We start from the raw sequence: 240,055 nt of genomic DNA, 5'->3' as shown, positions 1-240,055 counted from the left end.
AGGCCAAGCAGTGCCGTGCACTGCCGTGCAGGGTTGAGCCGTGCAGTGCTAGGCTGTGCCAAGCAGTGCCAGGGCAAGCGGGGCCGTGCAGTGCTGGGCTGTGCAGCACAGTGTTGGGCTGTGCTGTACAAGGCTAAGCCATGCTGAGCTGTGCGGAGCCAAACTCCGCAGCATAGCACCACGCAGTGCAGGTCTGAGCTGTGCCGTGCCAAGCCATGCCATGCTGAGCTGTGTCCCACCGTTGTGAACCACACCAAGCCATGCAACGCCATGCCACAGCCAGCCACGCTGCACAGTGGTGAGCTGGGCCATGCAGCACTGAGTTGAGTTGTGCAGTGCCAAATCATGCATTTCCACGCCAAGCCGTGCCAGCTGTGTGCCGCAGTGCCAAGCCGAGACGTGCAGTGTGGAGCCAGGCACGCAATGCTGAGGCATGCTGTGCTGTGCTGTGCCAGACTGCCCTGTGCAGTGCTGATCCACACCATGCAGTGCCGATCCACACCATGCAGTGCCGAGCCGTGCCATACAGTGCCGATCCACGCCGTGCAGTGCCAAGCTGTGCCATGCAGTGCTGTGGGGACCTTCCCTATGGTTTTTGCTGTGCATCCTGCAGTGTTCGGCTGCGGAGACCACCCCACAGTGACCCATGGCGCTGCGCCACGGCGGGGACTCCCCTGCACCCTCCCGCGGTGCCCCCACGGCAAGCCTGGTGCTCCCACCAGGTTGGGTCCCACATCCCTCTGCCCAGCCCAGGCACCTCCTGGCCCCGGACTTTGCTCTGGCCCTTCACTCATGCTCGTGCCAGCCCTGTCCCCAAGTCCCTGGTGCCAGCAAGTCCTGACCTGCAGGAGACACTGCCGGGCACCCTGAGACATCTCCAGAAGCTTCTGGTCTCTGAGCCCCTTGCCCCACACCCCGGCATCCTACACCGGCCCTGTGCTGGTGGGACACCCCCCATTCCTCTCCGGCCAGCAGCTGCCAGAGGGATGCCAGGGCCGAGCGGGGACCGGAGTGTCCGTGGGGCACCTGCCCCACGAGGCATTTGCGTGGCAATGCCCGGAGTTGCTCAAAGCCCGATGGCGGGCACGGACGCACCACGCCGGCTCGGAGGCAGCCAATGAAAGGAAGGCTGCAGAGCTGGAGTGCCTCCGAGCCTCCTGATGTGTAAACACACCTGAGGCTTGCCAGGGGCTCGTTCATGTTCCTGCGGCATTGGTGGTAAGACCGACACTGCTGGGACTGACCCACCGACTGGCAGCAGCTGGGAAGGGGAGCCAGGCTCTGCTCTGCACTGGCACAGAAGCACCTGGAGGTTGGGAGCTCAGGGCTGGGCTACCAGGAGCACCGGAGACCTTGGAAGAGCTGTGGGCCAGCGCTGAGTGGGACCTGGGGGCTGCGGGGAGCTGGGGGGGAGGTTGCTGGGTCCCCCCTACCATGGTGGGCACGTGGGGATGCTCATGCTGCTGCCCCTAGCGCCACACACACTGGGCATGGGCTGCACCACCAAAGCCTCTGCTTGACTGGGGTTGCACACCAGAGCCAGCACAGGCAGGTGCCGAGGATGGAGTGACCCTGGGGGGAGCACACTGCCCCAGGGAACAACTGGTCATCCCCTGAACCAGTGCCCAGGGTCCCAGGCTGGCGTTGATGGACACCCCAGGGCACCCTCTGGCAGCGCCTGGCTGTGCTTCTGCAGCCCTGCTCCTGCCCCCGGCTGTGCCGTGTGCTGTGCTCCATCGAGAGGGACCCTTCCTGGCAGGGACCCCGGCTCGCCCTCGGTGCTGGAAGGCGCCTAGTGCACATGGGGGCACTGTAAAATAAGGCATTAATTAATAATAATAATTGATGCTGCAGTCCCCTGGCTCTAGGCTGCCGCCATCGCTGCTGCAGGAGCCAGCGGCTCTGTCCCTCCATCCTTCTGTCCCTCCATCCCGCTGCCATGAGGCTCTCGCAGGACCCCTCCAGCTCTGCCAGTGCTCCAGGCTGGAAAGGGGCAGGTGCCTGCTGGCCCAAGCCACAGGGAAGGCTGCCCGGCCCCACCACTACCTCCCCGTGTGCAGCTGGCGGCAGCACCCATGGTGCCTGCTCTGCGCCGGCAGCAGCAGACCCAGCACGTATGTTTGAGGCAGCACCTGGCTGCTCACCGGGCTGAGATCGGCGACTCCAAAGCACATGGGCAGGGTCCCGCCAGGTTGGCGGCAGTGCCGGCTGCTGATGGCCACGTCCACCCTGGCGAGGCCTCGGCGCTGCCTTGGGCATCGCCCTGCGGTGCTGCTGGAGCACGGCTTGGGTGCAGTGGGCAGTGGCGTGTTATTGCCCAAGCGTGTGAGATAAGGGCTCTGCCTGGCTCCCTGTCGCACGAGCACAGCCGGGGCCTGGCGATAGCACGGTGTGCGGGATCCCTGGGGTGGGCAGCCCCAGCCTGCTGGTGTGGTGCGCCCGGCCAGCTGCGCCTCGGCGCTGGGCTGTGCCAGGACGGCATCATTGGCTGGTTAAACCCTGTCACCCCGGCTGCCCCTGGATGCAGGTGAAGAGCCTCGCCCGCGCTCTCCCTGTGCCCTCCCTGTGAACGCTGCTGCGGCTGTTCCCCAGCAAACCCCATTTCTCCAGTTGCTGAAGGCACCCAAGGCTGCCAGGCGCTGATCTCGCAGGAGCAGCGTGTGCCCCGGTGACAGTGGCTGCCATCGCTCGCTGCCGGCAGGTCCCGTCCTGCGTGCCGCCAGGTCCAGCCGCAGAGCCTTCGCTCCCCCGCAGCCGGAGCAGCTGCATCCCGGTGCCCCGAGCCACCGTGCACGAGACGGCTCTCCCCAGTCATGCCGTGCTGGATGCTATTTTGGGATGCTGGCACCGGCGGCGGCTGCAGTAACCGCATGCCTGCAGCTGAACTCGGGCGGGCTGAGCCTGGCTGTGCCACCCTGCATCCCTCCTTGATGGGCACCCCACTGTACCCCGGCTGTGGCGTGGGCTGCGCCAGGGCTGCCAGGGCTTCCGCAGCCGGCTCCCGCGGCCGCGGTGATGGGTATTGGCAATGCCAGCATTAGCACCCTGCTCGGGTTTGCTGCAGCTGCTGGATGTGCACGCCCGTTCCTGCTCCCGGCTTCGGCAAAGTCTGCTGTGCTGCAGGAATTTTTTTCCATATCCTGGAGCCACAGCCCTCGTGCCCTGGCACACCCGCAGCTCCCTGCGCTTCATGCCACAGCGCTGCAGGTGACTGCCAGCCCGGCAGCAGCCTGGGCACGCATGGCTCCCGTGCAGCACGCACTGCTGGTGCTGCTCCAACAGGCAGCGGTGCCCATGGCATGGAGTGCAGGCAGCAATGCTGCAGAGCCCCACCGCAGTGCTGGCACTGTGAGTTGGTGCGTCATAGAACCACAGAATGGTTTGGGTTGGAGGGGACCTCAAAGATCATCCAGTTCCAACCCCCCTGCCATGGGCAGGGACACTTTCCACTACACCAGGTTGCTCAAAGCCTCATCCAACCTGGCCTGGGATGGTTCCAGGGATGAGGCATTGATCAACTCTCTGGGCAACCACTTCCAGTGTTTCACCATCCTCAGAGGGAAAAATTTCTTCCGTATATCTAATGGAAATCTCCCCTCTTTCCGTTCAAAGCCATTGCCCCTTGTCCTGTCACTACACGCCCTTGTCCAAGGCCCCTCTCCAGCTTTCTTGCAGCCCTTTTAGGTACCGGAAGGCTGCTGGAAGGTTTCCCTGGAGCCTTCTCTTCTCCAGGCTGAACAGCCCCAACTCTATCAGACTGTCTCCATAGCAGAGGTGCTCCAGCCCTCAGATCATCTCTGTGGTCTCCTCTACACCCGCTCCAACAGCTCCATGTCCTTCTTATGTTGGGACCCCAGAGCTGAATGCAGCACTGCAAGGGGGGGTCTCATGAGAGCAGAGCAGAGGGGCAGAATCCCCTCCCTCGATCTGCTGCCCACGCTGCTTTGGATGCAGCCCAGGACACAGTTGGATTTCTGGGCTGCCAGCGCACGTTGCTGGCTCATGGTGAGCTTCTCATCCACCAGCACTCCCAAGTCCTTCTCCTCAGGGCTGCTCTCAATCCATTCTCTGCCCAGCCTGTACTTATGCTTGGGATTGCCCTGACCCATGTGCAGGATCTTGCACTTGGCCTTGTTGAACTTCATTAGGTTCTCACAGGCCCACCTCTCCAGCCTGTCCAGGTCCCTCTGGATGGCATCCCTTCCCTCCAGCACGTCCACAACACCACACAGCTTGGTGTCATCAGCAAACTTGCTGAGGGTGCACTTGATCCCACTGTCCATGTCTCCAACAAAGACGTTAAACAGCACTGGCCCCAGTACTGGCCCCTGAGGAACACCACTCGTCACTGGCCTCCACTTCGACATTGAGCCGTTGACCACAACTCTTTGAGTGCGACCATCCAGCCAATGGCTGGGACGGCTATGACTGTGGGTGGGTTCATGGCAGCGCCCGGGAGGGGTGAGGGTCCTGTACCACTCCCTCCTGCTGGAGCAGCGCATGGCCCCAGCTCAGCAGCTAGTGATGCCCTGGGGGGACACCCAGCTGGGATGTCCCTGGGCTGCGGGCACAGCCTCGTGCAGTGCTGCTCCCCAGAGAGCCGTCGCGGGGACCGATGGGGACAGGCGCAGCCATGGTGAGGAGTGCCACGGGTGGGGCAGCACGTGGCACCAGCTGCACCGCAGCACCAGCTGCACCATGGCAGCAGCTGCACCACAGCTCGGGCTCTCCTGCAGCCGCTGCCCGAGCAGGGCCATCCCCCAACATCTCAACCATGGTGTCACTGGGGAGTTTCAGTTACAGGATGGATCAACAGCCGGCTGGGTTTGTGTTTTTGACGTGTTTCCTGAGAGAACGACTGCACCGTGACCACCCGGAGCACCTCAACCTGCACTAGGCCAGGCTCTGCTCTGGGTGAGTCTTTCTTCTGTCTCAGCAGGGGATGCAGTGCTGGTTATGGCGGTGTTTAGTACTGCCGTGCTCCCGCCTGGCGCAGGGTGCGGGGGGGGGCGGATGTCTCCCTTGGGACGATGACCCGCATGTTCGCGCCGCAGAAATGCCATGCTGAGGGGAGTGCTGGCGCTGGCGGCAATGTGGGCAAGTGGAGGGGCGGCTGCCCCGGCGTCTGTCCGTCCGTCTGGCATGGTGGCGGGACGCTTCCCATCACGGCACTTCCCATAGCGCTCTGCTCACACACTGGAGCTTTTGCCCTCACGTCTGCTGCTGCCGACAGCTGCGGGGATGGGGAAAAGCGACTCGTGCCAAAACCAGACAGGAGTGTTTCCCGCTTTTCCTTTGAAACCCCCACTGGAAAGAAGTCACTCTGAAGAAGCATCTGTGGGGTTTTGTCTCCACATCCCGCCAAGGGGCTGGGCTGGGGCTGGGGTGGGTGGGGGGATGCCATGCTGCTGTGCCGGTGGCACCCCCAGTGTCCCCACCGTGTCGTCCCTGCTGCTCCTGGCAGTACCCCACACCATCCCGGTGCTCTGGGCATCATTCCCTGTGCTGTCCCTGTCGCTCCCGGCGCTATCCCCACTGCTCCTGGCACCACTCCCGTCACCCCGCGCTGGGGGACACACACTGGGGAGGGGCTTTGTGCCCCCACCCAGAGCCCCACCGTCAGCCCCACTATGATGATTTCCGCTGTGCCAGCCCGGCACCACGTGCCCCTGCCATGTGCCGACACTCCTCTCTAATGAGGCATCGCCGAGCTGGCTCCGCCACCATTCCGGTGTTTGTCGGGCTGCGCTCTTGGTGATGGGAAGGCTCCGGTGGCGCGCACTCGCGCGTGCCGCCTCTCGTGGCAGCGCTGCCGGCGGGGCTGTGGCGCACATCCTGTTATCGCCACTCAGGTGCCGCACCCGCACCACTGATGGCTGCCGGGAAGGAGGAAACAGGCAGGGCTGGCGTTGGGGCACCGGGGACAGGCGGCCCCTGTACACTGCAGGACCTGCTGGACCGTGGCTGCTGGTGCAGACCCAACCCCGTCACCTTCCTTGGGGCTGCCCGGGCATAGAAGCACAGTGGGTTCACTGGGGGAAGGAAGGTGGTTTTAGCGACAGAGGGGAAGCGACGTTTCCCAGTGGGAGAGGGAGGCTGTGCCCCGGAACAAGTCCAGTCCTGGCAGAGACATGGGACTGTCCCTGGGTAATGCCGTGGGCAGAAGCGACGTGGCCAGTGAGCTCTTCTGCTCTGGCAAGAGGTGGGAGTCCCCAGGGTTCCCCGCACTGAACAGCCGCGCAACCCATTGCGCCGCCCAGCCCCAGCAGCTTGGCCGTGTCACCGGGAGGAGTCGCGGCACCACGTCCCGGTGAGTGGTGCCAATTTGGGAGGCAGCTCAGGCATGGGGATTGGATTAATTAATCTCTCCAAGAGAACGGGTGCCAAACTAAGCCGATGACACACGGTCAGCCGGTCAGTCAGTGCTGCCACGGAGGGAGCGGGGCGTGAGGAGCACGGCTATGGGCACGCAGCCGTGATGCCACTGTGGCCGGAGGGACCCCTGTGCTTTCAGCACTGCCATGGCTGAGCGGGGCTGGTGTGGCTGTGCCGTGTCCCGGTGCTGTTCCCGGTGTGTGGCTCCCGCTGCTGCAGCCTTGTGAGGGCGAGCAGCCACCGGCTGCTCTTTCCCACTGCCCTCCTGGCTCCCCCGGCCACCATCGCCGCCGCCGTCCCGCCTGACCTCGTTTCCCGGACCAGTGGCTCCTCGTTATGTAATTGCCACTGAATTTCTGCACGAGCCTGCGGAAGCGGCCGATGGTCCTGGCATCCCAGAGCGTGGCAGGAAGTGGCTGGGATGGAAGGATGCTGGAAGGGGCTCGGAGACCCTCTGTGCCATGTCCCCAAGTGCCACTGGGGCTCGTGCCACCTCCTGACACGCCACAGCCCCTGCCGGGGCAGGGTGGCAGGTGAGGGGTGCAGGGTGCCGGGGGAGGATGTGCGGGTGCAGTGAGGACCAGGACTCCCGGGAGCAGGCAGGCACTGTGCCGGGCTCCCCAGCACCCACGGCCGCACCCTGCGTCCTGCCCCAGTGCAGTGTTTGGCTGGCGATTGCCCACTGATAACCACGCTCCACGCTCCCCTTCCTCCCGCATAAATCATGGGTGGGGTGCGGGCCAGGGAGGAGGACGAGGAGGAGGATGGGAGAGGAAGGGCCCAGGTCACACCGACAGCTTGTAGCAGAGCGGAGGAACCAGTTCCCTGGTAATGGATGGAGTCAGAGTGGCCGCTGCTGCTCAGGGTGGCCGTTACATGGTGCAAAGGAGGAGCAGCCCCAGCCCAGGGGGTGGGTGCCGCCACCGAGATCCCCGACCCTGCGCATGGGGTGCCAGGTGCCCCCAGCCCTGCCCCGCATCCTGGGGCGCTGCCCCGGGGAGGGGGCTGCAGTGGCTGAGCCGCACAGCCATGGGGCTGGCCATGCCTCCCAGCTCCAGCACCCGTGGGACCCCTGCCCACCCCGGGCTCCAGGCAGGAAGGGAAAAGGGGGGACGGAGAGGGAGGGGAGGGGAGGGGACTATTGCACCCTGCTGTTGTGTGCCTGAGCAGGGCCCAGAGGGGTCCCGTGGTGGGGACGGGAGCTTGGACCCCAGCCCTGGCCTTGCCCACCGTAGGGTGTTGGGTGCCCACAGGGCCATTGCTGGGTGGGGGCCCATGGGCTGTGCTGCAGTGCTGGAGCATGACACTGGGTGGGCACTGCAGTGCTGGCTGGGGCCTTTCCCAGTGATGGATGGGGGGGCTGGCAAAGGGCACCCAGGTCTGAGCCTGGCTGCAGGGCTCACGGGGTCCCTGGGGTCTCCATGGGGGTCAGGGGGTCCCTGGTGTCTCCATGGGGCTCACAGAGTGGGCACGGCCCGGGGCGGTGGTGGCCACGGCAGGGCAGGACCCCTGCCAGGGGCGATGCCCACGCCGAGGACAGGCAGAGCCTGGCAGTGTGCCGATGCCGTGGTGGCAGAGCTAGGCATGCAGCGGCACTTGGACTGTGCTTCAGCAAAGCCGGGCCGGGCTCTCCGGGGATTCTGGCTCCCGCTTCTGCCTTGTGCTGGGCTGAGGGGAGCACGAAGCTGCCCCCGGGACCCCCAGCTATGGGAACGCTCTGTGTCTTTCCCACCAAGTCGCCTAATCCCTGACACTAATGAGCGCCTGGGGCCGGGCAGCGCCGTGCCAAATGGAGGCCGGGAAGCTGAGGGGATGGATCTGCGCCCATCGAGCCACGGATTCCTGGGGGTAAGGTTTCCTTCCTGCCAGTGGAGCCTGGCCCCCGGTGCCGGTGGCTCTGCTGGGGGTCTGCAGGAACCAGGGACCCCTCGGCAGCAGCCGCGCGAGGGTCCAGGTGTGGGCACGATGCTTTGCTCCAGCTCTGGCAGTGGCAGCCGGGCATCCCCGTGGGAGAGCGGGTGCTGGCTACGAGCCACGGCCGGCCCAGCGCACCGGGGCTGGATGGGGCACCAGCCCCGCTCTGTCACTGGCCTCGTGTCTGGGGTAGTGGCGGAGACTGGGGCATTGCCGGGGGTCTGGCACTCACCACCCAAAGCCTCGGCATGGATTTTAGGGCTGCGCTGGGAGGGGACGGAGGGTCCTGTGTGGATGCCCCACCTCGGTGCCCACCTGTCCCCCAAGCCCTCACCCCTTCCACTGCCACCAGCTGTGCTTGCCGGCGCAGGGGCTGTGGGGGGGGAACATCTGGTGGGGTGCAGGCGGCTGTGCCAGTATGCCAGCGCCGTGCTGATGGCACACATGCGGTGGGCGCCGCGGCCCCATACACAGACGGCTCTGTCTGCTGCCTGTGACCCGCGGCCATGACCAATGCGGGAAATCTCCCGGCTTGGCCGCCCCATACGACCCCCTGGCAAACGCGCTGGCAGCTGCTCTCATGCCACGCTGCTTTGGAGCAGTCGTTTCCCATTAAAAACCCTTTTTTCCCCCTTTTTCATGAACATCTTGGCTGCTTTCACGTGGTGAAGGGACAAACACCTCTGAGGGATGAGATGAATTTATTCAATGTTTGGCAGGTGACAGAACATGGCTTCCAGTCTACAGGTCGCTGTTAGAGACACCCCCCTCACTTACGGCACCGCTTATGGCATTGGTTCTGGCGCGGCTTTGCCAACTGCTCCCAGAGATGCTCCCGGTCGCTCCCGCAGTTGCGCTCCTGCCGTGCCAGGAACAGGGAACAGCACTGAAACCTGGGATGGTCTCCGACCCCCGCCCGCCGGGCTGCGCCGCCGGGGATACTTCAACTGCACGGGCATGGCTGGGGCTCAGGGAGCCGCCAGGCACATGTGTGCCAAGGGATTGCACAAGTGGCCAAAGCCGCCACCATCCTTTTGCACGTCACCGACAGAGCAGCCGTGTCCGGCACACACCGCACGGCACCGGCCCTGTTCCCTACCCCATGAAAACTGGGGATTTCCCAGTCCTGGCATCAACCCCCAGCACCGGAGCACTGGCTGGGGATGCCAAGGCAGGGATGTGGCTCTGTCCAGGGAACGGAAAAACATTTTTAGGTGGTGTTTTTGCTTTTTCATTCAGGGTTTGGCCCTGGAAAACTGCGACATTCCGTTGCAATCCGAACTTGATGGGTGCTGGCGGCCGGCTCTGCCGGGGTGATGAGGTGCTGCGAGCCTCGTGGCTCAGCCCCTGTGGCAATTAAGAAGGGGCTTAATTACAGCTGCTGTGGCTATGCTGCAGCGCCAGTGTGCCCTCCCGCCACTGCCGAGGCCCCGGGTCTGCACTGGGGACCTGCCGTCCCTCGAGAGCGGAGCAGCCTCCCAGGAAAACCGGGGTGACTGGGCGAGGGAGTGGTGCCCAACGCAGCAGTTCCACAGGCTGCTTGGGATGCTGGCGGTCGGTTTGGTCAGGATTGGCCAGGATTGGCGAGGGCATCAGAGCACAGATGGGGCGAAGTCACCTGAAATAATCAGCAGCTGTCCCCACAGCCTGTCCCACCGCACCGGCCCGGCATTCGGCAGCAATGCCCAATGCCGCAACCCCTGCCCTTCCCGGCTCTGGCAGCGCTGCGCCCAGCTGGGCTCCGCGTGGGACCGTGCTGTCCTCCCTGGGCTCTGGATTGGGCCCTACTCTTTGCTGGGGAATTCCCTTACCAGCTCCTGGCAAAAATCGACTGTCTGCTCTCGTAAAATAAACTCCCAGATTTAAAAGAAAACAACCATATCTGTGATTATCGACCGGCTGTCTCCACGGGGCTGGGCAGGGAGGCACCGGGTGGCACGCTTGGGTCCAGCCAGCTCCCAAGAGCAGCTCCGGCACATGACATGCTGCCAGCAGTGCACGCGGGCGCTCACACACGCATGTGCACACACACACGTACACAAGTGCACACACACACGTGCACACACACATGGCTCCGATCTCACTGCTGCCGCTGCTGCAGCTCGCCGGTGCCATGGAGCAGATTTATCCAGCTGCCTCCGGGACGTGGCATCCCGGGCACTGAACAAGGACTGGGGCGAGTGGCTGGGGCAAGCCTGGTCCCGCTGGCATGGTGCCCACGGGCTCGGGAACCGCACACACGCCGGGGCCGGGGGGTTAAGGTGATCACTCCGAAGGCAGATGACAACTCCTGTACGGGTCGGTGTCCGCCACCGGCGAGCCGGGCTGGCGGCTGGTTCTTCCCCTACGCAGCGTCCCAGCGTGTCACCATGGGAGGTGCCTGGCATCACTGGGGTGGGCCCTGGGGGGACCCTGCGGATCAATCCCGTCACCCCGAGGCGATGGTGGTGATGCCACCGGCAGTGGGCTGACCGGGACACACACCCACAGGCTTAGGCCTTGGTGACCCCGTGCACAGCAGCAGCCGGGACCCGGCTTGCAGTTCCCCCACCCTCTGTCACTGCTGGCGCCCGGTGGCTCTCACTGCTGCAGGATGCACGGCACCAGAGCCGTGCCCGCAGTACCTGGCCTTGCCGGGAGCTGTCAGATTGGGTTGGCAAACGCCATCCTCCTGGCAGCGGGCGGCACCGCCCGGTGGTCCCAACCTTGCTGTGACATAAAGCATCTGCTGAAAGGCTTTGCTGGCTGAAATAAATGGCGTGGTGGGAGAGGGAATGCAGAGCTGTGGCACCGGGCACGTCTGACGTACACAGACAACATCCCGCCTGTGCAAAACCCGTTGATCCCATTGGGTTTTCCAAACAAATCCCAGATGCCTGAGCTCTCCTGGCTGTCACCGTCCCGGTGACCGGCAATGCTCGGCGGGGCAGGAGAAGCACGAGCACCTCCCTGCCGTACTGGGCTTGTGCCAGCGCATGCAGCGATGGTGTCCCCGGTGTCTTCCCTGCGAATGCCTGGGCAGCCGGTGGTGGCAGGTCCCAGCGGTGCCACCTGTACCTCCTCCAGCGCAGCTGGACCGCAGGCTCGGATAGATGCTGGCGGCGGCCGTGGCGGCTGTGGCCAGAGGCTTCGTCTCCCAGCAATCGTGGCAGCAAAAGTGAGAAGGGAAAGTCGTGGGGTGAGTAATAACAGGAAAGAAGCAGCAGACGTGATGCTCGCCGGTGATCCAGGCCGTACGCCCAGCGCGCATCCCTGACAGCTACGGAGACGTCTCCTCCCGTCCTGTGCCACCGTCTGGGCCCTGGCACCACCTCGCCATCCCGCACGCTGCCAGGGGCTCTCCCACCACCGCCTCGGGATGCCGCCGGTGCAGCCCCCAGCCTCCAGCACTGCCGCCAGTGCCGCCCTCAGCCTCCCGCACTGCTGCTGGTGCAGATGCTCAGTCCTTGGAAGATGCCTGTGGCCCTGACACCGGACCCGGTGGGGCTCAACTGGGAACCCCCATGCTCTCGCCTGCACGTGGTGCCAGGAGATGCCGCTGGCATGATGTGAACTCCTCAGCCCCTCGTGCCTCTGCTCAGCAGGAGGAAGACGCCGGTGCCTGCGCAGCCGTAACGTCTCCAGCCGCCGCTGGCCTTTGCCACCCCAGCGGGTCCCTGTGCGCAGCCCATCAGCGAAACGCTCTCGTTTTTGGTGCTTGAAGCCGCCCACTGCGGCAGCTGAAGCCGAAAGTGCCCAAAGCATCACGCAGCCTTCCCCGTCCCGGTGTGTGCCACTTGACAGGGGGCAGCTGAGCCAACGGGCTGCGCCAGGTTATCGTCACTCTCCTTTCCTTCTTGACAGCTCCTTCACAATATTTACACTCCGCTCAATCTGCGGCCACCGCGGGTGTTTATTTCCTCCCTCCCTATGGCTGCAGGTACCCGCCGAGCGCTCTCTGCCCGGAGCTGGGGCCGCTGCTTGGTGTGGGCAGAAGCCGCGGGCTGACTGCAGTGCTTATCGCTCCTCACCATTCATCACCCTCCATAAATATTTATAGATGCATTGGGGCACTCAGCTCCTTCCACTAAAAATAACATTCCTAAGCACTGAGTGAAGAAAAAAAATACTGAAATCCCGAGTGATGGGAGCTGATTACAATGTTTTCCAGGCGGCACTGGCAGAAAAGCCCAGCGAGGCACTGTGAGCCACCAGCCACACAGCTCCCTGAGTTCTCTGTGTTTTAAACCAAACTGAACTCGACTCCTCAAAACAAATGCCACGATGCCAACCCGAGCCCAGCGATGATTGCCCCTGAACCCCCACTCGGGAAGAGAAACTTTTTAAGAGTCTGGAGACAAGTGGAGCCGGGAAGGTGGGAGGTGGGTGGTCCCTTGCTGCTCCCCCTAACCCGTGCTGTGCCGTGCCGCACCATGCTGCGTGCTCCTGGGACGACGCGGGACAACACGCACAATGGCAGCCGGATGCTGGCGGGCAGCGGTGCTCGGGGAAGGTGGGGTTTTGGAAGGCAGAATCCCCTTTGTGTCAGGCTGAGGGCAGCTGGGGGGCTCTGCGGTCGTTTCCCCGCGCGTACCGAGGGGCAGGAGGTGAGAGGGAGTAGCGGCGCATGGCGCAATGGTGACACCGTTCTGGAGGCAACCAAAGAACATCAGGACACTTGACAGGAGCGGGGAGGATGAGCTCTCCTTTTGTTTTGTGTTTTTAAAGCTCCCCATAAATTGCCGAGTCCGACGGGGCATCGTCCGATCACAGTTAGTGACGACGCGGAGGGAACGGTGCATGCAATGACCCGAGAGGCGGTGCCGGTGGGGGAGGCGCTCCAGGGGATTTAGAGAAAGCTGCTTTCATCAGCAGGTGGTGGAGATCGGTCACAGTTGCACAATGGTGGATGTATCAGCTGAAACGTGCCTCTTCCAAAGGACAGGGAGACGTTTCTCCATCGTAGGTGTAACCCTCCGTGCCTGCATCATCGGAAACACACAATGCACCATCAGCACCTGCCCAGAGCAGAGCTGGTCGTGGCGTTGGGGATCCTGCACGGGGGCTGAGCTCCTGTGCTGGGACCTCCTGAACCTTCTGCTCGGGGCTGCACATCTCTGGGGTCACCTGCAGTGAGCTCTGAGCAGACCGGAGGTGCAGCACACACCATGACCGAGTGTCCTGCTGACCCCAGAGCTCCCCACCTGGGACCCCAGACTGCCTGGGAAGCAGAGGAGACCTGAGCTTTCGGGTCAATGACACCAGGACACCAGGAGCATGGTGCCGCGGCAGGTCCCAAGGTCCTGCGAGCGCGGGCCCATGAGCTGACATGCTGGACTTTGCAAGCCAAGGTGAGGTTGGTGCTGGGCGTTTGTCCTCCAGAACAGCCAAAATCTGTTAACAGAGAGCCCCTAACAATGCTGCCCATCCCACCCCCTCCATCGTTGATGGGCAACCAGAGCCAAAGGGTGGTCGGAGCCACTGGTCCGGCTTGGCCAAACCCTGCCACCAGCAAGGTTCTGGAGGACCCATCCCAGGTCTTGGCACCACAAACAGGAACACAAGGAACTTAAAGAACTACCATGATTTAAAGGATTTTTTTCTTTCACTGACACAGAATCATAGCATCACAGAATGGTTTGGGTTGGAAGGGACCTCAGAGATCATCCAGTTCCAACCCCCCTGCCATGGGCAGGGACACCTTCCACTACACCAGGTTGCTCAAAGCCTCATCCAACCTGGCCTTGAACACTTCCAGGGATGGGGCAGCCACAGCTTCTCTGGGCAACCTGTGCCTTACGACCCTCAATGTAAAAATATTCTTCCTTACATCTAACCAAAATCTCCCCACTTTCTGGAGGATAAAGAAACCTGAAAGTAGCTTCTCTCTCTTATATTTTCAATTTTCTCTAATTTAGCACCCATCAGCGCCGGCCCCAGTGTTGCTGGAGTCACTGCCTGGCTGCTCAGGGCTCCGGCTTCTCATCTGCACACCGGCGGCTCAGGGGTGACCGGAGTTGGAGCCGTCCTCCTCTCCAAAGCCATTAGACCAGGAGGGACATTAAGACAAAGCCACACACAGCCAGTACAAAGAGCTCTCCACTGCCGGCTTCCTGTCTAATGGTATAATTTCACTCCTTCTTGAGTTACCAGATTGTTTCCCAGATGAGGCAGGACTTGAATTTCTAATGTAAGAACTACCAGAAACACTCTCCAGCCACTTTCGGGTTATCTCCACCCCCACTCGAATGGCACGGAGGCAGAAAGGGCAAAACTCTTTTTTTCTCCTTTGCAAATTACCTTCAGCGCACAACCGTGGTGGCTTTGTCATGCAAAATTGTGTTTGGGATCCATCATGACTAATTCCTCAGGCCCACTCCCACCGTGGGCTGGGCCTGAACCGGGAAGCGAAAGGGAAAAGACTTTATCCTCTTGGGTTCCTACAGCTCATCAACCCTCAGCATAAAGGACCTGGAAGGAAGGTCACCTACGCCGCTGGTCCCCATCCCCTTCCGGCTAATTCCATGTGCCTCCACACTACATTCTTCTGCCAGAAGAACCCTCCTCCTTCCCCCCGGAATGCTGCAGGACGGGCAACATGGCTGGGGCGAATACCCAGCGAGCGCGTGGGGAGCGCGGAAACCCGATCACATGCCCTCCTACCGGTTTTTTGGAGGGGGAAGATAGGGATCAAATTGAGGTCCTGCAGAGGCATTGTCACCATGGGGGTTGGCCTCTCTCCCTTACCGCACTCTTGTGCTCTCCCACCACCTGTTTGCCTCTCCATCTGTTGTGCCTTATTATAACTTCAAGCTCTTTGAGGGCAGAGATTGTATTTTTAGTACATCTGGAGAGCGTCCATCACAACAGGGTCCTATTTCCTGGCTGGGGCCTCTCAGCAGAGAAGTGATCCTAATAAAATAGGAAATAATGCTGTTTCCGCTGGAGTTAAAGACGTTTTGCCACCGTCTGTGGCAGGAGCAGTGCTGGGTCTCAACAAGATAAAACTCAAAACCCTTTTGAGCGGTTGCGGGGACCTTCCTCGCCTTGTGTGGAAATAGGAGCTAAAGGACACGGGCAGGAGGTGACAGGGGACTTGGTCCTGTGCAACGGTGCTGCTGGGGGCGGGAATTAAAGAATACATCTGTCCTTACCTGAGTTACTGCACAGCCCTCAGTCGTCCATCTAACCTGCAACACAGGGAAAGGCACGTTCAGAAAGTGGGAAATGCTATTTCTTGTCCAATGAAAAATCCACTCTCCCCGTCTCTTACTGCTCTGATGGATAACACTTCTCAGGACCGCAGACAGCCTTATGAACGCGGGGACAAGTCCTCTGCAATATGCAATAGGTAGAAAAGTGCTCCTGGTCTTACCGAACCAGAAATCCCAGCATGGTTGGAACCAGAAACCCCCCCACTCCAAGCTGGGTGCTTGAGACCTTGACCCAACAAGGTTTGAGTCCCTCTGAGGATGGAGACCTCACAATCCCTCTGGGAAACCTGTGCCCGTGTTTGACCAGCCTCACGGTCAAGAAGTATTTTTTATGTTTTCACAGAATTCCCTTTGCCTCACGCAGCCCAGGACACCATTCACTTTCATTGCACAAGGGCATGTTGCTGGTTCACAGTCAACTTGGTGTCCGCCAGGACCGCCAGGTTCTTCCCTGAAGAAGCTGCATGGAGGTGGCCTCCAGCCCGTCCCAGTGCCCGGGGTTGTTCCCAGCACTTCCCCTGCCCAGAGAAGCTGTGGCTGCTCCATCCCTGGAAGTGCTCAAGGCCAGATTGGATGAGGCTTTGAGCAACCTGGTGTAGTGGAGGGTGTCCCTGCTTATGGCAGGGGGGTTGGAACTGGATGATCCTGAAGGTCCCTCTCAACCCAAACCGTTCTATGATTCTATGTTTTTGCACCTCTCCTTGTTGAACTCCATAAAGTTCCTGGGATGGGTCTCTCTGGATGGCAGCACGACCCCACAGGGTAGCAGCCGCTCATCCCAGTTTGGGGTCATCTGCAAACCTGCTGAGGATGGACCCTGTGCTGTCCCCCAGGAGCACATGGCTGTGTGGGCTCCAGTTTTGATCAGTATGAGTAGCTGTACTTCAAATTGGGTGTTTTTGGCCAATAAATTTTACGAGGCTGCACACCATGCGCTCCCTTCCAGCTGTATGACAGAGCAGACGGCAGCTCTTCAGCCCCTTCCCTTGCGCTGCGGGGGTTCTAAAACCCAACTGGCCAACACACGAAGGGACCCGCTGATGGAGAGTCTCGTTTCAGGTGATATTGTCATGGTTCACCTCCTGGTCGCCATCCGGAGTGTGCTGTCTTGGAGAGAGGTAGCAGGACCACGGCACGCAGTGACTGTGGGACAGCCCCAGCTGAGCGGGCGTCTCACCTGGAGTAACATCTGGCACATGTGCAATGTAGGGATACGTATGCCAGGGTTGAGGAAGGGGTAAGAAGGAGAGTGCCGAGGCTGGCTGAAGCACTGCGAGGTAACGTCTAATGCAACTGGATGGACGTGGCTTTGCCAGCTCCTGATCGTGCTCTTCTGTGCCTGGAAACCCATGTAGACATCTCCGCAGACTCTGTTTAATTTGTAGTCCCAACCACAAAAGACGCAGCCAACTTGGAGCCTTCCTGAGTGATTTCATCCTGCTGAAGCTGTACTGCGCCACTGCTGTATCGAGCGTATGAACATTCTGAGGTTGATTAACTGGGACGCAGAGAAACATGAAATAACTTGGTGAAGGAACTTGTGAGGAAGCCCAAGGGCGATGGTGCCGCAGGAAACACATCGCGGTGGCGACCCCGCGGAGTCTGGTGTCTCCCTGGTGCAGAAGTTGGGGAATACACGAGCCACAAGTGATTTTCCTTCTGGTCTGTTCAGGACGGGAGGCAGAAATGCAAGAGCTCTGCTGAGGCCGGGATGCACGCGGAGCCGCCGCGTAAAGAGAAGTTGGGGCAGGTGGAGCTCAGTGTGGGCAAGCGGTTGGTCGGACCGGGCAGCGTCCAGCCGCGGGTCCCTGTAGGTAACACAGGGCTGAGCACAGGCGCTTTCGTGACGCCCGTCCTCGATGCAGCCGGCACAGCCCCACAGCCTGATGCCCCGTGGCCAACGTACTGCGGTGCCAGAGCAGCTTCCACGGCGTGCGTGCTCCGCATCAGGACTGCAGCTCATGTATCGATCGTTCCGTGATTTTTCTGCCAGATTTGGATCTCACTGACTCTGTGACACGAGAAATCAGTTCCTCGCTGGCAGGGATGATATTTACATTCCACGCAAAGGCTTTTGGAGCAAGTTCTGCTTTTGGTTACACATCTCCGTTCCCAACCTGACTCCAGTGCTGCTGCAATGAGTAGCAGCACTGAATGTGTCGTACTACATCTCCACTACCATACATCATATTTCAGCTCCTCAAAATCCCCCGTTCCCTACTTCCCATGCAAGACACAATGCACATTTGGGAAAAAGCAGCAGGTCACCTGCTGAGCATCTAAAATATGTAACTGAGGAGAGACGTTCTGGGGCAGAGCCCTGTGATTCAGAGCCAACACGATTCTGCTTTGAGAACTTCTGTTTCAGCTAAAACCGGACTTACTTCACTGCTTCCTACCAACTCCCGATGTCTGACAGTGACGGACAAACCATCAGGAAGCATCTCTGAACACCTGAACGCTTTGCAGAACTCACTGGGCAGGAAAACTCCGGAGATCCAGTTCTTTGGGTGAGGAATGTGAGCCCCGTGACTTCGACTCAGCCGGGAGGAAATTGTGCATACGGCAGAAAAAGGAGAAACACTTCCAGTTTGTTGATGCTGAAATTTGGTTTGGCTCCAGTAAGACAGAAACGCTCAGGCTGATCCAAACCTCTCCGAGTTCGTTTCTCACGTTTTGGTTTAAAACGTAGGAAGCAAAAGTAGAAGGAGCCGCAAGCAGGGTCCTTTCCCAAGGCGGCGCTGGGACGTGCTCTTCCGTTGGCTCGTGGTGCGTGCGATGAGGAGCCACTCTACCGCAGACTCCTCTGACCCAATGGTAGGACGCACGGCTGTTTGTGAGCTCTGGGGCCGCACTCCACGCCTGCCATGATCGCTGCTAGCCCCGCGGATAACTCGGCTAATGTGCTGTGGATGCTTTCGCATCACAGGAAGACGTGGTCTGGGGAGGATTTAGCATCTGGACCTGCAATCCAGGGATGGCAGACATGGAGGAGACCTCCTCTGAAACCCCACTCAGCTGACGGCACTACCCACACTGCCCACAGAGTCATTCCGAACACTTGTCCAGCCAAGCTCATAGGAGGCAGCGGTTTGGCAGATGATGATCCCACCACCCAGGAACTTCCCTGGTGACCAGCCCACGCTTGCATCTGTTTCTGAACCAGATTTCTCACAGGGTCGCGGGTGCTCCTCCTCCTCTCATGCACTGCAAAGATCCATGCACGACCTTTGCTGAAAGAAAAGCAGCCTCAGAAGCTGAATGCGCATGCTGAAGACACCCTGGCCGTGATGTTGCCTCTAGCTAGGGCAGATGTTGGAGGGAGCGACCTGTCAGCGTGGCAATAACGAGCAGGTGGATAAACCACGTGCTGTGTCTGCCGGCAGTGTGATGGCAGCGGCAGCAACGTGGGCACCGTCCACCCAGAGCCATCCGCGCTCAGAACCCCGTCCTGGGGCTCCCGACGGAGATGGCCAACTGACCCCTGCAGAACCGCCAACCAGAAAGTGCTTTGTGGTGCAGAGAGCACCGTTGGTCTCCCCCTTACCTCGGTCCTTCCCATTCTTACCTCGGTCCTTCCCATTCTGCATTTTGTCCGGTTCTTCTTCATCTTCTTCCTCTGCTTCAAAAACAAAACAAAACAAAACAAAAAAAAAAAAAGAAAAAAGGGCACATGAGACAAGTAGGTGAGAGAGCATAGACTTGGGGGACTTTTTGGCAGCACAGAACTGTCTTATCAGGCAGGAGGGGAAGGAGGACGGGGGTTCAGGCTCCCGAGGAGAACATGGATGGAAGCATCACCACCCTTTCCATGGCACAGTGCCTGTTCGCTGCTGGGGGCAAAACAGTCCCCGCTCCACCCCCATCGGATGATTAGAGACTGGACGCTGGAAGCAGCGTCTACATTGTCCCAAAGAATGGACAACTAGTGGGCTACTGCCTGGCCCAGGTGCACGCTTGCGCATGCTTGTGCACGCTCATTTTAGCACCGTGAGAAATGATACACACCGTGGGAAGGAAGTCACGACTTTTAGGCTGAGGTCAAATTAAGGAAGAAAAACAAACATGGTTCATGGTGAGGCGGACACTTGGGAGGGTCGCTGCTGGCGCTGCCCATGCACGGTGTTGGGTGACACCAATGCTCGCACTGGGGCAAAGCCCCGGCACCAGTACCAGGCTGTGGCCCCAGAAACGGGCACTTGTTTGACGTCCAAGCTGGTGGTTCATGATATTTAACTGGTTAAGTTGAAAAGAATTTATGGCCAGGCTCATATTTGTGCAGCAGAGAGTGGGAGCAGAAGGTCACATTCTTCTGCAGATGGTGGCAACATCTCAATGAGACCTGTGTAAACAGGTGATGGCTGTTAGGAGCAGCGATATCACCTCTGCCTGCTCCCCGTGCTGCACAGCGGGGGAGAAAATCCCGCAATAAAAGGCACAATCCGAAAAATCAAAGGATTTTGAATCGATCTGATCAAAGGGGATCATATAAACATTTGCTCTCTGTTCAACAGTGAGACCAAGGAGACACCTGGGAGCCATGCAGCCCCTGCCGGCTCAGGGGTCCTTCACACGAGTGCAGAAGAGACCACGGACAAAACCAAACGAGTTTTTAATAACGAGAGATGTGACCTGAAGCTCAGCAGCTGATTTGGGTCCGGAGCTTGTCTCCTGTTCAGCAGCGCCACGGGGCAGGGGCTGAGGAGCTCTGGCAGCCCCACGCCTGGTCCCGGGCCACCAACCCTGGGTGCCTTTTTGAGCTCAGTTGGATTAAAAACGGCATCGGGGTTCCCTCGGCAACACTGGGAGTGTTACGGCCATCGGCACAGCAGACAGCAGCGGGGGGACAGCTCAGGCGTCTCTGGAAGCCCATCCAGGATGGGGTGACGCTGAGTGGCCTTTCCTTCCCGAAGGGATCTGCTTCCCGAGCTGGCACTGAGGCAGGCAGAGGTGGATGGAGGCGTGGGCGGTGCACGCACCGCTGCCACACAAAACCCGCAAAACACAATGGGCACAGCCAGCTTGGGCGAGCCCGTGGCTGAGGAGGTGCCTGTGCTCCCACCTCACCCCCAGCACAATGGGCGTCAAGTCCCACTGGCTCCCATCAGCTGAGGATCACTCACGCTCTTCCCCATTTAACCAAACCGACTGGTTTCAGATACTTTCCCAGGAGTCTTCTCTCCTGTCTGCACACCCTCCAGCAGGAGACTGTAATTAATTGGGTTTTCACTCCCTTGTGAGCCATAGCTGCTTTGCGTGGTCCCCCCGAAAGGGCTGTTGATGGCGCAGAGCCGGGCTGCTTGCACTTGCTGGGCTCCCGGGGATTTCAGAGGAGGGCAGGAGAGCTGCGGGTCCAGCCGACCTTCAGCTCTGCCACCAGCCCCCTGGAGCAGACCCTGTGCTCCGCTGCACTGCCCCAAACCCGCTCTTCTATTAAAAGCGAAAAGATAAATCGCTGCAGATGTGTTCCAGGCAGAGGGTTCGTTCCCACATTTCAGGCGAGAAGGAAGAGAGCTGTGTGTCTCGAGCACGGTGAATTAGTGGAGAAATACACGGCCCTTTGCTGCGACGGCACTGGCGATGCCGCTGTCGTATGTGAAAGACTTTATTAACTCACAGCTGCCTTTGCAGCCAAGACACGGGGTTTACAATGGGTGAATTTACTGCTTCAGCAGTAAAATATCAACCCGGTTTATAACTGCGACTTCTCCATTAAGGGCAGTGGGAACAGAAAGCCCAACTGGTTTTAATACGGAGCTCGGAAAGTTTATTGGGGGATTACGTGATGCAACTGCCAGATACAGAAAGGGGCTGGGGGAGGCATGGAACAGAAACTGTGAGGCTCAGTTGGAATGCAGAATGCTTCACTGCTTTCCTAGAAGAGAAGGCAGCCTGCAAGTGAGCGGCTGGCGTGCTGACGGGTCACATTGACCATTGCTGGTGGGGCCTGAGTGCTGCGGGATGCATCCTGGCGCTACCGCAGGAGCCTGACTCTCAGTGACAAAACCCCTAGGAAGCCTGTCCAGGGGGTGTCTGGAGTTCTCAGTGCTGTTAGCTGTAAAAATTTGTTTTCATTTTATCACTGGGAAGATGAATGCATAATCTCACGTTACCCCTCAAATAGCTTTTATAAAAAATGAATCTCAAGACCAATCTCCAACCTGTGGCTCTGAGCTCTCCTGTCCTGCTGCACGTACGTGCCACCGAATCAACCCTTACCTGAGTGGAGTTCCTTCACCAGCGACGACACGGTGTTGGTGATGGAATCGGCTGCTACCAGCAGGTCGTTGCGGAGGTTCCTCCTTGTACCTGCAAGCAGAGCAGACAGTCAAACAGCGGGAATGGCATGTGCCGTGCCGTGTTGCCCACCGTGCCATGATGCTCGGCTGTGCATCCCTCACTGGTCCCCACCAGCATCCCCCCATCGAGCCAGAGCTCGGCCGCTGCGGTGTACGGCATGGCTCGGCACGGCATATGGCAGGGCTCGGAGCTGCGTACGGCAGGGCTCGGTGCAGCCACAGACAGCCATTTGTTCTGCAACAGCCCAGTTCCGCTCGGCCGCTCGACAGCCTGTTTGGCTGATCAGCCGTCCCACCGCGCTGCTCCGCGGCACGAACAATGCTGGTGGGGCAGGTGCTGCGCTCCACAGAAGCGGAGTCGCCAGGTGCTGCCCTGGCACAGCCCATCCACACTCTTTCCTTCTGCGGAGTCATTATCGCTGCTGGCTTCTGGGCTGCTATCGCTGAGGTTTGAGCGGAATAAAAGACAACCGAATTCTCACCCTCTTGCATCGCTGGAGGACACAATTGTACTCCTCGGCGCGCCGCACAGCTGGGGCAATAGCACCGACCTGCCCAGTGCCAGGCTGGATGCTCGCCTTGTGCCATTCTCTGCCCCGGGGACCCATCAGCAGCTCGAACATCTGCCACAGCTCCGCAAGGATGACCAGGAGCAGCTAGGGGCCATGGTCTACAAAGGAACGTCCGACTGGCTGCTGTCCGTGGAAGAAATGAGCGAGGATGGCAGGAGCTGCCGCATGTTGGGGATGATGATCATGGCTGACACTGGGATGACAACGATCTCATTTGCCGTCTATTCTGGGTCCCCTCTGGCAGAGCCACCCCTATTCTCGTGGCGGAGCATCCTGCCGACCGCAGCCCAATTCTGTAGCACTCACAGATATGACTCCCTGTCCTCGCTGAGGCCCCTTTCCTCCGGCACCTCCCTGCGCTGTGCTGCTCCGGTTTTATTTGGAGGCTTTGACAGTGTGGGGTCATGTTTTCTGCCGTGGCAGGTGGTCTGTAGCGGCGGTTTCTCAGGTTGCAGAGCCGATGGCCCTGAGCTGAAGCTTTGCTGGGAGCAGGTCCCCATAACGGTTCCCTGGTCTCACCTCGGCTGTCCTGGTGCTTTAACTGCTCCCAGAAAACGGCTCGAGGCGGTCTGTTATCCCACACGGGCACCAGATGTTCGCACCAGCGCAGCCGCTTTGATGCTGAGGGTCTGACAGTGCTCTCAGATCTCCAGGGCTGGGATCTGTCCTGCCATCGGCTCCAGCCACGGCACGCAGACGACACGCGTGGAATCACCGTGTTTGATGTGATGCTTCGCAGCTGTACCCAACGTCAGTGACAACAGCTGTACGTTACACGTGGGCTCACGTTTGCAGCCGGGTGCCTCCTTCCCTGCAGACGCGCTGCTTTAACCTCCCAAACGCTGCGCAGGCTCTTCCTCTGCCCTCGGCCATGCTGCCGGCACAACGCCTGCTCCCACACTTTGCCTACGAATCTGAGCACTGTTTTGAGCGCTGCTGGGGCACGCTGCTGAGCTGCCGTGCTCTCCACCAGCATTCCTCTACTCCAAGTTTGGTTGCCAGCTGACCGGCATCCCTCCTGAGGCAGCAGCGAGGCACCGGGTATTACGGGACGTGCATGGGCAGTGTGCAATTCTTGGGAGAAAATGCAGATTATGGCCAACAATGCTGAGACCTGTGACTTAGGGGACTCCTCTGCACCTCTTACATGATGGAGGCTACTTTATCCAGGTCTTTAGAGGTCCTGAGTCCTGTCACTGCATGGGGATGGGGAAGCACGGCCACCCCCTGCCCGGCGTTACCAGAATAGGTTGCCCAGAGAAGCTGTGGCTGCCCCATCCCTGGAAGTGTTCAAGGCCAGGTTGGATGAGGCCTTGAGCAACCTGGTGTAGTGGGGGGTGTCCCTGCCCATGGCAGGGAGTTTGGAACTGGATGATCCTGAAGATCCCTCCCAACCCAAACCGTTCTATGGTTCTATGACTCTACTTTTGGGAATAAGAGGTTGTAAAACACCAGCCTGTCTCCCCTGGGAAACGAATGAACAATGTTAATGAGCCCGTCTGGACATTTATGTGCAGAAGCCACTTGAAGCCCCCCTGGCTGGTGCCATTCAGTTATTTTATTATGTGAAAACATAGAAATTTTATCCGGTTTCCTGTGTTCTCCGCTTGCCTTGAATTTGCCTGATTTTGCAGGATTAATATGAAATAGCACTAATTGCGCAGATTGCCCTTCCGGAAGGATCATTCCAGGAAACTTATTATGGAGTCTGTTGACCATTTTTTTCTTGCAGGAGTTTTTCTAGTAGCTGAATAAGTCACCACTGTGGTGATCACGAGAGGAACTTCCACCTTTCTGCTGGCAGCGGCCGATCGTCTTTGCATCTGAGAAATCCTAAGGGACTGTCTTCTTCTCTTTCAAGACGATAAACAGCAGCATCAGTTTTCTCATTAGGTGGTGGCCTCTGTACCTGAATATTTCAATCAGAACACCATCAGGGCATGTTATTCGAATACTGCAGTACTGTGTTTTCCCTCTGGCCGGGTGGAAGATCAAGAGATCACCTACAGAGGAAACTTATCTCATCTGAAGACTCCATGATCAAGATCACTGAGATTCAATTTGTCAAAGGTTTCCTTCTCCAGACCTTCCCACACTGACGGGGGAGCTCACAGAAGACTTGTGCCCTGGGAGGGAAGACAAGACGTTGGCATTCCTTCCCGCCCCTTGGTCCCAGCAGCAAGAGGTGGACCAGCACTGAGATCTTCACTCCCTCCTTCTCCTCTCTCCCACTGTGACATTTATAAGAATCTAGTGGATATGCAAAAGTCCGCGAAAATAATTTAAATGTTTCTATTAAAAAAAAACAACCATAAAATAAGCGTACTGCAGGCATTGCCTATGGATTTTTACTTCCTGGGGAGCTGTCCCTACTGCTGGCATCACGCTGTTGTGCTGTGGCTGCTGCATGAGCCCTTAGCTCAGCCCTGAATGGTTTTATGCAACACCCAGTTCGTTGCAACATATATTTGAGATGCTGTCAGGTGTTAAAAACCTGGAAAAACCAACAAGGTTTCACTTCGGGCAATATCGACAGGTCCTGACGAAGACGATTCCCTTATGAACCAGTCATCCAGGTGAAGGCATGAATGAGCCCTTGATTCATTACGTCAGCTTCTGCTGGAGCCAGGAGTTTGAGGAAGGCAGCTCTGGTGATTGTAAACTGTGCAGGGAGATGTTTGCTTTGTCATGGCTTTTGCCTGTATCCCCGAAGGAAAAAGCAGATGGATAGAGACCGAGTTTGGGTGCCAAAGCAATACTGCGAAATGAAAAAAAAATCCAGTAGGGCAGTTAACGTACTACTGTAATCATGTGCTCGTTGCTCCTAGCAGCAGAACAGAGATCGTTTCATCTCTTTGTGTTTTCCTAATTAGAAAAGGAAAAGGGAAAATGATGAAGCAGATAGAGCAGATTTTCCCGGTGCCTGGTAGGACTCATCCCGCTGCTTGTTCCACTTCACGCAGCCGGAAAAAGAAAACCGCTCTGCAGCGGGGGGAGGAGAGGCAGCTGCCAAAGGCATCAGTGGAGAGCTCTCGGCTGCACCATCAAACTTGTCGTGGAGATGAAGAGGAGGCGACCGGACCACCCACAGCACCAGATGGAGAGTTGCGCCTCTGGTATTTGGCGTTCTGCCTCCCTGGAAGTGCCTGCTCCTGCTCGCCTCTCTGGGAGTGTCTGGAGAGATGAGGAGCTCGTTCCTGCTGAGGGGACAGGAAAACGGCGTCTCCTTCTCACGGATGAGCTGTGGCTACTCGGGGTTTTCAGACGGATGTCCTCCGTCACCTGACCTGTTCACCAGCTGAAGTTCTGGAGAAGCAGTAAGAGCAATTCCCTCTGCTGAGCACGGCGGGCTGAGGGCTCACAGTCCTGGCTGAGCGCTCCAGGTGTTAAATACTGACTGAAAGTATTCACTGATACTTCCTGCTCCTCTGCTACTGTCCTGTAGCCTCTTTCCTCACCTTCTCCTGGCAGCAGGTTATTTAGGAAAGGCAGATGGTTCTGGAAGGATCTTTCCAATGGTCAGGTGATAAATGCAAATTGTTATCTGTTTGGTTTTGAGATATAGCACCAGTTCTGAGAAGTTTGTTTTCATGTTTTCTTTGTTTTGAAAAGGAGACTGTCCATCTGACAAAGGTATTTGACACTAATACTCACGATCTTCCCTACCTGGGATGAGAAAACACCACCTCCACTTTTACGACTCCTCGTGATCCAATTGTCATCTTCTACAGAACCAAACGACTCAGCCTCTGCAGCAAGTTGGGAGCTCGTGTTCACTGCCAAGGCCCAACACACAAGAGGGGCTGCTGCACCAGGGCACTGTGGGCTCTGATGTCCAATACCCAGTGGGATTTTCCATGGAGCACCAAGAGGTCCATGTGAAGAGTTGCTGCCCATTGGTTGTCTCTGCCTGCAGACAGCGGCAGCCCTTGCTGGTGCATTCGGGAGAGGTGGATCTGCTGTCCTTTTTTCCTTTGCTGTCAGTAAGATGACTAAAAAATAGGAGTGTCCATCTCCAGAAACGTAGATCATGTTCAGGAGCAACCTCTGAGCCTGCCAGAAGAACCCGTGAGACCAGGTCCTGCTGCTGCTTTTCACAGAGTTCTACATCTTGGGATGCTTCTGGAGGACTAAAGATAAGGAGTTCTGTACCAAAACAGGCAAAACAGAAGAAAAGAGCAAATAAAACCCGAATGACACCACTCCTGAGAAACACAGCCCCCATTCCTGCTGGGAATGGTCTCCTTCACCGTGAGCACAGCTGTAGTAGGTAGGACTGAAGAATAACTAATCTCCCCTTGCTCTGCAGTGAGATGGTCCCTGAAGGTAAAAAAAATATTTGCCAAGTTTCTTGACACCAGAGTGACAGCCACATCTTTGCTTTGCCCCCTCCGGCATCGCTGGATGGCCGAGTCTCTGCAGTGTCTGAGGAAGAGGCAGTGGTCTGCGTTGAGCTGAGCAAGCTTCCACTTCCATCTGGTTGCCTTCAAATTCTGGAGCCCTTCTTGAGCCGACAATGGCTTTGACATGGAAAAGTGCAACTTTTTTAAAGGCTTGACTGTAAAACTTTTTTTCTTTTTAAGAAGAAAAGCAACAGCAGCTAAGCATAAATTCACATGACCTACAGAAGTCGAGGAATAAAAATATGTGTGTCAACTGCTGCCCTGGTTTTCTACAAAGCGCGATAAGCTGTATTATTCACAAATGGACAGTTCACCCATTTGGTCCAATCATACCGGTTTTACCAAAAAACTGGAAGACAAAGTGGACAGAAAGGGATACAGCTGAAACCACCTGATAATCCAGCACTTCTATGTCTGCTTCTGGAGCAGTTGGCAGCAATGAGTTGGGGCCAGGATGTGGTATTTTTTTCAAATGCAGAGAGGATAACATGTAGAAAAGGTGCAAAAGAAGGAGCTCTGACTGTTGGAGCAAGAAAAAGTTCATTGTCTTGTGTGTCTTTCTGTTTCTTTGTTATGATTCTTCTCTTCTCTTCTCTTCTCTTCTCTTCTCTTCTCTTCTCTTCTCTTCTCTTCTCTTCTCTTCTCTTCTCTTCTCTTCTCTTCTCTTCTCTTCTCTTCTCTTCTCTTCTCTTCTCTTCTCTTCTCTTCTCTTCTCTTCTCTCTTCTCTTCTCTTCTCTTCTCTTCTCTTCTCTTCTCTTCTCTTCTCTTCTCTTCTCTTCATTTCTCCAGTTCAGTACTTTTTTCTTCTTCTCCCCCCAGGGCTGCTGCACGTCTCCAGCAGAGCGAACAGCCATTCCGCAGATGTGCACGCCAGCCAACCGCTCCGTTAGGAACAGCCTCCACTGAGCTGTTATGCAATTTTGCTGTTATGCAAAATTTCAGCTTCCTTTTTGCCATATAGCCAGCGGAGATGTGAGGAGTTGTCAGCTACACACAGTGGATAACAGGGCTGCTTCTTTTCCTACTTTTGGCCATTAAACTGCTTTTTCCTCTTGCAAATCATAGCACAGTTCAACCACCAGATTTGTCAATGATGTGACCAGTTTTTAATGTCTAACTGTTACATTACTTGTGGGCGTAACTTTCTGGGAGGGAAGATCCCTTCCCCACAGAAATAATTTCATTAAGTTGTAAAGATTAAAAATGTGCCCCCAGTCTCTTTGGTCTAGAGCACAGGAAAGGCATTTGTAATTATTGTCTTGACATTGGTGAGTTACGCTCCTGTTGTACATAGAATCACGGAATCACAGGATGGTTTGGGTGGAAAGGAACCATAAAAGGTCATCTCATCCAAACCCCCTGCCATGAGCAGGGACATCTTCAAGCACATCAGGTCGCTCAGAGCCCCGTCTGATCTGATCTTGGATAGTTCCAGGGATGGGGCATCTACCACCTCTCTGGGCAACCTGGGCCAGTGTCTCACCACCCTTGGCGTAAACCATTTCTTCCTTTACCTAGTCTGAATCTCCCCTCTGTTACCTGCCGCTGGCAGGATTGCCACCAGCTGTGGTTCTGCACCGTGTGATACTTACCGTGCGTGAAAGCCTCCTGAACGTCTCCCCCGACACCTGCCAGCGAGTCCTGCGGGACATGTGTTGGGGTGGAGCCGGCGGAGGTGGATCTGACGGGCATGGGCATGGGGCGGCTGGCTCCGTGGGTGGGCGAGGAGTGTGCCGAGCCTGCTGCCTGCGCCTGCACGGGAGACACAAGACACAGGTTCCAAATTTTTAACGTTTTTTTTTGGGTCGATGTCTAAAAATAATTCTGTAAAAAAAAATTAAAAAATGCATAAGGAAAGACGCTCCACCAAAACACTCTCAATTTGAGTAATACGTGACGCATGATGGGTGGGTGCTGTGGGAGGACCCTGCGGCAGCAGCATGCGTCGGGCTGCAGCACCGAGGTTGGCGGTACTCACTATGCTGCCTCCAGCGCAGGATCTGACCTGCGGCCTCCGTACCAGGTGCTTATCGCGGCACCGTCAAACGTTGATTGGAAAAACCCTGGGAAGGTACAGAGCAACCTCAGCCGGGCGCTCCAGACGGACCTGTCAACTGCTTTGCATCAGCTCATCCTTCCCGCAGGCTGCAGTGTGTCATGGGTTAGGCCGCTCTGGCAACCAAACCCTACGCAGTCGCTCACTCCCCCACCCTCAGGGATGAGGGAGAGAATCAAAGAAGAAAAAGAAAAGAGACCGGTGGGTTGAGATAAGAAAAATTTACTACTACTGCTACCAATATATGTATGTACAAATATGTACAAGGATAAACATATACAAACGAGTGATGTACGGTGTAATTGCTCACCACCCCTTGACCGAGGCCCGTCTCTTCCCAAAGCTGCAATCCTGAAATAGATAAATCCCGATACCGCAATCCCAGATGAATGGGAGGCCCAAAACAGAGAGCGAGAGAGAGAGAAAGCACACCGAGAGTCCGAAAGTGAGAGTCCCGGAAGGGCAAAAGCCCTTCTTTCCGGCTGACCCTCACTCTTATACTGGGCATGACGCTGCATGATATGGAATACTAATTGGCCAGTTTGGCCCTCAGTCTTAAGTTCAAGTACAAATCGTAAGGAGAGTTGTGGACCCCTTGTCCTGGCCATGCTCCCCCCTTATCCTGTTGTGCTCCTGCACACTGGCAAGAACACGGCAGCTGAAAAGTCCTTGAGACCTCAGTGCCAACTACAAACATCAGTGCACTATCAGCATTCTTCTCAGAGCGAGCCTCTGAGTAAAACCAAAACATGGAGCTCTTCTAGCTGCTAAAAAGAAGAGCTAACTCTGTCCCAGGACAGAGTGAGACCCCAGAGCTCCGTGGTGCTGCCGGGGCTCTGCTGAAGGTCCATCCCTTTTCTAATTTATTTTTATATATGTCATATATTTTTAATATATTCTATATATTTTTATTTATTACTAAAATAGTGATTTTTTTAGAAGTTTTTTTTTTTATTTTACATTTTCTTCCATCTCTGTCGTGCCACTCCAAGACCCTCATGAGCAGCTTTGCATCGCGGGTGCTGGTGCCTTCCCAGGGAAAACTTTTGGAGCTCCCCTGCAGCCCTCCATGGACGGCAAGAGATGGTCCCACGGGTCCCTCAGGTACTACCTACACGTTCAAACTCTGCTGAATTCCACAGCAAATCACGAACAAATAGAGAATAATTTTTCCTCTGTGGTTTGAAGTATTGGAGAAAACTGTTGGAATATTCACTGAGGCAAAACCCTCTCTGGCTTCAAAGAAGATGTCGCCCCAGTGAACCCTCCGGAGTGCAGGCACCGGAGCGATGAGCGGGGGAAGGAGGGGGGCTGATGAACGTGTGAGGAGGAGATAATTACGGGAGGCTGCTGACATGCATTTATTGGCTCCGTGTCTTCAAAAAAACCATCTTCAGTCCTCGGTGCATGGTGCCAGCAGGGGAGTGAGCCAGCAGGCACCCATCAAGCCGTGCACCTCACTCAATGTTTAAGGACATCTCGGGTCCTCACCTCCCTCCTCCTCTGGCCGTTGGTGGCAGAGGGTCTCCCAGCCCGGAGCCGCTCCCTCACGTCCACCCATCCCCACTGTCTGGGCGGCAAAGACATCGCCCATTCCCGGACCGTCAGCCAGCACTTGCGAGCGCTTTGAATGTGCCCAGAACTACTTTATGGGTAATAATCTGGTTATTTTCCGCAGCCACTTGTGGCTTTCGACACCCTCTGAGCCCTCTTGCTCAACTCCAAAGCTGTTGGCCATCCGCGTTGCCCAGCTGTGCCGGCGCAGGTTTACGACCTGCGACGGTATTTATATTTAGGCACAGTCCCCGCGCTGCCAGCGATGAAAGGAAATCTGCTTGTAAATAACGACACCCGAAGGGCATTTGAACGGCACAACCTCTCAGAGCAAACATCTGGTGCGTTTGTGAAGTTTGCTTTGTCGTCTTTTTTTAAGCCTCTTCATCGTCCTTTGACGTGTGGCAGTTACCGGGGCAACCCGGCCGGCACGGTGGTGATGCCGCACGGTGACTCTATCAGCGCCCCGTTCAACGGTGATGCCACCAGCACCCGGCGAGCTGCTGCAGCATCCGTCACGTTTCGCCCGTGCTCACGTCGGATCCAGCCCTGCTGCGAGGTCCTGCTTCCCACTGGAGTGCCATGGGACGGGATGCTGCTCCGGACCGCGGGGCGACGGCTGCGGCCCCGGCTAATCCTCGTCTCCTTGCCAGCCCAAAGCTGATGTTCTTATTAACGTGACAACCTGGTCATGTGTAAAATTGTCATTTTGAAACTGTATGAATAATAAGGGGATGAAGAGAAGTGAGTAAAACGTTGGGGTGACAGCGGCGCCTGCAGGGCAGAGGGCTGCTGGAGGGGAACGACGTCTTTCGAAGGTAAAATCATTAGAAAACGCATGTGCAGCACCAGCAGCTTCACTTCCCCCTGCCAAAACCTCAAACAAAACCTTGAAGAAAAAGACCCAAAAATGCACAGAAACAGGCAGGAGTGTCTGAATTTGCATAAATCTGGGGCAAAAGACACCTGTCCACTCCTCAGCGCCAAGCAGGGTCATTCCTGGGACCAGGGAGGGACCTCAAGCCCCAGGAATGCCTGCACTGCTGGGCTGGCTGTGGAAGCAGCTCCCAGACACCCTCCATGCACACGGAGACTCCAGCCCTGGGTGTGGAGAAAACCTTTTAATCACTGTCATTCATCTTTGGGACACACTGTCTACGTTTACTTTCTTAGAACAAGTGCCCGAGCACTTGAAATTAGTTGGTTTTTTTTTAATGGTTGTGCACGCAGATGGGCTGTGCCAATTTGCATACTGCAGCCACCAGAGCAGAGGGACTGGAACATCCCTCATCCGCATGATGATGCAGTTCCTGGAAACCATAGCGATTCCGAGAATGGCTCGTGAGGCCGCATGCAGACAACGCATCTCGACCGGGAGCAGGTACAGGGCAGAGCCGCGCATCCCTGCTACCCCCGACCCTCGGTGCGCTCGCACAGCCACGCTTGGCCGCCCTAGGCGATGCACCCCACGGCACTGTGGAGCTGAAGGAGGATCTGAAAGTTTTCAGTTCAGTGGAGACATGAAAATCACCTTCACGAGAAACACGCCTGGGCTGTCCCAGCTCACCTGCTGGAGATGCGGCTGCGGCGCGGGACTGCGGGGCTGTGGATCCCTGGCTGCTGGTGCTCCCAGAGCTGCACCAGGACCCCATAGGCTCCAGTACCTGCACTGGGACCCCATGGTCTCCGGTACCTGCACTGAGACCTCATGGTCTCCAGTAGCTGCATCAGAACCCCACTGGCCCCAGTAGCTGCACCAGGACCTCATGGTCTCCAGTAGGTGCACCAGAACTCCACTGGCCCCAGTAGCTGCACCAGGACACCATAGGCTCCAGTACCTGCACTGGGACCCCATGGTCTCCGGTACCTGCACTGAGACCTCATGGTCTCCAGTAGCTGCATCAGAACCCCACTGGCCCCAGTAGCTGCACCAGGACCTCATGGTCTCCAGTAGGTGCACCAGAACTCCACTGGCCCCAGTAGCTGCACCAGGACCTCATGGTCTCCAGTAGCTGCACCAGGACCTCATGGCTTCCAAAAGCTGCACCAGGACCCCACTGGCCCCAGTAGCTGCACTGGGACCCCATGGTCTCCAGAAGCTGCACCAGGACCCTGCTGGCCCCAGTACCTGCATTGGTGGGTTGGCCCCAGCCAGCGACTAAGCACCCACCAGCCACTTGTGCTCCCCACCAGTGGGATGGAGAAGAGAAGTGGAAAAACCAACGCAAGAAAAAACTCATGGTTGGAGCTTGGATGGACTCTGTAGCCGAGGACAGACACGTCTCTCACTCCTGACCTAGAAGAGGAATGAAAAAGCAACTCTTGGCCACCACCGACACTAAACCTTCTTGTGTGGCATCTACTACAAGACAGGTGGGAAATGCCGTGGTTTGAGCTATGCCTGTGCATGCGCTGCATGGGCAACCTTGCAGAGGCTGCTGCAGCCCTCCAAGTTTGTGTCTCCAGGAGGAAATCATAGAATCACAGAACGGTTTGGGTTGGAAGGGATCTCAAAGATTGTCTAGTCCCAACCCCCCTGCCATGGGCAGGGACACCTTCCACTACACCAGGTTGCTCAAAGCCTCATCCAACCTGGCCTTGAACACTTCCAGGGATGGGGCAGCCACAGTTTCTCTGGGCAACCTGTGCCAGTGCCTCACCACCCTCATGGAGAACAATTTCTGCCTTAGATCTCATCAAAATCTTCCCTCTTTCAGTTCAAAGCCATTGCCCCTTGTCCTGTCACTACACGCCCTTGTCCAAAGCCCCTCTCCAGCTTTCTTGTAGCCCCTTTAGGTACCGGAAGGCTGCTGGAAGGTCTCCCTGGAGCCTTCTCTTCCCTGAACAGATCCAACTTTCTCAGCCTGTCTCCATAGCAGAGGTGCTCCAGCCCTCACATCATCTTTGTGGGGGGTTCACTGCTGCGCACGGTTCGAGTGAGACTTTCTGAACACGCTCTGCAGGTAACGCTGAAGCAAAAAAATACTGTTGTCCCAGTGGGTAGATGTACTCCCGGGAGGAGCATATGCATAAACAAACATCTGCAGGAGAGCGAAGGGTTGCATGTGGTTCTCGAGCATCTGGTAATATCTCTTTTTGTCTAATTTCAGACAAAACAAAACAAAACAATAAAATAAAGTAAAATAAAATATCTATTTTACATATTGATCTCTCTCTTCTTGTACTTTGTACAGCGCATGGAGTCTTTAAACGCTGATGTGTTTTCTCTCTACACGGACTGATGAGTCCTGTGGAAACATGATGCCTGTGGGAAAACGGCGTAGGACCTCCAATTGTGATGCACATACATCGAGAAAGCAGAACTCAGACCGCTTGAGCTGGCATTTCCCAACTGTTAACACCCATGGCCCGTGGCTCTTGGGCACCACGTTGCCCGTGGGACCCAATGGCATCTGTGGCCAGAGGAACTCAAGAGGCTGACCCAAAGGAGGCTGCTCAAGGACACGGATAAAAGCTATGGACATCGATGGCCACAACCAGCCTCGCCCAGTTGGGCTCACCCTGCACCAACCCCGCCCTGTCCTGGAAAGCACTTCCTCTACCAAGAAAGCATGACTGACACCTGGGGCGGATGCAGAGGGAGCGGCACAGAGCCCCTGCAGGCAACGGCAGCCACCGCCGCATGACCCACGGCTGCTACAGTGTGGTGCCAGGGCTTGGCCTGGGGCAAAGGAAGGCGTGGGAGGACGCAGCAGGTGTAAGCGTGTGCCTGCAGACGTGGGAAGTGAACCAGGACAGCCCGGCAGCAGCACATGACCGTTGACGGGTACACTCGGGGACGGCTCCTGAGGCTGAACGAGAAGGTGTTGCTGGGGGGTGTGTGTCAATAAATCATTCTCACAACCTTCCTTCTCCAACGGCTGAAAGCAAAGGAATGATGTAAAGTCCAATAAATGCTGGAGTTAAGGTTACCCTGCTGTTTTTGAAGGTGCTGATGGGGCTGTGCTGGGGCTGTGGCTTCAGTGTCTCTGTTCCCCAGCACAGGTAAGTGCTTCCACAGCTTTGCCTGGTGAAGAGAGATCGGTGTAGCTGGGAGCCATGCATGGCTCTGCTCCTCCATGGCCACCACCGCAGACCTCACGGGATGGGAAACTCCGGGACGCCTTTTGTAAACAGAGCAGAGGCAGATCTGAATGGGTTTGTAAACTCCTCTCTTGTCTCTGTTGGACTTGCAGCCTTAGAAAATCCTGGGAATTATTGGCTCGTTGCATGTTCTTCCTGGAAACGGCACCAGGAAGGACACAGAAGATGGATTTCAATTTAGAAAAAACAACGAAGGAAACCTCTGACCCAGCTCCTGAAATGTTTGGGAGCTGACTTTGATTTATCGGCCCCGGCTTATCAAGTCCTGTACACAAGAGTTCTGAGGTTTAACTTAAAAACCCCTCAGTGTTTCCTGAAGAAAAGAGGCAGAGCTCTGGTTTGAGCATCAAAACCAGTTGAAGGGAGGCACAGGAAGCAGCGACCACAATAGCTTCCAGCAGGTATACAATATACTGTTCACCATCACCTCCCTCCTCCCAGCAGCTCAGCTGGAGGTCCCCCAGCTCTTTGGTGACCTGCTGCCAAATTTTCCATTTTCCATGACGGTGAAGAGTTTTAAAGGAGAACAGAACGAAAGAAGTATTGAAAAATTCTGTTCGGGAGTGTCCAGTCTGACCTCCTCTACTGAGAAAGATCAACTTCAAAGCATTGCTCAGGACCTTCTTCAGCTGATCTTTGAGAATCCTCCAAAAGGGAGATCTCACCACCCCTCTGGGCAGCCTGCTCCAGAGTTTAACCACTCTCATGGGAATTTCTTCCCCACACTCAGCCCGAACGCCCTGGTCAATGTGAGACCATCTCCTCTTGCTTTCTCCATGCACCTCCAAGAAGGCTCTGGCTTCACTTTTAAGTCGATTGCTCATTAAGACACAAAAGATTACAGCTGGATTTCCCTTTTGCTCATCTTCTCCAGGCTGAACACAACCAGCTCATATATCACTCTGACCAGAGCATTTTGTAGGGCATGGACATTATGAGAAAATTCTCCATGGGAAGGCTGTCAGAGAGGTAAGGGTCCTCCATCCTTAGAGGTTTCCAAAGCTTGCCTACATGAAGCCAGAACTAACTCCATGTAGTGCCAGCAGCAGTCCTGCTTCAAGTGGAAAGTCAAGCTAAAGATCATAGAATTACAGAACAGTTTGCGTTGGAAGGGACCTCAAAGATCATGCAGTTCCGATCCCCCTGCCATGGGCAGGGACACCTTCCACTACAGCAGGCTGCTCAAAGCCTCAATCCCCAGAAGTCCCTACATCTCTACGATGTACAGATGTTTCCTGAGCAACTAAGAAATCTTGCTTTGCAAGAAATACACATTGATTTTAATGTGTTTTATTATGCAGCATATTCCTATGAATAGATTAAAATAAAAGAGATCTTATATACATAGGAAAACACAGAGCTAACAGCTTTTAGGTAAGTGATTCAGACAAGTAAACATCTCATCACGCCCCAGATAACTAACTCTAGAAAACACGGCAGAAGCAGAGCGACGACAGGAGTATGAGCACATGGCCCACAACTCTCATTTCTCGCTCTGTGTCCTTCCTGTGGGAGATAACGCAAGTCTGGGGATGTCAGAGGGCATCCAAGGAGAAGCAGGGTCTCCCTTAGGAAGTCAAATGGCAGCGGGTTTTCCATCTGCGTATCACGCACGTTCAACATCTAATTCACATTTACCATCCTCTCCTTTGTCTTCGCTCGAGAAGGATGAGATGGCTCTTGAGCCCGGCTGCCTCACGTTGAGTACCGCGGGGCTCAGGCTGAAGAGCTTTTATAATTTTCACTGTAAGTAATCGGAGCTCTCCTCCCTGCTGCAGGGGCTTTCTTGGAAACAAAGGGCCCTCTCTTCTGGCCCAGGTGTTCTCCGCGTGTCGAGGGCTGGGGGCACACCGAACCGAGCCCCCCGAGCTGACGTTGCCCGTGGCCTTCTTGGCAGCTCTCCTCTTGCTCAGCCCCTCAGGCCCTCTCCATCCTGTTTTCAAACAACATTGACACCACCTCGCTTGAACGGGCAGAGTAACCTCTGCTGATGTTACCGCAAGTGCTGTCACAACAAAACATCATCTAGCAGGGAAGAAAAAAATACGCTTTCTGTGTATTTCACAAAAAAACCCTGCCAAGTGGGAAATCAAGTTATCCCTCCCATGGATGTCTAGGTCATCTGTCTAGCCTGCGTCACCTGTGTTTAAATTTCATGCATATACACAACCCAAAGGCTGCGGTGCCATTGCATTCCTCTGCTCGTTTTGGGGCTGAGCCAACTCAGTAAATAGCTCCGAGGAGCCTGAAAAATGATGAGCTGAGACACTCCTCGTGCTGAGGTTAATCCTGTTGAGAGACGCCCTGAAATATTGGGGAGTCCTGAAGAGTGCAAATGTTTTACTGAGCAGAACATGACGGCGTGCTGCGATCCTCAGCCGGTGACCACTCAAGCAAACCAACAAACCGCGACGGTTTTAATGACGAGGAATAAATGACAGAAACGCAGCGGATGTTGGACAGTGGGTTTTGCTGAAAACAGACCCCGCCAAATAATACTTGATTTCCTTTCTTGAGAAGATTATGAGTTTTATTGACAAGGATAATTATGGAGGAGTAATATCCTTCATAAGGCATTTGATTTAGTAACGTGGGACTTTCTGACGAAAAAAGTGAGCAGTAGGCAGCAGTGGCAAACAAGTGCACTCTGCGCAGCGTAAGGAAAAGATGAGTGTCAAGAAATGTACCGCCGACGGGCACGTCCCATCAAAGCGGTTTGGGTCAGGTCTTCAGAGCTTTGCGTCACCCAAGTCCTGCCTGACTCCCCTGGCACAGTCCCATGCTGTGCATCTGCTCCTTCATCCTGACCACTTGTTGGCATCATTTTCCCCATTTTTTTTTCCCAGTTTTCATGCACACTTCAATGTCCTGCCTGTTGCTACCACTGGAGCAAGAGCAAGCCCTTTGTGTGCATGGACATCCCCAACAGGGACACAGAGCTCCTCTTTCCCAATGTCAGAAGGACATGGAGCTGTTGGAGTGGGTCCAGAGGAGGCCATGAAGACAATCCAAGGGCTGGAGCACCTCTGCTATGGAGACAGGCTGAGAGAGTTGTGGTTGTTTAGCCTGGAAAAGAGGAGGCTCTGGGGAGACCTTCCAGCAGCCTTCCAGTACCTAAAGGGGCTACAAGAAAGCTGGAGAGGGGCTTTGGACAAGGGCATGTAGTGACAGGACATGGGGCAACGGCTTTGAACTCAAAGAGGGGAGATTTTGATGAGATCTAAGGAAGAAATTCTTCCCTCTGAGGGTGGTGAGGCACTGGACCAGGTTGCCCAGAGAAGTTGTGGCTGCCCCATCCTTGGAAGTGTTCAAGGCCAGGTTGGATGAGGCTTTGAGCAACCTGGTGTAGTGGAAGGTGTCCCTGCCCATGGCAGGGGGGTTGGAACTGGATGGTCTTGAAGGTGCCTTCCAACCCAAACCATTCTGCGATTCTGTGATTCCATTAGTCTATCACAGAACCAACATGCTGGAGAGCTACAGAAAACTTTGCGACTATTGTCCCAGAAATAACAAAAATAACTTGCGTTTACTGTAATGTCAGGTATTTTTTCTGCAGTCAAGGATTATGGAAGCTGCTGTTTACAAAGGTGAGCTGCAGCGAAAGAACATTATTTGCTGACACAGACATGAACAGAATCACAGGAAAATGGAGCTATAAGAAAACACCTGGTTCACCCCCGCGCACCACAGCTGGATCCGCTCTTCATAATCCCCTCCTGACACATGTTTATCCTTCATGCTCTTAAAAACCTCTCCATTCAGATTTTCTAAAAATCTAAATGAAACTCCTAAATGAAGTTTTCAGCAAGCGGAGCATGGCATGGCCCAGTGCTGTGGGCACGGACAGCAGCTCTTCCCTCCTCCCTGCAATGATCTTTTCTGTGCCTGAAGCCTCCTAATCCTGTCCTCCGTCCTCTCTACTCCAGGTGAACAACTCTGGTCCTCCAGCCTTGCTGGGTGAACCAGCGGTTCAGCCAGGATGAGCTTCCTCACCGACCTCCTCGGGACTCACTGGAGCCCAGGAGTGGCCCTCCTGCTCCAGGTGGGACACAGTGAGGGGTGGTGGGGAGGGAGGCTGCTTTGTGGGTCTAGTGAACCCCAAAGTCATCTCTAGTCTTTCTGGGTTTTTTTATTACCATGAGAGAATTGATCCATGTTTGGCTTGTGATCCACCACGGCCCCAGGTGCTCCTCTGCAGAACGGCTCTCCTTGCTCTGGATTTTGTATTTGCGTAGCTGATTATCCTGCACACACACCGCATACATTCACAGCATCATGGAACTGTTTGGGTTGGAAGGGGACCTTCAAGACCATCCAGTTCCAACCCCCCTGCCATGGGCAAGGACACCTTCCACTACACCAGGTTGCTCAAAGCCTCATCCAACCAGGCCTTGAACATATCCCTTTGTACATATTGAAATCCAATTAATTTTTTTCCTCCAAACATTCCTGCGATTTTTCAGGATAATTTTGAATTCTCAAACTCTTCTCCAAAGCCCCAGCAACCTCCTCCTGCTTGATGTCAAGAGCAAATCCGAGTCCCTCACAGGAAGGCTGAATAGTAATTAATTCAGGACAGAAATAATGAATTATAGAGGAATTTCAATTTACACGTCTTTCTATTTTAACAGAAAACCTTTGACAACTGCTCTGGGAGAAAACTTTCCCACCCAAATTTATAACTGCTTTGCAGGAGGCTCATCCAGCCTACGCTGCTCCAGCTCCTTGGGAGGAAAAGAGGAGTCTGCTCTGGAGTAGGTCTGTGAAGGAGAATTACAAAGGGGATACTTGCCGCTTGCTGCTTTCTCCTAGCACACGTTTATTTGAATTGCTTTAACCTGTGATTAAAATCGGAATGTCGTTAAGCCGGTTTGGCGTGAGATGGTTCGGTCTTGTCCCTGCAGCTCTCGCGGAGGAGCGGGCTGGTGCTGCAAGCACCACCATGGCAGCGCAGGACAACCGCCGCAGCTCGCAGCGACCAAATCCTACTTTCTCGGGACGGCGCCAAATCCATCCTCCCGCTCCTACTTCGCAGCCCCTCGTGTGATTGAGCATCACGACAGCAGTCATTGGGGCTGTAAACTCCCCGACAGGTGTTTCTCCAGAATTCGGGTCTGTGTCACCATTTGTGGTTTTCCTTTTTATCAGTCACTAAAAAAATTATTTACATTACTCAGAAATGGAGGAGAAAAATCCTTTCAGTGCTGCAAATGAAACCATTGCTGCCTCTGCCTGAGTAATTCCAGCACGATCGAAGCGCGTGCTAAAAATAATTCAGCCCCCTCTCCGCAAATACTCTTGCAGGAAAATATTTAAAACGGAAAATAAGGTCACTAAATCAGAGCCTCCACCAATCGGTCCTGTTAACCTTATTCTTGCAGGAAAATTGAGTTTTACCGTCCTCCGTGGCACACCAGCCAGGGCTATTGGCTCCAACGGGCCTCGCGCTGCCTGATGCCCTTCACCGGGAACAACCACGTCAAGGAATACATGACAGGCTGATCAGGCGGGTGGGCTGATAACCTTCCCGAAGTGTTAATAAAATCCCCCAACTCGAACCTAATGCGGGGCTGTTTCCATGGCAACGGAGAGTGTGATGCTGGCTCCCCTGGACCCCCCCGCTCCCCTGGACCCTCCAGTCCCCCCAGTGCAGGGCGGTCCTGGTCCCGGACCTCCATCCCACCACACCCGTTTGGACGCATCGCGCTCCCTATCTGCAGAGGCATGTGCTGCTCCAAACACGGCGCGAGCAAAGCGCTCTGCCCGGACCGAGTGTGCTGCCCGCACCCCGACACCGGTCCCTGCACCACGGCACCCAGCTACACCAAATAAACATACATATTCTATAGAGAGGGCTTGGATGGGTGTGCGCGGGGGAATGCATGACACATACATGAACACCAGCCCCCGACCCAAGGCTGCTTTGGGTCCCTGCTGACGCTGAGCCAGCGATGGTAACTGCTCAACCCGGTGGTGCAGAGCCAACGGGGTTATTAGACAGCACGTTGCCTGTCGCACTGTAAGGTTTGCATTTAATTGTTCAGAATCACATAATTAGATTAGATACGCAAAGGCACCCGGCAATAGCGCGTGGGCTGAGACGGGCAATCAGTGGGAGGCTGAGCGTGCCGGGGGACACGTGGAGCGGAGGAGAGGGGGCCAAGGCTGCGCCTGCAGCAGCTTTGTTTTTTAAATCACAATGTTAATTAACTGCTAGTTCGCTTGGGGAGAAGGCGGCTCTCCCCTCCTGACCGCGGCTCAGCGCTCGCAACCAGTGAGAGCCATGCGCCGGGCTGGGGGCTCGGACAGGCTGGCGAGAGCCCATTATCGCCCAGCTGCTGCGCCGCGGAGACCGACACCGCTGGGCTGCAGCACGGCTATGATCGGCAGTGCTCAATGAAAACGCTTCGCTGGAGTGCCGGCTTCCTGCGCCAAGGGCAGGGCCCCGCGGCCATTGCCTCCGTCCAGGCAGAGCCGGCAGCGGCGTGAGCAGCAAACCCTGCGGCAGTTGGGCAGGACTCGGTGCATCCTTCTGCCAAAGCGGGAGACACGTAGCCTCAGCGCTGTTCCCGCTGCTGTTCTGGCAGCCGCCTTCCGTTACTCAGCTCTTTTTACAATTTGCTTTTTCAGCTCTGTTCCTAACGCATGGATAACCCGACTTCGGGGCGGCTGTTCGGCACAACGCCGCTGCCACCACTGCGGGAAGTGAGGGTTTTCAAGCCGTCTGCCCACAGAAGTGTCTTATAGAGGAGCAGAGCGGCGAGGATGATTCTCCCTGAATGAGGATAGAGAAAAGGGGGAGAAAGACGGCAAAGCTCCATCTGACTTGTCCATTGCTCACATTTGGAAGAACCCATGTTTTCCAGCCATTAAAATTGATTGGTACGATGAAGCAGAAGATGTGATCGCTGCTGGCAGCTCCGGCCTTTTCCATGGCAGTTACCATCCTGAGGATGCCCTCCCTATTCTTTGCTATCATTTGGCTTTTTCTAGGGGAAAAAAAACAACCGAAAAGCAGCGTTCTGCTGCGCAGCTGCCGAGAGCCCAACGACGGCTCCGAGACCCCCCCGGCAGCGGCTCTGCTCCCCCCCAGCCCTGCCGTGCGCGAGATCGCTGTTTGAACTCCTCCATTCATGAGACGCTGTTTGTTTTCATTCCTCCTGATCCCCCCAGCTGTGGGATACAGAGCAGGGATCAGGAAACAATCAAATCTTGGTTACCACACAGAATGCCTCCTTTTTCCTCGCCCCTTTCAAAGACTGACATTTTTGCTTTCATCCGCCATTTCCACCGTCCTGCGGCATGTGCCGCCCGCCCTCTCTGCAGGGCCTCCCGCGGTGATGCCGTAACTGTGCTCCATCCGTACCAGATCGCTCCCCCCCAGCATCCAGTGGCGCCCCTCGCCCCACTGCTCCGTGCTCACAGCCGTTCCCAGGACTCCTACAGTTTCAGTTCCCATATGATTCTCCGACCAACTTGTGTTACAAAGACTAAGAGCAAGTGTTATCTTTCAAAATCATCCCAGTTTTGTTTTCAGGCTTCTCAGTTGGCACTTTTATCCCGTTAACTCTTCAGCATCACTGATGTGGCTGGAAAGCTGCACCCGGGAAGGCGGTGTGGAGGAGCCTCCCTGGGCCCCATCTGGCTGCACCAGGTCAGAGCGAAACGTCCTTGTTCTGGGAGCACCTGGACAAAGCACCGGAGGCCATTGTCTGCCGCAGTGGGGCCGGGATTTCCCTGTTCCGCAGACATTACTGGGGGACACGTGAAGTGTCCGACTCCCCTACTGTTAAACAAACAGCCAGAGAAGTTGACCCACGCTGAGAAGGCAGATCGGCAGTACCAGGGGTATGGAGGTGACCCGTAACCCCGTTCAGCTTTCAGCGTGGTTATATGATGGCAGCAGTGCAGCTGGAGCACACTCAGTACGGCCCTTTGGACATGGAGAGACACCACCTCCCCCAGGAACCACCAAAGGCTTCTATTGGGAATTCGTGCTCAACGGAGCAGCTGTTGAGCGCACACCTCTTGCAACTCTGGCTCCACACGGGTCTCTCCACGAACACGTAGCCTGACCGAAGTGTCTCTCGTCATTCGTGGCTACCTATGGGCAAGTGGCCAAGGACCAGCCCAACTGCTCCGACACACTGCGTCACCGCCGAGCAGCGGGAAGGAACAAATGTAGAGGCTACAATAATCGGCGTGTCATAGCACAACACTCATCTCCAACATCTCGCTTCCCAAGATCGAGTTCCTTCTCCCTCCATGCAAGCAGAACTGCTCCTAAGGAGAGAGAAAGATTGCTCGTGGTGGCTCCCGGGTGGGATACAGGTGTTACGATGACGGAAGGCAACCAATTAAAAAGCTTAAGAGGTAAGAACCAGAACTAATGGGTCTATGAACAGATTCAGCTTTTAGAGTCACTGATTAAATTCTTCCTTGGCAATAAGAGCATGAAGCTAAAAAGACGGTATACAAACAAGTTTGCACATGAGCTCCTGAGCAGGCAAGGGCACGTGGCTCGCAAGAGAGTTGGACACAAACCATAGCTCCGTCTGAATGCATGACAGATATTGACAACAAAGAGGCACCTCTGTAATCCTGGATGAGCTGCGCTCCCTTTCATAGACCAGAAAAAAGCCTTCCAAAGCTTGCAGCTTCTGGGGGCCACACCAGACAAAAAGACATGCGAGCAGAAGCATACGCTTAACCACCGCATCCAAAGGATGAAGGCGTTTTGGTTAGCCCGACGTGATAACCATTGCCAAAGCCACAACAAAGAGAAAGATAAGGGAAACGAGCGTGTGAGGAGCTGAAAAGATGGATTGTGGACTTAGGGCCATGAGACAGAAGCGTGAAATCTTCAAGCAGGAACACAGTGTCGTTAGAGGATGCTCAGAAAGCGAAGCACCGAGGAATCTGCCCCAGGCACCGCGCAATAACAGGCTACAGGAGATAAACCGCGTGTTTGGTTTCGCTCTCTGAAAGAATTGTCAACATGGGTCAACCAGCAAGGCAGGGCTGTGATTTGTGGCTTTGCATCACCGTAACAGTGACAAGAAAATGGGTTCTGCTGAAAGACAACCTGCAGGCTGGAGGATACAGGAGGAATTCCTCCGAGATTCATCTATTTAATATTCTAATTACGTGCACAAAAATAACCGCACTCTAATGAAACTTCCTGATGACATAAAGGTTGGGATGAATCATTAATACTGAGGCAGAGCACAATATTACACATGAGGTGGAGGCTCAGAAGAATAGAAACGGCGTGGGGTATGCTCACACGCAGCAGAGCAAGGGCGTGTGACGCCTGGGCACACGGATGCCCACGGGATAGGAACTGGTGATGGGTCACCAGGCAAGTATGGGTTACCAGTTACTAATTCCAACATAAGTATTAGTTACCAGAACAGCATAGTCATGTACATAGCCCCAGGGCACACTCTGAAGGTACTGCCATGAATACATCCTCACCTCTCTTCTAACACCCACAACACCAACAAGACACTCCATGCAACCACGCGCATGGTCCGGTTAGTCCTGTTCCAGAAAGAGGGATTGGAAATGGGAAAGGAGGAAGGGGGAGACAAAGATGAAATAATTGATGCCGGGGAAACTCGTCGCTGTTCTACGATCAGATTTTATGACTTGATTGCAGCTTGATATTTCAGTACTCAGCACACTGTTCTCTGAAGATATTTATTTTTAAAGGCAGCAGCACGGATAACTTGAACCTAAGAGTCCCTGAAGAGTTGTTTGAAGAGTTTTTTGGCCTACTGGTATCCATTTCTAATAAATCTTGAAGTAACAGGGAAATTCCTGATGGCATATTAGCATTTTCCTGGATAATATTAAGAAGGTAAAGCAGAATGATTGGGTCACTAAGACCAGTTAGCCTAACGTTAAAACCAGGCAAAATAATAGAAAATGCTGGTAGGAGATAATAATAAGACAAAATTAAAGGATTCTAACTGATGATCATCTACATACACTGGGGGGTTGGAACTAGATGATCTTGAAGGTCCCTTCCAACCCAAACCATTCAATGATTCAATGATTCTATGATTCAGGTTGCCCAGAGAAGTTGTGGCTGCCCCATCCCTGGAAGTGTTCAAGGCCAGGTTGGATGAGGCTTTGAGCAACCTGGTGTAGTGGAAGGTGTTCCTGCCCACAGCAGGGGGGTTGGAACTAGATGATCTTTGAGGTCCCTTCCAACCCAAACCATTCTATGATTCTATGATCATAGCAGGAGCTTTCAGTTGGCTGCTGCAGCAAAAGAAAAGCAGAGCCAATAAGCACCAAGGGTGCTAATGGTGATGATACTGGAATACCTGAGCAAAATACTTTAGACACCACATTGTAAAACAGGGAGTGAGGAGGAGGAGGTGCTCACAAGAAAAAACAGCCAAACAGAGGCATTAGTTAAAGATTTGAAAAGACCAGGAGACATCAACCTTCTGAGGTTATCCAAAAGGTAATTAAGAGCTGGCTTTATCCCTGTAGGTGGGTACATTCACAGGATGAAAATACAGAACACCAGAGATGCTTAGTCTAGTGAGGATAGGTGAAATCAAAACCAGCTGAGGCCAGATACGTACATCCTGGGATGGAGACAACGTGTGTTTCAACAACGTGTGATGCAGCAGTGGGATAACTTGCAATGCAAAGTAACGGATCCTTTGCCTTGTCATGTTTTCACAATAACATCAGAGACACTTCTGACCCCACAATGTAATGCAGAACAGAATTTTACTGGATTCAAAACCTGAATTTACCAGGTGAAATGTCCTGTGATAAAAAGGACGTCAAGCTAGCTGGGTCAAATGGTCACACGCCTTCAGGAGTCCATGACCCACTCAGACTAGTTTCCAAGATGGACATCCGGACTTTTGGGCAAGACGCCCAAGTGACATGAGGGAGCCTGGAAGGGTCCGTGCCAGTCGGAGAAGCAAGCCAAGAGACACCACCATCACCCCTTCCCTGAGGAGCAGTCACACAGTATAGCCAGAACACCAAGGGTCTTCTGGATGGGGATCTCAGGGACCTCAGTGCACCGAAAAGCTTTGCCTGTCCTCCACCTTCCTGGGGGTTGGCACAGCTCAGGACCAGCTCCAGCACAGTGCAGCTGCGCAGGTGGTCACCCATTCTGGTGAGCGTGGGCTTGGGAAGGGGAGAGCTCAACGCATAAGCAAACTCTGCTCTCACACGTGTTGGGTGTCACGTATTGCCCATGGTCTGAGCCTCAGCAACAGGTGTAGTGCGTTACTCGAAGAGCACCGTGAAATCCGTACACGCAACATAATTTTGACATTTCTGAATATTTTAGAACTTTTGCTATGCAAATGTAAATGTCTTCTGAACATAAACATACTCACTGAGAAGTGAAGTTCCTGGCCTTGGGGACTTTTTTAAACAAAAAACCTCCACGTTTTCTACATTTAGACAGCATAAACTTGGAGGAGCCCATAAAACACAGCGGTAGGGGAAAGTAGTCTTTCTGAGGAATTGAAATGTTTCAGTCACTTAAAACAAGGCTGCTTTGAGCAAAAACCACCTGCTTCATGGAAAAGATAAACGATAAAAATGCATTAACAGAATATTGTTACTTACAAAAGAGAAAACGGTTTCTTACAGTACCACGCAATTACCAAAAAATCTGATTTCTCTGAGCTTGCAACTCTTGCGTTATTCAATAAGGCTTGAAGGAAGCCATCCAGAAAGGAGACTTCTCAAGTCAAAACTCTTCCTTTACTTCCAATAAACACCTACATTTGCTTCATGGTTTGCATCAGACTTTATCCGACCAGTCCTGACAACAGCATGAGATACCTCATGCTTAAGAGCAATACATCTCTCCAGGAAGGCATGTTCCTCTTGATGCATGCAAGGTGCCCAACCACGAGAAGGCTGTTCCTCCTGGGCTATTTGTTACACTGTCCTCGTTTCATATATTACTCATCACAGAGTAATGCTATGTTGAGTCAATGAACGTATTCGCCATAGGGGAAGAAGTCCAAAGCTGGGCTCCCAGCCTCCCTGGCACGTTGCTCCTGCCCATCCTCGCTGCAGAAGGCACAAGCCAAGCCCCATGGATGAGGAGCTGCCAATGTGCCTTTGCAGCAAAGGCCAACCACCTCCTGGGGTGTGTCAACAGTGAGCAGAGCTGGGAAAAGGAGCCCTCCTCCCTGCTCAGTACGCATGGATAGAGCAACCTCCTCCAGCTGGACCTGCTCCGGGCAGGAGGTTGGACTGGGGACCTCCAGAGATCCCTCCCACCTACAGGAGAATCATCCAGAGGAGATCTTCAGAGCCAGCTCATGAGTCAGGAGAAAGGACCCATCAGCAACTTGCAACAGGGATCTTCACTTGCCAGGAGGACTACGTAACTGCTGCAAGTCATGGGTGTAAATGCTCGTAAAGGGACCCACAGTGGCAACCGGGTGAAGGAGAAGAACGGTAATTCTGGTTCCAAATTGAGCCCTTGAGACTTTACTGACGTATGCCGAGGAAAAAAGGTATAGAGTCGTCCCAGGGGAAGACTGATGGGGGGTGGTGATGGAACCAATTACTAACTGTGCCTGAGAATTAATCATTAATTAATGATACGGCTTCAGACACTGAAAAGTGAGAAAACACTGGATAGATTTACAAGGTTGTTCATCTGTTGTTTAAATCTGTGGTTGTCATGTCAGAGAGGAAGTGTAAAAGCAACAGAGCACTCAGGCTTTTGCAGGACCTTAAAAAATGTGGCTCTAGGTTGGAGTTTGTTGGCAAAAACGAGAGGAAGCCCATGAAGACAGAATGTGGGCGAGGACAGAAAACTCAGGAAAATATTTAAATTCTTCATGGCTTCCATCATTTCCTGGAACACTCTCTCAATATTTTATGCAGTCCTCAACGACACTGGAGACTGTGCTTGGGAAGTTCCGCGTTGGTGATTAACACGGCCAAGGCAGGTGTTGCTGTGGCCCAACCTGCTGCCAGAAGAGCACAGTCCTGCGTTGTGCCATGGAAATGGCTGGAACAGGCAGGATGAATTTAGAAATAACGTCTGTAGCCACACATATGTGTCCCAGTGTTGGCCCTGGGACAGAAGCTCTGGGGCTAGCACGAGTGTGGAGCAGAGAGAGGCCACGCAATACGCTGCTTTAGGGCAGGGACGAGGAGTTGCCTGGAACATGAAAAAAATCCTGCATTATTCACGAGAGAGATGAGCACTCGGTCTGCAACCAACAGTGATGACAAACTGCAGAGACTCTCCAGGAGCCCAATGGGGAAGGTCACTATGTCTACTGGGGCTCCAAAAATCAAGACACAAAATAATGAAAGGTGACCCCCCTCTGGCTGTCTGTCCCCAGCTGAATCTGTGAATGGTCCTCAAATCTGACCTTTCTGGGCTTTCCGTGAAGTTTTATGCAATCAAAACTGCAAGAAGTTCATGCTGGTGGAGTAGCCACGGAGTCTCCACGTTGCTTCATGCAACTGAAGCCCAGTCGTCACTATCAGGGTCGGGAGATGACTTCTACAGAGCCCACGAACGGTGACTAAGAAAAACCATGTGCTCCTGTGGTGTTCCCAAGAACCACGCACAAAGTTTTTTTTCCTTTTCATCCACTCTTCCTTCGAAAAATTTTCTTGTGCCGAAAATCAAAAAGAGGGATGAAAAACTACTCGTCAACAGACTAAGAACAGAAACTATGCTGAGAGGTGGAGGAAGCAGGGCTTTTTGTGAAGGCAAGCTTCACTTAGTGGGACCTGAGGTCATGCTGCAGTCAACAGTGGGAGGGACGGCATCCTCCAGAAAGTGATTCAGAGCAGGAGGCTGGTTCAGCCCCTGACTTGCTCTTCGGATGACCATGGACTGCAGAGAGACAGTCATAGAATCATTGAATCATGGCATGGTTTGGGTGGGAAGGGACCGTTAAAGGCCATCTCTTTCAAACCCCTGCCATAAGCAGGGATATCTTCAACCAGATCAGGTTGCTCAAAGCCCTGTCCAACCTGACTGTGGATGTTTGCAGGGATTGGGCATCGACCACCTCTCTGGGCACCCATGCCAGTGTCTCACCACCCTCACTGTGAATGATTTCTTTCTTAGATCTAGTCTGAATCTCCCCTCTTTCAGTTTAAAACCATTACCCCTACAGGCCCTGCTAAAAACACTATCCCTTCCATCTTTCTTGTAGCCCCTTCAGGCACTGGAAGGCTGCTCAAAGGTCTCCCCGGAGCCTTCTGTTCTCCAGGCTGAACAGCCACAACTCTCTCAGCCTGTCTCCAGAGCAGAGGTGCTCCAGCCCTCGGGTCATCTTCGTGGCCTCCTCTGGACCTGCTCCAACAACTCCATGTCCTTCTGAAGTTGGGGACCCCTGACCCACTGCAGGGGGGGTCTCACGACAGCAGAGCAGAGGGGCAGAATCCCCTCCCTCAACCTGCTGCCCATGCTGCTTTGGATGCAGCCCAGGACACGGTTGGCTTTCTGGGCTGCCAGCGCACATTGCCGGCTCACGTCCAGCTTTTCATCCACCAAGAGAGCCATGAACACCAGCTTCACCAGCTGCACTCAGCGGCTGGGAACACAGCTTGTGTTCTTTGAGAAGGACGAGCACCATTGCTGTGAGAAATGTGGAAATTCTCAACTTCCACAGTCTCTGGTGGTTTCAGTGTTGGTGCTGAGCTGTGTTCGAAGTCAGATGCAGAACCTCCTCTGCACCTTCTCACCCTGAGCTTTTCCCAATCTAAAGATCTTCATCCTCAGAGAGTCATGCTCCGGGTCCAATTTTCAGCTGTGAAAATGAGTATAGATGGCAAAACTTATTCCTCTCTCCCAGTTAAAATGCTTTAGTCGTGCTCACGGTGCTGTTCTCCCTGGGTAATGAGAACACAGTAAGGACCAACCTGCGCTTCTCCCAGATATGGCCAGGAATGGGCTGCACCGAGACCAAATGACAAATCTTACAGGAGAGGATCAAGGGCCGAGAAATTGCCAGATGCTGCCTTATCAGTCCTACGCTCCTTCTCCTGCAATGCCTCAGACGGTTCGACCACCCGGGAAAACCCCACAGATGCTCTGGGTGATGCTCCTGTGGTCCGGCACAAGGACTTGCTCTGAAGGCATGTCAGCAGGACCAGGAATTGCTCCGTCCCAAGGAGTTTGGCAGGAAGAGGACCCTATGGCGCTCAGACACTGCCGCTGCCATCGACAAGGGCCCTGAGCCCTTTTCCAGACTCTTTTTATTCTGTCTTGTTCCTAGAGGAAGATTTGTCCCTTTTTCTCTACTGTCCATTCCTAAACACTCCTCCTGAAAGACAAGGGTCAAACGTGGAGCTTACACGCCACAAAAACATACGGAAACCTCTCTGGCCATGAACTCTTTCAGAAAACATTACTTCTATGAAGACAGTGACCATGACAAAAACCGAACCAGTGTAAGGCCCCATGTGTTCGGGTTGTGCTCAGCACCACTGGAGCCAACACCATCGGTCTCACTCTTCCAGCAAGACTGCCTCGAGTCTTTGCCTTCTCCTTCGAAATGGCGTAAGTTTGCTAAATGTTGGTGATGTACATGTACAGCTGACGTACACAGCCAAGGCACTAAAAAGAAAGATTATTAGGAAGATGTATCTTTCACTGACCACAGAGTAGCATAATAAATCCAGGCTTGACAAGGACATAGAAATGCATGTTTTACCCTCAATAAACCCAAGTCTAACCACTGAATAACAAAAAATGTCCACAGTTTGATTTCTGTATCTAAACATTTTCTCTGAATAGCTGTAAAGTGGTTAAAATAGATTAAAAGATAAATGAAGTGTTGGATGAGAAGGATACATCTCAACGAGGAACAGTTTAAGGAAAGCATATCTCATTGCTCATGTAACATTACGGATTTCTGTAGAGACTGATCAAAGTGCACTTTTTAAACCCACTTCAGGAAGACTGTGATTATGAATAAATATTTATTTTGGGCCTGAGAAAAATTGCTGTGCTATGATGAAATTTGTAGTCCTTTTGGCTAAATATATCTATAACTTCTGCAGAAAATGGAAGGCCTACAGCAAGTGCCTTTAACTAGTCATTTCCACACTCTTTGAAGCCACGGCCTTATAAATTTTCATAGGTAAAAGTAGCAGTTACTTAGCTGGTTACTAAGCAACTTTCACTACTCCTCTGAAGTGTGTTACCTATAAAATTCTCAAGGATTTGTCATCCTTTTTTAACATACTTGGCTCTTAAAAGGAGCAGTAACAAATGCAGATTAGTTGTCTGTAAGGCTTGTCGTGTACCGATGTTGCAAACACTTTACAAATGAGTAACTGCATCCATTTGAGTAATCAAATGATGTGCGGGTGAAGCTACTCCTCGGCGTATGCCTCCACAGGCAATGGCCTACACAAAGAGGAGGAAAGCATAAGGAGATGACATACTCTGCTCTCATGAGATGCCCCCTGCAGTGCTGTGTTCAGCTCTGGGATCCCCAACATCATAGAATCATAGAATCATAGAATCATAGAATCATAGAATCATAGAATCATAGAATCATAGAATCATAGAATGGTTTGGGTTGGAAGGGACCTTAAAGATCATGCAGTTCCAATCCCCCTGCCATGGGCAGAGAAATTCTCCACTACACCAGGTTGCCCAAAGCCTCATCTAACCTGGCCTTGAACACTTCCAGGGATGGGGCATGCACAACTTCTCTGGGCAACCTGTTCCAGTGCCTCACCACCCTCAATGTAAAAAATTTCTTCCTTGTATCTAATAGAAATCTCCCCTCTTTCAGTTTAAATCCATTGCCCCTTGTCCTATCACTACACACCCTTGTAAAAAGTCCCTCTCCAGCTTTCCTGTAGGCCCCCTTTAGGTACTGGAAAGCTGCTATAAGATCACCCCAGAGCCTTCTCTTCTCCAGGCTGAACAGTGCCAACTGTCTCAGCCTGTCTTCATAGCAGAGGTGCTCCAGCCCTTGCATGATCTTCGTGGCCCTCCTCTGGACTCGCTCCAGTAGCTCCATGTCCTTCTTGTGTTGGGGACTCCAGAGCTGAACACCGTATTCTAGGTGGGGTCTCACAAGAGCTGAGTAGAGGGGCAGAATCACTTCCCTCAACCTGCTGGCCACACTTCTTTTGATATAGCCCAGGATATGATTTGCTTTCTGGGCTGCCAGTGCACATTGCCGGCTCATGTTGAGCTTCTCATCTACCAGCACTCCCAAGTCCTTTTCCTCAGGGCTGCTCTCAATCCATTCTCCTCCCAGCCTGTACTTGTGCTTGGGATTGCCCCGACCCACGTGCAGGACCTTGCACTTGGCCTTGTTGATCTTCATTAGGTTCTCACAGGCCCACCTCTCCAGCCTGTCCAGGTCCCTCTGGATGGCATCCCTTCCCTCCAGCGTGTCCACCACACCACACAACTTGGTGTCATCAGCAAACTTGCTGAGGGTGCACTTGATCCCACTGTCCATGTCTCCAACAAAGATGTTAAATAGCACTGGTCCCAGTACTGATCCCTGAGGAACACCACTCGTCACAGGCCTCCACGTGGACATTGAACCGTTGACCACAACTCTTTGAGTGCAACCATCCAGTCAATTCCTTATCCACCAAGTGGTCCATCCATCAAAACCATGTCTTTCCAGTTTAGAGACAAGGATGTCATGTGGGACAGTATCAAATGCTTTGGATAAGTCCAGGTAGACAATGCCAGTTGCTCTTCCCCTACCCATCAATGCTGTAACCTTTATGTAACCTGTAATCATAGAAGGGCACCCAATTAGTCAGGCAGGATTTGCCCTTAGTGAAGCCATGTTGGCTGTCAACAATCACCTCCTTATTTTCTATGTGCCTTAGCATAGTCGCCAGGAGGATCTGCTCCATGATCTTGCCGGGCACAAGGTGAGACTGACTGGCCTGTAGTTCCCTGGGTCTTCTTTTTTCCCCTTTTTAAAGATGGGGGCTATATTTCCCCTTTTCCAGTCATTGGGAACTTCACCAGATTGTCACGACTTCTGAAATATGATGGATAGTGGCTTAGCAACTTCATCTGCCAGTTCCCTCAGGACCCGCGGATGCATCTCGTCTGGTCCCATGGACTTGTCCACCTTCAGGTTCTTAAGATGGTCTTGGACCTGATCTTCTCCTGCAGTGGGCGGTTCTACATGGAGCTGTTGGAGTGGGTCCAGAGGAGGCCACGGAGATGATCTGAGGGCTGGAAGCACCTCTGCTCTGGAGACAGGCTGAGAGAGTTGGGGTTGTTCAGCCTGGAGAACGGAAGGCTCCGGGGAGACCTTTCAGCAGCCTTCCAGTACCTAGAGGGGCTACAAGAAAGCTGGAGAGGGGCTTTGGACAAGTGTGTGTAGTGACAGGACAAGGGGTAATGGCTTTGAACTGAAAGAGGGGAGATTTTGATGAGATCAAAGGAAGAAATTCTTCCCTTTGAGGGTGGTGAGGCACTGACACAGGTTGCCCAGAGAGGTTGTGGCTGCTCCATCCCTGGAAGTGTTCAAGGCCAGGTTGGATGAGGCTTTGAGCAACCTGGTGTAGTGGTAGGTGTCCCTGCCCACGGCAGCGGGGTTGGAACTGGATGATCTTTGAGGTCAACCCAAACCGTTCTATGAGTCTTTGACATGGAGAAGAGTCAGTAGAGCTGCCAGTTCCTCTGCGCCTGTGGTACGGCGCTTGACTTCTCCTCCTCCTCCCCCCTGCCCACCACCATCGATGGTGCTCAGAGGCTTGGCAAGGACAGCCAGATGAAGAAAAGAGGATGGATATTCACCTGCCGAAAGTGCCGCTTTGAGCCCGGCTGTCGGGGTGGGTGTTCAGGCACCTCTCGTTCACCAGACAGGAGGAACCTTCTCTGGCACGGGGCAGGTGCCTGCGTTAGCTGTGGGCTTAGAAAACGAGCAATGGGAAGGATGCTCGTGAGATTCACGCGGTCAACAGGCCCTGTGAGGACAAGATAAGCACCGGCTCCTTCCTTCTGAGTGCATGGGAGAGTGAATCCCATGAATGTGCTTTCCTGGACCCACAAAAAGCCAACTGGACCTACACCTTTAGAGAAAGGTGAAAGATCTACCAGATTTAAGAGCACTCTGAGGAAGCAGAACCCACTCTAGATGGACAGGAGAAGCAGGAGCTGCTATGTGGATCTGAGGTTGAAGACCTGCTCTCCCCAAGCTTGCGGAGCCCCAAGCCAAGGTTCGCGCGTTAGCAGGAGGCTGTAGGCTGCTCTGTTGCCTTACAGCTGCTGGAGGCATGTTTTTAAGAGGAAGCTCCTCGTGTCCTGGTGAAGCTCCTTTGATCTTTGGAAAGAGTGGCTCATGAGCTAATTAATAACACACGGACATGGAGCACGATGCGTCACGAGAACCTCCGATGTGACGCTGTGGTCTTTCAGTGAGCTGCAAATAGCCACGAGGAGGAAGGGAGACAATCTGGAAGGCTGAGTCCTGTCACTGGAAGAGAGTGGAGCCTAAGTGATGGCCTGTACAGCTCGTCTCCTCCCTCTCAAGGCTATGTTTTCTGATGGAAAACTCCCAGGCTGATTATTTAGCTGACCACACCAAGCGTGATGTGCATGCTGGGGTACCACCTTGTGCCCCATGCACAGAACAAACACTGATGACAGAGGTCAAATTTAAGTGTTGTGCTTCTCATAGAGGAAATTTCTTGCTGATCGAGACTAGACAAGTCTGTGTAGATTTTGTTCCCTGGGATGATACTGTGAGTTGTTCCTTATATTTTCTGGGAGCCTACATAGGAAAGTAAGAACTGGGCATACTCTGCCCTCATATGACTTCCGAGCTGGAGCACCTCTGCTACAGAGACAGGCTGAGAGAGTTGGGGTTGTTCAGCCTGGAAAAGAGAAGGCTCCGGGGAGACCTTCCAGCAGCCTTCCAGTACCTAAAGGGGCTACAAGAAAGCTGGAGACGGGCTTTGGACAAGGGCATGTAGTGACAGGACACGGGGCAATGGCTTTGAACTGAAAGAGGGGAGATTTCCATGAGATCTAAGGAAGAAATTCTTCCCTCTGAGGCAGATGAGGCACTGGTACAGGTTGCCCAGAGAAGATGTGGCTGCCTCATCCCTGAAAGTGTTCAAAGCCAGGTTGGATGAGGCTTTGAGCAACCTGGTGAAGTGGAAGGTGTCCCTGCCCATTGCAGGGGAGTTGGAACCAGATGATCTTTGAAGTCCCTTCTAACCCAACCCATTGTGTGATTCTATGACAGTAAGACAAAAAGCAAACATGACCATCCTGAACCTAAGACAGAGGCATCTTTTTTTTTGCATCTTCTTGGGTCAAGCATCAGGAAAAAAAAAGCTCTCCTTCTTTGAATGAAAATACTGCCCAGAATACAAACTGTCGTTAGCTCCTATCTACAGCAACAAGTGTGTGCTGTTCTGTAACAAGTTCACAGAAGAAGCATCACGTGAGAGAAGAAGGATCAGAGAAGCACAGCCTGGCACCCAAATGGGTACGGGAGGCACAGGCAACGGCTTCTGCCCCTTCGTGCCTGATGCTACGGGCAGTGACATTTCCTAAATTTCATGCTCCCTCCTCCTCAGAGAGTTCACAAAACCAGCATCATGTCGGCAGAGCTGCCGGCGGCACAGCAGGCACCGCTGCGGATGCCACGGGCTGATGGTCTCTGCTGTAGTTTGCGAGTTTTCCCCGTGGGCAGAGCAACAGTTGCCTACGGTGCTGTGAGAGCGACTGCTGCCGCAGCAGAGCTAATGGCTGTGAGGCTCGTGGTGGGAGCCAAGACACCAGGCAGACAGCACACCATGCACGCAGTCCACGATAAACACCAGGTCCTTCAAGATCCAGACTTTTCCCCTTATTCCCTCATTTCTAGGGAAACCCAGTACCTGTGACCTTGATGTACTGGCTTGAAGGCCAGTACAGCAGTGTGGATGAACATCATTCACTTTATCAAATCTTTTAAGAGGTTTCACCGATGATGACCAGGGCCATTATCAATAGAGTCTCTAAAACTCATCAATTCTTCTAATAATCTCCAGTCACCCGCTGCTTTTTAGGGTAGTACAGAGCTGGGAAAGACTTTCTACAAAGACATCAAGCCTGATCTCCTCTTATGACACAGAACCACATCAAGTAATTGTGCTATAAAGCTATCAAGAGCTTTGGCAATGGCTTCCCTGGTAGGACGTGATCATGCTCAGAGCTCCAGCCTGCTTCCTCCTGACAGAAAGGCTACTCCTGTGCTCAACGGAGATGATGATCACAGAATGGTTTGAGTTGGAAGGGATCTTAAGATCATCTTGTTCTAAGCCCCTTGCCATAGGCAGGGACACCTTCCACTAAACCAGGTTGCTCAAAGCCTCATCTAACCTGGCCTTGAACACTTCCAGGGATGGGGCATCCACAACTTCTCTGGGATCCCATGAGGGATCTCCTGATGTCACAGGTGACATACTGTCTGCAATCATTCTTGACAATGAAAGGAAGACTTTGGATCTGAAACTGAAGATTCTTGATATCCCTGATATCAAAATGACAAAGTTCTTGATATCCCCTTGATTCAGGGACCAGAGGTTTCCAGTCTCCTACACTGAGGAAGAGGGATGTGTAAAGGGATATCTGGAGATACAGGCCAGGCTAGAGTGACCCTGACTGTCAGCACCCAGCTCAAACAGGTCAAAGTCAACAACTCAGGCCGTACATCGGTGGATGAGAAAGACTGCAGAAATCTTTGAGAGAAATAATTGGAGCTAAGAACTTGGCCATTCGATCTTGCCGAGAGGGCAGTACTGACCGAGGCCGCCACGACCGCTCCGACCACGCGGAGACAGGGTGTACCTGACACCTGGACGCGCAGCAATGTCCTACTACTGCTTTCACATGCTACTGCTTTCACATGCATGAGGGCCAAGAGCAATTGTAACAGTGTAAACCAACTTACAAGATGTAGATCTCCTGGAATTCTGTATTTCATTTAATCTGATGAACTCATTAATGCTGTCAGAAACACAGGATGAAACTGCCAATGATCTGGAGAACTGAGGCCGCCAGAAGCAAACATGCAATATTTTCCAATAAGTATAGACCATGGGGTTTGACTGTTCCAAGGCCACTGGAATTCAGATCTCTCTTAAAGCAAGCATCCCCCTCACCTCCACTCGGGGAATTTATGTCAACAGAGAAAGGTTCAGAGAAAAGACAATTAATTGTCACGTTAGCAGAGTTTTCCCTAAACTACATTAGTTAAAATACTGACATTTTCTATTTCGCTGTTGTTTTAATTCTTTGTGGATTTAAGCACATCTGCTTTAGGCTTGCAAAATTGTAGGGCTGTTTACAGTAGCCAGACTAAATCATAAATACAATACAAGCATTTCTTTTTAAACCCAATTTGGATTACACGACAATTTTAGTAGTTAGAGCAACTTTCATTTCACTTTGATAAATAAAACCCCCAAGAGGTTTCAGTCTGAAAGCATCATGAAAGGCCAAAGCTACAGCTGGAACAGATATTACATGTGATCAGGCTCTTAGGTAAGACTATTTTGATCTAACACTAAGGAGAAATTGATTCCAGGTATGAGGTTATTTTTCATTTCTGTCGTACAGTGTAATATTTACACCAGTGTTTGACTCTGTGAAGTATTTGGCTTTTTTGATAGCCGGGTTGTAAATACGTGTTGTCGCAGTGCAGCAGCCATCGCTGTACAAGAGGAAGCTATCGCTATAATAGCTAACATCACATCTGAGCAAGCAAATATCGAACCTCAGCATTTCCAACGTCTTGAATTCATAATATTTCTTTAATACTAAACAGTGCTGCATCTGTATCTTCTAGGTTTCTTTATCTTACTTCTAGCACGCTTCAGATCAGCTATAACTACCAAAAAAAAGAAAATAAAAAAAGCAAAGCAAAACGCACAGCTCAAAGGTTTTAGCCTTTCAGGAGCATCACACATCATCCCATTTGGCAATCAGCTCCGTGGCCAGCTGGGCGGACACGCAGCCACCTTCCAGCCAACCTACGACCAAGCCGGAGGCCAGGGCAACCTGTACGAAGATCTCTCGGCTGCTCAACCTGGGACGCTTTTCAAGGATAACGGAACCAACAACAACGTGAGAACAGAGAGGCAGACACCGAAATGCAAATCCTTTCTATCGGTGTTACGCGCTCGTTGAAGCCACCAGGCTCGCTGGCACGCAGCTCACGGGGTGCACCACTGAATTAGACTTCAGCGCCACGAGCGCTGGTTTGAGATGGCGCGTCGTGTCGACAGTGAGGGGGTTGTGTCTTCTCATAGCTCTTCCCTTTGCTCAAAGTCAGAGTGCAAAAGTGTATTCGTGGGCTGGGGAAATAAAGAACGAATTGGAGAGAGGCCAACAGCCCAGAAGAAACTACCAACTTCAAAAAGATAAAAGTTTACAACACAGTTAGTAAAAGAGTGATTTATGCTCAAAGGGATTATTTTGTTGTATGAGACCATACCTAAACCCTTGTGCTGCATATAACATGCTTTAACAAGATGTTTCAGGACTCCCTTTGAAAAAGACAACCCTTATAAAGAGATGAGGTGGAAAAAGGGATAGCTTCTTACAAAGGAAAGGGCCAAACCAGAGCAATAAAGTCTGTGTAACAGATGATGAAACGAGCCCCAAATTGCTGCCATCTGTTAGCAACCTTTGCCCAGTGAAATGAATCTCATGTGAGGTCAAGAAATCCCAAACTGCTATTTCCTCATTACTATTAATAAGGGCCAGGTGCCACATAAACCAACTCTGGATCCAGATGTCCGTCATATGCCTTTCATTACCCTCCCAGGCTCGGATAATGATAGGAGGGAAAGTACTACAGATGCACACACAGAAACACGTTTAATATTAATTTCTCGTCAATCGAATTACTGGGCATTAACAGCATTATCCACCTTCCACCCTACCCAACGCCAGCAGGTCAGCTCTGCGGACGGCAGTCCCACAGTGCGCGCAGCTCACAGCGTCTCCAGGTCCAACACGGACTTCTGCCACATTTGTCACAACTGTGTGCGAGAAGTAATCCTTTCTACAAGTGACAGCCAAGGCACAGGCAACAGCTCTCATTTGAATTTCATCAGCATCTTGTTGGATAGTCTAGAGTGTCTAGAGAAGTATTGGTTTTCCCTGTCTCTGAAATGGACACACTCAATTTAACGCAGAAAGATGTGAAAACGTACAGTGATGTGGTTGGGTTAAGATTAAAATGCTGTGGAAAAGCTAAGCATACCCACGAGTTATGGCATCGATCGGTCGTATTCAGGTGCCAACCCAGCATGACAGCACAGCAGGAGGAACTAGTAAATGCAGAGAAGTAAGCATTACAGTGGATCATATCTTGAAGGATGAGTGTGCAGGCACTGTCGGCGCTTACTTCATAAAATCATAGAACGGTTTGGGTTAGAAGGGACCTCAAAGATCATCCAGTTCCAACCCCCCTGCCATGGGCCAGGACACCTGCCACTGCACCACTTAGGCTTATTTACCTACTAGAGCAGGTCCTTGACTACAAAGTGAAGAAAAACTTGTTTCAGAAGAGTCAGCGTGGCTATGACATTCCGTAGGGAAGCAATAAATATTTCACATCCTGGACTCTACAAGGATAATCATTTAACCATTTCCAACCCATGCTCAAAGAAAATACAGTAAAAGAAATTATTCCATAATTCTGTCTTCTGGCTTTCAGTCTCGCCAAACTCATCATCAGCATCACGTTTTTGAGGGACTAAACAAACATCAAGTGAAATCAGATCTTGCCAAAACAAATGCAAATCCTTGTCGTACATCTCTCCAGTTGTCTTAACGATACCTCCACAACAGAAACACAACATCTACAGGCTCATGAATATCTATCTCCAAATGCGGCAACAAATGCTTTGGTGGAAACATCTATGTGAAATGAAAAATAGCACCAACGCACCACAGCGAGTTCTCATGAATGAGCGACAAAGGACAGAAACACCCACATAGTGGGAGAGTATCTTCGACAAAACCTCCCACTCTGGCCTCGCATATGAGATCTTTAATGGTGACCAATGAAGTATTCCTATAGAATAAGCCTAAGCACTGAATTAATGGTTTTAAATGATCACTGGCTCTGGACAGACAATGCTTGTCAGCCTTTGTAACCTTCTTTCTCATCTGCCATCACACAAACTATCCTTTTCTCTTCCTGCTCCAAAGGGGAGAGAAGGAGACATACCTCACCATGTCCCTGCTGGTATGCCTGCCCTCACCCACGGCTGCTCCCTACCTATTTTCTGCCATGGAGTTCAAGTGATCGCCACAAAAATATCAATCTCAGGAACTGCATCCAGCCTCTTCCAGTCTGGATCGGTATTTCTGGAAGACCTGATGCAAGGTGAACGAAGGTGTCGTTCCAAGAACTTCCGGCTTCATCTTTTTTCCAGGAATGCTTTTTTTAAGTAGGACAATTTCAGTGCTCTGATTTGTACCACGGCCCCTCAAAAACTGCACGAACACAATTGCTGGAGCCATGAATATTGGCACAGGGAAAGGAATGTTTCAAGCTGGCTTTGCTCTCAAAGACAGCTTATTGTAAAGCTGAACCCTGGGCGTCTGACAGACACATCTGGGTATTTGAAATATAGTTACTAAACTGCCAAGAGGCAAAATTTCTCGTATAAGTGACTTGTGGAATAAAGCTGTTGTTAGTGCCCCCCAAACTGACGGCCCATACTTGGACACCTCTCAGACACTGTTCTTACTCTGTGGTCTCTGGGGCTTCATAGAATCACTGAATGGTTTGGGTTGGGAGGGACCTCAAAGCTCATCCAGTTCCAACCCCCCTGCCGTGGGCAGGAACACCTTCCACTACACCAGGTTGCTCAAAGCCTCATCCAACCGGGCCTTGAACACTTCCAGGGAGGGGGCAGCCACAACTTCTCTGGGCAACCTGTGCCAGTGCCTCACCACCCTCAAAGGGAAGAATTCCTTCCTTTGATCTCATCAAAATCTCCCCTCTTTCAGTTCAAAGCCATCGCCCCTTGTCCTGTCACTACACGCCCTTGTCCAAAGCCCCTCTCCAGCTTTCTTGTAGCCCCTTTAGGTACTGGAAGGCTGCTCGAAGATCACCCCAGAGCCTTCTCTTCTCCAGGCTGAACAGCCTCAACTCCTGGATGTATTTAACTGAAGAAACCTACAAAACAGGCGCCACGTTATATATTCCATACGGCTTTCACGCACTTTCCTACCTAGAATCTCCCTCTAAAGCTGTGCCCCTCGCCCCTGCCGCACAGGGCAGAGGGTCTCTTGGGGTGGGATGTCCCTGAGCTTTCTGCAACCACCCAGGAGCCGGCAGGCAGGAACTGTGTGTGAACTGGAGCCTCAGCCCTTCCACCCGAGCGAAACGTTATCTCAACGCCTTTCCCTCTGCGACAGCCGTTTGGTGGCACGGCTGGCCAACAGCAGGGCCACACGCTTGGCACACGACCAAGCCCTGACCTTCCTTATAACTGCCCACAACAAATCTGTAGGAACTGCTGCGTGCAAGTACTGTGTGTCATGGTATAAACGCTCCAACATCGTTGCATTTCTAATCCTCCTCTCACAAACAACGTGCATTAAACCGAAAATGTATACAAATAAACAGAAACCCCTAGAAGATAAAAATTGAAAAATTTTCACGTTGGGCAGCTCCTTGACAGAGGATCTGTTCAGAAAATGAACCCACCCCCTTGGGCTCGTTTTGAAGTACATCAGGAGGGACACGCGTATTTTCCCCCGAGTCCGAAGTACGCGCGGTTGCAATGCTCCTGCACAGGGCTTTGTTATAAATGGTAGTGGCTGAGAAGTTGGAACTTGGCACGCGTGTCCCTCCCAGCGAAGGCAGGACTTGGAAGACAAGAAACTGAACAAACTCCTGCCTGTTTCCAGCCGTGAGATCCAAAACGTGATTAAGTACAGAGGAATGCGATTCAGGGACGGCATGAATGGAGCGGGCGCTCTGCAGAACCCCTTCTGCGTTACGGCTCTTACCTCCTCACGGGACAGCAAGAGCAGAGGCACAATCGCACTTCTCCCTGACAACTTTCCCAACTGCTATTTTGGAAAGTATCTCTGGTTACTACAACTCGGGATTAAAAACATGCAAGTGCTCTCTGCTGCTTCAGTTCGCCTCGTGCGTTCGGCAGCACTTACTCACTCGTGCTGTTTGTGCACCCTCTGAAACGAGACAGAATGACAAGATCCCGCCGGGACCGAAAGCAGCCGCCCATTGAGTCTCCAGTGGAGCATCAGGAGAGGCCCTCGCACCTCGTCACTGCTCCCTTCCAGCGGCAGGTTTACGCCAAGCCACCGGACCCAACCACTGCCGGTCCGCATTTCTTTGGGAGGGCTCCAGCAGACTTCCATAGCGCTTATCCTCCACCATAGAATCACAGAACGGTTTGGGTTGGAAGGGACCTTCAAGAACATCCAGTTCCAACCCCTCTGCCACAGGCAGAGACACCTTCCACTACACCAGGTTGCTCAAAGCCTCATCCAACCTAGCCTTGTACACTTCCAGGTATTGGGCAGCCACAACTTCTTTGGGGTCATCCACAACCATCCACTAGACACAACATTACAAAGAAACGCAGCAACCCACGTTCCTCGGCCACTGACTGAGCCACGCTCAATCCTCTCAGCTCTGCCCGCTGAGCTCAGCACAGACGGCAAAAGGCAGCAGGGGAGGGCTGAGTGAGCCTGGAGAAACTGGCTAATGCTCTGCTAGTGTGAGGAGAGGGATTTTCTCTCCTTCAGATAGAAACCAGGTCTTCTGCAGACATCAGCTCTGCACTTTGGGCTACTTTTTACTGCATCCACCCCATCACAACAGGAAGCACCACCATGTTATTCAGGGATTTGTCTCTTACCTGACAGTCACCATGGAACAGTGCAATTCACCAGAGCAAACAGACTTCCAAGAAAGCCATCCTGATGCACAGCCATGGCCATGCCTGCCAAGCATGGGTAAGGTCGTCTTCACGTCCTATATCTGACGTCAGCACAGACCCAGCCTTCCTTTCTGAAATACCTACTGACAGATGAACTCCATAGGTATGGAGGTCTGGTTCCCTACATGACTTTAGAACATCTAAACGACTCTCTCAGGAGCCTTTCTAGGTCTGACATGCTCCAGGAGGCCCATGAACGTGGCTCTGAGTGTGGAGGCACCAACTCAAAGCTTATTCTAAAGCAATGTCTGTCTACATTAGTGAGTTGAACCATACTCAGGTGTGTTTCTGGCATTGGAACAAGATAATTTACAGTATCCAAGTGCCAGAGTGCTGCCTGGCAGGGCTCTGACACATTTCATCCAGCCTGTGCCCCGGCACACCATTCCCAACACTGCGTGCAGCCACCAGCTCTTGGAGGCTAAGAAAACCTGCTACCACGGAGGCAGGCGTCTTCATGCCAGCTGCCCTCAGTGTCAGGGAAATCCTCCATGTGCATTTACCAGCACAGACACAGCCTTCATGCTACAACGCTTGTCAGCTTAACCAGAGAAGGCCTTTAAGGGTGCTAGCATGGTGGGTAACCAGATGTGGTTCTTTCCTTAAATTTAACTCGAATAGGCAGTTTGGTCTTATTCTACATTATGCTACTTGGGTGGTTCACACCGGCCCTCCCGAAGGTGGTCTTGCTTTTATTTCAGAGAAGTTCTCTGGTTATGAGTATAAATGAATGTCATTCAGGCAAGTTGGGTCACATCAGCTACACAGCTGGCAGACGTAACTGTCAGTCCTGAGAGTTTGCTGACCATGCAGAGAGCCCCAAGGCGTGCTCTGCGGATGGTCAGGGCCATGCCACGTACGGCGGCAGCTGGCTTGCGGTGTAGAGGCGTTAGGAGGAATTCTTCACAGTTTTGTTCAAATGCATCAGTACGTGACAGTGGGAGTCACCCGGACGTGCACCAGTGATCCGCTTCAGAGAGGCGCACTGGACCTTTGGCTGACGCAAAACTGGATGAAGAACTGAAGAGCAGTCTCAGAGTCAGACATCAACATGATGAGATGTCTTCAGCTCAGGGCTCTTCAGGGTCAGGAATGCTCCACTCAAAAGTTTCCACATCTCTTGGGAAAGGTCGCAGATATCACTCCAGCCCTTCTGGAGTGATACCCACTCCTGGCTCAGCTTTGCTACGGCCATCGGTTAAGAAGGTTGACCTCATTAAAGGTATGTGTACAGCTGCCCTTGCACTTCTTGAGGTATCATCTATACACTCTAGATCTGAACGGTGGGAGGAAAATGGGAACTCCTGACTCCCTCTCCATGGGGTTAAGAAGCAACTCTCCCACAATTTCCATGACTTCACGAAGATTGTTGGGTGAGAGCGCGTCCACTTTTCCTGATTGATAACATAACCATGAAACTCATGAGCCCGATCTGCTCTGCTACGTCACATGGTTCCCACCATCTTCTGAGAGGAAAAGATTTCCATTCCCGTGTTTAAACACTCCCATGTGAGCTTCTCTGCTGTGAGGCCACTTCTGTGCCTGTTTGGCATTAGAGAAGTTCTCTTGTGTTGGAGTACGAGCGCTTGATGCTCTTCTGCATTTGTTGTACGAATTGTACTACACGCCAAAGACATCGTACATGTGATGTACATCTTTGTGAATTCCTTTAACGTTCTTCTGAATATTGAACAGCACAGCTCCAATGACTGCTCATTTGACTATAAAACAAAGAGGTTTTAATATTTAGCAGATCATCCAAGCCTCTCACCAGCTGTGACATGAAAATGGTCCTGTTGTAAATTAGGATCTACTCTTCATGAGTTGGGACACAACAATCTTAGCAGTAGCAGAGAATAGCGTGGTGGACTATGAATACCATGTGGCTTAATGCTCCATTACTGGAATAGTATCGCTACACAATGCACTGTTTCTCAAGGGTGTGACCAGGACCAGCCCCATTGATTCCAAGGAACAGTGTGGCAAAGGGCAAGACAGTAAAGAAACTTTCAAAATCTTGATTGGAGACCAACTTGCAGCCCAGAAAGCCAACCGTGTCCTGGGCTGCATCCAAAGCAGCGTGGGCAGCAGATCGAGGGAGGGGATTCTGCCCCTCTGCTCTGCTCTAATGAGAGCCCCCCTGCAGTGCTGCGTTCAGGTCTGGGGTCCCCAACATCAGAAGGACATGGAGCTGTTGGAGCGGGTCCAGAGGAGGTCACGGAGATGATGCGAGGGCTGGAGCACCTCTGCTACAGAGACAGGCTGAGAGAGTTGGGGTTGTTCAGCCTGGAGAACAGAAGGCTCCAGGGAGACCTTCCAGCAGCCTTCCAGTACCTAAAGGGGCTACAAGAAAGCTGGAGAGGAGCTTTGGACAAGGGCATGTAGTGACAGGACATGGGGCAACGGCTTTAAACTGAAAGAGGGGAGATTTCGATGAGATCTAAGGCAGAAATTCTTCCCTCTGAGGGTGGTGAGGCACTGGCACAGGTTGCCCAGAGAGGCTGTGGCTGCCCCCTCCCTAGAAGTGTTCAAGGCCAGGCTGGATGAGGTGTTGAGCAAGCTGGTGTAGTGGAAGGTGTCCCTGCCCATGGCAGGGGGTTGGAACTGGATGATCTTGAAGGTTTCTTCCAACCCAAATCACTCTATGATTCTATATTTCCATTCTGTTGCCTCTGCTCCTTTCAGTGGATACCACTGAGAAGGTCAGTTTTCTTTCCTTTCTTCCATTAGAGACCTGTATGTGTTGATGAGGTCCCCCTGAACCTTCTCTTCTTGAAGCTAAACAGGCTCAGCTCCTTAAGCCTCTCCTCCTATGGCGGATACACTGGTTCCTTAATCATTTTTTTGACTCTTCCTTGGACTTGCTCCAGTCTTGCTCCAAAATCTTTCCTGTACTATGCCTCAGCATAGTTGCCAGGAGCTTCTGCTCCATGATCTTTCCGGGCACAGAGGTGAGACTGGCTGGCCTGTAGTTCCCCGGATCTTCCTGTTTTCCCCTTTTTAAAAAGGAGGGTTATGTTTCTCCTTTTCCAGCCAGTGGGAACTTCACCAGACTGCCATGACTTCTCAAATATGATGGATAGCATCTTAGCAACTTCACCCACCAGTTCCCTCAGGACCTGCAGATGCACCTCATCAGGTCCCATGGACTTGTGCACCTTCAGGTTCTTTAGATGGTCTCGAACCTGGTCTCCTACAGTGGGCGGTTCTTCATTCTCCCAGTCCCTGCCTTTGCCTTCTGTGACTTGGGCTGTGCAGCTGGAGCTCTTGCCAGTGAAGACTGAGGCAAAGAAGTCATTGAGTACCTCAGCCTTCTCCATATCCTGGGTAGCCAGGTCCCCTGTTTCCTTCCGGAGAGGGGCTATGTTTTCCCTAGATCTCTTTTTGTCACTGACATATCTACAGAAGTTTTTCTTGTTGCCCTTGATGTCCCTGACAAGATTTAACTCTATCAGGGCTTTAGCTTTCCTATCCTGATCTCTAGTTGCTCAGACAATTTCTCTGTATTCTTCCCAGGCTACCTGTCCTTGTTTCCACCCTCTGTAGGCCTTCTTTTTGCGTCTGAGTTGGTCCACGAGCTCCTTGTTCATTCAAGCAGGCCTGCTGGTGTTCCTACCTGACTTTCTTTTTGCTGGGATGCACCGCTCCTGAGCTTGGAGGAGGTGATCCTTGAATATTATCCAGCCCTTCTTCCCTCCAGGGCTTCATCCCATTGTACTCTACCAAGGAGATCCCTGAAGAGGCTGAAGTCTGCTCTCCTGAAATCCAGGGTAGTGAGCTTGCTGCGCACCCTCCTTGTCTCCCTAAGAATCTTGAATTCTACCATTTCATGGTCACTGCAGCCAAGGCTGCCCTTGAGCATCACGTTCCCCACCAGCCCCTCTTTGTTGGTAAGAACAAGGTCCAGCAAAGCATCTCTCCTCGTTGGTTCCTCTACCACTTGGAGAAGGAAGTTATCATCCATGCATTCCAGGAACCTCCTGGATTGCCTATGCCCTGCTGTGTTGTCCCTCCAACGGATATCAGGGTGGCTAAAGTCCCCAGTGAGGACATGGGCTTGTGAACATGAGGCTGCTCCTATCTGCCTATAGAGGGCCTTATCCATTCGATCCTCCTGGTCAGGTGGTCTGTAGCAGACCCCTACTACTATGTCCCCTGTCCCTGCTCTCCCTTTAATCCTGACACATAAGCTCTCAGTTGGGACCTCATCCGTCCCCAGGTGCAGCTCCATGCACTCCAGCTGGTCTTTGACATAGAGGGCAACACCTCCTCCTCTTCTCCCCTGCCTATCCTTCCTAAAGAGCTTGTATCCTTCCATTCTGACACTCCAGTCACAGGATTCATCCCACCATGTCTCCGTGATGCCAATAAGATCATATTCCAACAGGGGCACACACACTTCTAACTCCTCTTGCTTGTTCCCCATGCTGCACGCATTGGCATAGAAGCATTTAAGTTGGACCCCAGATGAATCTGACTTCCTGGCTGAAGCGGCTGTAATTCCTTTCTGCTGCTCTTCAGGTGCTTCCAGCATATCTTTATCAATCTTGATATTACCCCTCTCCCTCTTCGAATCTAGTTTAAAGCCCTGTCAATGAGCCCTGCTAGCTGTTGTGCCAAGACCCTTGTTCCCCTCTGAGAAAGGCAAGTCCCATCTGGTGCCAGTAGGCCTGGTGCCATGTGGCCCATCCCATTATCGAAAAAGCTGAAATTGTGGCGATGACACCAGCCACAGAGCCACATATTAATCGACTGGATGCATTTGCTTCTTCCAGTGTCACTGCTTGCAACTGGAAGGATAGAAGAAAAGACAACCTGTGCCCCAGATCCTCTTACCAGCTTTCTCAGGGCCCTGAAGTCTCTGTTGATCGACCTTAGACTCCGTGTTTCAGCTTCATCACCTCCCACATGGAAGAGCAATAATGGGTAGTAATCCGAGGGCCGTACCAGGCTAGGAAGTTTCCCAGCGACGTCTTTAACCCGGGCTCCAGGGAGGCAGCAGACTTCCCTCTGAGCAGGGTCAGCCCGGCATATTGGACCTTCTGTCCCCCTCAGATGGGAGTTGCCTGTAACTATTACCTGTCTTTTCTTCTCTGTAGAGGCAGTCTTGATACTGGGGGTTGTCCTCTCTGACCCTGGTGACTCCTCCAGTGCAGATGGACCCTCAGCCACAGCATCCATCGATGGGCCTTCCACCTCCAGAGCTTCATACCTGTTGTGCAGAGACACCGGGGAGGGGAGGTGGGCAAGGAGGGGGGTCACCTGTTGCCCCGAGCATGGATTGGCTGCCATTCTTGGCTTCCCTTTGAGCTACTGTCTTCTGCCTTGTGGGTTGGGGATACAGAATCCGCTTCATCTTGGGGTTCTTTTTATGGCTCTTTGTGTTTTTTCCTTCTTTGTCTTGCCAATGGAAGGATGTAAAGCTTCAATTCCTATGGATCAGCAATGTGTCCTTTGTTTGGTCAAAATCTGCCTTCTTGAGTTTCAGATCGGTTTTGGTTCATCATTGGTTTCAACAGAATGGGACTGGACAGAATGTCAATGTGTTGACATTATTTTAACAGTCAGTTTTGCCTCTCTTATTCTCCTCCTAACGTAGTGTTCCAGGGAAAGAAGGGAGGTAAAATTGGGCAAATTCTTCCTTTGATCTCATATTTACCCTTTTTAAAAATCCATAATCCAGATGAGCAGCAGAGGAAAAGTGAGCTAATAGAAGGCTGCATTTCCATGCAGATGATTATTCCCAGCAATGACGCTGGCTCAGAGAATGACACATGATACAGCATTCCACTTGCACGGTTGGAAGTTGGACAACAGGGATGGTGGTGTCTTGGTTGTCCTCCTTCCTCCAGGAAATTCCTTGAAGATCGCTGCCACATGCTGCGATCTGCTCCCTTCATGAAGCCAAAGACCTTCTGCAAGGTGCCTCAGCAAACCCGGGGATAGATCTTCACTGGCAGCACCAGCTGAAGAAGAACTGGGCTCCCACAGAAGACGCACACTTACCACCATTTTCTTTTTAAATTGATGGCAGAACTTCAATAAAAGGCCATCCAGGGGTCATCAAAAGCCAACTTCAGCACATTAGAACTGAAGTGTTTTCAGCAACAGAAGTTACCCAGAAATACACATTACCTTACAAAAAACGAGTCACCAGAATTTCCAATTCATGCATCAAATATCCAATTTGCGTATCTGACAAACAACACATAAAAAAACCCCAACAATGGGCAACACAGGATTAATCTTCATTAAAGCTTTGTGTATAAAGAAAACCACGTTTGAAAATGCTGAAAATTTGTTCTGCTGGAGAAAAGACGTTGAACATCTGGCTCTTTCCCAGGAAAGCAAAAGGGCTCCCTCTGGAGTGGATTCCGAAATTAACACAGGATTCACATTTTAATGGGTGGGCAGAGAAAATGAAAATCAGTAACAAAGCAAATGCGTTCTTGTCTCTCGTTAGTTTACTCATCCTGTTTACAATGAGCACACTGGGAGTAATTCAAGGAGACTGTATCCTGACTGAATGATATGGATCCATGCCCAGAATATTAAGTCATTAATTAGTTTTCATGCATGGACTTGTATGTGGCAGGGAGGCAAATTAAAGGATTCCTGAAGAGACAGGAAAGCTTTCTTAGCATGTAAGACACTGCAAAGAATCCCCAACAAAACACATTATGAAGCCAGGTGAGAATCAACATTTTCAACCCTGGATGATCATGCACGATTCTATAAAAGCCTAATGAACACAGCCACCGGTTGTGTACCCACCGCAATAAACTTGACTTGAAAAGGAGAGAGGAATAACTTCAAGGACATACACAAAAACATGCTCTACTGGAAGCTGATGAAGGCTGTTTGCAAATTTACCAGTTCGAAAGACCCTCCATTCCCATGGTTTATTCGTATACAAGCCAATCAACAGAAGAAAGTTTTCATGCAGAAAGAGAAAAGAGTGAGATCACCTACAAACTGAGGTCAACTTACTGCCTGCTTTTGCTCTTCTTCCTACAACCGTTGGCAAAAGAAAAAGGTGAAAAGAGAAACAGGAGAGATTAATTATCATATGAAAAGGAAACAACAAACACACAAAATACACAACAGAACCCAAAGAAAGAACACAACAGGGAGAAACATCTGCAGACACCAAAGGAAACAAGGACCTCCAAGGTAACAGCTGTGGTAGGAAAGCAAAGGTGACATTTGTTCCATTCTCAAAAGAAGACTCCTGCCTAAAACGGCCTTCAGTGCCGGTGAAAGTTGAACACGCGGAACGGGTGTCAGCACGGACATCTTGGCTATGGGACAGGATATCCAACTGGTGTCTTTTCTTTTACGCAGAACCTTTACTGGCTTCTCTTCTTGCCCCGGGCTCAGAAATGCCTCTCCAGCTGCCTCCAAGCCAGGAGACACCAGACTGCCATCCTCTAAAGTTTGGAAATGCCATCCAGGGCACATACCCGCTGCATGGCACTCAGTTCCCTGCGTGCAACAATCTGTCATCGCAGGCCCAAACTGTCAGAGTCTGAGCGCCAAAACAACTCCTTTTTGGTCAGAGAGCACCCGTCACCACCGGGTCTGCAGTGACCATGGCACATGGGCCTCAAAAGAGCACATTAACGAGCAGCAAACAATCAGTCTGGAATGGGAGGGGAAGAACTGAGAGGCAGGAGCTCCCAAAACTAGGAGTAAGGGAAAAGATGCCGAGAAAACCATTCCTTTGCAGTGCAACGTCTGTCAATAGGAATCACTACTAATTTGAAAGACCAAAAAAGGTGAAATATGGATGAATTTAATAGAATCACAGATAGGTTTGGGTTGAAAGAGACCTCAAAGATCATCCAGTTCCAACCCCCCTGCCATGGGCAGGGACATACCACTACACCAGGTTGCTCAAAGCCTCATCCAACCTGGCCTTGAACACTTCCAGGGCTGGGGCAGCCACAACTTCAACTCTTAACCTAGAGCAGCTTCTTCTCACTGGCCACTGTCGTCAATGGTGTTTTCCTGAGTGCGGTGAGGGCACCACACAGATATCTGAAGGGAATTCCACTTTTCTGAGCAGATACTTTTGTTTGCTTGTCCCAAGACTCAGGGTTCTTTCAGGCGTGTGTTCCAGCTCTGACATAGCAGATGTTGGGTACGGCTCAACACTAGCTGCCCTCCCCATGCTCCCACATGTTTCCAGTTGTTCCTCCTACCAGTGCTGGGACTCACAGGACCAGATGGTGAGCCAGGTCAGGGAAAAGATCTTAAAATGATCTCCACTCTACAAAAAAAGTTGTTAGTTTGAAAAATGAGGCTTTAGCATTAACTACAGATGTGAAAAAAAAACCTCTGGAGGCGCGGAGCTTTGCTGGAAGGACTGAGCTGTTACGAGATAAATCATCAGATCGGCTCGTGAGGAAATTACCGTTGAGGAAATGGAAAAAGTGAAATGGGATACGTCTGCTGAGTATCCGTGTAGCTGAGAGCAAAAGTCCTGCAAGAAGGCAGACGATCATTGCTGTGGACCACTTATGAGGAGGGTGCCCGCTAGCGGCACTGGGTGTATTCCAGGACACTTCAGGAAAAAAGGAAAAGTGAAGCCAATGGCCTGGATGAGGAAAAGGAGTTTAAAAAATACTGGAAGAAAGTCAGTGAGGACGGTGCTGACGGGTTGTGGCCACTGATGAGCCCAGACAGACAGGCTGCCTCTCACATGTGAGGGGTTGATCTGCTTAACCAAAGCCTGGCTGGGGTGGGCAAGGGGACACAAGATCGGCAAGCCAGCGCGAGCCCTGTGGTGGTCACAGCAGCAGCCCTGTGGGCTTGGAGGCTACAGCATTCAGTGAAATTGTGCAAGAGCCTGTTCTCTGGCATGATCTGCACACGTCCATGATGTTAAATCCCTTATCGCCCTGACTGGGGTGGCCCTAACCAAACTATCTCCTGGGAACGGGTCCGGGCACCCGATAACCTCTCGGTGGTGGTTGGAGCTGGTTTGGGAAAGCGCTGGTAGCTCTGATCCGAAGGCACATCAGCGACCGCACCACCAGCAGAGCAGGTAAGCAAGTTCCTGTCCAAGGAACGCTGTTTGGCACTAATGAGCTCACCCGGACAGGTACAGCTGAGGTCCCTGCCAGGATGACGCAGCAGAAGATACCAATGACAGCACCCAGTGAAGAGCTGAAGGGCCAGAACTTCTCCTTCGGAGAAAACCACCAACAAATTCCTGCAACTGAAACCTCCTAACAGGAGTGTCCACACGCATTGGCAACAAGATATGGAAGGACACTCGATGCAAAAACCAACCTTAACTCTAAATTGCAACGCTGTGGGCAGGTCAGTGTGTGGGCTAATAAACATCAGAGCAGGACACTAACAGTGGGGTTTTGATGACCTCTGCACTAGCGACCAAAATCACAGAATCACAGAATGGTTTGGGTTGGAAGGAATCTTCAAGATCATCTAGTTCCAACCCCCCTGCCATGGGCAGGGACAATAAATAGTCGAGGGCCTTTCTCTGCTCTGAGGTCAACTACCGCAGCACAGCTCGCCACAGGACAAATGGACCAACCTCCAGAGAACAAATACAGTGGCATGTAGTGATAGGACACAGGGCAATGGCTTTAAACTGACAGAGAGGAGATTTCGATGAGATCTAAGGCAGAAATTCTTCACTATGAGGGTGGTGAGGCAGTGGAACAAGTTGCCCAAAGGAGTTGTGTCTGCCCCATCCCTGGAAGTGTTCAAGGCCAGGCTGGATGAGGCTTTGAGCAACCTGATGTAGTGGAAGGTGTCCCTGCCCATGGCAGGGGGGTGGGAACTGGATGATCTTTGAGGTCCCTTCCAACCCAAACCATTCTGTGATTCTATGGAACACACAGAGAATTTCCTCTCTCTCCTTTCACAGAGGGAGCTGCGGTACCGAACTGTCAGATAACCAGCGGTAGGTACGCTGAATCCAGCTCTAAATGGTGAAACGAAGGCAGCAGTAAAAATGCAAAAAATGCTGCATCATAAAATGGAAAAAAACATAAAAGCTTAACAGCTGATGTGAATTATAAATGAAAATTTGCGAAGTGCACCAAATGATGAGAAGCTAAAACCTCGCGGGAAAAATTCGTGTCTGGCGGAGCTAAAACCACCAGAAAGGAGACTGTGAAACGAAAACAAGTATCAGGAACAAAACAAAGCCTTGAGGTGGTGTCTCTGCTTCTTACCAGTCACGGTAAAATTCTTAATACGGGAATTAGTATTTCTATTCTGTATTTGACTAACAGGACTTTCCCCGTGTAGTTTCTACCAGCGAACAGTGAAGCTCTTTCCACTAATAATGAGAAAAGGTGTTAAATAGCATTTACTAGAAATAATATTTTAGATCAGCAGGCCTGGGTGGCTTGCAGTTGGGATTCTGAAAATAATTACATGAGGAGTTATCCGGTCCAGTGACGGTAATTTTTAAAAAATCTTGGAATAGGCAGGACTGGAATGTGCTATGTTGCACTGATATTCAAAAGGGAGGTAAGACATCTTAAATAAGCATAAACATCTTACCCTGTCATTAATTTACTCAAAACAACAGAAATGCTGATACAAGACTAAACTAATGAGTAATATACAAAGTGTTATAACTTCATGGAAAAGAGATCTTGCCAAATAAACCGGATTTTGTTACTTGAATGCATTACAAGTTTTGCTTCCAAAGGAACTGCACAGATGTAACATATTTTCACATCTGCAGTTCCTTTAGAGGCTAAACTTGCAACACGCTGTCATTAACCAGTTAGCACTACACGAAATAAATACAGCATTTTACACGGAGTGAGATCTGGATAGCTGACAGCTTTCAAAAGGCACTCCCTGGTGCAGAAAGGCACAAAAAGGAAAATAGTGTCGAAGAGCAGTGAATCTCCTCCTGTAACTCTCTGCACAATGTTGCTAAGATTCAGGGAAGAATTCAACATATAGTTTGTTTTTTTTCCAATTTAAAAATTATATTAAAAATCTGGAGAAGGCAAAGAAATCAACCATAAAAAATACTGAAGCACAGTATTGCGAGAAGCTCAGAAAAGCTCTACCTGTTTAACTGATTTAAAAAGAAAGATTGAGAAGTGCCTTCGCTGAGATGAGTAAGTATCTGCGTAGGAAAAAAGCCCAGGGTGCTGAAGTACTCCTTAATGTGATGAAGAACCACATGTACCAAAGCCAATGGGTGTAAGCTGAAGCTACATACATTAAAACTGAAAATGAGGCATAAATTTTCAACTGTGCGAGTAAATTTGCATTGGCAGCGAGTTTTCCATTTCTGATTTCTTCAGTTCGAGAACAGATGTCTTTCTGGAAGATGCTTTAATCAAAGCGGAGCTGCCCGGCTCCAGAGAAAGCAAAGAAGGGGAAATGCAAAGAACCGTGTTATGCAACACGTAGACCAAATAATTACAACAGTCACAGGCTCGTAGGATAATTCAGGTCGGAAGGGACCTCAGGCGGTCTCAGGTCCAGCTCCTACTCAGAACAAGGTCAAGTTAATCTCAGAGCAGGTTGTCCAGAGCCCCCCTGTCTTGTTGGGTCTTGAAAACCTCCAAGGATGGAGACGGCATAGCCTCCACTGCTCCACTGCTTGAGCATCCTCATGGGGAAGAAGTTTCTCCTTATATCCAGTTCTATTTGCCCTTATAGTTTTTAAACAATTTGGGGAACTGGGGGTGTTAATTAAAAGATACTAGATTTAGAAATGAAAAGTCTAGTCAGAGGCAGCTTCTAAACTAACCTTCTCTGTAATACGGCCTAGAAGATGTCATTGGGTGGTGAGGGCGGTAACGGTGGTGAAGGCAGTGAGGCACTGGACCAAGTTGCCCAGACAAGTTGTGGCTGCCCCATCATGGGAAGTGTTCAAGGCCAGGCTGGACGAGGCTTTGAGCAACCTGGTGTAGTGGAAGGTGTCCCTGCCCATGGCAGGAGGGTTGGAACCGGATGAACTCGAAGGTCCCTTCCAACCCAAACTGTTCTATGATTCTATGATTAAAGTCCCTGTCAAGCTCATAATTGAACTGCATGATTCCACTTGGCAAATGAGTCCTGAAAACATAAGTTTATCACATGTGAGTCAGTCATGGTTCCACTCCTTCTGCTCTAATCCTCCTTCCTCCCTCCTGCATCTCCCCAACTGCAGCTTGTGCTTGTGCCATATCCCGCAGTCCCCTCCGTGCTCTCCTCATCCACATGTTGTTGACACTGATATCCTCTGCTACTCCACACAACGCCACATCCATGTGTCCAACCCATCGGGCAAGAGGAAATGCCGACTGTTTGGGCAGTTGGGAGATGAGAGTGTGATGGCCACGTGGGCAGAAGAGTCCAGTGTGCTGCCTGCCTGGCGGGCGGGCAAAGGTCTGCAGGTTGCTCTGGAGCTGGTGTGCTAGATGGCTTTGGAGCAGCACATCTGAGAAAGACAGTCCATCTGGCCTTCAAGGCTTGCCGGGTGGAAGAGCAGAACGTCAAGCCAGCCGACAGAACAGCCGGTCACCCTCATGAGATGACGGCACGTACATCAGGTCGTGTCTTGTGAAGGCTCACCAGTGCTTTGAAGATAACAGTGTCTACAGAAAAACTCCCATCAGAGCTTGTCACCATGTTAAAGCAGATACCCAAACTGACCTTGTTATGAAGAGGCTCCTCAAACATGCACAAGAAAAGAGCTCAGACTGTGGTCACCCGAACTACAAAGAATCAAACTGTTCCTGATGCAACAACTTTTCGTGCTTCTCGAAATCTGTAATTCAGTTTTTGATGCCCATTTTTAGAGATATCACATTTCAACTTACAAAGGTTTAGGGTCTGAAGAAATCCCGGTGAATCTAGCAAGTGATTGTCTTCAGTATTTTTAGAAGACAGACACTAACAGGCTGAACAGGAAAAAACGACAGCGTGCAGAACCACTGACTTGAAAAAAAAATTACTGCCCAAATATGATACTATGTGCTCATCTGCACAGGGAAAGGAAATACAACAGGTGCCTCTGCAGAGCACCAGATCACAGCCGCTGCTGTTCCAGAGCATGAGCCTCATCTAAGAGTGATGGCACTTCAGATTTACAGATGATGTGAATTCATTATCACTTTCAAGTGCAGACAAGCTCTGAATTTCTCTGGAGCTCTGAGGATGTGCTAATCCATAAACCCTGCACTGCTCCTCTCGCTGCCGTCGCTGCCGTCTCTCTCCCACCTCTTCTGTCACCTGTGGTATCTTTGTTGCATCTCATCTTAGATCAAAAAATCTTTGAGTAGGGACAGTGTTTTGCCATTCACTTTAGAGAGAGCCTCTGGTCCAATTTAAAGAAGGGAAAGAATAAATTCATAATATTTCAGACTATTGTCATCAACTATGAGCTGAATGCAAAATAATAACAGACCCTCATGAGGAATTCAAATGACAACAGATACTACAGATCAGAGCCAATGCCATCAGTTGGAAGAACAGAACTGGTACACGGCACGCAGTCCATTACCAAAACTAATACTTCATTAAAGCCTTCCAAATCTTACAGGTTCTCAATATTTTAACCAAAGCAGCAGCATACGAAGCTGAAAACCCATTAACCATCCGCACCAACACGCAGAGCCAGCACGGAGACAGCTTTTTTGCAAATCCCTTCTATGCCTCATGAAGTATTTATAAGGGTAGGACAGAGCAGCAACAGGGAATTCCTGACCCGGGGAAGAGGACACATGGCATTGCCGACGGGAGATGCCTTACTTTGAGCAGTTTCATTAGCCCTTCGAGCTGCACCATCAGTTCTCTTCGGCTTTCTTGAAGTGCAGACATCCTCTGTTCTAACTCATCCTTTCTCTGTCTGTTCAAATCACAAGAAAGAAAGAGTCAGAAAATAAACTCTGGGTATTTCAAAACCACTTCAGGAAATTCACCCATTTAACTGTGTCTGGTTTTCATCGCTTCCCCCTGCTTCCAAATGAAAAAAAATAGAGCAAAGCACAGTACTATGACCACAAAACCTGTACGTAACAACCACGCTTTTCACATAAAATCCAATCTACACTCAGCACCTTGGCAGTAGAAAGCCCTTTTCAAGAGCACTGCATTTGCAGAAAAAAAAGCCCGCTTTTTCCTTCCTGTTAAGAACCTTCTCAACGTCAGACCCAGGCATCCTGCAGAGCTTTCAGACAAGTGAGAATGAACCATGGGAGGAAAGACAGAGAGAAAAAAAAAAAAAGAGGAGAAAAGGCTGCAGATGTCTGGAAAGGAAAAGTGATCACCTGTCTGGAAGGAGACTTGGCAGAGCTATTTCTGTCCACCAATGTGACGTATAATCTCTGACATATTTGCTGTACCAGAACCCAGGTAACGAGAAAAGGAGATAATAAGTGACCTTCCCTTTCCTTGGCATCAGAAACCCACTGTATTTCTACAGATATCTGTGAGGTATTTAAGGAAACATGACTGTATGGTTTTATTTTATACTTAAATCAGAGTCTGGAAAAGAAACTGGCCGTCTACTTAGGCCGAACAAATGCGTTGAGTACGGCTTGTGTGCATCACAGCGACGGTGAGAGTGGCACACCGTAAGCGTTCAGCCCAACCAGAAAACTAAAGACTACCTCACAGAATTCACTTGTTTCTGTGCTGGTTATTAACAAGGCAGGAGACCACAAAGTGTTAATCATCCTGGGTATTTCTTTCAACAACTTTTTGTATTTTGAAGAATATCATTATTAAGCACCGAAACATATCACAAAAATAAGGCAATAAAGAGATGATTACACACGTCTGGTCACCCAGGACGTGCTAAAAACCCACCACAGACAGAGCTTCATCTGTCTGTACGCTCCTTTGTCTCTCTCCAGGTCAGTGCAGTCTGTGGCTTTCATTCTATAGCTGTTCAATATCACATTCTGGTTAACAACTACAAATAACATAAAAATCAACATATTAAACAAGTATAGCTCTGCAAATGTAGTTGTTAATGAAGAATTGACATCAATGCGTACGTCTGCTTTTGGTTGATGTTACTCAATTTCTTTTTCAATGACCTTCAGTGAAGAAAGAAGCTGTTTGTCAATGACAAAAGGTGTTAAATGAGTAAAAACCAGCCTCTAGAGACAACTGGGGAGACGCAGCGTGGCCTAGAGGTCCTCACGGGCCTCCTGCCCACTCACAAGCAGAAGAAACCCGGCACGTGTGCCAGAGCAGGCAGGGAGCGGCCAGGATACCGGATCCAGCCTGGTGTCACCAGGGCTGCGCTCAGCAGCAGCGCGGCAGAGCCGGCGCACCTTCTGCACTGGGCTCTCTGCGGAGTTTTACACCCGGGACAGGTCCATTTTCCATGGATTGATTTTTCCTTGCTTTCACAGCCTGAACTCCACACAGCAACTGAGATGATTTGGTAATGTGCGCTTCCACTGATTAGTCGGCATGGTCAGCACCTTCCGCTCGCTGGCCCCCTCCTCAGCTGGGACTGTCACATCACCAGTCACTGGCTCATTGTGAACTTCCACTGTGATGTCATGCAGCCAAGAAAACAAGTGTGCACTTTGAATTTATTAATGAGAGTGACATTCGGTGGTCAGAAAGCTGAGCCCAGCTCATCGATAGCAGCAGTGAGACAACTGACTTGGTATGGCAGCAGCCGTGCCATCCGTGCCGGAGGGATCCAATAGACATAGGGAGAACCTGCCAGAAGCTAAAGGGATGGCTGGAGATCTGGGAAACCTGCTTTAGAGAAGGAAACTGAAGAAGTTCAAGCTGTTTAGATGAGGTTGAGAGGGGAGGGAATGAAAATCTCTAAATACTCACACACAGAGAGGAATATGGCAAAAGGTCTTTTTAGAGCCTCAGATTTTGCAGTGTGGGGCTGGGTTGTACCTTGCAGCCGCTGCCCGCAGCCACTCCGGCCCTTCGGTGAAAACCTGGAACCAGCCCTGGGGAGAGCGAGAGCTGCGGCGCTCCTACGAGGGCAGGAAAAGTCCACCCCAGCGAACAAAAGACAGTGCAGTTTGCAAAGAGCTGCTGCTGCCAAGAGCTTAAACTTTAGAACCTACTTGAGGTTACAGATGGCGTTTTCGAAGGTTGAGCTCTGAATTAACTCGTAAGAGAAGATGAAATAAAACAGGGCCAGAGAATGCCCCGGTGACTGCCCGAACCATGAAACACTTTGTTCTACAAATACTGACATTTTTTCCCTGTCACTCCAAAACGCAAACTCAATCAAAGAGGCTTTGAAGATTATTCTCTGCTTCGGATGCGCGTCTGACTGCACGTAGGGATGAACATTGAGAGTTCCACTGACTAATCACATAACTGACACTCATCTTCAGCTCCACTCCTTTGGATAAGGAGTGAGAAGCACCAATGCCATTTTGGCTACTTTTTTCCTATTGGTTTCTCCTTTGCAGTTTTCTGAACTATACAAACAGAATTCATTTTAAGAGACGTTTTTGTTTGCTCCTAAATCCCCTTAAACCCAAGCAAATTGCAGTGTGCTGTCACCTGTCAGAGTCCACCAGTTTAAACTGACTTTTAGGTCACTGAAGATACGCTGGTGTCACCCCTTCCCCAGGAGCAGCTGGTGCTCTGGAGCAGCCCCCACGGCCTCACTGGCCGCAGCACCGATCACACACGAGCTTTAGGTATTTCTTTTACCGTAGAAGCCTGAGCTCAGCCAACAGCGTCGGGTTCTGCTGTGCCTTCTCCGGGGTGGGCTGAGAGGCTTGTTCGTGTTCCAGCCTGAGACGCTGAATTTCCTGGAGTATCTCCCTACAGAAACAACAAAGGGAAGATTAAAGAAGAAAAAGGTCAGCCTCTGCGCTGCTCCTGAACACCCTCCCAGCCCTTCAAGGGCTCTTCTGTCAGTCTCCGGCCCAAGAACAGTGATTTTGCTCGTGTGTGAGTGGCACAGAGTCGAACCCACGACAGGCTGCCCAGAGAAGTTGTGGCTGCCCCATCCCTGGAAGTGTTCAAGGCCAGGCTGGATGGGGCTTTGAGCAACCTGGTGTAGTGGAGGGTGTCCCTACCCATGGCAGGGGGGTTGGAACTAGATGGTCTTTGAGGTCCCTTCCAACCCAAACCATTCTATGATTCTATAATACACAGAGCACGTCACTTCAGTAATAAGAGTACGGAACCACTCCTGTGCCGCGTGCTGGCGATGTCTCTCCAAATCCTTTCCTGTGGAACGAGAAGAGCCTCTTCTAAGAGGAAAAAGTTCTGTTTTCAGTGTAACCTGTGCTGCAGGAAGGGCTCTGAAGCGGCACTGCCTGCAGCTGCAGCCGTGCTGGCACCACTGAGCTTCCTGCCCACCTTTCCCAGGGCTCCGGGCAGGTCATTTGGAATAAGGAAAACAACAGCTCACAGCGACAGAGACAAAGCCCCAAGGGCTCACAGCGGCAAGGTGATGGCAACTGGCCAGGAGCCCGTTTGAAGCCGCTGCGCTCTGCATAGCTGGAGGTGGGGGAATGTGGCCCCGATGGCCACCAACTCGCTTATTAAAATGGAAATTAAATCCTTCCAAGAGTGCAGATTATCATCTCTGATTCTCTCCCTCCTGCTCTTTTTAGAACCGTGAAGTTTCACCTCAGCACTGACTGAGATCTCCCTTATCTGTGATCTCGACCAACAATTTCAAATCCCCGCAAGGTCTCTCGGAGCAGGAGCGTACTGAAGCGATGATGCTTATGGGCTGCAAGGCTGGAGCTGCTCCCGAGCTCTCCAGGAACTGTTTCTCCTCCAAACTAACCTGGAGAAGTACTTTGACCCGGTGTGCCAAGGGTGCCTTGGCAAGGGGCTGTGCAGGCAGCAAGCTCACGCACGCCGGCAAGGTGCAGTCAGAGCGCGGGGAGACCCGAGCACGGCTCCGAGCCCAGCACATCATCGGGCACCCGGAGAGGCTCTGGAGGGAACCCATGGGCTGCCTGTGCCGTACTGCGCACGGAGTTTGCAATGGCCCAGCAGTTTGCTCTTCAGTGCAGCACCCTCTTAGCTCCTCTCAGTCAGAGAAACATGAACTCGAATGTGGGTGCAGAAGAAGCAGCTGAGTGCAAATGCAATACTGGGATAAAACCAGAGTGATCCCTTCTTCACAGTCCCTCTGGAGCAAGAATGATCAAATCATTGAATCACAGAATGGTTTGGATGGGAAGGGACCGTTAAAGGCCATCTTGTCCAAACCCCTGCCATGGGCAGGGACATCTTCAACCAGATCAGGTTGCTCTGAGCCTCATCCAATCTGGCCTTGGATGGTTCCAGGGACGGGGCATTGATCACCTCTCTGGGCAACCCATTCCAGTGCCTCACCACTCTCATTATAAAAAATTTCTTCCTTCAGTATTGCTGGGGGAGGGGGAGCACAGTTCAGCCCACCGCTGTCAGCATGGCGCCAGTGCCAGCACCGAGGGTCCAGAGGCTGAGGAAGGATCACAGGTATGTTCAAATGAACTTATGCTGCCACCCAAGAGAACCCCTGTCGCTCCAGCCAGCGAGTCGGCTTTGTCGGGAGCCCAGCTAAAGTGTATGTACACCAACGCACGCAGCATGGGAAATAAACAGGATGAGCTGGAGATGCGTGCACATGAGCAGGGCTACGACCTTATTGGCATCACGGAGACGTGGTGGGACGACTTCTATGACTGGAGTGTCAACATGGAGGGGTATAAGCTTTTTAGAAAGGACAGGAAGGGGAGACGAGGAGGGGGTGTCGCTCTCTACGTCAGCAACTGGCTGGAGTGCATGGAGCTTCGCCTGGGGTCGGAGGACGAGCTGACAGAGAGCTTATGGGTCAAGATTAGAGGATGGGGATGGATAGGGGATGTTACGGTAGGGGTCTGTTACAGGCCACCTGGCCAGGAGGACAGAGCAGATGAGGCGCTTTATAGTCAGATAGGAGCAGCCTCGCGGTCACAAGCCCTGGTCCTCATGGGGGACTTCAACCACCCTGACATCTGTTGGAGAGACAATACGGCAGGGCACAGGCAGTCCAGGAGGTTCCTGGAATGCGTGGATGACAATTTCCTCCTGCAGGTGATGGAGGAGCCGACAAGGAGGGGTGCCATACTTGACCTTGTGCTCACCAACAGGGAGGGACTGGTGGGCGATGTGAAACTTAAGGACAGCCTTGGCTGCAGTGACCACGACACGGTGGAGTTCAAGATCCATGGGGCAGCAAGGAAACCATTCAGCAAGCTCTGTACCCTAGACTTCAAGAAGGCGGACTTCGGCCTCTTCAAGGACCTGATGGGCAAAGTGCTGTGGGAGGCGGCCCTGGAGGGACGAGGGGCCCAGGAAAGTTGGTCCACATTCAGGGAGCACCTCCTCCAAGCTCAGCAGAGGTGCATCCCGACGAAGAACAAGTCGGGCAAAAAGACCAGGAGGCCTGCGTGGATGAGCAAGGAGCTCCTGGACCAACTGAAAATGAAGAGGTTAGCCTATAGAGGGTGGAAGCGGAGACAGATAGCCTGGGAGGAATACACAGAAGCTGTACGAGTGACCAGGGGTCAAGTGAGGAAGGCTAAAGCCCTGAAGGAATTGAATTTGGCAAGGGATATAAAAAGCAATAAGAAATGCTTCTATAGGTATGTGGGGGACAAAAGGAAGTCCAAAGAGAATGTAGGCCCCCTCCGGAAGGATACTGGTGCTCTGGTTACCCGGGACATAGAGAAGGCTGAGGTACTCAATGAATTTTTTGCCTCAGTCTTCACTGATAAAGCCTCTTGTCTTACCACCCAAGCTGTGGAAAGAACTAGCAGGGACTGTGAGGATGAACCACCGCCCACTGTACTTGAAGAGCAGGTTCGGGAACATCTGAGGAACTTGAAGGTGCACAAGTCCATGGGACCTGATGAGATCCATCCGCGGGTCCTGAAGGAACTGGCGGATGAAGTTGCCAAGCCACTGGCCATTGTATTTGAGAAGTCGTGGCGGTCTGGCGAGGTCCCCGATGACTGGAAGAGAGGGAACATAACCCCCATTTTTAAAAAGGGGAACAAGGAGGACCCGGGCAACTACAGGCTGGTCAGCCTCACCTTTGTGCTTGGCAAGGTCATGGAGCAGATTCTCCTGGGAACCATGCTAAGGCACATGGAGAGCAAGGAAGTGGTGGGTGACAGCCAACATGGCTTCACCAAAGGCAGATCGTGCCTGACCAACTTGGTGGTCTTTTACGATGGGGTGACAGCATCGGTGGACAAGGGTCGACCAACGGATGTCATTTACCTGGACTTGTGCAAAGCTTTTGACACTGTCCCGCACGACATTCTTCTCTCTAAACTAGAGAGGCATGGGTTTGATGGATGGACCACTCGGTGGATAAGGAATTGGCTCAATGGCCGCACTCAGAGAGTAGTGGTCAACGGCTCGATGTCCAAGTGGAGACCGGTCACGAGTGGCGTCCCTCAGGGGTCCGTGTTGGGCCCGGCCCTCTTCAACATCTTTGTCGGTGACGTGGACAGTGGCATGGAGTGCACCCTCAGCAAGTTCGTCGATGACACCAAGCTGTGTGGTGCCATCGACGCGCTGGAAGGGAGGGATGCCATCCAGAGGGACCTCGACAGGCTGGAGAGGTGGGCCCGTACCAACCTCATGAAGTTTAACCAGGCCAAGTGCAAGGTCCTACATCTGGGTCGTGGCAATCCCAGGCACAAATACAGACTGGGCGGAGAATGGATCGAGAGCAGCCCTGAGGAGAAGGACTTGGGAGTACTGGTGGACGAGAAGCTCAATATGAGCCAGCAATGTGCTCTTGCGGCCCAGAAGGCCAACCGCGTCCTGGGCTGCATCAAGAGGAGCGTGGCCAGCAGGTCGAGGGAGGTGATTCTCCCCCTCTACTCTGCCCTCGTGAGACCTCACTTGGAGTATTGCGTCCAGTTCTGGAGTCCCCAACATAAGAAGGACATGGACCAGTTGGAGAGGGTCCAGAGGAGGGCCACGAAGATGATAAGAGGGCTGGAGCACCTTTCCTATGAGGACAGGCTGAAAGAGTTGGGGCTGTTCAGCCTGGAGAAGAGGAGGCTCCGGGGTGACCTTATAGCGGTCTTCCAGTACCTCAAGGGGGCCTACAAGAAAGATGGGGAGAGGCTGTTCAGGAGGGCCAGTTGTGATAGGACAAGGGGTAATGGTTCTAAAATAGAGGGAGGTAGATTCAGGTTGGATATTAGGAAAAAATTTTTTACCATGAGAGTTGTAGAACACTGGAACAGGTTGCCCAGAGAGGTGGTGGATGCTCCATCCCTGGAGACATTCAAGGCCAGGTTGGATGAGGCCCTGAGCAACCTGATCTAGTTGGAGATATCCCTGTTCCTTGCAGGGGGGTTGGACTAGATGACCTTTGAAGGTCCCTTCCAGCCCTAACAATTCTATGATTCTATGATTCAGTCTAGTCTAAATCTCCCCTCTTTCAGTTTAAAGCCATTGCCCCATGTCCTGTCACTACACGCCCTTGTCCAAAGCCCCTCCCCAGCTTTCTTGCAGCCCCTTTAGGTACTGGAAGGCTGCTCAAAGTGCTCCCCGGAGCCTTCTCTTCTCCAGGCTGAACAGCCCCAACTCTCTCAGCCTGTCTCCATAGCACAGGTGCTCCAGCCCTCGCATCATCTTTGTGGCCTCCTCTGGACCCGCTCCAACAGCTCCATGTCCTTCTGATGCTGGGGACCCCAGAGCTGAATGCAGCACTGTAGGGGAGGTCTCCCGAGAGCAGAGGAGAGGGGCAGAATCCCCTCCCTCAACCTGCCGCCCACACTGCTTCGGATAAAGCCCAGGACACGGCTGGCTTTCGGGGCTGCCAGCGCATGTTACTGGCTCACGTCCAGAAGAAGAAAACCATCTCCTACAGCCCATCTCCTATTTCTTCCAGGACTCCCACCTTCTTCAAACTTTTTGTCTTCCAGCAAAAGGTAAAACCTACTGGCTCTTCTCAAGCTGACTGTACCCACCCCAACCTTCTGACCTGCTCACTCCACCACAACGCAGCCGGTTTCTTTTCCTGCTGCCACCGGAGTGGCTTCCCCTGCTTCCCAGAGTCTGCTGGGTTTGCAGACAGCGACACGAGACAGCAATGGAGCTCCTGCCTAAGCCAGATGATTTTAAGAAGATCAGTGAAGAAGATCAACCTGCTCCCCGGGGAACATGGGCACCACGGCTGCAGCCACGCTGAGCTAATTGGTTAATGAGGCAGCTGCGCCTTTCAACAAAAGATCTGGGAAACAATCTGGTTAACGTAATACAAAAGGTTAAAAGCAAAGCGGAAGGACTGGAGGCTTCTCTCTCCTCCAACATTGCTCCTAACCCAACCCTGACCAAAGTTGGCTTTTACCTGTTCTTGTTTTCCAGCTCAGCTATCAGCTGCCTTTGTTGTTTGTTGGCATCGAAGCTGAACCCCAGGTCTGTCGGTGGGCGAGGCTGGTGGATGAGGAACAGAGAAAAATCAGACAAAATATTCATTACCTGTTACCACATGACACAGCTTGGGTCCAGCCCCGTGTTTCCAGAATGCTGTGGCACGCTTCCAGCGCAGCTGGAAAACTACGAAAACCGCTGCACTGAGATGGACTACGGGAGCACGTGGAGAGGTGGCTTCACAGGGGCTTGGTCTGATCTCAGGGTGCGCTGCCCAAAGCGGGACCTGGCCCCTCGTCCTCACTATCCCTCTGAAGAATTCATTTGCCTTTTTTCTTAAAGACCTTCAGAAAAAAAGAACACCGTACCCACCTGAGCCTGAAGCACCAAGAGGCTTCCTGGGAAGAGAGGCAGTTACACCTGGTATTGGAAAGTCTGTTAGTGAAACATTGACCTTCCATAGGTCACTGGGGAAGAAAAGTTAGAATAACTTAGAGCTCACGAACAGGATTATTCACAGACGTTAAACTTAAGCATGGTCACTGCCTCTGGACAGGCTACTTCTTCTCAACCCCTCAGAAGAATCAACTGAAGGGAGATTGCTGAATAAACGCATTTTCCCAGTGAGTCCCAACCTTTGCGATCCCGGGCTTTGGCACTTTGCACCAGCAGCCATCACCACTACTGAGAAAAGGACTGGGCAACTGCACAAGAATCTGCGGTTTCTAGAAGAACCTCTTGGCAGCTGGGCTGGATGGTGAAGCAGCCACTTTTGTGGACCAACAAGAGAGACAGAGGAGAATTACAGGGTCTTGTACTGGTTCAGTCCATTTTTCCAGTGGAATCCTAAGATGCTGCTGTGGAAGTCTAGAACAACTCAGAACTGTCCTTCCGGCCATCAGACACGAAGTTGTCTGCTCGGGGCTGGGCAGACATCTTTTATCATGGACAGGTCTCCCTGGCTAAGAAATGCCTGAGGAACGAGATGGTACATAGGGTCTGCTTCTGCCACCAGGGCTTTACAGAATCACAGAATGGTTGAGGTTGGAAGGGACCTCTGGAGGTCACCTGCTCGAGCAGGGCCACCCAGAGCCAGTTGCCCAGGACTCAGGACTTTGGAGATACTCAGATGAGCATCTCCAAAGCGTGAGACTCCACAGCCTTCCCAGGCAACCTGTGCCAGTGCTCAGGTACCCTCACACCAAGAGGTGTTTCCTGATGTTCATAGGAACCCTCCTGAGGTCCAGTTTGTGCCCATGGCCTCTGGTCCTGGCTCTGGGCACTGCTGGGAAGAGCATGGCTCCGTCCACTTTGCACCATCCCTGTAGGTATTCGTGGACAGTGATGAGATCCCCCTGAGCCCTCTCTGCTCCCGACGGAGCAATCCCAGCTCCTGCAGCCTCAGTTCCCACAGCCTCTCCTCAGAGCAGGGATGCTCCAGACTTCAAATTAGATTTTCTTATCCTGGTAGTCTTTGGGTCCTGCACAGAGAGGGTGTGTTCATACTGGTACTGCAGATGATTCAGGCCATGGTGCCTCTGCCCTTCACTGTGTACTTCAGAAACATGTTTTCAGAAGGACCTCTGATTGAGATCCCGGTTTGAGAAGACACTTTTGCAATAATTTTCAGAAACTATCTGGGGAGAAAAACAGCAGTTGGATGGAAGGGCTTGGTACCCATCGGAGCTCTCGGAGACAGGGAGAAGAGTGACAGACAGAGGATGATGGGGACAGTCACCGCCAGGCTTTCGGTTTTGTTTCACTGTGGGTATCTGCAGCCAGCCCCGGTTGGATTGAGGCTTGAATGGCAGGTAGCACTTCTCTTCGTTGGGCAAAACCCGCACGGCGGGTGGGCTCGCACGTGGTAAATGAGTCTTGCTTGAAAGACATGCCCACAAGCTGGTCCTCTGTGTCCTCCTGGGCGATCTGATGGATGCACCAGGAGTCTCCTCATGATGCAGAAATCGTCTGAGTAAAAACCGCTTGGTCCCAGGTGAGAAGAAAAAAAAACGTTTTGGGAGTTAAAACAAACAGTGTGAAAAATAAAAATAAATCAACCCAAAAACTGAAGTGCAGGAACACAGTTCGCTGCAGCAGGGTCAGAAAGCGCCCCCTGCCCCCGGGCAGCGGGAGGAGCTGACGGCACAGGGTGGGCTCTGCTCTCCCACCAAGGAACAGGACTGGTGCGGGTGAGGAGCTGGGACGGACCTGCCGATACAACCAGGGCAAAACCCCATGTCCCATCTCTCATCTCTCATTTCCCATCTCCCGTTCAGAGCACTTACACCATGAGAAAGTTTTTCCTTCTCTTTAAATGGAAGTGAGCCAGCGCCCATCGCCTCTTGTTCTTTCATAGGGTGCCACTGAAGAGAGTCTGGCTCCATCATCTTACTTGCCACCATTACGTACTAATACACAAGAAGACCCCCACAAGTCTTCTCATGGCTAAACAAGCCCAGGCTGCTGATTCTCCACCAGCATCTAAACTTTCCAGGTTCTGACACTTCGAAGACATCTGATGCTCACCCTGAAAGCTAGTAAAGGAGGATGCCTGCGCTGGTGAAATCAAAAGCACCAAGCAGAGCTACTGGAATTCGATCACCCATATTGTTAGATATTTTGTAGGGCTCCTGCCTTAATTTTCGCCCCGACTAACTAGTGCTCTCAAGCAATTCTCAGTGTGGTTTAGGATTTCATAGAATCATAGGATGGTTTGGGTTGGAAGGGACCTCAAAGATCATCCAGTTCCAACCCCCCTGCCATGGGCAGGGACACCCTCCACTACATCAGGTTGCTCAAAGCCTCATCCAATCTGGCCTTGAACACTTCCAGGGATGGGGCAGCCACAACTTCTCTGGGCAACCTAGTCCAATGCCTCACCACCCTCGAAGTAAAAAATTTCTTCCTTATATTGACTGCTATAGACAAAGCTGAGGTGTCTATCGTACACTCAGCTACTGAGAAATAGCACTTATATCTCACCTGATCTATTCTACAATGTGGACTCCGGAGGAGAGGTACCTAAAGCCCTCCACAGCCAAAAGCCTCAGAGAATTATCTGAGACACCACTGAGCCTGTCTGAAAATAAACAGAAGGATGTGTCTAATTGCCGGTGCACTTGTCCAGAAAATATCTGACACCAGTTCTAGATACATCCGACCTTGGATGGGTACCAAGACATGGCTCGCGTGCCATACGGCCCAGCAAACAGCGGGCTCCGTCCTTCCTGCCAAGGGTCAGGAGGCAGCCCTGAGATGCTGGTTCCTGCTCTCTGGGTTAGGTTTCATTAAAAAAAAAAAATCCAATGGTGGTCTAATATTAAAAAACATTAACTGTCTAGGACATGGAATTTACAGCCTTGGGGTAAAAAGTCAGGTTAGAAAAGAGAAAACAGTCCGAAGACAACAGAGACAGATGTTCCAAGAAGCCAGGGCTGAGGAGATTCATCAGATGTTGGTACTTGAATAAACCTGAGGCCATCTCAGAACTCTTGTGTTCATCTCTGAAAGCACTAAGTTTTATGAAGTGACACTCCAGACGCTGGAAGAGGCGATCCATAATGCTGACACCTAGAAACTACGTCAGAAGGAACTAACAGCTATAGACCAGTCAGCTTAACCTCAGTTCTCGAGAAAAGAAACACAAAACAAACCCACTTGTAAATCCTTAGAAGACAGGCTAAGTAACAGTCTACATGGAGTTCTAAAGAACAAACCATGCCAAACCAAACAGCTGTCTTTCCATAGTAAAAAATTAAATCTTCTGTATAGGAGAGAAGCTATGAACACAATATGCTTTCACCTTAGCAATGCTTTTGACAACCTCTCATGGGGTTTTATAGCTTTTCTCTTAGATTTTAGTACCATTCAATATTTGCATGAATATGACGGACGATGGAATAAAGTATTTCCTTCCTACATCTGCAGAGCCCACAGTGGCAAGCTCCTACAGGACACGACAAAACAGAAAACTTAAAATTATAAAATTATTTGATAAATTGGAGAAATGGGTTTGAAAAAGTAGGTTGTATTCTATGAAGACAAGTGAAAACTCTCATATTTACTTTTGACGTGTTGACTGCACAAGCACCCAGCAGACGAGGCAGCAGCTCTGTAGATGAGTTTAGTTCACAGCCCAGCCGTGAGTCCATGCACTCCCACTGTTGCAGAGTGCCAGGAGGGGCTGTTTGAAGTAGGGGATGCTACGGACCACCCATCAGGACTTAGCCCTGGTCTCTGATTCAGGTGAACCACTGTTCCCAGCCTGAGCACCACTACTTAAAAAAAAGCTAAGGGTCAAGTGGAGAAAGTGGGTGAATCACGGTCTATAAATCACGACAATGAGGAAAGACTGAAAAAATGAAGAGAACAAAAGAATGAGACGATGTAAGAAACTTCAAACATGCAAAGAGGAAAGTAATATATTACTTTCCATATCCCTCGAGGTAGGAGAACAAGCAGTGGGCTCAAACCAAGCAAGGAAGCGCTACGTTAGGATTCAGGGAAAACTTTTTATTGGTAGATGAATTCACATATGGGAACAAACCTCCTCAATGGACTCCATCTGGAGCGGGCTCCATCCACTGAGGTTTTTTAAAATAATTTGGATAAGCTTCTACCCAAGAATGGTTCCTGCACTGCTGAGCTGACCTACAGCAGAAAACATAGGTAGGTCCTTGCTGGCCTCTCATTATTCAGACACAGGAAGCCACTGAGCTGACAGGACACTCCAGCTGTGACAATGCTGCATGCAGGGTGCGTACACTGACACCCATCTACTACTTGCAAAGAGATAAGGTATAGGATCGAACGTTCAAAAGTGATGGTAAACTTTAACTGCTGAGAGCAACATTGGTTGGTTGGCCATCTCCAGCCTCTGCAGAGTCCTCTCATCTCACTGTTCCCTTCCAAAGAACCTAAGGGAGAACCCTCCCCTCCCCTACCCTCAACCAACGTTCAGTAGCTTTCTTCTCTCTACTTAGATCTAGTTTGGAAACGTGTCATCTTCTGGTTCCAAAGCTGAAACTTTTCCTGAGCACTGTTTCCTGTGGTATGGCAAACAGGGACATCTCAGATCATTTTCCCCCATACATATGAACAATAATAATAATAATCCTATTTTTAAAAAAGTCAACTTTCCTCTAAAATACCCCAGAATGTCCTATAACTGATATTTCTATCAAATCTACAGATATTAGAGATCTTCACAATCTCAGGCTTGTGAACTAGACCCCTAGTGACTTGAATCAACAGCTTCCCATCTCTTTTGTTTTGATTCAAGTCATTTTTCCCTCTGTCCTTTGAAGCCCAAAAAATCTGACTCCCAGGCACTTTCTGCTCCCATCACTTCTCAAGCTCTTTGAAGAGGTTTTCTCTATCATTCTTCCTTTTTTCTCTTTTAGCATTCTTGTTACTGGTCTTCATTCACATTGCTTTACAACCTCTAGAGACCTGTGAGAAAACTCACATTATTTCACAGAAACTAATGGAGTAACTGACCACCACATTCTCAGTAACAAAGAACTAAGACTAACCAAGATCTCTTTTTTTTTTTTCTTTTCAGATCTTTCTTGATGGGAAGTCGTCTTTGTGTTAACAGTGCGTTTTGGGGTGGCTTTTCTAGTAGCTCAAGCATTGCATTTATTTCAGACTTTTTTTCTCCATAGTCCTATGCAGCACGATTGTGCAGCATTTGCAAAAAATCTGACATTCTGTCCCCAAAACTACACCTGAGCTCCAGGCATCCAGCATGCTGGCCATCTGTATTCACTTCTTCTCACAAACGGGGAGTCATTTAAGAAACTGAAAATTTCTTATCAGTTACTTTGCTCACAGGATCAGTAGCCTTAATCTGTTCTTGATTGATCATTGAGCAATAATCCCACAAGTAGCTTTACAACCCAGCTGTGAGATGTAACTGTCTTATCCACGACAGGCAAGTACCTTGCTGTAGCCTGCATAAAAATAAAACGTCAAAATGAAAGAGTTTACAATGGACACTTGGATTTGAAAAAGTTTGTCGCTACCTTTCTCAGGCCTAGATGATTCCAGGCTGTTTTATTGAGTAGGCAGTTTAATGAACCCTGGTTCATCCTTTGCAGCCATCTCAGGATGCCCTTAGTCTCCTGAGAATGTCAGGTTTCATGGGTGAGAGGAGTATTACTCAGGGTAAAAGGATTCTGAAGAATAACTGAGAAGCTGGTGGACATGATGTGGGACCTGTTATTGATCTAAGGCTTTCAAATTTAATTCACAGGGGTATGGCATTACCTCTGGTGGATGCCAGTATTTCAAATGCATCTTCTAAATGCCTTTCCCTCAGGGGTCCGTGTTGGGCCCGGCCCTCTTCAACATCTTTGTCGGTGACGTGGACAGTGGCATGGAGTGCACCCTCAGCAAGTTCGCCAATGACACCAAGCTGTGTGGTGCCGTCGACATGCTGGAAGGGAGGGATGCCATCCAGAGGGACCTCGACAGGCTGGAGAGGTGGGCCCGTACCAACCTCATGAAGTTTAACCAGGCCAAGTGCAAGGTCCTACATCTGGGTCATGGCAATCCCAGGCACAAATACAGACTGGGCAGAGAATGGATCGAGAGCAGCCCTGAGGAGAAGGACTTGGGAAGTACTGGTGGATGAGAAGCTCAATATGAGCCGGCAATGTGCTCTTGCGGCCCAGAAGGCCAACCGCATCCTGGGCTGCATCAGGAGGAGCGTGGCCAGCAGGTCAAGGGAGGTGATTCTCCCCCTCTACTCTGCCCTCGTGAGACCTCACTTGGAGTATTGCGTCCAGTTCTGGAGTCCCCCAACATAAGAAGGACATGGACCAGTTGGAGAGGGTCCAGAGGAGGGCCACAAAGATGATAAGAGGGCTGGAGCACCCTTCCTATGAGGACAGGCTGAAAGAGTTGGGGCTGTTCAGCCTGGAGAAGAGGAGGCTCCGGGGTGACCTTATAGCGGTCTTCCAGTACCTCAAGGGGGCCTACAAGAAAGATGGGGAGAGGCTGTTCAGGAGGGCCAGTTGTGATAGGACAAGGGGTAATGGTTTTAAAATAGAGGGAGGTAGATTCAGGTTGGATATTAGGAAAAAAATTTTTACCATGAGAGTTGTAGAACACTGGAACAGGTTGCCCAGAGAGGTGGTGGATGCTCCATCCCTGGAGACGTTCAAGGCCCGGTTGGATGAGGCCCTGAGCAACCTGATCTAGTTGGAGATATCCCTGTTCCTTGCAGGGGGGTTGGACTAGATGACCTTTGAAGGTCCCTTCCAGCCCTAACGATTCTATGATTCTATGATTCTATGAAATGTGACTATTAAGAGAGAATTATAAAGTATGAGTGTCCTGGTTTTAGCTGGGACAGAGTTAGCTCTTCTTTTTAGCAGCTAGAAGAGCTCCGTGTTTTGGTTTTACTCAGAGGCTCTCTCTGAGAAGAATGTTGATAGCAAGTTGATATTTGTGGTTGGAAGTGAAACTTCAAGGACTTTTCAGTGTGCACGGTGGGATAAGGGGGGAGCATAGCCGGGACAAGGGGGCCACGATTCCTCTTGTGATTTGTGGTCGAAGGGTCAAACTGGCCAATTAGTCTTCCATATCATGCAGCGTCACGCCCAGTATAAAGGTGAGGGACAGTCAGAAAGAAGGGCTTTTCTGCGCTTTGGCTCTTTCGCTGCTTCTGCTCTTTTGAGCTTGCTGCGCTTTTGCTCTATTGCTTTTTTCCTCTCTCTCCCAGTATTCCCACTCTGAGTACTATCTCTCTCTCCCTCTCTCTATTTTCGGGGCCTCACGTTCGTCTGGGATTGCAGCTTCGGGATGAGATGGGCTGCGGATAAGAGGGAGTGGTGAGCATCTACACTGTGTATTAAATCATCTGTATTAAATTGTTCTTATCTCAACCCACGGGTTTCCCGTTTATCCTTTAATTCTCTCCCTCATCCCTGGGGCTGAGGGAGGGTGAGTGAACGACTGTGGGGGGGTTTGGTTGCCGGAGCGGCCTAACCCACGACAACGAGGTGTCATTCAAAGGTACAAACACCATTCAAGGCTTCAGGTTGGACATTGCTGCTCCAATCAGCTCCTATTCCTTCAGGGAATGAACTCCTCTGGAAGACAGGGAAGGAAATCGAACTGTAGTCGCTGCTCTCATTTCTGCCCAGCGTTTTATTAACACCGAATTCTTACTGTCTTCGCCTTTGGAAGAGTTCTGGGTATATGGTATACGATTGTGATGGCAAACGCTATTCTTCTCGTAAATCCAGGGAGACAGAATTCATCAGAGCATTTGCATGCTACTGTTTACCTTGGTGAGAGGTACCTGTCCTCGCTGTGAAGTTATATGTGGTTCTAAAAACCTTTGTGCTGGAAAGAAAAAAAACAAACAAACAAGCCAAAACATTCTTTTCCTAGTCAGCACTCTTACAGTCGCACTCCATCTTACTGGACAGGTATGAACGACTTGTGTCTTCCACGATTTATTACTGTAATTCCTTTCTCTAAAAAGCCCAGCAGTTTCAGCTCCCCACCTGCTCAGCACCACTGAACACCAGGGACACGTCCTCTCTCTACTCAACTCTTGCAAGGGCTTTCTGCTACAAACAGAGAGCAAAGACCTGGTGGGAGCCAACACCACGAGATGTACGGCCTTCAAAATTACTACAATAAAAACACCACTCAAACCCCATTTTCACACATTCATGAGAGAATGAACAGGGTTTAGATTATTTTGTCCTCTGTAGCTTTCCTTCTCAGTAAGGAATAAATATCTCAGGAAGAGAATATTCCTATTATGGCACAGAAGCAATATGGAGATCTTTTCTTGGCCCTATTGGATGCAGCTCCCAATTTTCTGACAATAACGTAGTATGACCAAACCCCAAAACATTATAGATCCCTACTGAAACCATCTAGAGAGATTACTGAGGGTAAAGGATTTTGAAGGATGGTGGAGCTTGAAAAGAGGAAAAAGACTTTCTGACACTGTGACACAGGTCTCTTGTTTTACGCCCAAACAGCAGCAAGACCAAAGCCAAAGCTTTTCAAAGTGAGGACTAACATTTTAAAAGTTACAACATTAAAAAAAGTTGAAAAGCTAAGCAAACTCCCAATATGGCTCAAGGTGCGATTGCCATTGTCTTCTGCTTTACCAGTGGCTCAGCAGCAATGCTGAAGCCTCAAGTCTGAGAAAGCAAGCCCCATCCTCTCTCAGTAAGAAAATTCAGAGGACGATGACCATAAAATCTACTTAAAATCCTAATATCACCCAGGAACAGTAAAATCTTCTAGCACTGTAAATGAGTTTTCCTATGAAGAGGCCAATAATCTTGAGAGCGCGTCATGCTGTAACTTCGTCAGGCCGGTATTTGTAATATGGAGCATTCAGACCTCACCTACAAGATACTTTTTTTTTTTCTGAGTGATAGCAGAGGATTTAACAACAGTTTAACCAAGCCTCTAAAATGCACTTTTGCAAGCAGCTGCACTCCTCCATTATCCTGATTTGGAAGAAACTGTCAAAGAACAGTAAAGCTTGTGTCTCATGGGCATCACATTCCAGGTTCCTTGGTGCAAGGACCTCGTGGTGTCATGGAAAGCTTGAACCAGTACTTCACCTGCCCAACACTGTGCTATCATAGTCTTCTTTATGATCAACAGACAAAGAAGAAGAGGAAACAAATAACAAAAATGGTTCAAATAAGTGGTGTATCCAGGAGAAGAAGAAATGATCCAAGAACCAAGCTGCAGATTTATCCTTCAAAGATGTACAACAGGAAACCTGGTTTACCTGTTCTTTGTTTAAAAAGTATTTATTAAATAATGCCTAATGCCTAAAAGAAAAGTTACATGAAGGGAATACTACAAATATTATTTAGGTTGTAGGTACAGTAGCTTTAATTAGATGAGATGATGATAGGCTTTTAGCAGTGGTTGCTGTAAAGGGAAGAAGAGCAACCACATGCTCTTTTTTGAAAGGAGCAACATGGGCAAGAACCTAATTATCGTATCTCATCCACATAACTCAACCTAATTATCCACTCGTCCATAATTGAGTATTATGTCATATTTATTAGGTGCTCATGCTTTCCCTAGCAGCAAAGCTGCGCAGGTCAGCAGAGTCCTGCCCAGATGGTCCCTGTGGACCTCTGCTCCTGCCCAGTGCCACAGGCTGCTGCCCGCCATGGTGGGTCACCCTCCATCAGAAGTCATTGGGAAGAAGCAGGAATATCTGGCCCGCAGACCAGACACTGACCCGTGCTTGTACAAACCCACCTGCCCAGGAACATCAGCAGAAGTTCGGGAGGACCTGGCAGCATGCCAACAGCAGAAAATGGGGAACAAAAGAGCTGAGGTAGAGCAGGTGGAAGAGGAGACGAAGGAGGCATTGGCTTGGAGAAAGGGAGGTGTCGTGTAGGACACCGATAACAGAGGGCCCAGGGCTGCTTTCTATACATGGCTGTATATACATCTATTCACCTCAAACACGTCATCGCCCCTTCTCTTAGAAGTATTCCGTCACCTTATATGCAGGATCACCTGTGTACATGTAACGGGGCAGCACTGAGGGGGGTCTGACGTGTACGTGGAAGGGATTTTGTACAGGAAAGTAAGGAAGGGGGTCGGGGACACAGGAGATCACCTTCAGCCCCTGCCTCTATCGAAAAGACAGCACTTGATAGGAAACACCAGATTATTTTTTATTCTTACCTCAGACTGATAATCTGAACAGATCAGCAGAGGGAGACAAATAGATGAAGCTGTGACCTCGAAAGATGTGATTTAAATGAAGTTTGGCTTGCTTTCCAATCATTTCTTCGCTTTGTTCACCTAGTCACCTTCTGTCTGTGCCGCTCTTGCTGTCAAGCCAACCAGCCCATGGAGCCACCCAACAGTCATTGTCATGTGCCGCACTCGGCTGTGACCGAACCGGCACGCCAAGCACAGCCCCGAGCGACTCAAACTCAATAAAAGGGATTTCGTCTTCTGAAGACGGGCTTAAAGAAAACAAGAGTCGCCCAGTCAGAGCTCGTTTGAGTGAGCACAGACTCTGCTGCTGTCAGAGGAGCGGGATTGCACTGTTCACATGCCATCAGCCGCGCTGGCACTACGGAGCAATCGCACGTACCGAGTGACAAATGATGCATTCTCCTTTCTTCTCCTCCCTCCCCACTTATTTTTCTTCCTAAGAAGGAACAGACTTGGGTTTCAAGAATTAACTCTGAGATCTGCCTCAAATTATTTCGTCCCAGTAAGACTTCCAGCAAAGGCATTTCCCCCTAAAAATGTTAATGAATGTATTTGCATTCATACAGCAAGTGACATTTATTACAGTAACGAGCCTGCAGAAGGCAGTTCTAACATTTCATCTAATTTGAGAAAAAGCAGAAACTGATGGACTGAGTCAGATCTGTTGCCACATAGTCCAATGTACCATTTTCAGTACTGACCACTGCCAACTACGTAAAAAAAAAAAGTAAGAAACTTTGCGTTAGGCTGTTGCAGAATGAACAGTCTGTGTCTGGGATCTTCTTCACTTCTGGCAGTTGGAGCATGTTAACAAATAAAGCCTATTGCATCTGAGAGGTAGAGCTGAAAGGACATCAAGAAATAATTTTGTTCACATCAACCTCTCCCAAGTATTCCCAGCAGATACTGGTCTAGCTTGTCTTTAAAATCTTCATTAACAAATATTCTGTCATTCCTTTACGGTGGTTTGTTTCCATTCTCTACTTGCATTAAGGTCCTGATTCATAGGAAAATATGGGAAGGAACTTCTGGAGGTTTCTAGTCCATGCGCCTCTCAAAGCAGGGCCAATTCACAGCAGGCTGCTCGAGAACTTGTCTAGTTGAGCTCTGAACGCCTCCAAGGAAGATTCCAGTTCTTCTCTGGACAACCTCTTGGACAAAAATATTTCACCATTATCACAGTGAAAAAGTTTTTCGTAATATATCGTTGGAATTTCCCTTCTGGCAACTTCTTGTCTGTTGCTTCTTGTCCTTTCACTGTGCACCTTCGGGGCGGGTTGACCTTGGCTGGCTGATGTCCCCGTGTGTCTGGCTCATCAGGTAGCTGCACACAGCACTAAGATCCTCCTCTGTGTTCTCTTCTCCATCCTGAACCCACCCAGCTCTCAGCTTCTCCTCATACGTCACGTACTATAGCCACCAACCATCCGAGTGGTCTCTGCTGGGCTTGCTCCGATACGTCTGTGTCTTCCTTGCACCGTGGAGCCCCAAACCAGACACTGCACTGCTGATGTGGCCTCATCACCACTGAACAGAGGGGGAAGGTCACCTTCCTCAGCCAGCAACCCTCACTCTCCTGGCTGCACCACGCCGGTGCTGGGCTGCTGTGCTGCATGGCCGCGCTCCTGACTCCGGTGCACCGGGACTCCCAAGTCTTCTTTTGCAAATCTCCTTCCAGCCCGTGGGCTGTGTTGAACTTCATTGCAGTTGTCACCTCAGTTCTCCAGCCAGCCAAGCTAACGCCAGGCAGCTGCAGTGACCCACTGCCTCGTGTCACCCGTTATAAAAGTTCCTGTAGATTCACTTTGGACCGATCTGACTCCTCCAACTCATCTGTGAGAAAGAACATGTTACACGACGCACCTTCAGCAGTAAAGGCTGATGCAAACAACTCACTGGGCTTCTTTGCTACGGTCTTTTCACTCCTGACTGCTCTTTTGTACATCCTGCTCATCAAAAAGTCTCACTGATTCCCCAGTTAGATAAACTACTAGATTCAATACCTTCTGATTGTATTGAAAATTGACTTGTGAAATGCTCTTCAAATTCTCTTCCTGTCTCTCAATTTCCTGTTAACGTTTAACCAGTCACGTTTCTTCGCTTTCTTCTTCTTTCCATTTGGGCAAGCCCTCCATTTCTTCAATGCCATCCTTTCCCTGGGACATCCATCCTCCTTGCCTTTCTCAATGACTCTTCAAGAGAGTTTTTGTACGGTTTTGTTTTCTTTTTTAATTTTCACACACAGACTTCCTGAGCTTCTACTACAGGATTTCTCACAGCCTCCAGGCAGCTTACAGGCATTCATTTTTGGACTGATCCTTTTAGGATTTTTTTCTAAGAGTTTCATTTTTCCACAGTTCCCTTCCTTGAAACCAAGTATCTGCATACTGGATTTCCTTGGTGCGCTCTCTCCTGCTGTTAAAGCCACGTGTGTGACGGTTACTGTTACGGATCAGCTGTCACAGTCAGCATCACTTGAACTTGGCCTGGTGCCCCACTCAGGGCCAAATCCAGGAGGGCAGCTTCTTGTGGATTCTAAAACTAGTTGCTCAAAGAAGCATCGTTTACTGCATTCCAAAGCGTTTCCGCGTCTCCCTCCGAAAAGGCTCTGATTTTGTCTCTGTGTGGGCAGCTGAAATCTCCCACCGTTACTCACCTGTCCTAAATTCCCAGCTTGACCTGTCTCACTTAACATTTCCTGATCCCCACCATCAGCTAATCAGGGGGTCAGTATTTCTTTTCTATTATGAAGAATTTGAAATTTCAACCCTTGAAGATTCTGTAGTTCTTCTCTTCTTCTGTGATGCTGTTATGCTGTCACACTGTGTATTTCCTTCACCTACCGCACCATCCCCGTGCCCGCACACCCTGCTGCATCGCTCCTGCAGCCATATACTCCGTGATCATCTTTCTCTTACCAGATCTCTGAGATGTTCATTATTTGGGGTTGTCATTTGATGTTCCCCATTTTAATTCCACACAGGAAGAAAAAATTATTCCTTTTTATTGGGTTTAGAATTATTTCCCAGCCTCTAATTTACTCCTGCCTCTCTGTTTACATGCTATAAGGAGAGTATTACAAAAAAAAAAAAGGCCTGTGGCTGACAAATCTCAGCTATCTCACTTCCCACAAACATCAAATCCTCAGGAGTGAGCCCCATGGACACGGCACACCGTCCCACAGCTCGGCAGGACGCTCCTCCACCACGTTGCGATGGCCAACATGGACACTGGTCACACGAAGGTCTGCCAAGGGAAGGGGCATCTCCTGTTGGCAGGGAATAATTAGAACCTGCCATGAAGCAGAGCATTGTGAAGATGGCCTTTAGACTCGGATTCCTTCAGAATATAAAAATAGGTCCATTTCAGCTGACTGTATTTCTGGTCTGTGAATAACAGCGGCCCCAGTAAATAACCTTTAGATTCCCTGCTGCTAAGCCTCGGTTGCAATGGAAACACACTGTTGTTGCTCTTACATCCTTTCTCCACCACGCTTCAACCCCCGGCAGCGCTTTGACATCTACTCAACGATGCAGCTTATTTGGATGAAAAGAAAGCAGGAATTTGTCATAGGTCTTTGAAAAGTCTCAGTAAACTCTAAACGCTGTCTTCTTCACATCCAAACAAGTTGCTTCGTTTTCGACCCCCTTCAGAGCTCCAAAGTACACAGAAACAAGTTGAGGTGATTTACAGATTTTTAAACGATCAGGTTCTTTCAGAACCAATATCGTGACTCTTTAGTTTTCATCATACTTCTTTATGACTACCAGAAAAAGTCAACTCATAAGTAAGAATTCCTCCACCATCTTCCAGAGTGACTGATTCAGCACTTACTGTCTCAACAACTTCAATTTTATATGAATATTACAGAGAAATCACCTCCTTTTCCACCTAAACCAGAAAGCTGGCACAGTATTGCTTTAAAATTTCAACATGAACATAGTCCTAGTGAACTGAAGGACTTCAGAAATACAAATACACCATTTGATGGAAGTTATAGGAGCTGACAGTTAAAAATGTTTAAAGAGCATAGTTCTTTCTTATTAAAGTTTTACAAAAGGGAAATACCTGGTCACATCCATCTGACAAAGTCCGATTATTGCAGAAAATTATGAGGAGGCATAAGCCCCCCTTGCTGGAAAGGACTCGAAAGCATTGATATGACAATAGGTAATGAAAAGGGGAATGAGACACTGCCGTTGAGATGCTTCTCCAGCCACGCTAACGTGTGCCAGGACACACCCGGCCGTGGTGGTATGACGCTCAGGAGAGGTCATTGCTGCTGCTGCTGCTGCAGGCTGTGGGAGACAAGGGCTGCGTCTGATGGGGTGTGTGGGTAGTGACGGGTTCTGGAGCTCCCAAGCCAGGCTGCTCCAAGCAGCATCTGCAGTGGACGTGTAAAACGGCAGCCATAGCTTGAGGGAGATCCACCGCTGCTCAGTAACGTGGATGATCGTTCCTGAAATGCTGTCTCGCGCACAGATGAAAGAGCAAAGACAGAAATGTCCTCGTCCAGCTATGTTACAATGACTCCATGGAATTTCAGTAAATTCTTAATTGCCACGACCTCCTACAGCACTCTTCTGTTAAAGCAGTATTTATTTTTACCAGTTTAAAATTGGTTGGGTGTCTCCTTTAGTTTCTTCTGTTATTAAGAGACTGCAAACATAAAAAATACCTTCCTATCTCTCTCAGGCTCCTGCCCCCTGGAACAAATACATTCTATAATGTTGTTCCATGACTTGTTTTCCTCAGGTATCTACGCATTTATCTCTTCTCCAGACTAAGTAGGACTAATCTGCTTATTCTCTTGTCTCCTCTGACCTCATTTCGAATAATTTGTGCTGCTGTTTCCCTGCTCTTCCCCCGCTGCCCGAGAACGCAGCATTTCTGCTGAAAACGAGGAAAGCGTTATTGCGCTTTCGCATCAGCTGGTTAACCAAAAAATGACAATTTCACACAGCTATTAGCGTTAAAGCCACTAATCAGACACTGAAAACCCTTCCCTGTTCCATGGCCGGTAAAGAGGGATGAATGGTCACTTACTGCATTTCCAGCTTCAGCAGCCAGCCGGGCGGCGTACCGGGCGATCAGACGGTGCTCCTCGTCCAGTCTGCCGGGGCTGTCCAGGGCGCTGCCGGGAAAAGCCAGAACACCCCGTCAGTATCCACCGCCCCACGACGGTGCTCGCGCGGGGACGACAGAGACAAGGGTGTATTGTTGCAAAGCGATAGTGATGGGAAACGGAAGAATCACACTGGGAATAATCTATATCATTCCCTTCTTCATTCCTCTTCCGAAGGGGCGTCTGCTCCCATGACTTTGGCCCAGTAGTGCTTCCTCAGGATTCACAAACTCTGGCTTTAAATGATTAAAATAATTTGTTTCCAACAATTCATATATTAGAATCACAGAATGGTTTAGGTTGGAAGGGACCTCAAAGATCATCCAGTTTCAAGCCCCCTGCCATGGGCAGGGACACCTTCCACTACACCAGGTTGCTCAAAGCCTCATCCAACCTGACCTTGAACACTTCCAGGGATGAGGCAGCCACAGCTTCTCTGGGCAACAATATTCACACTGTTAGGAAAAATTTGTTCCTACGGAGCTTTTCTGCAAACGTTTTTGGTTTACTCAAGGTAAATTCAAGAGTGGTGAATATGCTGATTGATGAAAGAGAAAAGCATTGTCCTCAGGAGATGGAGGATGACAAGTGTCAAAGTCAGGAGGATTCCCAGGAGGAAGCACTAGGGGCACCATGCTGACCCGAGAACGGCCTCTGTCACTGAACAACATCAACTGAAATGCAAACAGCTCTTTGGAAGTCAGCCTGACACCCGAATGTATGGAACAGGGCGATCTGTACAGAACAGGGTCATCTCGGACTTGGTCCTTCCCACCCCAGCAGGCAGGGGGTGAACCCACTGAAGCTGCCTCCTGTCGCCCCACGCAGACAGGTCATACCCGTCTCTGAAACGCTGCTGAAAGAGGTATTAAAAAATATTTCCAATGATCATCAGCAACAGTGCCAGCACTGTAGAGGGAGAGAAGAAAGGGACATTGCGTTGTGAAAAAGGGAAAGTGGAGACAGCAAAGGTGACAGATTGGCAGGAGGAGGAAGTGAAGGCAGCCCCTGGGTCCTGCTCGCATGGAATACCATCATCCCCCCGTCCGTGCGCATCGTTAGCACGATTAATCTTGTCTGGTGATCCAGTCAGAGCCTGGAGCCCTAAGCCAGTTTCTGGCGCTCACAAATAATTGTCTTTTAAACTATAAACACACGGGGGAGGGGGGCAGATGATGACTTTCAAGCCGTATTAACTGAAACCAGCTGGCATTAAGCTCTGTTGCCAGCTCAGTTTCGGTGGCACAGTGGCCTCGCTGCGAAGAATCGGCAGAGGAAAGCGAGAAGGAGCAACTTCTAAAGCCAACATCCAACTCAACCATTCAACAGCTGCTCATTGTCTCGCTGTGGCGCAACGATTCCTCCTCACAGTCTCCCTTTAAAAGGGAAACACTAAATTAGTTACACAAACCAAACTTTTATCAACCAAACCCAACCAGGATTAACTTGGAAAGGAGCAACATGCTTCCTGTTGCCAGGCAGCCTTCCCAAGGCTGTCCTGGGTGGTTCTCGTGGGACTGCGGACACCAGCCTGGCTGCTGCGGTGTCGCAAGGATGGGCAGCATCCAAGTCAAACCCCGGCAGCAGCACAGAAAGGGACACGCACCTGGTGCGCAGCCAAAGCTGCTTTCAGTCCACACTACCACTTCTCGAGACAATTTATATTTCTTTAAGCTTAATTTCACAGATTTATGTTCACATTTAAATTTCACAGATTTACTTTTACCTTATTTAAAGAACCAAATCTACATTGCATATGTTATGTTTATTTAAAAATGTAGATATGATTTCTTTTTTGCAACACCACATTTAACACTTTGATCTCTTTCGAGACTCTGAAAGTCTACCAGATGCTGTGCTCGAGATGGCACAGAACCGCTGGGCCGAATTTAATAGAGGAATGACTACAATTTACACAATGGGGCTGCAATGATGCTATAGATCGCAGGATTATGCCTCTGTGGTTGTGCTGCTGGTAACAACCAGAAGACATTCTACCAAACAGCGCAAAGGAAGGAGCTGGCAAAAGGTGAGCTAAAACGGTGAGAAAACAGGTTGAAGAGAGGAAAAAACAGTCTCTACACTGGGCTTGATGAACTTCTCCCAGGCCTTCGTGCTAATTTTTTTTTTTTTGAAGAGGAAGAACCATCTTTCCCATCCCACTTTCCGACTTCGATACTGTTTTTGTTTCACTTTCCTCTGCAATTTTGTCTCTATAAGTTTTTTCTGCTTTCACAGGAACGCAGCTCATTCCATCCCTTTCACCCTTCCCATAATTTGGTATCTCCCAGTTCCAGGAACTATTTTCTCTTCTCATCTAAATGAACTAGAAAATAGTTATTGATAATTTCTTAATTTCTTGAAGAAAACCTGTAACTTAAAAAAAAAAAAATCCTTTCGTGTTTGCTTTTAGAAATGGTTTACATATGGAGAGGAAGCGGAGCTGAAGCCTATCTCCTGACCCTCCTGCATGTGTTCTTTGCTATGAGCCCCAGTCTGAAGAAGTGGAAGCAGGAGGCACATCCAACCCCTACTGCAACCAACAGCTCCGTCGGATTGACCGGGAGGGCACAGAACACACCCACAAAACACCACTGAATCCTTTACATCGCTTCATGATGGAAAACTCAGTTCCTTGTAGTTTCGTCTTCTGTGGAGACGTTGCAAAGGATTCTTGCCCTGAAAACCCTCTCGACAGGCATCATGTGGAGCTCCGGGTCCTGCGGGACAGCACCGCACCGTCAACTTTCCCCCTCTGCACCAGTCCCATGGGAATCCAGCGCAGTCTAGAGGACAGTGGCTCAGGAAGACCAGGGAAGGCAGCGGAGGGGAGGGCTAAACCCAGCCTAAGCCCAGAGCTCAGAGGGGAGGAGGGTGCACGAGTGAGAGCTCAGAGATTGTCGCAGTGGCAGGATTTCAGAAAGGCAGCAGTACAGATGTCCCCACCCTAAAAACACTGTGCCAGGTTGTTCGGTCTATTTTGATGTCATCAAGCTACTTATACAGCATGGATCAGTCCATCTGTGAGTTCTCCCACTGTTTCCTTTAAAGGTGCAGGGGGTGGTTGGAATGTTGGTAACGCATGGAAAGGTCTGACTCGGGAGGCTTTGACATGTCCAAGGAAGTGTCACCCTGGGAACAGCCCAGCTCTGTCACAGAAGGACCAGGACAGTCAGACAGAATCAAACCGATTGGAGCATTCAGCTCTAGGGTCCCCTACACAAAAAGGACATGGAGCTCTGGAGCGAGTCCAGAGGAGGCAACGAAGATGATCTGAGGGCTGGAGCACCTCTGCTCTGGAGACAGGCTGAGAGAGTTGGGGTTGTTCAGCCTGGAGAAAAGAAGGCTCCCGGCAGACCTTCCAGCAGCCTTCCAGTACCTAAAGGGGCTAAAAGAAAGCTGGAGAGGGGCTTTGGACAAGGGTGTGTAGTGGCAGGACAAGGGGCAATGGCTTTAAACTGGAAGAAGGGAGATTTCAATGAGATCTAAGGTGGAAATCTTTTACAATGAGGGTGGTGAGACACTGGAACAGGTTGCCCAGGGAGGTGGTTGATGCCCCATCCCTGGAACCATCCAAGGTCAGGCTGGACGGGGCTCTGAGTGACCTGATCTGGTTGAAGATGTCCCTGCTCATGGCAGGAGGGTTGGATGAGATGGCCTTTAACAGTCCCTTCCCACCCAAACCATCCTGTGATTATAAGGAGGGAAGAGGGAGAGGGAGGGGAGAGAAGAGAGACTATTTCAGTTGGAAGGGACCCACAACTCTCATCTAGTCCGACTGCCTGATCACTTCAGGGCTGACCAAAAGCCAAAGCATGTTGTTAAGGGCGTTGTCCAAACGCCTGGAGACTGGTGCGAGATTGGTGTGAGATGACAGGGAAGATGCTCTAATGGTCTAATGGTCTCTTCTGGCCCCGAGGGCTACGCTGCCCTGGCAGGAGAGGGGCTGTGAAGAGCATAAGAACAGCTGGGCCAGAGCAGCAGTCCTGGACCTCGTCTCCAACAGCAGCCAAGAGCTGACTTGGAAGATGCTCTCATGCACAATGAAACCAGGATTTAAATTATTTTCTCCATGTTTGGCTCTTTCTAGGAGTATACTGTCACTCTGGTAACAGTACTGAGTGATTTTTTTTTTAAATTTAAAGACGTAAAAGATTGAGAACCTCTGCTCCAACTGGTTCTAATGCGGCAGTGATGAGCTACACACAATATTTCAATCTGTCATATACTCTTCAAGATGCACACCTTTGCATCTCAAAATCCTACGGTTACAGTAACTGAGTGAAGGCCAGAGTCTGAAATTCCTTGGGTTTATTGTCTTGTGAAACGTATTATGGGCTTTCAGTTCATAGCAGGTGACAGCAGACAACAGTGATTCACTACCACGAAAACCTGACTTTCCCCAGAGACCCAGGCAGCCGGGACGCACCTCATCAATACGGCAGTGGAATACAAATTTCTACATGACAGTGATGAAATATGTCTCTAAAAATATTACCCAGAGGATAACAACATGGATGAAGCAAGGCCTTTACCTAGAGCCTTTAGATCACTAAACCTCCTTCTCCTTTCCAGCACAGCTCTGGCTCTGTAAAGGCATAATTTAATTAGGTCCAAAAGCGGAATATGGAAAACCTCTCGGTTATGTCTGCGATGAACCAGCAGAGCTACGTTTTGGGGCTTTAGGGTAAAATTTCGCTGCACAGACACAGATATGAAATATAAATGTGCACAAATACTAAAGCTGAGATAAAAGAAATTAATTCTTCAAAGCATTAAAGTTTTGTAAAGGCACAGATAGAAACAGTCATATCAAGTAGGTCATGTTGATAGGACTGAAAGAGCTGACATGTTTAGTCCCAGTAACAGAGACGGTGAGAGGACAGGACATCTGTCTGCGACTGCGTTTGGGTGGAGAGGTAAAAGCAGAAAGGAGAAGGAAGAACAGCTGGAGTTACAGGACAACGCTAGCATGAAAGCTAAGGGGCACGAGCTGGCTGTGAAAAGCTTTGAGGCAGAAATTAGTTCCCTACTGGTGAAAGACGAAATTCCAGAATGGGCACAGAGAGAAAAATTATCGAACCTGTTTGGGACAATGTTCCTCAGCTCATATAAGGGATTCCCCAACACAGTGAGCACAAGAGGGTGGGAATGGACACACGTTCACCCCTTCCTCTCCCACATTTTGTGTGTGTGTGCGCATATGTATTTGTGCATTTCCAGAAGATTTTGGAGAATAATAAACACATTTCCCTCCGTTTGCCACTCGAGGCCAAATACCTTTTATTGGAACATGAGTCCCCAGAGGAAGCAGCATTCTTGTACCCGTCCCTGCTCCAGGAACGCTTCCCTAACACTAACTGTGCCCCGCGCTGCAGCCGGCTGACGTAGGCTGCGATCAGTGCGTGCTCGTCGGCTGAACGGCTGCCGGCGTCCGCGCTGCACTGTAACCTGGGAGCGATGGAGGCAAAAGAGAGCAAACAAAACACAACATAAATACAAAGCAAATAATTACGAATGTGAATGAAAACAAACAGTTAAAAATGAAAAACAAACAGATGAGCAATTAAAAATGTAAATATGTTTCTGCAAGTCACGTGAAAAGGTTACCTCCTGCAGTTAAAGAGTTAAAGGCAGATGAGAGTGACGGTTGAGTCCCTAACTACGCAATGACTACGGTGGATGGCTACGGTGGTGGAGCTTCCTCGCACCTGTCGTTGTCGCCCTGGCAGAGCAGGACCGTCCTCAGCAACCACCGAAAGCGTCCGGCAGCCTCTGGTGGCGGTGCCGTTGGCAGCGGGACCAGAGTGCTGAGCATTGCTGGAGCCGCCGCACCGGCGAAGACTGGAGCCTCCAGCCCCACCGAACTCACCCTTCTGCTGCCAAATGGCTCCAAACATACCCCAAACCACGTTGGGTTGAGCGTTTATCACTATGTCTAAAATCAGAACTGAACGTGTCCAGTCTCCTCTCTTTGCCTCGTAATAGAGGTCCGCTGAACAAAAACATGAGGAAAGTGATAAAACCCCAAAAAATCAGTGGTTGGTGTCAACAGAACTACCCTCTACCAGGGATTCATTAAATGACGCAGTGGTTTTTGTTTGTTTTGAGGACTCACAAAAAGAAAGCGACTGCAGTTTTGAACATTCCTATGAATAGAGACTCAACACAAATATTTGCTGGACGTCATCCCACATCAATAACTGTTTGTTTGTATGGCCCAACTAACGCGTGCTGGGTTAACCCGTGCTGGCGACAGCAGCAGCTCAAAAACCCTGAGAGAACATGGGAAAATGGTTCTTTTTTTTACCCCAGGCACCACACAACAGGTTAGTGACATTTCCTCCTCTGGTGTGGAAGAGCGGCACAGCATCTCTGCTGTGCTGGAATCTCTCCATGTCCACGGAGGCTTTGCCCCTGGGACTCCCTGGGCTGCTGCACCACACCAAATGGGGCATGTGCAGAGAACACACCGCTCGGCACTGCAAGATGAAAAGTCCTGTACAGATAGGAGACCAGATGGTTACCTAAAAAGTGATTCCTGAACATAGATCACTATTATTTTAGCACAATATGCATTTCTTTCTAAAATATGAGTGTTCGAGAAATCCCATTTTTCATTTCTCTGTCAGGTATTCAAGTTGCTCTTTCAATTTATAAACTGCAGTTAATTCCTCTTCCATGCATGTCCAAGACGTATTTGTTTCAGAAGCTTCTATAAACACGGCATTTATTGCTTTCAGCCTCAATATACTGATACTGTGAAAACAGAATTCACATTTTTTAGACATACAAACTCTTTCCTTCCCTGTTATGTGCAGCAACATGTTGCAGAAGTCTGCCAGAAGCAGAAAAAGACCTTATAAAAAAGAGGCAAAATGGAATCACCCATGTCAACCCCTCCAGGCGATGAGCAACCTTTGTTATAACGGGTTTGTCATGAGAAAGAGACTCAACGTTAACCACTGCACAGAATTTTTAAGCGACCCACCCTTTGTGAAGCCTGACTGCTGGCAAGTGCTCCAAAGCTTTACTTTAGATACACTTTATAGCAGACACACTGCTGCAACTGCAACAGTTCTGATCCTGAGACCTCTTCCATTATAACCTGTGTCGTGGTTTTAGGCTGATCCAGCAACTAAAACTCACACAGTCTCTCCTTCTCCAGTAAAGTAGAGAGGAGAGAAAAAAAACAACAAAGGGACTGAGGGTTGAGACAAGAACAGAGGGAGCACCCACCAACCATGGTCCTGGGCAAAACAGGCAGAGCTTTTCTCAAAGCAAAACAGTTTATTAATGATTACTTAGAAGGACAAAGGGAAACAAAACCGATTACTTGAGAGGACAGAAAGAAACAAAACCAGATCTTAAAACCGACACCTTCCCCCCGCCCCACCTTCCTTTTCCTCCCGGCTCTACCTCCTCCCCCCAGCAGCACAGGGGGCAGGGACTGGGGGAGTGCAGGTCAGTTCATTCCGTGCTGTTACTGCTGCTTCTTTCTTAAAGGAGAAGGAGTCCTTACACCCTTTTCCCCTGCTCCAATGGATCCCCTACCCACGAGGAAAAATCCACAAACTTCTCCAACGTGAGTCCAGCCCACTGGAAACAATCCTTCCCCACAGATTGCTCCGGTGTGGGCTTTACCACAGTCTCGGGTACTTAGGGAGCTGTGGCCACTCGCTCCGGCGTGGGTCGTCATGCAGACTCCAGATGCCGCTCTGCCTTGTCGTGCACCCCAACACGACCATCCTCAGGCTCAGGCATCTTCTCCCCACGGGCTGCGAGTGGGTCTCTGCTCCACCGAGGCCGTCCTGGTTGCAGGGGGACCGCCTGCTATCTCACCATCAGCCGCAGGGGAAACTCGGCTCCGGCACACCTCCTCCCGCTCCATCCTCACTGACCTGCTGTCGATGCGGCTGTTTCTCTCAGATCTCAGTCCTCTCCAGGTGAACTCAGCCCAGTGGGCACCCCGGGAGTGGGGTGCCCCCAAGTTCCCCAGCTGGCTCCGCCGCCGCCATTCTCCGTGGGCGGCGCCGGCCCGACGCAGGCAGCTGCCCGGCTGGGAGCCAGGGAGCGGGGGCAGTGCCCTCCTCCCTTCTCTGCTCGATCCTGGGCGAAGCACCTTTTCCGGTTCCTTTGTCCTGACTTAAATAGGGCAATTCGCAGAGGCGCCCTATTGGCTCACCCCGAGGGGGATGGCAGTCTGATCTGGTGGCCAGAACTAAGCCTAACCCGGATCCAAAACCAGGGAGGTCGCAGGGAGCAAAACCCCTCTCCTGCCACCAGAACCACCCCCCCCTCCACATCAAACCATGACAACCTGTTACACATGCGCTTGTGAAAAGGAGAAAGCCCAGCAGCAATGAGCACATTTTTAACTCAAAATGGCAACAGCTTTAACAATGATGGTTTTGGAAGAAAAAGAATCATAGAATGGTTTGGGTTGTAAAGGACCATCATTCAGTTCCCACCCCCCTGCCATGGGCAGGGACACCCTCCACTACACCAGGATGCTCTATGCCCTGTACCCTGCCCTGAAACAGATGCACAGGACTTAACGAACCTCTAGACCCACAGTTTCTGCTGCTCACCTGAAACCTCCACTGCTGAGAATTGGATCTGATGCGTCTCCTCCCCCCACTCCCCAGGTGGACACCGAGTCCTTTCCCCAACCCCTTGCCCATGAAGAAGGCTATAGGAGCCCTGCCAAAGCCGAAGGCTCCCCTTGGCTGGAAGGTCAAGCCCTTGATACCATCAGCTGCTTCTGGACCTGCAATGCCTCTGACCCCTTCTTCACATCTGCTGTCCAAAAGTCGACACAGCACATGAGGTGGAAGCCACTGCCACAGAATCATTCCCTGGGCTGTCCCAGATATGGTGCTCCTGTGACTACAAACCCCAATCACATCATCATCTGCTTTTTCCTGGGAATTTTGTTGATTTGCATCCAGCTCCTAACCCTCTACCACTCCCCGGGCACTTTTCAGCAGTGGGCCTGTCTTGTCAGTCATCTCTACTTCTTATCCATGCATTTAATTTCATTTTCTGTCACTTGAAGCTGTCTTTATTAATTTCATCTTATTGATCTTCAGGGCCATTCTGAATTAGAGGCTTCCCCTCCGAGGAACCTCCAGTACCTGCCTTGCACAGTGTGGGTATGAAATCCATGTACACACATTCCCTATTTTGTTGTTCAAGCTGCCGAGGAACAAAGTGAGTAACGTGGAACTGGGAACGGACTCCGTGGGATCTCACCCGACACGTGCTCCCTCTTTGGTAGGAAAATATTGATATTTTCTTTCTCTGACTGTAATTCTTCTACTGGTGTTGCACCCACATAACAGCACTTCCAACCAGCCCACATTTACCTACTTTATTTATGAAAATACCATCTGGGATAGCGTCACAAAGCTGGATGAGTCAATATGTTTTAAATTAGTACTTCCCCCTCCCTGACGAGGCCGCCCACCCAGGCACAACCGCCCGACTCCCAGCCTTTGACACGATTTGTTCTTCACACAGATATATCAGCTGGTTTTACTCCATACTCCTCTACGTGGGTACGGACCGATTGTTTTACAAGGCGTTCAGGGATCCGAAGGTATCCCTTCGACTCTCAGACATGTATTTTAGAGGGAGGTAGATTTAGATTGGATATTAGGAAAACATTTTTTACCACGAGAGTTGTAGAACACTGGAACAGGTTGCCCAGAGAGGTGGTGGATGCTCCATCCCTGGAGATGTTCAAGGCCAGGTTGGACGAGGCCCTGAGCAACCTGATCTAGTTGGAGATATCCCTGTTCCTTGCAGGGGGGTTGGACTAGATGACCTTTGAAGGTCCCTTCCAGCCCTAACCATTCTATGATTCTATTTCAGCAAAAATACTTCTTCATATAGCCTGGGAGCACGAGAAATGGCAACGTTGTCTCTTGACATCACGCTGCTGCCCCGTCTCCTTTTTCCGTTTATTTCATAATTCAAACACAAGTGTCTCTGTTCCTCCTCTGTACAGAAAAGGGCCTGCGGTGCCCTTTGGAAAGCACAGCCGGACGGCGGGGACACGGACACCGCGGGAGGTTCTGCTGGATTTGCACCTCTCTGAAAATGCCTTTAAAACCTGAAGCCTGGGAAAGTTTACTGTTGGAAAAAAAACACCTTTAGAAAGTAACTTTCTATTTATCCAGCACTTTGAGGTCATGTCGACATCCAAGAAAATATTTCGATATCTCAGCTGGCCCTGAACGTGGCCTGGATTGGGCCAATATCAGACATGCTGCTCAGGGCTTGTTTTGTTGGGCTTTTTGAAAAAAATGAATATATTCCTGGTAGAGAAACTCAGAACTATACCATAGTCATTGAATCTTTTAGTTTTCAGAAGATGGTACCAAAGACAAAATACCACCTCCTCTCCCCAGGTTAGCCGCATGCTGTAACTGAACTCTTCAAAGCAGCACTAAAATGTCATTTTGCAGTATGTTTCCCACACTTTTTCTACAACAACAGCCACCGTACGCAAAAACATGTCACACCGTGCAAAGCCATAGACAAAAGACAGCAAGAAATGACGTTAACCAGGCTCCTGCTGAAGGAAGAAGGGAAGCAGTGTTACATGGGAAGAGAAAAACAAGGAGCAACCTGGTGTAGTGGAAGGTGTCCCTGCCCACGGCAGGGGGGTTGGAACTAGATGGTCTCAAAGGTCCCTTCCAACCCAAACCATTCTGTGATTCTATGAATCACACTGCTCCTTCTCCTGCTCCTGGGGTGACAGCTGCAGGTTTGGGTCCGAGTGCTCAGTCATGCCTGGGGCTCGAACGTGTAACTGCATGTCAACAAGAATGGGGTTTGAAAGATTCGTTGGCTCCTGCCCCAAATCCTACACACTAAGACTTGGCTCTGCAGCTTTATAAGCAACTCAATAAACTATCAAGGTATTTAAATGGTGCTTTTGGCATCTTAAATTAATTTTTGTTCTGAAAATCTACCAGCAAAGCCAAGTAAAACAGACAATTTATTTTAAATCCCATAATTTACAGCAAGAAATCCCTGCAAATTTCCGTTACGTTGGCTCACAAGTTTGTAAACCCTAACGAAATTGCACAGTGCTGCTCTGGCTGCAGAGAAGGGAAAGAGCTTTTGAAGGAGCTGCCAGGATGTAATCTAAAGGGATCTCCTGTTTTCTGTCGCACTGCTTTCCCCTGTGATTGATTTAAATAGATGTTAAGGTCAGAAAGGATAATTACCACCATTCTCTACATAACACAGATGATGAAATTTAGCACAGCAGTTTCTGACCCAAAGCCATGCGTCCAGCTGACCTGCAGCACCCTGCTCAGACAGGGTATGTAATCTGGCTTAAAGGTTTCAAGTCATGGGGAAGCCACTATGTTCCTCGAACACCATAAACAACCTTTTAATTTCTTATGACTCCCCCCTACAGCTATCACATGCAGATTAGCTGACGGGGTGTACATCCAAGCTGGAAATCACACAGCGTAATAACACAGGGAAACGTAATGCAGTCCAATACAGCAGCATCCGGATGGTCATCAGTAAAGTAGAGAACAGAGGGAAAAAACATGATCATGTAACACTTGAATTTAAGACAGATAGAGGACAGGGAGGAACAAAGAGCAGCAAAGCGGCTGCAGAAGGAGAGCAGTGATAGAAACTGTTTGGGTGTGTACGCGGCTGTTCACAGACTTGGGGGAAAAAAAATCAAAATCTTAATCGGGAAACTTCTACCAAACACAGGGAAGAACATGTGGAAGCATAAAAACAGATGATTTGAACAAAAATGAAAGTATCAGCATCATAGTGTCACCAGGAGGTAGAGGGAGGGATCCTGCCCCTCTGCTCAGCACCGGTGAGGCTCCCCTGGAGTGCTGGGTCCAGTGCTGGGCTCCCCAGAGCCAGAGGGACATGGACAGACCGGATCCAGGAAAGAAGCTGAAGGGTCTGGAGCATCTCTGCTACAGGGAAAGGCTGAGGGAGCTGGGACGGCTCAGCCAGGAGCAGAGAAGACTCAGGGGAACCTTATCTGTGCATAGGAATACCCGTAAGGGAGGGAATGAAGAAGAGGGAGCCAGGTTCTTCCCAGTGGTGCCCCGTGCCTGGACCAGAGGCCATGGGCACAAAATAAGAAATCCTATCGGAATACAAACCTCCACTTTTTCACCGTGAGGGTCATCGAACGCTGGCATAGCTGCCCAGGGGCTGCAGAGTCTCCGTCTGTGCAGATGTTCAAAATCCAACTGGACATGGCTCTGGGTACCCTCCTCTGTCTGACCCTGCCTGAGCCCGGGCCGGACCAGATCATCTCTATCAGTCTGTGACTTCTGTGACTTTGTAATATAAACCCCGAGGTGAACCACGCTGACAAACCTCAGAGCAGACCAAGGTGATGCAGCCAGAATAACAAAAAGTGAAGGCAAAATGGAGTGAAAAAGAACTGAAGAAGAAACCAAGTGTTGGAATGTGATGAGAAAGGTGGTAGAGACCAAATCCAAACCCTCCGAGTGCAGTACTCTGGGTCCACTCTGCCCACAGGGTGCTGCAGCCGGACCGTCCTGCTCCCCATTCCCTTCCCTCTGGCACAGCATTTCAACAACCGCAGCTCTCCTCGGCCCAACAGCCCTGTGACAGCAGCTGCATTGTGCTACTGTCACTGGGAAACCCAGCATGAACCAGAGGGAGGAAGAACTCGAACAAATGGGAAATATAACTTCAGTAGCAGCAGACAAGATAAACTGAGACAGCACAACCAGAGAAAGGAGAGGAGCAGTGTGTAAACATCCCAACTACTCCCCTCCCCTTGCTGATGCTTTCTGACTGTTTCTCCCTCCCCATCAAACTCTCCATGCTCTCACCTAACGCATCTTCCTCAACTCACATCCCACAGACTTGCCGTTGCACCCAGAGGATTTTAAACCACAGGTTAAAAAAAAGTACCTCCTATAGGCATTCAGCTATCAGTTTAAATAACGAGTACAGAAACACAGATGTTTTGTTTGAAATCATCAGGCCGATTCATTCTGCTGACCCTTGTCCTCACCCTTCCTTCCTCCTTCCCATCCCTTTCTCTTTCATCTTGTTGTGCTGTCACATCGTCATTGCGTGAGGTGACATGTGAGCTGGGATCCCCCTTGTCAAACAAAGAGATATTTTTATCTCTTTTATAGAAAGTACGCCTATTTTCCCATTATGTAGGCGTATATAAGGTGGCACGGTGCAAATGTGCTGGACCACCCCGCCATACCTACAACAGCAACTGCCGCCCCGGCTTATGCTGTTGAACGCTCTTTCCCAAAACCTCTGTGTGGCTGAACTACAGCTAAAATGGATCTGGGGTCTCCAGAAGTCACACAGGTCTAAGAAGTGGAACATAAGAAAACGAATGTACTCCACCTGTGTCAAAGAAAAAGAGCAGAGCGGACAATAACAGTAGTCCCAGTGACTTTCAGGTGGAACTGGTGACTGGACAGCCAGAAGGGAACGTCAGAGAGATGAATGCAGACATGGGAACACAGGAGAAAAAAAGGCACATTGGAAATTGTCAGAAGACAAATTAAGCTGAGCAAATAAAACCTCTCTGGGTTACAGAACTTAAAAAAAACAAGGGACAGCATCAACGACACAGATACGAAACATGTCAACGCATAGCTGAAGGCAGAGGAAAGTTTCTGCAGGTCTGATCAAAAAGCTGGAAACTACCCAGGCAGACATCCGTTTGTGAACCCAGAGAAGGACAGAACTCAGGGTGGGAGATCACAGACAGCAAAGCTAAACAGGGACAAACAATAATAAAGGCAGGAAGAGCACGAGGGACCAGGAAGAGCAGTAATCAGTGACCTTAGGAGCAGAAGACTTGGAAAAAAATCCAAGTTAGAGTTAGTGGAAATAAAACATCTCAGATAGGAAAAAAAAAAGGCTTCTGACTATTGTCTCGGCAGGTGACATCATGCCCCTTTCAGCTTCGGTTCTTGAGTTGCAAACGATTTTGTTTTTAGGCTGTAAGAACATGTTTTACCTGACCAAATGCAATGTCTAGAGTCTCCAGGCTCCTTAGAAATCAGAAAAGAATGCAGTATTTTGTTGTATTACAGGTAGCAAATACGGTGACTACTTTCATAGGCAAGGTTGTTGAGAAGGTCTTCTCTTTTAAAGACACTTCTCAGTCCAAGGGAGAAACTTTTGCCTCCCTGAACACACATTACTAAAATCATGGAATGGTATGGGTTGTAAGGGACCTTCAAGATCATCCAGTTCCAATCCCCCTGCCATGGGCAGGGACACCTTCCACTACACCAGGTTGCTCAAAGCCTCATCCAACCTGGCCTTGAACACTTCCAGGGATCGGGCAGCCACAACTTCTCTGGGCAACCTGGTCCAGTGCCTCACCACCCTCAGAGGGAAAAATTTCTGCCTTAGATGTAGAGGCAGAAATACTAGAGGCTTCTTAGCATGAGCTAGCTGTCTGCACTCCCGTTACGGTCAACAGGAAAGAAAATCGGCATTGCCAGACTGTTCTCATCTTGAAGAGGATATCTGAATTAGGTCTGCTCTGCCACACTCCCGAAGAGTTTATTTGTCCACCTAAACTGTGCAGGGAGCCTACGGCGGGTAGGGTAGGGAGAAAAGTGTCTGCTGTAGACCACTGAGCAGCTGAGATGATTGTCATCTTACACATTTATAGGACCCATAATGAAAATAGAGACATTTTTTCCTTTTAGGAAAAAACAGAGAATGATCCATCCATCTTTTCACATGGTACATACACTGACAAGACTGTAATAAGAGGCATTTAAATCCTGACACAGATCTGCAATGTAAAAGTTGCTGCATAACCTACAGACTGACCACGGCTGCTGAGAAAACGAATGATGCAGAAGGGTATCTGAAGAGGGAAACACACGTCATTCACCAAACTGAGGACAGGTTGTCTTTGGGAACAGAATTACTGAAAGAAGAATAGTGCGCATTGACCACAACAGCAGGAAAAAAAATAAACCTATTCCTGTAGCAATTTAAAATAAATTAGCCAAAACAAATAACATTTAATGGGCTTGGCCTAGTCTTACAGAAGAGGCTTAATCATCTCCATTCATTTAGAAAGGCTTGTTGGCCGTAAAGATCAGAGAAATACTGTTTTGTTGCATCATAGGTAACAAACACAGGCAAGGGTGCATTAAAATTTCCCCTTTGTAAATGTCTCAACAAATGCACGGAACATCTGTCTCCCACATCGATACAACACTATCAAATATAAACACACCACTGAATCAATTGGCTTTTTAATTTGGAATATTTTTTTTTTAATTTGGAAACCTACATTTTGCAAGATGAAAAAATATCAAAATTTTAATGTTACATATGTAAACGTGAAAAAATTCCACAGCGGAGTGTGGCCACAGCCACACTTCTGTTCCCAGAACTCCCCACTTACCAGAAAAACTTCCCTGACCTCATTCTATCTGCAGCGTCTCAGAGACGGCAGAGAGGTCCGGCCTCGTGTGAAACACAGCTATTGAAACGGTGGGATCCGGAGAGCTCATTGCCCCTCTGGGTATGTTCCCACTGAAAGCAGAGGATGAGGAGGTTGGAAATGACAGAGGTTCCTCTGAGGGACGAGCAGGGATGCAGCGTAGGACAGATGAGGGCTCCTCTCGTTTGCTCATTTTTCACTTTTTAGTTCGCAAAACAAGTGAGCTCAGGCATTAAAATCCTCTTCTTTCAGCTCAGTCTTATCCCCAACAGAACAGCTGTCAAAGGGAGGTTATTTTCATGTTTTCAGCAGCAGCAAATCACAAAAAGAGGTTTCCATCCTGCCCTGCTGCAGAACAGTGGCATTCACTGTGCCCGGGGAGCGCAAGGAGCTCCACAGTGCAGCCGGTCCCGGCAATTTCTTCAGCAGCCCTCTGACATGGACGGATGGAACCATCACAAGGATCATGGAATCACCAAATCATAGAACGGTTTGGGTTGGAAGGAACCTTCAAGATCACCCAGTTCCAACCTCCCTGTCATGGGCAGGGGACACCTTCCACTACACCAGGTTGCTCAAAGCCCCATCCAACCTGGCCTTGAACACTTCCAGGGATGGGGCAGCCACAGCTTCTCTGGGCAACCTGTGCCAGTGCCTCACCACCCTCAGAGGGAAGAATTTCTGCCTTAGATCTCATCAAAATCTCCCCTCTTTCAGTTTAAAGCCATTGCCCCATGTCCTGTCACTACACACCCTTGTCCAAAGCCCCTTTCCAGCTTTCCTGTAGCCCCTTTAGGTACTGGAAGGCTGCTGGAAGGTCTTCCCAGAGCCTTCTCTTCTCCAGGCTGAACAGTCCCAACTCTCTCAGCCTGTCTCCATAGCAGAGGTGCTCCACCCCTCGCATCATCTCTGTGGCCTCCTCTGGACCCGCTCCAACAGCTCCATGTCCTTCTGATGTTGGGGAACCCCTAAGCTGAACGCGCTGCTGCAGGGGGGTCTCTCCAGGTTGGCCGCAGCCTTCCTCCCCAGGGAGACCCTGCCCTGAGCACTGCCTGCGTTGCCTTAGGTCACCAAACTGGTGCCTCGGTTTCTCGAGGTGGGAGCTGTGAAGCACAAGCTCAAGAAGTCTCTCATTCTCCCACAGCAAGAGCTACTGATTTCAGCCTCTCTTCCAGGGGTGATAATGTATTTTCAGGATGCAGACTGGCTTAATGCTTTCTCAAGGAGGTCAGGACGGAGGAGTGTGGCACACCACCGAGCTCTGTGCCGGCTCTGGTCGTGGAGGAGCCCAGGGATGATGCAGAAATCCAATGTGGCTCCTAGAGAGACCCAAACCCTCCACGTGTGCATCTGCAATGAACAGACTAAAACTGGATCGAGACCAGTTTTCAGAAACAATTTAGTGCAATAATCATAATTATGACTAAATTCCTTCTCATTAAAAACATTACTAGGAAGCACATGAAAAAGGCTTTTCAAGCTATATACGATAAACGGTATCGACTTCCACTGAGGTTCTGTGTTAGCTGTATCTACCCAGACACCTCTATCTGTATCTACAGGAAACCCCGTGAACAGGAACTTCTTAATAGCATGGGGATGCAATTAAAAAAATTGCAGAAGCAGTTCTCTTTTTCTAACAAAATCACGTGTAGGTATCCCTTCACTACTCCTTCCAACTTTGCATTCAAATAAATTGATGTGTATTTGCTCCATTTTTGGGGGAAAGAAAGCAAAGCATCTCAAAAAACCTCACTCTTGGATCAGCCTGGTGGAAGCTGGAATATATTAGCGTGATGGACCAAAGTTTGATGAAGGTATAAACAAATGTAAAACGTTCTTCAGAATGGGAAAGATTTGGGCAGGATACGACCTTTTGCTCATACTATAATATCACCATCACAGAAATTGAATCTATTTCTAGCAAATACTGTTGTGCTTGGCTGGTGCCCTTTCATTTTTTTTCAGCACTGAGGACATCCAAAGCCTGGCTGAGCCCCATCCTTCCTGTTTTCAGGATGAATTTTGTGTTCCCAGACAGGCAAACATGTAACTTCTAACATTTTCATCCATCATTTATTCCAGGTATATAAGATGCAGACAATTTTAGGAACAAATTTGGCTTTCAGAAGGAAGCCAAGCCATGGAAAAGTGGCCAGTCTGAACAGCCTCAGCACATTAATAGGAGGACCCGAACCTCACTCGGCTCACACACAGCAACCCCAGTGGCCCCGCTGCTGTCATTCCATGCTGCCAAGAGGTGACAGTGCCTCCAGCCAGGGAAACGAGGCCCCTGGTTCTAGTGATGACCTTCTACATCCCAGATTAACCCAGAGCAACAGTAACCGTAATAAATCTTGGGGAAAACATTGCAATCAGACATACATGAACCAACAAAAGAGAAATACAAGATATTTTCCATGGGGGAACACCCCGTTTCTCCTCCTCCCCTTGCTCTGGTATTAACTCCTGACACCTGTGCGTTTTCCAGGTTTAAAGGAAGGGAGGACACAAAGACAACACAGACGTGCTGCTACAAACCAGACGTCAGAGGAGCCAATATCACTTCAACACACTCAGCGGCTCAGCCAGCACACTAAAAGTCTCAAAATACTCAAAAATGTTACACCGTACAGGGATGGGATGGGCATCTGCCGAGATAAACACAGAGGCTCTTCCAAGCTGAGGCAAGAACCACCTATTTCAGCTTTCACACTTCCTACTAACCCCCCATGATTCTGTAACCAGCTAGTTTGGCCGTACGCAGAAGTTATGCAGAAGTCAGCGGACCGTGACATGCCCCTCTGTGCGAGGCTGAAACCCCCGTACTGGGTATGTTTCCATCTATAAATACCTGTAACCAAGCAATCAACTCACACCACTGCCTTCCTTAATGAACTAAACAGATGACACTCCGTTAGCATCACATTTCCAGCTTTTAGATATTTCTCTAGCTCTTTTAATTAATTTTGCAGTGTTTACATTTTCCTTTTGAAATGTGTGTACTTAGAACCATAGAATCACAGAATGGTTGGGTTGGAAGGGACCTCAAAGATCATCCAGTTCCAACCCCCCTGCCATGGGCAGGGGACATCTTCCACTACACCAGGTTGCTCAAAGACTCATCCAACCCGGCCTTGAACACTTCCAGGGATGGGGCAGCCACAGCTTCGCCGGGCAACCTGGTCCAGTGCCTCACCACCCTCAAAGGGAAGAATCTCTTCCTTAGATCTCATTGAAATCTCCCCTCTTTCAGTCCAAAGCCATTGCCCCGTGTCCTGTCACTACACGCCCTTGTCCAAAGCCCCTCTCCAGCTTTCTTGTACCTTTAGGTACTGGAAGGCTGCTGGAAGGTCTCCCCAGAGACCTTGTTTTCTCCAGGATCAACAGCCCCAACTCTCTCAGCCTGTCTCCATAGCAGAGGTGCTCCAGCTCTTGGATCGTCTCCGTGGCCTCCTCTGGACCCACTCCAACAGCTCCATGTCCTTCTGATGTTGGGGACCCCAGAGCTGAACGTGGTGCTGCAGGGGGGTTCTCACGAAAGCAGAGCAGAGGGGCAGAATCCCCTCCCTCGACCTGCTGCCCACGCTGCTTTGGATGCAGCCCAGGACACGGGTGGCTTTCTGGGCTGCCAGAGCACATTACACAGCATACTTGACCCGAGCCAAAGTTTTAGCAGTATCAAGTAAAACCTGGTAAGCTGTGTTTCTTAGGTCAGTGTGGACACAGCCTGATACAGGTAATCTATGCTATTTTAAAGTGCTTTTCATCGTGGTTCACCTCGGTAACAGCAGCAGGCATGCCTTGCAGGGATGGAAACAGTTTGGATCATACAAATGCTATAATCTGAAACAGCTTTCACTGATTTCTCTTTGTAGAACCTCAGCTGGACCAATAGAGAAGCTCTGACAAAGACCTGTATTTCTCACTATTGTGTGATTAAAACCAATCCAACCCTGATTAGACTTGGGCAGGTGTACGTAGTCACCACAACTAGATACTTTGCAAAGAACAAAGGCACTGCGCAGAGTCTGAACAACAATACCTGTCGAGAGATGTGTTTGGGTCCCACTGCGAGCCCCAAGTACCCAGGGTCTTGTTGAGTGATTGTGGAGAAGTATGTGTTCTGCAAGTGGAGAGCCTGAGGAGCTGGAATGACGGAGGTCCAGGAAGATATAAATACCCCATTCCTTCCCTGGAATAAGCAAGTATAGAGAGAAGAAGCCTCTTCCCATGAACTCTTGTAAAATCTGCTAGATGAAGTAACCTTTCGTAACAGGACTCTGAAAGTGGGATCCTTGAAGAGGGATGAGCCAGGACCTCGGTAAGAGGCAGGTACTAATATGGGTATGGTGACCACAGATGATGACATCTACCGTAATTGCTGCCCAAGAGTTCTCGTGGTGCCTGACAAAAGATAACACTTGAAAGTAAGATGATTTCAGCTTTCTAAAGACACGTTCTGGACTGTTCTAGTGTTATTCCACACTTCTGCGACCACCTCGCCTCTCAGGAAAAGCAAACTGTGCACAAAGGATGACAACAAGGATCATTTTGCAGCACTGGATCATTTCTTTGGTGTTTATTCCAATTTCTTTTCTTAGTCTTTGCTGGAGATGGTATCTGTAAAGAATAGAGGTCTTCATTCTCAATTACCTCAGTGTAGCCTTTGAATCACTAATGGAATGACATATTTACCAGCATACAGAAAAGTTCTGTGCTTGTGAATGGGCAGTCACCTATAGTTACTTGTGTGCTTTCCAAAATATGAGCTGCTTGCAACCAGCTGGTGCGTTATTCAGTAATAAGTGTGATCAAGGATCATCCCCAATGGCTGAAGGAGCTCATTTTGACATTTTTGTTACCATCCAGTCTTTTTTGATGATCTCACTTGGCTCCCTTCTACAGATGTACAAGGCCTGAGTTAGCAAATGAGAACTGATTCTCTTGAGGAAGTGTCTAAACCATCCTTGGTAGCTGGCAATTTCAGGGTGTGTAGAGGCAGATGACAAGTCATAGGTCTGATTTCTCAAAGTCTTTATTTCTGAATTTTCTTTGGTCTATATGGTCTTGTCTTGGACAACAGACAGCAACAGAGACCTTGCTCCTTTATAAACACAAAAATGCTCCAAGCCAAAGGGTGTTGCTGATTCTAAAGACCTGTTGCTGATTCTGTCACCTCCTCATTAGTCAAAATACTAATCTTGGTAGCACTGTTGAAAAACTATTTAAGTTTCCTTGAGCACTGCAGTGTCTACATCTAGTATTTCTGGGATTCTTGTGATCAAATCCAGATCTGTGCATATCCTTGCCCACATCAGAGAAGAGAAAGGTTTCTTTAGTTGCGTGCCTTTGGGTCAGTCTCTGCTCACAAGAGGTGTGCGCATCCCTGCAATACACACAAGCAGAAGAACATGGGACTGGAACCCCAAAGTCGGCTCAGATTTGACTATTTGGTGCAGTTCTGGTCATCCCACATGAAGAAATGTTGAAAAGAAGAAGAGGTACTGAGTACTGAGGTACTTAAAAAGGGAAAAAAAGAAGACCCAGGGAACTACAGGCCAGTCAGTCTCACCTCTGTGCCCGGCAAGATCATGGAGCAGATTCTCCTGGCGACTATGCTAAGGCACACAGAAAACAAGGAGGTGATTGGTGACAGGCAACATGGCTTCACTAAGGGCAAATCCTGCCTGACTAATTTGGTGGCCTTCTATGATGAGGTTACAGCATTGATGGATAGGGGAAGAGCAACTGACATTGTCTACCTGGACTTATCCAAAGCATTTGATACTGTCCCACATGACATCCTTGTCTCTAAACTGGAAAGACAAGGTTTTGATGGACGGATCACTCGGTGGATAAGGAATTGGTTGGATGGCCGCACTCAAAGAGTTGTGGTCAACGGTTCAATGTCCAAGTGGAGATCAGTGACGAGTGGTGTTCCTCAGGGGTTAGTACTGGGACCAGTGCTATTTAACATCTTTGTTGGAGACATGGACAGTGGGATCGAGTGCACCCTCAGCAAGTTTGCAGATGACACCAAGTTGTGTGTTGTGATGGATACACTGGAGGGAAGGGATGCCATCCAGAGGGACCTGGACAGGCTGGAGAGGTGGGCCTGTGAGAACCTCATGAAGTTCAACAAGGCCAAGTGCAAGGTCCTGCACGTGGGTCGGGGCAATCCCAAGCACAAGTACAGGCTGGGCGGAGAATGGATTGAGAGCAGCCCTGAGGAAAAGGACTTGGGAGTGCTGGTAGATGAGAAGCTCAACATGAGCCGGCAATGTGCACTGGCAGCCCAGAAAGCAAATCGTATCCTGGGCTGTATCAAAAGAAGTGTGGCCAGCAGGTTGAGGGAAGTGATTCTGCCCCTCTACTCAGCTCTTGTGAGACCCCACCTAGAATACGGTGTTCAGCTCTGGAGTCCCCAACACAAGAAGGACATGGAGCTACTGGAGCGAGTCCAGAGGAGGGCCACGAAGATGATGCAAGGGCTGGAGCACCTCTGCTATGAAGACAGGCTGAGACAGTTGGCACTGTTCAGCCTGAATAAGAGAAGGCTCTGGGGTGATCTTATAGCAGCCTTCCAGTACTTAAAGGGGGCCTACAGGAAAGCTGGAGAGGGACTTTTTACAAGAGCGTGTAGTGATAGTACAAGGGGCAATGGATTTAAACTGAAAGAGGGCAGATTTAGATTAGATATAAGGCAGAAATTTTTCACTCAGAGGGTGGTGAGGCACTGGAACAGGGTGCCCAGAGAAGTTGTGCATGCCCCATTGCCCCATCCCTGGAAGTGTTCAAGGCCAGGTTGGATGAGGCTTTGGGCAACCTGGTGTAGTGGAGAGTTTCCCTGCCCATGGCAGAGGGGTTGGAACTAGATGATCTTTGAGGTCCCTTCCAACCCTAACCATTCTATGATTCTATGAAAAGAATAATGATCGTGATCCGAGTTACAGATTACTGTCTGTGCAAGGAAGAATTAATTGGACAAGGACTCTTAGGCTAGAAGCAGGTGGAATAAATACAACTTTCAATAGCACAAGGAAGATTAACAGGTGAATTCTACAAAAAAAAAAGAAAGGAAGAGTTTTGACTTAATGACTTGCTGCTTATAATCTTACCTAAACATCTGCTACTTGTCATCACGGGTGGCAGGATACAGTATCAGCATGAAATTCTTGTACTCTTAAAACCCCTGACAATGTAGAGATCTTATCATAATCTAATTAGTGTTTACCTTAAACACTACTTGACCAACTAATACCTACTTACCATAAGCTGTTGATTTTCTTCCCTTCGTTATCCCATACACAAACTCTGTTCCACTATTCCTTATCTCAGCCGTGTACTGTAAGGTCTACATGGCCAAGAAAACAAGTTGAAGGGTCAGGTCATAATATCCAGCCCTCTTCTTATTTTGGATTTGTGTCTGATATGGTATTCTCCTAGCATTTTCTGTGGTGTCCTCACTCTCAGATTAAAGGAAGAGGTAGGCCGGGACCTGCCCACGGAGGAACAGGAGCACAGCTGGTAGACGATGTATGGATCATCCGGCTCACAAATCCAAATCAAATTTCTCAGCAATGCCCAGCGCACAGGTGACACAGTGGGGTTGTGGAAGCAACCCAGCTTTGTATTGCCTTGAGGCAGAGACGACCCACGACCCACGGGGAGCTGTGTAGATAGCTCAGCCCTGAGTTGTCTGATGAGTCAGTGCTGCATTATACAAAGAACCAAAACTTGATTTGAGCCTTGAAATCCCTCAACAAAGAACATGCCCTGAGTCTCATTTCAACCATTGTCCAGTTGCCTGAGATAAGGTATTCAGGCACAATCGATAAGGGGAAGCTCCCTGTCACATCCTTAAAGACCCTTAAAGACCTTTGAAGACTCTTGAAGACCCTCAAAGACAACCCCCCCCCCCCCCCGCCCCCAGGCAGAATCGATAAGGGGAAGCTCCCTGTCACACCCTTAAAGACCCTCCTTAGGCACGGTACCTACACAGTCACATACATCAGGGGATAAAAGCCCTACGATTTGGGTTGGAAATTGGGAGTTGCTTCTCCAACTACACAGCCAGTCTGTGAGGAGATTCTTTTCCCCTTTGATCGGAGTGCCGGTCAAGGTAACTTCCCTGGAATTGAGAGTCCTTACCTGAGAGGGTAAGTGATTTCTTTTTTTTTTTCTCTTTTTAGCATGCCTTAAGTCTAGTGAGCTTGTGTGTTCTCTCGCTCTTGTGTGTAATAGTGCATTCTGTGACTCTGCTGTGCGGCAACAGTACATTCTGCGACTCTCTTGTGTGCTGTGATAGTGTATTGCAACAGTGTATATTTTGGGTTTAAATTGCAAGAGAGCATTCCTCCGTTGTATCTATAAGAACCTGTAATAGTGGCGCATTGAATCTGCAAGTGCAGTTCAGGTAAATTGTTGCAGTATCTCGGACCTTACAGTTAAACCTGTAAGTGCAGTCCGAATAAATCGTTTGCTTGGACCTTGTAGTCGAATGAATCTGCAAGTGCACTTCAAGTAGATTGTTATCTTGGACCTTGCAGTTAAGCCTGCAAGTGCAGTCCAAGTAGAAGTTGTTACCTTGGACCTTGCAGTTAAACCTGCAAGTGCAGTCCAGGTAGATCGTTTGCTTGAACCTTGTAGTCGAGTCTCTTTTCGTCACAGACGATCACAGGAGATACATATCCTGAACGAGTTTCTGGATGTCGACATGCAAAAATTAAAAAAAAAAGGAAAAAAAAACCCAGAAGTGTTTCCTCAGGTAAAACATACTTTAGGATCGATACTGGTACTTGGCAATAAAGCCAATACAGGTACCTTCTCATTTGCTTTTTTCATTATAAAGTATTTGTTCCTGTGTAACAGAACTAAATCGGCAACTGAAAAGCATACCTGAAAATCGCTTCACCTCCTCCACCACAGATCATCCTCTAGAACATTCAGTGGTAAGCTTGTATTTTGTACAAGTCTATCTCCTGGTATTTTGGAAAGCAAGAAACACTCACTCTGGATAATCTTGACTCAAGTTTCACTCTCCTCTTCTCCAGATCAGACATGATTTTTATAGCTAAGACAGTAAATGCAATCTGAGAAAGGAAGAAATCTCTGAGTAGAAAGAAGCAGAGGAATGAATGGTTCCTGGGACTACGAAATGGTTCCTGGGACCACCTTATTCCCCGAGACAAAAAGGCACCTATCATGTCCACTGACCAGCACAGAAACTTGCACTGGAAAGAGGTGAAAAGCTGGTGAGCCAGAAGACAAAGGATGGCATAAGGAAGCTCTCCCTACCAGACAGGTGAGATAGTCTTGATGACTGTGGAATTAGAGATTTTTTAAATGTGAATTGTTCAGTTTGGATTAAGAAAATGGGAAAAGGTGGTTAAACAAAGAAATGGAAATTAAGGAAGTAGGTGATCACTACCCAGATTAACTGTTGCTCCCGAGGCAGAACTGACAAGAGGGTTATACCCTTCCATTCTGTAAGACCTTTTCTGTCAGAGGATGCGGAGGCTGCAGGAGCACCTGGCAGACATTGCCACTCGGGAAGTGTTTCAAGCTTGTGTGCACAGAGGACACATGTACCTTGAGCACGATCTTCTCTCATAGAGATCTGAAGACGATGATTGCTGTTTGCACTACATTGAACAAACGTGGACCCCAAAGAGACTAAAAGCAGAGACAATGTGAGACACCTTGCCCACGTGGTTGAGTGAAACCCAATAAATGAGGAGATGTTATGGGTCACGTTGCTTAAGGACTGCCTACATAAATACTCTGTAAAGCACTGGCTCTGGGAATCGTCCGCTCTCAGCTTCTTCCCTTTTATTTCAGCAAAAGGTGTATTTCATAGAATAACAGAACAGCTCAGGTTGGAAGGGACCTCACCGGATCATCTGGTGCAGCCTTTTGTGGGAAGGAGAGCCCAGATGAGATTATCTAACACCTTGTCCAACTGCATCCGGAAAACCTCCAGTGATGGGGACTCTATCACATTCCATACTTGAAGCCACACAGTGTCCTGCACCTTGTGCCGTGTTTGCGGACACCACACGGAATGATTTACAGACAGATTCTGAAATAGTTCTAACATAGCCAGTCCAAAGCTGCATATACAACTGCCTGACTTCATCAAGGAAAGCAGAAGGGAAGTACGTGGGTCTTTGCTGAGGGATCTGCCTCTCAAGTCCCTCCTGGTCACTAAGATAGTGACAGTTCGGTTTCTCATTCCCTGCAGGGAATTCATTCACAGCTTTGGACGAGTGAAGTCTCCAGCGAACCACCTTGCTGTTCTCCCCAGCATACCTTAACCAGAAAGAAAAGTGCAAATACAGGACTCAGCCAGTTTTTTGCACGTTTACATACATACAACCATACAATAATTTACATATGTGCTACTAAGTAAATGTAAACCTGAATCTAACTCAAACCTAAATGCCTCTAGTAGACATAGGCAACTCAGAATAACTTTGGCAGCTCAGCTGTGTTTGACACGGAGAAGGATCGGTTAACCATGGCCACCAAGTACACTCGTTATGTGAAACGTCTCCAGCAGAACACAACAACCGTTCGCAGGCAGAGGAGTCTACGACACAAGATCAGCCCTCCTCAGAACAGCTTTGGCAGTAATGCTCTGTTCAAAAACAACAATCTCTGCAGCGCTCTCCAGATATTTCTTTGGTCACACTCATACCATAACACCTATTCCAACAAAAGACAATCACTCTTCAGAGAGAACAAAATGAAGCACTGCAAACAATTGCTCATACCACAAATACCGCACACACGTTTTGAAGTGGTCGTGTTACCCGAAATGTATCAGAAGAGTCCCAGTGATAAAATCCCTACTCCGTATTTTTTTACCTCTCACAGAAATAAAGAACCAATCTTGCAGGGTACACGTACCTTTTTGTCGGTGTTGGTGCTCCGGAGGACATGTGGGTCACCATGGTGTCGTTCATGTTAGCCAGAGGCCGAGGAGGACTACAATAGAAATATTTATTCCAGTTAGTGAGTTAAAAAAAAAATAACAGAAGGAAACAAAACCAACACCAGGGAAGAGAACGTCACTGTGCCCTGCGACAGCGTCGGCTCAACGAGCAGCAGCAGAAACCACTTCGCACAAAGGTACCTGAAGGGTTGGGTCTGCTCTGCTCTAACAGCTCTTCACTAAGACGAAGATAAAACTAACGTTTGTGATCACATAACTGACCTCTGGCATTGTCTGGTAGTTCGAGCAAATGTAGGAACCATTCAAGTTAGGGCAATTATTTGAAATGTTTAAAGAAATTAAGCAAAGATTTATTCTAACAAGAAATCATTTCTACAACAACCACATACACGTTCTGTTTGGTTCTTATTTTCGTAAGTTATAGTTGAAAAACCCCCAAATTGATAGTCTCATGTTCCTTACTGCCCTATAAAACACAACCACGGACTGATGCTCCCATTATTTATGTTTTTAGACCCTGGAAGTTCCCCGTGCCACGGTGCCGTGGCCACTGAGGGTCCGTGTGCTTGTGGCTGCACAGAAGGTGGGAGGACATGAAGAGCCCCGTAGGATGTCCCCAACAGCTCTGCCCGCAAATTCCAGCTGGTGGGAGAGAATAACTGCAGCAGGTGCTATTGTAGAATCAGTATCCAGTGACATCCAAAGACATCCATCAGCCTTTAAAACAAGACTGGGGAGAACACACAGGGTTGTTTGTGCACAGATAAAAGCTCAATTTGCCCATTGGACAACACTGCACCCGTGCAGATCCCCACAAGGAAAACTGTTGCACTGTCCTGTATGGTGCACAGATTGAATTCTCCACAGGTTTGTATCCACCAACATCTCAGCGTTTGCCTTCAGTCGGATCTACTGCAGATAACACTGAAATTAATTCTTGCCACCTTCAGCCTTCTGCAGCACTCTGGTGCTGAAGGCGTTGGACCCGACAGCATTCGCAGTTTCTGCCTTCCCTGATGTTCCCAGTGCCGCTGCACGGAGCCGGCTCCTCATTCCCATGTGTGAACACAAGGATCTGCCTTAAGACTCACCAGCTTATTTCATTCAACAATTTTCAGAACCCAGTAACCTGAAGAATCTAACAACCATTAAAGAAAAAGCACCTGGATGTCAAACATATAAAATCATGAAGAATATATTCCCGGTATGTGTTACTGCATTCCTGCTCCAGGTAGGATCTGAGCGCAGAAGCACTTCAGTTCTCAGTCCTCGCTCAGGACAGATTTGCCCAGAAATAATCATGCTGCACGTTTAATGTTAACGTTACTCTAAATATAACACTAGATCAAGAAATTAGTTGGTCACAAGATATTTAATGAATGTGCTCCTTTGGAAAAGGAACTTCTTACTGTACAAAAAAGGGGAAATGGGATTATTACGGACTGGAAAGCTGACAGATGTGTCACACCACGGTATGTATGGAAGCCATTCACTTTGCTAGTGAACCTACGGATACGTCCTGCAGTAACGAGCTGTTAATGAACAGGGCTTTGCCTCCGCCCCTCCAGCTCCCTGCTTGCTCCTTCCTGACCGAAGGCAAGGAACATGCTGTCCGCACCCACACTGCAAAATCCCGGGACAAAGGAACCGGAAAGGTGTGCCTTTGCCGAGGAGGGGCGGGGGTGTGTGTGCTGCTGCCCCCACTCCCCGGCACTTGGCTGGGCGGCGGTCCACGCTGGGCCGGTGCCACCCGCTGAGGATGGCCGCGGTGGAGCCGCTTGGGGAACTTGGGGAGCACACCGCTCCCAGGGTGCCCACTGGGCTGAGTTCACCCAGAGAGGACTGAGATCTGAGAGAAACGGCCACACAGACACCAGGTCAGTGAAGATGGAATGGGACGAGGTGTGCCGGAGCTGAGTTTCCCCTGCAACTGGTGGCGAGACGGCAGGCGGCCCCCCTGCAGCCAAAGGCGGTCCCGGTGGAGCAGAGACCCACTCGCATCCCATGAACCCACGTCAAGAAGAGATGCCTGGGCCTGAGGACGGTACGCATCTAGAGTCCATGGGACGACCCCTCATCGGTGGGGAGATGTTTTGTTTAAAGGAGATGCCTGAGCCTGAGGACAGTGGGGAAGCATGGGCACAGGTAGAGACACATTTACGCATTTAAAGTCTCTATGATGACGTATTTAGAGTCCATATGACGACCCACGCCAGAGCGAGTGGCAACAACTCCCTAAGAATCTGAGACTGTGGTAAAGCCTGCGCCAGAGCAATCCTGCGGGTAGGACTCACGCTGGAGAAGTTTGTGGATTTTCCTCCTGAGCAGGGGATCCACTGGAGCAAGGGAAAATGGTGTAAGGACTCCTCCTTTAAGAGAGGAGTGGCAGTAACAACATGGATGAACTGACCTGCACTCCCCATTCCCTGTCCCCCTGCGCTGCTGAGGGGAGGAGGTAGAGCCAGGAAGAAAAGGAAAGGGGGTTGGAGAGGTGTTGTTTTTTAAGATCTGGCCTTGTTTTCTTTTTATCCTTTTAAGTAACTGGTTTTGCTTGTCTTTATTCTTTTAAGTAGCTGTTAATAAATTGTTTTGCTTTAAGAAAGCCAAGTCTGTTTTGCCTGGGACCATGGTTGGTGGGTGCTCCCTCTGTTCCTGTCTCAACCCTCAGTCCCTTTATCATTTTTTTTTTTCCTCCTCTCCACTTTACTGGAGTGAGAGAGCGGCTGCGTGGAGTTTAGTTGCCGGACCAGCCTAAACCACGACACACGTACACCACAGAATCACAGAATGGTCTGGGTTGGAAGGGACCTCAAAGATCATCTAGTTCCAAGTCCCCTGCCATGGGCAGGGACACCCTCCACTACACCAGGTTGCTCAAAGCCCCATACAACCTGGCCTTGAACACTTCCAGGTATGGGGCAAAAAAACTACTATCATAAAACTACACGTGCAGCTGTGAGAGAAATAACTACAATGAGCAATAGCTTCTGCAACCAAAACTGTGTTTTTCAGCATCAACTCTTGCTCCGCAGCTCCCGTGTGCATCGGCCGTTTTTTTCCTTCATGAGGGACAAACGGTTTCCTTAACCACCGTGCTCTTGGACACATAAATCCAGTATTCCCGATTGTTTCAGGGGAAGTGAATTCCCCCACGTGGCACTGCATTCCAGTGGAGGTGACACGGGAAGCTCACTGCAGAGCATGTCCGGGACATGGCAGCCCAGACCGCAGCGACCCACCAGCCCTTCCTGATGGCACGGCGGGATACGGAGCCTATAGAGCAAAGAGGACAGCGCGCACATACTTACCGTCCACGAGACGCATACAGCAGACAGCACGAGTTTTCACAGAATTCATTTTACTTTAAATAACAGATTTTACATGAGGCACGTTTTCCATTACCCCACAGAAGCTCCTCTATGCGGTTCTGCTATTCTGAGTGAAGGATAATTCTTTATTTTATTACAATATTGTTTCTATACGACTCTTCTAATAAGAAAGTGGATGTAATTCACCGTTTGTAATCTTGTTTTAGTATCACTATGAGAAAATTTCACAGGTTCATTCCAGTTCTGTAAATACCAGTGTCCTCAATTTTCCAGCTAAATCCTCGCTCACAGTGATAAAGGCAAAGAAAAAAATTAAATACGAACATCTGGGTAAAAGATTTCTAACTGCACAATTCTGTCTTCTTTAGTACGTGCAATAAAGACTTTCCCAGGCAGAGAATTTCTTGAGGCCATTTATACATTTTTAGGGAATATTTTTTCAAAAAACTGTACTCTGTCAAGATGGCACTATATTTTCTTGTGTAACTGTGACAAAAAATCATATTGTTCATGAAATCAGGAGGATGCTGTAATCGTGTACATGATACCATTGGAGTGGTAAGAGCTGCTTTTATGAACCTGGGACTTTCTGTGCAGGTCAACCTTATTTTATCAGAACTTCTAGTTCAAAAGGAACATAAATAATTCCCCTTCCGAGATGCTCATGATAGTTGCCATCTGCTACAGTCTATCAAAATAATAGAAAAAAAGACAAATATTCTTGAATAAGCTACTAAGGAGAGATTTTTCTGCCTCCATAATCTCAGCTGAGACAGGAGAAATCCCCAAACCATCGCTGGCACAGAAACGCAGAAGATGCACCCAGAAGAAGTGACTTCTCTCCCATCCACAATGCAGCTGAGGTATTAAAACAACTACAGGATTTCAATGTATATCAAGAACAGGTGACAACTTACTTTCAAAACCTCTTCTGTTTGGTCAGGTTAAATTTTTGAGATTTAACTTATCCAGCATTTACAGTGTATTTAAGCAGCTCAGGGTGCTCTTGGGAAGAAAAGCACCTAAAAATAAGCAGTGAAATTCGAGAAATCCTTCAGGTACCTGGGAGCTGGGACAAACGTGGCAGCTGTAGAAGCTGAGACATCAAACTCCTTAAATTCTCTTTTTCCATGATGCTTGTAAGAAGTGACCTCAGCCAAGCAGCCAGGGGATCAGAGACCAGCCTGTGCCCCAGAGCAGAAATAAGACATCAGCAATCTTTATTCCCATTCCACATGTGAGGTCCAAGCTGTATACCACAGAAAGTTCCAGTAGCCTGAAGAACATGGCAATATCCTTGGCAAAACTAGAACACTTGTTTTACTCAGGACATTGCTGGTGAGCGCTGAAGTAGGTGTCACCTACTGGAACGCTATCCCGACTCATTTAGGCCTGGAAATAACTGAGGAAATAAGAGCGTTGTAGGCTCAAAGGCAGGAGAAGGACGCATCCTGACACTTGCACTGGTGAGAAGCATCTCATGATGGAGTGCTCCTCTGGCCAGGGACACGAAGAAGAAAACACATGACTTTGTGTCTTCTGCTAACCTTGGCTTTGGTTTGTTCAGACTCTGAACGGGCACTGTGCACGTTCACATCCCGAAGCACCGCACAGCAGTGGCAGATGCCATCAGAACACAATAGTAGAGACTTGCAGAGATCATGAGGGTCCTCTGCGTTCGGCATGTATTTGGGAAGGAAGGAGTAAAGGCTTGATAGAACAACACATCAGGAGCTGAAGGTGTGCCATCACTTGGAAGCCCTTTTAAAGAACTTACTCACCCACAATTTTTTTTTTTTTTACACAAATGTCAAAGTTAATTCTGAAGCTAAAACACCTTAAATCATCTTTATAGAAGGTATCACAAGTTCAAGCTTTCCAGTCCTAGCACCTGTTTATCTTCCTTTATTTTTCCAAAACATATTTATGAATACTACTCCTGTCTCTTCTGTCCTAACCAACTCCCTCTCTACGTGTCCAGTTTTGGCTACCACTGGAAAGAAGATATTGGACTAAACAGCTTTTTTGGTCAAACCCAGGATGGATGATATTCTATTCTTAGATTTCCCCATCATCTTCTAAACATGCCAACAAGCTTTTATGGGTAATTGCCATAATTCTAATAAATTCAGCAAATATCTTGACTTCTCTCTACCACTAGCATTTACTCTTATTAACTACTCCCTCCTACCTGTAGTAAAGCCTATGAGATCCAGATGTAACTGAAGTTGCTGCTACATCTATTCTCAGCAATCTTGTCTAAATATGAAAGTAATCTTCTCTAAAAATGAGAAATAAACAAACAGATTAGTCACTGCTATTTTGTGTCAACAGTTTTCCTAAGTAGGAAAATCAATCATTATGCATTCAGAAGAAACGCGCAATTAAGCCCAGGTCTAACTTCTCCCTTGTCTTCCTTCAGACTTGGTTGATGAAGGTCCAGAACAAATTCTGAACAATTCTGAGACCTCAGAAGTCTAAAAACTCAATAAATAAAAGGAATTAAGTCTTGAGACTTTGCTGTGCTGAACAATCGCTCTGTAAAGGGACCTTTACAAAAGAGCAACGGTAAACAACATTCACCAGACTGCCTTCCACTCTGAACAGTTCTCCCATCCGGGATTGCTGAAGGGCAGCAAAGCAACACTATTTATTTGCTTCCATCAGAGTACAGAGACTTGGAAAATGCAAGGCTCAGGAAAAGCAATCTATATTTGAGGGTTATGGGCTGTCACAGCAGCTAGTTAGGAAAAAAAAAAGAGAGAGAGAAAAAGAGAAAAAAAAGGGGTGAAAAAGAGGGGGGGGAAAGAGAGGGGGGAAGAGGGGGAGAAAGAGGGGGGAAAGGGGGGGAAAGAGGGGGGAAGGGGGGAAGAGAGGGGGAAAGAGGGGGGAAAAGAGGGGGGAAAGAAGGTGGGAAAGGGGAGGAAGGGGGGGGAAGAGAGGGAAAAGAGAGGGGGGAGAGGGGGGAAAGAGGGGAGAAAAGGGGGGGAAGAGGGGGGAAAAGAGAGGGGGGAAAAGAGAGGGGGGAAAAGAGAGGGGGGAAAGGGGGGAAAAGAGGGGGGGAAGAGGGGGGAAAAGAGAGGGGGGAAAAGAGAGGGGGGAAAGAGAGGGGGGAAAAGGGGGGAAAAGAGGGGGGGAAAGGGGGGGAAAGGGGAGGGAAAGAGCGGGGGGAAGAAGGGAGAAAATTTGAAAAGCAAGCACACTCTGTCAGTCAGATGTGGAATTGCTGAGTCTGAAGCTGATAACTGACACCTGAAATTCTGACATTTGAAGATTTCTGGAAGGACAATGAAGTCGGTCTGAAGGGCCCCAGGGCAGGGAAGGGTTTCCAGCAGCTGAAGCCAAAAGCGTATCCATGTCAAAACCAGAAGGGATAACATCTCCAGTCTCTATTCCAGGATAACATCTCCCGTCTCTATTCCAGGATAACATTCTCCTGTCTCTATTCCAGGATAACATTCTCCTGTCTTTATTCCAGGTTTGGGTGTAGGAACCAGCATGTATACCGCACGTAACAAAAAAAGTCAGGACTTTTCAGGTGCACTGATTACACTGTAATAAATGTCAGTACTTGTTTAATCATCATAAAATAATGCCTGGAATTGCGCTACTTTTCAATTAGGGATGGAATTAATGGGGATGACAGAATAGTTTGGGTGGGAAGAGACCTGCAAAGGTCATCTACTCCAACCCCTGTCATGCGCAGGGACATCCTCACCCAGATGGTACCTACGGCAGTCCCACCTGCCAGGGAGAAGTGCTGCCTGGTTCTCCCAGAAGGACCAACGTCATGATGGTTTGAGGTGATGGAAGCAAGGCCGTGTCCCCAGACACCTGTTCTTTCTCTCCTGTGACAACAGCTGACTGAATCAGATCATCATCTCTCCGTTGCTGCTCTTAGACGACATGGCTGTTGCTGGTAGGTGTAGCTGGTAACTCCACGTGCAAGGTTTGCATTATCCAAACTTAAGGCTGCAAACCCATATTTTGCTCAACACACACATGAATACAGGACATACATCACAGAAACCATGACTCAAACCACGCTGCTTTTCTTCCCTCAGCTCTCTACGTGCTCTGGCAATCTGTGCATCCCTGCGGTCAAACCACTCCTGCTGTTTACTCATGGAACACTGCTGGGCTGTGGACGGAAGCACCCGCTGGCTCCCAAACTCACGAGCCAACAACTGCATCCACGTGTGAGGCCACATCACTGAGATGATCATATTGACAAGATCTCTGGCCAAAAATCAATAATCCTATTACCTGCTGCTATCACAGCCTCCTTCCCTTCCAACAACGTCGGGAGCCCAGCTAAAGTGTCTGTACACCAACGCACGCAGCATGGGAAATAAACAGGATGAACTAGAGATGCATGTACATGAGCAGGGCTACGACCTTATTGGCATCACGGAGACATGGTGGGACGACTCCTATGACTGGAGTGTCAACATGGAGGGGTATATGCTTTTTAGAAAGGACAGGAAGGGGAGACGAGGAGGGGGTGTTGCTCTCTACGTCAGCAACCGGCTGGAATGCGTGGAGCTTCACCTGGGGTCGGAGGAGGAGCTGACAGAGAGCTTATGGGTCAAGATTAGAGGACGGGGACGGATAGGGGATGTTACGGTAGGAGTCTGTTACAGGCCACCTGGCCAGGAGGACAGAGCAGATGAGGCGCTTTATAGCCAGATAGGAGCAGCCTCGCGGTCACAAGCCCTGGTCCTCATGGGGGACTTCAACCACCCTGACGTCTGTTGGAGAGACAATACGGCAGGGCACGGGCAGTCCAGGAGGTTCCTGGAATGCGTGGATGACAACTTCCTCCTGCAGATGATAGAGGAGCCGACAAGGAGGGGTGCCATGCTTGACCTTGTGCTCACCAACAGGGAGGGACTGGTGGGTGATGTGAAACTTAAGGATAGCCTTGGCTGCAGTGACCACGACACAGTGGAGTTCAAGATCCATGGGGCAGCAAGGAAACCATTCAGCAAGCTCTGTACCCTAGACTTCAAGAAGGCGGACTTCGGCCTCTTGAAGCACCTGATGGGCAAAGTGCCGTGGGAGGTGGCCCTGGAGGGACAAGGGGCCCAGGAAAGTTGGTCCACATTCAAGGAGCACCTTCTCCAAGCTCAGCAGAGGTGCATCCCGACGAAGAACAAGTCGGGCAAAAAGACCAAGAGGCCGGCGTGGATGAGCAAGGAGCTCCTGGACCAACTGAAAATGAAGAGGTTAGCCTACAGAGGGTGGAAGCGGAGACAGATAGCCTGGGAGGAATACAGAGAAGCTGTAAGAGTGACCAGGGATCAAGTGAGGAAGGCTAAAGCCCTGAAGGAATTGAATTTGGCAAGGGATATAAAAAGCAACAAGAAATGCTTCTATAGGTATGTAGGGGACAAAAGGAAGTCCAAAGAGAATGTAGGCCCCCTCCGGAAGGATACTGGTGCTCTGGTTACCCGGGACATAGAGAAGGCTGAGGTACTCAATGAATTTTTTGCCTCAGTCTTCAATGGTAAAGCCTCTTGTCTTACCACCCAAGCTGTGGAAAGAACTAGCAGGGACTGTGAGGATGAACCACCGCCCACTGTACTTGAAGACCAGGTTCGAGAACATCTGAGGAACTTGAAGGTGCACAAGTCCATGGGACCTGATGAGATCCATCCGCGGGTCCTGAAGGAACTGGCGGATGAAGTTGCCAAGCCACTGGCTATTGTATTCGAGAAGTCGTGGCGGTCTGGCGAGGTCCCTGATGACTGGAAGAGAGGGAACATAACCCCCATTTTTAAAAAGGGGAACAAGGAGGACCCGGGCAACTACAGACCGGTCAGCCTCACCTCTGTGCCTGGCAAGGTCATGGAGCAGATTCTCCTGGGAACCATGCTAAGGCACATGGAGAGCAAGGAGGTGGTGGGTGACAGCCAACATGGCTTCACCAAAGGCAGATCGTGCCTGACCAACTTGGTGGCCTTTTACGATGGGGTGACAGCATCGGTGGACAAGGGTCGACCAATGGATGTCATCTACCTGGACTTGTGCAAAGCTTTTGACACTGTCCCGCACGACATTCTTCTCTCTAAATTAGAGAGTCATGGGTTTGATGGATGGACCACTCGGTGGATAAGGAATTGGCTCAATGGCCGCACTCAGAGAGTAGTGGTCAACGGCTCGATGTCCAAGTGGAGACCGGTCACGAGTGGCGTCCCTCAGGGGTCCGTGTTGGGCCCGGCCCTCTTCAACATCTTTGTCGGTGACGTGGACAGTGGCATGGAGTGCACCCTCAGCAAGTTCGCCGATGACACCAAGCTGTGTGGTGCCGTCGACACGCTGGAAGGGAGGGATGCCATCCAGAGGGACCTTGACAGGCTGGAGAGGTGGGCCCGTACCAACCTCATGAAGTTTAACCAGGCCAAATGCAAGGCCCTACATCTGGGTCGTGGCAATCCCAGGCATAAATACAGACTGGGTGGTGATCGGATCGAGAGCAGCCCTGAGGAGAAGGACTTGGGAGTACTGGTGGACGAGAAGCTCAATATGAGCCGGCAATGTGCTCTTGCGGCCCAGAAGGCCAACCGCGTCCTGGGCTGCATCAAGAGGAGCGTGGCCAGCAGGTCGAGGGAGGTGATTCTCCCCCTCTACTCTGCCCTCATGAGACCTCACTTGGAGTATTGCGTCCAGTTCTGGAGTCCCCAACATAAGAAGGACATGGACCAGTTGGAGAGGGTCCAGAGGAGGGCCACGAAGATGATAAGAGGGCTGGAGCACCTTTCCTATGAGGACAGGCTGAAAGAGTTGGGGCTGTTCAGCCTGGAGAAGAGGAGGCTCCGGGGTGACCTTATAGCGGTTTTCCAGTACCTCAAGGGGGCCTACAGGAATGATGGGGAGAGGCTGTTCAGGAGGGCCAGTTATGATAGGACAAGGGGTAATGGTTTTAAAATAGAGGGAGGTAGGTTCAGGTTGGATATTAGGAAAAAATTTTTTACTATGAGAGTGGTAGAACACTGGAACAGGTTGCCCAGAGAGGTGGTGGATGCTCCATCCCTGGAGACGTTCAAGGCCAGGTTGGACAAGGCCCTGAGCAACCTGATCTAGTTGGAGATATCCCTGTTCCTTGCAGGGGGGTTGGACTAGATGACCTTTGAAGGTCCCTTCCAGCCCTAACCATTCTATGATTCTATGATTCTATGATTCTATGAACCCCTGTCATGCGCAGGGACATCCTCACCCAGATGGTACCTACGGCAGTCCCACCTGCCAGGGAGAAGTGCTGCCTGGTTCTCCCAGAAGGACCAACGTCATGATGGTTTGAGGTGATGGAAGCAAGGCCGTGTCCCCAGACACCTGTTCTTTCTCTCCTGTGACAACAGCTGACTGAATCAGATCATCATCTCTCCGTTGCTGCTCTTAGACGACATGGCTGTTGCTGGTAGGCGTAGCTGGTAACTCCACGTGCAAGGTTTGCATTATCCAAACTTAAGGCTGCAAACCCATATTTTGCTCAACACACACATGAATACAGGACATACATCACAGAAACCATGACTCAAACCACGCTGCTTTTCTTCCCTCAGCTCTCTACGTGCTCTGGCAATCTGTGCATCCCTGCGGTCAAACCACTCCTGCTGTTTACTCATGGAACACTGCTGGGCTGTGGACGGAAGCACCCGCTGGCTCCCAAACTCACGAGCCAACAACTGCATCCACGTGTGAGGCCACATCACTGAGATGATCATATTGACAAGATCTCTGGCCAAAAATCAATAATCCTATTACCTGCTGCTATCACAGCCTCCTTCCCTTCCAACAACCTGAACGCCGTGGGTATGAGCACACGGTGGTACCCTACACCCAGGACTGTGTGCACTTGAAATTATTATTTTTCCCACAAATATTGCCTGGACACTCAGCCCACAGACATGGACAGAGCCTGTTCCCCTGCCCCTGTCTCCATCCCTTATTTTGCAAGCTTAGTGCTAGCACTGATGGGAACGTACATCGCTGTTCTTACGGTGTCACCATCTCCAGCCGCACTAGGACTTGTGCTACAGCACACAACCGCAGAACACGCTCGTCCTCCATGGGATCCACTGCAGTGCTGCTCTTCGCTTGCCAGCACACTGGGCTGGGGAACTTCAGGAGCACCTGAAGGTGCTCCTCACCCATATCTGCTTCACATGATGCCAAGCCACAGATGACCCAGCACTGCCTGTTCTCACTTAGTGATGGAACTGCTGTTGCAGGACTGAGAAAAGACTCAGCGATGTGATGAACAGTACTTCTGCAGCAATTTTGGTCATTGGCAGGCAGGGATGGCTCCTGAAGGTGAGTTTGTGGGATGGAGACATGTATTACAGCTGCAGTTACCTTGGGTTTGTGCATGAGGACCAGCAGTTCTAGAGCAGGATAACTAGAAGGGACTGTCTAATGTGGAAGAACCCATTGTGACACCAACCTGGAAGAGGCAATGGTGATTCTGGTATCTTCACAACGAGAGAGAGCACTTTACAGAGATGTATAAACAGATTGTCTTGCCCCCTCGTTATCTGGATACAAACAAGGACGAGGCAATATCACTCCTAATGCAGGCTGACATTACCATCGGGAGGTGGCTGTTGTATTGCTGCTACCTTGTGAGGCATCAGTGTGGTGACGGCATCTCAGCTGATGCTGGGACAGTACTGATTTGTGAGAAACAGTAATCTTTTTACAGATGGTAACTAGTCCATCTAACAAAACAGACAACGTGGTTCTGATCCTCAGACTTGCTGGTTTGTCTGACAGAAGGTACACGTGCACATCTCACTCCGAAAGGCTGCTGCCCCATCATTCCGCACAGACCGGCAGGTTCACCAACACCAGCACAAGCATTACTATGCTCGACGCTGGGATGATACGTCATTTATTTTACCGGGACACACGGACATTATTCACACCGAAGATGATGAGTGGGCTGCCTGGGCTTCCTGTTATTCTGGCAGGTTTTGTTTATCTTTAAGATGATGAAGTACAGGCTCTATTGCTACTGTTTTGTTTTTAAGCTTCCTTTCTGGCCGATTCAACTCTACAATAGTCCAAAAGCCAAAGGAAGACAGGTTCTTCCAGGCGAGCACATAAAGGACATCGATTCTTTGTTCTGCGAGTTGACTGAAGACCCCACCGAGCAGTGGCAAAGGAAGACAGATACAGAGACAAACACTTGAAATGCACTTGGCCTGAGAATCTCAGCATTTATACAGAACTTCTCCTGTCCAGAATCTTCCCATCTGTCACAAATAAGACAAGATTTGGTACACGTTCGAAGCAGTAGAAGGACGCTGGGTTGCTCTAAGGGGAACAGAGTCTTTCCCCTACCTGGTATGATGCAGACACTGCAACAGGACAAAAAGGCACAGGACATGACCGTGAAAAGAAAGTGTATCCAGGGCTAAGTATATGTATCAAGGGCTAGGGCTAGCAACTGCACAAGTCTATTCACTCTAGCAAAGTGATGGTTGGATCTAAATAACCAAAATAAAGGGTGGAGTGGGGGAAGAAGGTTCAAGGGAGCACGGAAAAGGTTAGTCTCCTCCCTCAGTGAAAGAGGATATAGCCATTTCACTGTATGCAAAACTCTCTATATCGATAATGCAATTGAAATCTTCCCCCCTTGCATCGCAAATTCCCCAAAAATAATAATAAAAATGGGAGATACCATTTACCGAGTTAAAGATTCAGCGCCCCCTCCAGCATGCCTCATTTCCGAACTGTTCCTACAGCGTACGTCCCACAAATCTTCAAGAACGTAGTTTGATGGTCTGATCTGGAGCCAGTTTAGCCCCACTTACATTAGTAAATGGAACAGTGCCAGGGAGTCTTCCAAGATCCTGGAATGGCATCATCTGCACGCCTGAGTTGTTAGCAGAGCCTCGCTCAGTTTTGGCCTGAGTCATATAGCTCTGTCCCAAACAATTTCTGGGAGCAGGCTGAGAGTTAGCAGAAGGCAGGAAGGACTCCCAGTAAGCAGTTCAGATGTGGCCAGGCTCTTCTGGAAGGTAAGAAAGATTAATAGCGTGGATGTGAGGGTTCAGAGCCAGCTGGCTTCACTGGCAAAGAATGGTCCCAGGCACATTCAAATCAACAGCACACACAGCACTATGACTTGATCGAGGGCTTATTCCTTTGGCTTTGCATCTTCAACTTTCCTCTGGTATCAAAGCTGCACAGCATTTAATCAGAAATCTGCCAGAGGATGGTGTTTGATCAGCAGCAACAATCAGGCAAACCCCTCGCACCAGTGGCAGCAGACAGGGAACTGACCATGGCGAGTTAACCGATGAGTTCTGGCACTGCTTGACCGCTCTGTCCCCAGTGTCTTGAAGCTGGTTCCTGCAATTGGGTATTTTACATGACAGAATCGTTGAGTTTGGAAGGAATCTCTTGAGGTCACCTAGTCCGACCTCCCTGCCCAAGCTGGATCAGCCAGAGCAGGTTGCCAAGTCAGGTTCCTAGTATCTCCAAGGATGGAGACTCCACCACCCCTCCGAGCAACCCACACCCGTGTTAACTACCCTCACATACTTCATCCAAAATCAGGCAGCCTTTCCTTTTAACATCAGAGGTTTAGATCTGTCTGATCTGGGATGATATGCAGAAACAGAGCAGTCTGCACCAAGGCAGTCACTGACGTCAAAGGAGTTGGACTCGATGATCCCCACAGGTCCCTTCCAACTTGAGATGTTCTACAATTATAAACCTACACATGCTTAGGAGGCAAGTGGTGAGCCAGCACCTGGGAAGACCAGAACAGATGAGGCTGATGCACTTCATATGGCCTTTCAGGCCTGTCTTTACCCAAGCACTGGCTGTTATCGATCCAAAATAGATACAGGCTAAAGAACATCTAGAAGTGAATGCTCTAACCCACACTAGGCAAGACGACATAGTTTCCAAGAACCCATTGACAGGTATTTCAGAGCTTTATGTGCAAATGGCAAGGGCTCTGGGGCGGACTGTGTACACAACATGGGCTAACAGTGCAATATAGACATGCATCACATTAAAAGGGGAGGGCTGACAGGAGCAGACAGGGATATTATGGAATGCTGCAGGACACTGAAGCTTCAAATAGCTTCAGCAGTAGTCCACAGAGTCACCTTTAAATAAGATTGGGTGAAAATGGTTTCAGACTTCTCCCTTAAACATTGCCCTCGCTGTTCCACTCTATGTGCCTGAAGAGTCCAACAATTACCTGAAACACTTCTGGAAGTTAATTGTGTCACATAACTACTTGCTTTGAAATTCATCAGCTCTGACATTAGTAGGTCACACATTTGACAACAGTGAGCACGAGATGGGTGAATCTTCTGTCCAACATTCCCTCTACTGAACAACTCTGTTCTACTATTTAAGAGCGTAATTCTCTTATCGTTATTTGCTGTATCAACTCTTACTCTCTAATTACTCAAAAACTATCATTAAGTAGGTGGAAATTAAAGAATGTTTTCTTTTGTACAGTGTGTTGTATATAACCAAAACCATAAATCAGGCCCATTATCTATTATTCAGATCTAAATAATGATCTCCTGCTGTCTTTTGCCTCTGACTACACGCTTGAGTAAGTAGAATATGAGATCAATACACCTGCTCAACGGGAGGCACTGAAGGCAGACCCCGGAGAAAAGGAAAACCTATTTAAAAATGCGATAGTGATAATGAAAAGTAAAAGTTTGCAACAGAAAGCAAAGGAGGGGTTGCTGGAATTACCTTTTCACAGAATTAAAAGACCAGGGACAGACAGACTCATCTCAGGAAAATGACTGGCAAGGGCAGGAAGGTTCACGGCCATCAGCTATCCTCGGTGCTGTCTCTAGGCAAATCAAGGATAAAAGGGTCATTAGGGCCAGTCAACATGACTTCACTAAGGGGAAGTCGTGCTTGACAAACCTGATGATAGCCTTTTATGAGGACATCACCCAATGGGTGGATGATGGTAGAGCAGTGGATGTGGTCTATCTTGACTTCAGTAAAGCATTTGACACAGTCTCCCACGGCATCCTCACAGCTAAACTGAGGAAGTGCGGTCTGGATGATCGGGTAGTGAGGTGGATTGTGAACTGGCTGAAGGATAGAAGCCAGAGAGTAGTGGTCAATGTGACAGAGTCCAGTTGGAGGCCTGTATCCAGTGGAGTCCGTCAAGGGTCGGTACTGGGACCAGTATTGTTCAACATATTCATCGATGACTTGGATGAGGGAATAGAGTGCACAGTCAGCAAGTTTGCTGATGACACTAAACTGGGAGCAGTGGCTGACACACCTGAAGGCTGTGCTGCCATTCAGAGAGACCTGGACAGGCTGGAGAGTTGGGTGGGGAGAAATTTAATGAAACACAACAAGGGCAAGTGTAGAGTCTTGCATTTGGGTAAGAACAACCCCATGTACCAGTACAAGTTGGGGACTGAACTGTTGGGGAACAGCACAGAGGAAAGGGACCTGGGGGTCCTGGTGGACAGCAGGATGACCATGAGCCAGCAATGTGCCCTTGTGGCCAAGAAGGCCAATGGCATCCTGGGATGTATAAGAAGGGGTGTGGTTAGTAGGTCAAGAGAGGTTCTCCTCCCCTTCTACTCTGCCCTGGTGAGGCTGCATCTGGAATATTGTGTCCAGTTCTGGGCCCCTCAGTTCAAGAAGGACAAGGAACTGCTTGAAAGAGTCCAGCGCAGGGCCACAAAGATGATTAAGGGAGTGGAGCATCTCCCTTATCAGGAAAGGCTGAGGGAGCTGGGTCTCTTTAGCTTGGAGGAGTCCGAGGGGGGACCTCATGAATGTTTATAAATATGTAAAGGGTGACTGTCATGAGGATGGAGCCAGGCTCTTCTCAGTGGCATCCAATGACAGGACAAGGGGAAATGGATATAAGCTGGAACATAGGAGGTTCCGCTTAAACATGAGGAAGAACTTCTTCCCAGTAAGGATAACAGAACACTGGAACAGGCTGCCCAGAGAGGTTGTGGAGTCTCCTTCTCCGGAGATGTTCAAAACCCCCCTGGACGCATTCTTGTGTGATCTGATCTAGGTGGTCCTGCTCTGGCAGGGGGATTGGACTAGATGATCCTTTGAGGTCCCTTCCAATTCCTAACATTCTGTGATTCAGGTAAACCGGCATCTCCATGGGACGTGGAGCAAACGGCCGAACGCAGTAACCACATACCAAAGCAGGAGAGCAGTTTCTGGGAACTGAGAGGCTTCTGTCACGTTTGGCTCTAAGAATGCTGATAGAATTACACCCAGTTTTAGGAACCAGGATTCCAGAGGGAGGCTGAGAAGCAGGGATGGCTCCGTGAAGAAACAGGAACAAGGACAAGCTGGAAAACATGCTTTTCACAGAGAGAATCCTCCTTCCAAACCTCCTACTTAGCAGACAATTATGTGGTGATTTGATGGCAACCTACATATAAATTTGATTTATTTCTAATAAAACCGAACCGCAGCACACAAGTAGAGACAAAACAAAATGCAAAAAGCAGAAACTGCAACAAACAAAGCACCTGAACTACTCCCGCGGCTCTTCATGTTGGGAAATTTAATGTGTTTTATAAAACAGCTGATTTTTTGTTGGCATTTTCTACTTTGTACAGGAAGTAATTCAAAGAAAGCTTCTGATCTCTGTTGTATTGTGGTTGAGGTTAAACGTCTGTGATGATTCACTTGGACTCCATGAACTCGAAATAACAGCAGTAACAGCTGTGTATGTGCTCGGAGCTCTTTTGCCCCAAAATGTGAGGGAAAAACTCCACAGCAGGAAAAGTTTTGGAAACTTTTGTTTGCCATATACCTGTGTGATTTCTTACAATGACAGAAGACAAATCTATGACACAAGAAAACCCATCAGACACAAACGTACGAATCACCAGCCAAACTGAAGAGGCGAAATATGCAAACTCAAACTGCCGCCTTGGCAGGGAGTGGGGCCCCTGTCCTCATCGGCTAACAACCACCCGGGACACGTTGTGAGGGAGCAGGTACCTTCAAAACACACATCAACACCACACACCGTTTGCTGTTCTCCTGCTACATTGTACTTTCGCTTCATGCAATATACTGCACGATAAAAATCTCAGAAAGGCTGAATTTGCACAGTCACAAACTAAGGTTGGAACTCTGCGGTGGGAAGACGCTGCCAAGCACCCAAACCAGACCTCAGAAATAAAATCACTGTATTTTAAGATCTTTTTCTTTTGGGCTTTTCCTTCCTTTTCCCCATCTCTACATCAACACCCCAGGCCAGCTCTGCAGCCGCGCTCGCAGCAGCTTTGTCACCCCCCAGAGCAGCCCCGGCTGTGGTTGTGCAGCCCGAAGGTCCTGCCCCGCGCATGGCTCGGCAGGACTCGAGGATCAAACCCAAGGGTTCTGATTTCTCCTGGCAGGAGGACTTCGGAGGCAATATTTCAAAATGCTGCCTGCGCTCCAGAACGAAGCTGGAACACTATTTACATCTGCAAAACAGAGGAGGGTTTCTGGTTACTTTTGTAGGAGAATATTTGATAATACTCAATTATTTTTTTTTTTAGAGCCACTATGCACAAACCAGAAACATATTAAATCTCTCCTTAATGGGTTTTGCCTTTTTTTAAAAAATCTTGGCTAGGAGTTTGGATTAAGAAACAAGAAACTACCTCCTGTCTCCTTATAAAGGAGGGAAGGAGGTGAAGGATAGAAGGTAACAAGCAATAGGACAAGAGGAAACTGGCTTCAAGTTGCACCAGGGGAGGTTTAGATTGGTATCAGGAAAAACCTCTTCCCTGAAAGGGTTGTCAAACACTGGAACAGGCTGCCCAGGGAGGTGGTGGAGTCACCACCCCTGGCAGTATTTAAAAGCCATGTAGATGTGGTGCTCAGGGACATGGTTTAGTGGGGACTTGGCCGTGCTGGGTTAACAGTTGGACTTGATGATCTTCAAGGTCTCTTCCAACCTAAATGATTCTATTTGTCGACCACACCAAGCTGTGTGGTGGACACATTGGAGTGAGGGGATGCCATCCAGAGAGACCTGGACAGGCTGGAGAGGTGGGCCTGTGAGAACCTCATGAAGTTCAACAAGGCCAAGTGCAAGGTCCTGCAATGGGTAGGGGCAATCCCAAGCACAAGTACAGGCTGGGTGGAGAATGGATTGAGAGCAGCCCTGAGGAGAAGGACTTGGGGGTGTTGGTTGATGAGAAGCTCAACATGAGCCGACAATGTGCGCTGGCAGCCCAGAAATCCAACCGTGTCCTGGGCTGCATCCAAAGCAGCGTGGGCAGCAGGTTGAGGGAGGGGATTCTGCCCCTCTGCTCTGCTCTCAGGAAAGAGTGCAGTGCTCCCTGCCCATGGCAGGGGCGTTGGAACTGGATGATCTCTAAAATCCCTTCCAATCCAAACTGTTCTATGATTCTATAGTTTAAAAGTTGTACTCTGCTTTACATCAAGAAACCTTGATAATTATAATATGCTGCTACAATGAGAAAATTTTAGAGAGAGTTGAATTGTTGGAGTTCTATTTCTATCCTGAAACTACTTCAGATTAGACTTCTCCAATTTCAAGTAAAAAGGGTGTTCTGCTGCAGAGGCAGATTGGACTTGGGACCAAAACATCTCAGTTTTGTCCGATTTGTGCTCTCGCACAGAGGCCAACTCTACTCGTAGTACCAGTGGCACAACTGTCTTCTCCAGTGAGTGTGTGCAACTGCTGCACTCTTAGTGATGCATGAGCCACAACAGAACATGACTCACTCTTCTGCAAAAGTACTGGCTGCATCCCACTAACGGCAGTAAAAGGCTACGAACACTTATTTTTTGCAGTGAATAGATACAGCTGTACCGCCACTGGAAGCTGTGGATACATCAATGGAGGAACAAAGCTGAAGGCACAGTCTCGGAGTACGCAACGTTGTGTTATCTACATGGAAATGAGCAGGTCGTGCATAGGAAACGTCAGAAAGACTGCGCTGGAAAACACATTTGAAAGTGCAACAAATTTAGCTCTGCTTCATCCACAGGAAACTTGCTGCTGTTGAAAGAGAGGTAAATTGCACTTGGGGATTGCATGACGCAGCTTTTCAAAAAATCAGTTGACTTGACTTTGCTACAGGTGAACCGGTCCGTGACACCGCATCCTCAGGAGCAGCCCAGAGCAAGTGCCGAGGTTTTATACAGCTGCACTGGAGGTGGAACGGCTCCACCTTGGCGCACGGCTCCCAGACACGTGGACACGGCCACAGGGCAACGAAAAATCCGTATCGCTTCTTACCTCATCTCTATTCTACTGAAGGGCTTATTTCATCTCACTGGGGACCAGGGAGAGCAGTTACTCGAGTTCAGTCTTGAGGTTTGAGATCTCCCAATAAAATACCAAAAAACTCCAGCAAAAAGTGGGAAATTGTTACCTGTTATTTCTACTGTTAAATAAAAAAGAAAGTCCGTTTAAAGTCAAAGTGCGCTTTCACTGAAGAAAAGACATCAAAGCTTCTGGTAGTTACTCAGTTTCTTTTCTGAGCAGGGAACAAAAAAAACCCAACGAGGGGTAACTGGAATGTACAGGACACGCAAACCAATTAATCGTGCAGGTGAAACAAACTTGAGAATGGAAACGCATTTGGGGCTGTCCCCGAGCGGCAGAGAACCAGATGCAAAACGGCCCGTAGCCCTTTAGCTGTTCCTTAAACCACCCGGATTATAGCATTGTTTAAATATTTCTAAAGAATTATTGCATTGTCATTAAAATAATGCACATGACTGCAGCTTCAGGAAGGTATTGAACACTTACTCTGCACAACCTTTTGTAAAACTCCAAGCACAAGATGACTGTCAGCAGCTCCTCATTGTAACCTACTACTTTCTGACAGTGCTTTTATAAGAAAAAATTAGGAATTGTTTAAAAATAGCTGCTAACGCTTCTCCAATGAGAGCACCAAGGGCAAAGATATCCCTGGATATGATGAGCCAACATTCTTTTTCCAATAAAAAGGGAACGATTGTAGTATTAAATTCGATCTCATCACCCCATTCTGGTGCAAATCATGGGAGCAACTTTAAAGAAAATTTGCATGTACATCTTGATACAAATGCAGATTAATTACTCCTTTGCTCTCTTTGTTATTTTAAACAGGAGAAAACAGCCCATTCTCATTCTTACACTATTCAACAGTGGTTTTTTATTTGTAGACTAGGAACAAGAAACGGGGTCTCTGCTTCCCTTTAAAATCTTGAGCTAAATTTTCTACATGCCTTTACGGAGCTTTTCTATCTGTTTTAGAACTGTGACTGATTTTCCTAATGTCACTTAGCAGCAAACCAGCCAAAAGCTCTCTTGACGCAAAGGACGGAAGAAAAAATAATTAACAATGTATAATCCAACAACAATTTAGGTTAAAAATGTACAATCCAAAAATAGCAGCCTAAATACTCGCCAAAGGGAAACATGTTAAATGTGTTTGGATACAACAACGTTGCACCACCTGACTCATTACCGGAGCTGGGATAATGACTGCCTGTGGTCCAGCCCGGCTTTGCCTTACCCTGTGCCCAGTGAGAGGCTCAAAGATTCCATCTTTTTCTCTGTCCTCTGGAAAATAGCACATTTAGATTATTTTAGCAGCAGGAACGATGAACAGACTGATTTTAGAGGTTTTGTAGCAATTTTAAAAAACAGTATGGGCATATACTGCTGTTAAGATGACCAGAATCAAATGAAACACGTGAAGAAGTTAAAAACTAACTAGAAACTTGAAAATATATACAGATATTTGAGATTTTACAAAAAGATGAGTACTGAGGAAAATAAACCCCTGAGTGCTATAACAACACCTGGTGAAAATATAAACAATGTATTGCTGCTGAGCAATTTTAAAATGAAGCCTCGGCTGGTTTTTTATGTAACAGTCAATTTATTTGTATGCAACATCTCTAACAAAAACATTAAAGAGCATTCTTCCACTGGCTGCTGCCTCGAGCATGTAAATGGAGTAGTAGTAACTGCTCAGAGATGCTGAGTTTGTTATTATGCCTATTTATTTCCAGCAATTCGCAATACTCCTATCACTTATTATGACAAAACGTCACAGTAAGTTCTGTTGTTTTCCAGCAAAACGTCACAAGAGTAAGAATGATCCATTAATAACAACTCTCATTGTAAACATGGCATCGAGTGAGGTATTACTTCACAAGGACTTTGTTCTTGCCCTGTTCCAAAATGACTAACAGGAAAGATGGTACCAAAGCATTCGGCAAGTGACCCCTCTCCCAGCTGCCGGGTCCGACAGCCACGCCACGTCCCCCTCCCCGCTGCTCCTACAACCTCTGTACAACAGCCAGGAACAAATAAAGCCTGACAGCATGGTCACGCTCCTGCTCCCCCCAGCATCCCTCTCCCCACTCCGTAACAGCTCCCGCAAACCACCATGGAAAGACCACGGTTACGTTCTCAACGGCGTTCCAAGAAGTTAACTCTGGCAGAACAACGCGCCCCTGTATCCCAAAGACCTGCCCAACATTTTCATGCTAAAGCAGCACAAGGGCGAGGAATGCAAATCCGGCAAACCTTTGTGGCGGTGGTGAGCAGCTCTCCGGTGGTGCTCTGGCGCGCTGGCATCCCGACGCGGCATCCCGGTGCGCGGCACGGCGCCGTCGCTCAGGAAACGGGAGCCGCCACGTGACCCAACATCTCCCGGGCACACGGCACGTTATCCCACAAAATGTTCTTAGATTGGGTAAGGCGGTCAGGGATGAATTGTGCAGCTACAAAGGACTGGGGATCTTTTTTTTTTTCTTTTTTTTTTTTCTTTTTTTTTTTTTTTTTGTAAATCTAACCCATTTCAGTTTGTCTGAAGGCGCAGGGACAGACACGCTGCCCTGTCAGCCAGAATCCGCACATTGGCGCGTATGTGAAGTTTTTTAACAAACAACACTTCCTATTTCACTATATTCCTCCCCTTGAATAAATTACTACAAAAGCGCAAAGCTCACTCTTCAAAAGCCAGTATTCATCAGGAGAAACACAACACAACAAAGGACACGCCACCCTGAGACGACACTGACGGCGTTTAGAGGAAGAACACTGGCGCAGCTCTGCCGCAGCTGCTCCGGCCACCTCCACAGATCACAGCCAGCGCAGAAGAGTTCCTCTCCTGTGTAAAATTCCAAGTCCCTGGTTATTCGCCATACAGATATTGGGGATTTTTAAGTCTTCACTGATCAGACTTATTCCTATTCCAACAGAATCCCGGGCGTCAGCACCATGAGTAAATCCATGACTTCAATACTTGCAGCCTCAGTGACCGCCCGCGGCCCGTAGAGAACGGGGCACAGAGGAGCCGCCGACACCGCGTGCGCTGCCACGGCTCTGCGATGGTGGGGAGCTCCGGGCGTTCCAAAGGCAGGAAGGAGGGACGGAAGGAAAGAGCAGCAGAGAGGAAGGAACAGAAAGAAAGACCGACTAGAATATAAGCATGGATCTAACCAACACACACACTGAAATGCAAACTCCTGTACAGTTTGAACTAAAAGAAAAATTAATGTATGAAAATTGTAAGTATAACAGAGATTATTCCACTGTGTAATCTGACCTCCTGAGTATAAAAAAACAAACTAAAAAACCCCCCAAAATTAAATTTTACCCTCTTACTCCTGCATTGAGATGAGTTATTTAGGTTTGTCTAAAGCCTAATTTCAACAAGTTTGGACCTAAGGCATTGAAAAGAAAAAGTCACAACAACTTCCATTGGTTGTTTATTCCATTACTATCTTGATTATAAAAAGGAAATTCTTAACTGAAATTTCTTTGGCTTCAGCATCAGTAGCTTAAGGATTAAAAAGAAGTCTCAGCTCCTTTTTCAACTATAAAAGGAATTATAACTTAATGCTCCATATTCTGTTCCAGAATAATGGCATTATTTCCAGACCATGACTATGAACACAAGTATTTTAAGGTGTTAAATTAATATTAAATAAATATTGACAATATCCCATTAACTTGATGACATAATATAGTACTTTGATACTATTGCATTGTCAAGGAACAGGTGAGAGCTGCTTACTAATACTGTAAAAAGATCATTACAAGATTGATGTACCATATGAATAAGAAAGAATTCAAAATAAAACCCCAGAATTATAATTCCACCACTTGGAAGTTCCTATTAATTTTGCTGGATAATATAATTGTAACCTCCTACCAGCCTGAAATCAAGAGATTTCTCTCAGCCAGCAAAAGCCACGTGTAATCGCAGCCCACCATGGAAACAAACACAAAGAATTCAAAATAAATAAAAATTTTCTTCTGTCATAGGGAATAAGAACAGCTGCAGTCAAGAAGAGCACATCATCCAGCCTTTCTACTCTGAACTTTTCAATTCTAGCAGTGGCCAAAATGCTCCAGGAAAAAAGGGGCCACAGGGCTGCAGGGTATGCTGGTCCCCAGGGTCAGGGGCTGCTCCGACTCACTGCGGCTCAACACGTTGCCTGCGTAGAGCAGCACATTTATGGATGGAACATTAGGAAACTGCCCTGGTCTGCTGGAACAGCTTGCTCTCGAGTGTGGAGATATCTAAAACCACCTTAATTCTGAAGAAGCAACGATCAAGACGACTAGGGAAGATACAGGAACACGAAAGGAAGGCCAAGGAAACGTAGCAGGTGGGGCATTCAAATGCAAAACGTAACAGAATACCAAAATCAAGTAAAAGACGCATTTCAAACATGTCTAACTTCATAATCCTTTTATAAAAAAATATGTCATCTCTCTTCTGTTAAACATATTTACATTTTTTAGACGTGTATTTATATAATTTTGGTAGAAAATGCTTATAACATGACAGGAGCAGGCACCGTTCCTCGGCAGTGACAGAATGAGCATGGAAGTTAAAAATAAGCCATCATATTCCAGAGAAATAAATTCATACCAAAAGCCTGTGCAGATCTTAGGAAAATAGAGCAATTTTCAAAAAAACGCAAACAGATAAAACCAACAGGACGCCGAGACCTCACAGCTGTGTGCATGGATCTAATCAACGACAGTAATTAAGACACGTTTTCCAGTGTCTCCCATCAGTGGGCTGCCGGGGAGCGCGCTCGGCCGCAGCGGAGGAGCTTCCAGCTCCCCAACACGACGGGCGTCAACACGTGACTCTGCGCTTGGAGGGCAGCCGGTGGGTGCCGGTAGCCACACAGACCAGCGGGAACGGCAGCCATGGAGGACGGGGACCAGAGTCGCTTCCAGTACAAAAATTCAGCGGCAAAAAAGAAAGCTGGCAACAGAGTTGTGAATTTGTACACTCCTCCGCCCCAGACTCACCTATGCATGAGCAACAGAGGGATGAGAAAACCTCGAAGCTGCCAATGCAGAAAGTTAAAGTTTCTCTTGGCTATTCCTGACCATGACCAGAGCCAACGGTGCACCCCAAGGCCTTAGTGCTTTCCTTCACGTCACTCCTGTTTCAGATGGGAGCAAGCTGTCCCAGAAAGCCAATCGTGTCCTGGGCTGCATCCAAAGCAGTGTGGGCAGCAGGTCGAGGGAGGGGATTCTGCCCCTCTGCTCTCCTGAGACCTCCCCTGCAGTGCTGTGTTCAGCTCTGGGGTCCCCAACATCAGAAGGACATGGAGCTGTTGAAGTGGGTCCAGAGGAGGCCACAGAGATGATGCAAGGGCTGGAGCACCTCTGCTATGGAGACAGGCTGAGAGAGTTGGGACTGTTCAGCCTGGAGAAGAGAAGGCTCCGGGGAGACCTTCCAGCAGCCTTCCAGTACCTAAAGGGGCTACAAGAAAGCTGGAGAGGGGCTTTAGACAAGGGCGTGTAGTGACAGGACATGGGGCAATGGCTTTAAACTGAAAGAGGGGAGATTTCAATGAGATCTAAGGAAGGAATTCTTCCCTTTGAGGGTGGTGAGGCACTGGCACCCATTGCCCAGAGAAGTTGTGGCTGCCCCATCCCTGGAAGTGTTCAAGGCCAGGTTGGATGAGGCTTTGAGCAACCTGGAGTAGTGGAAGGTGTCCCTGCCCAGGGCAGGGGGTTGGAACTGGATGATCTTTGAGGTCCCTTCCAACCCAAACCATTCTATGATTCTATAATTACCCAGTTTATCTTTTTCTCATCCGTTAAGCACAGAAAGGTAACAAGTTGTCCTCCCTCCCATTCCTGGTAATCAAAGGGAATTGTCTGCGTTCAGGACATTGCACCATGTACAAGAGGAAGCTCCTAGTCCTCCTCACTCCGGCCAAGGAGGAACCCGTGTCTGTCTGTTCCCACTGCACCCAGGGATGTGGGCTGCTACCACATCCCCAAACACGCTGCCCTGGCACCCCGAGGGAGATGGGGGGTATGGACAGGCGAGTGGGTGCTCCCACAGCCCCGACCCACCGAGTCCGTGCAGGAGGGAGCCCCCTCCCCCCCCCCTTGCTCCCTGTCCCTGCGCGATGCCTGCAGGAAGCGTGTGGGACATCTCCCTTCCGTGGCCAGAGCACCATCACGGCTCTGCTAAGAGGCTGGAGCACTACAGAGAGGGCATCCACACTTCCAGCTTCCTCTTCTAACGGAAAAACGTTCTAAACCCCAGAGAACGCTATAGCACCAATAGCTGTTCTGTCCCGGCCGTGACAATCTCCTGGAGCATCCGCCGGGAGATGGCAAGGGCACCGCGTCAGACAGCCCAGAGCCCACGCTGGGGAGGCGGCTGTGGAGCAGAGTGAGCTCCGGCTGCTTCGCTCGACGCCGGAGGCTTCGACAGCTCCTTAGTGCAGCTTCAGGGCTCGGATGCTGCAGCAACGGTGTCCACCTCTCTCTGCCCACCGCGAGCCCTGGCGTTACGAACCGCCTTTCACCGCCACCATGGTACTGCTAACCACCGCCGCGGGAATTCGCCATAAAGCTCGTAGCTTACTGCTACAAAACTGAAAATACGAACTGCGTAATATCAGCAAAGTCTTTTTAAATGGATTAAGATCTGTTACATCTCAAAAACATCTGTCTGTTTGTAATCTGGGAAATTAAATGATCTTCGTGAGTTTTTACAGCTACTCTAAAAGATTTAAGACTTTTAATTACAGATTCAAAGTAGACAGAAAATTAGCCTTTGTAAACTGCATTTTAATACTTTGTTTTAATATTATACTGTATATAAATAAGGCCAATGTAAAATTATACATCTGTGACATGAAAATGCAGACTGGATTCAGAGAACAGCGCTCTATTTCCTAAAGCAGGGACTACAAAAAAGGATTATAGACCACAGTAGACAGGTAAGGCAACCGGTTAGAAGGAGATCTAATCTGATCCTTGAACATATATAGATTTATATATATCTTTTTTATATATGTGCATATATATAACACACACAAAAACATATATATAGAAAACATATAAATAAAAACATAAATATATATATATGGAAATGTATTAGTGTTTAGGTAGAGAAACAAAAACAAAACAACAGCTGGAAATAGAACATAGTTTAAGAGTTAAAAATGGAAACAAACCACGAAAGTTAAACAGGAAGGAAGGGAGAATATTGATTCAAACCAACTACTATTTGAGAAATTGGGCATTTATAACCTCTGGAAATTGAATGAGTGCCTTTATGGAGGGTAACCCTTCTCAAATACAAATTACTGGGCTCAGTACAGAAGGAAGGTGGTGACATTTAATGACCAACGAGATAGAGGAGGTCAGACTGGCTGGTTTAATGTTTTCTGACCTTAACTTCTGTAAAAAGTCATCTTCGATGTATGTTTGCAATAAATACTGGCAACCTAAGCATATTTCTTCTCCTTTTCCTTTGTGTTCAACTAGATTTTACTTAACATATTTAAGCCGACGATTTGGATGAGCAACCCTTGACTCTAAGAGAAAGGATCTATGTTTTCTTGGAGGTTCTGGAGACCACAAAGCTTTTATAGGAAGGTTTTCCAGAAAACTTTCCTAACTGGAAGAAAAGCTGTGATTTATTTGCAGTTATCACTAACGTTCGACAGTCAGACAGACAAACCTCCTATCAAGGATGAAGGAATACAAAAACATTCATAATCTAATCCTGATCCTAATCTGATCAGTCTCTGCTCCGACCCAGAGCGAGGTGGTTTGAGCAGCAAAGTGGTTTGTACCGTTTCATAGAACCGCTCTCCAGAAGACATCTGCCCTGCTCTACCGACAGAGGGGCCATCCCCACCCAAGCCCTTTAGGATCAGCTCACAGACCCCGGAACTGACCCTCCTCCACACGGAAAATTGACTATTAACCTCCAGCTTTTGCTTCCCTAACCTTCAACTCTTTTCAGTACATCAAAAGACCTTTTTTCCAATCCCATGGTGACTTCTTTTCTTTGATAGCCTTTGACAAATTATCCTTTCAAAGGCTTTTTGAAAATCCAAATACACAAAATCCACTGGATTCCCTCTATCCATCGAGGACTCTCACAGAAGTCCAGTCATGGAGTTGGATTGGTTTGTCTTAGAGGGGCTGGAAACCCTCAGTAATCACAACTGTCATACATAAAATTTATTATAAAATAGAGTGGGGTTGGGCTCCTGAGGGTTTCCACGCAGGAAACAATAGCCAAACATTTTGTTTTGCTCTACAATTTATTGCAATGGGCATGTCTGGCAGTTATGTACACTTAATCAAAATTCAACGGGACATTATTTTTCTTGCTAGAAGTATTGTTTTTTGAGATATTTACAACAGAGCAGTTTAAATGGAGGAACAGATGCAGAGTAATCTTATAGGAGTCTTCCAGTACCTAAAGGGGCTACAAGAAAGCTGGAGAGGGGCTTTGGACAAGGGCGTGTAGTGACAGGACATGGGGCAATGGCTTTAAACTGAAAGAGGGGAGATTTAGATTAGATCTAAGGAAGAGATTTTTTACAATGAGGGTGTTGAGGCACTGGCACAGGTTGCCCAGAGAAGTTGTGGCTGCCCCATCCCTGGAAGTGTTCAAGGCCAGGTTGGATGGGGCTTTGAGCAACCTGGTGTAGTGGAAGGTGTCCCTGCGCATGGCAGGGGGGTTGGAACTGGATGATCTTTAAGATCCCTTCCAAACAAACCATTTTATGATTCCATATATAATGTGCAAGTTAAGACATTAACTTGATAGCCAAAGATCACGCAGTAGCCACCGCCGAACGATGCCAGGGACAGGGGCCGAGGCACTCGAGATGCAGCGACCACCATCACCGAGGTCCATTCCTCTCCCTTCTCTCTCCTGGGGAAAGGGCACCAGGGCAGCTCACGAGAACACCTCCTTGGAGCCACGTGAGCATCTATGTTGTGCCATACTCCAGACACTGAGGTGTCTCGGCACCTCTAAACCTCAGAGCTTTTTGGCAACTGCGAGAAAAAGAAATAACTTCCACCAAAAGCAGACTCACTAAATTAGCTAATGATGTTTTAGCCCCCCGGTTAAGCACTGCAGAGGCAATAGGCAGCCCGGGCTAAGAAACAGGCAGTTTTTGGTTTCCACTGCGATCCACATTTTTCAGTTTTTCAGTAGAGCTGTCCATGGCAGTAGATAAAGGGATATGATTTTTGACAGGTCATTGCTCCCTCCAGGGTTCTGAGCAGAGGCAATGACAGAGACCCGAATCATCGCTGCCTCAGAAAGTGTTTGTGGGGGAAAAAAAAAAAAGAACAGTCAATAAATGGGTTTTGAACTGTAAAACATGATAAAACTCCTGACCACATTAATGTGATGGTCCAGAAGCATCTTTGTAAGCTGCGAACCAGTATTCTTACCATAACTCTTGACAAGTATCTTACAAAATCTATTTTAATGTGCAAGGGCAAACCTTTCACATATTATCACTGCAAAATCTTGGAGAGGAAATATATTCAGTGTCAAACTCGAGTCTCTTCCCAAATCGGTCGTACCACTGCTGGCAGAGAACAAAAAGGTCACTGTGATTTCTCATGGGATGCAGGCGGTGCAGAACCGTGCTCTGTTCTAAATTCAGCCCCTTCTGCCTTTCTCAAAGAGTTAAACCTATTGTCTCGGTCTTTTGAACTCTGGTAAATCTATCAAGTGCCATTTTGCCAGAAACAAGCTCTAATTCACATTCTAACTTAATGTGACACGTAAATAAACCATAACGGGGAAGAACAAGAAGCCAGTCCGCAGGCAGTCTGCCCATTCAGACCCCACTGCCACACTGCTCTTTCATCATAAAGAGAAATTTTATGGCTCTCAACAGCCAGGGCACGGCTACAGTGCACGGTATGCAACACATACAATGTATTCGGTGGCTGGAACGTGTCAGCCACATCTTTGCAGACAGAGCAGAGTATTTCCCCCCTCTTCACTGTATTGAAGTAAACATTAGCGATAACAGTAAATATTACCGATATCATTACACATTCGCCCATTACCAGGCAGCTCTCTGAAGGGCTGAGCCTACACCTGACCACAGCATCCAGGTCCAGACTTGCTGGTGGGAATCTCGAGGTGGCCTTGGAACTGCTCTGCCCCGACAGCAGCAAAGCCCTGAGCACCAGGTGAGTGCTGCTGAACTGGCTGGGGATGGCAAAGGCTCACACAAGGGACCTAGCTATGGCTAGAGTCATGAAATGGGTTGGGTTGGAAGGGACCTTGAAGGTCATCCAGTTCCAACCCCCTTGCCATGGGCAGGGACACCTTCCACTACACCAGGTTGCTCAAAGTCTCATCCAACCTGGCCTTGAACGCTTCCAGGGATGGGGCAGCCACAACTTCTCTGGGCAACCGCTGCCAGTGCCTCACCACCCTCAGAGGGAAGAATTTCTGCCTTAGATCTCATTGAAATCTCCCCTCTTTCAGTTTAAAGCCATTGCCCCATGTCCTGTCACTACATGCCCTTGTCCAAAGCCCCTCTCCAGCTTTCTTGTAGCCCCTTTAGGTACTGGAAGGCTGCTGGAAGGTCTTCCAGGAGCCTTCTCTTTTCCAGGCTGAACAGCCCCAACTCTCTCAGCCTGTCTCCATAGCAGAGATGCTCCAGCCCTTGCGTCGTCTTTGTGGCCTCCTCTGGACCTGCCCCAACAGTTCCATGTCCTTCTGATGTTGGGGACTCCAGAGCTGGAGTACTCCCGGTACTGCAGGTGGGGTCTCAGGAGCGCAGAGTCCGCAGCCTGAGCATCCTGCTGTGGTTTGCAGCAGCTTGTAGCTATGGGGCTTGCCAGCTGAGCTGGGGCCATCAACAAAATTCATATGTCCTCAGCTCCCCTTCCAGGTGGGCAACTTTGACACACCAGAGATGGTTATTCTCTTGCAACACCAGCCTTGGCTGAGCACCTGGCGGGCACAGTAACATATGCACAACGCGGCCCTTAACTTACTTGTCGTCAGCCCTGCCAGGAGGAGCACGAACACTTTGTGAACCCCTACAAATGTCTCCTCATTGCATTTTCACTTATCTGCTGAAGGCTTAAAGAAGCATCTCCGGTCCTCTAACAGCAGAAAGCTGATGTGACGCAATCCATTGCCCTTTATCTCTCCGTGGCTTCCGTAGCAGATAGACTCCCGGCAAGCCACCGGCGAGGGACATACGATTCCTCTTCGGCTGCCACTGACCACTGCGCAACTCATGAGCACCGACACACCTTCGCTACCGTGGTGCCGAATTGCTGCAAGCGGTGATGTGGAACAGCTGTGGAGGGGACATGTGCCACGTTCTGCTGCCTCCCCCATGAAGACAAGGATTTCTCGCAGCCAGGAGGGAGCAGCAGCTCGGGGCGGCAGCACTGGCTGCCGTAGCCAAGCGTGACGCAGTCCATCTGTCACCGCCATGCCAGCCGCCGTGCCGAGTCCCGGTGTTCGGCAGCAGCGCAGGAACACCCGAGCGCTGTCGTGTTTACTGCAGGACGGTACCGGCAGTGGCAGCTTCTGCTGGCGTAGTTATTTTGGTTAAAATCGGTGATTTTTCACGTCCTGTGCAACAGGATTATGTCACTGAAAGGATCCATCAAACAATATTTTAAAATAAAGGCTTTAATGGGAGGAGTTTGCATTTGATGGATCTGGAGACAGAGGAAATGATCAAGTGATAACCTGAAAAACCACTGCAGTGAAGGACAACTTCAAGTGATTTCTCCCAGGAAAACTGATCCATGTCAAATGCAATCTCTGCTTTATCAAATATAAACTAAGAAGAGTTTTTGAATGCTTTTTCTTTTTTTTTTGATCATATAGGCTGTAATTCCTTAAAAAAGGAGGAGCCTTTGGAGCCTGTGGGATCCAGCAATCACACTCAGAAAGCCAACAACTGTAAAAGAGTATGATTCATGCAGAATTACTCTATAGCAGCCCGGAAACTCCCACCTAAACAGAGCTCACAATCTGGGGGAGGATGCAGGGAGAGAGCTAAGGGGAAGAGAAGCAGAATGCACCAAAATAGCAGAATTTCCATTTTTATACTATCGATCCAGCACGGCTGCAGGAATGCTGGTAATGAGAGGCAGAGGTAGTTTCAGAAACACTCACTTATTTTTGGAAATGTGAGTAAAGCAAATCCGGAATTGCTTTACGGAGCATATATATGGTGCTGTAGCAGTGGATTCTGTAAAATTCCTGACTCTGAGACTACATTAAAATTTTTGTACGCATTTTTCATATCTCATAAAGCTCTAAGGAAACACTAATAACTGAGCTTCTGTCAAACACAGAACATAAGACTGAGTAGATTCCTTACTTGATTTAAAAACACTCTTCTCTTGGTTTTAAAGTTTCGGTGGTGGAAATTCCATCACCACTTTTGATTTTGGTAATCTTTTCTAACAATTATTTCCTTACATTCACCAATAAAAACATATTTCTTAGTTTTATTCTGAATTTCTTCAACCTCTGGTCTGTGCCTTTTAAGCCTATCTGCTAAAGCTCGCTGGGATTATATTTCATTTCTTTAGGATAGATATTTTTAGAAATCTCAATGCATTCCTTAACCCCTGTGTGTTTAACTTACATTACTTGAGTCTTTGGATGTAAAGTTATGTATCTTCCCCTATCTATTTCCAGTCCTGTAATCATTTCATTGACCTTTTCAAACCCTTCGGTTTTTCAACATTTGTCTGGATTGAGGGTGCTGAGTTTTCCGACAAGGATCCTGCCATTGCCAAGCACAAAGGGTAAACTCTCCTGTTTGCACTCTCAGATCCTGGTAGCATCCTTGGTTACAAAGTCGCCCTGAAAATGCACATTCAGCCAACTGCTTACCATGACCTCCAAAAATTGGGTTTGATTCCTTCTGCCCAGTATACTGTCCTTTTAGTCTTCTTCATTCCTCCAATATTTTTTCCTCATTTGACTATCCGGCCTATCAGTAGCGATTCTACACATTCTTCTCCTGGTCATGAAAATGACTGTGAACAGCACAGAGCCAGGCTTGATCTCTGCAGGACTCCGCTGAAAACACGCCATATTCAGCAATCTTTTTTTGTGGTTATATTGAGGACAATGAGCTAAACAATTTTTTTTTCCAACCTGCTGCATATGTACTGTATGCATTATTGTTTCCTAAATTATTCAATGCTCATGGTAAGTGTATTATGCCAACAATATCACTTTATTAATCAAAATTCATCTCAAAAAAAGTATACACTGTCTGACTACACTAAATCCCAAAAGCCTATGTTTGATTGGCATGAGTTACCTTTTCATTTACTGATCAACAAAACAGCTTATCTACTCCTTAATTACTGTATTCACCATCAAAGTCATGTTGGTAAACATAAGGTGTCAGAGATTGCCCTGTTTGACTTCATTCCCCACCCCCCACCCCCTTGAAAAAAGAAATGAGATCATATGAATTTTCTTCCAGTGCTCTGGGAACTTTCCAGTGCTCCAAGACATATCCACAATCAGCAGTAAGTATCCAAATTAAGAAATTCTTTCAAAATGCAGTTTGGAATGAAAACAGACTGTGCAATTCAACATCCTTTCGGATTCTCTCCAGAAGGTACACATCTCACCATCAGCATATTGCACAACTGCAGCCCCCCACCAAACTACAACCTGAAAACTATTCTCCAATAACTTTTAAACCACTAGTTCACATTCTTTGTTATCAATTTTTGTCTTTTCTCCTTCCGTTAACAAGTATAGCTGTTTTTTCTTCCCTTCCAAGTCTTGTTTTCCCTGGAACATTTGGCCAAGTATTCATAAACTGTTCCCAGTTATTAATATTTTTTACATTCACATTGTTTACTCAGCTGAAGTTGATTTTAGGTCTAAAAAAGTTTCCCCTAAAGCATTTGTTAGATGCTGATGTGCACCTCATTCACATGAAAAAAGTGTAATCAAGTCATGATCACTGACACCTAAATAATGACTCATTGTGGCCCTGAGCAATTCCTCTTTACAAGTGAGTTCTGTCAAAGAATCTCCTCTGGCTATGTCACTTTTCACACTTAAAAACTGTGGGTTTTTTTTTCTGTGCTTTTTAATTTATTTTTTTTTATTTCTATTATTTCAGTGGTACCACTTATAGAGAAAACCCCAAATGTCTTATACTATTTATACAAAAAATGCAGTAGGTCTTTTCAGTCCTATGTTCATTTTATTTTCATGTGATTTAGTGTTTGACATAAATCACCTACTTATATTATTTTTACACCAGACCACTCTCTGTTGTTCCTGCAGTGGCCCTTCCTTGCAGTATCAGGCAGCATTTCCCAATACTTTGGCTTCTTAGGGTACACTTTTTTTTTTTAAATTAAAGCTGGCAGCACAGAGCAGATGTCTTGGATCTGTCTTGCTGCTGGGCAGCAGTCCCGGCTGCCACAGAAGGTGCTGTGCTAGACCCCCACCTGTGTGCCCCCCACCCATGTGTCCCCCACCCCTGCCAGGCTCCCTTGAGCACCCTCCTGCCCATCTCCTGGCAGCATCTCCCCAGCAGGCTCCCACCATGGACGCGGCTGCCACATGCCTCTGCCCGGGCTCAGGACAAAGGCAGTGTCGTGTCTGCAAGTCGAGGTACGTACGATGGTCTGTCGCTGCCTGGAAGCAAAAAGCAAGCGGGGAGGCACTGCTCTACCAGCATCTTCCACAGGTCATGCATTAAAAACACCAACCACAAAAGTAAGCCACCTTTGCCCTCACCATTCCTTGTCCAGCTGAGGACTGAAACTTGTTTGATCTGTGAACAAACTAACGAGTCCTTGCAAAAGAAAGGAGGAATTCCCCAAACTTGGTAATCCGTGCCAGAAGTGAAACTTTGGCTTGTAGCTTTGGGGTGGGTTTCTGCAGCCTTCCTTCATGCAGGCAGTCACAAAACCGTCGTAGTAATTATTTTCATACACTGTACTTATGCAGCTACATATTCTTTTATTTCCTGTAGAAGCATTATATTGTAAACTACTAATTTTCTCTTGTGAATATTAGTGAGTTTCAACATGGCAGCAGCACAGAGAAAAACCTAAAGAGAAAAACATGAATAGATTCATGATCTGATAATATTTTAAACACAAAATTGTTCTCTATGAGGCTGAGCAGCACCCTTACCACAGAAAATGCAGATTTAGAAGCAAAGCAACGAGCTCCACAACACATCCCGGCCAAGGCACGGAGCCAATTCCACGGACAATGTACAACCCTGTCCCTGTGGGTCTGACGAGCCGTTCATTCAGGAGAACACAGACTTCAGCTCCAAATTGAACAGCAGCATAACAGAATTTTTTTCTTTAAATTTGAGTGTAATTTCACAGAAAGAAATCAGCACAATTATATTCCATTAGATCAGATCAACTTCCCTCACCACACCGGACCAAAGCAAGCACTATAAAAGCTGGTAAATAATCAGTGATGCAAGAACTGGAGAAAACAATCACACAGCTAAGCAGAAATCGGTAAAGCTGAAAACTATATCGTTAAGGAGTTTGTCATCGCAACTACTTTTCCATGTCAAGTTATGGATATTCTGTGCTTTCCACAAAAGAAAGCCACGCAGCGTTCACCACATTGTGATACGCTGTACAGGTCTCACCTTCCCGACATTCTGACAAGCTCAGCCTCCAGCTTTTCCTTAACGATCGCCACAGCTGTCAAAAGGAGCGTACGGAAGAGCCCGTCAACCAAAACCATGCGGCACCAGGAGAGGCCAAAGCAGCACATCCTGACATTGAACTCTCAGAGTTTATACAACATTCAGATTTGAACTTGGTTCTCCATTCAGAAATTGTGACACAAAAAAACAGTTCACGAAGAAACCAGTATTTATGACAATGTCAAAAGAAAACCAGAAGAACATCAACTCCACTTACGCTGAGAACCGAAAACTACCCAATGCTCCTGAAAATGGGAGGCCCCCGTTTTACGTAAACTATATCCCTTTGCTTTGCTCCTCTCTCCTCACTCTTCTCTACATTAAACTCAGACACATGAAAAGACCGAGACTTCTCCTCAAGATGCTGTAGGACATCAAACCAGCCCTATTTGGAGGTTTAGTTTATTACACAGATACAGTAACAGAATTTGAGGGTTTTTTGCCTCGAGTTTCACTTTTGACGTGAAAACTGGCGAACTGGGGAAGCAAACTGATTTCAAGTCTGTTCAAACCAACACCAGTACAAGAGTATTTCAGCAAAATCATTCCATTGGTTTGACAATAAGGTCGGAATGAAAAGGGTAACAACAAAGCCATTGAGCAGAACAACACAACAACCTCTCAGTGAGACAAAGAAGAATGTAAAGCCAATGCTCCCGGACAGCAGCAAGAAGCTAAAACCCCTGCTGCCAGGCAACATTCACTTGCAAGTAAACGTGGCATTTATTTAACATTGTTTCATTCATATAATTTTAATCTACAATAAATGAAAAAATGGAGTCTGATCCAATATGGTGATGTGCAAATGGTAAGATTGATTGGTACTCTGAAATGCTAACAGATGCAAGTAGAATATACAGTCAGGCTTTAATCTAACTGCACATGTTCCATATCTCTGCTTGTTAACAAGATATTCTTAATAGAACACTACGTTACAAATAATTTTTTCATAGAAACACTTCTAACAGTTATAGCATTGCAACTTTGGAATTCTAATCTAAGAGCTCCTTTCTGTTAGCCAACTCCGAAGATCAAACACCACCACAACTACCTTGCTTTAAATCACTGATTAAGTGAAAAATAGACTAAAACAGATACTCACACTATATGTGCAAGATCAAGTGGCTTTTCTGGCTGCTCAGGAAATACAGGGCGCGGTGGTTCTCTGCTTGGTACGCAACCAAGTGATTTACTAATTGCATGGCTCAGCTTCTTTGCAGGTGATTTCTGTTTTTGAAAAGAATGACAAAAATGAGTTGATCATTACAAAGACCAGAGTAATATGTGCAATCAGATAAGTGTAAAAAAAAAATGCATGGTACCAGAATATTCAGAAATATCCATTTACATTATACAATACCGGAAAAATTAGTAGAATCATAGAATCATTTGGTTGGAAGAGACCCTCAAGATCATCGAGTCAAACCATTCACCCTGCATTGTCAGGGTCCCTAAAACATGTTCCTCAACACCAAATCCACACGGTTTTTAAACACCCCCAGGGATGGGGACTCCACCACCTCCCTGGGCAGCCTGTTCCAATACTTCACAACCCTCTCTGTAAAGAAATTTTTCCTGATATCTACAGACAATATGGAGGTGAACAAGTTTCGTGGTTGGTTTTTTTTTTTTGTGCCATAATATTGAAAAATGAAAGTAGTTTAACAAAATTATGTAAGATCAAGAAATAAACCAATTGTCTGGTGTTCCTATCAGGAATTAAATGAACGGGCAATTATATCCAGTGAAGGGATTTCTCACACTTACTCCCACGGTCTTCTGAACATGGGCGTTGTGTTTTGAAAGGAGGGCAGGGAAGAACAAAGGACTTGGTGGAGGAGCAGTACACAACCTGCACGCACAGACTCACCAACTGCTGGCACCACTTCCACCCCCAGCTACCGGAGTCAACAGAAAGTTGGGGCTATGCCCCTCCCTCTGCCCTTTGCGAGGATGACTTCCACATCTTCTGTTCACGATGGGCAAAGCCAAGGTGAAACACAGTAATAAGATAGATATGAACGATTTGTTTCTTTAATTTCTTCCACAAATTCACTTGGTTGTGCTAAATAATCTCCCAGGGGCAGCTACCCCGGGATCATTGAGGGGAGACCGAGAGGCTGGTTGCCAAGCACACGAGAATGGGTGGCTGGCCTGAGTCATGTGCTCAAAATGCGGTTTAAGTCCCATGTTGACTTACAAAATTAAGCCTTGAAACATTATTACATCCGCTTAACTCAGGCCAGTGATGTGGGAGGCCAGATAATGCTTTTATGAGAACTCAGAAGTAACCTGGCAGTTCAGTTTTTCTGATCTAACTCACTAACAGTCCATGTATGTGTAACCTAGTGGTTAGTTACTCCTATGTAATTTATTTACTACTCCTGTAAGACTTTCCAAAGTGGAATTAGGACCAATTCTCAAGGCACATTCAAATTAAAATTCAGATTAACACTGATTTAAATAGGAGGCAAGGCTACCCAGGACAGGAGTTACACATACAGTTACAGTCAACATAAATTAGTAACTAGCAATTACTAACAATTACTAATATTTACTAATGAGATAAACACTTAGTAATGAGTAAACCAGTGAGAATCTTTGACTTTGAGCCTTTTGGCTTTAGCAATATAAAACAGGCAATAAAGGTTTGTTTGAGTGGATAACCTATGCGTGAGGAAGTTGTGCCCTCTGTGGATGTAGATAGTTTGTAGTAGACTGAGATGCATTTTAAGTAAAACATTAACATCAACTGGAAAACAAAAAAGGAGAAAAATTCCTTTAAATTAGAATAGAAAGATGAGCTGGATGTCTCTGAGAATATATTAGGATAGCTGGTTCTTCACTGAAGATTCATTATCCTCCTTCAATTACCTTATAACTCAAAGTCAACGGTAACTGAGAACTCCAAAAACCATGAATTTGTGATGAATGCAATCTTGGGGAAAAAAAAAAAAACCCTACTCATGAACATATTCTTCCCTGGAGTACATGTCAGAGAAGACTCAAGTGGTAGCTACAGTCAAATTCCAGTCACGTGCCTCCACCAGCATCTAACGCTGCTTTACAACATGTTCTTCGGCCTGATTACCATACTGAGACCACACTGTTTCACAAATTAAACCAACTATTCAATATGTTGCAGTCAAATTCCATTTAGATTCTGGAATTTTTATTCGTCAGCCCACAGATCCAACCTGTGAAGCAGCAGAATGCATGCAGGCCAGGGAGGGCAAGCCATCTAAGAACCAGGTGAAATGGGCAACTGATCCTCCCAATACACTACCTTCGGCTTTTGCAGACAGAAAGTCTGGGCCCTATCGAAGCACCACTGCAAAAATTTTATGATGGGTATAAGATTCTTATCTCCTCTCACCAAGAAGGGCTTCAGCAGGAAGGATGTCAAGATAATTAACTGCTTCAGGTGAGTCTCCTATAGGGAGCTCTGTAAAACAGCATGTTCAGAAGCACTTCACCTTACTGATTCACTGAGTGGCAAGTGCTAAAAAGACATATTGATGGTAAGTTGATGTGTTTCTTTTTTCATTTTTTTTTAATGTGTTGAGAAAACCTGGAAGATTGCAATCAATGGATGATCCTTGCAAACAGCGTTGAAGTGCATGGCACTCTCACTATGAAAGGTTCTACAGATGATCATCAGCCTTTAATTATTTTGAAACCCTATGAAAACCACAATCCAATCTTTTTATTACTTCTCACTAAGTCCACAGTAAAACTTAAATTACGCACACAAATGTGATGATACCAAAAGGAAAATTCTAGTTTTCCTACATTAATTCTCCTACATGTTGGAAATTGCCACATTTGTTTCCCTTTCAATTTCTTCTCCGCTTCTTCTCCTTTTAGAGTACATCCTGCTTTACTCTTTACCCTGCTCATCTTCTGGTTTCTGCACAGACCATCTATTCTCAGCGTGCTTTTTCTGTGACCTCCTCTTTGCAGTATTTTTAGGCTATTTTAAAGTTTTTTTCCCATCGTGGTAACAAACACTATATCCTACTGTGCTACCCCACCATTTATTTTGTCAAACAAACACAGGGCTGTCTAGAATGCCGGACAATCGAGCCACTACTGCAGCTTCACTTTCTGAAAATTATAGGGGAAAGATAATTTCCATTGATCCCAACTTTTTGATAACGCTTCTCAGGGCAGCTGACAGTGAAAAGAGCACAGCAGGCTGAACGAGCATGCTGTTTCACAGGCAAGGACACCTCTGCTGGGTAGCTTGTTTCCCTGAGAAATAGCTGTTTTTTCTTTCAATTAGCTGAGCTCTACTTCAGAAATTTCTAATAAAAACCACCTTTCTCTCACTGTAGCTAATCTTGACCTCGTCTGTAAGTACCTTTGCATTCTGTAAAGATAGGATACTCTCCACTTCAAAAAAGCAGACCACAGAAATGGAAAGCCCCAAACTAACATCATCCTCTCATTCACCACCACTGCAAACCTGCAAATTACACAATCCCCTTCCTCATCACTGACACCACCACTGCAAACTTCCCCAGATCACAGAATGGTTTGGGTTGGAAGGGACCTTCAAGATCATCCAGTTCCAACCCGCCTGCCATGGGCAGGGACACCTTCCACTACACCAGGTTGCTCAAAGCCTCATCCAACCTGGCCTGGAACACCTGCAGGGACGGGGCAGCCACAACTTCTTGGGGCAACCTGCTCCATGGTTCTTCACTCTCAGAGTGAGGAAGCATCATCCACAAGATAACACCATGCACTTGCCCATCACTAGCACTACTGCATTTTTACCATCATCTTCCTCCCCGGATGTTCATCCTGTTTCTTCTTGATTTTAATCTATATTTGTAAATAACTGGGGGCAAACTGTGTTTTATGAAGTATCTGTAACGTTTGTCACAACAGGATCTCAGTCAGTTTGGAACTTGGATTACTAGTGCAAAATCCCCAATATCAATAAATTTCAACTCTGAATTAGTAGTTAAAACTAACAAAGAATTTCAGACTTTGAAAAAGGTTTCACACATCCTAGAGTCCAATTTACGGTCTTATTTATCTTCAGCTTTAGATGGGAAAACAGTCTGGTGTGCCTTTATTTCCAGAGGCTTTTAACCACTTAACATTTCCTTCTGCCACAGAAGTGTAACTGTAGAAACCAGCTGACAAGGCACTGATTTACCTTCAGCTTCCCCCACGTGCTCTCCTGGGAAGGGCTGGCAGGCAATCCATTTTGGCTTGCTTCCTAAATGGGCATGGTACGTGACTCAGTGGGATTTGCACAGCTGTAGCCATTATATCTGTCTGATGGTAAGTACGGCTGATGATTCAAAAAAAAAGTCAGGCACATAAATGAAATATGTGCTCTTTATCTGGACATAATGTTTCAGCAACCTTCCTGGACCCAGGTATTCATGGTTTTGGTTTTCCTCCAAACTGTCAAGTCATACAGCAATTTTCTTTCCCCTTTTACGATCATCTAATTGCCAAGGCATTCATGAAAGGTTTCTGCTCCACGGTATTCCAAAAGGCTCACGAGATGCAGGTGTCAGTTTGGCTCTAGCAATATGCCAGTCGCACTTTGCAGTTGAGTGCATTAGCAAGGAACAACTACAGCACTTCTTGTGCAACTCCTGCTTTTCAGCACAACAAATCTGTTTAAATTTTACAGTCTTTCTCAGATTCCTTCTTCAGTCTTTTACATATCTAGACCTCTATCCTCCATATCCAAATGTATCTATCCTCTAGTGGAAGATATTTACCTTCTTCCCAAGTCTATCAATAAATACTCAAACAGTTTCTGCTGTTCTATCACATATAGAAGAATAAAACTTGTGAGAAACGTTTGCCAACAGTTACCACAAGTGTTTAAAGAATCAGTGAATTCTCTAAATAGTTACAATTCAGTCTGCAGTTACTGGACGTCCCGGTGGACCCCCTTCCTTTTGAGCTGGTTATCTGAGATACACGTTTTTGGGTTTCCTGTCTTCTGAAACACCTATGAAGTTTGGAGTCGGAGGCTGACTACTGAATTATGCATGAATCCAGATTCCCAGAACTGTTTCTATAACACCACTTCCACCACCACTTTCTAGATGACACATTTTAATAAATTTTTCAACTGAGCAAGAAATTGAGGTCTGAACAGCTCAGGTGGATATCATAAAAGTTGTCTCTCTCCAGCCACAGCGCTGGCTGGGACGCACGCTTTTGGCAGCGCTAAGCTGCAAAACCGCATTCCTCAGCAGTGCTACTGAAGTTGGTAAGCAGCAGCAGTGAAACACAGTTTTCATCATCCAAAACGGTGTCTACCTACCAGCAAGCACATCTGGCTTCTCCAGGCTCCAGAGAAAGCTCAAAAAAAGTAAAATAAATACTTCTGAGAGGCTGGAATGTTTGTTCTCTTTTGTAACTCTTGTAGAAAGTTGAAGGAGACCCTGTCTCTGCACTGTACAGTCTTCAGGCGACTTCACGTTCCACTCCCATAGCCACAGGGGAAGGTTAAAATACCTTTCCAATTAACCATTGAATCACTCTCCCTAAGGCAGTCATCCCCAGCTGGAATCAAATGCAAACCAAGCACTCGGCGGTTCGATACATCAGCCAAGGACTGTCCTGGATTCTACATTTTTATTTAATAAACAATCACATTTTTATCCAACTTATATTTTGTTCACGCTTTATTTATAGCTATGTAGTGACGCCTGCGTAAGTGTGCAAGTAGCCTTAAATAAAAGTCATTTTAAGTACTAGGACAACTATTCAACTAATTTTTCCCAGAGACCCAGAAGGCAGATGCTGGCACGGAGCTGCACTGTGCGGGCTCTGGCTCTGCTCGACCAGTGAGACGCACACTGCTCGCAGCTGGAAACCCTGCTCCGCAGCTGCCTTCTGACAGCGGGGACACAGCTCCCTGTCCTGGGAGAGCAGGAAAATGCTAGGAAGGGACATGGCAAGTGCTGACAGCATCCATTCTTAACCGAGTTTAGACAAGGCTGAGCTGCGCCTGCATCCGGATACGCGTTACCCTCGGAGCTGCCCAGATCTGCACAAACACACACGGCTGAGCTACGTGCATCGAATGCAAATGGACTGACCACTTTCTGCTGGGAAAACTAGTACATTATCGACAGATACCACTGAAAAACTATGCTAGATGTGCAAAAGGTGTGAGAAACTATCAGTAAAACACATCTGTGATGTTCCATGTGTTTGAAAACCCATTGTATCTGTATTGCTTGTTGCCAGATCCTTTTCATTTCACAATGGTTTGTAGATCCTGTCTCTGTCCACCTGCCTTCCTATCAAAGGCTAACCTGTCAAAAAAAAAAAACCCAACACACCAAAAAACTTCCATCACAGAATTAAAGAAGTGGAAGCTACAAACTACACTACTAAAAATTGTCTTTCTACCTCCTAAATACCTCTGTTATCTCTATATAAAATCACATTCACCTTAGAAAATTATGGGCAATAAAAACTGAATTTGAAACTTGGCTGGCAAGAACACTTATTTTAAAATTGTTTTAAAGTTATCCCTTTCTCTTTCTCTCCCCTTCACCCCCCTCCAATATCTGCCTCATTTAACCGATATTACTCGTAATATCACAACTGTAAACTCCCAGGATGCAAACATGAAGTAAGGCGGCATGTCCACCCTTCTTCTACACTTAAAAGGGCTAAGCAAGAAAAAAAACTTTGAAATTCAGTGCACAGAGAGCTTTCCCTCTTCTCCCGGCAGAGGAACTGCGCTGAGCAGGCACGTGGATGAAGCAGAAAGAAGCCAACACGGTAAGCGAAGTATAACGCCTATGCGGCCGTGTCCGCAGCGAAGGCAGAGGGTCACCCCGACATCCCGGCCAGTGGGTGCGTGAGGGCATCGTGCCCTCTGCTGGGAATGGCTGACTGGGAAGGGAGGGTTTTATTCCCGTCGTTGGAAGCAGGAGCCCGCGTGACGGTGGAAGTCCACACGCAGACGGCAACGTGACAGGGATGCAGAGCACAGCCTTTAATACCGTGCTGCCTCTCGGCTTGTTTCTGGGGGACTGAATAAAAACAGCTTCAAAAATTTTTAATAACTTTAAGGTAGTCTAAATGGGAAATTAAATGAACCAGAAACATAAGAGACGTAATTTCGAGCGCAAAACCTCATTAACAGCCACTTACGGTATCGCTAGACGTTAACTCGGGAGATAAAAGGGTCTGTCTTTTGGTTTAGATTTGATTAGTTGCTGGTATAATGACTTCCCAACGGAAGCCATAGATATTATCACTATAGAAACAAGCAAACATTTGTTTGGGTTGTTGATACATATGCCAAAGCCACCATGTTAAGGGTGGTTATAAATAAACAAACATTCCATTATTTACAGCAGGAAGAGCATTCTAACTCAACTACAGTTGATAATAAGCCACCAAAACTCATACCCTAGGGTATCAGCCTTTAGAGTAACGTGGCTATTTTAGCATTTTACCTGAAATTAGAGATGACAGAGACTGTTAAGTTTAGCAGAGTAAACAAAAAAATAAACAAACAGAACGAACAATGACTAATCTATACGCTTTCAAAATGAACAATTTGATTTCCAGTTCTGCTGTGCATACATAACTAAATGAATCACTGTTTAAGGCTATTTAATAAAAGCAAAATTGAAATAGCTCAGAAGGAAAAATTTGGAAAGCGTTTGAAGTTTCCCCCTCACCCCAAACAGGCCCTAACAAGCAATGTGTTCATGCAGGAAACCTCTCTTTCAAAAAAAGGTTTCTACCTGAATTTATATATATATAAAATAAATATATGTATATATATATTGTATATATATAAATATATATTACCTATTTTACACATATATATATTTAAAAAATCACTATACGATGTGATTTATAGTATTAAAAAATTATGAAAAGCACTTCAGAATTTCAGGAAAAAGAACCCTATGAAAATACTTACTACTAATGCTTATTCTGGGTCTTAGGGCCCCAAAACTCTGAAAATACACCATACAAGACTGAACTAGATCTGGCTGGATTGAAAATCTAGGAAAAATATTTTTGGTTTTAATTGTAACAGAGTACCAGCTAATCTCTGCAGATCTGGTCAGCAGGATTCTTTGTGTCTTCATTTGAGAAATTATTGTTGAGTAAACACACAAGTAGGTCGTGCTTCTTCAGCTGAGCAGAACGAAAGAGTTACAGTGCGCATTTTGCAGTCACATCTTCCTTTCTAGACATCACTGTGGTGTTTTCACAAGCGTCTGACATGGCTGATGCACGTTGGTTCAGTTAATCATCAACCGTTTTCCCCAAACTGCCTTCTGCAGAGCTGCTCCCCAGCCACGCGTCCTGCATGAAGCTTTGCGGCTGTTTGTCCCACTTAAGAACTTTGCAATTTTCTGTCCTGAACCGCATCTTTTTTTTAAATCTAAGTGATCTAGAATAGACACCTCAAATTCATTCCCTTTGCTGGATGTTCTTCACCTTTTTATCAGGTTCAGCTTTGTCCCTTAACCAGCAGCACCAGTCACCTGCTAATGAAGGCACAAGTGTCCTACTGAAGACTGACGTGAAAAAGACACTTCAGATTCCCTGACCTCACCAATTGCTGCATTTCATTGTCTGTCATTTAACTGGCAATACAGGCAAAATCCAAAACTAAGATCTATTTTTTCAAATTAAAAAAGACTAATTTTCAATTTTCATAAAATTACAACACAAGACTTGCACAAGTTAAAAAAAGATTAAAAGAAACAAAAAAAGTAAGAGACGTCTCAAAAGATCCCTCTTCCATGCTCAGTTAATGAGACAATCCAGTCTGTAGTAGTATTTTAATATATCCCTGAATTTTTTTAGTCCATTTAAAACACTTTGTTGCTTAAAAAACCCAGCCAATGTCTAAAAAGGCTCAGAAATAAGTTTCTGGAGCTAGACCCAGAAAGATAACTTCAGACTACAGGAACATAAATGCTCCTTATGATTGCCTTACTGTTTACTGAAATCCCTCAAATTTCTCCATTTTTCTCCTTGATTTCCATCTGGTGTCTTTGCTTCAACTTTAGACAACCTCTAGCCTCTTAATTTCATCTGTCTTTGATTTGGATTCTGACTATGCGGAAAAAGAAATGTAAGTATCTCCGTCACTCTTCATGCCTTTTATCCTTTTGGCTCACGTCCAGGCATGACTCCATAGTTGCACCATACAAACCTCCCACAAACAGATGTACATAGCACACCTTTTAAAAGTGTAACTTCCATTTCACCTACGGCTGCCATTTCTTACTAGTATGAGCTACATCTGGTTTCCGTGCAAGACAGCCAAATTTGCTGCTGCTAAAACTCCTTGTACAGACTTCTGGACCAATTGTTTTTATGTATCAATGTTCTCATTAGGTAAAATATTAAAATCCGGTTTCTTTCAAGGTTCCCATCTACCACTATTTTCTTTCATATATTCTTTCCTTTTGTTCTGCAAAAACTCTGTTTCCCAGTATCTTCTGCTGTTTCCAGTAATCTTCTACTTCCAGTTCTGTGCCTTTAGTGTTTCTTCTGTATGTGCAATTCCCTCTTCTCCTTCTACACGAAGAATACAGAAGGAAACAGTTCCAGGGCCGCTACCTGGTCCTGATGGCAGATAACTGGAATTCTTGATCTCCAAAGGAAGGCGGCTGCATCCAGGTTGTCTAGTGGGTACAGTTCCTCATCTGACTCAACTCCCAAATCTTACCCTTAGGAACTGCTTGGGCGAGTGCTGCTTGGTCCAGACCAAAGCAGGGATTGTTCTGACAGTCCTGCAGTTCTGATCACACAACCGCCTCCACCGTTTCATTTACCTGGTAGTCTGAATATCTTCCTTTTCCATTGATATAACTTCCCACTACTCCAATTCACACTACTGTCTCTAAAATCAACTTACTCTGTACAGCCTAATTAGAATCAAATGCCTCAAAAGTTAATACTGAACCAAAACAGGATGACAGACTCGCAGATCGTAGTACCAGAACGGGGCACAATCCATCTAACCTGACTCACTGCAAACAAACTTCAGAAGGAAATATCTACATTAGAGTTAGAGCTACTGTTTAGATATGTCTTTGTATTAAAAGATTCAGACTGGATTTATACACGTCAGGAGATGATAATCTACTGGTAGTTCAGATTAGACATTCCAAGAAGTTTATTACCCACATAGTTAAAAAAAGAGTAAGATTTAAGACTGAATTTTTCTATCTTCACATTCCAACTACTGAATGGTATTAAGCCCCAATTTTCTAAATTAAACAGTAATATTATAATGACTCTTCCTTATGAAGATAATTACTAATTATAATCCAATCATCATTTGAATTTCTCTTTGAATAAGTAAAAGGTTGGGCTTAATCTTTTGCCATAAAGTAGGTTTTTATATCTAAAATTGTCTACTATTTCTTGAGATCTTATAGTCATCTAATAGAATGTTATTTCTCATATAATTTCTTTAAGGCTTTTTAGTTAAGAGTTTTTAATGCATATATTTACAATAATATATTTTTCTCTTAAAAAAATAATATCTTTAAAGATGCTGCTTGGATAAAGTTCCCCTCTAGGGACAGCATTCATGCTAACCAGTTTACCTTTCTGGGGAGGAAAGGTATTGCAACCTTTAAGTCTTGCCAAGCTAGAAGAGAGGAAAATATAAGAAAAGTAGGACTGATGTGAAGAGGGGAAGAAAACACATGTGTTAAGGCCTTGAGAAGGATGGTGCTGTCCTGTGTGCTTTAAATAAATAAACTGAGTGCAATGACAACCATCAATAAATTAACAGCATTGCTTGTCATAAAACAGTACAGTTTACGTATTTATACGCTTTTGCTATGTGAAAATCTTTAAAAGCCCTACCATGCAGTTCTACTACAAAAACTTTAACTTTCAGAATAAATTAGTACAGAGGTGGTTGTTTCAGCATGAAAAACAAAGGCAAGTTACCCAAGAGGAATGCTCCTTCATCTGATGCTGGTTGCTATGAGGACCATTCGCATGGCCACGCCAAAAACAGTTTTGACAGAGCTGGTAGTTGTGGCACTGCTGGCATCGGTACCGGAAACCCATCATGCTCTCACACCGGCAGTACGAACATTCCACAGGATGGAAGACTTGGTGGAGACAGGGGAGGAGGAGAGAAGAAAAAGAAAAAAAAAAGTGATAAGCGAACTTTAAGAAAACCTTGACCATCACATTTCATTGGAGTTTCCAAAACCGACCCTCAGGTTCTTAACCACTAAACCAACTTGTTATTCTGGACAAGTCATGGATTTTGAGTGCAAAGCACATCATTTTGGTAAGATTAACCATAAATCTATACGATGATAATGTATCAGTTCCATCTGACAAGTTCCATGTTTCTTTTTCAGATTTCTTCCTTGGATTCATGGAGACTTCTGGGTCTGAGTGTAAGTCCAACAACACTGAGAATACATAGGAGTGGACAGGGGAAGCAGAAAGGTTATCTTCACGAAGGTTAATTTCTGCCTAAGGATATCACTTCACCCTAGAGTCAGCTGGAAGAGCTTTTCACAGAAGAGGCAAATTTGGAGTTCCATGATGGGCTTCTGCTCCGAATCCCCTCTCACCGAGGAACTTCCCTCGCTCTTCCCCAACTGTGAGCTGCCTCTTGTAGCTGTAGCTCTATAGTTTAAACTGAAGAAATCCTCAACGCATCTCTAAATCTTAACATCTCAAGAACTGAAAAATTAAATTAGGTATGACATGCAGAGCCACCATCAGAAGCAGGCTAAAAATAAATAAAGAAATGCTGCTTCTCTGTTCTTCTATCCATCCATAGACAAACAATCACAGACTTGCTCTGTTTAAGAGATAAGTCTTCAGAACAAACACAAGAGGAACGTGAGAAAGAGGTAAAGGTAAAGGAGATATCTTATTATGTCAAGTGCATCTTAAAAGGTAAGGCACAGGAAACGGCGTGGAATGGCGAAGGTGAATTACAGAAGCAAACGGTTTAGCCTTGCTGTGGGTCCCGAGCAGAGTAGTTACAGACAGGTATGGAGTGCTACATGCTGTAACAGTGCTATGGAGAAGACCACAGCAGCTCACCAGCCAGTCAAATGAAATTCTTTGATATGACTATTATAAACTGCTGAAAGATGTAAGAGAAATAATTAGAAAGAGCCTGAAGTTTTGATCTATGATAAAAATTCTGACTTAGCTGTTCTGAGCCTTGGTGCAACACTGCACAGGGCAATAATGTTAATGTAGAGAGATAGAGCTTCTAAGGAAATTTGGCTCATAAAACAGTACAGAAGTGCCTGTTACCTCAAGAGTGCATGCATATGTCATGACAACTGAAAACACACAGATAACAATTAAAGCAAAGAAAACTTGAGCGTCGACCTGGTCAGCAATGCCAGGGATAATTAAGTCAAGATAATCAGGTGGATGACGCTTTATTGCAGCACATAGCAACAGTGATCAAAGAACGAACTTGATCATGGTACTGATTTCAGTACACAAATGTCCATTGGGAATGGACTGTAGAAGAACTGGTGACTTTTTTTTTTAAATACAAAAGGTAGAGAGAGTAATGAAAAGAAAGACTTCCAGATTTGTATCAAATAGCAGAAAAGAACTGGTTGAAAAAGAAGATAAGTGACCTTAATTTAACATGCCAACGGAGTAATTTTGTGTATTTTAGGAAGCAGAGGAGAGAGAACATGACTTTGATGCAGCATATTTCAGTAAACTCATGAGAATTAGTAGGTAAGTTACAGGAAGAAACAATTCAACAAGAAAACTGAGTTAGAAGAACTGTCAGTTCCTTAAAGAAATGACGCTAAAGAAACAAGCATAAACTATCTCAGTGCAAAGAGCAGACTGTAGCAAAAGACCAATGTGGCTAAAATTAAGAGCTCCTCAACAACCTAAGATTCAAAAGGAAGCCTACAGAAGCAAAAACTGGGACAAATTATTAATGAGGGTTAAAAGAATAACTCAAATATTCAGACACAAAGTCAGAAAAACAGAATGAGAGAAAAATAGCAGGGGATTTAAAAGGGACATTCCCAGAATTGTAATTAGGATCCTTAAAAGGGTGTGAAATTATACATATGTAACTACTGACTTCTCATGTTATTTTAACTTGTAGAATACATACTGGAACAAATAATAAAGCAAAATACTGTAAGGACATGAAAAATAACAGAGAAATGAGCCATGGACAGTATTTGCCAAGTCAACCTAATGTCTTTCCACAACAGAATAATTGATCTTGAAAATAGGAAACAGGCATCAAGTGTCATTGAGTTTGCATTTTGCTTTGGTAGTTCTTACAAAATTGGTCTCCCATGATATTCTCATGACGAGGGAAACACACAAGAGATGAAAGGACTGTAACTTGGATGTGAATCTCACTGGAAAAAGACCAGAGAGCAATTAATTTTTGAAATGGAAAGATCCAAAAAGCAAAGGGCTTTATTCCAAGTCATGCACAGGTCAAAATTTTTCACAAACATATTGTACGATCATCAGAACTGTCCGATTTGGGGCATCACATTTCAAGGAAGTTGTGGGTTAATTATATGTACGAGACAAAGCCATAGAATAGTCTGAACAACATCTAGTAGACATCTCAGCCAGGAGCAGACTGTGAGAAGGTATCCTCGAACACACAAGAGGTACTTACAAAAATAGCAATACATTCTCCAGAGCCAGTGGCCAAAACTCAAGTACTTAAGGGTTTAAACTGCAATAAGAAAAAACTCATGCTAGAACAGGAGGAAAAAGCTTTCTCACTCTAAGAATATCTAAACAATCACCCCAGCTTCAAGTCCAAGGAGCTGTTGAAACTTTTTGGTAAAGGATTTTTAAAAAGCAGTGAGGCAAATCTTTCAAGAACATTCATACACATTCACTTGAGTTTGCCTTTGGAAAGGGAGATACTAAGTCACAGGTTCCCAAACCGGTTTTTTGCACCCACTCCTCCCCCCCTCCCACAACATCCCTTCTGCCTGTGGCAGGGTTACTGTCTCCTGCTAAGTCAGAGCATTAGGTCACCACCTTAACGAAATATAGTGACATCAGCAGCATGTTCTGTCCACCTCTGTGTATCGCTTGATCTTGTCTCCTCTTTCCCACCTTTTCAAAAAGGTCTCTTATCTTCTCTGACTCTATGCATTTAGGAGAGATTATGGTTGATGAAAAGGGGACAAAAGTACTACAGAGTCCTGAACCAAAGAATCAAAAACGTGAAACTGATATGCTTGATTTAGGAAAGCAATAACAACATTCTGAGAAAATAAAACATGAAGCAAAGGAATAATGGTGACAGTACTCAATGTACCACAAAAAGCATGCTCTAAAAATTATTGGTGAAGAAAACATTGGAACGATCAGTATCAGAGATTATTAGATCATGGGCAAGGTATCTGGCCATCAAGACAGAAACCAGAGAGGTGCACTTTTTGGTATGTCTGTGGTTTTTGTTTTGTTTTGTTCTGTTTGGGGTTTTTTGTGTGTGTTTTTTCCTTTTTTGTTTTCTGGAAGTGACAAAGTTGAACTATGATGGGAAACCAATAAATGGAGTGGAACAGCACTCTTATCCTATTTTTTTTGTTAATTTCTGAATGGCATGAAATATGGTCTTGCAGACTTTACTTCTCTTCTCTCCTGCTCAGATGGCTTTCCCTGCTCCCATCTGCATAAATCCAACTGGACTGAAATTGCCATGAAGTTTTTCACATCATTGGCATGCCCAGCTCCATGTCACACTCGGACCACCATAACTCCTCCTACCTATGGATGTAAGAGTCCACCTCATATCCCAGTCCATTTTCCCTCTCTCCTTCCTACTCTTCCTTTCCTGCCTCTAAAACACTTGTTCTATCAAATTTCATTTTTTCTGCCTCAGCGATCTGAACTCTTTTGTTACTGTTGACATCTTCTCTTTTGTAAGTGTCCCTGTACCTGAGGCTCCCTGCCACATATGGCAGTGGGAGTTCTAAGCTTCCTTCCATTTTTCACTGCATCCAAGTCTTCCGTCTTTACCTTTTCTGGCTGTCAGCACTCCAGACTCAAACTTCCTACTGGGTTTTTCTTGACAGAGACAACATCCTCCTTCTTCCCTTCCCTCCTGCCAGGAGACCAGTTCCCTATGGAAGGTGCGGGAAGGGCAGGGGAGGGAAGCAGCTACAGAGATTGGACCAGGAACTCAATTCTCATGTCTGGCTTTTCCTTACTCCAGATCACACATCTGTATGCAGCAAGTTTTGCTTTCCCTCCTTTTTCTTCAACTGATACAGCCAGTGACAGTCACGGTAGCTCAATTCCCTCCCAAGTGCTCTGCCTCGCACTGTGGGACACATCCTTCTACTTCCCATCCCATCACAATGTTCAGGCTCCTGAACAGGCATTGCAAAGTGTCTTCAAAAAATCTCATCACAAAACTAACCTCACCCATCAAAGCTTGGAAATTCTTCCAAAAGAAAACTGGAAGAATGTGATGTGTCATTTCTCCTTTTCTTCCCTCCTCTATCACACAGATACTTCTCATTTGCTTTATTCTAAAAACACCTAATTTATTCAAACATGTTGTGCCATCTTGTAATTTACCTCTGACTCCTCACAGCCTTTCCTTCTTTTTTATTAGTTTCTTTGCTCTGTTCTCTTGACTCTCCATCATCAAAATATACACACGATTTAGGTTTTCAGATTCCAAAGACAAAAAATTTGACCATATTTTCTTCTCTAATCCCAAGTTCCTTTTGTCTCTAAGCTTACTGAATGCACATTTACTGTCTGATGTCCCTCTCCTTCAGTTCTGATTTTAAGAAATCCTTCTGCCTCTCACATTTCCACAGAAGCACTCTGGTCAGAACCCCTTATTACTGCTTCCCATGGAAACGTAGGTATTGTTACTCCGCTACCAATTTTTGAGTTGCAAACCCTAAAACCTATCTTCCTCCTTATCTTGAAATCTCCATATACTGCCCTAGCTCCACGTATTCATCTTTTATTTTATATTTTGACTGGTGATGCCAAAAAACAGTCTTTGCTCTGTCTGGACAATGCTTTTCCCATGGGAGCATACAATTAGGACTTCCCAAGTATGATAATAATAAAAATGACAGATTTCTTCATTATTTCATTTTAGCACAGTTTCAGAGGAAAATTGTGCATCTGTATTTTGGATCTGTTGTTTCAAATTACCCTAATTTTAAAGATACACAAGAGAGTTGAGAGATGCAGGACTGAAAGATCAGAGACCGGTCTGGGACTGAGAAGCATATCCATGTAGTCTGCCTACACATGACAGTATTTCTGCAGGAAGAACAGTATCGATAACAATGCAAATAGAACTAAGTAGGGGAAAAGAACAGAGCCTTTATTAAATTGTGTAGGAGAAATTCCCAAAGACACTAAAAAAACCTAGCAGGCAAAGAAAAATGAAAGTATGACAGCTGCAAAATACAAGAAAAGAAATCAAAGAGGAGATAATAAAAGCAGGAAGCTAAAGCATGATGAAGATGTAATAATACAACATTTTCAAGGAAAACCTGGAAAAAACCCCACTGTTCAAAACTCTGGCCAAGACAGAATTAATGTTGGAGGAGAAACGCTTTGAAGAACTTGCCATGACTATAAATACCAACTTTTATTATACTATTCTTCTACATGTGGTACTAATAGCTCCATCTGTAAACAAGACATACTGCCACAAGATTTTGCTTTGTTCTAGTGGACACAGGCCAGCAATATCAATGTGTACATCCATAACTTTCCAATTCTACCACTCCCATGTAGAATACATACTAACGATACTGTTAGCTATGAGATAAAAATGCAATCATCTGCTTAATTGAGCAATACATACCCCAAAAAGCCTATTACTCCAAATACTGCGTTCCTTCTAAAGCTGTATGTGATTTTACCACAGAAATCACGTCTAGTATATAATTCACATGCCAAGCTCCACGTTTCAAGTCTGACTTTCAGATTTTTCCATGGAAACTATTTGAACGAGCGGAAAAAGAACTCTTCCAGGAGATGAACATCTTCATCTAAAAATCAATGAACAGAGGGCTGCTTAGGTGGCAGTTTAGAGCAGGAATCTATACCTTCCGATTGACTAAAGCAGGAACCTGACCTGCTTGGTCTAAATTAACAGCTATGAATACACTCAAACACTCTCTGGTCCTGCAGTCTGCTGCCAAACCTCTAAAATAAAACCTAATCTCTGGGACTAAACACGTTCTGCTCCACTCATCGTAGTCGGACACTGCTTCATAACCTGTGGTCTAATGACCACACGGATCTGATGGACTACTTCCACGGCATCAGCAGGTTACGAAGAACAGAAGCAATCTGGCATGTGCTGTACATCAGCCTATGCAGAAGAACCTTTTAAAATAACATAAATTCCACTGGAAAGCTTAGGAACCAGTGAAGCAGAAAAGACTGAAGTGCACTGTGGAATTTTAACCCAGGAAAGAAATGATAGGCTTAAAAACTCACAGAATACCATGAGTGAGATACACTCTGAGGTGCCAAGTCAGATGATGGCTTTCCAGGGCATAGAAAACCGCGAGTGTATCACAAGACTCAGCCTAAGTTGTACAAAGATTCTGCTGAGCAGCAGCTTAACACCCTCCTGTACTCTGTAAAAATGCTGCACAGCATCACTGACTTACGCTCCCCAAGTTATCGCAGTCAGGAGTTAACGTAGCAGGGCAGCATCTGCTGAAATATCTTTGCAGAGGCTTCTTTTGGAAATGTGTTTCCAGATGTTTGTTATCACTCGTATGTACAAGTGACACTGTACCTCTTGTGGGGTTATCGGTCTTCCTAATTATAATGACGTCTACAGCAGTTTGTAGCTTCCTTTTCCTTTCTTTAAGGCAATCATCTGGAAAACCTAAACAGTTTACTACTTGTCCTTGAGGGCAAGAGTTCACATTCAGAAGAGTCTTCCTTAATGACAACGTACAATTCAGGCAGTGCAGGAAATCACTTATGGCTGGTACAAATTCTAATGCTACATTTTTCCTATTAAGCTGTTCTGTTTTTTTTTTTTTACCTACTGACAACCCAAGGACAATGCAGACCTCCAGGAAAACGTCCAGATCCTCTAAAGCAAAAACTGAAAAAAAAATCTAGCTTCTAAGTAATCCTAAGAACATTGTGCCAAAATTACAATACAGAAAAGACATTGGTTTCTCGAAGGATGTCAGCAATGCATTCAGAGCGGCAAAGGACAGACTGAACTGAATACACGAGTTTCTGTCACTGGAACTCCTTTACCACCATCAGGATAATTCTGAGTATGTCTGTAAACTTAAATGATCATAGAATCACAGAATAGTTTGGGTTGGAAGGGAGCTTCAAGATCATCTAGTTCCAACACCCCTGCCATGGGCAGGGACACCTTCCACTACACCAGGTTGCTCAAAGCCTCCTCCAACCTAGCCTTGAACACTTATATTTTACATTTACAACATTACATTTCTTACTGGAAGCTAGAATTCACGGAAACCTGGGGAAGCACAGAAAGAGAGAAAAATGAGAAAAGAAGGCAATTCTACTTTGGGAAAGGCAGCTTCCCCTATGCTTCAGCAAAGGCAGAGAAACGGCAATGCAACCCGTCCAGGCACTGAAAATACGGCTCGGCGCTGACCTGCCCGTCTGGGAGCAAGGAGGGGAAGAAAGGGAAAGTGGGTAGAGATGGGACACAGAGCACCAAGGGGTGTGAGAGCTCCGCCACAACGAGCGTGAGCTCGGTCAGCCTCCGCGCGCCCTCCCGCGAGGGGAGCAACATTCTTACGGAGACGTTTAAAGGTGTACTTCAACACCCCTGTCAAAACACCAGTGGCTGGCCTATCTTCCTGGGAAATCACCTTCCTCCTTTCAAGAAATGTGAAAAAGTCAAAAAAAAAAAAAAAAAAAAGGCATCATCACCGCAGTTCTGTGGGTTTTTTAGCTCTTTTTCTTCTTTATTTTTTCTTTTTCCTTTTTCCCTTTTTTCAAAGGAAAGTCGAAAACTAATTCCACTGCAAGGCTCTGCCTTTCCTTGTGAAAAGTAAGATATTTACCCCAGCTAAGGCTGCTTAGCAGCTGCGAAACACAAATTTTGTCATTTTAGGAAAGGCAGAAATTCTCAATCCCATTTAGAAATTATTTTGATCTTCTGGGAAGGTTAAAGATTTATTTGTCACAGAAGGTGGCTGAAACTTCAGTTATAATACCTGACTGAAAAACAATGCAATATGGTTAAAAAAATGTTATGGAACGTTTTTTAATTGCAAACTCCTAAACAGAAACTGCATTCTCCCGACCATATTTGTTTTTTTTTTAAATTGTTGTATTTCAGGCAAGATACAATGCTTACTCTAGAGAGTCTAGGAGCTGGCAAAGTATTTCTACAATTGTCAATACAAGCTTAAGATAACAGCCACAGGCAAGTTTAAAAGCTAGAGAGTCTTTTCTGTATTTCCCCTTTGTTATAAAGGGAGAGGAAAAACCACATAGCCTGGAGACTTCTCCCACTTCCATTTACAAAGGATCCTATTTCTACAAAAGGTAACTAATCAGATCAGAACATACTGCTATTATGCTGCATATTAGCATGCAAATTGAGATGATGGCTCTCAAAAATAACACGCGCTCCTGTTTGTTCAGATCAATACTGGCAATCCATGGGGTTTATCTGATGCCTTGAGAAAGAAGATATGTTGTGTTTTCCCTGTAAATGTTATTGCTCCAATAAAACAAGCTCAGTTCAGAGCTTAATTGCCTTTCACTTGTATCAGAGTTGAGAAGACAACCAAGGAAATTGCAGGATTATTTTTTTTTCTTTTTTAATAGGTGTCAACTGAGGTGTTCACGTGCCTCTGAGGTAACTCGGTGATTGTCAGAGTAATTAATGAGAATACTTACAAGCTGCAGAGGAGATAAACATCTGGTTGGGAGGAAAGGTGACGGAACAAAAGCACTACAGTAGGACAAAGTGCAATCCAGAGAAAACTAACCTGCAGTGGAATTAACAACTGACTCCAGAACAAGCCTACTACTAAACACTATAAGGAAACACGTTCAAGATAGCAGTAGCGAAGACACAAACTCAAAGGATGGATCTTTACGGATGTAGCCCATTTTATCAGATAAATATTGTTTATAAACTAGTGATGGAAGAGGAGAACTTCAGGGAATGATTTAATGGGGGTTTCATTGCAATCATACCTAGAATCACAAAATCACTGAACGGCTGAGGCTGGAAGGGACCTCTGGAGATCTGCTCAAAGCAGGGGCATCCAGAGCAGGCAGCTCAGGCCATGATCCAGCTGGGTTCTGAGTATCTCCAAGGATGGAGCTCCGCAACCTGGGCAACCTGATGCAGAGTTTGACCACTCTCACACAACAACAAAAAATATTCTTATGTTCAAATAAAATTTCCTGTATTTCCATCTGTGCCCATTGCCTCTCGTCCTGCCACTGGGTACCACTGAGGAGACTGTAGCTGTATCTTCTTCACTGCTTCCCATCAGTTACTTGCACACACTGCTAAGGTGCCCCTGAGCCCTCTCCTCTGGAAGCTAAGTAGTCCCACCTCTCTGAGCCTGTCCTCGTACCACACATGCTCCAGTCCCTTCACCATCTTTGTGGCCCTTGGCCGGACTCACTCCAGTAAGTCCACATCTCCCTCGTACTGGAGAGCCCAGCGCTGGACACAGTATTCCGGATTTGGTCTCACCAGTGCTGAACAGAGGGCAATAAACATCTCCCTCGACCTGCTAACTGTGCTTTCCTAGCAGCCCAGGACACTGTCGGCCTTTTTTGCTTCAAGATGGCACTGCTGGCTGACGTTCAACCTGGTATCCACCAGGACCTCCAGCTCCTTCTCTGCCAAATTGCTTTCCAGCGGGTCAGCCCCCAGTGTGCACTGGTGCATGGGGTTATCTCTTCTCAGGTGCTGGACTTCGTACTTCCCAGTGTTGAACTTCGTGAAGCTCATGAGGAAAGACATAGGCAAAATTATTTTTAAGACCTCACATTCTCGTGAATCTGCACTTGGAGAATCATATGATACACATCAGAATTCCCAACTTACAGCCTTGCAAATTTATTCCAAAGATCTCAGCATCTCTAGTAAAGCACCTGCAGTAAAAAAAAAAAAAAACCAACACACAAAAACCAAACAAAACACCTATGTAACACTACAGAGTGAAGTTTACCCTGAGCAGGGAGGTTATTTATCACGAGCTGCCCTTTTGTCCAAGTTTTGCCTCTGAACCTGAAGGACCTGCCCTTATAATTTCCACTAGCTAAGGTGGAAAAGTTCCACAGCACTCACAAGTTCCAGTATCAGATCCCAACATAACAGAGGTTCATCAGCCAGAGAGACCTTTGGTAGCAACCCTAGTAGAGCCAGCTCCATCTGGGTGGAGATTGGAGTTACTCTCCCGACTGTGACTGCTGTTGATTTTAGTTGATACTGGATGTGAGAACCTGTCTCTAAGAAATGGCATTGTGCTGAAGCACAGGTGTCAGCTGTAGCTTAAAATTTAAAAACTGACTGTACTAAATTCATTAAGGGCCTAAATCAACACCTGAAACTTAAGCCCTTTTAATAATTGTGGAGCACTACGAAACAACTCCAGTATTTTGTCTGGGTACATAATGTCTCAGATTTCAGCTCCAGGAGATGCCAATTCCTACCATATCCAGTGCTGAAGTTACCACCGTGCCAGTCCTGGAACAGAGCAGTCCTACACACAGCACTCAACGACAGGTTAGGATTAGAAGTGGAGGCAACGTCTCAAAGAAGTACGTACCTGGGGCAGTAGCCCATCATCAACTGATGGATGAAGACTAGAGAAACTGTGTGGCCAACTCCTCCAAATCAGAGGACTGGTTCTGGCTGGCTTGTAAGGGTGACAAAACTCTGATTGAAGGCACCAGTACAACATACCACCACACTCAAGTAAAAGATGATCTTGTTTTTAAAACAGCATTGATTTATGTTTCTTTAATGTTTTTGACTATGTTATGGAAAAGTTTTCAAGTGAAAGGAGACAGGCATTCCTGTAGCCTCCTACAAGCATTCATTTCAACAAAATTTGTGGTTCTTTAATATATGCCAATATTAAAACATATACAACCCTCACAAAGTAACTTTATGTTAATTTAGTCACAGAATCCACAGCAGTAGCCACCATTGTGAGCACAAGCTTCACATCTTCCATCTTTTGCTTTTTAAACACCGAAAATGACCATTTAATAGGAGATATTCAATCCAGTTCCATAGCAACAATGAACTTTTGCACAATGTCCTGTCCCAGACTTTAAACTATAAAAGCTTCTGGCTCTTTCCTAAGTGGGCACATCTCTAACTGGAACTGTGTCTTCCCTCAACATTTCTTTTCCTACCACATGTCTCAGTAATCCAAGCTCATTCCTTCTACTGTCTCTATCCTTCAAATTTGCTACTCTTACCTTCCCACAGTCAGACCCCCAGCACCAAGCCTCCCTTAACTTCCTTTTCTGTAGGGACATACTCCAGACTTGATCTCCCCCACCTGCCAAGCCTGCTGTGACTTGCCACATACCTCTGGATGTCAGCTGCAACGATTTCTCATTAACACTTTTAAGCAGAGAAACTGCTGTCTGACTCAGGAGCAAAAATACCACTTGCAAACAGAATAAAAGTTTCTGAGGAAAAAAAATTGCAGTAACAGAGGACAAGAACACGGGCACAAATTATCGATGGTAACATCAGTCAGCAAGCATCTTGGGAGGGAGCTGCAGAAGGGGCTGATAAGGATTAGAAACATAATTTTAATGCCACAAACATTGAAAGTTATCCTAGCAAGTTATCTGAATGCTAAACCTATGTGCAACAAGACTCCTATGTGTAACATTTTACCCTTACCTAAGCTCTCTGCAATTCTATCCTGACCTGTAATTCACAGAAGTGTTTTTACTGCCTATTTCCTTACCATATTTCTTCCACTCTGTGTGCTTTTCTTGAAGTACAAGTTCACAAGGATAAGAGGCAGAAAAGCAAGAAGCCGCTGCTGCCCTTCTGTTAATGCAACCTGTTACATAAGGATGGGAAAGACACTGCAGTACTTTGCAGATTTGTCTCCATGAAATTGCTCCACTCAAAATTCTTTTAAAAATCAGTTTTTGTAATGAGAGCCACAGGAAACATCTGAAAACATATAGAGCAATTGGGAAATTCACCTTCTCTTCTGTTGCAATAAAGAAGGCCCACTGAGCATTGCAACTCAAATCTTGTTCACTGCTGAACAAATGCAGATTAAATTCACAACCAGATACCCTTTTCAAGAGGATCAAGAGAAGACAATGAAACATGCCAAAAAGCAGCATATCGAAATCACAGCACTGCTTAACCATGTCACAGGCATAAACATCAAGAAACAGAGACTGGAATATAAATAATGACAACTTCACTAGAGACAGACTGCCAAGTTGTGCCTGTGAACGGCTCGGCAAAAACCAGAATCTTGAGTTTATCTACCAGTGTCTTAAAATAAAAGTCCATACACCTTGAAATGTCTATAAATGCACTAAGTAGAAGAGGTAACAGCTAGTAGGGCAGGGGCTTTGAAGGATGATAACATGATTTTACTCTGTGGGGAAGGAAACAAAAGCTGAAGTTTAGTTTATAGTGAAGAAAAATAAAAGTTGGATTTTTTTTCTAGAATTCACATACAAAACATCATACATATATACTGCATGTAACTGTTCAATAAGTTAAACACATCACCTTTTTGGCCACTAAACCAACAAATAGTTTTAAAACATCTGCACAACCTTCTGCAGGAAACCTTTTTGCTTCCCTGAACTCCATAAAGCCCTCTCAGCCAGATAACTCTCTCATCACTCTTTCTCACTGTTCATCTTCAGTTTTCCATCCCTTATTGCTCCTTAAATACTTTCCATAGGGAGGAAACTCAGGAAATTTTGGCTAAGAAAAGGTCTGGAAGTGAGAGGAGCTCAGCATTTACCTCCCATAGTGAGTATGGAGTGACTCATGTGCTCAAATGCTACTCAAGACAGACGTTTGAACCAGTACCAAAATCTTTGGGAGTTAGCACTTGAACGCGTATGTTAAAGCATACATCAAGTGGAGTTTTTTATAAAGTTTCAGAATAAACATGAACATTTGGAGAGTATCGTTTTTCTGCTGCTTGTTTTTTCATCTTACACTACTAACGATGCTGGAACTCTTAAGTTGTTTTGCGTTGTTGCTGATGATTTCATAAAGAATAAGTCTTCATCCCAGAAGTGTTTTCACTCTACTGGCCTTAAATGCTCCGGGACTCAGACCGTGACAGTGGGAACGATGAAGGCTTTAAGTTCTTCGTTACGTGAGAGAGGACAGCATATTTACATATGTGGACCAGAAACCCTGCTCTGACCAGATGTTTCAAACAAGAAAATATTCCATTTACCATTTTCAACATGAGCAAGTCTGTGCATGAGAGGCAGCCACACAAGGCACTGAGGAGGTGGATCAGCCATCAATGTGTCTAAAAACATGTTTAGCATGATCTTTTTCTGCAAAGAAAAGAGAAACATAACTTAATTATAAGAAAAATATTTTTATATACCAAAAACTACTTCAGCCTTAAAAATCTCTCTATGACTCAACTTCTGTCTACCAGGAATATTTCATATGCTATAAAGACATGACAACTTTGCTCAGGGCTTTTCAATCTATATTAAGCAAACAGTAACACCACAAAGAAGGTATTAGTATAGACACCATATAATCATACAAAAATAAATGATAAACAGATAAACAGAAAACTCCAAGAAATAGAAGACTAATCAGTCAGGATTAGTTCCTGAGTTGCAGTTAAAGATTCTTATTTTGAAGAGGAATACAACAAATGTGAGTGGAGGTTATTCAACAATGTAGAAAACAGTATTTCAAACATACAGACAGCACTAAAAAAAGTAGACACACATAGAAGAGTAATTACAGCTAATACTCACACACCATCCACAGGGTAAATGATTTTTTTTTTAAAGGCAAAATTAGAAAAAAGGAGGCAAGGAGAAGATGAGGCTAAGATTTTAAAATACTGTGAATAAAAGTGACATTGAAATGGAACCATTAGGAGAAGGAAGTCAGGCATGTTAAGAGTAATACGTTCTAAGGTTTCAAATTCAAGTGAGCAAGAGAAAATTTCTGCTGCAAATACAAACAGATGGAGATAACTGGTAAGAAAAACAGCTAAGAATGTTATGGATACAAAGAAAGAATATATTGGCTTTTGCACACAATAAGCTAGACGCTTCAGAACTCCTCCGGGCAGAAGAGCAGCTGGTCGATGGCACTTCCCTCTCACCTTAGCATATGGCAGCGCTACTCCAAGAAGAATCCACAACAGGGAGGGTAAGCAGAGCCGGAGGAAAAGCCAGTCTGGTTTTCCAGGAGCTGTGAAACTAACTGTAGCTTTCACTTGCAGCTATCGTACCAAAATTAAAGTGGGTTTTGTTTGTTTTTTTTTTGTTGTTGTTGTTGTGGGTTGTTTGGGTTTTTGTTGTTTGGGTTTTTTTTTAATTAAAGAGAAGGTTTATATTTAAAGCATCAATATTTTCGTGATTAGTGGCAAATATACCCATTAGCAACCACACTCATTTTTAGAAAGTGTAAAAAGGAGGACCCTGGGAACTACCAGTCAGCCTCACTCCCAAGCCTGTTAAGATCATGGAGCAGATCCTCCTGGAAAACATGTTGAAACATATGGAAGTCAGGGAGGTGACTGGAGACAGCCAGCATGGCTTAGTGAAGTGCAAATATACACAAATATACACATCCAATACCTCTGCAGCTAACTACCCAGGAGAGATAATACGGAATTATAATTATCTGTCCCAGTTACCATTAAGGAAAATTCTATGAAATACTTAATCTTACTTCTTCCAACGTTTTTAAGGTGTCCTTGTTCCAGTCTCTGCTTAGTAAATGACAAGCTCTTCCTGAATATTTAACTGCTGCTACAAGAGAGTCCAAGAATTTCCTTTGCCAGATATGACATCAGACACACTACCTGGAAAAGAACGAGCGCCTGGATCCTGCCTGGCAATTCCAGCCTTCCCTCCTCCGCAATGCCGAGTCATCCCTCGGGCTATTAATAACAACACACAGTCAACCAGCCTCCTCCTCTCTTTGGGGGTGAAGAAATCCAACATCTTTTAACAAATGCACATCCTGGTAAGGCCATGAAGCACTCTAAACATGCTGAACGAAGCCTTCGGATAGAAGGAGAGCTACAGGTTTTAACTTGGAATTAACTGATTGTGGAATGGGATGTCTGAGAGCAGATGGGGCTGTTCGCGTCACCAGGAACCACTGTGCTAATGATGCTCAATGGCAGCACCGTCTGTGACCGATGTGCAGATTGTACGTTTCAAACCTTACCATGATTTCCTAGTTGCTTACTCATATCCATATTGTACAGCTTCATCAACGTGCCTCCACAGTTCCCGATTTTGACTCGGCTCTCATCTCTCATACTGTTTCACACAAGAGTATGAAGGGTACTCCAATTAACAAATACTGCTCAGACAGACAAGTTTTCTGGAGACAAGACTCAGGACCCATTAGCAACCACACTCATTTTTAGAAAGTGTAAAAAGGAGGACCCTGGGAACTACCAGTCAGCCTCACTCCCAAGCCTGTTAAGATCATGGAGCAGATCCTCCTGGAAAACATGTTGAAACATATGGAAGTCAGGGAGGTGACTGGAGACAGCCAGCATGGCTTAGTGAAGTGCAACTCATGCCTGACTAATGTAGTGGCCTTCTATGATGTGACTGCATCACTAGGCAAGAGAAAAGCTATGGACATCATGTGCCTGGACTTCTGTAAGGCCTTTTATACAGTCCATCACAACATTCTGGCCGCTAAACTGGAGAGATACGAGTTTGATGGATAGATTGTTAGATGGATAAGGAATTGACTGAATGGGCACATCCAAAGAGTTACAGTCCATGGTTCAGTGTCCAAGTGGAAACCAGTAATGAGTGGTGTCTCCAAGGGTTTGTACTGGGACAAACACTATTTAGTATCTTCATCAATGACATGGACAGTGGGATCCAGTGCGCCCTCAGCAAGTTTGCAGATGACACCAAGCTGAGTGGTGCAGTTGACTTGCTGGAAGGAAAGGATGCCATCCAGAGGGACTTTGACAGGCTTGAGGCGTGGGCCAATGTGAACCTCATGAAGTTCAACAAAGTCAATTGTAAGGTCCTGCTCCTGGGTCAGGGCAACCTCCACTATCAATACAGGCTGGGGATGAAGGAATTGAGAGCAGCCCTGCAGAGAAGGACTTGGGAGTACTGGTGGACAAAAAAAATTGGACGTGAGCCAGCAAAGCGTGCTCACAGCCCAGGAAAGCCAACCATATCCTGGGCTGCAGCATCGTGGGCAGCAGGTCAAGGAAGGGGTTTCTGCCCCTCTGCTCCACTCTGGCAAGATCCCACCTGCAGTGCTGCGTTCAGCTCTGGGGTCCTCAGCACAGGAATGACAGGGACTTGTTGGAGCAGGGACAACAGTCAGAGGGATGGACCTGTCCTATGGAGAAAGTTTGGGTTGTTCAGCTTGGAGAAAAAGTGGTTCTGGGGAGATTATATTATGGCCTTTCAATATGTAAAGGGGGCTTATAAGACAGAGGAAGGTTTTTTACCAGGCCCTGTAAGTGACAGGACAAGGGGCAATGGTTTTAAACCAGGGTAGGTTTAGACTGGACATAAGGAAGAAATTTTGTTATGGTAAGGGTGCTAAGACACTGGAACAGGTTGCCCACAGAAGTTGTGGATGCCCCATCCCTGGAAGTGTTCAAGGTCAGGTTTAATAGGACTTTGAGCAGCCTGATCTAGTGAAAGATGTCCTTACTTAGGGCAACAGGGTTGGACTAGACGATCTTCAAAAGGTCCCTTCCAACCTAAACAATTCTATGACTCTCCGATTAGACAGTGATATGTGAAACACGCAGTGGCAGAAGAATCTAAACCCAGCAGGAGAGCTTCTTTCTGCTATAGATAAGGATGCTCCTCAAAAGAAAAAAAAAATGGTTCCTTTTAAGCAGTGAGCACCTTATGAGCTGTCAAAGCCTGTGCATGGAGTGATGCAACTTCCACGTACTTCACAAGAGGGCAGCAGGGACACAGGCTTCGGGTTTTCCCATCCATACAGGTAGGATATTTAGCAACCAATTGACCAAAAAGAATCACACAGCCTTATCAGTACTAAATCTTGTCTGGATGGGCACAGGCATCCCCACTGATGGTAGAGCTGACAGGAAAGCAAATAGCAGTCTCCTTCTCTTGGAAATAATGAATGTGTTGGAGAAGGAGCACAGATAAAGCCTCTCCTTGTAGCTGATCTAACATTTCCTACTGGGTTCAGAACCCAACTATGGAGCAACCACAAAAACATCTCTCAGTCACCATTTGTGATGCAAAACCAATCAAATAATCTGCCAGCGGGTTCCAAACTCTAAGAATATAAACTGAAAATTAGTAAACGTGAAGGCACAACCAGTCCTGAGGGTCAAATGCTCCCCAGAACAAATGCATTTCTGCATAGATGCTTTCTGTAATCACCGGCTTACTCTCTACGTTGTTTTAATTATTGTTTTGACCAATTGCTGTTCGCATACCTACTTGTCTCAATAGCCCTGTAGTCTCAGACCTTCCTGCAGGTGGGTGCAGTGGCAGGTTATATCAATGCTATTCTTATATGCAGAAGAATACCATAGGCTTGCTTTAACAGCAAAAACCCAGCCAGTTTTATTGTTATACTGCCAACACGCTTGTTCCGACACAATGTTAATGCCTATATTTCCCCACAAAATACTGGCAAAAAACCCACATCCTCAGAGCCAACACAAAGATATGTGATTTTTAACTCTACAGGAATCAGAACAAGATATACTGATTCAAGCAGCTGTGTATTAGACCCCACCTGTGTCTCTAGCTGTCTCACATCTTGTGCTTAAACTGCAACTCTATCAGAGGATGCTTACACCATCCTTCATACACAAGACCATCCTGTTCTTAACAAATATATCCCTATTACTCGCTTTAACAAGACTGCACACCCTGACTATCCTTCTGACGCTCCGAAGCAGTCAGTTCCATTATCAGCCATACCATCCACGAGGCCCAAGTCAGCCGATGCTATAGCAAAGCTTCCACATGAGCAAGGTATGGACAAATCAACACCTCCCCAGGGCTGCCTGTACAGCCTGTGCTGCTGAGTTCCAACAGAATAACGCACTGTGTGACTGTACAGAAGCCTAGCTCCTGGCTCCCAAGTCTCTGAAGCAAACTTCTCAGCTCAGTAAAAACACTAATTTATTTCTCATTTACAAAGCAGTTTAAGTGGACTCAAGACTACAGTGACAGGCCAGGCTGGGCCACAAACACAGAGAGATTCTGACCGGGCCAGGGAATGTCGCGGTGATACATCTCTATGACAAATAGAGGGACTGTAGCCAAGTGGACAAAAATCTTAAGAAAGTATGACATGGTATCTTACATCTGTGGAAGCCCCCACTTGACCTAGAATACTAAATTATTACTGGAAGCTCTTTATACACCTGGAAGCCCTCAGAAAGAATGCAGCTCTTGCCAAAAGCATCCCAATAAACTCCATTTTCTGTGGGCAATAAGTTTGACTTATTTCATCTCTGACCCAAGAAATGAAACAGTTGTGGAGCACAGGCAACCACTGACACTTCTTTGCCTGTCTGTCCTTTCACCACTCAGACAGCAGTACATTATCAGTCTCTTGCACCTCACGGAAGTATATCCCAGAACTAGGACCTCCAGGAACATCCAGGAACCACAGCTGGCCAGGAAGGCTTTGTCTCTTGGTAGTTTAAGTAACACCAGGGAACTAAAATTCAATCGTGCATGCTTTCATGTTATTAAACCTGTGCTTGGTTTAACCACTCACTCTCCCAAATGATTCCGGCATCCAGATCAGGTGTTAGTAACAGTTAGGAATCATTTTTAACAAACAGTTTCCATGTAACCACCCTGCTTGAGGGAGTAATAAAGTTTAATAGCACGGAAGCGGTTAGACCATTTCAGTTGGCCTTAGGACTACAGAACAGCTCCTGGCACTGTTTAGTGAACTAGTACAGATGTAGCTTCTATGTCCGTCATGTAAATGCCAAAGTCTGAAACCCCACAGCTTTACCAATGCCATCTGGAGAGAATTTGAGCAATAGGATAGGCTGTAACAAGAGAACATCACAGAAATACCTCTGGAAAGCTTATTCTCAAACCTGGGAGGCATAAGAAAATGAAATTAAATCTAAGACAGATTATTCTCCTACTTCCCAGGGCCCGTTTGTTTCAATGTTTTCAAATAACTGAAAGAATCATCTTGGAGTACAGTGTATATTTGGATTAATTAAAAAAACATTACCGCTCTCAACAAACCTGTCCTTACACTAGGGATTTTGTTTTGCTGAATAAAATTAGAGCAAAGGAATTTCTGAAAGTGAATCAATACAAAGAATTAGCCTTCTTGTTCATGGGAGCCAACATGAAAGAGCGTTCAGAGCCGCTGCAGGCAAGCAACGTGCAAAGGGGCCACTACTGTGCCTCATGTGGCTGCCGTGGCGAGATCTGCATCAAGTATCTTAGAAATGTCAGTCAACTGCCAAAGCCTAGCTAGCTACACCAGCCTCTCTTCATGGGTGAGAGAGAAATGGTCACTTCCAGAGCGGAGGCTTCCAAACAAAACAAAATCCCCATCCCCATTCCTTTCACAGCCAATGGAAAGGGCACATAGAGCTTCGGATCCAAGCTCTGCCTTTCACAGCTCCGAAGTCAGGCTGAGGTTTTACAGCCAACAGTAGTGCCACTTATGTGGAATTTGATTTGATAGGATCAGTTTCCCTGAGTGCATAAACGGCTGGCACTGATGTGCATGTTGGTCACAAACGCCTCAGCCAGCACGGAAACAGAAAAACATTTGTAAATTACACTATTAGTAAAATAAAACTCTGTCCTCAGTAACTCACAGATGAGCTGGAGCCCTCGTTGTTTCCTAAATCAAAGGCTGTTTCCTGCCGTATTATATTTCAAATTTATTAATTGCTAATTAACTTAAATTTAGCAAAAGTGAGTCTAAATTATAAACTTAAATACTTCAGAAATATTTCTTCCAGAACATAATCATGACCAGAGTCTAAACATTTAATTTTAGGCCTAAGATTATCTAGGTTCATGTTTACAGTTGATTTAAGTATTATTTATGCTATTTGCATTATCTCAAACTAGAAACAAATCCTTGGAACAATTAAGTTACAACTAAAATATATAAAGAAATAAAAAGCTCTTTTAAGATTATTACTACAACATCTACTCCAAATATTATATGTAATGGAAATATTCTGGGAAAAACAGTTATACTAATAAGCACAACAGTGAAATGGATTTAAAAATACACTACGTGTACACAATGTCTTTATTTGGTACAGACCCAACCAACCACCAAGTGATTTGGTAAAACTAATACCCTTAATACATTGAGAAAGATTTTAAAAAAATAATCAAGGGAACATAGTAAAAATGCTGTTTCATGTTTTAGAAAATAAGTCAGTCATTCTTGCTGTTCTTCTGATGGGGAACAGAAGTGTTGCTTTAAGGAGAGAGAACAAACTAAAATGGTGCAAGTTCCTTTAATTGCTTAAGACCCAGGTGTACTATTTTAAATTATTCAGACTTTCTTACCACCGCTTAGGTTATATGGTGTATATTACCAAACCCCCTCCCTCCGAACCCCATACAAGCTACAACCAAAGCAGCCAGTGGACTTCAAGAGAAAGCACGGTATTAACAAGCAATACAAAAACCCTGTGTCGTTAACTCTTACTTGTTGTGGGAAACAGGTCCGTACGGAATGCTCCGTGTATCCAAAAGAAGGCCCCTCAAACACAGCTGTTGGAAGTTTTAGAACTTCTTTCAAAAACTGATCAAACTTTGTAAATATCATTAGTCCATTTGAATCTGATATTTGAGAGAAAATATCTGTAAGAAAATATAATAAAACCCTACAGTAAATACGTGCTTACTACAGAAAAGAAAAAAATAATTTCAACTCATTTAAATCCCGAGAAATTTCTGCTTTTTGTTTTATTCTGAACATAATTTCTTATTACTTGGTATCAAGATAAAATGTATAAATTAATGTATTTGAACATGCTGTGATATAAATCTTCCCGTTTCCTCCATTCTACCGCACCCAGTCTCAAGAAAAGATTCTGCCAGTGCATTAACTGTAACAGCAAGAAAGCAGAAGCCAGGAGGTGTTATAAAAGTTACATCTTCATGTTTACGCCTTCAAAATAAAACCACATATAATCCTTCGAGAAGCCTCCTAGAATTAAAAAAGTTCTAAGAATCACAAAGTCAAAACTGGCAAAACTGGTAATTCTGGTGCACGTCAACGGCACGTTGAATTCAAGTAACACAGCGTTAGAAGAGTGCGTCAGACGCAAAGCAGTCAGGATCTGGGGCACAATGACCTCCATTTCCATGGCTGAAACACGTGAGTGGAAGGGGAAGAGGAAATCTGATCTAATTTTCCATCAGGGATGTTGTGGAGACCGAAGAGTTAGAATAGGAAGTTCTGTCCTTACACAAGAAAAATGTTTATCGTGAGACGAGGTATGCTTTTAATTAGCTATGTGGGGCTAAATATATTTCTGAAGCCAAAAAGATGATCAAGCAAGATGTTCAGTGATCTTGTGCGTATATGCAAAAAGAAAGGGAGGGAGGGTCCCAGGAGGGAGGAGGGCAGTTTTGCGGGAATTTTCACTCCCACGCCATGCTCATAGCTATGGGTGTGTGGATGGAAGGATGTCTCCGGAGCCTCCTGCTCTGGAGACCCTCTGCACCCTCACTGCGCAGAGCTCAGCTCCTCCGACCCCTCTGCTCCAGCCATTCCACGTGACCGACCTGAACCTCCCAGCTCTGGCGTCTCAGGAAAGTAAAAATATAGGAGATGATGTGTAGATAGCATTTTAAGAAAATGATGTCATAAAACATTAAGAGAGCTGCAGACAGATAAAGAACCACCGTCCTGGGACCAAAAATCTGTTTGGAAAAGAAAAATCTCTCCAACAGCAAAACTAGGTCTCAGACTCTTGCAGAGTCAGATTACTCTATAAAGGAAGATTTCTCTAATAAGATCACTAATATTAGTAAGAGCTAAAATTTTCCCAGATGTGACAGATACCAGAATTCTTCTCTAAACAGTCACTGAATTATCTATGAGGTTATTTAAGACACCATCAGTAATTAAACATCAAAAAGTATATGTTGACAGAAATTAAGTTTAAGATATCAAAACTAGGTCTGTAAAAAAAAAAACAAAACTATTTCAGAAAGGCATATTTCTAGTAAACTAGAGAAATTGTTCCAATCTCCTGAATGAATGAGCTCATGAAGAAGCTTACAATATCTAAGTTAAGGGTGGTAAAGTCATATGGAATTTGTAGCATTGGCTAAACAGACAAGCTTGAAGTGAAGGTCTGAAGCCCCTGCTGAATAATCTTATAAGGCATATTAGGAATAATGGCAGGGAAAAAAGGGGGGAAAAAAAGAAAAAAGAAAGTGAAATGAGGGTCGAGGGGAATGCTGTATTTTAGAAAATTAAGCCAAGCAGGAAAATTAAATGTAACCTGAAAATTTAATGCGAAAGAAAAGTCAGGATCAAAACACACAAATGAAACTATGGAAACAACTAAAACTAATTAGAGTCAAAATTTCAGAATCCTAACTAACCCATTCTAGATCAGAATCACTCCAGAACTGGCACATGCACAAAAACTGAAGGTCTAGTAATAAATCTGTCAAGGTAGAACATGAGTGGAACATGGCAGTACTTGTATTTAAAAAAAGGACAAAATCTTCTGGGTAAATACAGCCTATTAATCTGAACTCAACAGTATGCAAGACTTTAACGACTTTAAGGAGAAAGTAATTAAAGCTACAGAAATAAATTGAAAATGAAATAAAAATAGAACAGGCTAAATCAAGGGTAAATTAAAAGCCCCCACTAGCTATCTCACTGCCATAAAAGAGTACTTTTACAGTCAAAGTGACATTGAATTCATTTACTCGGGAAACTTCCACATGGGAATTACCAGTGAAATTGGAAAAGATAAAGATCAGTGGGATAAATGAGAGTCATCTGCCCTTTTAAAGGGCAGTAAGTTACCCTCAAATAGAAAACCTCAAGCAAAACAGAGGCTAAGCGTGTCGTAATTTCTCAAGAGCTCATCTCAGGGTCACAACAGGCATGTGCTGATAAAGTCTCCTGGTGACCAGCTATTATACTTTAATTTTCATGGAAAATTTCAGTTCAGTGTTACTATGCTATAAGCGTTTTTCTTTTTAAACCAGAATAAAAAAAAAAATTAGAACTACAAAAACCACTGCTCAGTCCCTAAAGTACCATGGTAAAACAGTACTTGTGCAACTCCTGAGTTCCTGTCCTCAAATGTTTGTAGTAAAACTTTTACATGAATAACAGAGCTTGTAACACCATTTGTTACACTGCCCAACAGTTCCCTTCAGAGCCTCTTCTCAGTTGCTCACAACTGCCAAAATTGACTGTGCTGTGTTTTCCAATCAAGGCGTTTGCCTGATGCTTTGTAGTTCCAGCTGAAGGCTCCACCATATCTCTAAGTTAAAACCAAAGCAACAAGAACCTGGCACCCCCATTTGGCCTTGAGTGTATCCTGCGCCTCACAATTCCTATGAACTCATCAACTTTTATTGTACAAATTCCTACAATATTTGTTAAATACTAGGTTTAATACCAATAAAAGTCAAGAAAATAAAATTAATGGATGAATTAGTTTGACCGTGCTTTGGTGCGCGTGTGCATGCAGGCTTTTCGGCATTAACCCAAAGCGCGTATTAAGGTCAAAAGGACAACCCAAGGAAACACAGGCCAGACAGCCCCACTTGGGTTCCTGAGAAAATCATGGAGCAAGTCTTTTTGGCACACATTCCTGGGCACACGAAAGAACAGCTGTCTGTGATCCGGCAATACGGATGCACCTGACCCGCCTGATTGTGTGCTGTGAAGAGACGACTGAATTTGTAGGTGTCGTTCACCTCAACTCGAGCAAGGCTTGTTTACTGTTTTATTTCCCCCCATGATATTCCAAGGTCCAAGGGATGTCACAGTCTGGGTGGGTGAACAACCAGAGGGGCAAGTAGCTGGTTGGATGATCAGGCTTGGAGGGTAGCAGATGATGGGTCAAACTCTTCATGGAGACCAATAACAAGTGGACTACTGCTGGAATCTGTCCTGGCACGTCCTGCTTGACATATCTATCCATGATCTGGGAGGGGTGCCAGAGTGTGCTCTTGTCCAGTTTGCAGATGATGCCAAACTGGGGGGACCAGGTGACATCTTTGAGGGCAAGGGCTGCCGTCTGGCAGGACCCAGACCGGCTGGAGGAACGGGCCGGCAGGAACTGTATGAAATTCAAAAAGGACAAATGCCAAGTCCTGCCCTTGGGAACGAAGAGGCTCTGGCAGCGATCCAGGCTGGGACTGCCTGGATGAAGAGCAGCTCTGCTGGAAAGGTCCTTGTGGGGTTTGCGGTCACAAGCTGAACATGATCCAGCAGGGCGCTCTGGCAGCAAAGGTGTCCAACAGCATCCTGGGCTGCACGAACAGGAGCTCAGATAATAGAGAGAAGTGATTATCCTCCTCCACTCAGCACTTTTTAGACCTCCTCTAGGTACTGTGTCCAGTTTTGGGATCTCCCAGAATCAGAGAATTGTTGAGAATCACAGAATATGAAAGACAAACTGAAGTGAGCTCTGTAGAGGATGGTCGGCACGCTGGAGAGCTTATCCTGTGAAGACACGCTGGGGAAATAGCAATTTCATAGATTTCATAGATTTCTAGGTTGGAAAAGACCTTAGAGATCATCGAGTCCAACCATCCCCAATCCCCATTAAACCATATCGCTAAGTAGATCATCCACGCTATTCTTAAACACATCCAGGGATGGGGACTCAACCACCTCCCTGGGCAGCCTATTCCAGTGGCTGACAACCCTTTCAGAGAAGAAATACTTCCTAACATCCAACCTGAATCTCCCCTGACTAAGCTTATACCCATTTCCTCTTGTTCTATCACCCAACACTAATGTAAAGAGCCCTTCCCCTACCTCCCCACCATCTTTTCTCAAGTATTTGTAGGCTGTAATCAGGTCTCCCCTCAGCCTCCTCTTCTCCAGGCTAAACAGTCCCAACTCCCTCAGCCGCTCCCCATAAGTTTTATTTTCCAGCCCCTTGACCAGTTTAGTCACCCTTCTTTGGACTCGCTCCAGGAGCTCAATATCTCTCTTAAAGCGAGGGGCCCAAAACTGGACACAATATTCCAGGTGCGGCCTCACCAGTGCCGAGTACAGGGGCAGGATCACTTCCCTATTCCTGCTGGTTACTCTATTCTTGATACACGCCAGTATCCCATTGGCCTTTTTGGCCACCTGGGCACACTGCTGGCTCATATCAAGCCGGTAGTCAACCAACACCCCCACGTCCTTCTCCGCCAGGCAGCTTGGAGAAGATAAGACACTGAGAAGACCTAATAGCACCACCTAAGCATCTACAAGGAGATTAAGATGCTTTTGGAGGAAAATTCAGTGATTAGGTATTAGGATTCAGTTTAAGATTTAGGTATCAGAGAGGCCACAAGTCTGGGACAGATACTGGAGAGACCAGAGGATCTAAGAGGCTCCAAGGACCAGCTACTAGAGAGCTGAGCATCTAAGGCCAGTCACTGGAGGGATCCATATCATAGAGGCATGTGCATATATGTATAGATTTGTGCCACTAACAGACTTTCATCCTGATCAGGCTGAGGGGAACAGAATGAGGTCACTGGTACTGTTGGTGCTCACATGGATATTTTCTGTCTGTGTCGATCCAGGAACGCACGCCCACCCTCACCACTGGTGGCCTGGGGACTTGACACTGCAGCAGCCCTACCTCTATCACATCAGTGGATGTGGCAACTCCTAACACTTGCTACAAACAAAAGAGATGTAAGAAAGCCTGTATAAAACCACACACCGAGCTTGTGCAGTTGGAATAGATGGGACACCACAACTAACCACACATTATTATTGCTACTACTTTGGTCCCCTGATTAGGGCCAAAACAAATAACTTCCTTTTCACCCCTACTCCTCCAAAAAACAAAGTACTCTCTCCCCCAGGTCAAAACCCCACAATCGGGCTAATTCATCAACAGCAGATTAACTTTCAGAGCCCTTATTATGCGAAACCTACTATTTAGTGTACATTATTGTATGAATTTTTAGGCTAAACTTCAGTCAGCACTAAAGGCTTATCAGAGCCAGATGGTGAGAGGATAAAAGGAGCAAGTGAGAAGTCGGACAGCCCCTAAAATGAGCAGAGCAGAGTCTTGATTAACTTGAAGTTCTGTTTCCAATTCACTTGCAGAAATCACATGGAAAGAAGCACTAATTAGTTCACAATGAATCTACTTGAATGCTAAAATTAAGTCATTTGGATCCACAAAATTTGACATTTTTATATTGCATTTCTCTGGCTTAAAAAGCTATGACAAAGTCCATAGCAGTGGGCTGGGTTTACAACTCCTGCCTCGCACACCACACAGAGGAAGTCCTCTGCAAGGAGTGTCATGTCCCAGGAAATACTCTTTTCCAGAGACAGAAAAGTGGTACCATTGAACAACTCCCATTTCATATGTGCTGTCAGAGACTGTACGGACTGAAAACCACTCCATTTGTTCACGTTTTCAGAAATAAAAAAAATAAGCCTGTACATATGCAAGTACAGAGACCAAGTTACTATTATTTGTATAAATTACGAGATGAGGGGAAAAAAAATATGTACAACTTGCAGGATTTCCAGACAGCCTTGTGTTCCGGTGGAGCTGGAGCTGACGCCTGCTCAGGACAGGGAGCACAGGCGGTGCAGGGGCGGAATCAGGGGAATAAGTAAACTGGAAACAGAAGTAGTTCAGTGATGAAAGGGGTCAGTAATCAGAGAGGCAGGTGGGAAACACAGGAAAGGGAAAAAACAAGACAGCATATTCATAATGATCAGAAGAAGAAATAAAGACTATGAGAACAGCTGAGGCAGATCAGAAGTGTGTTCATCCCCACAGCAGATGGCTCAGGCGAGCACATTCCCCAGAATATTCCTCACTCACTGAGAGTATCTTGGCATTCCACAAGCTTTGATGAATTTGCCTTCAGAGAAAACGGTTCAAGGAATAATCGGGTTGTGTAAGTGTTTGATAGGGACTTTGGTAAAGTTTAAAGAAATATTGTTTTTCGTTGTTTCAGTCTGTCACTGCTGATTTCAGTTACTGCCCTTTAGTTATGGTGTTGGAAAGGGAAAGGAAGAGCGGTTTTTTCCTATTCACCACTAACACACTGCTCATGATTTTACAGAACGCTATCCTTTCGCTACCATTTTTCTCTCCAGGTCGAAGAATTCTGCTCTATCTGTTCTTTGCACAGAAAGCTTTCTCTGCCTTTGATGATCTTTTTGTCCTCCTCAGAAGAGATGCATCAGAACTGGAAAGGGCAGAGTACCAGACGGGGGTACTGGAGCAGCGCTCATTCAAAGCATAAAGACACATAAAGGACTTATACAGTGCCTCTACCTCTCCACTTTGTTCTTCACCTCCTTCCCCTCCGCAACCTTTCTTGGGTTTTAGCCATTACTAAACAGAGCGTCGACATCTTCACAGAAGTACAGCTCCAAGATCTCTCATCTAGCAACAAGAACAACTTTCTTAGCTCACCTTTCTGTGCATCACATTGGGATCACACTTCACTCCTCCAGTAGGCACCACTTTACACGTACTCACACTGAATTCACCTACCATTTTATTTCACAGTTACTCAGCCTTGTTAGATGATACTACAACTCTTCAGTATATTTCAGCTTTTACTACATTGATTTACTTTGTATCAAATTGTCATCAGTTTAGGTGACAGTTTATATCCAGCAATCTCAAAGCAAAAAGGATCTTTATTGCTCTTTATTTGGTTCCTTTTAGCCAACCTTCTACCTTTGCAAAGACCCCACCTTTCATCCCTTTCATCAAACTTAAATGTCTTCAAGCATTTAAGCATTTGCTAAGGGACCTTCCCCGAATGCCTTTCAAAAATCCAAGAAGTCTGTATCAGCTAGAACTCCTTTGTCCATCATTTTTTTTGCCTCCTTTAACAAACTCTTACGGTTTTATACAGTGTACTTTCACAAAAGCCATTTCCCCAACAATAAAATCTCATTTTCCCATGCGTCAATTAATTCTATTCTCTACTACAAGCAGCTGGTCCACTGTCAGGCCTGCAGCTCCCCACATCTCCCCTCCTAAACTTCACATGACATTTTCTTCTTACCATTCCCTTTACCCCTGGTAAGTTTTCAGAAAGACAGGTCACCAACAGTTAATAGTTTTGAGTTCTGGTGATACTCAGAAACTTATTCTGCTAACAATACGACATTTCCTCTCTTCTCCTCTGCCCTCAGAAGGTTTATAAGATCCTACTATCCTGAATCTCGGATTTTCTCCCATATTCCACAGAAAGCTGTCCTAGGGCCTCGTCTGAAAAGCCAACACCCTTTGGCTTTCTTAACCAATTCTATCCCGGTTAAGAGGAAGCTTTTCTCCTGCACAGATTTCCCATAGTCCTAAAATCTCAATTACAAATTAGCCAAAATCCTCTTTTCCTGGATGATTTTGTGGTTAATTGCCTTTTCTGCTAAAAGGTCACATTGACATTTTTTTTATGTGTTTCAGTATTGTCTTGCTAATTCTAGAAATAATGCTCCTTTTCTGTCCCAGGCCCATGCTGAACTACTCATCTACTGTAACCTCCTCAAATCTTATCCTAATTAAATCCCAAAATGTAATCTCTTACTGAGGATGTAGCCTCTTTTCCCCCCAGTACTTGATCTTGCATATTTTATAGAGGTAATGCATTTGCTAAATGCTTAAGAAGTCTTAAATATCCTCTGTCGTACATGCCTGTCCCCTTTATTTAACACTAATCTTTAGTCACCTGCAGCTTTGTTCTTAATCGGAACATTTTATAGTTAATGCCAGGTAAAACCCGGCATTTCCTGGTACTGAAACACGCGCAGCCTTAATATTAATATGTGTATGCAATGACTTCTCACTATCTATTTTCAGAGCTTGTCATGTAGTTTAATTCAGCACACTGGTATTTCACAATGGTAGTTTTAAAACAAATATAATACAGAAGCTTAATGATGTTGAAAAGTCTAATGAATTATTTACAGTGAATGACAATCATGGAGATTAGGAGGAATGAATTATTACAAGATAACTTTCCTAAAGGAAATTTAAGGAGAGGTGAAAAGGACAAGACTTGAACAGTAAAATCTGGCACTAATAAGACAACTAACTTTCCAACTTTTCAGGGTGGAAAAGAAAAGAAAAGAAAACACACCCGTAAAAGCAGTACGCCTTGCACCTTGAGAAAGATAGAAGAACAAGAATCCCTACTAAAGGACAAAACCAATGTTTATGGATATCATGGATTCTCTACTGATACAGCAGAAGGCTCATGGAAACAAGAAAAAAATAAATTAAGATTGAAAAGAATAAAAAGGAGTAAAAAGTAAGAACTGAGAAGCTGGAATTACAGAATGAAAAGATGCAGAGAGTGCCTCAGATGAAGTTGAAGATGTACAGAAGCCCCACAACACCCTCAAAATAGAAGAAATAGCAACAAATTTGACATTCCTACCAGAAAAATCAGACCTGAAATTTTACATTTAAAGAAGTGCACCCTCAGCAAGTTCGCCGATGACACCAAGCTGTGTGGTGCTATCGACACGCTGGAAGGGAGGGATGCCATCCAGAGGGACCTCGACAGGCTGGAGAGGTGGGCCCGTACCAACCTCAGGAAGTTCAACCAGGCCAAATGCAAGGTCCTACATCTGGGTCGTGGCAATCCCAGGCACAAATACAGACTGGGCGGAGAATGGATCGAGAGCAGCCCTGAGGAGAAGGACTTGGGAGTACTGGTGGACGAGAAGCTCAATATGAGCCGGCAATGTGCTCTTGCGGCCCAGAAGGCCAACCGCGTCCTGGGCTGCATCAAGAGGAGCGTGGCCAGTAGGTCGAGAGAGGTGATTCTTCCCCTCTACTCTGCCCTCGTGAGACCTCACCTGGAGTACTGCGTCCAGTTCTGGAGCCCCCAACATAAGAAGGACATGGACCAGTTGGAGAGGGTCCAGAGGAGGGCCACGAAGATGATAAGAGGGCTGGAGCACCTTTCCTATGAGGACAGGCTGAAAGAGTTGGGGCTGTTCAGCCTGGAGAAGAGGAGGCTCCGGGGTGACCTTATAGCGGTCTTCCAGTACCTCAAGGGGGCCTACAGGAAAGATGGGGAGAGGCTGTTCAGGAGGGCCTGTTGTGATAGGACAAGGGGTAATGGTTTTAAAATAGAGGGAGGTAGATTCAGATTGGATATTAGGAAAAAATTTTTTACCATGAGAGTTGTAGAACACTGGAACAGGTTGCCCAGAGAGGTGGTGGATGCTCCATCCCTGGAGACGTTCAAGGCCAGGTTGGACGAGGCCCTGAGCAACCTGATCTAGTTGGAGATATCCCTGTTCCTTGCAGGGGGGTTGGACTAGATGACCTTTGAAGGTCCCTTCCAGCCCTAACCATTCTATGATTCTATGATTCTAAGTGCCTAAGCATTTCAAACTAAACAAAAGTACTTGTAAAGCCTACTCAGTTCCAGACTCAGTCGGTGTTATGGCCAGCAGATGGCATGTGAACACAAACATTGATAGAGCAAGCTTCAGTTCAGAGTAAAGATCACTGTGTAAGCAAAAAAGTTACCTGTCAGAACGTAATACAATAAAACACAAGTGGCAAATAACGGAAACCCAATATTTCATAAAACGGTTTGATTTGCTTGAAAATACTTACATCTCAGTTTGTCCAGTATTTTACCGCCACACATTGTTGCTAACATAGCTTTCACTGAAAACACCGTCAACTTCCCATTGCCCTCACTGTGAAAAAAAATATTACACGGTAAGTTAATTACTACATAGAACAATAAGCAACAAAAATACTTGAGGCTTAAGAAGGAGATGCATAAATGCCTTCCATTAATTACTAAGATCTGCCACAACTATTTAATTTAGCATTAAAACAGTGATAGCGCTAGTATTTTTATAATACTGGAAGACGTGTCTAATCACAAATAAAATTTTCTTGCAGAATTATGCAAATGCACAGATAAAGAAGAGACTACCACTTGTCTTGGTCATCCCGTAACTGCCCTATTAAAAAGTAACATGTTAATTTATTTTTTCCATTAAAATACATTTGTTCACTTTAAAACATGTCATTTTTTCCTCTGCTACCCTTTGTGAGTTGCTTTAATTTTTTACTCCTTGATATAAACTCTGATGTTCAAATATATTTAAATATATTCAAATACATTTAATTCTAAAAACAGTACAGCAATTGACAGCTAATAGAGAAGTTGTACGATATCCTGAATATACTACATAGAACAGGAATAATGTGAACAACGTTTTATTCTAACTTAATGAAGCTGCTGTGCTGTCAGAACAGATGGCACATTTGGGGAATAATTTTCTAATACCAGCAAGCGAAAATGAAACTGTCTTTATGGCAAGCAGGAAAAAGCCCATTCAGCACAGTATGATATATGGAAACAGCTATGTGTATTATTCCTGCCACCAGAAGGAAAGATATGGATGAAATGATGAGGGAAGCAAGTCACCAGAACACAGAACAAGCTTGCTGGGTTAAAGCGCAGCACAGGTGATACCAGTAAGAGTTTCTCCCAGCTCAGTGCTGGCCCAGAAGGCACATATCCCCCTCCCTGCCTCCTCATTGCTTTCTCTTTCATAGTAATAAAGACAGGAGTCAGAGAACCTCTGATGTATGACATTGGACAGCCACAGTGTGGCTATCTCAGCATAAATCCACTGTTACTGTGAAGTGGGTTGAACGTTGGTTTAGTGGTGCGTACAGCAAAAGAAACGTGTGTAAATACGGGTAATAGCTGCCGGAATTTGGAGCAACTTCTTGCCAAACAGAAACTTACTGAGTCATTATCCTTAACTATAAACAGCAACAGTGGTACAGACTGACACACCACCGAGAAATTTGAAGTCACATATAAAAGGAGAAAAAGAATTAAAACATGTTCAAGTAACTGTAATTAAATGTACTGGACAGATAATTTGTACTATCATGGGAAAAATAATGATGGGGATAATACATGACAAGTGCTAGATCTAGGAAAATCTCTAGAATGTTTCTCAATGGAAATGAGATGGGTATTTAACATTTGCTCTTTGACAACTAGCACTTGGAAAGTGTTAAGAGTAAAATTATTTGAAATAAATATTGGCTCATGGTATTGAAGTAATGACAAAGTCTAATGTCAGTGACAGACAAGCAACCAGATGGAGACATCAGGAAGTAAGCAAACAAGTTTTTTTCCCCTTTCACACTCAGAGTTAATATTCAAACACTATCTTCTGGCAGCATTTCACGCTCTGCAGTAAGGTAAAGGCTCTCAACCTTTCTCAGGGTGAGAAGTACCTGAAATACAACATGCTATTTCTCTACTACAGACTCGGAGTATCTTTCAAATATTCCCTCTACAGAGGAAAGGCAGAATCTCCCAGAGCTATAGCTGCAGGAAGATCTGTGAAGAGTAACGACGATTCAAAGGCCATCACTTGGTCTTTTGATATCCAGTATCCTTTTAACTGCTGTTTAAAGAAACTAAACAAACGGAGCAAAGCAAATACATTAGATGTTTATTTCAAGCTCTACAAGGCTATACAGTTATCAACAAGGTAAAGATCTCAGCTATCCTACTTTGTTTCTTTGTTTTCTCTTAAATAGCTTTCTCAAAGGAGTAAGTTGGCACTCTGTGTAAAAAAAAAAAAAACGACAAAAAAAAAGACTATGTCAGAAACCAGTTGTGTGAAAAGTTCATCCTCAAGCCTTGACCTCCACTTTTATCTGAGCAAATCTTACCAGCTAATTTAAACTTCCTTAAGCTATAGTCTCAGCCCCGCTCCCTCTTTTCTTTTTAATAGACAGACATTCATTTTCTCTCAAAAGAGAGTCCAGCCTTGAATTAATTTACATGAAAAAGAAGTGACTAAAGCCATCAATATCTCACAGGACACAAACTTATCCTTGCAAAGGTATCTTATAGTGCCTTCAGATATTAGGCTGCTTCTGCTGCCATTCTGTTTATCAATAAAGAAAAAAACCAAACTCTTTCCCCTGCAAACTGGTAGAAATGTAGTTATTAAACAACTCACCAAAATTGATTTTTGTACCAATGCTATTCAATCTGCTGAATTCCTTATGAAAAGCAAAAACGGGAAAACTTTCAATACTATTTTGAAACTCCTATAAGAATCAGTAGAAATTCTTCCCTCTGAGGGTGGTGAGGCACTGGAACAGGTTGCCCAGAGAAGCTGTGGCTGCCCCATCCCTGGAAGTGTTCAAGGCCAGGTTGGACGAGGCTTTGAGCAACCTGGTGTAGTGGAAGGTGTCCCCTGCCCATGGCAGGGGGGTTGGAACTAGATGATCTTTGAGGTCCCTTCCAACCTGTGATTCTATGATTGGAAACAAAACTGGGGGACTTGTTTAAAAAAAAGATTGGACCTGTGCATATGAGGCTTCTTCCGGCTGCCTCTATGTCTCCCTGATGGGGCAGTCTGTCGCAGACACCCACGGCAATGATGCCCACGTCAGGCTGCCTGCTAATCCCGACCCAAAGCCCCAGCTCGCTCCTCAGCCATCCCAGGCAGAGCACCAGCACTCCAGCCCCTTTCTCACACAAAGGGCGGCCCCCACCCTCGTCTGTCCCTCCCAGAGAGCCCACTGCAGCACTCCACTTGAGTCAGCTCTCCCACAACCTCCTCTTGGAAGATCAGACCTCTAATGCCTCCCATTTGCTCCCCATGCTGCACGCAGCACTGCACGGCCACTTCGGAGAGGCACCTGGTCATGCACGAGAGCTTTCTGCACAATGCTGATCTGTAGGCGTTTCCTTACGTGTATGTATATGCTCGAAGTGAGCCCCTTCCAGCTCTGCCATGCTGGTTACAAGGTTCCTCCTAATCACATCACTCCACACTGCTTCCCAACTCACTTCCTCACTTATTTGTTGGTCATCCTCTCCCTCCCCCTTGTTGCTCATGGCTTTATTACCAGCCTACAGTGTGGTTTGATACCTACAACTTAAGAAGAAAAAAGAAGCTGGAGCACCTAAATCCACTGTCAAATTAAATGATTTCTAGAAATCATGAGATAAAAAGCTGACTGCTCTGAAACAGCCAAATGGGGTCAGGGGATGAGCCATACTTTGGGGTTCCCAAAATGTCAGGGACTTTGGAAAGCCAGGAGAGACTATTGGGAAAACAGCTGAGGAATGATCTGTCAAACACCCAGGCAAAGCTCTGTGGCAGAAAGCAGTGAAGAACATCATACCACAGCTGTTCCTCCTCACAACTCACCACTGATGCAGTATGAGCCATCATTTCTGCACCATGATCAGGGCTGTCCTATGAGTCCCAGGCAAGTGTTCATTGTGATCGTATTTCAAACTTAGCTAACATAAGCTCTAACTTAAATATTCCCACAGGGAGGACGCTAGTCAAGTCTTTGATCCCTGTACCTGTCTCATGGAATGTTAATGACTCTGTGATGTTACCACCAGCACCATATTGTAAGAAGCTACTGCACTATGTGCATTCATACAACCACACAGCTACCCCAACGATGCAATTCCAGTGCACATGTGGACTTTTTTTTTTAATAAATGTCTGCCATGTTGATGAACTCCTGGAGAGGGAGCCTCAGCCTTGCCTCTCCTCTTCTTAGTTCTCCCACCACACAACACAGCACAGCATCCCAGCTTCTCTCTCAATGCCACGCTGCAGAGAGAGGAAGCTAAAGAGAAGCTGTTGGACTGTGCTTGGGTTCCAGAAGAGGTAGAACTTGCAAGGTTGGAGGCAGAAAAACATATGGAGGAGAAAAACATATCTCTAACTAAAGCCTCAATCTTTTGAGCCATCTCCCCAAAACATGATCACTTCTACTTTTAAATTCTATACTTTCTAGTGTGATCTGTCTCAGAATAACTAAAACCATCAGCTAACCCTTACAACTGGTCTCACAACTAATACCACATCAGAACTAAACAGAAAAATACATGTTTGATCCTGTTGTCATAGCAGTCTTCCTGCTCTGAGCTTTGCATTGTTTTTATCTGTTCTTAGTGAGACAGGGATTCTTCTGAAGTCTTGGACTTTTTTGGAGGGGAAACCTAGTTTTTGTTTGGTGACAATAAGAAGTTGTCACATTAGGAAATGATCAATGTCTGGACACTACAAACAGAATAACTATTTGGCATATTCAGCGCTGCAGATCATATTGAGTAAAACTCCTCAGTCTCTGTGACAGCATCCTGGTCACAGGCAATTCTCCACTGCTAGGAGAGGGAAAACGCAGAAGAAAGATAAGAACAAAATAATAGCTAACCGTGAGAAAGATAAGACAAAAAGTAGGAGGTGCTAAACAACAGTGAAAGATTTGCAGTTACTACTCAGAGAACCCAGAGACACCTCTATTCAAGAAGATTAACAGATCAAACCCTGAAGAAAGAAGCTGCGAAAGAAACTTATAAAACTGGACACAAGGAAATGCCTAGACAGTACCCTGAGCAAGAAATCAAGCTTCTTTGAGGGTGGTGAGGCACTGGAACAGGTTGCCCAGAGAAGCTGTGGCTGCCCCATCCCTGGAAGTGTTCAAGGCCAGGTTGGATGAGGCTTTGAGCAACCTGGTCTGGTGGAAGGTGTCCCTGCCCATGGCAGGGGGGTTGGAACTGGATGATCTTGAAGGTCCCTTCCAACCCAAACCATTCTATGATTCCAGCCAAGAAATGAGAATTAGCCTTTATGGGGTCACAGCGTGTTAGGATGAGATGCAAGCTGACTGTCAAAACAGGGTAGCATTATAAAATGGTCTTGTTGATCAAGATTCAATAAAACACTTTCACTTTTTAAAACAGTGCTATACCACCATGAAATTAATATTATGTTCCATCAGTCTGCAGAACACAATTTCACTTCATCTTCGGTTCAGATACACAGCTTACAACAGTCTGCAAGTTCCAGAACACACTAACTCATCTTTCTTAAGAATCCGATTTTTAAGACAAAGCACTGCTGCTGTGGCAATGTAAATCTCTGCAGGCACTACTATGATATTAAATATAGGAGTGTGTATGTGCAACACACAATTCAATGAATTTGAGAAATAGCATGCGGACAGTTTGCCAGAGACTCATGCAGTTGTCGGCTGCAGTCATCTAACTAAAGAGAAAATTAGTTTAAGAATACAACTAGAGGAGTTACTAGCCTGTCATATGCTGCTATCATGAAGTTGAGGAGGAGGCTGATGGATTGCTCTACACTGATTTGGTGAGTAGAAGGAAGGCGTTTGTTTAGCTGGTAGTAGATGGATGAAATGATTGTTTCTAGTCGAGACACGTTGATCTCTGTGTTATGATCCAAAGTGTTAAGGCCATTATCTCGGAAGGCTTCAATCATATTCCAGATATCAACAAGATGAACTAAAAATAAAGGAAAAAAAATTAACTTCTATTCTGTAATGCATGCAAGCTTACTTTTACAGTACTGTTTCTGAATGCTATGTTAGCTTTTATTTTGGAATGAATAGTTACTTATTCGTATTCAAAGTGAGAGACAGACTCTTGGTATTCACACCCACAGTTCATGTCAACTAGCTTAAAGTAACAGAGCAGTGCCCAGACATCCTGTGTGCCTTTTATTCCACTCTTCAACATCTGGGTGCTCTGACAGAGAAACTTCATAAAGGAGAAAAGCGATATTCCATCATTATGCAGTGTGTTTTAGCAGAGTTAGATATTTTCAGTTGAGAAAGATATCAGCCATATTCTAAATCCACTATGAACAGGTTACAATAATTTTGAACATCCTCATGCAGACTAGTAGTTCAGTATTGAAGATCAAACTTGATGTTCCAGTTAAACTATGACTGTTTCCAGTTGATCCAGTTGCCAAATCCAGAGTATAATACTTTGTAAACATAGGTTTAGAACTCCAAAGCATTTCTCTAATTTACCCTGTTGTATCTCAGCGCATATCTACGAAGTATTAATAAAATGGCTTTCCAAATCCACAGTAAGTGATCTGAAGAACCACATCAAATAATATTTTTAAAAGTTTCAAAGCTTGAAAGGTATGCATGATAGTGGAGGAAGACATCTAAGGATCAACAGTAATCTGTCAGCCCAAACCGAACATGATCCAGCAGTTACAAAGGACTGCCTCATTTGCTAACTTCACAACTTTTGTTATCTTCCTTAACCTATAAAAAAGAGCCTGAATTAAGTGTGTGACCTATAACATTTCTTACATAAAACTCATCTTTATATTTCTCACACAAAAAACACCCAACAATAAAAGCCAAGCTACCGACTCACACCAAGCATATGCTCCTGAATCATCCTGTGCTCCAGACAAAGATCATAAATGCACAGCCTCACCTATGCACACACGTATGGTAAAGGCTACTCAAGGCATGTGCATGGCATCAGTGAATTTGGCCCACAGTGTGCAATGTACTATAATTAGCATTTCTTAATATCTCTCTACTGATTAAGGGAGATTTTTAATTCAGAGGCATGAGTTACAGACAAGAACTAACGCTTTTCCACAGGAATGAAAAAGTTGCAAGCCATCCATCAAACTAAAGGCACTGTGGGCACTGCCACAACAGCCCCGAGACACACGCGCCCCAGGGTCAGGTGCACTATGGAGGAGCTACAATTTGCAGTGTGTAGTTGCACATGTCCTCTACAGGACTCCTCAGCTGTGCTCCTGCCCTCTTCCACACCAGACACACACTAATTCCTCTTCGCTGGGAGGAGGGACCTACTCCTGTGTACATGAATCTGTTCCGCTTTTTCCTTTGTCCAATTCAATGCTAGTTTTGCAAAGTGCAAAGGAGTATCACCTATTCACTCCTTTGCTTCGGTGAGCTATCCAAGGCCAAAGGACCATGGAAGAGAATGAGGAAATTCATGCTGACTAGCATGGTATGAATTCACAGAATTCTTCGTGGTTGCTACATGACACATATGCCACCACGGTCAGATCCAGACACTTTCACGCTACTGCATTATGCACCACTGAACTCACACCCATGCCTCGCTCTCAGGTGGTCTGCAGTACACCACGATGGAACGGGAGCTCAAATAGCTTGAGACTGCCTACATCCAATGCTTAGGGCAACTGAAATCAGTCAAGCTGGTCCATATATTTTAAATTTTAGAAACATTAAATAATAAACCTGAAGATACTAAAGAGTATTGGACAAAGATAATTGCCTCTTTTTAATTATTTAATCTCTGTTTAGTTTAAGTAAAAACTATCACTATCTGATAAAATACTTGTTTCTCTTCTATACTCAAATTCGCATGGCTAAAATATTTGAAACAATCATGCATGAGAAATTGGTGAAGATAAAGAGTAATTATAACTTACGATTACATCTTTTTTGTACAAACCGCAGTTTACAGGCTGTTCGGTACGTTGAAAGTCTGATGACATCAAAATTCTGTGCTCCTATGAATAAAAAAAAGTTTGTGTTTTGCTTTCCTCAATAACATTCAGCTTATCTGAAAAAATTACTTCAAAAATGGTATGAGTGTTTTTTCACATACATCATCTTTGTCATATGAAAATGACAAAGATTTTTATTAGTTATGTCATGGTAAAGTGATTTTCAGCAGTGTGTTATAAACTGACCTGCGTTTGAGACTGATACGAGTACCTTAAAAGGAAGCAAGAATTAAGTGGTGAGTGGGTAAGGAAGAGGATTGCACTGATGCTGGTAGAGATGCACACAAAAGAGAAGAGACAAAGAAAAGGGAGGTGGGTACTCCTCCCCTCCCCTGCACTGTGGCCCCATCAGGAGCATGCTTTTGGTCTCCCAAAGAGATCCAAATAGGTAAGAAGCAGAAGAAAAAGCACAGAAGAAAAAGATATCTCATCTTCACCAACACTCTCCCACTCCAAGATGTGTAAGTGTTATACCTTCAAACAATGCAACATCACAAAAGATTTGATTGCCATTATCTATCACCAGTCTGTATCAAATCTACCAGTTCCATCAATTCCTCTGAAGATTACAAACTCAAGCCATTTTAGAAAGTTGTGTTAACCCTCTGCCAAACAGATCTGTGTACGTCCTATACTGATCAAATAAGATAAGTGATGCAGGGATGATCAATAATACTGGTTTAAAGTCTGGTATTGATCATTTCTAATTTGGAAGCAGCCAACAAGTCAAGTCTTGAAAATCCCATTAATCATAAACCAAAATGTCTATTAAATGGCTCTCATTTCGACAGCATAGTGGCTACATCCTATAATCAATATAGCTTTAAGGTGTAGTCTGAAACAATCTGGGCAATGGCATGGATGCACATGGCTCCTGCGCCCTGTGTGTTCTCACGGGAGTGCACAAGAGCAGGATCCGCTGCAGTCTTTTATACTTCTCTCAAAAGCCAGAGCCTAGAAGGGTAGAGAACTGAGAAACAGGGATAACCATGACTTACAGAATCCAGACTTCTAAAAGATATTTAAAAACAAAAAAACAAACCCACATCCTCCTGAAGAAGGCATCCAATTGCTGTATCAGGGGTCTTGCTCAAAGGTGGTGAAGTTATTTCCTCCTACATTCTGAATTCAGAAACCAAGTTGCAAATACCTCATTTGAATTACCTTTGTGTATACACTCACTGACTCACAGATGCAAATTTAAGAAAGAAAGTATTCTTGTCTTTTAGATACTTCATCACAATTTTGCAGATACAACGCCAAAGCATCTGCACATATGTCAAAGCATCTGCTCGTTCTTAGAAACCCATGTATTGTGTCTTGAAAATGACACACAAGGATTATTTCCCTTCATCACTGACATGGAACATGAGGTGACAAGACTCTGCTAAGATCAGCGAAGAGGCTGACCAATTTCCCAATCCAAGGCTTCCCAGGACAGCTTACCCAAGAGCAGCATTAGACTGGCCAACATCTGAGAGGCCTTCTGCTGGGCAGTATGGTGCAACTAACTTAAGTGGCTTATTTTACAGTATCATCTTTAGAAAACTAATCTCTGATATATTTCAGGAGAGGATTTGGCCAGGTGACATTAGCTGGAGTATTCAGATTCAAGGCTATGACAAAATAGCTCATTTTGTATTTTCTATGCAATATTCTTTCAGTTCTCTCAATTCGGGTGCATTCAATTATCTTTCAAATGACAGAAAGCACTTCCACAGACCACGAGTCTTCACAAAATACTTTGTCTATATAAAAAATATATATATAAGTGTATATAAAACATATGTATGTGTGCATATAAATATAAAAGGTCATTTAACAGCTACATTAAAAACAAAACTAAGAAGTCATCCATTTTCTGTTCTTGTCTTTCTGTGTCACATTCCCACAAAATCTTACCAGATCACCCTTCAACAGGGTCATTCTTCCAAACTACCTGAAGATAAACTGGGATGTGTTTTCAAGAGAGTCTATATAGCTCAGCATCACAGACTAGTTGAGGCTGGAAGAGAGTGCTGGAGATCATCTAGTCCCACCACCCTGCTCAAGCAGTGTCAGCTACAGCAATTTGCCCACGACCGTGTTCAGTCGAATTTTGAACATCTACAAGGACAGAAACTCCACAACTTTGCTCGTTAACCTCTCCCAGTGCTCAGCCACCTTCAGGGTAAAAATGTGGGGTTTTTTTTTCTCACATTCAGAGGGAATTTGCTGTGTTTCAGTTTGTGCCCATTGCCCTGTACCCTGCCACTGGGGTGAGAAAAGTCTGGCTCCATCTTCTTTATGCCCTTCCATAAGACAAACTCCCTGTGTATTCTGCAGCTCAGAGAAATTAGAACAGCTTGCACACAATTCTTGCCGGTCAGACAGCTCCGTAAGTACCACAAAACCAACACACACATCCGTGGGTAGCATGTCCAACGTGGGTGAATGCCAAGGTCTACTCTTGCCTCACATGGGCAACCATCTAAACACTTCAGCAAATTTGTATGTGGACCAAAAAAACTGGTCACCAAAAGCATTGATTTTACCCATTGCACATCTACTCTGTAGGAAGCTTACCTAGAACAGAAAACTTCACAGTGAAACACTCCACTACAGGACAGGTGAAGCTTGAAGATTATGTACTTCAGATTTCTCATACCAATGTGCTAAAGAGCCTTGCAGAGAAAGGCAGTTCAGAATGTCTATACACCAGTGCTTTCACTGATCACAAACAAGAACCACAGCTGCAAAAAGAGACACCTTGTATAAAGATAATCAGACGAATTCTGAGTATTTTTAACAATTTAGCCAAAGTTAAGAACTAGCACGTACATTTCTGCAGTAAATAATTACAAGATGACTACAACACTGCAAAGTGACAAGATAAATGGAATACTCTGATGCACCAGCCAAAGCATTTCTAGCGTCATTTTACAAAGTTCTAATGAGATTTCATCCAGGACATCCCATACAATTCAGTCATCTTTGCTCAAGTCAAACTGAACAGAGTCAGGGAAGAACAGGAGATGAGATGTACAGCAGGGAGACTACGGGAGTCAGCTTGTGCCGTGTGTCAAACAAGCCAAAAAGGGACACGACCATAAACTTAAATGCAAAGCAAGCTGGAAAGGTGGGGAGAAATACTACTCAAGATAGGTCTCAGATGAAAGGAAGCAGATAGAAATTACGCAGGAATGAAACTGTTCCTGAAATTATAAGACAATTATAACCACAGTTAAGAACATTACTCTGGAATTCCTCCAACAAAATAGCACAAATATACTATTTGTTTTAAGACAGACCTTCATCAGTCTATAATTGGCATTACAGGACACGGCTGCCTAACCCAGGAGTGTCATTCAGTCCCGTGTTCCCATAGGAAAGTAAAACAACATGATGACATGCAAACATACAATCTTTTACTTCTAACTGCACATATCTTTTCAAAAGGCTATGTCTCATTTCTTTAAATTATATTATGTATGGACAGGAATTTGATTTCTAGTAACAATTACAGCCTCTCTTTCAGAGAATGGTCCTGTACAAAAAACAACCCCTCAAACTCCTCTTCCGAGTCACACTAGCATTGTGGTGCTTTTTTTAAAAACAAAGGTAAAAGGCGATCTGTCTGTTGTGATTATTTATTTTAATAGTTGTCCACAAACTTCAGATATTGCCATATATGAGAAATGTGAATGTTCATATTCACAAAAGGAGCTTCACAAAAATCTAGAAATAAATGACCTTTTGGCAATTGTGACCCACCTCCTTCATCCTCCTCCTGAGCAGCACCCAGGAGCACCCAGGATGTTTTTCACTAGATGAGGCAAAGGTCTTGTGGAAACAAGGTGTAAACGATCTGGTAAAACTATCAAAGCCATGCTCTCAGTAAAGAATAAATGACATTATGTCTCCAAATTTCTTACTTACTCATCTCCATGAACAGCTGTCTCTTCTCTGCCATTGTCCTCCTCTTCTTCCCACTCTCCTCAATCATCCTGAAGACAAAAACGGCAAACACTGTTTGTGTGAGAATTTCTGTTACAGGAGCAGCTTACTGTGAACAACATTATTTTATCCCTCAACTGAAACAGTCAATTATATTTGGTAAACGAAAAGACCAGTAGAAAGACAGACATCTCTTCATAACGATCACATTCCATAACAGAGAGCTACACTTGAGACTTGTTAATAATACCTTTTAAAGTGGTGCACAGTACAGAAAACATTAATTCTAACATTTTAGCTGCTAATCTTACATTTGCAAAACTCAGACCTGCATATACAATATATAGCAATGTCATGTAAAGAATTCCTTTCTGTTCAAAGAGATTTTGTTTGAAAAATACAAAGCACGCAAGACCTCTCCATGAGCAGCTGAGCCAAGGAAGTGCAGAGCCCTATGGATTTCCATGACACTTCGGTGTTCAAAAGGAGAATGCATATGACATTCCTTTCCCTGGCTGACAGATTAGTAGCACCCCTCTTCCCTGCCCAGGTTTTTGGGGTGATGTTTGTTTTGAGGGTGGAGGGTTGTGTCATCTTTAAACAAAACTTGTAAGAATTCACTTAACTTTGAAACCTGATGCCTGAGGTCAAACAATATTTGTCAGGGAAGTAAAGATCTTAGATATAATTAAGGTGGAAAGAAAAAAACCCAAAACATATAGCTTGGTCTTAGGAAAACAGACGGAACAAGTGACAGCAACACAGTGGAACTTACACCCCGAGGTAAGGGGGCATAGGGACAATTTAATACCTCTTAACGGCTTACTCCACTATGTAGTCCTAAAAGACAGATGCTACATTTCAGTCAACCCCAGCAAGAAAAAAGCAACTTAATTCAGTATCAGTGTAAAATTTCACGTAAAATTACATTATATTATTCTTTTGTTACCAGATTCACTAACCAATTAAATATGTTTTTAAATGTCAGCCAAAAAACAAAAAAAAAGTGAAAATACCAAACAATTTTTCTACAATTACACCAGACTAACTCTAAGGGAGTCAGTCAGCTCACCCTCACATGCAACACAGCAGGACAGAGTTCATTAGGCTAAAATGTCAACCAAGGAAAAGAAAGTTGTGTCTTGGCACTTAATGCACGCTCTCCGATCAACAGTTTCCCTCAGCATTTGTCCATTGTCTGTTAATTATTATCTGGTAAAGATCTCACAACATATATTCATCTCAAAAGCCACCAAAACCTTTTTCCTTACCTGTTCATAAGAGGAGAATAAACGTATGGTGGTATAAAGTAATCTCCAAATATATTTTATTTCCCTATTTTTCCTAGTTTAGAAAACCACAGACTCAGAACCAACGTGCTTCTGTATTTATTTTTTTTTTTAAAAAAGGAAAACACCTCAATGGCATTTTTGCAGACATGTAAAAGCTTTTTTTTTTTCAGCTTCCTAAAATAAATTCATTTTATTAATTAAACGAATATACGCAAAAGGAGCATCTTATCTTCTCAACCAAGGTTCTTCACAATGCATTATCTTGAGCTGTACTTCACTGCAGACTGAAGCAGGTGTTCAGAGCTGGACAACTGGGAAAACTAGCCCACGCGATGCATTTTTGGAGCACCCACAAGCTCCAGCTATCCTCATACATTGCCCCAAGCTGAAGAGTTTTTGGAACTAACTACTATTCTCTATTTCCTCAGCACATAAAACACACATGCCATCTTGAAGAACGCCCGTTACAGCATCAGCAATTCGCTTTATTTCAGGTACTAGTGTCTCTCTGAATTCCACAACAGATGGGCTCCGAGAGGTAGACTTAGTTATTTGATCTTTTAAAATGTTTTCAGTAGAGACAACTTTATCAAGACATGAAGGACAATACCATTTAAATCTGCTGCAATGCCAAAAAAAATAATCAGGATAACATTAGATCTTCTGGTCCTTGGGCTTCGAGTATGCGTGTCCCTCATTTTGCACCCTCCTAACCCCCCATCTCCAAGCCAAAGTCATTTTTCTGCAAAGCTGGAAACAGTCCCTGGGGAACTTGTGTTCACACTGGAGTGGCAAGATAGAGAGATACCAGAGACCACAGGTTCCGGCTGAACCCATGCGTCAGCTTCCGAGCGTGCTGCCACAGAAGGCACGGAGATGCGCTACGAACCCGCAAGAAAAGGCATATGGCAACACCAGACGCTGCCGTTCACCGCCACCGCTCGAGAGGCTGCGCATGGAGCACTCGGGGCTCAGGAAAGTGCTAAGGCGGCGATGAAGCAGGGTATGAGATAATTAAGTATATGAAGGGCTGCTATTAATTTTGCTGCTGCTTGGTAACATGTACGTTTAAAGTCATGATAGTGACATGACATCAAACTCTTTTCCTAAAGACACTTTATTGCTTCGCAGGAGCCAGGATTTGGGCTTTTTAAGAGGCTGTTCAAGCTGCATGGACCGTGGTCATAGAATACTATCATACATAATTCACAGGTAAATAGGTTAGATTGACCAAGATCTACACTTTTAAATTTTTAAAGGAGGTAGCATTATCCTTCCTGCTCTCTGCAAAGCAAATGAGTGAATTATCTGTTCGGCAGTGTCCTTGAAGTGAGACTTGAATAAATGAACTGGTCTCTCCATGGTTATGATGTGCTGCAGGGACACATCGAAGCTTGATCAACCCATAGCTCAGGAATTATCTTGTACAGATTTTTCAGGTATGGCCTCAGGAAAATCATGTCCTAAGGAATGCTGTCTCAGGACCTTGTCCAAGTCTCTTGACTTTCTTCAAGGGAGCAAAAGATTTGAAATTTCCATTAGGTGAACAGCTCAGCAATCTGTACCTCCTCGCAAAAAAAAAAAAGTTAGTATTTAGATTGCCAAGCTGTCCTTGCTGATTCTTTCCTGCTATTATCTGTCAGGAGGCAAACACTCAAACATGTAGGAAATGATCTTTCTGGGCCAGAGAGTTACACATTTTAAAGACAAATAGCCAGCGTGGAGAGAGAAGAGACATCGGCAGATACAAGGAAAAGTTGTGGAAATTACATTAATCATATGAGATCTATTAGAATAATTAACAAACCCATTTTCAAAGCCTGAACAATCAGCCACAGACGGATTCCTTACTGATGAAGCTGGAAAGAAGAAAGATGGAAAGTCTATACTCATCTTCGCATTTTAAACCCATCTCAAGTTCAAAACAGGAATGAACTAAAACCAGAACAACTGTGATTATGCTGAGGATGCATATTACAGCGCTCAGTATCACTAAGCAAGAAAGGCAAACTGCAGTTTGTTCTGCTCTGGTTTTTGGTTTGGTTGTTTCTGTTTGAAGGGAGTGGAGAGTGTTTGGGTTTTCGGTGGGGATTTTTCGGTGGTGTTTTTGTTTGGTTGTGCGTTGTTTGTTTTTTTTAACATTTGTGGCACAACACATGACAAAAGCGCTAAGAAACATGCATGGATGGAAAAGACAAGGCAGACAAATTCTCAGGATGGATGCTCACCTTACAATGGATGTACGTGGAGAAAAAACACTCAAATATATTTATGTACCAACAATACATGTGCAGGACAACGTGAATGCACTGGGCATTCTCCAGTATCACTCCACATGCTTAAACACATACTTATGAGAGGGTTTTGTCATCCAGTTTTGCCCTCCTCATTTTGTGATGAGCTGCTTCTAAACACTGGGTATCTACCTCATCATTCTTCACAACCCTGACAGATCAGCAGTGATCAGCAATGCTTGGGATAAGTGATACACATAGACCAACATGTATCTTAGAGCTCTGCGTTTTTGAGTTCTCTTTAGCATATGCTCCCATTTCAGTATGTACTACAGAGCATACACTGTATGATCACTCTGTGCTGAAGAAGTCCCAAGCCCAGGCCTACAGTAACCAGGCATATACTGCTACAAAAAGGACAGCAGCAACATGCATCCGAAACTCAATACTTTACACTGTCAACAGAAGAAAGTTCTTAGACATTGACAAAACGTCAGCTTTGGACCTGAAGATTTCCGGAACAGTAACCCAGATCAAGTTTGTTGGACTTGAGTCTTAAAAAGAACTTGGATAAAATGCTAAAGAGGGATTTAGAAGAAGAAACCTGCTTAGTCGTGCTTAAAACCCTTAATTATTTTATTGTACAGTTCTACTAAGAGAGTAACAGCATGTCACTGGGCCAAACCCAGCTTGCCAATGCAGTATCATGTCTCCAAAAGGAACCCAAAGCAGACGTGCAGGGGAGAATACAAGAATGGGGCAAGCATACAGTAAATCTTCGAGAACTTCTTTTCAAGTTCCAAAAGTCTGCAGAGCCAAAGTGATTCTTCATATTTAGTAACCATCAACAGCTTTTTCGCCTACAAGCCTGTGTATTTGTCCCATTACCACCCATAAACCTTTGACATTCACAACACTGCAGCAAGAATTCCCAAGAATGAAACTCACAGCTCAGCAAATCACCTCCCTGGAATTTGTGTCTGCTTCCTCCTATCAGATTCACAAGCCTTCCAGTTCTTCTACCAAGAGATATAGAACAATTAAAGAATCATGGAATGGTTTGGGTGGGAAGAGACCTTAAAGATCATCCAGTTACAAACCCCCTGCCATGGGCAGGGACACCTTCCACTACACCAGGTTGCTCAAAGCCTCATCCAACCTGGCCTTGAACACTTCCAGGGATGGGGCATCTACAACTCCTCTGGGTAACCTGTGCCAGTGACTCACCACCCTCATTGTATAAAACTTCTTCCTTAGATCTCATCCAAATCTCCTCTCTTTCAGTTCAAAGCCATTGCCTCGTGTCCTGTCACTACACGCCCTTGTCCAAAGGCCCTCTCCAGCTTTCTTGTACTGGAAGGCTGCTGGAAGGTCTCCCCAGAGCCTTCTGTTCTCCAGGCTGAACAGCCCCAACTCTCTCAGCCTGTCTCCAGAGCAGAGGTGCTCCAGCCCTTGCATCATCTCCTTGGCCTCCTCTGGACCTGCTCCAACAGCTCCGTGTCCTTCTGATGTTGGGGACCCCAGAGCTGAACACTGCACTGCAGGGGGGGGGTCTCACAAGAGCAGAGCAGAGGGGCAGAATCCCCTCCCTCGACCCACTGCCCATGCTGCTTTGGATGCAGCCCAGGACACGGTTGGCTTTCTGGGCTGCCAGCGCACATTGCTGGCTCATGATGAGCTTCTCATCAACCAGCACCCCCAAATCAATCGGTATCCAATCTCTCCACGACATTCATGATCTTACAGATCTCCAACATACTTTCTCACCAGCTGCCTCTCTTCCACATTGGGGGATCTCAGCTTATTTTGTTATTTCTTGTACTGAAAGCACTTGGTGTTCCTATGAGTCCAAACCAACACACATATCAAGAAAGCTGAGCAGCCAAGGAAAGGCCAAATAAAGAGGGGTGACTAAAGCACTTCATGCACATGTAACTAGGAAGAGCACAGGACGGAAAATCGCAATAGACCAAACAAGGAGGTGAGAAATAAAGATGAGCAGGCATCACGGCTTTGTACAGGAATGACTGGAATGGCCATGAGCAGCAGAGCAGAACGCACAGAACGTTATTTGATTTGGACAAACTGAAAGATGAGAGGTAAAGATCAAAATTGCAAAATTGCTACAGACAAAAAAAAGCTTTTCCAAAATACAGTAACTGTGAATTTAATTTTTTCTCTATCCATGAAATACAATAATAAAATGCATTTCATCCTCCTGTAGCTTTCAGTACACATAGCTACATGCCACCTTAAGGTGCAAATGCCTATGAACACTAGAACTGCCAGATGAAGGATCCATGCAGGAATCAATACGGCTTCAGAAGATGAAATTAGGAGGGAGTATTTAATTAATACTTAAACTACCTTAAGTATTAATCAAACTTTCATAAAAACAACAGCAAACACTGTATCTTAGTGCACATATTTGAAAGGCAATGGCTGAGACTGAAAGGGAAATGTTAAATCCTAACTTTGGCGTTTCTTTAAGCGTAGTCTTCAACTGCACACACGAAACCCATAAATGCCAGATAGCGCTCTGTGCTTTTGGTCGCAGTACAAAACGCCTGACCTTCAACCAGTTCCAAGAGCTGCTAAACAATCCAGACCGTACAATTGTTTTCTACAGACTGGGCCCAGTGATTTCTTATTTCTCCCCTTGTGCCTCCAGCCATCTCCCCTTCGAGTGCTTCAACGGTAAAGTTCATCAAAAGGAGCCTACACTTTAAGATATAAAGATTTGGGATTACTAGTGTTTAATCAAAGCATCTGCTTTCTTCCTTCCCCAACTTTAAACCACCACTGAACCTCAAAATAGGTACACAGGAAAGCGAAGTTCCCCGAAAGGTCCTGGCAGCAAAAAAAGTCTCGCTTGCTAGCAGATACTTAAACTTCTTGAAAGCCAAGCACTTTGAGATCCACACAAAACTTCTTGCTATTTATGTAAAGCTACAAATCAAAACCCCCTGAATTTCACACAGAAAATTCTAAAAAATATTTCTAATTAGGTTCAGTGATGTTGTGCTTAAATTGTTCTGAAAAGGCTGGATTTTGCTTTAAAGGTCAGGGTTAAAATTGTAGTAATGAGTCCTGTCTTCTCTATGGTTCTTCTGTATGCTCAAGAAACTGGTAAAATTCCATTCTGCACTCTTGGAAATTTGTAGGGGTGTGGGTTTTGTTTATTTTGAATAGAAACATAAGAATGACCATAGGGTGTCATACCGAAAGTATGGTTTCTCATCATCTTTCTGCTTCTTTAAAACTCATTACTGGCTCGTTCCTTTTTATGCTTCCTCCTGCCTCCACCCATTTCTGCATCGGACAAGACATGAACAATCCTTAGACATTCTCTCTTCTCTGAGCAGAGGATTCTGGAGAAGAGCTGTTTCTTGCACAGAAATCACTCATGAGTGATCTTTATCATCTTCTACCATCCCTTTTCGTGTTCCATCATCTGCCTTCAGAGATGAAGGAGAAACAGCACATTCAACATGTAGGTACATCACTGCTTTATACAGCAGCAATAATAACATTCTTGTCTTCTTTTTAAAAAGACGCTGAATATTTTTAATAGAGCATTAAGAATATTTTTTTTAAGAATATTTATTAAGTTGGTTTGGTTTTTTTGGACCATGACTGACTGTTGGTCTGAAGCTGCAACAGAACTACACTAACACATCAGGATATCTTTCCTGAGGGACATATAAACCTAGGACTGCCTGTTGATCTTCTTCCTTCTCTGAATTCTTTATTTGCATAACTTTACATGCCTCTACACTGGACAATAAAAGAGGAGATGAAATTAAATTGCTAACAGTCCCTCTAAACATCTTAATAATTGGCTGGCATTTTTAATGTGATTTCCTTCAGCAGACACTGCACTGTCCACCCATCATTTGCAATTATACACTGTGGTTTATGACAGTGACAGAGTTGACCTGGGGATGGTGAGACTACAAGGAATTGATCTCTGACTCTTCAGCTATATTTATCTTCTGCTCAAAAATGTAACCCTGCTCTCAGAAAGATACGTTTTTCTTACCTCTACCCTATACTGAGGCATTCTTAGCAGTAAGATAATGTCTTAGATTTTGTTTTGCTTCCCCTTTCCTCACCTTAGCGTTTTCCAAATTAGAAATCTATATTGTGTGATACAAAACAAACCTACTTTCCCTCTCTTGCTGCTAAAAAGACACAGAAGTCATGGCCAAAGTAAATACTATACTCACAACTGAATCGAAAGAAAAACCAGAAGCCTACAGGTTGTTTCAAGTGCTAAGTTAAACTAGCAGATTTTCAAAACATATAGAATACTGAAGAATAACACTGGAATTAAATTGCTTTAGCTTTGATAACACTCAGTTCAACCAAAGGCTGAAACTTCCAGTGCTTAAAGAAATATGCCTGGACACAAACCATCTGTATCACCACCAGTGTCTTTCAAGGGCAAAATCTGAAATCTGATAGAAGACGTGAATTTCACACTCAGAGGTGTTTCATGATAAACATCCTGTTTTGCTTTTGCTCTTCTAGCACAAGCAGTATCATCAAACAACTCACTCTGCTTCCAGTCATAGTGATGTGACAGTGAGTCTACATGCTCTGTCCTTGATGATTTCCACAGGTATTTCTTCCTCAAAAGCTTTTTGTAACCTTCAGTGATCCGGAGAGGACTCGAGCATTGTGACAGCTCTTGCTTCACTTAAGAAAAAGGACTAAGAGTAGGTTCAACCTACTGCACTTTTCCTTAAAGGCTCTTAAAACCAGCTGCATGCCTGAGCCAATCTCTTCTGGCTGAATGTCTCTCCAAGTTTTAAGGATTCTGACAAGCATGGAGAGCTGGGAGTAAAAGTCAGTTCCACAGGTTTTGGTCTTCCCATCAGTTCTTGCTCTGACAGCACATGCTAGCTTCACACCAGCCACCGAAGGCAGAAGTACAGAAAACTTGCAAGAGAGCACACAAGTGCTCTGCTCAAGCCTGACTCAGTGAAACACAGAATTCCCTCCCTGCAGTGGTAGAACAATGCTTGAATTTAAAGTAACAACGGTGCTAGTTCCACAGAACATGGATCTGCTTTACGTCAAGAGGCAGCAACTTTGTTTAAGAAAGAAAATCTGAAATCAGTTAAGATGAACCCACCATTGTCAGAGAGTTTATCTTTCATGTGCCTGAGAAGTCAGCGTAGGTCCTGACTGCAGTCTGAAGTATGCTCAAGCTGAAATCAGAAACGGAAGTTTAAGAGCTGAAGTTACTGCTGCAGCCAACATCTGATAGCGTGCAGGTTGAGTGTGCTGATTTAACTCCAGAGACATTAAAAGTCAGCCGCCACCTGCTCCCATTTCAGCTAGTTCTGCCATAATGCACGTGCCCAACTCACTTCCAAGTATTCGGATGTCCTCGTTTTAGCTGGGACAGAGTTAGCTCTTCTTTTTAGCTCCGTGTTTTGGTTTTACTCAGAGGCTCGCTCTGAGAAGAATGCTGATAGTGCACTGATGTTTGTAGTTGGCACTGAGGTCTCAAGGACTTTTCAGCTGCCGTGTTCTTGCTAGTGTGCAGGAGCACAACAGGATAGGGGGGGAGCATGGCCAGGACGGGGAGTCCACGACTCTCCTTACGATTTGTACTTGGACTTAGGATTGAGGGTCAAACTGGCCAATTAGTATTCCATATGTATAGGGTTTGGTTGCCGGAGTGGCCTAACCCATGACATCAGATTAGAGATTGAGGCTGTCAAAAATTAGAGACATTGTAACATTATAATGATAATTTATTTTTACTTCTACATAAGTGTGTGTATATATCTGTATGTCTATATACACATACAAAAGCATTTTTTTTTTTTTACTGCAACGGGAAGACCAGCCGCAAATCCCATGGGAGGTTTTAGTTCAAGACGTCTATTATTTAAATTCAGAATGTTGAGAATCAGCAGGGAATTATCTGCATTGCAGTAAAATAGTCACTAAAACATAGCTTAATTATTAAATAATATTAGAAAAAAACATTAAATGTTAACAGTATTTGCATATACTTGTTGCAAAGTAATGTTCACCTTAAAGCTCAAAAATTGTGTAAAATACAGTACTCTACAAAACTACAGTTGAGTATGTTTGATGCAAACCTTCAAAAAGTTTACTACCTCCCTTTATCCATTCACCTTCTCCCTCTACCAATAGCTTCACCACCACTGTTGGATTGCTTCATGAGTAACCTCTGGGACAGAGTCAATATAAAAGCTGATTTATAAAAAATTCCATGCCAACAAACAGAGAGAATTCTACAATCAGTCACCATCTACAATATCTCCAATAGCACCATAAATTCAAACATCTAATTTTTTTTATTTGTTTGTTTTTTTTCCTTTTCCTGTTTGGATTTGATTCTTCTGTTTCTCTCCCTTTTCCTTACCTTTAAAAACCCTCTCCCACAGCCACAGCACATGCACGCGTTATATATACACCCACCTGGCGGGATAAAACCCAACGATATCAAGAAAAAGTAAAACCTAATAACTGTTTTCCCCTTGACTTGCTCTAACAGGTTCAGCCACTGATGACGCTGGACCACACGTTTTTGTGGTTCTCGATCACACTTGCAGCTTGAGCACAAGCAAAGCCACTCTGGAGGTTGTTAGGCCAATACTACAGGACCTATCTTAAAAGGTTTCGCTCTTCTTGGAGCTCATCAGCTGTAGGTAACGGCCTAAATAAGCAGCTTTTCCTCTTCAAATTGAAGGGAGGGAGACGGGATATTGTAATGAATTTCAGCTAATACAGCAGCCTTTATGTTCTTGCACTATCTACAGCCACCATCTCTGAAGTCACACTTCTATTCTTCCCTAATTGATATTCTATTGACTTCCTGCTACGTTAGAGACTATAAACTTCAACTTTGTCATTCAGGTGCTATATCTCCAATTCCAGGTGCTTCCTCACTGCTTTTTGATTAGTTAATTAACTAATTTAGTGACTAAATTAGAGAGATTTATTTCTTTCCCCTTTTAATAGTTAATTTTGCTATATACAGTGAAGGAAGTTTAGTGACTTTCTGCCAATTCTCTAAATGAGACAGAATGCATCTTCACAGGTGCTTTAAGGAAAAGTTGGTTTAGTAATTCAGTCATTTGTTTGGGGCTTCTAAACTTGTATAGCTTCAACTTCATTTGATTTAAACAATTTTTAATTACTTCTAAATTTTCATAAATGTTTTGTTAATTAATTTATATACTTCATCCCTGGAAGTGCTCAAGGCCAGGTTGGATGAGGCTTTGAGCAACCTGGTCTGGTGGAAGGTGTCCCTGCCCATGGCAGGGGGGTTGGAACTGGATGATCTTTGAGGTTCCTTCCAACCCAAACCGTTCTATGATTTACAATATAAAGGTGCTTACGTTTATTCATCTTAGATTGATTTCAGCAAAAAAAACGCTGAAGTATTTTTACTTTTTCTTTACTAAGAATTTGAACAAAAATCCCACAAAGATTGATTTCACTCCCTCATCTCCCTCTCTGTCTAACCAAAATATCTGATGCTGTCTTACTAATTTCTTTGTTCTTCATCCTCTCTTTGTTCATATTCTGGTCTCCCTTTTATCAGCAGTCAAACATGAATATATGTAATTGATTAAAAGTATTCCTTCATTCTCCTATGCCTCTCACTAGGAAAAAGAAGGAAATCTACAAGTTATTCCAGGGCCACACATCTAAAACACTTAGACCAAACCCCAGGAAGACAAAAACCTTTTATGCTTCTGCAAGTAGCCTGGCAACATCTTCTTTTAAAGCACATTTTAACTATTTCTGATAATTCTTCTAGCTTAACGTAAAATTTCAAACTCTGTTCCCATCACTGTATGGAAGTAATTGAAGCATAAGCAATTGTGCACAATAGTATTAAAAATACTTGAAAATGCTACTTGTGTATCTACAGGAACAGGAGTAATAGAGCATTTTTGAGAAATAACACGCATCTTCTAGGAGCATGGTTTTCCAAAAACTCAAAGGTCTGGATCTCTCACAGATTTTTAAGATAAAGATGCCTTACAAGTACTGGACTCAAATGTCTGTGTAAGATCTTTACAAGTTAAAACTGACTTCCGTCTAGAAGAAGGGCATGAGTATAAAAAACCCCATTAGACTGAAACCAAGAGAATGGATTGTAACTTTGCAGTGAAATTCTATTCAAGTCAATGGTTGTTTGTTTTTTTTTTTTTTTTAAAAAAAAACAGACAGTGGATCAAAAGCTCTTGAAGAAGATTTTGCAAAAACATACACATATTATACCATAAACTTTCTTGAAAATGAATGGGTAATCAAGTAGTTTAGGAAAGAAAATAAGTACTAAGAACTAAACATTTCCCTACTCCATGCCTTGCCATTTCTGTTTAAACTGTACGATTTTTTGAAGGCATACAATGCCATCTGGTTTGTTTGTACAGGACATCACATGCAGCAACAGATCCTCAGCCAGTCCTTACTGCCTTAACTTACTGTTACGGAAAACCACCACAGCATTGGTCTATGCCCCAGTATAGGACCAGCAATCTTATCTTCCCATCTAGTAAGAAACTGATAAAGATTTTACTAGACACAAGTTAAAGATGGGACAAATAACAATATTTAATTATGTATTTCTTTCAAAAGCTTTTAATACTATTTTAAAAAGACGCTCCAGATTACCTCAAGACAAAATAGAAATAATTCAAATCCAAGTAGAGTTCTAAACCATTTGAATTACTGTAACACAGCAAGATCTCAGTTCATGTAGGTAACTATTTGTCCAATGCCCAGAACATAAACAAATACCTGCCCTAAAGAATTTACAGGTCAGGTGCAAGACTACAGCCTGGTTGAGAAGACTGACAGTAGGCACTGTATGTTAGTAGCCTACTTCTTGTGAAGCTTAAGACACAAAAACAAAGAAAGCTTTAAAAGAACACTAAAAGGTATTTTAGGTACATAGCAATATATATTCGTTTTTAGTAAATAGAGAATTGTTAAGTATGGGGAACAGGAAAACTGCAAGCTATTAAGGATAACACTGCATGTTTAAACAGATACTGCACAGTCAGATCTGTTTTCTAACAAACTAAAGAAAAGATGCCCAGAAGTCACGACACAAAGCACCTAGAATACAAAAACGCTTTTCTTGAATAATCAGAGAGCCAAACTCTTATTTTCCTTTATTGCCGAAAAGCCTGAGGAACAGAAATAGGTTTTTACAGCCTACCCTGTTGATTTTGAGGCTGAAGTTAAAAGTAATAGCTACACAGTAGATTTACCATGAGCCTGAAAAAAAGAGCAAATTCAGCAGTTAAATTTTTTTCCTTAAAATAAAACAGTGTTAGTGTTCAATAAGATAAATGAAATAATACACCATGATTTTCACACAGTAAGAAGCTGGAAACATCCTAATTAACAGCTTACCTCTCCCTCTCAGGAAGGGAAGGCTCATTGCCTTTACCACACTGGAGGGGATTTCCGTGCAGTCTGTGCTGCCCAGCTTTTCCAACATCAATTTTACAAATCCCTTTCTAACCATTTTAGTCTGCAGGCTCCCAGAACCACTTACTAGAGCACAAGAGAGAATTCTAAGATTGCCTCTGCACCTAAATGAAATATTTATTAGGAAACATTTTGCGTCACATTTTTGCCCTTTTCCCTATTAACCCAGACTAGCAGATGGAGCACGAACAGAGCACGGACCGCACCACCAGGAAAGTAACGTACATACATTAACACCGCCAGAACGCAAACTAATCCGGATCTTGAGCTGGCAGACAATAGTATAAACACTACTCTCTTCCCATTCCATCCACATCAGCAGAAGATAATACCATTTGCAGTATCTGTCATCACCTTCAGTTCTCTATCACCTGCTACCATCTTCATCAATCCATAGTGACCCACACAAGACCTTCCCTTCCCACCTCACTTCACATGTCATCACTTTAGACCAAAAGTTTCAGCACATCAGAAAAAGTCCACACAAACTGCTCCTTTGGCACACCTGTAGAGATGGTAAATTCCAGTCAAAGGGGTTGTGACCAACACCTGGAAACATGAACTACTTTCACTATCACAACTGAATTAGGAAAAAAAGCATACCCAAGCTTAATTCTTTACATAATGATAATTTTATTTCCTACATTGATTTAAAAAGTAAAAACATCCTCACCAACTTCACCAGCCTACAAAGTTATCCCTTTTTGGGGGAAAAGTGTTGAAAGATATTAAAAGAGTGTAAGAGTATAGAATAAGGAATTTACATTAATCTAAACTTGAAAGTATATCTGCCATTTGTCACAATAAATGGGAAAGTGCATATATGTGTAGTCCCAGGTACAACAAAACCTTCATTTTTCCTGAGCTGCCGGAAAGGTACAATACCTCCTTCAAAAATTTGGCTGCACCCAAACTAGTTGTCAAAACCACCAGTGCCGCCCTACTGCCTCAGCATTTCCTTTGATGTGATCATTCTATTAAAATATAAATAAATAAAAGGGTAACAGACAATAATTAAAAGATAAGATTCCACAAGCACTGCAAAAAAAGGTAATATAAATAAACAAGCCCAAAGAATACTGTTGTGCTTTCTACGCAGTGTTCTGCCTGTCCCCGAGGCACCTCTCTCCCTGGGTGTAACTCTGCCGTGCCCACACAGCTGCGTCGCTCCACTCTGCAATCCTCGTTAAGCCTCTCAAGACTTGCAGGCTGCCTCATATTCCAAGGTATTTAAAAAACCCCAAGCCATAATTTGGTTGCATCCACTAGGTAACCAGGGCAAGAAACATTTCAATCTGCATACTTCATAGCACACCTACTTCCAACTGATTTGCTGTCTGCTCTGCTATACAACTTGTAGGATCACAATCCTATAGCAAGGTACCTGATACTACTGCTCAGTCAAGCTTTCTTAATGTTTACTGTTACCAGAAGTTTCTTCTCATAGGCTGTTCAGCTGGTACAAAAAACTGACCCAAAAGCATTAAGATAGGACATCTGGAAACTGCATCCCTTCCCTGCCTCCCATCAAACTGCTCCTTGCAATCTATATTCAAAAAATCCCTTTTAGAATTTTCAGTCCTTAACATTCAGCTCTACATGGTCTTCCATCGCTGTTCCCACATACACGTCTTAACACATGCAGAACTGGCTTCATTAGCTTCTTTTCTAATCATCTATGACTGAATATTCCAAATACCTGAACAACTGGGGACACAAATAAAGTTTTTTTTTTCTTTAAGAAAGGAAAAACAAAACAAGCCAATTGTAAAACTTCACTTTAATTGATCATGCTTGCCATTGTCTTTTGTAAAACTAAGAGCTTTTATCCCTTAGCTTTGTCACTTTTGCTGTTTTTAAAGAAATTTAAATTAGGGACCAGTGTCCCTCACTGTTTGCTTTAGGGCAGAACACCCTCTTCACTCCCCCAACTTCTTAAATGAAGCAAAACGCTGCACTTGACAGCAGCGAGACCAATAAAGACTAAAAAATACCTCACACTTGCAGTCAGTAACTATTTACAGTAGAGTTGTTATGATTTTAAGTGACTGAAGTACACACTTTATACACCCAATCTTTTCAAAATTTAGATATTAATTGGTACCTGCTATCATAATTCCATTAATTTTCAAAGAGATACAACTGGCCAAATAAAATCCCACAACAGATATCACATTATAAGGTCTCCTACCATTTCTTCCAGATTTCGGTTGCCTGAAAATCTTCATTGGTGTAAGTATTTTTATAAATCTGTATTACTTAAGCCCAGCTAAGAAGTTAAAATACTCTCATTCCTTCTAGTAGTCCTTGAAAGCCCACAGGACTGGAAAAAAAAAACATGAAACTTTAAATTTAGCCACAGTTTATCAGTAGAAACCTGTTTAAACACTAAACCAAACATACACAATACAATCATGACTTCTCCCTGGTACTCAAAGAAAAAAAAAAAAGACATATTAACTTAATACAAATATTAAAAATTCAAATCCTTATCACCAGGTAACATAACCCTGAAACCACAAAGTAAAAAAACAGCAGCAGTCACAGATAGTGGTAAGAGACTGAGGCTGTGCTGTGAGCGGAATGCTGAAAACCAGCCCTCCGCACCCACTGGGAAATTGTCTTCGTTTCCACGTGGTGACATATTCTGCAGCTACAAGGGTAGCGTTGACACTGCACACTACCATGTCCAATCTAAGATAACTGTTTACCTTCCCTTTTAAAAGAAGTTCTAGGAAATCATTTGCAAAAAGTGCTTTATCTGACTACATCGTTTGGGTTCCATGGGAGCCGGTAACAGAGCAGCCACACGAAGCCAGACTGCAGCACGCAGGCAGCGTGCTGTGCGCTCTGGTTAACGTGCCAATGAATCCCCAAGTCGTCGGTTTAAACTTCAAGATCTGATTTTCTCCCTCTTCAAAAACTGTCAGCTTGCACAACATACAATAGGTAGCATACGACCACAGCTACAAAGAATTTTAAGTTGTCACTCCTAATGCCACCCTGTGGTACTCAATGTATAATATAATTAAACTGATGGAACAATGATGCCTTTATGACAGATAATGCAAAAGTCCTTGTTCTTGCATTACAGCATCTTCCTAAGTTTTCTATACTATTCATCACTTAACTTCTTAAAATTTATATTATTATTGAAACATCTAGGCTCTGTGATAAACCAGAAGCCTGAACGTATTAGCTGCAACACAGACAACATATAAAGGAATTGACTGTTCTAAATAACCTACAGCCTATGACAAGAACCAATCTGCTGCAAACAAACAGGGGGTCTGAGACAATACTGATCAGCCTGCCAGCAGTCTGAGCAGCCTCACAGCTTCTGTATTCATCACAACAAAACCTTTAATGAACGCTGAGGAGGAGGGAGTCACAAGGCACTTACATGGAGGTCTACTCTTAAACGTAAGATCATGTAACAAGTAGACAATAAATTCTGGCATCTAAAACACCAGAGTGGGGAGCTGTCTTCTTGGCACTGAACATCACCTCAGTGGCACATTGGGGATACCCCATCAAACAGCTGCAAAGCAAAGACAAGAATCCTACGTATGATAATCATAAGAAGCAGAAACCCAAAGAGGATTTAAATAGGACAACACAGTCAAGGCAATGGCCTAAGCGAGCTACCTCTGGAGTAGCACCCTGAACAGATGGAAGCATAGCAAAAATTTAAGAGTCAAAGGAATGATGTTGCTGGTAAAATGACGTGAATTGACTAGTCTGGAAAAGAACTTCTGAAAAGACTGTAGCATAGGCCATGGACAGCCTTCGCAAAGTGTACATGTTCTGATGAGAGAGGTTACTGCTCAGTCTGCCCTGTGCTGTCTATAGTGATTAATTCTCCTCTTTCCAGCTTCCCTAAAAAGGAAGTCTTCAGGTCAGTAGCACCTCAGCTCTTTTATCCAAATTCACCATCAATCCAAAATATCCTCTGGAGAAGAGGAAACACAAAAAGCAACAGTCTTAAACCAATGCTTTTGGGTTACCTCCTTTCCTTTGGGTGTACTCTATGGTATCGTCTAGCAGTAAAGGATCATACACGCTTACCAGGGAAAAGAAAACAAGCGTGGGAGGAAACGATTCTTCAGTCCAGCATTTCCCAACTTTTCAGACCTGGAACTGAGACTTCTGACTTTTTGAACCTCTGGTTCAGGCACTCAGAATGTTTTGTCACAAGGCAGCCACATCAGACCGAGCATCAGACTACACGGGCAGTTTTAGGAACCAGAGTAAGAAAAGAAAACTGAAAGTACACAGCATTTTTAAAGGGCACTAATGCACAATTACAGACCAAATTCTAAGTTTAATAACTCAGATTCTATCAGACATGCATTTTCAAGTGGCACAGAAACAACTTCCAAAGTATCCTTGAGCTATCCAGCCTGTTCTCGGTGGCTCACCAATCCCCTGTGAAAGAAGAAAGTACCACATTGGTGCTCTGCATACCACTAAGGGTCTCCTAGGTCTCCATAAAAATATCCATCAGCTTCACCTTCCCTAGCTAAGGGATCTGTTGCACAAGAATGTAATTGTGTGTTTGTTTGGGTTTTTTTTAAACACAGAGTTGTATCTCACATAGGAATATTTTCACACATCCAATACCTCATGTAAACCACAGAAATCACTACTTCATACCAGAAGTCTGTCATAAACGAAGAACTTCAACATAAGTTACATGAGTGTGACAAACAGGCAACTGAAATCAGTTACATAAACCAAGTTTTTAAGCCCAATACCACAGAGAGTCACAACAGATCACATTACCTGAATCACACAGTAAAGCCTCTCACTCCTCTTCCACTTTCCCAGGCTCAGTTCCTTCTTCAAACATTTAAAGACAATCTAAAAAGATAGGGGAAAAAAAACCACGAAGTTTTTTCCCACGAAGGACATGTTTTTTCCACAGAAAAATGACATCTCCCTCCCTGCTGTGCAGTTACAACTATGATTATGCTACTTTTGTCCTGATTGTGTCTCCTGTTAATCACAGAAAAGTGAAGCCTGCAGATTCTGCGTCTACACGAGCATCCGTCTGCTACAAGACGAAACAAGACACAGTCCGAATCACCCGGGTGCAGGACCGTTCCCGCCGCCAGCCCACAGGCTGCACAAGGAGAGCAGCGAAGACGGAGCGCGGGGCAGGTACACCCGCGATGCTCTCTCCCAGGGCACCCGAGGCCCGTTTAGCAGCACCCGACGCGGCAGCGCAGCTCTCCTCCCTCCCAGGCCTCCTGCAGGGCGCTCTGCTCGGCGCTTCCTTCGCGCCAGGCCCGGAACGCGGCAAACCCGCCAGCGCACCCGCAGCTCCCGGGCTGAGGCGAGGGGCTCCAGCTTGGCGCTGCTGCCCAGACCCTGCAGACAGGACAGACGCGCCCCGGGCCCGCCCGCCCCTTCCCCTGCCCGGGCAGCGGCGGCGCAGCGGCACTCTCCTCCTCCCCACCAGGCCCCGCACCTCCCGCCCCGCGGGTGGCAGCGGTGCTCACGGCGGGCCCGCCCCGACCCGGTAGCGCCTGCCTCCATCCCGCTGAGCACGCACCTCCCCCGGGGGCGGCGGCCGGGGGGTCCCGGGGCTGCCCGGGCGCGGGACGCACCGTCCGGGTGGGCTCCGGCCGCCGCTTGCCGCCGCCGGCTCCACAGGCACAGGCTGCCGAACGCCTCAGCCTCCCCGCTCCAACGGTCCCCAGCCGCCTCGCGGCACCCAGCCAATCCGAGCACGCCTCCGCAGAGGCGCGCGCACTCTCGCCAATCTGAGCCCGCACCCACCTCGCCCCCTCCGCCGCCGCCAGCCAATCGGCAGCCGAGCCCGCCAGCCCCGCCCTCCCGGCCCGCGCGACGTCTCCTGGCCGCCAATCACGGCCAGGAGACAGACGAGTCTAGATGAGACGGACGTGCGTGCACTCACCTCGCGCGCTCCCCCTTTCCCCCAGCCAATCGGCAGCCGAGGCTGTGCGCCACCAGCGCGCGCTCTCCTCGCGCCAACGGGCCCCTGGAGCGCTCGTGCTCTCCAGCCAATCAGTGGCCAGCGCCGCCCCGCGCGCTCCCGTCTCTGCCACGGCGCGCGCCGCTGGCTCGTCGGAGCGCCACCACTCAGGGCGCATCGGCGGCGCGCAGGCGCAGTGCGCGCCGCTGAGGAGACGGCCCGGCCGCGGCCTCGGGTCGCCCTGACGGGATCAGGGGCGGGGCTGGGGCCGGGGCCGCCCGTGGTGCATTAGAGCCGTGGGTAGCGGAGAGGCGGCCTCATAAAGCCATTTAAACGTTTGGAGGTAAATGTGGAAACGCTGTGCTGAGCCCGACGGCGGCCTGTCAGTGGGACCGGGGGGCCTGGCACGGGGAGTTCTGGTGGAGCGCTCCGTGGTGTCGGTGTGACTCCAGAAGGCACAGTGACAGCACGGGGTGGTCTGTGTGCGTTTGCCTGTATGTATGTGTATCTCTATCTGTATATCAAAGCCCCACGGAGCCGGTCAGTCTGGTGCCACTCGGCAGGTGCTGTGTGCTGAGCTTGTGGCCCGCTTTTGCCCAGAGGGCCACTGGTGAGTTCCAGGGTTGGGCTGGGGGCTGCGTCAGGGTCAGGGAGGGAGGTGAGGGTGCGGGATGGCACCTGCCACAATCAGCCTACAGCCAGCCCGCAGCCACCCCCTCAGCAGACATCGCCAAAGCAGTCTGCAGGGCCCCCCACTGAAGGTCACTCACTGCTAGTGTAGTGCCTCAGCTCTGTCAGTATGTCTTGCTGTGATTGTACCCTCAACAGCCCTCGGAGGGCAGCTTTGGCTTGTAAGGAGCTGTACACGTCAAGGATGTGTCACTTGTACACCAAGGGAGTCTTCTAAAAGCACCCTGCTGCGTCTCACAGCTTCCCCCACCAGAGGAGCCACAAGTTTTTCAAATGACAATCTCCCTGCTCCGTTCTTTGACCATCTGTGTCTGGCTGGATAATGCTATTGCATAGCAATCAACTATATTGCAGCTTGGCTTGCTGGCAACCGATCACAGTACAAACAGTCACAGCAGAGTGTTTTCCAAGGAAGATTGGACAGGATGGGCATCTGTTCCAGGCTGTGTGTGCAGTCTCCCCCTGATCCGTCTCCCTGTGTGGAAATGCCATGGTTCCTTCTGCAAAATGTTTTCTGTGCCTGTGGGAAAGGAACAGGATTCTTACGCTGTGTGTGGAGAGGAGGGACTACTAACATTTTGTGTGTGTGGGAGGGAGATACTTTGTCATGAGGGAATAGGAAAATGAGAGGAAAAAAGTGCTGCTTAGGCCTTCTAGCTAGTGCTGCATTAATATTTATTCTGAGCTATAGATGTGCAAATTATAGTACATGGATTTTTTCCTTGCATCGTGGAGTCAGGCCCAGTAGTAGCAGTGGAACTAGATTAGGCAGAGGTGGTGTGGAGGGTTGCTTCTGCTGGCTGCATCTATGCTAGTAAATTAAGTAGCAGCAGGATATAGGCACTGGCACTGGAATTTGATGGCACTGTTTAGCCGTTGAAACAATTAAGCAACCAATGTATTTTAGTGTGCATATATAAGCACCAGCTCAATTACTACTCTCCCAAACATCCTCCAGGCAATTCTGGGCATCTTGCATGGGATAGCGGCCATTCCTGGTAGGCAGTTTGGATAGAATGACCGTTCTGTGCAGTCTGACAGGTTTTAGTAGCATGGCCGCAGCCCATTCTGTGCCATACAGTCTCATGCCTGTGAATAACCCTCGGGCAGGCTTCACACCCTCATCTAAATGCAGCTGCCAAATTCACTCAGTATGGAGTAGCTTACCTGAGGCTTTTTGCAGGGTGTGCAGCACAGCGCTCGTAACCTCTCCTTCTATGACAATGCCTTAATTATTTCTGTGGCTTTTCACTGATGCTAATAAGTTGTTGCAGAAAGAGCGATGCACTTCTCTCGCAAGAGAGAAGCAGCAGTGTATTTTATTGATAGAAGACAGTAAGTTAGCTACATTCAATGGTAAACGTGACAGTGGTTTAACAAGATTCAGTGGCAAGATACACTTGATTATTTGCTGCATAGAGGACAAGGTAAGACAAAACTGTCAGGCAGACCCTGCTGTTGAGTCACGAGGTTCAGAGAGGACCCCCTTGCACTTTGAACTCCTTCTCAGAGAGGAGTCTTGGTGTGGCTGGACCCAGACTTAGTCCCAGACTTGGTCAACAGTTTACGTCTAAAGGATTGTATATGCACAATCATCAATCCTTTGTATCGCTTAGCTAAGATTACAAAGTTTCAGCACACTTATTCCTGATTCAGTTACCGAGTATCTGACGTGATAAGGGTTCGCTCAGCCTCGAGGAATAACCTTGGGACTAATAACCTTGAGACGTGTCCCTACGCAGGGGGAGATCCTGCCATGCAGGAGAGCTCAATGGGCTCTGGGCTGTCCACTATTTATGGAGTAAGGTGAGTGACTTATGGTCATATTTGCCTACCAGCTGTATTTCGGTTGGTGCATGCCCAGCTAGCCCTCAGCTGTTGAGCAAGATGTCTGGGTCACTGCACCAGGCAGCCCTTGGCTACTGTGCTGCCATCCAGCTCCCCAAAGTCCAACTTAAGCCAGGTGCAGCCATCACACCCACCACTGGGGATTAATTGCTTAAGCGGGGCTGGGGGAGCACACCACCGCATAAGTCCAGGTCTTTCTTGTACTGGGGAACCCAGAGCTGAGCATCTTATGCCAGCTGTGACCTCACCAGTGCTGAGAGAGGGGAAGGATCGCCTCCCTCAATCTGCTGGTGACACTGCTCAATGCAGCCCAGCGTGCGGTTGATCTCCTTTGTCCAAAGGGCATGCTGCTGGTCTCCAGGACCCCAGGGCCTTTTCTGTCAAGTTGTCTTCCACCCAGTTGTCCATCAGCCCATACTGGTACATGAGGTTGTTCCTCCTGAGTGTGGGACTTGGCATTTCCCTTTGAACTTGACGAGGTTCTCCCATGCCCATTTTTCCAGCCTATTGAGGCCCCTCTAAAAGGCGGTACAGTCATCTGGAGTATCAACCACTCCTCCCAGTTCTGTATCCTCTGCAGACTCTCTGAGGTTATACACTGTTCCATTGTCTAGATCATGAATGAAGGTGTTAAACATCTGGACCCAGTACCAAGCCCCAGGGAACACCACTCGTGACTGGCCTCCAACTGGATTTTGTGCCTCTGATGATGACCCACTGAGCCTGGCAGTTCAGCCAGTGTTCAGTCCACCTCACTGTCCTCTTATCTAGTTTGTACTTCATCAGTTTCTCTATGAGTATATTATGGGAGAGTTTGAAAAGCTGTGCTAAAGTCCTGGTAAACATTCACTGCTCTTCCCTCACCGTAGATGGCCATCAGGTTGGGCATTTCACTGCAGAAGGCTGTAATGTTGGTCGGGCAGGATTTTGTCTTCACTGACTACTCCTAATCACCTTCTTGCCCTTCATATATTTCAAAACAGTTTCTCCTCATGGGAATAAAGTTTTTTCCTTGTGTGCCAGCTGATTGAAACCCATTTTCTCTCATCCTTGTGTGATGCACCACTGTGACAAACCTAGCTACATCCTCCTGACAGCCTCAGCGGTGGCTACCAGGTCCCCCTCAGCCTTTTCTTCTCCAGCCTGAACAAGCCCTGGTCCCTCAGCCTCTCCTCACAGGGCAAGTGCTGCAGTCTCCTGTGCATCCAGAGGTTCTGGTTTATTTAAGTTACAGATTTAAATTTAAAACTTGAATTAAACTAATATAAAAGGGGAGCAGCTGTTTATAATGTTTGTCACTCTTCAGCGTTTTGTTGGAAAATGATCATGTCTCTTTTGGCTGATGGATTTTTTTTTCTTTAAAAACCCCTTCTGGCATCTTTCAATCATAAAGCAATTTGGTCATCTATTCATTCGTGTTGAAGGAGATGTTTCCCAGAGA

At 47.0% G+C, this 240,055-nt stretch overlaps 1 protein-coding gene across 1 annotated transcript; it reads right to left on the bottom strand.

Moving 5' to 3' along the window:
- Positions 1-18,653: 18,653 nt before the first annotated feature.
- Positions 18,654-217,157, bottom strand: DTNB (dystrobrevin beta). The gene is made up of 19 exons (XM_086625810.1): positions 217,091-217,157; positions 213,095-213,175; positions 210,924-211,137; positions 205,419-205,504; positions 195,287-195,441; positions 187,833-187,938; positions 174,337-174,503; positions 163,493-163,617; positions 127,021-127,098; positions 105,987-106,076; positions 100,547-100,634; positions 84,741-84,826; positions 79,085-79,198; positions 76,184-76,280; positions 69,431-69,451; positions 28,350-28,509; positions 21,702-21,791; positions 19,030-19,104; positions 18,654-18,715 (listed from the first exon to the last, which is right to left on the bottom strand). Exons 1-19 carry the CDS (start codon positions 217,155-217,157, stop codon positions 18,654-18,656), a joined length of 1,962 nt encoding a protein of 653 aa, XP_086481936.1.
- Between the last annotated feature and the right edge of the window lie 22,898 nt (positions 217,158-240,055).

The sequence above is a fragment of the Tauraco erythrolophus genome, chromosome 2 (genome assembly GCF_009769465.1).
Source record: "Tauraco erythrolophus isolate bTauEry1 chromosome 2, bTauEry1.pri, whole genome shotgun sequence".
Classification (NCBI taxonomy): domain Eukaryota; kingdom Metazoa; phylum Chordata; class Aves; order Musophagiformes; family Musophagidae; genus Tauraco; species Tauraco erythrolophus.
The sequence above is the reverse complement of the archived record's forward strand: the minus strand, read 5'-3'. Positions and strand labels throughout refer to the sequence as shown.

Excerpts from the sequence above, each read along its gene's own strand:
- DTNB (XM_086625810.1), bottom strand. The coding sequence starts at position 217,157 with ATGATTGAGGAGAGTGGGAAGAAGAGGAGGACAATGGCAGAGAAGAGA. Across the intron at positions 174,504-187,832 it reads ACTTGCTCATGTTGAAAATG|TCTTCCATCCTGTGGAATGT; the intron begins GTAAATGGAATA and ends GTCTCCACCAAG. Across the intron at positions 127,099-163,492 it reads CTTGATCTTGCACATATAGT|TCCTCCTCGGCCTCTGGCTA; the intron begins GTGAGTATCTGT and ends TTTCTATTGTAG.